Source organism: Tamandua tetradactyla, chromosome 1 (genome assembly GCF_023851605.1).
Source record: "Tamandua tetradactyla isolate mTamTet1 chromosome 1, mTamTet1.pri, whole genome shotgun sequence".
Lineage (NCBI taxonomy): Eukaryota > Metazoa > Chordata > Mammalia > Pilosa > Myrmecophagidae > Tamandua > Tamandua tetradactyla.
In genome coordinates, this window is record NC_135327.1 from 234,133,462 (window position 1) to 234,421,819 (window position 288,358).

Here is a 288,358-nt window from a genome sequence, read left to right on the forward strand (position 1 = left end):
GTGCGTTCCCCTCTACTTGGTCTGTGGTCTCTTCAGTCCAAACTTCAGCGTCCATGGTCCTGCACTTGAAGTCATTCTTCCTTCAATTTGTGCCTTCTCTGTCTTTCAGGCGTTGTTTCTGTTCATTTTAACTTTGCAAAAATCTTGTTGGCTTTGCATTCAGTTCTAGGATATGCAATCATCAGACAGTAGAACTTTCTGCAAATCCTTCCTGGACAACTACATTTTCAATCCCAGCGTCCACTGAGATGGTGACTGGATCCACGTTCAGCCACCCCCTCTTCCACAAAGGGCTGCTCAGTGAACCCTCCCCTGGATCCCCGCCCTCTGGGGACTCCCTGCCCTGGCAGAGCTGCCTCTGGCCCCCATCTCAGAGCACACTATCTGGACAGCATCAGAATTCAAATCATCAGTTGCTGGTTCCTTTGTGCTTAAGAGTTTAATTCTCAGCTTATCCCTTTCCTCTCACATTTTAGTGTAAACTGCAAAGGAAAAACCAGGCTGCGCTTTCCACACTTAGCTTGGAAATCCCCTCAGCTAAATATGCAAGTTCATCACTTACAAGTTCCACTTTAAATCCAGCATGAGAACAGAATTTTCCCAAGCCTGTTTATAGCAATGACTGCCTTTCTTCCCATTTCCAGTAATGCATTCTTCATTTCCTTTTAAGGCCTCAGTGTAATTACCCTTAATGTCCACATTTCTGTAAAAGTCTCTTCAATAACACAAAGCTTTTTCTATCAAGCACCTCACAATTCTTTCAGCCTTTAACCATTACTCAATTCCAAAGCCATTTCCACATTTTAAGGTATTTGCAATGGCAACCCTCCACTTCCTGGTAACAAAAACTGTCTTGAGGCTAGAAGTTCAAAACTGAAGTGTCGGCAAGGTGACACTTTCTCCCAGAAGGTGGGTGTTCTGAGACTGGGTGCTGTCAGTTGCCTATTCATATGGCGTCCTCCCCCGGCCTCTCAATTCCACCAACTCCTGGTTTCTGGCTGTTCCTTCTGCCTTTCTTTCTCTGTGGCTTTCCCTACAAAGCTTTCAGTAAAACAATTAAAACTCGTCCTGAGTCAGTTGGGCCACACCTGGTCAAGAGGTCCTATTTACGAGATTTCATACTCCCAGGAATGGATCAAGTTGGAGAACATATTTTTCTGGAGTACATAGCTCCAAATCTCCACAAGTGGTAAACACACCACACTTAGGTCCAAGACCTCAAAAGTCCACACTTTAAAAATAAGGATGAATCGGAAATAGGCTAGGCCATCCAGGGACTAAAATCCAGCTTCAAATAGTTTCTATTTTTGAAAAACTGATTGAAGTGATTGGATAGCATTTTTTTGTACTTAAAGCAACCTGTCAGAATCAGTTATCTTTCTGGATAAAGATAACATTGTTCTAGCCTCAAATTGTTTGCATGATTTGTCATATTTAATATTTGGCATTTAATTTAAAATGTTTTTTTGTGAGAGGCTCACATAGAGACAAACTAATATAGTCAAGATCCAAGGAAGGCAACAGATGGTACAAACAGACCCCACCTCCAGTGATGCACATCATAATTAACAGACTGAAACTTAAAGTTACCTGACATGTTCAAGAAAATAAAAAACAAGATCAAGAATGCTGATAGAGAACCGGAAACTATAAAAATAAAATCATCTTATACAAATTTTACAGCTGAAAACTACAATAACAAAAATTTAGAACTTGATGGACTGATTTAATAGCAGATTAGTCACAATTATGGAGAGAATTAGTGAACTGCAAGATGTCAGAAGAAAATATTGAGATAAAGCATGGAAAATTAAACATATCCTTAAATATTAGAGTAAATATGTAGACTATACTATGAGAAGGTCTAACAGACATCATTTTGTCATCAATGAGAGTGTGGGACAGAAACAATATTTGAAGTGATAATGGCTAAGAATTAAATAAAACTGATTAAAGATTTTACCTACAGACTCAGGAAAGTCTATACCTCAGAAAGAATAAATGAAAAGAAAACCATAACTAATCACATCATATGAAAACCATGACAGCCCAAAAGCAAAGGTAAATCTGAAAAGCACACGGAAGAAAAAATTACTTTCAAAGCAGCAACAGTTAGGCTAGCAGCTTTCTTCCTAACAGAAAAGAGGGAGCCAGGAGGCAAAGGAATGATAGTTTCAAAGTGCTGAAGAAAAACAAAGTTCTATACTTAATGAAAAAATGGACTATTTTCAGAAAAACCAAGACCAAGGGAATTCATCATCAGTAAATCCACACTTAAAACTACTAAAGGATATTCTTCAGGCAGAAAGAAAATGACTATAAATGGACACTGAGAGAATCAGAGAGTAAAAAGAACAACAGAAGTGTGGATATGTGGGCAAATATTTTAAAATTGTTGTTTATATAAGCTAATACCACTAATGTGTTATGGGTTAAAATCTTTGGAGAATTAAAATATATAAATCATATATAAGATAGGGAGAGTAAATGGAAATAAAGTATTCTAATGTCTCTACGTTTTCTGGTAAGAGGTAAGAATGTTCATTTGTCACAGAATTTGATAAGAAAAGAATCCATATCTGAAACAGTAGTAAAGAAGTATAAAATAATAAAGCTAATTGAGGGAAATGAATGGAATAATAGAAAATACTTATTCAATTTTTGAAAAGAAAAGGAAGAATAGAAAAAATAATATGGAATGGGTAGAACAAATTAAAAGCCAATAGAAAAACAGTAATTTAGATTTCAATATATTAGTAACTGTATTAAATATAAATGTACCACATCCAATGTGGTACAAAATAAATGACCAAAAAGGGGAAAAGAAGTGTAACATAAGGTATCAGTGGCTGAGAGAGTTCAAACAGAACTGAGAGGCTATTCTGGAGGTCACTCTTATACAAGCTTCAAGTTAGACACTGCTACTATCATAACTTGCCAAACCCCAACCAAAACCATTCCAGCCTATCCTAAAGAATATCTAGGGCAATATATAAGATTCTACAAAGGTGCCATGCACTGGTGTAACTTTCCAGAAACCTACAACCTCCAGGTTGGTACCTGTTCCAGATAAGTCCTGAAATGCAGAGGGACCAGCCTCTCCAGAACATTGGCTGGTTCCAGCTCCCACCCCATATTATTGACAGCCCCTTCCAACATGGAAAAGTTAGAGTGGGCAGAGCCCCAATACCCCTAAAGAGTGGGAGAAAGATCAAAGATGATGTTGGAGTTATATGGAGAAGGTGGGGTTTAACAAATGAGTATGATTGCTGAATCATTATATTGCTATTTCTTTTAGTCTTCAATATCTTAGAGTAGTTACAAGTAAAAACCTAAAATTGTGGAATTGTAACCCAGAACACACTCTGAAATCTGTTCTACAACTAATTGTTGCACTGTGCTTTGAAATTTATTGTTTTTTTGTACATATGACATTTTTCACCAAAAAGAAAAAAAAGTCAATTGTAAATTCTTCTAGCCTCCAGAGTTCTGGAGCAGCTAGAGGGAAAAATCTGAGAGGATGGTAGGGTAGCCCATGACAAACTCTGGGATCTGTCCTGTAACTACCTGTTGAAGAGTGCTTTGAAAACTATTGCTTTTTTCTTTCTTTGCTTTGTATATTTGTTATATTATACAATAAAAAAGTTTAAAAAATAAAAAATGCATAACTGTACCAAATGCTCCAATTAAAACACCAAGATTAACAGACTGGATAAAAAATCAGAACCTGTGTGATACTTAGCACAGGCTCATTTAAATTCAAAGGACTGTACAAGATCTGCAATCATAAAAATAACCCACAAAATGCCATGACTTGGGAATTTCACGCCTGTGCAGGTGTCCGACCAGAGTGCATGCAGAAGGCACTATGGGATGTCCAAAAACGATCACAGAAGTATTGGTCGTAACAGTCCAACAATCCAAATGCCTAAGAACTGATGAATGGATAAACAAGTCATGGTGTATTCATATAATGTGGTACCACTCAGTATTAAAAAAGAATGAATACAATAATATGGGTGAATCTCAACAACATATTGTTTTGGTGTCCTTGCTGCAAAACAAATAACAGCAATGAGCTGACTTAATGAACAGGAATGCTTTGGCTCGCCGTCTGAGACAAGGGGGAAGTGCAAACCATGGTGTCATCAGGGCACTGTGGGTGCTGGGGGGCAGCTGCCGGTGGACCTGGGCCCTGCCCACGCGCGGCCTCACCCAGCCTCTCCTCCTCCGGGTTCTGTGGATTTTCTGCTTCAGCTGCTCCCTGCGTGGCTCTCGCTCCGTGTCTGAGCTTCAGCCTCTCACAAGGCCCCAGTAACAGGAATAAGACCTGCCAAGACTGAGCTGGGTCATACCTCGTGCTGGTTTGAAAGTATTATGAACCCCAGAAAAGCCATGTTTTAATCCTGAGCCAATCTTGTGGAAGCAGCTGTTTCTTTCAATCCTGATTCAATACTGTAGCTTGGAATCTTCTGATTAGATTTTCTCCAGGGAGACGTGACAGGTCCAATTCTGGGTATTAACTTTAATTAGATGTGACTCCTCCCGTTCCAGGTGGGTCTTGATTAGATTACTGGAATCCTTTAAAGGAGGAAACATTTTTGAGAGAGAGCCTGGAGAAATGACAGAAAGGACAGAGCCAACAGAAACTTCAGAGCAGAGCTGACACAGATGGTGACATGTGGAGACAGAGACACGGATGTCTGGAGATGCTTGGAGCCCAGCAGATGTTACCATGAGAAGTTAAGGAAGCCAGAACCTGGAGAGAGCCAAGGGAAGCCAAGAGATGGAAGCCAGCCCTGGAGAAGCGAAGTGAGGAATCCCCACAGGAACAGAGGCTGAAAGCAACAGAGCCCAGGAGCAAGGGACCAGCAGGTGCCAGCCATGTAGCTTCCCTGGTGACAGAGGGTTCCTGACCCATCAGCCTTTCTTGAATCGATATATCTTTCCCTGGATGCCTTAGTTTGGACATTTCCACAGGCTTAGAACTGTGAACTGGTTACTTATTAACTCCCCTTTTGTAGAAGCCATTCCAGCTTTGGTATACCACATTCCAGCTTTGGTATACCACATTCCAGCTTTGGTATACCACATTCCAGCGGCTCACAAACCAACACAGACCCTAACTGAAGTGACCTCATTCAAAGGTCCTATTTTCAAGGTTTCACACCTGCAGGGATGAGTTACGTTTTAGAATGTGTTTTTCTGGGTCCATAGCTCCAGACCACCATGTGTATATTCAGCAAAAGAAGCAGACAGAAATGAGGACACACTGTATAATTGCACTGATAGCGAGTTAAAACTAGGCATGGCTTGTGAAGTGAGGACAGCACTTGGCTTTGAGAAGGAGAAAGGCTAGAATTGGGGAAGGCGCATGGGTTTTAGCTGGTAGTCGGTCTGTTTTGTGACTTGGATGGTAGATAAAGTCATTTTACTTTATAACAACCCATTGTACAGTATATTTTTATGCTATGACTTTTCTGTATTTATTACACTTTTGTTTTTAAAAGTTCTTTTTTTAAAGAACTTTTGATTACTCTTCCCTTTCTTTCACCAAGTCCTGTTAATCCTTCCTTCTTGTCTGTCTTCTCTGTCCATCCACGGCAGTACATCATCCAAGTTCTGGCCTTTATTTCTTCATTTCTGGACTAGTATAGTTATGCACTAACTATTCTTTATTTTACTCTCATGCACATAGCTATCAGACTGATATCTCTAAAACATCATCTATTCCTGGTGAAATACTCAAAATACTTAGGTAACTGCTCTACCGCCTGCTGCCACCTATAGAAGTGTCTCAGCAGTGACGGCAAAGAGCAGGGCTGCAGGTGTGATGAAATCCAGGCCACACTCGGCAGCTGGTGAGTGCCTGAGGCCCCCGGCGAGGTACAGCACGAGTGGGAAGCTGGAAGGAAAAGGTGATGACACCCATGAGCAACCTACGACCAATCGGAAGATGGCAAGCACGTACGTTGTCTTTCATAGGGACTCTGTATTTTAACACTTTCGGTCTTCAAAGTCCAGACGATAGACTCGGCGTCTTCATTTACAGGTGGGAAAACCCAGGCATGGAGATGGCAAATCCCGTGGCTCCATGGACCTGGCCCCAGAATCTGTGCTTTCCCTCCTCATTCACCTCCTTTCCCGTGAGAACAGCACCTTTCTAGTGTTACTGTTCTTACTTTTCTACTTCATCAGAATCACGCCATGATGAGGCTGACAGCATGTGCTTAGAGTTCAGGTGGGAAATGCTCACTCTGCCCGGGGTCTTGTCCTGCCTTGAGTGAGCTCAGCCCGCGTGAGAGAAGCAGTGATTATGCAGACATTGGGCGGGACAGAAATCCTGACATTAATATTAAAAGAATTATCTGTTAGCTTGCTCTCTCCCTGGGGCTGCCATTATTTCTGTGACTTGGGTCTGATAAGTATGGCAAACAGGAACTTTTAGTAAATCACTCTAATATCTACATTGAGCAAGTCTTCTTAACAAACCAGTTGAAACATGGGCTAAGCTTGTCCATTTGGTTGATTCTTTCCTTCCAGTAGTGCTACTGGGCTTCCTTCTCTTTCCCTCTTAAAAGGTATTTTAATTTTCATCTGCTGATTTTAGTCCAAGTTGTTATATTTCTGTCTTGTTTTTTGTGTGTGCATGAGCCCAGAGGTCTTTGAGAAAAGGACACATTTTTAAAATAAGTAAAAACAATAAAAACCAGGAAGGTTAACTTGAGTCCGTTGCAGTTGGGCAGTGCGGGTAGAAGACGAGAAATGCACTTCCAACCGTCAACAGTTCTCCTGAAGTCAGCTGAGCCTGGAGGGGCTGAGGAGGCCCAGGGGGAACTGAAGTGGTGACAGTCCCTGCAGACGGCGCCATAGGAGGCTGGGCATTCCAAGGGGCCCCGAGTGTCCGAGCTTGCCTCCGTGTGCACAGATGGACGCCGCCAAGCTTCGTCTTTGCGGTTCAGGACCCACACCAGCCCACATCAGCAGGGTGCTCCCACATGTGCAAGATGTCCTGTAACGAACAGTGCTTGCCACGCACTGGCCATGTGGCCAAGTTCTCCTCTGGGAGAAAAAACATCTCATGAGGCTCCCCTGCCTCACCCGCTATTCTCTAACCTGCACCCCACAGTCCCCTCATGGCACTAAACACCGTGCTGGATGTAAACCACGCTGCACCCAGAAAAGCCGTGCGTCTCTGAGCCCACCTCGAGGAGAGACCTGTGGTTGGGTAGGGCCTTGATTAGGTGGTTTCCATGGAGATGTGACCACGCCCCCCCATTCAAGGTGGAGAAACCACAGTGGCTTGGAGACAGAAAACGCCCCAGGAGATGCCAAACTAAGAGATGAAATGCAGAGTTTGCCTGGAAGACGCTAAGAGAAGATCCGCAGGACACGAGAGGAGGCCCCTGGGGTCAGCCCAGGGCAGCCAGCCAGGCAGGGACCAGCACACGCCAGCTCCACACCGTCCCCCTGGCAGAAGTGACCCGTGTTGTGGCCTCTCTTTGGTCCAGGTAGCGTCCTGTTGATGTCTTCATTGGGCATTTTCATGGCCTTAGAACTGTAACTGTGCCAACTGAAAAAACCAACCCATTTCTGCATATTGCATTCCAGCATCTTTAAGTAAATGTTCACTTACCTGCCTGCTTTGCTTCTCGCCTCCTGCCAGCTTGCAGGCTCCAGGAAAGCAGGTGCTGCCTCTTAATCCCCCTCGGCTGTCTCAGGCTGCTGGAGCTGAGACGTTGGCGCACATCTGCTGAATGAATGATCAGTCAAGTCAGGAAGGTCTCCCACCTGCACACGCACCGTGCACACACACTGTGCACGCCCCTGGGCTGGGAGCAGCCATTCCAGGCTCCAGGTTCACCGCTGCAGGTACAGAGGTTCCCAGAGGATTCCTGTGGGCGCTTTGACCAAAAGTCCCTTCGGAGCGTGGAGATGTTGTAGGTGGGCTCCCGCTCACTGCGCCTGCCCAAAGTGTATCCCCAAATGCCAGGGTTTTGGATGCATGCATCGCTTCCCTCTGCTACCTTCCTCTCCAGGAAGAACAAAAAAAATTTTGTTGTTGTTTAAAGCTGAGCTGTATTTGAAAAGCTTCTTTAACAGAGCACTGGCTGGAACTAGGTGTGAGAGCTGGGACTTTCCTTGGCTAACTCAGCATGGGCCATGGCTCAGCAGCCTCCGCAAGAGAAAGAATCACAAACAAAAGCATCAGAAAGAAAAAACATGATTTTACTATGCTGAAATCTTCCCTCCAGGGAACAGAATTGAAAAATTGCAGACATAATGTTATGTCACAGAGACAGTAGATGGAGTTAAAAGTTGTTTCCCCTCAGTAAATTTCACTACCCTGTATTTGCTAATCTGTTGCATCAAGTATCCCAGAAAAACTGATACAATTGGAAAGAAGAAAGAACTGAGCTCACCTCAGTTACCTAAAATGCAAGAAAACTGAAACTGCCTTCCATTTCTTATGCGTTATTTTATTTAATTGTAAATTAATGGTTTAATAATTTATTAGAAGATTGCAGAAGTAGATAAATTCAGATTTCTGAGCTGAACAGGTTAAATATGTTACAAATTGGGCTGTTTCTTGAAAGACTGTACAGCAAGGTAACCTCTTGGTTACCTTGTTTTTGTTATTTGGCAAAAATTATTTTATTTCCTGTCCCTAACTATTTCTTACCTATAATAGGCCAGAGAAATAGCAGCTTGGGTTACAGGGCAATGAGAATTTTTGGTAGGTTTAGGAGTTGGCAGACAATAGCATGTTGGCTTTTTTTTTCATTTAATTTTTTTTAATTGTGAAATAGAACATATATACAAAAAAAAAGCAATAAATTTCCAAGTTCATTTTAACAAATAGTTATAGGACAGATTTTAAAGTTTGGTATGGGTTACAGTTTCACAAGTTTTCATTTTTTTCCTAACTGCTAATCAAAGACAATGACCAAAAGAAATATCAAAAGAAATATCAATATAATAATTCAACAGTTATACTCATTGTTAAATCCTGTCTTCTCTGTTATACTCCTCCTCTCTCTTTTTAATCTTTTCTTTGTGAAAAATAATATATATACAAAAAAGCAATGAATTTCAAAGTACAGCACAACAATTCAGTATAGAACAGAATTCAGACTTTGTATGGGTTACAATTCCTCAATTTTAGGTTTTTACTTCTAGCTCCTCTAAGGTCCTGGAGATTAAAAGAAATATCAGTATAATGATTCAGTACTTATACTCATTTGTTAAGTCCTACCTTTTCTGAATAACTTCATCATTATCTTTGATCCTTCTCCCATTTTTTAGGGGTGTTTGGGCTATGCCCATTATAACTTTTTCATATTGGAAGAGACTATCGAAGACATGGAATAGGGGGATGGAACTAGCCAGTGTTTTGGAGAGGCTGGGCCCTCTAGGTTTCAGGATTATCTGGTCCAGGGAACCATCTGGAAGTTGTAGCGTTCTGGAAAGTTACCCTAGTGCATGGAACCTTTGTAGAATCTTACATATTGCCCTAGGTGTTTTTTAGGATTGGCTGGAATGGCTTTGGTTGGGTTTTGGCAGGTTATGATAGGGAGCAATGTCTAACTGAAGCTTGTGTAAGAGTAACCTCCAGTGTAGCCTCTCGACTCTATTTGAACTCTCTCAGCCACTGATTCCTTGTTTGCTCCACTGCTTTTCCCCCTTCTGCTCAGGATGACCTTGTTGATCCCACAGTGCCAGGGCCAGGCATTCATTTTTAAGTCTGATAGAACACTGTTTTTACATTTGGCTTATTTTGTAAATGATTTAATTAACATATTTAATTATATTAATGTTGGGACTCTCATACGGCTTAATTTTTTGTTTGTTTGTTTGTTTTTTGCCTGGGCAGGCACCGGGAATCGAACCCAGGTCTCCGGCATGGGAGGCAAGAACTCTGCCACTGAGCCACCGTGGCCCACCCTCCCTTGATTTTTAAGGCCTACAACCACATTTCATCTTATAAAGAAACAGCTATAAACATGGTCAGGAATAGTAATTGCTTATGAATGTATAAATGTATTTGGTTTCCTGTTTAAACGTATAGACTGGTGGCTCAGTTGCAGAGCTCTCCTCTGCCATGCTGGAGACCCGGGTTCGATTCCCAGTGCCTGCCCGTGTTAAAAAAAAAAGTATGGACTAACTGGTTAAATGCTACAGCATCTCTCTATTTTTAAGTCCTCTGTACTCGGCTACAACCCAGAGATGATTTTTTTTTCCTGTGGTAATCTTTACTTATTTATTTTTGTTAAATTGGGCCAAATTTGTTCCATCTTTGACCTTTTGGTTCTTTCCTTTTCTTTTTAGGGAACCAACTATGTATAGCTTTCCCCTATTAAACTTACACACACACACGATAAACAATTCCCAGACTGTCTTTTCTGCAAATATGTCAGTTCTAGTAGATCTTTAAAATGTCAAACTTCTCACTCAGCTGAGCCCAGGCCCTGCTCTGGGTTTCTCTGACCCAGGTTTTCCTGCTCAGCACAACAGGAAAACGTGCAAGACACTGGATCACAGCACCCCCTTCCCTGCAATTGCTGCAGCTTTGTTTTGACTCCCTGGAAGCTTCCTACTCTCCCAGGGCTTTGGCCTCCTGAGGAGATGAACGAGCTTGGCTTTCCTTTCTCTTCAAATACCAAGGCCCGTGAGCCATCCTGCACAGACTCCTGGAAAAGTACAGCTGCTTTGGGCCAGGTCCAAGCATGTCTCACAGGCATGCCGACAGGTCAGCCCAAAACAGCTTACTGCACTAAAAAGGTGATGTGTCCTCAGTATCCCAATATAAAAAGTTATTTCTTCTAGACCAAATTGCATGAGGAAGTGGTTTTGGCATCTGACAGTCCTGTGTTCAAATCATACCACCTACTTGCTCTGTGACCAACACATGCCTGTGCCTCTCTGAACTTAAATCTTTTCTGTCAAGAGGAAAGTGACAACACTAAGAAAACAGGCTTGTTGTGTAAGTCAAAACTCATGGGGTTTAAGAAGAAAAGAACCAGTACATGTTCCCAGGTATGTGACAATAAGTACATTTTTTTTTCCTAGCTGAACCCATTTTGAAGAAGGGAACAAAAAAGTAAGGAATATTCCAGGAGAAAGAGTAAGTGGATTACAACATGCAGATCAGGTAGAGTGTTGTGTGACGGGCAGTGAGCTCCACGGCGAGCCCACCTGTGTCAGGTGCACATCTAGAATAGCGTGGGTGGCTTTGAACTAGTTATCTAACAGAATGTGCTCTGAATTTTATCCTTTCTTTTGGTTGTGAACCCTTGAAAACAGTACCTTCTGCTGAGGTTACTTCTGTTAAGGTGTGTCCCCACTCAGGCACGAGTCTTAACCCTGTTACAGGAGTTCTCACTGAGAAGGCCACAGAGGAGGAGGACGTGGGAGCACCCAGGCATGAGTCTTAACCCTGTTTCAGGAGACCTCACTGAGAAGGTCACAGAGGAGGAGGACGTGGGAGCACTCAGGCATGAGTCTTAACCCTGTTAAAGGAGTCCTCACTGAGAAGGCCACAGAGGAGGAGGACGTGGGAGCACTCAGGCATGAGTCTTAACCCTGTTACAGGAGTCCTCACTGAGAAGGTCACAGAGGAGGAGGACGTGGGAGCACCCAGGCACGAGTCTTAACCCTGTTACAGGAGACCTCACTGAGAAGGCCACAGAGGAGGAGGACGTGGGAGCACTCAGGCATGAGTCTTAACCCTGTTTCAGGAGACCTCACTGAGAAGGTCACAGAGGAGAAGGACGTGGGAGCACCCAGGCACGAGTCTTAACCCTGTTACAGGAGACCTCACTGAGAAGGTCACAGAGGAGGAGGACATGGGAGCACTCAGGCATGAGTCTTAACCCTGTTACAGGAGACCTCACTGAGAAGGCCACAGAGGAGGAGGACGTGGGAGCACTCAGGCATGAGTCTTAACCCTGTTACAGGAGACCTCACTGAGAAGGCCACAGAGGAGGAGGATGTGAGAGCACTCAGGCATGAGTCTTAACCCTGTTACAGGAGACCTCACTGAGAAGGACACCGAGGAGGAGGACGTGGGAGCACTCCGAAGCTGGAAGTCAACAGAATCCAAAGGGGAAAGAGAAGACACCACCAGGTGCTTTGCCATGTGATGGGAAAGGAAAGTCAAGGCCCAAGGATCACCAGCAGCCAGGATGAGAATACCACAGTTCTCTGGGGAAAGTGTGGCCTTGCTGACATCTCAGTTTTGGACTTGGCCTAGTTTCAAATCTGTGAGACAATGCATTCTTATTGTTTAAGCCAACCCATTGTAATCCTTTCAGCAGCCAGGAATGGAAATACTTGCTATTACGTGTCACTTACTTAGACATTCCATTTCAACCTAAGGCTTGTCTGCAACCTGAGTAATTTCCAAATTTCTGCTTACTAGTATCAGGAAATGACTGAGTTGATGGTCTCTCTTAGCCTCCAGTCCCGACAGCTCTGCCCGCGTGTATGCTGAATGTGAATTACTTACGGAGATTTACGATGGGGAACATCACTTTTATGGACAGCACTACTTGGCCAGCAGCGGTAGACTCTGTGTGCAACGTAAATGGACCTCTGGGACAAGAAGAACGTCTTTTACCATCTATTCTTAAGTCCTTAGCTGGGAAAGGACAATCCAGTTAGAAAATTATCGACATAATGATTTGTTTGGTAACCTTCTGATATTTGGGACAAGACAAGGGAAGATAAAGATAAAAAATTCGAGTCAGCTTACCACATGGTTTTTGATGTCGGGAGATGAGAAAGCCCAGCTTTATGTGGTCTCAGAGATTTTCTCTGGACAGATTCCCAAATCTACTCTTACAGACCTACTGCTCTCCTGAGCTGCAGTTTATGTGTCCCGGGTCTCCGTAGCCCCTGCACTGCTGCCTCCAATTCCATGAGTCCTGAATCGAATGCACCAGCTCCCCCACAGCTGCTTTCCTTGTCCCCTTGTGACACTGTTCTTCTCAGTCTTTCAAGCCAATACCTCTAGGCTCACATCAAACTCTCCTTCCCCTTCATTCGGCTACAAATGTCCTGACCATTCGCTTTCAGATTTGGGGTCGTCCTTCTTTCCTTATGTCCAGGTCCCCGCATCCCCATGCATTTGGACGATAGCCTCTTTGCTTCTTCTTCCCTACACAGCCTTGCCGCTAAACCCCCCGAGTTCCTGTGGCCGTGACGTGTCTCTGCAAAGAACTGCTGTTCTTTGTCTCAGTAAATGTTCTGGTTGTTAAGCTCCTCTGTCTCACTAGATCCTTCCATGGCTATTTCCCACCGCCCCTAACTTACTTGTTTCATTCCAGTGTACAGCATTTAACGTCAGCCTCAGGTTTCAATACTTTCCCTCAACTTCTCCCACAATGTCCAAATATAAGTCTCCCGTTACAATCCCTGCCTAAATCCTACACCTGCCACCGAATCTCCTAAAATACCTTGGAAACGTGCTCTCTGGTCTCTAAACTCTGTTTCTACTTAACTCCAGTGCCACAGTTTGAGGTCCACGGCTGGTCCTTGATCCAGAAAGGCCAGGGGTTGCCCACAGGCCTCTGCACCTCTTTTCCCCTCTCGCGCCTCCATCTACTCATTTTTCACTTCCTTCCCCAATTAGTGGAGACAGAGGGCGATCAGTAATACGCCTGAGCTGGACGTTCCAGTTTCCAGCCTAAGGCCCCCCCACCCCCATGAGAGCACGACCTAAGCTCCTAACTTTGCCGTCGTCCCCACAATTACGGAGGGTCAAGAAGACTTGGGCCAAGTCACAAGGCCTAAAGGGGACTTTGAGGAAGACCTGTATGAACCGGAGACTTTGTCAGTTCCCTCTGAAGGCAAGTGGGCTGGGATTGGGGTCGGGAGAGTGGGTGGGCTAAATTTCAGTTCTAGTCACAGATGGACACAAGTGCAAAAACTTGGCACAGATACGGCCCCACGCCTGTGGGGCGCTGGCGCGTTCTTCCCCCAAAGCTGCGCATTTGGGGGTAAACTGGAGCAAACTCTGGCTCCCTGTGGGAGCCTTATTCCCCAAAGCCAATGCTTTAAGGGTGGCTTATGCGATATTCAGATTTTTCTTGAGCTGTGGCTGCAAAAGAAAGCCTGGCCTCCTAAACAGGACCCTGTCCCAGCGCTCGCATGGTCTGGGGGGCGGGGGCGGGGCGAGGGGCAGGGCGAGGGGAGGGGACATGGGAGCCGGGCGTGGGGAGGGGACGAGGGGAGGGGCGAGGGGTGGGGACAAGGGGAGTGGACAGGGGAGCCGACGAGGGGAGGGGCGCACGCTGGGCTGGGGGAGGGGGCGAGGGGAGTTGCCGAGGGCGGTGCGCAGGGCGCGGGGCGCAGGCCAGAAGTCGCCGCTGGGAGGTGCCGCGAGCGGCTGGCCCCGCCCGCCGGGGGCGGAGGGTCGAGCGCGGGCCCAGGGCCAGGTCCGGAGCGGGCGGGGACGAGGCGGCAGCGGAGCGCAGGGACGCGCGGCTGAGCCCCGGACTGGCACCCGGGACCTGCCGCGCGCACCGAGCTGGACGCCAGCCTTGGGGCGTCCGTGGCCGGCCCGCAGTTTGACCGCCGGGTTCCGGGGCGCGCCGGCTGCGCCGAGGCGATGTCTTACGGGGCCCGCTGCCGGCCGGGGCCGTGCCGGGCGCTGCAGCTCTGGCTCCTCGCGGCCGCCCTGGGGGCGCTGCGGCCCCCCGCCGCCCGGGGGTTCAACTTGGACGTGGAGCAGCCCACGGTGTACAGCGGCCCGGTGGGCAGCTACTTTGGCTACGCGGTGGACTTCCACGGACCTGACGCCCACACGTAAGTTGCCCCGGGTCTGGGTGCGCCGGCGGCGGGCGCGGGGCGATGACTGAGGCTCGGGGCCGTCCCCCGCGCTCCGCCCGCAGCCCCGGGGCCGCCCAGCGCCCACTGCGAGCCGCTGCCGGCGCCCGACCCCGCTCCTTTCCAGAGAGACACACACTGCGGGCGTCGGTTATGCACAGCTCGGGCAGTTCCCTGTACACAGGCGCCACCAAAACGAGAGGGGGGACGGGACAGCGAGGACAGCAGGGCGTGTTCACACGCAGCCGCGACTTAGGGTCGCGGGGCTTAGTCCTTTCCTTTATTCTTTTCCCTCATCGCACAGCCTAGCAGAGTTAGGACAATACCCTCTCCCTTTCCAAACCAGCTTTCTGATGCCCAGAGGTTCCCAAGAGGAAATCCAGTTTGGCAGAATCCCCATCAGGAAAACTTTCTTGCCCCTCACTCTTCAGAGTACGTGCCTCTTCCAAGACAGTGTTTCATCCTCCCCCTTTTATGATGCAGAGGGGGTGATTTCTCCAATCCTTCTGCAGAGTGAGTGTGTTGGTGGGGGCACCCAAGGCCAACACCAGCCAGCCGGACATCGTGGAAGGAGGAGCGGTCTACTACTGCCCTTGGCCAGCCGATGCGTCCACCCAGTGCAGGCAGATCCCGTTTGATAACACCAGTAAGTGCCCATTTGATAACACCAGTAAGTGCCCTTTTGATAACACCAGTAAGTGATCGCTGTCGTTCTGAATGGCGAGCCCTGGCTTCAAAGACCCAGACCCGTCCTGCAATCACCCTCCCACATCCTTTGTGCTCATTTGGCCTGGCTGATGTGCCAGCGTGCTGTGCAGGTCCCTAGAGAAATCAACTTTCACAAGCCTGAGCGAAGGTGAGGAGAATGTTTAGGGAACCCTCCAGATGGAACAGTGTCTTGACCTCAAATATTTGATGAATCCTAGTCACTTCTGTATCCTTACCATCTGAGACGAACACCTTCAGGGCGAGCGGATGCTTTGGAGAAGTACGTGTTGCACTCAGTGATCGTGGAGAGAGTTTGGTTGGTTCTCAAGGACAGATCTGGGAAGAGTCAGCTGCTCGCTCTCTCCAGTGCCCAACTCCGCGGCAAGGCTCAGCTGCTGCCGCCCCAGACTACTCCATGTTGCTGTATAATTCTTTACAGGAAGAAAGAATTTTCTTTCAAAATATTGGACACTGGATGCAAACTAGTACCGGCAGAGTGTGGATGGATTACATTCATTTCCAAAATCCCTAGACAGATGTTTCTTATTTAATTAAAGGGAAAATACATTTTAAACAATTCAGGATGGCTATGTTTTCTCTGGTGTTTTCTCTTTAGGTCCTGAGAAAATAATTTAAACTTAATGCTTTTAAAAACATTAGCATAGAATGTTTTAATTTGTACCACCAAAACTTTATGAATTCAAAAAGTATACACTTGCAGAAAACAAATATCCTTTTTTTCAGAGAAATGTGAATGTATCAACATAGATACTGTTCTTTTATGAATAATAATTTAAAATACCATTTGTTCCACACAACTTTGTGACATCATTCTTGATTTCCTTGAATTTTTTATTATACATCAGTGTGCACTTAGAAAATATGTAAAATATCCATTTTTACAGAATTTTGAAAAATTTGGAGGGGTGATAGTTACCTATTACTTTAACTAATTTGTATCTTTTATTGTAAAGAGAAAACAATTTTCACTCTATGAATATGGAAATGATTTCAAAGAAAAAAGTCCAATGCAAGCACTACCTTGAATTATGACCAAATTAGGAAAGCATTTTATAGAAGCATTTTAAAATATGTTTTTCTTGCCTAAGTGCTTATGGTCATGATAGCTTATTTACCATTTTATTAAATAGTATAGTTTTTTCAAACCATTCATTCTAAGCTTTTACTTTTACCTTGGGCTATTAGAACCTAGAAAAATTAAGCATCTTAATGTTAATTTGTAAAGGAAATTCTTCAATTTGTTGTTTTATCAGAACTTAACATACCTTGAGAACGAACTTCTTAAATCTCAAGAATTAATCATTTAAACATAAAATTAATGCCATCTTAATAGTCCATATCAAAATCATTTGTATTTGAAAAGGACTTTAAACTTAGACCTTGAAATAAAGATATAAATAGCTGGTATTATTCAAGTTTAAGTCAAAGAAAATAATTTTTAGACCTTTTTGATGTGTTTTTATCAAGAAATAATCTATACTCATGTAAATTGAATGCAATAATCTTCTAGAACATTCCTGTAAGATTAAAAAAAATCAGGATCTAGTTCCTTTACAAAGGAAGCCCACTGTCTGTCCAGATAACCCACAACTCAGCCTCTCACTACATATGTCATGGTTCAGTGGATGAAAAACAGAGAAACAAACATCAACTATGACTTTTTAAAAATCTGACTACTCCCAACTAAAAATGTCCAATGTTAAATTAAAAATAGGTAGTATTTTCCAAAAATTCATCCTAAAACAATAGTTTGGAGCCTTGAATTTACTTTTCCATAGAGAACTAATGATGAGAGATTGTGCTGTGGTTTCCAGAGCAACCCACAGGAATGTACTTAACCCTTAGTGTAACTGGATTATACTTGTAATGAAATAGTAGGGAACAAACTAGAACAACTTTGGCAATTAAATAAAGAAGAAAAGAATAAGTATGCCAAGCAAAAGTCAGTTTTAAATGCAGAAAGATGAGGACAGAAGATGTCTTTTGTGCAGGCTGTGAGGGAGGCCTCTGGGTATCTGGCCGGTTTCGCTCTCAATACTTCAGACCTCTGTCCTGTCCTGCTTTACTTTCGGGGATACGCTTGACAGATCTACTCATCCAGTATTGCAGTTATCCCTGTGATTGCAGTAGTTGGTTCATAAGTGGCACAAGGTGAAGAGAAGATGTGGGAAAAGATATAGATGTTCCTCAGTAATTGAGCAGGAGTTTAAGAAGAAGCAAGGAGGTTTGCGAGAAACGAAGGCTGCCGTGGCCTGTCCAGCAAAGAGCAGGGCCGTGTCACTGAGCCAAGATGGAAATAGTTGGGAAAGGAAGTTCCCATGTCAGCCAGCAGGGGCTGCTGTGGGTCCAGGAACTGTGCTTGCTCCTGGAAAGGCCGGCAAAGGGCGGGAAGGTGTCCGGGCCACGTGGGTGCTCATGGCCAGTGGCCCCAGGTTCCCCGAGATTGTGGGCTACAGGGAAAAGTCCAGCAGATGCCAGCAGAGCTGCTTCCACCGAGGGCACCGGTTTCGTGGGCAGAGGGTGGAGCCAAAAATGGAAGTCTGAAGGAAGGCGTCGCTGACTCTGGGTCTCTGTGTCGTGCTGCCAGGTACCAAACACTTACGGATCACCTGCAGTGCGCGGTGACTTTATTCCTTATTTCTGGTCTATAGACAAACCACTGTGGATAAGGAAATAACCTGCAGGTAATGGAAAGCTGTGGAGCAGCAGAGGCAGGGCTGCTTCCTCCCGGGAATGGGGTGGGACTGCCCCTGGGGTCCACGATGGGCAATGGTTGCTGGACCCTCTCTCCCCTTCCCGCCCCCCAACACTGAAATGATCCAGAGAAGACCTGAAAGGAAAAAGCAGGGTTTTCAACGGCGCAGAAGTCAGGAGGTTGGGGAAGCAGCTTTTGTCTTGGTGGGAATTTTGGAGTGCCTCGGGTTTTCTCAAGCTCCCACCAAGGGCCCCCCAGTCTCCAGGCCTCTCTGCCCAGAGCCCCACAAAAAGAAAGAGTATTTTCCACTTGACAAGGCCGTGGCTCTGAGGGGCAGACTCGGGACACGCTGGCGCTCCCTGCCCTTTGCCCTCACAGCTGGATCCCAGAGCACAGGGATCTGTCCAGAGTCTCCCTGCCTGGGCCTCGAGGGGCACCGGCCCCTGACTTAGTGTCTGAATCTGGTTTGTGATTCTACACATGTTTGTTTAAGGTGAACTACTTAAAAAAAGAACTTTTAGTTTGGAAAAAAAATCATTAAATTATTATTTTACTTTTACCTTAGTATAGCTTGGGTTTTTTTCTTACCGTTTCTCATGATAAGTGCAAAAAATGGAGGAAGCTTAGAATAGCTCAGAACTTCAAATGTCTGAGCACTGTTAAACTCTGTGTTCCTTTCAAGTGCGGCAGATGAAGCTGCAGGGAGCATCTGGTGGCGGGGGAGGTGCCGACAGCAGAGACTTTTCCGGCTCTGTGCAAAATCAAATGGCTCCAGAAAACATGTCTTTCCCCTCCCTTCTGTCTTTCCTCTTGCTCCAGTGAGCAGCGTCTCCAGATCGCTCTCTCAGTTCACCTCTCGGTGATGCTCACACCCTCACAGCCTAAACAGGATGTCTGTGCTCACTTCCAAGCCTGTTGCAAGATTCACTTCTTTTTCCTACATTTTCCACACCAATTTGTGGGTTAAATAAGGATTTCTCGATTACATCTCTCCCACTAAGAAGGAAGCAGAGTGAAACAAACACCTCCCCTTTGGAATCATGATAAGGCAAACTGCACTCACAGTACCAGAAGCTTCACAAACATCTGCTTGTTTCAGATGTTCAAAGCAGAGGCTCTGAGCAGGATGGCCACAGCATATGCTAACTGATGCAGGGATCCTCGGCACCCGCAGCTGCGGACAGCTCAGTGTGGGACCCCCATGAAGAGCGAACTGAAGAGGTGGGGAGGCACGGCAAGACGGCCAGAACGTGCCTGGCCTTCATTTAGGACCTTTGTTTAAAAAGAAAAAAAATTAATTAAAAACGGCAGTTTGGTCTAGAAGGGAAGGTTTCTGCTGGCAAGGTGGTTTAATGCCGAGACCTGAGCCTTTGCGTGGGGCTCTGTTTCAGGTGGCATGAGCCCACCAGGAGGCTGCTTGGAGCCCATGTTTCAGTCACCGGTCTTGCTTTTCTAGCTTCCTCAGGAAGAAATCAGTTCTTGTTCAAAAACAAAGAAAAGAAGACTGTAGTTCAGAGTGAGCCCCGGAACGACGGCCTCTGGGCTCAGTGTCTGCACCAGTGGGTCCAGGTGAAGGTGAGAACGAAGAGGCCCAAGGTCTCCTGCTCTTTAGGTGTCAATGCTGCCGTTAGGGTTCGTACCTCAGAAAGCACCTGCCAGGCAGAGCCCTGACTGCATTGGGTGGCCAGACTGGGTGACAACACAGGTGACCGCATGGGGTGGCCAGGCTGGGTGACCACACAGGTGACTGCACGAGGTGACCAGGCTGGGTGACCACACAGGTGACTGCACGAGGTGACCAGGCTGGGTGACCACACAGGTGACCGCATGGGGTGGCCAGGCTGGGTGACCACAGAGGTGACCATGCCAGGTGACTGTGCTGGGTGAGTGCACTGGGTAACCGCAACAGTGACCTCATTGGGTGGCCACGCTGGGTGGACAGGCTGGGTGACCACACCACTGACCATGCTGGGTGCCTGTGCTGACTCATCCCATAAGGCTGATGGCCCTGGGACCCCCGCAGCAGTCCACTGGACCCACGCACAGCCACTCAGGCTGCATCAGCTCAGGTACTGTGACAGGCGCCCGTGCCCCGGCCCCTAGGCACCCCCCACTGCGGCCCCCACCTCCAGGAGCTCCGAGGTGCCGCCTCCCACGCAGCCCCAGCAGTCGGCGTCAGGAAGGGGCCTTCACATCCAGGAGAAGTGGGAAATGGTCCCGAAGAAAAGAAACACACTTTGACATTTACGTGGACCCCATTCAGTTCACCTGCTCTGCGTAAAGAGCTCTGAACCTTCCAGTTGTGGTGAGAGTTTGACAACCCGACAAAAGCCCAGCTCAGCGCGTCCCAGTTTAAGCGTCACGTGCACGCGCATGGATTTTTGAGGAAGATGGACAATAGCTAATTTACTGATTTCCTTAAAAAGCACTCATTCATCCTTAAACTCACCTTTAGAACATTTAAAAATAATGTTTAATTTTTCAAAATTCAGTTAAAATACAGTTTTTCAGAACATATTTATTGCATAAAGCAAGGTGTTTCTGTATGCTGAAATCCTAAAAGAGATTAAAGATAATTTCTCTTCTGGGAGAGGCTCTAAGGAGATGTAAGGCAGGTATGCAGGGAAGCCGGGCTCGCCAGGCGTGCTTTTGGCTCAGCGTATGCCTGGCCGCCGGTGAGCTGCGGGTGCGCAGCGCTGGTGCCCAGGCCCGGGCCGGCCTCCCAACCTCACCCTAACCCAGCCTGGTGGCCGCCAAGGCCTACGAGGTGAAGCGTCTTTTCTAAATCTGCAAACATGGGTGAAAGTGATCTTTAACCTTATTTTAATTGTTTTGGTGAAAACAAGGCATGGATTACAAAAGTGAGTCTGCGTAGAAGTGGCCGCTGGAGTGGTCGGGGCTGGCGGCGGGAGGGAAGGCACGGGAACCCGGCACCCCGCGTCTCCAGGCCAGACTCCTACGCGGTGTAAATAAAAACAAAACCTACAGCCTTCGGGGGGAATGCGGCCTCGGGGGGGCCCGGCGGCGCCCACCCCTTCTCCCGGGCACCTTCCCTGGGTGGACACCCGGCGCGTGAGGACTCGCGCACCTCTCCGAGCCGGGGCGCTGCTGCGCGCAGGTTGGGGGGGCGCTTTGCGGGTCTTTAACACGGCCCCGAGCTCAGGCTGTGTGAGGCGAGGGAACTGGGGCGTGTGCGAATGAACCCCTCAGCGCGGGGCGGCGGCACCTTCAGCTCCGAAGCTTGACAGTCGGACGAGGTCTGAATATGACGTTGCAGAAGCCTCGGCGGGAAACTCCGGACTCCAGGGCGCGGCGACCGCGTAAAGGGCCCCTGGCCGCCCTGCACGGACACGGGGTTCTTCCAGGACCCTGCCCCTCCCGCGCGCCCCGTGGACGCGGCTCCCCAGCGCGGGGCGGCTCCCTCTGGGGTTTGTCTCAGCTGTCACCCCACTGGCCCAGCCGCCTTCTGCTCACCTCTGGGCCCAGCCGGGAGTTCCGAAGATGGCGCGCGCGGGCGGGTGCGCACCGGTCCGCGCACACGTCGCCGCGGCCCCTGCCCCTGCCCCTGCCCCCCCTTCTTAACCGCCCACATCTTATCTCCCAGCAGCGGTTCCCCGCTTCTCCCGACTTCTCTCTTCCTATAATGCCCCACAGGACATGTTTCAGAAATTATTTCTAAAATTGCCTCTAATCCTTTTTTTGGGAAAAAAGGGGGTATAACACCACAAAACAGTTTTCAAACAGTCTAAATATGAATAGTCAAGTAAATCATTATATAATCGTTCAGTTAAATGTTATATGACCGTGGGAAGTGATGGCAAATATTTTTGTTTTAATGTTAAGTGAAAAACATTAAATTCAAAACTGCGTCTACCACCTTTACAAAAAAGCAGAAGGGAAACGTCACACAAGGGACTAGCCTTTGGGAAATGTCATTACAACTGGGGTTTTCTTTTTCTAGTGTATTTTTCTTATTTTCAAAACAATGAACAGATATTTATAATCAGGAAAAGAAGGTTAAAAATAAACATGCAAAAAATTCGAAATGAAATTAACTTTACTGAAGTCTTCTGAGAACTAACAAGAAAGATAAAAGCTCAACTTCCCTTGGGTGCCTTAGTTTCGGGTGGTGGTGGAGGTTTGGAAATGGCTTTTCTAAGGTCGGGGGGGGGGGCTGTCCTGAGTCCTGAGCCCAGGGCAGCTCCACGCGGGGGGTGGGGGGACGAGCCCGCGGAGCCCCACACCCGTCGTGCGCCCTGGGTTGGGGCAGCCGCGGGGCTCAGGGCAGTGGTGACGGTCCTTTTGGGCTGAGTGTGCCGGGGCACACGCGCAACCACTGCAGACATCCCTCCCGCCCGCCCTCCTCCCGTCCACCCTCAGCGTCCCTCCCGTCCACCCTCGGAGTCCTCCTGCCCGCCCTCCTCCCGTCCACCCTCAGCATCCCTCCCGTCCACCCTTGGAGTCCTCCTGCCCGCCCTCCTCCCGTCCACCCTCTACGTCCCTCCCGTCCACCCTCAGCGTCCCTCCCGTCCACTTTCGGTGTCCCTCCCGCTCACCCTCCGCATCTCTCCCGTCCCCTCCTGCCCGCCTTCCTCCTGTCCACCCTCGGAGTCCTCCCGCCCGCCCTCTTCCTGCCCACCCTCAGCGTCCCTCCCGTCCACCCTCGGAGTCCTCCCGCCCGCCCTCCTCCTGTCCACCCTCAGCGTCCCTCCTGTCCACCTTCGGCGTCCCTCCCGCTCACCCTCCGCATCTCTCCCGTCCCCTCCTGCCCGCCTTCCTCCTGTCCACCCTCAGCATCCCTCCCGTCCACCCTCAGCGTCCCTCCTGTCCACCCTCGGAGTCCTCCCGCCCGCCCTCTTCCTGCCCACCCTCAGCGTCCCTCCCGTCCACCCTCGGAGTCCTCCCGCCCTCCCTCCTCCCGTCCACCCTCAGCGTCCCTCCTGTCCACCTTCGGCGTCCCTCCCGCTCACCCTCTGCATCTCTCCCGTCCCCTCCTGCCCGCCTTCCTCCCATCCACCCTCTACGTCCCTCCCGTCCTCCCTCGGCGCCCCTCCCACCGGCCCTCGGTAGCACCGAGAAGGGTGAGGGGTTGGGCTGGGGGCCACCCTGCTCTCCCCAGGTCTCCTCTGCAGAGACCAGAGCTTTGCATGCCAGGAAAAGACGCAGGAAGGCTGAGCTGGGAGAAGCGCTGTTCCCTCCCTCCCGGGGGGGTTTGCCACCCACTTTCTCCTAGAAAGTCAAAGGCGCTGCGGGTTCCTCAGCTGAACACAGCCAAGGTCCAAAGGGTGGACGCTGGCCCGAGCACAGTGTCAGCTGGCAACGGCTCAGAGCTGCTGCCCCCAGGGCTCATTTCCTGCCCCCAGCGTGTGTCCACAGAGTCTGACTGGACTGAAAGGTCCCGCTGGCCATCCCAAGGTCAAGTGCAGGAAGTGCTGAGCCTGTCCAGGCCGCCCGTGGGAGTCCCCCCTCCCTCCCTGCATCCACCCCTCCTCCTCCTCCTCCTCCCTCCCTCCTCTCTGTCCTCCTCCTCTCTCCTCTTCCTCCTTCCCCCCTCCTCCCTCCCCTTCCCCCTCAGAAGCCAGGAGGCTTGAACAAGCAGCCCTCACATTTTGCAGGATGAAATTTTGGGGTGCCCTGAAGCCTGTCCTTTGGGGGCTCCGTCCGGACGCCCCCTGAGGCTGGCAAGTGGCCCACAGGTGGACCCGAGTCCCACAGCCCTGGCCTGGCTGGCCTCAGAAGTGTGCAGTGCGGTCAGATGGAGGGTGGCCCTTTGGCCACAGCATCTTCTGGCCGGGAGCTGACATCCTGAGATCCCACAAGGCGGGAGTGCAAATCCGCCGAGGGCCGCGGAGAGGCAGGTTACACCGTGACGCTGCTCCTGCCCCAACGCGGGGTCTGCGCTGCTTCCTGGAGCCGGTGAACCCTTGGCCCCGAGCAGCAGCGTCCGCGTGCTGACAGTCACAGTCCCTGCCAGCCGCGGGCGACCCCACCCGAGGTGCGCCCCGTCCCGCTGCCGCGTCCCTGCGAGGAAACCTAGAGCTGAGAGAACAGAGGGAACATTCAAGAGGCCGAAAGAAAACCACCATGTCTGGGAACGGAGAGGTCCGTCAGGCTGGCAAGCCCGGTTGTACCACTTTTGCATTTTAGGAGGACCCCGGCTTCCCAAGAGCCAGTGCACTTGGGAAGGCGAGGCTGGCGGGCGCCGCAGTGCCACGAGGCAGACCATGGGGTGGGGGGGGCGGCCAGGCTGGGGCAGCGGTGCGGGAGGAGTCTGGCAGGGGCTCCGGCGTGGCTGCAGGGCTCCGAGCTCCAGGTAACATCCCAGAGAGGAAGCCGGGCCTAGCCAGGTGTGGCCGGCGGTCAGCAAGGCAAGAGCGAGAGGGCGGCTGGGCCTGGCCAGAGGGAAGGCCGCGAGGAGTGAGGTGCTCGGCCGGAGGAGGAAGCAAGTAGCCCAGCCAGTGAGACGACCCGAAGGGGTAGGGCAGTGCGCGCGCAGGGCAGGCAGTGTTGGTGCTTCTGGACAGAGAATTCCTCCATCCGTGAGCGCTTGCCTCTCTCGCTGCATCAGACAAGTGGACACATCACCCACACCAACATATTGCCGGTGCCCAAATTCCCGAGTTCTCCCAGAAAACCCCTGCGGCCCTCCCGAGAGACGTTTGGAGGAACCGTGGCAGGTTTTCAAGCCTCTGCAGGAAAGCTCGTTCATTGGAGCGCTGCCCTTCGGAGTCGCAGCAGGAGGCCGCAGCCGGAGGCCGCAGCCGGAGGCCGCAGCCGGCTGTGCCCGGGAGGCAGCGGGGCGCCGAGGTCACAGAGGTCAGGGCGCCGGGGTCACAGAGGTCAGGGCGCCGGGGTCACAGAGATCAGGGCGTTGGCAGAGCATGTGAGCCGGCCTGCAGATCAGGGGTGCCGCCTCCCGCTCCCCAAGCCTGGTGCCTACGCTTACGGCACACGGTCCATCGCTGCCTTGGTTCTGGTCGTTGGACTCAGCACGTGGATGCTTCTGTGAACACAAATTAAAGAAGAGTTTTATGGTTTTCAGGAAAGAAGCCTCTTAAACCAGAGGAGGGGCAGAGCCTCTGAGTTCTGCAGGCTCATGGGCTCCCCTAGCTCACAGCCCCTCTCAGGCAGCCACCGATCTGGAAGCTTTTGCTACTTTACAGTATTTGACAACTTAAAAACAATTATCTTAAGGAATTTCAATTTGAAAAGAAAAAAATAAAGCTCTTGGCCCTACCTCTTAAAGTGGTTTCTGAGGAAGTCATTTAGACAAGCTGCAAATTTCAGCAGCTTGTCCAAATTTCACAAGAGAAATGTCACGTGAGTGAGAAGGCCTTGGGGAGAGAGGTGAGACAGGAAGATTCCCGCATGGGCGGAGCCACCACCTGAGACCTCACCTGCATGCTCAGACCTCACCTGCGGCAGCCATCAGGTGACAAGAAAATCACCTGTGTGTGCCGTGTGTGCACACAGGTTTGAGTTTGGTGTGCACAGATGGCCTTGGGGAGAGAGGTGAGACAGGAAGATTCCCGCGTGGGCGGAGCCACCACCTGAGACCTCACCTGCCTCACCTGCGGCAGCCATCAGGTGACAAAATCACCTGTGTGTGCCGTGTGTGCACAGGTTTGAGTTTGGTGTGCACAGATGATACAAATCATAAAACCCAGGTATATGAAAATACATTAAATATTTCTTGGCCATTTTAAGGAAAAATGAATTGGTGTACTATTTTCCATAAATACTTGAAAATTTGCAATAAAAAGATGAAAAGTATGAAAGCTACATACTTACGGTTTTTAATAGTGATTTTGGGATATCGGGGTCATATTTTTAGAAGTTTGATTTTCTGAGACATAAAAATGAACTCAGGTGTTTTCCTTGATTTGTTTCTTTTAGAGGAATTCTAAGGCCACAACAGTTTTGAGTTTCTCATGGGAGCAAACCCTGTTCTCAGGTACATAGTTTCAATCAAAACAAAACTCTTACAGAGTAAGTTCGACGATGACAGGGATTATAGACATTTGTTTAAAGATTTTCTTTCATCCTTTCTGGATTAAAGATGTCTGGACAACCCTTGCTGCAGGTTTGAGAAAACTCCCAAGGGGAAGTGCTTAACGGGCTGGCTGAGCTCGTGGGGAGCGGGTTGTTCTCCGAACAGGGTTGGGCTTTGGGGACAGCTCCCAGGGTCACCCACCCGTGCCTGTCTCCCCTTCTCTCTCCACGTGAACCTTCGCTGGTAGTTCCTCCCACTGCTGGGCTGGGAGACTGGAAAGTCTGCTTGTCACCCATGTTCTCGGCTCGGTGAAAAGGGTGCCAGGGCCGCGGGCTCGCCACTCTGGGCAGCTGCCCGGATGGCCAGAGGCGTGAGGGCGTCTCCCTGGAGCGCAGGAGTGTGGCTGGCCACGGCAGCTCGATGCAGCCACCTCCGTCCCCGGGCTGCCCTTGGAAGGCTTTTACTTCAGTCTCGGGCTCTCCGTTTCAGGGCGCAGGTGGACGGGTGCCTGTGAACGTCTCGGCTACACTGTGTCCCAGACCGGCCCCAGCGCACTCTCCACGCGAACACGCGGCCAGAACTTCTCCGGGGGTGGCTTTCATTCTGCTCACGTTTACGGGGCCTCCATGTTCCAGAAGCAGGAAGAAAAGCATGTGAGGAAGACTCACATGACCAGGGGACAGGCAGGCCGCGAGCACCGGAGGGCGAGCGCTGCGGGGGTGGAGGGCAAACTGCGGGCTGCACATCCGAGGGAGGGTCTGAGCAGAATGGACTGAGCGGGGGATTGGGGCGACCACAGGTGGGAGCCCAGGCTGGGCACTGCCAGCCATGCAGCCACTGTGGCAGGAGTGGAATCGCAAATCACCAGGAAAGGGAAGTGGTGAGATGTCCACATCACAGCATCCACAAGGGTAGGTTCCAGATGGACAGAGCCCCCATATGCAAGTCAAAGGGTGGGCAAAAATTGGGGGAAGACATCTGCAAAATACATGTGGGAAAAGAACCAATTCTCAGAACATTAGAAGAATTCTAACTAATCAGTAAAACTGACAACCATATGAGAAAATGAGCAAAGGATGTGAACTGTCGATTTGCAAATGAAATGGCGGGTAAACATGAAAAAATGCTCGATCTCACTAATAATCAGAGAAATGCAAAGGGAAACGAAGGGAGGTGGCATTTCAAACCTAAAAGTCCCTCAGTAATTGTCCCCTTGGGGAATTGGGGAGAAAGAAGAAAATACACAATTTCCCCATCTGGGAAATTCCTGATAGTCTCACAAGCAGCAGGGACAATCAAATCAATAGGCCGAGCCCTTGATACTGGCGTTCACCCCTATGAAACTCACTTCTGCAAAGGACAGGCTAAGCCTACTTAAAATTAGGCCTAAGAGTCACCCACAGAGAACCTCTTTTGTTGCTCAGATGTGGCCTCTCTGTCTAAGCCAACTCAGCAGGTGAACTCATTGCCCTCCCCCCTACTTGAGACCTGACTCCCAGAAGTACAAATCTCCCTGGTAACATGGGGCAGGACTCCCGGGATGAGCAGGGACTTGGCATCATGGGGATGAGAAAAACTTCTTGACCTAAAGGAGGAAGAGAGAAATGAGACAGAATAAGGTGTCAGGACTGAGAGATTTCAAACAGAGTCGACAGGTTTTCCTGGAGGATATTCTTATGCATTATATAGATATCCCTGTTTTAGTTTATGGTGTATTGGAGTGGCTGGAGGAATGTACCCAAAACTGTTGAGCTGTGTTCCAGTAGCCTTGGTTCTTGAAGACCACTGTATAATGATAAAGCTTTTACAGTGTGACTGTGTGATTGTGAGAGCCTTGTGTCTGATGCTTCTTTTATCCAGGGTATGGACAGATGAGTAAAAAATATGGATATAAATAATAGAGGGAACAAAGGTTAAAATAAGTTGAGTAGCTTGAAGTACTAGTGGTCAATGCGAGAGAGGGGTAAGAGGTATGGCAAGTATGAGGTTTTTCTTTTTATTTCTTTTTCTGGAGTGATGCAAATATTCTAAAAATGATCATGGCGATGAATACACTATTATGTGATGATTTTATGATCCATTGCATGTACACCATGTATGGACTGTATATGTGTGACAATTTCTCAATAAAAATTAAAAAAAAAAAAATTAAAAATTTACTGTGGTAACAAGGGCTGCTGGCTAGTCTCCATGCACCCACCCGCATGCACCTGTCTCTATGCACCCATCTCCATGCACCCTCTCCGTGCACCTTCTCCATACACCCTCCCCATACACCCTCTCCATACACCCTCTCCATGCACCCTCTCCATACACCCTCTCCAGGCACCCTCTTCGTGCACCCTCTCCGTGCACCCTCTCCATGCGCCCATCTCCACACACCCTCTCCACGCACCCTCTCCGTGCACCTGTCTCCGTGCACCCTCTCCATACACCCTCTCCATGCACTCTCTCCATACACCCTCCCCAGGCACCCTCTCCATGCACCCTCTCCGTGCACCTGTCTCCGTGCACCCTCTCCATACACCCTCTCCAGGCACCCTCTCCATACACCCTCTCCAGGCACCCTCTCCATGCACCCTCTCCGTGCACCCTCTCTGTGCGCCCATCTCCATGCACTGATCTCCCTGCACTGGTCTTGCCAGCGGCTTGGAGGTGTGCTCCTGAGAGCTTTTGGGGGTCTGAAGAAATGGGCTCTTTCCTTGTCCATGGCCCAGAGAAACCCTTTTACATGTGCAGATGGAGACGGATAAAGGATGCTCATGTTTTTAGTAGTGGAAAAAACAGAAAATAACAAGATGACCACATGTAAGAGGACTGAATCAATAAAATATAACATGGTTATTGTACAGGATACAACAGTGGGCCGAAGTTAGAAAGAATGGGTTAGAGTTGTGTGTATCTCAGCATGGGTACCTCTCTCACACACACACACAAAATTGTATTGAGTGTGAAGCCTGGGTGCATTACAAATCTGCGTGGTACAGAAAGTTTAATGCAATTTTTATTAAAAGGAACACACCAAAGGATGCCCGCTCTCAGTGCTTCGGAAACTGCAGGTAAATCTGGTCTGCTGCCTATTTTTGTTCAGCCTGTAAGCTAAGAATGGTTTTTACATTTCTAAATGGTTGGGAACCATTTTTAAGAGAATAATGATTCATGACATGTGAAAATTATATGACATTTAGATTTCAGTGTCTGTAAAGGAAGTTTTGTTGGGACACAGTCACACCCACCCTCTTGGATTCTGTCTGCAAAGCTGGGAGCATTTGCCCTTTGGCGCTTTCCCCTTTGGCCTCTGTCCTGTGGGTGAAGGTGGCCTGAGCAGCCGCAGAATCCCCGAGGGTGCTTCCTCCAGAGCAGGGAAAGGAGAAGGATGTGGGATGGATGACACCGGGAACCTTGATGTTTGTAGATGTGAAAAGAACTTAACAATCGCCTGTTCATTGTTGTATTAGTCTTTTGCACTTTTCTGTTGTATTTGTCCTTGTGCTTTTCTGTACTTCTAAAATGCCTTAGAAAAGCTAAAAAAAGAAACATTTTGTAGACATTATTGTATGTCAATATATAGTCTGTTTTATGTTTTAACAGCTGCACTGTAGTCTATTTTATAGATAACAGAAATTTATTTTCAAGTCCTGTACATTTAAGTTGTTCCAGTGTTTTTTTGCTGTCACAAAACAGTACTATAAATATCCCTATATTGCATCTTCATATGGTGCTATTCTCATTGAACAAAATCCTAGAAGTGAAATTCTTTGGACAAAAAATATGCTTTTAAAATGTTGATGCAAGTTCCCAAATGGCCCTTCCAAAATGAAGTTTTTCCGTTGAAGCAGAGTGAATATTAGTTCTTGCCAAACTGGTGGGTGATGAGTGTTAAGTCAAGATTGTTTCAATTGGAGCCTCAAGATCTTCCATGGATTACAGGCCACTTGATTTCTTCTCCGCAACAGGTCTTTGGAATGCCTTTGCATTGAATTTTAGCCTCTTCCTATTGATTTGGGGGCTCTTTTATATATTTTATAGCAATCCTAGTGTTTTAGTTTCCCAGCCTGCTCGAAGCTCTATACCAGGAAATGGGTTGGACTTGAACAGTGGGATTTATTCGCTTGTGGTTAAAGCCCAGGAAACTGTCCCCATCCAGGCCCCCTCCAGGCGCTGCTTTCTGCCCGAAGCCCAGATGCTGGGGCTCCTGCCTCCTCGGCCACAGGCCGGGCACGGGGCACCTGCTGGTCTTTCCTTTTGCTTCAGGTTTTGCATGGATTTCAGCTTCTTACTTCTGTGGCTTTATCTTTTTCTCTGTCTCTGTGTTCAATCCATTTATAAAGTACCCCAGTAATTAAGTTCCATCCTCAATGAGGTGGGTCACCCCTAAGCAAAGTAGCCCCATCAAAGGACTTGCTCACAGCGGACCCCCACCCACAGTGCTGCTGGGGTGCACCCAGCCCCAAACCACCTCCGGTAGTGAACAAATTCTCCTGGATTTGTATTTATTAATTTCTTTAATACTCTTCTGCCACTGAGCACACTTTAAATTGCAACCCAGCATATGGCCTTGTTTGTCAAGCATATGGTTTGTGCGGCACTAAGAGAATCCTTGGACCACGAGTGACTTCTCCAGAGTTCCCTGGGTTGGGAGACTGAGAAGCAACTACCTGTCTCCCAGCTGCCCACTCCAACGACATGGGCCCTGCCTGAGCCCCAAACAGACACCCATGGTGCTAAGTCACGCAGGAGGTGACTTGGGTGCAGAGCCCAAGAGGCTGGGCCAGGGGTTGTGCGTGGAGGCCAGGGGGCTGGGGGGGGCAGGGGGGACTGTGCGTGGAGGCTGGGGGTCTGGGCGAGGAGGCTGGGGCAGTCCTAAGGTTCAGTGGTCACTGCCTGGTCTGGGACCCTGACTTGGGCAGCACCCAGAGCTGTAGGTAGCGTGCTGTCCGCCCGGCAGAGGCCCTGGCTGGCTGCAGGGAAGCACCTCTGCCCTCTCCTCTCCCCAGGTCTCTCTGGACCCTGGTTGCCACGGGGACAGAGGTGTCCTTCAGCCCCCCCAGCACAGAGCCACTGGCCAGGATGGGTGCTGGCTGGTGTCCTGGGGCTCCCCTGTGGATGTCAGGAGCCCTGCTGGGTCAGCTGCTACGGAGGACTCTTGTTCAGGAGAGAAGGCGGGGAATTAAGGGAAGCCCCTTCACAACCCAGTCCAAAAATACTTCACGCGTATCTGAAATTTTAGAAAATCCCAATTAGATATAAAGTCAGAGGCTTTAAAACGTTTTAAACAGGTGCTTTGTTGACCTCAAAGACCTGCAAAGATGAGCCCTCGGTCCCCCTCCGACCACCCCCGCAGGCAGGAATAGCTGAGGAATTCCAGAATCAGCGTCGCCCTTTCTCCCTGTCCTGTCTGAGAGTCTTGTGAGGTGCGGCCACGTTCAGTCTGCCATCCCTCCACGCTGGGCCCCGTTCTCCGCCTGCGGGCGCAGCTCCTGCTTTCTGCTCCCGCTGGGGCTTCTCAGCTCATAAAGCTCTTCCTCCTTCTCCTGGGGAGAATTTATGGCTGCCTGGGCAGGCGGAAGGAGAGGTACTCTCAGCCTCCTTTTGCAGAGAAGGACATTAAACCCCAGAAGATTAAATGAACTGCCCAAGTCACCAGCACATGGGCAGCCTCCCCCCAAGGACAGGGCTCAGGTTCACACGGAAATGTTTACATTTGAAATTGCTAGCTGTGACCTGCAAGGACTCCTATTCTTCGTCAATTTTGTGAACTTCGGGTGAGGATTTCCAGAACCTGTTTTTTTTTTTTTAAAAAAAAAACAACAGAAATATCAAAAGGATGAAAATTTTAAAGGGAAATCCACGATTTCCTACTAACATGTCAAAATGCAAATGTTGGGTAAAGATCGAGAATATGTAATTTATTCTTTTAAAAAAACAGTCTGTAATCCTAAGTAAACTCAAGTGAAGGTTTAATTATGTATATACTTTGGCCTCACTTAATAGGAGTTAAAAGTTCCTTTTGCAATGCACTTATTAGAGAGTCAGGGAAGAAAATAAAACCCTTTCCAAAGGACACGCATCCAAACAGATGCCAGAATAGCGCGGCTGGGAAGCTGGTTAGCCGCTGCTGGCACAGCCCCGTGGTGGGAGACACGTGGGGGTCAGTTGACTTGGGAGATCAGGAGTGGATGAAAGAATATCTGCTTTTTATTAAAACGTGAAGTGTGTTATAATTGGGCTGAGGTTCTCCCCAGACATGCTGACATGTGCAAAGTGTCTGTAAAACTGTTACGAGTTACCTGTGGCCACGGGGACAGCGTTCCCTGGCTGGAAGCCAAGGGCTAGAGGCAGCTCGCCAGGCCCTGCTTCTCCTTGAGGAAGGGTCAGAATTTCTTTGGCGCACTTGTAAATGTTTCGTCTTAGATTTGAGGCAAATCATTACCAAAGTGTAGACGTGAGACTATCATGGTGCCCATTAAGTACGGTTATCTCTGGATATGTAAATTGCAAAAACAAATGCTGTTTTAAAGTTACCTGTGAAATGTGACGTTCAAATCTGCACTGTTATTTGGTATTTTTCTCATGGAAGGCATCCTGTAGCTTAGACTTAGCCAAAGGGAAATCCTCTTGCATAAGAAAACGATTTCTAATGGGCACATTCTTTCTGCCCTGTTTTCACCGACCACCTCGCTGTGCGTCACTGACGACTAGTCTCCTCCTTGTCAGACAACAGGAAGATGAGCGTGAACGGAACCAAGGAGCCTGTAGAGTTCAAGTCACACCAGTGGTTTGGAGCCGCGGTGAGGGCGCGCGCGGGCACGGCCGTGGTGAGTAACGCATGCCCGGACGCGCTGTCTGCTCTGAGCTCACGCTTGCAGCCAGAAGGGTTTCAGTAAGAACAGCCGCTTCCGAAGATGAGCTTCCTGAAATTCAGACGGGGAAGGTAGTATTCAATAATCTGGTTTACTGTTTAAAGCTATACGAAAGAAAACGTGCTTTCCAGATAATTGGATATTTTCAAGTATTTGAAAAACATCTAAGAAAGAGAGAAAGAAGGCTAAATCTTAAAGAGGCAAATGTTTTATGGCTTAAGATTGATTTTACAGGGCAGACTAATATTTGACCAGAGAATAGATGTACTGCTGTTAGAATTCTTAAAACATTAGTCTATGGTGATGCCACTGAACCCTTTAAAAACTAAAGAAAAGCTGTTCTTCAAAAGATAAACCACCCAACGCATGATTCTCTGACTTCATTAAAACTTTTAAAGTAAAAGCCTCACTCCCAAATCGTTATCTTTCAGCTTCAAAATGCTGTGACTTTGTGACCTCTTCTCTTGTGGCTTGCAGCCATGACCCGGCCTAAGTCACTGAGAAATCATATGGTGTTTAACAGACCTGGAAGTATTTTTAGCTTGAGGGCTTTTGTAACTTGTTAGATTTCATTTCCTTACAACAATACAGAAATAACTTGGGCTCTTAGGCTTTGTTTAAAGCTGTTTGGATTATGATTTAATAAGTTCCCAGAGGAAATGCATTGCTTTCCTTGGCCCCATTTGCTTGTGGATGGTCCCCCAACGAGATTTGACATAAAACAGGTGCACTATATTGATTTTCTAAATCTTGAAAATGTATCTGTAATGTGATCATTGCCCATTTATTCAATATTTGTAGAAACCTTCACAACCACTGAAAATAGATTAATATGCTATGTCCATTAAAAATTGGTTAAGTTTTGGCATGCTTGTGTTTCTGAATTATGAAAATAGGAAATAGGATAATGTAAAGTGCATTCTAATTTAAGGTTTTCTTCGAGTGCTGAAACTTAGCAGAACAAAGAATTAATCCTAACCCTGTGGCATCTGCAGAACTCTACACACAGAGCTGCATTCGGAGTACAGGCATCACGGGAACATGTGCTCTGTGTAAAAGCCACAGCGTAACTATTCCTACATCACTGTGGAAGAGAGAAGATAGAAAAAGGAGACCTTTTTAGAGGATGATGGTGCAGGCAATGGAATTTAAATGTCCTTCACCAGAGAGCACTGCGCTGCCCAGACATATTTGTTCTTTCGTTTCTGGCTTATTTCGCACAACATGTTGTCCCCAGAACTTACTCAGTTTGTTGCGTGCCTCCTTCCTTTTTGTGCCCACACTACGCTCCGTCATATCATAGCTCGACCCATATTCATGGGTCGTAGTTCGCCATTCTGCTTCCTGGTCGTTGTAGCTTTCAGCTCCCTCCATCTCCTAGGCGTCATGGACAATGTCCAAAATATATAAACCATGTCTGACAGTGTCCTCACTTGGCTGCACAATCAGCAGCATTCTCAATTTTAGACAATTTCCACTGGTCTTTACCAGAGTCACAATAGCAGAATCACACAGTATTTGTCTGACTCATCTCACTCAGCAGCATGTCCTCAAGGATGATTCATGTTGTCATGTGCTTCCGGACCTCATTTCATCTTCTGCTGCATAAAATTCCATAGTACATACATACCACATTTTGTTGATCCACTCGTCTGTTGATGGGCACTTGGATTGCACCAATCTTTTGGCAGTTGTGAATAGGGCTGCTGTGAACATTGCTGTGCAAATGTCTGTTCATGTCATTGCTCTCAGCTCTTCTGGGTATATACCAAGGAGCAGTATTGCCAGGTCATAGGGTAACTCAATATTTAATTATCTGAGGAACCACCAAACTGTCTTCCACAGTGGCTGCACCATTATATATTCTCACCAGAAGTGCATGAGTGTCCCAGTTTCTCCACATCCTCTCCGACATTTGTAGTTTTATGTATGTTTAATGGCAGCCATTCTTATAAGCATAAGTTGGTATCTCATTGTCGTCTTGCTCTGCATTTCCCTTACAGTGCTGGCTGCCTCTTCACCTTTTTAACAAAGTCTTTTGAGGCACAGAAGCTCTTGATTTTTAGGAGCCCCCATTTGTCTGTTTTTTTCTTTCACTGTTTGTGCTTTAGTGTAGTTTAAGAAGTTGTCTCCTATTATTAGATCTTGAAGACGCTTCCTGCATTTTCTTCTAGGAGTTTATGGTACTGGCTCTTACATTTAGGTCTTTAATCCATTTTTAATTAATTTTTGTACAGGTTCTCTTTCATTCTTTTGGCCATTGAAATCCAATTATTCCATGCCTAGTTATTGGAAAGATGATTCTGTCCCAGTTAAGTGGATTTTGGGGGCCTTATCGAAGATTAAATGTCCATAAATGTGGTGGTCAATCTCTGCACTCTGTATTCTATTCCATTGGTTAGTTCTTCTATCTTTATGCCAGTACCATGCTGTTTTGACCACTGCGGCTTTATAGTAAGCTTTAAAGTCAGGAAGTGATAGTCTTCCCACATCACTTTTCTTTTTTAGGATATATTTATCTATTCAGGGTCTCTTTCCCTTTTAAATAAATTTGATAACTAGTTTTTCCAAGTCTTCAAAGTAGATTGTTGGGATTTTGATTGGTACTAATTGAATCTTTAGACTTGACCTTAACAACATTCAACCTTATACGTGAACATGGAATGTTTTTCATTTTTTATTTCTTTTAGCAATGTTTTGTATTTTTCTGTGTATAAGTCCTTGACATCCCTGGTTGGGCTTATTCTTAGATACCTGATTTTTTTTTTGTCACTATTTTGAATGGAAAATTTTCCTTGATTTTCTCCTCAGATAGGTCATTGCTGATGTATAGAAACATTACTGACTTTTGTACATTTATCTTGTATCCTGCCATTTGCTGAATTTGTTTATTAGCTCAAGTAGCTTTCTGTAGATTTCTCAGGGTTTTCTAAGTATACGATTATGTCATCTGCAAAAAAGAAAGTTTTAGTTCTTCTTTTCCTATCTGGATGCCTTTTATTTCTTCCTCCTGTATAATTGTTCCAGCTCGGACTTCCAGTGCAATGTTGAATAATAGTGGTGACTCGGCATCATTGTCTCGTCCCTGATCTTCAGTCTCTCACCGTTGGTCATGAGACTGGCCATGAGTTTTTCATATGTGCCCTTTATGATCCTTCAGTTCCTTCCTTTCGAAATGTTTTTATCAGGAAATGATGCTGGATTTTGTTGAATGCTATCTGAGCATCAATTGACATGTTCCTGTGATTCTTCCCTTTCAATTCGTTAATGTGCTGTATTACCTTGATTGATTTTCTCATGTTGAACGACCTTTTCATTCCCGGTATAAACCCCATGAGGTTGTGAGGTATAATTCTTTTAATGTGTCATTGGGTTTGATTTGCTAATATTTTCTTGGGAATTATTGCATTTATTTTATTAGGAAGAATTGGTCTGAATTTCCTTTCTTGTATGTCTTTATCTGATTTTGGTATTTGAGTGATGTCAGCTTCATAAAATGGGTTAAGTAACATTCCTTTATCTTTAATTTTTTGACAAGAGTCGAGCAGGAGTGGTGTCAGCTCTTTTTGGAATGTTTAATAAAATTCCCCTGTGAAGTCGACAGGTCCTGGGCTTTTCTTTGTGGGAAGATTTTTAATGACAGATTCAATCTCTTTCCTTGTAATTGGTTTACTGAGATCTTTTATTTTTTTCTTGAGTCAGTGTAGGTACTCTGTGTGTTTCTAGAAATTTGTCTGATTTGTTGACATGTAGTTGTTCATGGTGTTCTCTTATGATTTCTTTAATTTCTTCAGGATCCATGGTTACGATGCCCTCTCATTTCTGATTTTGTTTACTTACGTCCTCTCTCTGTCCTTCTTAACCATCAATTTTTTTTTCCTCATGCAAAAACTTTTTAAAAATTTGTACATTGTACATTTCACTATTATTATACACTCTAGGCATTCCTAGATTATACCATCTCGACTTTAACATCTATCTTTCTTTCTGATTTCATTTATGTCCCCAGCCCTCCTCCCTCTATCACACTCACATGCAGCTTCATTCAGTGTTTTAACATAATTACATTACAGTTAAGTAGTATTGTGCTGTCCATTTCTGAGTTTTTGTATCCAGTCCTGTTGTGCAGTCCGTATCCCTTCAGCTCCAATTACCCGCTATCTTACCCTATTTCTACCTCCTGATGGTCTCTGTTACCAATGACATATTCCAAGTTTATTCTCGAATGTCGGTTCACATCAGTGGGACCATACAGTATTTGTCCTTTAGTTTTTGGCTAGTCTCACGCAGCATAATGTTCTCTAGGTCCATCCATGTTGTTACATACTTCATAAGTTTATTCTGTATTAGAGCTGCATAATATTCCATCGTATGTATATACCACAGTTTGTTTATCCACTCGTCTGTTGATGAACATTTTGGCTGTTTCCATCTCCTTGCAATTGTAAATAACGCTGCTATAAACATTGGTGTGCAAATGTCCGTTTGTGTCTTTGCCCTTAAGTCCTTTGAGTAGATACCTAGCAATGGTATTGCTGGGTCATATGGCAATTCTATATTCAGCTTTTTGAGGAACCACCAAAATGCCTTCCACAGTGGTTGCACCATTTGACATTCCCACCAACAGTGGATAAGTGTGCCTCTTTCTCCACATCCTCTCCAGCACTTGTCATTTTCTGTTTTGTTGATAATGGCCATTCTGGTGGGTGTGAGATGATATCTCATTGTGGTTTTGATTTGCATTTCTCTAATGGCCAGGGACATTGAGCATCTCTTCATGTGCCTTTTGGCCATTTGTATTTCCTCTTCTGAGAAGTGTCTGTTCAAGTCTTTTTCCCATTTTGTAATTGGACTGGTTGTCTTTTTGTTGTTGAGTTGAACAATCTCTTTATAAATTCTGGATACTAGATCTTTATCTGATATGTCGTTTCCAAATATTGTCTCCCATTGTGTAGGCTGTCTTTCTACTTTCTTGATGAAGTTCTTTGATGCACAAAAGTGTTTAATTTTGAGGCACTCCCATTTATTTATTTCTTTCTTCAGTGCTCCTGCTTTAGGTGTAAGGTCCATAAACCCGCCTCCAATTATAAGCTTCATAATATATCTCCCTACATTTTCCTATAATTGTTTTATGGTCTTAGACCTAATGTTTAGATCTTTGATCCATTTTGAGTTAACTTTTGTATAGGGTGTGAGATACAGGTCCTCTTTCATTCTTTTGCATATGGATATCCAGTTCTCTAGGCACCATTTATTGAAGAGACTGTTCTGTCCCAGGTGAGTTGGCTTGACTGCCTTATCAAAGATCAAATGTCCATAGATGAGAGGGTCTATATCTGAGCACTCTATTCGATTCCATTGGTCAATATATCTATCTTTATACCAGTATCATGCTGTTTTGACCACTGTGGCTTCATAATATGCCTTAAAGTCAGGCAACGTGAGACCTCCAGCTTCGTTTTTTTTCCTCAAGATACTTTTAGCAATTCGGGCACCATGCCCTTCCAGATAAATTTGCTTATTGGTTTTTCTATTTCTGAAAAGTAAGTTGTTGGGATTTTGATTGGTATTGCATTGAATCTGTAAACATCAATTTAGGTAGAATTGACATCTTAACTATATTTAGTTTCCAATCCATGAACATGGTATGCCCTTCCATCTATTTAGGTCTTCTGTGATTTCTTTTAACAGTTTCTTGTAGTTTTCTTTGCATAGGTCTTTTGTCTCTTTAGTTAAATTTATTCCTAATTATTTTATTCTTTTGGTTGCAATTGTAAATGGAATTTGGTTCTTGATTTCCTCCTCATCTTGTTCATTGCTAGTGTATAGAAACACTACAGATTTTTGAATGTTGATCTTGTAACCTGCTACTTTGCTGTACTCGTTATTAGCTCTAGTAGTTTTGTTGTGGATTTTTCAGGGTTTTCAACCTATAGTATCATATCATCTGCATACAGTGATAGTTTTACTTCTTCCTTTCCAATTTTGATGCCTTGTATTTCTTTTTCTTGTCTAATTGCTCTGGCTAGAACTTCCAACATGCTATTGAATAACAGTGGTGATAGTGGACATCCTTGTCTTTTTCCTGATCTTAGGGGGAAAGTTTTCAATTTTTCCCCATTGAGGATGATATTAGCTGTGGGTTTTTCATATATTCCCTTTATCATTTTAAGGAAGTTCCCTTGTATTCCTATCCTTTGAAGTGTTTTCAACAGGAAAGGATGTTGAATCTTGTCAAATGCCTTCTCTGCATCAATTGAGATGATCATGTGATTTTTCTGCTGATTTGTTGATATGGTGTATTACATTAATTGATTTTCTTATGTTGAACCATCCTTGCATACCTGGGATGAATCCTACTTGGTCATGATGTATAATTCTTTTAATGTGTTGCTGGATTCGATTTGCTAGAATTTTGTTGAGGATTTTTGCATCTATATTCATTAGAGAGATTGGTCTGTAGTTTTCTTTTTTTGTAATATCTTTGCCTGGTTTTGGTATGAGGGTGATGTTGGCTTCATAGAATGAATTAGGTAGCTTTCCCTCCACTTCAACTTTTTTGAAGAGTTTGAGCAGGGTTGGTACTAATTCTTTCTGGAATGTTTGGTAGAATTCACATGTGAAGCCGTCTGGTCCTGGACTTTTCTTTTTGGGAAGCTTTTGAATGACTGATTCAATTTCTTTACTTGTGATTGGTTTGCTGAGGTCATCTATTTCTTCTTGAGTCAAAGTTGGTTGTTCATGCCTTTCTAGGAACTTGTCCATTTCATCTACATTGTTGTATTTATTAGCATAAAGTTGTTCCTAGTATCTTGTTATTACCTCCTTTATTTCTGTGGGGTCAGTGATTATGTCTCCTCTTCCATTTCTGATCTTATTTGTTTGCGTCCTCTCCCTTCTTCTTTTTGTCAATCTTGCTAAGGGCCCATCAATCTTATTGATTTTCTCATAGAACAACTTCTGGTCTTATTGATTTTCTCTATTGTTTTCATGTTCTCAATTTCATTTATTTCTGCTCTAATCTTTGTTATTTCTTTCTTTTGCTTGCTTTGGGGTTAGTTTGCCATTCTTTCTCCAGTTCTTCCAAGTGGACAGTTAATTCCTGAATTTTTGCCCCTTCTTCTTTTCTGATATAGGCATTTAGGGCAATAAATTTCCCTCTTAGCACTGCCTTTGCTGCGTCCCATAGGTTTTGATATGTTGTGTTTTCATTTTCATTCGCCTCAAGATATTTACTAATTTCTCTTGTAATTTCTTCCTTGACCCACTGGTTGTTTAAGAGTGTGTTGTTGAGCCTCCACGTATTTGTGAATTTTCTGGCACTCTGCCTATTATTGATTTCCAACTTCATTCCTTTATGATCTGAGAAAGTGTTGTGTATGATTTCAATCTTTTTAAATTTGTTGAGACTTAATTTGTGACCCAGCATATGGTCTATCTTTGAGAATGATCCATGAGCACTTGAGAAAAAGGTGTATCCTGCTGTTGTGGGGTGTAATGTCCTATAAATGCCTGTTAAGTCTAGCTCATTTATTGTCATATTCAAATTCTCTGTTTCTTTTTTGATACTCTGGCTAGATGTTCTGTCCATTGATGAGAGTGGGGAATTGAAGTCTCCAACTATTATGGTAGATGTGTCTATTTCCCTTTTCAGTATTTGCAGTGTATGCTTCACGTATTTTGGGGTATTCTGGTTCGGTGCATAAATATTTATGATTGTTATGTCTTCTGTTGAATTGTTCCTTTTATTAGTAGATAGTATCCTTCTTTGTCTCTTTTAACTGTTTTACATTTGAAGTCTAATTTGTTGGATATTAGTATAGCTACTCCTGCTCTTTTCTGGTTGTTATTTGCATGAAATATCTTTTCCCAACCTTTCACTTTCAACCTATGTTTATCTTTGGGTCTAAGATGTATTTCCTGTAGATAGCATATAGAAGGATCCTTTTTTAAAATCCATTCTGCCAGTCTATATCTTTTGGTTGGGGAGTTCAGTCCATTAACATTTAGTGTTGTTACTGTTTGGGTAGTACTTTCCTCTACCATTTTGCCTTTTGTATATTATATATCATATCTAATTTTCCTTCTTTCTACACTCTTCTCCACACCTCTCTCTTCCGTCTTTTTGTATCTGTCTCTAGTGCTCCCTTTAGTATTTCTTGCAAAGCTGGTCTCTTGGTCAAAAATTCTCTCAGTGACTTTTTGTCTGAAAATATTTTAATTTCTCTCTCATTTTTGAAGGACAATTTTGCTGGATATAGAATTCTTGGTTAGCAGTTTTTCTCTTTTAGTAATTTAAATATATCATCCCACTGTCTTCTTGCCTCCATGGTTTCTGCTGAGAAATCTACACATAGTCTTATTGGGTTTCCCTTGTATGTGATGGATTGCTTTTCTCTTACTGCTTTCAAGATCCTCTCTTTCTCTTTCACCTCTGACATTCTAACTAGTAAGTGTCTTGGAGAACGTCTATTTGGATCTATTCTCTTTGGGGTGCGCTGTACTTCTTCGATCTGTAATTTTAGGTCTTTCATAAGAGTTGGGAAATTTTCAGTGATAATTTCTTCCATTAGTTTTTCTCCTCCTTTTCCCTTCTCTTCTCCTTCCAGGACACCCACAACACGTATATTTGTATGCTTCATATTATCATTCAATTCCCTGAGCCCCTGCTCATATTTTTTCCATTCTTTTCCCTATAGTTTCTGTTTCTTTTTGGATTTCAGATGTTCCATCCTCCAGTTCACTAATTCTATCCTCTGTCTCTTGAAATCTACCATTGTAGGTTTCCATTGTTTTTTTCATCTCTTCTACTGTATCTTTCATTCCCATAAGTTCTGTGATTTGTTTTTTCAGATTTTCCATTTCTGCTTTTTGTTCATTCCTTGCCTTCTTCATGTCCTCCCTCAATTGATTGATTTGGTTTTTGAAGAGGTTTTCCATTTCTGTTTGTATATTCAGAATTAGTTGTCTCAGCTCCTGTATCTCATTTGAACTATTGGTTTGTTCCTTTGACTGGGCCATATCTTCAATTTTCCTGGTGTGATTTGTTATTTTTTGCTGGCGTCTGGACATTTAATTATCTTAATTAGTTTATTCTGGAGATTGCTTTCACTTATCTTACCTAGGGTTTTCTTGCTAGATGAGTTTGTTGTCTATCTGTTCCTTGACCTTCGGTTCAGCTTTTTCTGGGCCTCTAGCTTAAGTTTTGTTTAACAGAGGGTAATTTTTCAGTTCTTGTTTTCTTGTTTCTTGTCCTGCTTTTAATGTGCCTTTTCCCTCCCCACCCTTAGGAGGGTCTACATAGGTATTACAGACTCCAGTGGGTTTTCTCGGACTAAGCTGGCCTCCTTTCGGGGGGAAGGAATCACCTGCATCAGTTTTCCCTGAGTGTGAGACCCAGCAGGTTGAAAGACTTTCCTGTGAAGTCTCTGGGCTCTGTTTTTCTTATCCTGCCCAGTAGTGGTGCTTGTCTGTCTGCAGGTCCCCCCAGCAAAAGATGTTGTGGCTCCTTTAACTTTGGAAGGCTCTCCCTGCTGGGGGCATGGTGGAGACAGAGGAAAGGTTGTAGGCTGGTTTTAATGGCTTCAAATTGCAAAGCCCTGGGGTCTGAATTCCTTGAGAGAGGGATTCCACCTGAGTTGTGTTTCACCCCTCCCGTGGGGAAGGTTCAGGTGGTAGACAGCCCTGAAAGCAGCCTGTTTCTGCGTTTGGGGCAGTTGCAGCATGTGTAATCCCGGTGCTGAATCCAAAGGCAGCCAAGCCTCCGTAGAAACAGCCTCAGAAGGCTCCGTTTTGTCCCCTTTCCTCTTTTTCGGTTAGCCCAATAGGTGACCTCCGCCTTGACCAGTTTCGCCTGAGCTGGGGGCCTATTTTTAGTAGTCAGAATTTGTTTATTAATGCCACTGTTGGTGTTTGGTTGGACTCAGTCTCTGCTACTATTAGAGACTCTTTCCTTTCCCTCCTGGAAGCCGCCTGTGGGGAGGGGCGCCGGGCGCCGCGGCTTGGGGAAGTGCACGTGGCTTGGGGAAGTGCGCGTGGCTTGGGGAACTCACTGTTCCGGAGACTCGCAGCCAGTCCAGCTGGTCCAGACTGGGGTATGCTGTGTGTCTGGTCACTGTCGTGGCTCTGGGAGCTGTTCTGTACTGTTTCTGGTTATTTAGTAGTTGCTCTGGAGGACGAACTAAAAATGCGCGCACATTACTAAGCCGCCATCTTGGCCCCTTAACCATCAATTTTATTGATTTTCTTAAATAACCACCTTTTGGTTTTGTTGATTCTTTCTATTATCTTATTGTTCTCTAGTTTGTTTATTTCTGCTTTAATCTTTGTTATTTCTCTTCTTATATTTGATGTTCTTTCTCTAAATTCTCCAGGTGCAGTTAAGTCCTCATTCTTTTTCTCATTCCTGTTTTTGGACAATCAGCTTCCCTCTCAGCACTGACTTTGCTGCATCCCATAAATTCTGATATATTGTGTTTTCAGTATCATTCGTCTCCAGATATTTCCTGGTTTCTCTAGAAATTGTTTCTTTGACCCATTGATTATTTAAGAGTGTGTTGTTTAATCTCCATAAATTTGTGAAAGCTCTGGTTCTTTGGTGATTATTGATTTTTAGCTTCATTCCCGTTGTGGCCAGAGAAAGTGCTTTGGATAATTTCAACTTTATTAAATTTATTAAAACTCAGTTTGCATACCAGCATATGAACTATCCTGGGGAACAGTCCATGTGCACTGGAGAAGAATGTATATCCTGGGATATACATTCTTTTGGGGTGTAACAATCTACATATGTCTGTTAGGTCTAATTCATTTATCAAATTGTTTAGGTTCTCTATTTCTTTGTTGATCTTCTCCTGGTTGTTCTGTCTATAGAGAAGAGTGATGTATTAAAGTCTCCCACTATTATTGTGGAGACATCTATAGCTCCCTTCAGTTTGCCAATGTTTGCCTCATGTACTTTGGAGCTACTTGATTGGGAGCACAAACATTTATGATTGTTAATTCCTCTTGGTGAATTGTTCCTTTCATTAATATGTAGCATCTTTTTTTGTCTCTTATGATGTATTTACATTTAAAGCCCATTTTATCTGATATTAGTATAGCTACTCCAGCTTTCTTTTGGTTGAAACTTGCATAGAAGATCTTTTTCCATCCTTTCACTTTCAGTCTGAGCCTTTGAGTCTAAGATACATCTCTTAGAAGCCGTGTATGAATGGATTATGTTTTCGATCCATTCTGCCAATCTGTATCTTTTAATTGGTTAGTTTAGTCCATTAACTTTCAAGTTATTTCTGTAAAAGAAGTTCTTGAGTCTACCATCTTATCCCTTGTTTTTCTTTTGTTAGATCTATATATTCTTTTCCCTCTCCCACTTTTTTTTAAAGTGTTTTTTTAACTTTATTGTGAGATATAATATATATACACAAAAGCAATAAATTTCCTAGTACATTTTTTAATTTTAATGTTTTTTTAATTGTGAAACAGAGCATATATATAAAAAAAGCAATAATTTTCCAAGTACATTTTAACTGCTATAGAACAAATTTATTATAGAACAGATTTTAAAATTTGGTTTGGGTTACAGTTCCACAATTTTTTGTTTTTCCATCCAGCTGCTCCAAGACACTGGAGACCAACAGAAATATCAATATAATGATTCAGCAGTCATACTCATTTGTTAAATCCTGTCTTCTCTGTATACTCCTCCTCTTTAAAGAGCACATACACATAACAGCAAAAAATTTCCAAGTACATTGCAACATTAGGTGTAGAACAGATTTCAGAGTTTGGTGTGGGCTACAATTCCATAATGTTAGGTTTTTACTTCTAGCTGCCCCAAGGTCCTGGAGGCTAAAGGAAATATCAGTATAATGATCTAGCCCTCATACTCATTTGTTAAAATCGACCTTCTCTGTATAACTCCACCATCACCTTTGATCTTTCTTCTGCTCTTTAGGGGTATTTGGGCTATGCTCGTTCTAACATTTTCATGTTGGAAGGGGTTGTCAATAATATGGAACAGAGGGATGGAACTAGTTGATGTTCTGGAGAGGCTGGTCCCTCTTCATTTCAGGACTTATCTGGTCTGGAGGTTGTAGGTTTTAGAAAGTTGTCCTAGTGCATGGACCTTTGTAGGACCTTATATACTGCCCCAGGTGTTCTTTAGGATTGGCAGGAATGGTTTTGGTTGGGGGTTGGCAAGTTATGATAGGTAGCAATGTCTATCTGAAGCTTGCATAAGAGTGACCTCTAGTGTAGCCTCTCAACTTTATTTGAACTCTCTCAGCCACTGATACCTCATTTCTTCCACTTGTTTTCCCCCTTTTTGTCAGGATGGCATTGTTGATCCCACGGTGCCACGGACAGGCTCATCCTTGGGTTCCTCTCCCCCTTTTCATGCCTCTCCCTCCTTTAAATTACTGCTACTTGTTCTCCTCAATTTTGTGCCCTCCTGTAGACCTCCCTCTCCTGTCTTTCTTTTATTTAGCTGACAGGACTACCTGTAGTAGTTCTTCTAGGGCAGATCTGTTGTTGACTAGTTCTCTCAATCTTTGTTTGTGTTTGAAGATTTTAATTTTAATTTCTCCCTCAGTTTTGAAGGACAGCTCGGCTGGATGAAGAATTATCGGCTGGAAGCCTTTCTTGTAGAAGATCTTAAATTTATCGTACCACTGCCTTCTTGCGTCCATGGTGCCTGTTGAGTAGTCTGAAATCAGTCTTGTGTGGTTTCGCTGTATGTAAATCACATTACTCATGCTGCTTTTAGGACTTTTTGCTTCTCTTCAGCACCTGACGGTCTGATGAGTTGTATGTGTTGCTGAGTAGGCCTGCTTGTATTTATTCTATCTGGAGTTCATTAGGCCTCTTTGATTTGCATATTTATGTCCTTTATAAGTGTTGGAACATTATCCCCGATTATATCTTCAACTAACTTTTCTGGTCCTTTTCTCTTCTCTTCTCCTGGGACACCAGTGATCCTCAGATTTACGTGCCTCTTGTTGTCCATTATTTCCCAAAGACCCAGTTCCACGTTTTCCATCTTTATTGTTCTTTATTCTTTTGTGCTTTCCAGTTCAATTGTTCTGTTTTCTAGCTCACTTATTCTTCCTTCTGCTTTTTCAAATCTGCTATCGTGTGTCTTTAGTATATTTCTGACTTGGTCTTCTGTATTTTTCATTTCTGTGAGAGCTGGCATTTTTCTATTTAACCTTCTAAATTCTTCTTTATGCTCTTCTAGTGTCCATCCTTGGTGGGGGGGGGGAGCAGCTGACCGGCAGCACTGTGACCGACAGGATGTCTGTTCCCAGCACCTGGGGGTGCAGCTCTTGGTGGCAGATGGCCAGGCCCACATCTGGGGTCCCTGTGGGCACTGCCGGAAATGGATTTTTACAGGGAGGTTTCCCCGGCCAGCAGTTGGGCAGGCTGGAGAAGGGAGGTCAGCTCACTCCCATCTGCACTTCCCCATGAATACCACCTGTCCCTGGCTGGTGGTCCAACCCCCCTGCTCTCCCCAGCCCAATCCCCCCAAATGCCCTGAAGACCCTTCTCAGGGCCACAGTCCCGGTCATTCTCTCCCTGTCCCCTGTCATGTCCCATGGGGCGGGGATGACTCCATCCGCCCAGCTCCGCCATCTTCCAGGAAGTCTGTAGACCTGATTTTAAGAAAAGAGAACATGAAGTCTTTGCTTTGGAGAAATACTTTCATTTGCTAGGTTATTTTTATTTCATCTGAAATCTTGCTGGTGGGGGAGAGCTATTCCTTTGTGTTTAATTTAATCGCATTCACCACTGGTCTTGGAAGGTTAATCACCTCTGACCATCAAGCCACACCCAGTTGCTGAAGGCCAATTAACTGACCTAATAGTTTGTCACTATTTAGATACATGATAGTAGACCAGATGGAACTGCACAGTAGCGTCAGGAACCTACACCACTGTCCCTGTCCTGGTCCCCAGGCCTGCGCGCCCCTGTACCAGTGGAGGACGCTCAGACCAGTGCGGGAGAAGGACCCGGTTGGCACCTGCTACGTGGCCATCCAGAACTTCAGCGCGTTTGCCGAGTACTCTCCTTGTCGGAACAGTAAGTCAGTTTTACTTTTTGAAACCGAAGTTTAGCTGAGGGCATCTCTGTTGCAGACAGGCGTGGTGTGTCCCCGGGCTCAGGGGTCAGCAATGAGCAGGAACAGGACAGCCTTGGGGCGGCGCACTGGCAACCTCCCCTGCGCCTGGAAGGGCCTTGCCTGCAGATGTTCTGGCCTGGAATGGATATGTTCCTTATTTTAGGCCTCGACTCTCAGTTTCTATTCAAAATTCACACTCAGTGAGCTAAAGAAGGGAAATGGAAGGAGTGTGCTGCTGAGCGAGCCCCATGCCGGCCGTTAGAGGGGAACTGGCTGGTTTGTGAGGGTTGTGACCAGGAGGTCAGGGCTTTCTGTTTGAAGCCACTGAAATAAATCAAATGTTTCTTAACATTATGACCAGTGTCAGCTGAATCAATAGCTTGTTAAATAACTATTTTATTTTTGATAGCTTTAAAATAGGGGTTCTTTGTAGATATTGCTTTTCAGTCATTTATTAATTCGATGCATGTTTACTGATTGCATTGAACACTAAGTACTCCGTGTTCGGAGAATAAGGCACAACATGAAAGAGTGCAGACCCCTACCCAGAGGAACTTAATTCTAGTCGGGCAGCTGACAGCTGTGGTGTGGTAAGAGAACAGAGAACAGCCCGGCTGGGAGAGGGGCTTCTTAGCCGGGAGGTGGGGAGGGGCGAGGAGGTGGGGAGGGCCCGGAGGTGGGGAGCGGAGTTTCCACACCCAGCCGCGGCCTGGGTGGGGCAGCGTGACCGGCTCCACCCAAGTGCTGAGCTCCTGGCTGGAAGGAGGTCACTTACTGTGCTAGAGTTAAAAGTGAGGCAGAGGGAAGACACAAATCCTGAATCTACCCAGAAAGCTGATGGCAGGGCTGAGAGCAGTCAGGGACTTGCTCCAGGGTCTGCAGCTCAGAGCGCGCGTGCTTCCGTGCGCTGAGGGCGCGCACCGTCCGGTTCTGTTTGGGTCCTGGAGGGACCCAGGCGCACGGGGACCTGGCCCACCCTGAAATGCCACCTTTGAGTTGCCTGGCGCATTAAAATGCTGATTTAGTCACTCTTTATTTTCCTAAAAGAAAGACTGGCTCAAGCACGGTGAGACCAAGTTGGCCATGTCCTCGGGTCTCTGCACTTCCTCCTCGCATGGCCGCAGAGGGGACTCGGGTCTCATGTGCACGAGGGAGCCGGCTTGGGACGCATGGCCGGGGTCCCCGCAGGGGCGTATCACTCTCAAAGGAGAATGCGAAGCGCCTGGGCTAATACCACACTGCAGACCCGCTCTGGGATCCGCCCAGCATCCCGGGCCTCTGGGTCCCATGAGGCCGCAGCATGAGCCTTACAGACGCTCTGAGCTCTGGGAAGAGTCCTTTAGACTCTTAGAACCCAAAGAAAAACAATTACCTCGCAAAGGGAAGAATCCCACACTCTGTTAGCATAATATTTGAAGGTATTTATTTTCTCTATGAATTTTGTGGAAAAAATAGTATTTTCTTATAATTTTTTCAGTTGCTTCCTTAGAAGCAAAAAAAATTACAAAGAATAGCCATATAATTCTCTTTTGAATGATTTACAATGTTAAAAGTAGTTGATTTAAAAAAGAAGTTAGAAAGGTTTGTGTGTATTAAAAGCTCCAGTTCTTAAGCATTCTCAGGGCCGTTCCTGTGTCACACAGTTATGTCACGTGTGTTCATACATGTTCCTGTTTGCAGATAAACACGCACCCACCTTTTCAGAACCCTGGCACACAGACATGGAGCCCATGTGCGTGAGCTTCTAGGGCTCTTTACAGAATTGACAACGATAAACCACAAAATATAGTTATGAAATAAAGGAGCAAATTTTGTTACAGTACAGCTTATGAGAGAAAAAAGTACCCCAAAAATAAAGAGCGTCGGGCCCGGATGGACGATGCCAGGGCTAAGAGAAGTTAGTGCCGCCCGAAGGAAACACGCGCAGCCTCGAGCAGACGCCGAGACCTTCCCAGGGGCCTGCAGCGGGCACGTGCCCAGCGCATCGATGGACCAGCGATGAGCGTTTCCTCCGCTGCCTTCCTATTTTAGTTTACGGGATGGAAAATTCTGGATGAGAATGGAGTACTTATTTGCACATTCATAGCTGACTGTGTAAATGACTCAGATTGCCTCTACATAATCACCTTTTGGCTATCATTTCACAGCACTTCAGAAATTGTAGAAGCTTTTCAAGTACGAGGCACAAGTAGCCATTTCCTGGTACTAATGCCTGGAGGCTTTTTATAGAGCCTCCCTGGACGCCTGTGCTTTAAACGCGTGCGGGACAGTCCGCCCTGCGGGACATTTGCCGGCTGGATTCTGTTAGGCGGAATCCAGGGGAAGCCCTGCCTGAGGGTGCGTGCTGGGGGTGGGGGTGGGGGTGGGGGCACTGGCCTTAGTTCTGACCTGAAATGCAGTTTCGCTTTTACCTAATTTAGGGCGACAGAGTAGTTTAACCTCCCACCACCGAGGTCCCTGGAGCCCGGATCCGGGACCAGGTGTGCGCAGGGGCCCCCGCGCGACCACCCTCCTGGCCCCCCGGCCCCCCGCCAGGAACCCTCCCGGCCCCCCGACCCCCCCGCTCGGAGCCCCGCCAGGACCCCTCCGGGTCCCCGGGGCCGGCTTCCCTGCCAGCAAGGCGGCGCGCCGTGGAGCGCTGCGAACCGTGCCAGGTCTTTCTTCTCCAGGCGGCCCGGGTCGCACAGCCCGGCCGGCGCTGGTCGTGTTGCAGCGCCGCAGCGGAAGCGGGACAACCGATCGGTTGCGCCGCGTTTGAGTCATTGCCTGGCGGTGAACTTCAGGCCCAGGCCCGCCGAGGCGCCCCCGAGCCGGGCACCCGGGCTTTAGCGCGTCCCCTGGACCACAGCGGTGACCGTGTCTTCTCCCCGCAGGCAATGCCGACCCCGAGGGCCAGGGCTACTGCCAGGCGGGCTTCAGCCTGGCGCTCCCCAAGGTGAGGCTGCGTGTCGCGTTGCTTGTCTGCCTGGCTCGTGCCACCCGCTGCTTCCCATGCGCGCACCCAAACCACAGCAAAAAGAGCCTCTTAGGGCGTATCTAGCTTGTTGGGGTGAGGTTTCCTTGTTTCTCCTGTTTCCTCTTTATTTTTGTTAAAGTAATATATAGTAGTATGAGCACATGGTAACCTATTAAATAACAGAAATACGAGGAAAAACATCAATCTTTCTTCCTACAATTCGTGAAAATCGTTTTTAAATGAAAATCCCCAAAACTCAGTAAAGAAGTGTTTCTAAAAAGATCACAAGAATGTCTAAATTGTTTTATCTCTTACCTTTAAGTGTCAGATTAGAATTAATAGTATAAAAATCATTTATCATTCACAAATCTAAAAACAGGGACACCTAGCAAGGATATAGAGGAGAAGGTTCCACGGTTCTGCAAATGGCATCGAACAATTTCATCAACATACAAACTGTTTTTACTCTTTGTCATTGTCTTTTTTGTTTTGTCTTCCATTAAAAGTAAGGATCAGAATATTAAAAGTGAGGCTGTTAAGTGGAAGAGAAAATGTTTACATCTGGAGTTTTTACTCTCTTTCCTAGGAAGGGGGTGGATTCGCAGATGTATGAAAAAAAAAGCATTACTATGGCCTTGAGATAAATTGGAACTGAATTTTCCCTTTATTGCAAAGGCTCAAAAGACTGTGTCTGCTAAATTGTACAGCATTAAACATGTAGATGTGTTTACTTGAGGCAATGCCAAAAGCCTGAGCTTGTATGTTCTCATGGGGGAGAAATTCAACCTACCTAATTGAGTCAAATCAAAAAATTTTAACATGATAACACACTAAATAACTGAAAGAAAAACAGGAAAGAAAATAATTTACGTACATAACTCAGACATAGGACCCTCTTAAATATTGCTTTTTAAGTATAACAAATTGTTAGTCATGCTTATTTCCAATAAGTTATCACCCTTTGGAACGGCGGTTTTCTTTTCCTATCCTTGTGTCGTTTCTGTTTTCTAGAATGGAGATCTGATAGTGGGAGGACCTGGAAGTTTTTACTGGCAAGGTATGTTCTGTTCACAGAGAAGAAATGCGTGTCCATTGTTGCTAACAAAGGAGAAGCCGCAGAAGTGACATCACACATGGACTCTGTTAAGACCCCTAGTTTCTCAAATGAATGAAGCGTTATTTCAGCTTGTACTTTACATGTAAATGGCGTTCGTGTTGCCTGATGCGCTGCGGGCTTTGTGCCAGGTGCTGGATGCGGTGGAGGAGACCTGGAGCTGTCCCTGCCCACGGGGTTGCTGCTGGGGACACTCACGAAGGGTGCCCGAGTGAAGGTCCGCGCGATGGGCCGCGAGGGCAGGGTGGCCTTTCCGGGCACCCTGGACGATGGGGGTGGAGTGGGCTGAAACACAACCTTGGGTGTGCTCCCTGCAGAACCAGCGTGGGGCAGCATCTGCGAGGACAGGTGGCTTTTCCCATACCAGAGGCCAGCAGCAGACCTAAAGCCACTCATTAGGCAGCCAGCCAAGCACCTTGAGAAGGGCTGAATGCGGCTGGGGGGAGAGGAGGTGCGTGCAAATGCCTGGTGGCATGGGGGGACTGACGAAAAGGGGGGACCTGTGGCTGGAGCTCAGGAGTGAGGAGGGGGCCCTCCCGGCAGGGCTGTGCTGGTTTATCATCTCCCGCCTGACCAATGGGGAATCATCTGCCGCCTTTAGAACTTCAAAGGGATGGCTCTAGCTAATACGGATTTGTTGTTTGTCCCAAGAATAATGGGAAAGTGTTGGAGAACTTTAAGCATGGGATACTATGATCCAATTTGAGTTTTGAGAAGGTGACTGGTGCGATGGGGAAATGGACCGGAAGTTGGCCCAAGTGAAATAAGTGAACTAATTGTAAGGTCTTATTCTAAGGTTATAATTATATATAACTTTATATAATTAATTTTAAGGTCTTATTCTAAGGTTATAAACTAATGACCAGTTTATAAGGTATACTATTCATGAGGTTCCAATGAAGGTACTTCCTTCTCAGACTGGTGATGGCGAAGATCAAAAAAGCGGAGAAATTTCAGAGATACTTCAGAGGCAAAATGAGTTGTCCAGGTGAAGGATTGCATATATGGGGGAGAAGGGGATGCATTCCTGAATTTGCTGCTGGTGGTTCTGGGTGGATAGAGAATGTGGGCAGAGAACCAGATTTGGATTCGGGTGGAGAGGGAAGATTCTGAGTTCACTTTAAGAGACGTTGAGTTTGGGGATGTTTGAAAAATCTAAGCGTTTTCATGTGAGCTTTTAGATATATGGGCTCAAATTCAGAGGACATAGCTAAGCTTAAATGTGTGTTGACATCACCTGCACTCTGATGAAACCTGAGGTAAATAGGGTACCTAGACAGACAACACAGACAGAATTTTATGTAAAGTTTAGGGCAGACGTAGAGAAGAATCGGAGAGAGGTGTAAGGTTGGAGGATGATGTTTTTTAATGGAAGAGACCTGATCTTATTTTAAAGTTAGCAGAAAGATTTATCACAGATTTTACATGAAATTACTGTTAAGGTAAACATATATAATTATTAACATTAAATAACATTTCAATCTTTAAAAATTATTTCAAAAATTGAAAACAATATATTTTAAGTAGTAGATGGCTATAAAATATTATGATTTTATGTTACAAATGATTTCCTTCTAATTCTTTTGATTAATTACACATTATTCTTAAGTTTAAAAAAAGTCAGATAAAAATGATTTGCTGAAAATTAGCCATAATGAAGGCATATAGAAGCATTTGTCTAAAGTTGTTAAAGATTTTATTTCAGCTTAAGATGATATTATTTGTAGAAGCAGCTAAAGGGAATAAGCAAACAAAGACAGTGAGAAGGGTGGCATTTAGCTTTAATCCAGGAGTAAATGTCAGGGAAAACTGGCAAATTCCACAGACATTGCTCTGAGTTCACGTGTAAGTCCTGTCGTCCCAGTATTTGAACAGGCATCACAAGCACAATCACTGATAAATATTTATGGCCTCATTTGCCAGTTTTATTCTTTTTGGACTTTTGAGCAGAAAGATTGTGGGAATTATGTTTGAATTCCCAAAGAACCATGCAACTTTAAAATTACTATAAAAGGTTAGTCTTTTAAAAACATTTCTCCAGTTTTTCTCCCGAAGATTTGGGATCAGAGTCTTCCCTTGCATGCCCCTAATACATACGGGAACGTATGGAATTGGACTGGATAATTTAGACCACATTTTAGATACTTTTCACCCTAATCCAATCAAATTTCAGACTTCTGGCAGTGCCTTTAGCTGGGAGGGATCAGCCCGAGTCCTTGTGGTCAGCCTTGCTGGCCTGCCCCTCTTCTTTCGGGAAAACCTGGACTTCACTAATGCTGTGCCCTGCATCGGGTTGTGTGAACCCTCCCTTTAGCCAGCAGCTTTACAGCCTCAGCGGAGGGTAAAGATTGCAGTACTTGTGCCTTGCGAAGGCACACAGCGTCTTAGGATGCCAACTTTGGCCTCAGTAGGCGATCCCGTCGGCCAATGTGTGCCCAGAGGGTGCAGGCAGGCGCTTCGGGGCGCTCCCCCTGGAGGAGGCCGTGGTTTGCTGAGAGGACCCCTAAGCTTTCTTCGGCTAAAACATTCTAGCATAAAACTTAGTTGTGGAAATTTGCTGGGAAGTGTGTTTCCCTTAGATGTTTCTGTCACTTGGGGTTGGGCGGGGTCTGGGGAAGAGAGCGGGAGGAAGAGGAGGGAGGTGGTTGGTCTTCGTGTCCCTGCAGGGTGGGGACACCCCAGGAGCCGCTGTCCCGCAGTCCGAGGTCCACCAGCAAAGCACACACCCCGGGCGGGTGCTGCTCACACACGCCTCCCACGTCCCCTTTGTCTAAACACAGGGCAGGTGATCACAGCCAGCATTGCAGACATCGTTGCAAACTACTCATTCAAAGACATCGTGCGCGCACTGGCGCGAGAGAAGCAGACGAACGCGGCCCCGGCGGCCCACGACGACAGCTACCTCGGTGAGGCCACGGCGTGTGCGTTTTCTCGAGAGACAGGCGTGTCGCACGTGGGGGCACATTTGCTCCTTAAGTTACTTCATACTGTTTGGCCTTTTGCACAGAGCCTCTTTCCTTATTCGCTTACTGTTGGCCACACACCCCAACTTGGCCTTTCTTCTTAAACGTGCCTGTCGGTTCAGCGACGATGCAGAACCCACGTGCGTGATGTAACCGGCGCCCAGGCCACGGCGCAGACTCCCCGCCTGCCTTCCTCAGAATCCATGTGCAAACCACACTGCGCCATTTCACCACCGCTGCTCCAGGCATTGGGTCTCCTAGTGCCGTTTCCGTAGCCTGGTGAATAAAAGAAAATTGTAGTTACGTCTTGTTGATGCAGCTGCCTCCCGACTTCCAGCTCAAGTGGGAAAGTCACTTTTAGGGAAGCAGGAAGTAGGTGATGAGAAATGCCAACCTGAGTCTGGGGTACACTCAGAATGCCGTGGCTGAGGGTGGTGAATCAGTGACCCCTAAAATGCCACAACTGCCACTTACAGTTTAAGGTAGAGTCTGAAACACTCATGTCTGAAAACCGACCTCAGAGTCTGGTTTTGTTGCCATGTTCCTACTAAAGATTGGCAATAACAGATTTATTATGCTTCTAGACTTCAGTATAAATGCATTTATTTAATTTTTTCCTGAACAAAGTTATGGTTGGTCTTTTGTTTTTCTAAGATATAACTCACTTGTTAAGTCTTCAAACCTGTGATTACAGGGTACTCAGTTGCTGCAGGGGAATTTACTGGAGACTTTCAACAAGGTGAGAGACATTAAATTTAAGACTTTTACAAAGCATGGCTTATAAATGTGTGATTTTCTTTGCTGTCCAAATCGTTTATAAATGGAATCCTTGATAGATAATATTTTGTAGAAAGACAAAAAATGTACTTTGGTACTGCTTTTTATTTTTTAGTCACACAATGTCATAAGAATGAATGTAAATCCTTGTAAATCTAGTTGGCAGTAGAGAATTAGGGCAGTGCCAATGTTATGGATGAAAAATACACAGCAGATTAAATGACTTGGACAGAAACTATGCGTTAGTTAGAAATTGAGAACCCCAACCTTTGCTTTGGTTTCCAGGGCCTTTCATTTGACCCACCCAAAGCTGAGCTCTCCAGCCAATGCCCACCAGCCTCCTGACATTATTTCCCTTTGGACATTTGCAGCCCTAAGTGACAGAAGTCGTGAACTCCTCTTCTCCTACGTGCCCTCGCTGGTCCCCTGCATTTTGCTGCCCTCTGGACCATACCCCCACCCCACCTTCCATGTCCAGAGGTGCTTTTTTCTTTTAAGGCCAATTTCAAGTGTCATCTCCAGGAACCCTTCCCCAGCTTCCTTCTCTCAACTCCCAGCCTCCTCAGCTTCTCTCCTCATTGGCCTGGGTCACCAGATGGGGAGTCGCAGAGGGAGGCACCCCTGTGGCTCCACTGGGGGCCCCGACAACCTGCTCGCAGCACCCGCCTGCAGCCTCTCCTCAGGGGCCGAGCTCAGGCTAAGGCGAGAGAAGCTGGGATGTGCCCATACCCCGGTCTCAGGGCTCTGAGAGCCAGTCAAGCGAGCCGGAGTTAGAGAATGGGGACGGGCCAGGCCAGGCCCGCCTGGGACACGGCCTCGCATTTATTCTGAGTGCAGGGGCGGCGGGAAGTGTGGCAGCGGGTTGACTGGCCCAGCTGTGCTTGTGACCCGGGCAGGAAATCGGGCCTGTGATGTTCTGTGGACATGAGGCTCGCAGCCAGGGTCTCACCTGTCCCGGTTGTGGACTGTATTTGCTCGTGGTGGATTTACGGAGCCCGTGCAGAGAAAAGTGCTTTTGGTGTTTGGAGCTGCGGCTCTGAGAGGGTCCAGCCCTGAGCCCACCGAGGCTGTGGCCCTTGGCCACGACCATCTTGGGTGTCCTCAGCTTGTCGCTAACTGAGCAAACCTAACTGAGGGCTGCACGAGACCACGCAGGACACAGAAGACAGAAAAGGCAGCTTCCAGCTCACTAGCCTCAGATATTTATTAAATGACTGTCAATCAGTACGTGTCACTTTCCATCTTGTTTCAAGTGACCATGAGCTGCTTTCACTGAGCTTTAACTAACTCACAGATAAATGCATGAAACATGTCTGTGCTGTTGGTTTTCTGTGGACATGATATACAAAGCCAAAATTCACAAAGAATGTTTTGCAGTTAGTTAGAAGTTGAAAACAGTTTTGTTTTTCCTTAAAAGAACATTTTCCTTTTAAATACAAGCTAATTCTTAAAGGGCTTCTTTTTTCCCTTGGACGAAAAGGAAGTGTATTGGCTGCAGTGGTTAAGAGTCTGACCCCTGGATTTGCTCCTGACTTAGCCACATCTCACTCATGACCTCGGACAACTCATCACCTCTGTACCCCTGTTACTTTCCTTCTAAAATGGGGTGGTGATGAAAATATCATCTACCTCACTGTTTTCTTGCAGTGTACAGTGATTAACCCTACAGACTCATAAAATACTTACTGCTATGCCTGGCACATAGTAAATATCATTTATGTATTAGCTCTAAGGAGAAAGTGTGCTTGCATGAGGGGTCATCAGAGATAGAACTGAGTAAGTAGTGCTTGGAAAGAAGACAAGCTTATAATCGACTGGTTGGCAATTTAGGAGAGGGAACCGTAAATGTGCCAAATGGTTTTTAAACATGGCGGCAGGGCTCTTGCAGGAAAGAACAAGCATTCTGTTCTGCTCCAAGAAAATGAATGGTGATGCACGACAGCACATTTTAGGGAAGACAGTAAAAAGAGCAGCGATTTCCATCAGGCCTCAGTGCCTGGAACACGTCCCAGTTTGGGTGATTTGAAGGGATCAGAAGTCCCTGCTCCATCAGGGACTGTGGTGGCCTGGAGCTCAACCCTGTCCACGCCCACGCGCTGCTCAGACAAGACGGAGTGGAAGCAGTGGGCAGCCGGCGCTGTTCAGACGAAGGCCCTACCAGGAGCTTCTCGGGCTGCTGCCGCCCGGCGCCAGGAGACGGCCCTGGGCCTGCTCTCCCCCATCCGGGGCAGAACTGGCAAAGGGAGTTTAGGATGAAAGAGGCCATTTTTGGCCCCAAATGAGCCAAAAAGACAGCTTAGGTTTACAAAATGGGGTGCGGGAAGGGTCAGCGGTCATGGCCCTCCCCAGGGGACAGAGGTCAGGTGGTGCTGGGAGACAGTGGGGGCTGCGGCCACTCTGTCCTGCTGTCTGATGTCCGACGTCTGGCCCTCCGCACCATGGTTGCTCATTAAAAAGCCGATCTTTGTTCGGTAGCTCTAGGACACATGTACTCCCCTCTCTAAAAGACTATTTTTATCTCCAGAATTGGTTGCTGGAGTTCCAAGAGGAGCACAGAATTTTGGATATGTGAGTATTGAGACTAAGACACCTTCTTGCTTATGCAGAGGCGTATTTTGTTTAACACAACTTTTAAGTCTTTTAAGATGTCCTTTAATGCAAGGGACCCTTCTGAGCCCCTCACTGGTTCATGCTGTTCGCTTGCAAAAAGGACGGAAGGAGTGAGGCTGGCTTCTACCACCCCGCGCCCTGGGGCTTCTCAACCCGGGAGGCCATGAGACAGGCACGTGGGGCCCGCGGGCCCGTCCAGGAGCTTCGGAGGCTCCCGGGGTGGCGTGGGCAGTGGTGCGGACCTGGCCGCGCGTCTCCATTGTAGAAATAATAGAAGCAAATATAGACACTATAGGAAAAGAGAAAATTTGTAATTTAAATAATTTTTATCTTTTTAAAAAGTATCTTACAAACATATAATGTTTATAGATTTGGGGTTGGCTGAGGAGAATTAAAAGGAATATTTTTTCTAAATGGATAACATTTTACAGTTTCATTTGTTGTTTTTTTTCGAAGAGCCATAATCACCAGCTTCTCATAATAAATAGCAGAAGCACAGAAATGGACTCAGACAAAATCTTGATTAAATAAATCATGCTAACTGCTCTCAAGGTTCTTGAACGCAACCCTTTTTTTCCCTGTTTCCATTTAGTAAATACATAGTTTTTCTGAAGGTCTCCTAGGCTTAGGGATAAACAAAAGCTCAATTGGCTCTTAAAATACAAGTATTTTGACCATTCTTGTGGGCTTGAATTTTTCTTTTACATAGAGTTGGCACTTGTCACTTCATAAAAATTTAAAAACGATTTAAGCTGTAATTTCAAAAATCTCTAGTTGCATGTTAAATGATGTAACATATCTAATTTCTGTGATTTTAGGTTTCAATCATTAACTCTACAGATATGACCTTAATTCAGAATTTCACTGGCGAACAGGTAAAAACATTTTAATATCCCGAACATTCATTCGCTCATTCATTCATTCTAGTACTTCGCGAGTCCCTGCTGTACGTGGGGCATGTCACAGCCTCTGGGGATTGGTCAGTGTAGAAGACAGACAGACCCCAGCCTCGTGCAGTGTGTGGGGGGGGGCTATGAGAGACCCCAGCCTCATGCAGTGGGGGGGGGGGTTTGAGAGACCCCAGCCTCATGCGGTGGGGGGCACTATGGGTGACCCCAGTTTTGCGCAGCAGTGGGAGGGGGCTATGAGAGACCCCAGCCTCATGCAGTGGGGGGCACTATGGGTGACCCCAGTTTTGCGCAGCAGTGGGAGGGGGCTATGAGAGACCCCAGCCTCGTGCAGTGGGGGGCACTATGGGTGACCCCAGTTTTGTGCAGAAGTGGGGGAGCTATGAGAGACCCCAGCTTTGTGCAGAAGTGGGGGAGCTATGAGAGACCCCAGCTTTGTGCAGAAGTGGGGGAGCTATGAGAGACCCCAGCTTTGTGCAGAGCTGTGAGGGGCCCCAGCCTCATGCAGCAGTAGGGGGGTCAGTTAACTGACTGACATGTAACGCTCCTGGTAGCTTCAGGTAGTGGTCGGAAGTACACGAGAATGAAAGCTGGGTATGAGTGGGCGCTGCAGCACGGGAGGGGGACACTGAACTAGCCAGGGAGCAGTAGGGCAAGGCTGCAGGGTGGGGGCCTGGCTGGGGACGCGGGGCAGTGGGGTGTTGGCAGGGGCATCTGGCAGTGGAGACGCAGAGATGCGGGTGGATGTGGGCCGGGCAGTGGCAGCACCTGGGCCTCCCAAGTGGACGGGCCAGCGCCCCCTGTGCCACTCAGGACATGTGTGACCTCAAAAAAGTCTCTCTTGCTGAGCCCCATTTCCAAAGCAAGAGTGCAGGCACCTCCCAGCCCTCGCTGAGGCGGGAGTGAGGCAGGGTCTGTAACTCAGAAGAGACTGTTGCTTCCTGCCCTTGACTCCTGGAGAAGAGTTAGCGCCCTCCACCCTTTGCTTTTCCTTTCCCTTTTAATTGGACAAAACACCAAATTCCCAGTCTTCTGTAATTTGATATACATGGAAAATATATGTGCTTAGAATGATCGTCAACTATTTATCTCTTTCAGTAATATATAGATTCCCTGTCTTTAGGTTTAACTATAGTAAAAATCTAAATCAATAAGCAACTTGGGTCTATAGCTCTTGTAAAACTATTTAAAATTTATGCGCAAACAAAACCACTCATTTAAAGTTGAATGTAAGCCAAAGTAGGAAAGCAAGATCTTAAAGTAGCAACATTAGCTTAATCTGGGCATGTGACGGGCGTTGGGGCGTTGCCTAGATGCAGTCGCCTGGCTGCAGGGCCCTGAGGCTGCTGGCCACACGCTGGGTCACTGCCCCCCCACCCCAGGCCGCACCTCCAGCAATGGGCTCTCCTTCCTCTCTTCTCTACTGTAAGAGTGGCCAGTGATTTCACAGGAAATGCTCCCTTTGCATGTTAAGTCTGCCTCTGTTCTTTTCTCCAAGTCCGAGGGAAAGTAATCTAATGCAAGCCGATGAGATGGTGAAGGCAGAGACAGCAGTTGACGCTGCTTAGCAGGGAGGGAGTGGTCCAGATGGCCCAGGGTGCACACACCTGTGCACGTGAGTGCGTGCACATGCGAGTGTGAGTACAAATATGCATGCATTCACTTGTGTGCACATGTGCTTGTGAATGAATGTCTATGTGTGTGCATGTGTATGCATGCGTGTGCATGTGAGTGGGAGTGTATGTATGCACGTGTGCACATGTGCTTGTGTGAATGTGAGCGCATGCATGCATTGTGCATGTGTGTGCGTGTGGGGACATTTATGTGTGTGTAGAAGTGCATATGTGTGCATGTGCATGCACATACATGTGCATACATGCATGTGCATGCATGTCAGCACACGTGAGTACCCACGAGTGTGCATACGCACACTAGGAGAGGGGGACCAACAGCAGAAATGCATCTTTAAGAGCACCTGGGCTCAGGGCCAGAGACTGAGACATCAGAACTGCCCTCGGGGTTTCCTTAGAAAAGAAAGACAAGCCGGGAAAGGTTGCACCTCCTGGCGTCTGAGGCTTCTGAGCTGGCCCTGGAGCCACAGGCCCTGGAGCGGCCGGAGGTGGCCGTGCCTCGGTCAGCCTGGCACTGCCCCTACGCGCCACCTGCTCCCGTGTGCCCAGCCACATGCCTCGCTGGTCTGGGTCATGGATTCACCTCCTGAAACGCGCAGCTTTGAGGTCCGGATGTAAGCTTGGAATATTTGTCAAGAAACTTTTGATTAAAAGTGTTTCTTTTTTACTGAACATAAAGTGATTTTTATTTTCCCCCCGATATAGGATTTTAGTCTACTCACTACTCTGCAATGTTCAACAGAGCATTTGACAAAATCTCTCATGATATACTTATAGAAAATACGGAGAGATAAGGCCAGGTGGCAGTGACGTGAGGTGGATGTATAACTCTGGAAAAGCATTCCCCAGTGTGATAAGGGTCTCAGGAAAGCCTCTCACAGTGTCTCCTTATCATTAAAAGGGTCCCCTGAATTTGGATATCTGTAACTTCCAGTCCTTTCTCCCCTCTAGTCCTGCACAAGCAAAGCATTTTCTGTGTGTGAGGCCACACGATGGCATTTCTGGAATAAGAACATCACTGCCCACTGGAATAGAGGGGAGATGGGGAGAGCTCAGCTCGGGGCAGCCGGCACCCCCACCCTGCCACGGCCCTGCTCCCAGGTGCAGCAAAAACACGATGCAGAAGGTGGAGGCAAAACATCTTGGCAAACTGAAAATATAGGCAAAATCTTAACAGATCATAAATACTAAAAATACAAGTTACGAAACAAAAGCTTCAGCGATGGAATTTGGGGAAATGATGGGGCTCCAGCTACACCAGAGAAAAGGTCCAGGGCTCTTAATTAACTGAAAACTCAGTGTGAATTGAAATGTGGTTTCTCCAAAAACTGTCATCCCTTTTATTTGTCAATAATGTAAACAAAGTGCCAGAGTAGAAGAGTGTAAACCCCCCTGGCTCTCCTGTCAGCCCTTCCTGGGGTATTTGCTCTTCTTTGGTGCATCCATGTGGCGTCTGTAAGAAAGCGGTGCCAGACAACGGACCGGCTGAACATGCCCCGTGAGACCCACGTGGAATTGGGGTTGGACTGCAGAAGCCAGTGAGACAAGGGACGGGAAGATATGAGAGGGCCGCATTCAGCAAAGCACCTTCTACTAGTGTGTCCAGAAATTGAGTGAGCGATAGGGCATCTCTAGACATGTTCAAGCAGATGGCAGGGGTTTGTGTGGAAAATTATGCATCTGGGTCGGGCGTAAACTTCTAACTGCAAGGCTCTCCAAACGCAGGAGTCTGAGTTTACAAAGCAAAAATGTGCTGCACTGAGATCGTTCTCTCAGGAGCAGTGAAGGTCTCTGTAAAAGGAGCTGCAAAAGAAACAAAATATATCACCTTCTGGTTTCTCTTTGCAGATGGCATCTTATTTTGGTTATACTGTTGCCGTTTCAGATGTTAACAGTGATGGGTAAGTTTATAAAAACTTCCTCACTCAGTGTAAATCACAGTCATCCGTAAAGATGCTCCATTTTCCCTCCATGAAATGCATCCCTCCCTCCATGGCTCCCCCTCAGGAAGCCAGAGGCTCACTGATTTTAGCCTTGTAGGGCTGGGCCAACAAGATGCAGCTACTAAAGAACACTCTGTCCTCCTATTTTAAGTTTTTAAAGATTTCCCACTTCTGGGAGGTCTGGCTCCACCTTTAGTTTTAGGCAGTGACAGCTTCCATCACTGAGATTCCCAGGCTGTGTTCAGTCTAGAGGTCCCCTTGGCACTTCTGTACATTCATGAAGTATTTGCACAAAATAGAGTTTTTTCTCCTATATATCTCTAACCAATTTACTAGTAAAACCTGTGTAGAAGATGAAATGATGTTATTTTTCAGATTCTGGTTGCAAATTTACAATTGATCTTGTGCCAAACATGCTAAATTATGGCTGTGTTTCCATTGTAATTACACACTGCTTTACTTCACCAAATGCCCAGTTAAATTAACAAACCATTAATTAAGACAAGGACTCTTGGGTGGAGCTGCATTCAGACCTCGGTGCTCTCGGGAAGCTGTGGCCACAGAATGCAAACGTCTGAGAGTCCTTACTCCAGTCCAGTTCCCGGGCCACACACTTGGACACATCCTTGATGGGCAGTGACTGTGACCATCCTGTTGCTAGAAACATGCTTTATGCGTTAGGTTGTGGTTCATGGCTGGAAATGAATTTAGTCACTTTGGTACTTCTTGGAGAATGTCCTTTTATTACTCTTTCATTCAGCATATATTTCTTAAATATCTCCTATATGCTGACTCTATTTGTGCTTCTGGGATACAGCAGAGAACTGAACAGAGTTCCCCACCATCCTTCCAAGCCCCAGTTTAAACTGGAGTTGGATGAGGGAGCTACAGACAATGGCTAGAATAAGTGAAGTCAAGAGTATGTTAGAAGCTTGTAAGTACTATTTTAAAAAATGAGGGGCATGGAGTATCGAGAGGGATGCAACTTAAGATGGTAGCAAGGTTACAGCCGAGGAAAGAGGTGGAAGGGGGCTCTGCATAGAAGAGCGGGCAGTGTGAATTTCCTGAGCTGGGAGCTCCTGGGTTATTAGAGGAGCAGCAGGGGTAGGGAACAGCAGAGGTGAGGAGCAGCACAGAGACAAGGTGCAGCAGAGATGGGGAGCAGCACAGAGGTGGGGAACAGAAGAGATGGGAAGCAACACAGAGGTGAGCAGCACAGAGGTGGGGAGCAGTAGAGGTGAGGAACAGCAGAAATGGGGAGCGGCACAGAGACAGGGAGCAGCAGAGATGGGGAGCAGCAGAAAGGTGAGGAACAGCAGAGATGGGAAGCAACACAGAGCTGAGCAGCACAGAGGTGGGAGCAGCAGAAACGGGGAGCAGCACAGAGGTGGGGAGCAGCAGAAATGGGGAGCAGCACAGAGGTGGGGAGCAGCAAAAACGGGGAGCAGCACAGAGATGGGGAGCAGCAGAAACGGGGAGCAGCACAGAGGTGGGGAGCAGCAGAAACGGGGAGCAGCACAGAGGTGGGGAGCAGCAGAAATGGGGAGCAGCACTGAGACAGGGAGTAGCACAAAGGTGGGGCACAGCAGAGAGGGGATGCTGGAGCAGGGAGTGAAGGGAGGTGTGGGAGGGCGTCAGGCCGTTGCGTCTCCCAGGCCCGCGCACAGCACCTGAACCCTGCCCTCCTGCAAGGGGAGCTTCTGTTCTGCAGGTCTGAGCGGTGCCACGTGCCTGCCCCGTCGCATTCCTCGCGCTGGCTGAGGGCCCACATGACCAGAGGCTCGCAGAGCCCCGGCCACAGGGGCAGGACTGGACAGTGGCCTGGGGGAACTAGGGAGGGTTGGATTCTGGGCCCGAATGGAGGGCATATTTCAATGACAATCCTATTCTGGGAGCAAATTTAAAATTTAAATTGCTTTACTCGATTGCTTGTGTTGTGAAAATAAAGTAACAATTAGGACAACCAGTTACACTTCCCAGTCGTTGGACAGCAATTGTGACACAGCCTTTTATCAATTTAGGAAGAAGTGGGTGAAGAGTAACTCAAGGCGGCAGCACAGGCTGCGCCGACCAAGCCCTGGGGTCAGACAGGCCTCCAGGGTCAGCGGGGTCAGCAGCTGGGGGTCAGTGGGGCCAGCACATGGGAGTTAGCGGGGTCAGCACCTGGGGGTCAGTAGGGTCAGCAGCTGGGGGTCAGTGGGGCCAGTGGGGCCTGCACCTGTGGTCAGCGGGGCCAGCACTTTGGGGTCAGCGGGGAAAGCACCTGTGGTCAGCGGGGCCAGCACTTTGGGGTCAGCGGGGAAAGCACCTGGGGGTCAGCAGGGCCTGCAACTGGGATCAGCAGGGCCTGCCCTGCGGGTCAGTGGGGTCAGCACCTGGGGGTCAGTGGGGCCTGCAACTGGGGTCAGTGGGGCCAGCACCTGGGGGTCAGCGGGGTCAGCACCTGGGGGTCAGTGGGGTCAGCGAGGTCAGCACCTGGGGTCAGCGGGGCCTGCCCTGCGGGTCAGTGGGGCCAGCACCTGGGGGTCAGCGGGGCCTGAAACTGGGGGTCAGCGGGGTCAGCACCTGGGGGTCAGTGGGGTCAGCGAGGTCAGCACCTGGGGTCAGCGGGGCCTGCCCTTCCTGCAGAGACCCCTCGAGTCCGCAGTGAAGTCCTGTGGCCGTGGGTGAGGCAGATGCTCTGTGGCCATTTGTCTTTTCTGATGTTCTCATACCTGCTGGGCAGTGCGTCCCTTATCCCCAGGCCGCTGTCTGAGGACAACATGGCCTTCCTAAGCGTGAAGCTCCAGGATTCTCGGGTGGAAACGTGCCGCCTTTTGGTGTGAAGGCCCCGTGCAGTGGACGGTGGACACGTGTGTGCTCTGGAGATGCGTGTCCAGGGGAACAGCCTGGCGGGAAACGCTGTGGGCAGTGGTCTCGAGAACGTCCGGGGAGGGGGTGCTGCAGGCCAGCTGAGGTGAGGGGAGGATGAGGGGGAGGGGAGGGGAGGGGAGGGGAGGATGAGGATGAAGTGAGGTAAGATGAGATGAGGTGAGGTGGAATGAGGATGAGGGGAGGGGAGATGAGGATGAGGATGAGGGGAGGGGAGGGGAGGGGAGGTGAGAGGAGGTGAGAGGAGATGAGGATGAGATGAGGTGAAGGAAGGTGAGAGGAGGTGAGGATGAGGTGAGGTGAGAGAAGGTGAGGATGAGGATGAGGATGAGGTGAGGTGAGAGGAGGTGAGGTGAGAGGAGGTGAGGATGAGGATGAGGGGAGGATGAGGATGAGGATGAGGATGAGGTGAGAGGAGGTGAGGGGAGATGAGGTGAGGTAAGAGGAGGTGAGGTGAGAGGAGGGGAGGATGAGGATGAGGATGAGGTGAGAGGAGGTGAGGGGAGATGAGGTGAGGGGAGATGAGGTGAGGTGAGGTGAGATGAGGTGAGGTGAGAGGAGGTGAGGATGAGGATGAGGGGAGGATGAGGATGAGGATGAGGTGAGATGAGGTGAGGGGAGATGAGGTGAGGGGAGATGAGGTGAGGTGAGGTGAGAGGAGGTGAGGTGAGAGGAGGTGAGGTGAGAGGAGGTGAGGATGAGGATGAGGGGAGGGGAGGGGAGGATGAGGATGAGGTGAGGTGAGACGAGGTGAGGTGAGGTGAGGTGATGGGAGGGGAGTGTCTGGGTCACACTTCAGCTCGGTGTCGTTGCCCCGCGAGCGTCGCCCGGGATTCGGGGTTCCCTGACCTGCACTGACCCTGCCGAGGCAGCTGTGGTCACTCCGCGTGCGGAAGGACGTGTCCTCCTCGGGACGGAGCTGCCCTTGTCGGGCTCTGGTCACTTTTCCCCTCGGGCCTGCGACACCCGCGCTGGATTAGGGACGCGTCTGCCGTCCGGTTTTCGTGGGTTTGAGTGTTTGCGCTCCGCGGTTTGTGGTCAGTCCGAGGCAGGAACCGTATTTCCCACGGGCCCCTCTGCGGGCCCTGCCCCTGCCCCGCGACACCGGGACGCCCGTGCCCGCCGGACGCTGGCGCTGCCCCGACGTGCCCTCGTGTGCGTCGGTGGTCCGCGTCCACTCCCACTCCAGCCCGCGGACTCGCTGCCGGGACCGCGAGGGCCGCGTGGGGGCGGCTGCGCCGGGGTCCAGTGCGCGCGGACGGTCTCCGCCCTCGCGAGGAGAGCCCTGGTCCGCCGGGGTCAGCGGTCAGGGGCGCGTGACCTCTCGGGGTCAGGGCTTCAAGTCTAACACACGCCGACGCGCCCCCATCACTTGAGGCCGGGGATTCGGGTGAGTGGACAGGTCTGTCCTTGCGCGGCCTGTGAGGTCGCAGGGTCGTAGGGAGAACGGCGTCTGCACGCGCTCTAACAGCAAGGGGTGTTCTCGAAGCGTTTCACCTGTTTAGGTTGCAGTGAGCACGCGCGCTCCCGTCACGGCGTGGGCGCGCTCCCGTCACGGCGTGGGCGCGCTCCCGTCACGGCGTGGGCGCGCTCCCGTCACGGCGTGGGCGCGTCCCCGTCACGGCGTGGGCGCGCTCCCGACACGGCGTGGGCGTGCTCCCGTCACGGCGTGGGCGCGCTCGCGTGACTCCCGTCGTCCTCAGGGCGCAGCATCGCTCCCGGAGAAGGAGCCTCCTGGGGAGGGTGTCGGGCTGTCGGGAGGAAGGGTCTGCTGTGAACCGGGTAGAGGCGCGTAGGAAAAGTCCGACTCGGGTCAAAGGGCCACACTGTGCTCTGCTGCGTTTTACTGAGACGTGAGTTCTGGTCATAAGGAATTTTATTGGCAAGGGGATAGCTTATAACTCTTACCGAATGTGTTTTTATCCTAATTCAAGATTTTCTTGCTTTCCTGGCATTTATCAATGATCACGGAGTTACCAGCGAACAGTGTTCGCGTCCCTCTCCTCCCCTCAGCACGGCGGGGACAGGAACGCGCGTGCTCACAGCAGCGGACCAGGCCTGTCCCCGTGAGGGCGCCGAATCCAAAACCAGGATGAACTTAATTTTCATTATTTACCAAATTCCTAGTTTTCCAAGTTCTCGTTTAAAGAACATCTTTTCTTTTTAAAAAATTAGTCATTATAACTGGAAAATACCTGTGACATGACGTGCGTCCGTCGGCAAGGCCTCGGCCTCCGCGTGGGAGTCGTTCCCTGTGGCTCGGAGCCCTGCAGCGCGGACACGTCCAGTCCAGGCGCCCTCGGGGCCATGCCCGGCATCCGCTGCTCCCTGCTCCCCGGGTTTCGCGACTGCGGGTCTCGCTTCAGGGCGAGCTCTCTGGACTGAATTCCATTCTCGTGCCTCTGGGAGCGCGAAGACCCTGGACGACGACAGTCTCAGCCTCCAGCTTACAGTGTCCACCCCGCAGGGGTATTTCCCCTGGGAACGCGCTTTCCGGGGACGCGCGTGGCTCCGAGCCAGCGCAGTGGGGACCTTCCTGACTGTTCCACTGTCCTGAAGCAGCGTCCACACCGTCCTGAAGCAGCGTCCACCCATGGGGATGACTGCCTTTGGGAATGCGCTTTCCGGGGACGCACGGCTCCGAGCCAGCGCAGTGGGGACCTTCCTGACTGTTCCACTGTCCTGAAGCAGCGTCCACACCGTCCTGAAGCAGCGTCCACCCGCGGGGGTGACTGCCTTTGGGAATGCGCTTTCCGGGGACGCACGGCTCCGAGCCAGCGCAGTGGTGACCTTCCTGACTGTTCCACTGTCCTGAAGCAGCGTCCACACCGTCCTGAAGCAGCGTCCACCCGCGGGGGTGACTGCCTTTGGGAATGCGCTTTCCGGGGACGCGCGGCTCCGAGCCAGCGCAGTGGGGACCTTCCTGACTGTTCCACTGTCCTGAAGCAGCGTCCACACCGTCCTGAAGCAGCGTCCACCCATGGGGATGACTGCCTTTGGGAACGTACTTTGCAGGGACGCGCGCGGCTCCGAGCCAGCACGGTGGTCACCTTCCTGACGTTTCCATCGTCCTGAACCAAGTGCAAGCGCCCTTCGCGGCCGCCCCTCCGCTCTGCAACCCGGGCCTCCGCGTCGGCCTCCTCTCACCGCCAGTGTGCGAATTCTAAGTGGTTCTTACAAGAGAAACATCACAGTGTTGGCCTTTCATGTCCGGCTTGTTTCAGTCAACGTGGTGCCTTCAAGGTTCAGCCTTCAGCAGGACCAGCCCTGCCCTTCCCTGCGGCCCCGTGCCGTGCGCTGCTGGGACAGACCATGCTCGTTTCTCAGTAGCGGGCTCCCCGGGTCTGCAGCGATTCCACCCTTCAGCTTTGGGGTTGATGGTGCCGTGAACCCTGGGTTGCAGTTGTTTGGGGCACATACCTAGGAGTGCTATTGCCAGTCTTTTGTTAATGATGCGTTCACTTTTCTGAGGAACTACCAACCTGTTTTCCATAGCAGCAGCACCATCTTACACACCCGCCAACAATGTGCAAGGGCTTCTGTTTCTCTGCATCCACACCAACACTTGTTCTTTTCAGTTTTTTAGTCATCCGAGTGAATTTGAAGTGGTTTCTCATTGCAGTTTTAATTTGTATTTCTCTAATGATTAATGATGTTGAGCATCTTCCCACATACTTATTGGCCATTTGAATATGTTCTTTGGAAAATTGTCTATTCAAATACTGGCCCATTTTTTAATTGGGAGTTTTGTCTTTAAGTTATAGAAGTTCTTTCTCTAGCTGAATATTAAACCCTTATGAGATATATGGTATCTAAATATTTTCTTCCATTCTGCAGGTTGTCTTTTCATTTTCTTGATAATGTCTTTTTTTTTTTTTTTGCATGGCAGACTCCAGGAATTGAACCCAGGTCTCCGGCATGGCAGGCGAGAACTCTGCCACTGAGCCACTGTTGCACTGCCCTTAGATAATGTCTTTTGAAGCAAAAACGTTTTTTATTTTGATGAATCCATTTATTACTTGTTTTGTTGCTTGCCATTTTAATGTAAAGTCTGAAAGTCATTGCCTATTTCAGGGTGCTGAAGATAGTTCCTTATGCTTTCTTGTAAGATTTTTCTAGTATTAGCTATTATATTTAAACCATTGATCCATTTGGACTTAATTTTGATATATAGTGAGAGGCAGGGGTCTGCATTCATTCTTCTGCACGTAATTTTCAGTTTTCCAAGCAGTTAGTTTGAGACTATTCTTTTCCCATTGAATGGACTTGGCATCATTGTGGAAAATCAACTGGGCATAGATGTATTGATCTATTTCTGGATTCTCAGTTTTGTTCTCTTGATTTATATGTCTATCTTTATTCCAGTGCCACCAGTTTTAATTACTGTAACTTTAATTACTGTAGTTTTCAAATCAGGAAGTATGAGTCTTCAACTTTGATCTTCTTTTTTGAAATTGTTTGGCTATTCAGTGCTTCTTTCAATTTCATGTGAATTTGAAGATTGACTTTTCCATTTCTGCAAAAAAGAATGTTGGAATTTTATAGGAATTGCATTGAATTTGTAGGTTGCTCTAGGGAGAACTGACATCTTAATAATCTTAAGTCTTCTAACATATGAACATGGGATGTCTTTCCACTTATTTAGGCCATTTAGTCTTTTTTTTTTTTTAGCAACGTTTTATAATTATTAGTGCACAAGTCTTTCATCCTCTTTGTTAAATTTATTCCTAGATATTTTATTCTTCTATATGTTATTTTTAACGAAATTGTTTTCTTGCTTTCCATTTCAAACTGCTCGTTAGTGGCGTATAGAAACCCAACTGACTTCCATGTTTGTCTTGTATCCTGCTGTGTTGCTAAATTTGTTTATTAGTTCTAGTGGCTTTCTTACACATTCTTTGGGATTATCTATATATAGGATAATCTGCAAAGGGAGATAATTTTACTTCTTCCTTTCCAATTTGAATGCCCTTTATCTCTTTCTCTTGCCTGACTCTTCTGGCTAGAACTTTGAGCACAATGTTGAATAACAGGTGACAGCAGGCATCTTGTCTCATTCCAGATCATAGAGGACCAGACAAAACCCACTCTACATTGGGCAACTCAGGGCCCATGGCAACTTGGTGGCCTATGATTAAACATTCAGTTCTACCAAGGCCCAGTAGCAGGTCAGAAGCTGTTTCTCAAAAGGAGAGTAGTTACCTGCAGGGAATGGCAGGGCTGTGCTCCAAAATCCTAAGGGTCTGCGTTGTGATTCTCCTATAGGGGCCTGCCAAAGGCTCCAGACAGCATCACTGTTTGCTACTGACACTTCCAGCGCCATTGGATCTGCTGGATCATATGGTCCAAGTGGCAGAGCAGCTTGTACTGCAGCCTGGACCTGTCACAGTGCCTCCTCTTGTTTCAGTCCTCAGTCAAAGCTAACAGATTGGGGAGGGGGTCACTTAATAAATGGAACAGCACCACCTCAATGAGGAATATGTTGTTTCCAAAGTCCAAAGAGGCTAACTAAGCATTGTACCTATTTTTTTTAGTCATAGGAGGGGTCAGAAGCAACAGCTTATCATTCACCTTAGAAGGTATATCTCAAAATAACCCACACCACTAGATGCCTAGAAGTTTCACTGAAGTGGCAGGCCCCTGTATTTTCATTGGATTTATCTCCCATTTTCTGACACACAAATACCTTACCAATAAGCTTAGAGTGGTTGCTACTTCTTTCTTACTATGTCCAATCAGCATGATATCATAAATGTAATGGACCAGTGTAATGTCTTGTGGGAGGGAGAAATGATCAAGATCCCTGTAGACAAGATTATGACATAGGGCTGGAGAGTTGATATTGAACCATCCTTGCATACCTGGGATGAATCCTACTTGGTCATGATGTATAATTCTTTTAATGTGTTGTTGGATACGATTTGCTAGAATTTTATTGAGGATTTTTGCATCTATATTCATTAGAGAGATTGGCCTGTAGTTTTCTTTTTTTGTAATATCTTTGCCTGGCTTTGGTATGAGGTTGATGTTGGCTTCATAGAATGAATTAGGTAGTTTTCCCTCTGCTTCGATTTTTTTGAAGAGTTTGAGGAGAGTTGGTACTAATTCTTTCTGGAATGTTTGATAGAATTCAGATGTGAAGCTGTCTGGTCCTGGACTTTTCTTTTTAGGAAGCTTTTGAATGACTGATTCAATTTCTTTACTTGTGATTGGTTTGTTGAGGTCATCTATGTCTTCTTGAGTCAAAGTTGGTTGTTCATGTCTTTCCAGGAACCCATCCATTTCCTCTAAATTGTTGTATTTATTAGCGTAAAGTTGTTCATAGTATCCTGTTATTACCTCCTTTATTTCTGTGAGGTCAGTAGTTATGTCTCCTCTTCCATTTCTGATCTTATTTATTTGCATCCTCTCTCTTCTTTTTGTCAATCTTGCTAAGGGCCCATCAATCTTATTGATTTTCTCATAGAACCAACTTCTGGCCTTATTGATTTTCTCTATTGTTTTCATGTTTTCAATTTCATTTATTTGTGCGCTAATCTTTGTTATTTCTTTCCTTTTGCTTGCTTTGGGATTAGTTTGCTGTTCTTTCTGCAGTTCTTCCAAATGGATAGTTAATTCCTGCATTTTTGCCTTTTCTTCTTTTCTGATATAGGCATTTAGGGCAATAAATTTCCCTCTTAGCACTGCCTTTGCTGCGTCCCATAAGTTTTGATATGTTGTGTTTTCATTTTCATTCGCCTTGAGGTATTTGCTAATTTCTCTAGCAATTTCTTCTTTGACCCACTCGTTGTTTAGGAGTGTGTTGTTGAGCCTCCACGTATTTGTGAATTTTCTGGCACTCTGCCTATTATTGATTTCCAACTTCATTCCTTTATGATCCGAGAAAGTGTTGTGTATGATTTCAATCTTTTTAAATTTGTTAAGACTTGCTTTGTGACCCAGCATATGGTCTATCTTTGAGAATGATCCATGAGTACTTGAGAAAAAGGTGTATCCTGCTGTTGTGGGATGTAATGTCCTATAAATGTCTATTAAGTCTAGCTCATTTATAGTAATATTCAGATTCTCTATTTCTTTATTGATCCTCTGTCTAGATGTTCTATCCATTGATGAGAGTGGTGAATTGAAGTCTCCAACTATTATGGTATATGAGTCTATTTCCCTTTTCAGTGTTTGCAGTGTATTCCTCACGTATTTAGGGGCATTCTGGTTCGGTGCGTAAATATTTATGATTGTTATGTCTTCTTGTTTAATTGTTCCTTTTATTAGTATATAGTGTCCTTCTTTGTCTCTTTTAACTTTTTTACATTTGAAGTCTAATTTGTTGGATATTAATATAGCCACTCCTGCTCTTTTCTGGTTGTTATTTGCATGAAATATCTTTTCCCAACCTTTCACTTTCAACCTATGTTTATCTTTGGGTCTAAGATGTGTTTCCTGTAGACAGCATATAGAAGTATCCTGTTTTTTAATCCATTCTGCCAATCTATGTCTTTTGATTGGGGAATTCAGTCCATTAACGTTTAGTGTTATTATTGTTTGGATAATATTTTCCTCTAACATTTTGCCTTTTGTATTATATATATCATATCTGATTTTCCTTCTTTCTACACTCTTCTCCATACCTCTCTCTTCTGTCTTTTTGTATCTGACTCTAGTGCTCCCTTTAGTATTTCTTGCAGAGCTGGTCTCTTGGTCACAAATTCTCTCAGTGACTTTTTGTCTGAGAATGTTTTAATTTCTCCCTCATTTTTGAAGGATAATTTTACTGGATATAGGAGTCTTGGTTGGCAGTTTTTCTCTTTTAGTAATTTAAATATATCATCTCACTGTCTTCTAGCTTCCATAGTTTCTGCTGAGAAATCTACACATAGTCTTATTGGGTTTCCCTTATATGTGATGGATTGTTTTTCTCTTGCTGCTTTCAAGATCCTCTCTTTCTCTTTCACCTCTGACATTCTAACTAGTAAGTGTCTTGGAGAACGCCTATTTGGGTCTAATCTCTTTGGGGTGCGCTGCACTTCTTGGATCTGTAATTTTAGGTCTTTCATAAGAGTTGGGAAATTTTCAGTGATAATTTCTTCCATTAGTTTTTCTCCTCCTTTTCCCTTCTCTTCTCCTTCTGGGACACCCACAACACGTATATTTGTGCGGTTCATATTGTCCTTGAGTTCCCTGATACCCTGTTCAAATTTTTCCATTCTTTTCCCAATAGATTCTGTTTGTTTTTGGAATTCAGATGTTCCATCCTCCAAATCACTAATTCTATCTTCTGTCTCTTTAAATCTATCATTGTAGGTATCCATTGTTTTTTCCATCTTTTCTACTTTATCCTTCACTTCCATAAGTTCTGTGATTTGTTTTTTCAGTTTTTCTATTTCTTCTTTATGTTCCTCCCATGTCCTCTTCATGTCCTCCCTCAATTTATCGATTTCATTTTTGAAGAGGTTTTCCATTTCTGTTCGTATATTCAGCATTAGTTGTCTCAGCTCTTCTATCTCATTTGAACTATTGGTTTGTTCCTTTGACTGGGCCATATTCTCAATCTTCTGAGCGTGGACAGTTATCTTCTGCTGCTGGCGTCTGGGCATTTAGTCAGATTTCCCTGGGTGTCGGACCCAACAAGGTTGTAAGATTTTTCTGAAAAACCTCTGGGTTCTGTTTTTCTTATCCTGCCCAGTAGGTGGCGCTCGTGGCACACGTTTGTCTCAAGTGTTTGGAATGGATCCCCCCGGTCACCGATCTCCGCGGCCTGGGAATTTCCGATCCAATTCTCTCCGTTGGTTCAGGGGCTGCGCATGGTGGGGGCGTCAGCCTCCGCGGCTTGAGGGGACCCTGTGGCTGGTCGCCGGCTGCAGCGGGCCCGGGGAATTCGCCACCGGACCAGGACGTCGCCCGCGGGGGAGGGGCATCGGTCACCGGCCGCCGTGGCCTGGGGAATTCCCCACCGGACCAGGAATCCGCCCGCGGGGGGGGGTCACTGCGGCTTGGATAGCCCTCTGATCCGAGACTCGTAGCCGCGGACTCGAAGCCGAGACTCGAAGCCGCCCGCAAAAGAGGGGCGCCAGCCGCCTCGGCTTGGGAAATTTGCCTCTCCGAGACTCTCAGCCGGCCCGGGAAGGAGGGAGGGAGTAGCTCCGACCGCCACAGCTGCCGCTGCTCGGGAAATCGCGCGCCGCTCAGGGATCTCACCGCAGCCGAGTCTCGCAGTCAGACTAGCCAGTCCAGACTGGGGTACGCTGTGTGTCCATTCCCTGCCGTAGCCCCGGGAGCTGTTCTGCACTGTTTCAGTTCACCTAGTAGTTGCTTTTCTGGAGAGTTGATATATACCTGCATCCCAAGAGCTTGTGTTAATTTGCTCAAGCAATAATACCACATCTGGAACAGTAGCTGCAATTGGAGTCACCACCTGGTTGAGTTTGTGATAATCCACTGTCATCTGCCAAGACCCATCTGTTTTCTGCACAGGCCACTTAGGAGAGGTAAATGGGGATGTGGTGGGAACACCACCCCTCCATTCTTCAAGTCCTTAAGAGTGGCAGTAATCTCTGTAATCCTTCCAGGAATCTGGTATTGCTCCTGATTTACAAATTTACTAGGTAGGGGCAGTTCTAGTGGCTTCCACTTGGCCTTTCCTACCATAATAGCCTTCACTTCCAAAGTCAGGGAACCAATGTGGGGATTCTGCCAGTTGCTGAGTATGTCTGTTCCAATTATGCATTCTGGAACTGAGGAAATAAACACAGAATAAGTCCAGGGTCCCATTGGACCCACTGGGAGATGGACCTGTGCTAAAATTCCATCAGTCACCTGACTTCCATAATCCCCCACTCTGACTGGTGGACCAGAGTCACATTTTGGGCCCCCTGGAATTAATGTCACTTCTGAGCCAGTGTCCAATAAACCCTGAAATATCTGACCATTTCCTTTTCCCCAGTGCACAGTCACCCTAATAAAAGGGCTGTAGGTCTCCATGGGGAAGGCTTGGAGGAAGGTTAACAGTGTAACTTTGTGGCATTGTAGCAGGGTCCTTCCCCAAGGTGACCCAATCTTTCCTTCATTCAAGGGGCTCTGCATTTGTAAACTGTCTCTGGTCGGGGAATTGATTGAGGAGTCATGACTGTATTTGTGATTCAAGTTAGACTTCTGTTCACTTGACCTACAGCTCTTCTGCTTATACAGCTCAAACAAGAATTTAGTAGATTGCCCCTCTATTTTACTTCTAGGTACCCCATGATCCACTAGCCAACACGCAAGTCTCTGTGGCTCAGATTATTTGACGAGACTCTGTTTTGAGTCTGCTGTACATTATGGTGGCCATGTCCACCTTGCCTGTGGTGATTACTGTTGCCATATGGCTTCTACCAATTCAGGATCCCGTCATCCCCATTGTGTTTAAGGATTCCAGCTCAGTGACAGCAGTTCCCACAGTAATATCTGACCTACAGAGAAGGGTGACTAGACAGCTCTTAAGGGATGATGGCGCTAATCTCACAAAGTTATTCCTCAAACTTCTGGTGAAAGATGTATTCTCTGGACATTCCTGGGGTGTGTGGGCAGATCTACCATGATAAATCCACTCTAACATTCCCATCTCTCTAAGCCTCATCTATGTTATTCCAGGGCAGGTCTGGCATTTCAACCTTGAGTAATGTCTTCCATCTTTTGGTCTATACTTCAGTCAATCACTGGAACAAACTGTTAGAGCTCTTTTCAGCCCCTTTCTGACCCCTTGAGTTACAACACTGAATCAAGAATTTCAGCTTTGTGGACCCATATCAATAAATTCAGTATGATCCAACTTTGTGTTCCTTCCACCATCATCCCACACTCTTACTCTTCATTCCTACACATATTCTCCTGTCCAAACAAATTGGAAAACTCATGCAGTTCTTGGAGTACAGCACAGCTCCTCATGTATTCCACTTTGTACCCCACCTTTTGGAGCCTCTAGTCTAACTTCAGTCTAGTTACAGGTCTGTAAGTAAAGTGGAGTGGTGGGGTGGGCCATGAAGGGAATTAGCTGTGTCCTGCAAGCAGCTACCTCAAGGCATGCCCTGGCAGTTTCATCTGGTGAAACAGGCTTGATCTCTCCAGATAGAAGTGTTGGGGGCTTTCTTTACTCAGGTGAGGTGATTACAGGTGTACCGGGCACAGCAGGTTAATCCCTTCACGTGGAGGCTGTGTGGCTATTTCCTCGGGGCAGACCATTGCAGGTTTATCTGGCAAAGATTCAGCAGAATCTAGGGTTTCACTGTCCTCATCACCCTCATTATCAGCCCATATGTCCCCAGTCCATTTTTCAAGATCCCATTCCAGTTAATACCTCCTTTAACAGTACACACCCTACAAGGTTGGAAATTCAATTTATGTTGTATTTTAGCCACTTGCACAACTCTGGGTTTGGCTTTCAGAAATCTCACATCTGTCTCTACAGAAAATAGGGGTTTCTTTTAGGGCACAAATAGAAACTTTCAGGTCCTTCATGTGGCAGTTGAGCTGGAAACTTGAAGCCTTGATATCATCCCTTTCTTTTATAACTATAACCAGTGTACTTAGGAACAACCAGTCAGCATGATTATACCTTTTAACTCCACAAAGCTCTGTTAAGGTGTCAAACACACTCTCACCCAGAGCCGTGCCTCTTGTAGCATTTGAGCAGTATATCCAATGGCGATTTTTTGCATTTGTCTATTGCCAGTTCATGCCATGGACCATCTGTGCTGCCCTGATCATTGAAAATAGAGTCATTATTGCTTTTGAATCTAATTGAATTAGAGAACCAATTCCCCAAACCCCAGAACTAAGAATTCTCATCCTTAAAGATTCTGTTTCTCCTGCAAAAGAAAAGCTAAGCCTATATATAATTACACCTAAGAATCAACCCTAGAGAACCTCTTTTGTTGCTCAGATGTGGTTTTTCTCTCTAAGCCAACTCGGGAGGTGAACTCACAGCCATCTCCCTACATGGGACTTGACTCCCAGGGGTATAAATCTCCCTGGCAACTTGGGACAGAACTCCCAGGATGAGCTGGGACCTGGCATCAAGGGAGTGAGAAAGCCTTCTTGACCAAAAAGGGGAAAAGAGAAATGAGACAAAATAAAGTCTCAGTGTCTGAGAGATTTCAAACAGAGCTGAAAGTTTGTCCTGGAGGTTATTCTTATTGTATTAGAGTTCTCTAGAGAAACAGAATCAACAGGAAATATTTGTAAATATAAAATTTATGAAAGTGTCTCACATAACCATAGGAATGTAGAGTTCAAAATCCACAGAGCAGGCTGTGAAGCTGACGATTCCGATGGAGGGTCTGGGCAAATTCCACAGGAGAGGCTTGCTGGCCAAAGCAGGAAGAGAACCTGTCTCTTCTGAATCCTCCTTAAGAGACTTCCAGTGATTAGACTAAGCATCACTCATTGCAGAAGACACTCCTCTTGGCTGATTACAAATGTAATCAGCTGTGGATGTAGCCGATGTGATCATGATTTAATACTGTGAAATGTCCTCATAACAAAAGACAAGCCAGCACTTGCCCAACCAGACAAACAGGTACCACCACCTGGCCAAGTTGATACATGAACCTGACTATGACACTTATGCATTATATAAATATCCCTTTTTAGTTTATGCTGTATTGGAATGGCTGGAGGAAAGTACCTGAAACTGTAGAACTGTGTTCCAGTAGCCTTGATTCTCGAAGATGATTGTATAACAATATAACTTTTACAATATGACCTTATGATTATGAAAACCTTGTGTCCGCTCCTTTTATCCAGAGTAGGGACAGATGATCAGAAAAATAAGGAAAAATAGATAAATAATGGGGGCAGATAAGGTATTAAAAAAATTGGGTGGGTTGAAATACTAGTAGTCAAATAGAGAAACATTAAGGGGTGTGGGATGTGTGAGCTTTTTATTTCTTTTTCTGGAGTGATGCAAATGTTCTAAAAATGATCATGGTGAGGAATACACAACTATGTGATGATATTGTGAGTCACTGATTGTACTTCATGTGTGGACTATATATGTGTGAAGATTTCACAGTAAAAATATTTAAAAAACAAAAACAAACAAACAAACAAAAAGATTCTGTTTCTCAAGAACCTCTCCTGGTGCCAAACTTGTATTAGTCAGGGTTCTCCAGGGAAACAGATCTGTCAGGACATACGTAAATGTACACACACGTATGCACAGACAGACACATATATATGAGATTTATTATAGACTTTGGCTCCCATGACCATTGGATTGGCAAATCTGACTTCTGCAGGGCAGGCCACAAGCTGGGAATTCCAATGAAAGTTTTCAGTGAGCTCCCCTGGTGAAGTTGGCTGGCTGAAGTAGAGCTCGAAATACTCCCTTCTGTCTGCTGAAATAATCAGTTCTTCCTTTAAAGCCTTCAGTTGACTGGATGAGAGTTCTCTCATAGTCCAAGACAATTTCCTTTGTTGATTATAGATGTAATCAGCCATAGATGCAATCACTGACTGATGATTTAATTCCACTAATTACCCTCGTAGTCACCATCAGGCCTGTGCCTGCTTGACCAAACAGCTGGATACCATCGCTTGGCCAAGGTGGCTTGTGAACTTAGCCATCTCACAGCCCAGGCTGGCCCAGCCGCACCAGGAGCCTGGCTGCCTTCCCCAGGGTTGCATGCCATGCTCCTGGGCATCGGGGACGGTGGCTGAAGTCCACTGGTGTGTGACACAGCTTTCTACTCTTTTCCTCCTGCTCCTCCCTGGATGCTGCACTAGACTCTGAAGTTTCAAAATAGTTGGTTCAGAACTTTCCCACCAGTTCAGGTGTTGTTTTCTTGAAGGTCCTCCTTCCTGCAGCTTCCCACTGTGCCATCTGCCCCGAGTCTTTCCTTTACCTTTTCCTTTGACATCTGGATCTAGATTGGCCTTGTACAGTGACTCAGAATAGGATCAATGGCATCAGTTGGTCATTGGTTGTGAATTGGGCTCTCCCTTCCCAAGCAGGAGATATTGAAATAGTAATGTCCATGCAACTACCTGCTGACCACATGCCACACCTCTGTCTCCTGTGCAGCCCAAACGAAATCCTGACAGATGCTCCAAAATCCCAGCATCAGGAAAATTACAGTGTTGACTAATGTGAGTGAGTGAATGGATAGAAATTTCCCTGGTGATTTTTATTAAAAAACAATAACACCAAAACAAAACAACAGCAATAATGAGCATATCCCAAATATTTCAAACCAAACTGTTGTGTGCGTGTTCGCCTAAGGTTGGTAGTGTCCATCCAAGACTGGTTTGGAAACATAAATAGACTGGTGAAAAGACCTTCAACTTTGTTATCTTTGGATGGCCAGTGAAACAAGCTCTGCCAGTGTAAACTCTGCAAGGAATTTCTGGATAAACTTGTTAGCAAAAAACACAGATGATGTTTCTCATCTTTTGCCTAAGCACACACACCTCTGTTTTTTTTTAATGACATTTGAATCTTACAGTATTTACAGAATTTCAGAAATTCACAGAACCACAATTCAATCCATTGACAGTCCCCATATTCCTCCTGTTCATAGCTTCTGAAGAGCAGAAAGAAGCAAAAATTTAAATAGATTTCTAGCAGTTAGTTGCCATCAGAGCATTTTAAAGAGAATGTATATTAAAAGAAGCTATATTTTGTCCTAGATTTATAAGTATATTCACTCATACAGGATATATCATAATGATAGAATTAAGTAGAGAATTCAGTAAAGGTGGTTAAAATAAAGTGAAAACTAACAGATGGGGTATAAATTAGATTAATCTCTGTAATGTGATTTTAAAATTATTTTACCTCTTGAATATAACAATTAGGTGCTTAGATATCAGCTCTAGTGTATATAGCCTACCAATCTCCATTCTGGTAATAAATAGCTACTTTCTGTATTAGTTATGGACATTAACATGCAATTTTTGCTATTGGGAAAAAGAAATATAGAAAAATTTCCATGGTAAAGCAGTATTTTGAAATTTGGTAGCAGTAAACTTGAATTCAGATACTTCCTGTTGACTGTGCTTATGGAGGTTTCTTATAGCCTCTGCTTTCGTCTGTATCACCCTTTATAAGCTTTGCTTTTGAGGAAAACAGTTATAGTGTTTCTATCTCAGACTTGTGCAGGATGAGAAAGTGAGCCTTGCATTGTATCAGATTATCATCAATGGATTATACATTAAAAAGAGGTAGAAATAAAACCTGCATGAATGCCGCACAGATTTCAAAGAAACCTACACTTAAACATTGAACGTTTCAGATAAAATGAAGCTTTTAGTATTTTTCCTACTTTTATGAAATGCTTTTACATAACTGAGATCTCATGACCTCATCCAAACTATTGATATGCCCTAAGCAGAGAAAATGGTCTTTAGTGATATTTTGTTTTGATAGAGCTGGTGAAATGCAACGAATCAGACATGGGTTGGCTTTTACAATAGGGATCTATTAACTTGCGAGTTTACAGTTCTGAGGCATGGAAATGACCAAATCAAGGCTTCCTACCCCAAGGCTGGCCGCGTGTCCTGGGCTCCTTGGCCCCCACTAGGCGTGGGCACATCTGCGGTGGTCCTCCTGTGGCTTCAGTGCCTTCCGCTCTGTATTTGTGACTTCCTTCTGTCTCTTGTGTGTTCCCTCGCAGCTTCTCCGGCTTCCCTCTCTGAGTTTCTCATCTCTCTCTCTCAGCGTCCCTCCGTCTTTTGTCCTGTTGTAAAGGAGTCCAGCAGGAGGGCTGAGGGCCCCTGAGTGAAGTGGGTTCCTCCCACTAGGAGCGGCCACAGTGGCCCATGCCCATGGGACTGGGCGTGCTGTAAGAACACGAGCTCTTCCCGGGTAGCTACAGCTTCAAACCATCAGAAGTAAAGATCACACCATTAAGGGAATTCTTTCGTCAAGGTTCTTCCTTGAGATTAAAAAAAAATTCTCTTAGAGTGGTGCCCAACCTCTTTCACAACTGCCAATCAGAGGACAGTGAAAAACACTATACCAATTAATAGTTTAGAACTTGAAGCTTGAATTGAGTACAGTCAGGAAAAAGATTTGACAAATTAATTCTGAAATAGCTATTGGCATGCATAATTTACTACAGTGGTTTTTCAAGCATTTTTCTTGTAATACATAATAAAAAATACATTTCAAGTTGTTCCCAGGACATATACACAACTGAAAACAAAAGTTTTATGGAATAATATTTACTCTTATTATATGTAATGCTTTCACTATGACATTTTCTATCATACACTATTTCATTTTTTTAAAAAATGCTGGTTGAAACTTACTAAATTGATTTTACAATCCACTAACAGGGTGCAAATAGAGATTTAAAAACACCAGCCTAAAAATAATATATATTGTGGCTTTTAAGTGGTATTGCTAATATAAAATAATATTTACACTAAGTGAAAATGTTCTACAAGGCATGTTGTACCAATTGAATCCGAGAAACCCATGAGAACACAAGTATAAATTAAGGGCAAATGCCTTTTTCTTTTTGGAGTTTAGGACATTTTAGGAGGCTTGCACGTCAATATCTAGAGCAATATATTTCTAGGAAGCCAAGATCGGGTTCCCAAAGGAGGCCCGAGTCCCGGTCTCCCAGAGCCCTGCTGCCCCAGCCCTCGGGCCCGGGCCCTTTGTCCTTCTCTGTGGGGGGCGACCTGGCTCTGCTAGCTCATGACTGTAGAGAGCCGGGCTTAGGTCTTACCCTTGTGGCAATGGGTAAGATTGGGTGCTGCCTGTGGGTGCTGCCCACCAGGCCGCCCTGTCCCCTGCCCAGAACTCAGTGGCACGAGAAGCAGTGGGGGCACTGCCTTTTCTTTTTAACACAGGTTTATTCACATACCACACCACCCAGGCTAACAGTAGTCTATGGCTCTTGCTGTTGGTATACTCACAGAATTATGCATTTACCGCTGCAGTCAATATGAGAACATTCCCGTTTCTTCAGAAAACATCCCATGCCCCTTAGCTCCCCCATGATTGACATTTAGCTGTGACTAGTGCCTTTGTTACAATAAATGAAAGAATATTACAATGTTACTATTACCTATAGACCTTACTTCACGTTAATTGTATTTTTCCCATGTAACACTTTATTGTTTACAACTTGTAATAGTGACGTGTATTTATTCTAGTTCATGTATATTTCTATAATTAACCACCATCACTGTCCACTCTGGGTTTCACTAAGTTATACAGCCTCTGGCTTTCCTTCTGGTGACATGACTCTAGTCTTTGCTCTTTCAACCATATCACACTCAGCTTTGTTAATTACAGTATGGTGCTGCCACTAGCCATTTCCGAACATCATTGAACATTCTGTATTCCTTAGTCATCAGTTACCCAGTCTCTGCCCACTTTCTATCTCTTGGTAACCTGTGCTCTGGAATTTAATTCTCAGAGTTTGCTCATTATAGTTAGTTCCTATTATTAGGTCTCATTATTAGTGAGACCACATGGTATTTACCTTCTCGTTTCTGGCTTATTTGGCTCCACAAATATCCTCAAGGTTCATTCACCTCGCTGCATGCCTCATGGCTTCCTTACTTCCTGTGGCTGCACCTATCCCATTGGATGTGGACACCACAGCTGGCCCTTCCATTCTCAGTCGCTGGACACTTAGGCTTCCTCCATCCGTTTGTGTCATGAGCGATGCTCCCATATGCCTGTGTGCAAACAACCATTCGTGCTTCTGCTATTAGGGGAACATTGTTTCCAAGAAATGTATTTGGAACATTTTTAAGAAAAAAAGATTTTACCTAAATTTAACAACTTAATTTATGCTTTGGAGTCAGGGACCAGAACTTAGCCATTCCTCAGGTAATTCTCCCCACAGCCCCCCCTCCCTGCCCCGATACGGTTCTGGGCAGTCGCGTGGGGCAGGTGCTTTCCTCGTTAATCTCCTGCTGGGGTAGAAGAGCAGGGCCCTGTTCTAGAAGGACTTGCAAATCTAGGCCATCTAAACTGGGTTTCACATCGATTCTGGCCCCTTCAAGGTGGGAAAGGCAGAAGGCGAATGACTTTTTTCTTTTACACAGAACTCTTTCTGTATGAATTGCTGTAAAAATGGTTTAAAATATGTATTCACTTCAACAGTTAGCCCAATGTCTTCATAATACTTACCTTGATTAAACGCTCCAGTATAGTGTGTGTGTGTGTGTGAACACACAAATGTGTGTGTGTAAAGGGGCAGAGAAGTAGGAAGGGAGTGGGGAGAGGGAGACCCTAACCCAGCCAGTGGCCCCTATTGCACCCACTATTTGGAGAAGTGGAGTCACTTGTCCCAGTGACGAGCTGCTGCGGCGCGGCCAGCGTGCGTGTCTATAGACGCATCTCGTGCACTACCGGGACTCAGCTTGTCCAGTGAGCGTCCACTGCTGCCCCAATCCCAGCCGAGGCTGTCTGACCCTCGCTGTCCCCCAACCTGCTCTGGACCCCTGGCCGGCAGACGTGCTTGGAAAGCCCACCTGTGAACCCACCTGCCAGAACGCCCCCTTTCTATTTCAGTTTGCTACAGCTGCCAGAATGAAATCCACCAGAAATGGGCTGACTTAACAATGGGATTTATTAGGTTACAGATTTACAGTTCTAAGGCCATGAAAATGTCTAAACTAAGGCATCCAGAGAAAGATTCCTTCTCCTAGGAAAGGCTGATCCCAGGTGGGCCCCTGTGTCCCATGGGCCCTTCTCTTGTGGGTTCTGGTTTCGGAGGCTCTCTCCAAGATGTCTCTGGGCTTCTTTGGCTTTTCCGGCCTTCTGCCCTCTCTCAAAGGGTGAAGGGTTAAGGCCCAGCTCGAACGGGCAGGTCCCACCATCATGGAAACAACCCAACCAGAAGTCCCACCCAGGAGGGTGGATTGAGAGAAAATGCTTTTTCTGGAGTGCACGACAGCTTCCAACTTCTTCTCCTGCAGCCCCACGGTGCCTTCTGTCCCCACGGCTCCCTGTCTGGGCCCCAAGCATTTGGTTTGGGTCTCCTAAACACACGGGGGTGCAGACACCAGCTTGAGGGGTCTGGCGAGGCGGAGTGGGAGAGGGTATCACCTCTGGGGTCTTGAAGGAGTTTCCTTCCCGCTTCCAAGGCCCTTCAGCCAGAGGTCATATAATTCCTGCTTCTGCCTCGGAACCCCCCGGGTGTCTTCAGACACATTTTAGTGCAGGTAATTAGCAAAGATGTCATTACAAATTTTGGTTGGGGTGACTTTTCTTAAAACTCTTAAAATAAAAATTATGCATGCACATGGTTTTTAAAAAATCAAATCATTTAGAAGGGACAGAAGTGGTTTCCTAGTATTTCCCCCAGCCACCTGTCTTCTGAAGGAAATGCCTCCAACCTCTTGTCTTTTTTCTCCTGGTGGCCATCTCACTATTTCTAAGTAACTTTCTGAGATATCTGTTTCTTGATTTTTTCAGCTTAAAAAATGATCTGTTAGCTTCCTCCTGAATGATATACACATACAAAGAATCCCTATAAGTTTTCATTTGGAATGGAAATTGTATTTTCCATCTTTCTGGCCAGAAATGTAACCCCTCTCTGGCCTGTGTTTTACTTAAGTGGAGGTAATGAAAGGAAAAGGAAGCACAAAATTTATTTCAACAATTACTCAAGAAATTGCATAATTTAAATTATAGTTGTGTACTTTTTAGACTAATTCTAATCTACATTTAGAAAAGCCTATTTGATATATTATACTTGTATAAATATAGTATCTGGAAATGCGCTGTAAAGTTGAAAAGAGTAAAATATCTGTGGTTTTCTTAAAGTAGTAATTTTAACAGAATTAAAAAGTTTAATGAGATAATTTAGCAACTCCTATTTTCTTACAGCTTTCTCTCCTTCAACACAGCAAAGCTAAGATGGAAACATGTTAATTGTAAAGTGCCCCCCAGAGAAGAGACAGTCCCGGCTGGAAGGGCCCTAACCAATTCGGCTGAGCTCTCTCTTGCCCGCAGTGCTCACAGGCTGAGCTCTCTCTCTGCCCGCAGGTGCTTGCGGGCTAAGCTCTCTCTGCCCGCAGTGCTCACAGGCTGAGCTCTCTCTCTGCCCGCAGGTGCTTGCAGGCTGAGCTCTCTCTCTGCCCGCAGGTGCTTGCAGGCAGTCTTTCTGCCCACAGGTGCTCGCAGGCTAAGCTCTCTCTCCCCGCAGGCTGGACGACGTCCTGGTGGGAGCTCCACTCTTCATGGAGCGCGAGTCTCGGAGCAGCCCGCGGGAGGTGGGGCGTGTCTACCTGTACGCACAGGTGAGCGCGCTCGTCTTCAGCGCCCCACAGGTGCTCACCGGCTCGCAGGTTTTCGGGAGATTCGGCTCTGCCGTGGCACCCTTGGGAGACCTGAACCGAGATGGCTATAACGGTAATTCGGGCCGCGTGGGGGGCTCATGACTGTGTGTGTCCGTGGCAAGGGCGAAGAGAGGTGTTTCCTCTTCGGGCCGTGTGTGACCTTCCTGAAGGCTTTGAAGCATTCTGTCTTTTATAAACTATAAAAAATCTCAAGGCAATATTTTAAAAGTTTACATGTTTTGACTATCTAAATTTGACTAATATAAATTTCTTCACGTTTCGATTAGGGGTGCTCATAACAGATCTAAAGTGGAGGCAGCAATCACTCCTTTGGATTTGGAGGCTCTGCCTTGTGTGTGGGAGTGCTAGGAATGAGTGTTGATATTGGACAAATACCTGCTTCCTCATCCACTTCTGAGAGTTAGGGTCAGGGTCAGGGTCAGGGTTAGGCTTAGGCTTAGGGTCAGGGTCATTGTTAGGGTCAGGGTCAGGGTATCCTGCATTTTCACTAATCTGTAAACTGACTTGAAAGCAACTTCAATGTTTGCAGGCAGGTAGAGTTAAATTCTCAGTTTAGGGTTGTGGTTCTTTGAGTTAGGAATTTGCAAATGTCTCCTGACTACCCTCTCCCCAGGTAAATGTGCAGGAGTGCACAAGACTCTGTATACATCTCAGGGCCTTTCTGCTAAGAAGCAGGGTGTCGTGTTGAGGTTTGGGGAGGTCATGGAATTTGCTGCAACACCAGCCGAGCACGCCTTGCTGCCCACACAGCTGCCTCTGAACAGCAATTGTGATTTCCAGCAATGTGAGATGAGTAGTTTTTAGTAAGATCAGCTTGAAACATAAAAACATAAATGCATACTAAAAGATTATGATTGCAGGGAAATAAAAAAGTTCTCCTCTCACCATTTATCACTTTCAAAAACTGCCCTCTTCCCTTCTTTAACTGATAGAATCAAAGAGCTCCCGGGTGAATTTATATAATGTCAAATCATCCAGAGTTCTCTTTTTCATGACATTTTCTTCTGTCCTCTCTCTCAAACCCTCAGTGAACCTCCCTAAGCCCTGGTGTCCTTGAGTGTGAAACGGGTGAACCCATGCCCAGTGCTCCAGGGCTGGGTGAGGGAATGGGGCTGCTGCGCCTTTGCTGGCCTCGAAGGTGACTCTGTTGGAGCCAGTGTGAATTCGACCACTCCCCTCATGCACCGTTTAAAAAGTTCCTTGTGTAGTAGTTCCCACCTTTTGGCTTTTCCTTGACTACTTCATTCAGGTGATCTAGTGTCACCTGTGCCAAAACACAGACATCTTCAAAGCAGGGCTCGGGCGTCTCCTGACTGTCCTGCCCATGGGTCCTGCAGGTGTGCACTCAACAAACACTTCCAGACGAACAAAGGCGACGTGCATTTTACCGCTGCTGCATGTATAGTGCAAAAGTGTCATGGGAAACTTTGTAAGCCCTTTGGACTTCGTGATATTGCTTCTCTGCTGTAATTCCATTTCTGAAGCTTCGTCTTTATTTAACAATCTGTCCCCATGTCTGTCTGTGTAGACATTGCGGTCGGCGCGCCCTTCTCAGGTGAGGACCAGAGAGGACAGGTGCTCATTTACAATGGGAACAAGCAGGGGCTGGCCGCCAGGCCCTCCCAGACGCTGCAAGGGGCCTGGGCCTCGGAGGCCGTCCCCTCAGGCTTTGGCTTCACGCTCAGAGGAGACTCAGACATAGACGACAACGACTACCCAGGTAAGGCCCGGTCTGCCCAAGACCCACTTCCAGCCTCGGGAAAGCGCACGGAGTGTAAGGCGCTCCCTCATAAGAGCCGAGGCCAGCCTTCAGCACAGCTCAGGGTTTCTGCGCGTGGTTCCAGCGTCGCATTTATAAGAATTTGAAGCAGACAAACCGAACGCTCCCTTTCCTGTTTACAGACATTATTAGAAGGCAAGATGGTGCAAAAAGCCACACTGGATTTAAACTCACCAGCCTTGCAACAAAAGTTTTTCTTTGAAAGCTGTCATAATTGTGTTCCCATTCGCAAAGCCTATTTACACCAGACACTTTTCTAGAAACTTTTCAGCCTGTAACTCCTGTTTGACCCCATAGTTCCTTTTAATTAATATGAACCTCAGTGTTTCCATCATAAATCTCATTATTTAAGAGCATAAATATTTGTCAGATATTTTACAAAAATTTTCCAAACATATGTTGAATACTTTAACATGGAGCAGAAAGAACTGGCTTGTGACATGAATCCTAAGCTACACTTAATTCTGCAATTCCTATTTGAGGGCTTAGGAAGCTCATAAAACACGGACGGTTTCAATACATACTCAGAAATCATTAACAGTTAACTGACAGCTGTAACTATTTATGAAAACCGTGTCTCTTTCTCCCGCCCCCTCTCCTAACTGGGTGTTTTCTGTGAATTTTTCTGGTTTGGGGCAGCATTCCAGTGGCAGCCTGAATCCTCCAGCTCTCTCTTTTCCTCCGGGATGAGGTGGACGGGCGGCCACCGCATATTCTGTGACGCTGCCGGGGACTTAGGGACTCGGGCTGCAGTGGGCGCAGGAGCAGGTGGCGTTGCGCGCGCTGAGGCTTTCTCCCGGCGGTCATTTCCAGAGTGTGCAGTTCCGTTGTTTTCTTAGGTTATATTGTAATCGTCTAAGGAAGGATGGTTGACTGGGGGAGGGTCTCTTATGCATGATGTACCACAATTCTAAGTAATTCAGAAGTCGCAGTGCATGTTTGATCCTCCCTGGTGCACGTCTGAGCTGCGACGGAGCCGAAGCCCTGGGCCAGCATGGAAAGCCCTGGGCTCGGCATGCGTGTCCCACTTCTCTCCCCTCCCTCGAACCAGGCAGGGGTGGAAGGCAGCCCAGGGCCCACGTAAAGAGAAGGAGCAGCAAACTGCTCTTCTCCCAGGAATGTTCCCCTCAGGGGAAAAGAGAGGACAAGGCGGGGAGAGGAAAACTGTAGTAATGGCAGGTTAGTCATTGGTCGCCTCGTAATTGTGTCGTTTCTTATCAAAGCAGCTCACTTGGGATCATTTACTCTTCAGTAAGTTTATCGGCTGAGGCCGATCCAATACATAGTAGCAAGTGACATTATCGCAGCGTCTGTTTGTCTGTCTGTCTCTGTCATGATGGTAACGAAGGCAGGACCGACTGTGAACGCAGCTTAATGGAATCTTGTCCTCGGTTTCAGTTTCCCGGACACTAAAGCAAACACCACCCAGTGTATGTGCCTAACAGGATTAATAGGCTGGGTTTTGGGGCGAGGCACATGGCTCCCCCCAGTGGCGGCATCCTCTGGCTGCCTGGCAGTCTCAGCGTTCCTCGGAAGCTGCTCCCGGAGGCACACATGCGTCTCCCTTTTGTTCTTCCATGGCCAACAGGGCCTGCCCGTGAGGCCCCAGGGAGAAGGACTAAGACCCGACGTGGCTCAGCTGGGCTGGACCTGAACTGAAGTCGCCTCGTCCCAAGGTTTTTTTCAGGAGCACAGTCCCTGGAACGCAGGGATGTGTTTCCCTGGGGTTCAAGTGGCCCAGCTTCCCAGGGGCTCTGCAGGCATCCAGACATCGTCCCTGCCCCAGGGGAGCAGGCCTGGGCCAAGCCCATGCACCCCATCTCTGGCTCAGGGCCCCTTCTCCGTTCCGCAGACCCCATGCTTTCTTCTCCCACCTGCTGGGAAGGGGCCTAGACTCCCTTAGCCAGTGCCAGGGCCTTGGAACCTACAGGCACAACTCAGAGCAAAGAGCCCAACATAGTGCCTGGCTTACGAGACCAGCTGCAGGACCTGCATCCTGCTGTCACTCCTGGACTCACATAGTCCTGTTCTGGCACCTTAGGGCCCTCCTTTCCCCCTGGAGCACCCTAGGGATGGGCAGAAGGGGGTGCAGGTGCAGGTGCAGGGAAGACGGGCATAGACTCCAGCCCAGGCCAGCTCAGCCCCACGGTGGCACGCTGCCCCTGGGCCGGGCATCTGCATGGGTGTTTCACCTGGGCCCTCCGGCCCACCTTGGCCCTTCCTGGTCCCACCTGCCCTTGAAGTGGGGCCACCCGTGAATTGCTGCCCCTTGGGTGGCTGCTGGGGAGGGGGATGGGCTCCTGCTCGGGAGGTGGGCTCTGCCCCGACACAGGGTGCTTCACCCTGCATTCCAGGCTGGGGGTGGGGGTCCTGGGGGTGGGAGCCCTGGGAGTGGGCGTCCTGGGGGTGCCTTGGGGTTGAGTATCCTGCAGGTGGGTGCCCTGGGGGTGGGCGTCCTGGGATGGGCGTCCTGGGGGTGCCCTGATCCAAGGATCCAGGGTGGGACCAGGAGACAGGCTGTGGGAGCATAAGCTGTGGGCGATTCCAGGTGGAGGGGCGGGAGGAAAGGGCAGTGAGAACTGGAGGACATGACTGCCACTGTGCTATGCTAGCCCCAAATCTCCCAGCCACATGCAGTGCACCAAAGGGCCGTCATCTGATTTAATGGACATGGATATGTGTGTGCTCGTGTGTGTATGTGTGTGTGCATGTGTGCTCACGTGTGCATGCACGTGTGTGCTTGTGTGCATATGCACATGTGTGTGCACACGTGTGCTCATGTGTGTGCAAGCCACCAAGAGAAGGGAGGAATGGAGAAAGGCAGATAAAGGGTAACCTTTAGCCAAAGGGAATATTGCATTTTAATAAAACTTTGAGCTTGTAAAATTGCTTATTTCAAATTTAATTGAAGTAAGTTCAAGTGTTACAGTCAACATTTATTTTTACTTCTCAAGTGGCTACTCAAATTTATATGAAAAGAAAAATATGTCCTTTTTGAGCCGGATTTTCATAATTTCATTATAAACACATTAGAAATTAGAATATTACATTTCTTACAGAAATACCTCATGAATTTATATTAAGTTGAAGTAAGTCACTGGAAGAGTTCCAGGCTTGAGTCTAGCAGGGCCACAGAGGAAACAAAAATGAGTGGAGAGCTCTGGGACCAGTGTCGCTAAGACCGTGAGATGTTAGCCCCTCACATCGTGTCTCTGGAAATGTTTTCTCACCTGCAAGTGGCTGTTTTGGATGTATCGGTTTGCTAGCTGCTGGAATGTGATATACCAGAACTGGAACAGCTTTTAAAAAGGGGGAATTTAATAAGTTACAAGTTTATAGTTCTAAGGAAGTGAAAGTGTCCAAATTAAGGCACCAAGAGGTTACCTTCACTCAAGAAAGGCCGATGGGTCAGGAACCCCTCTATCAGCTGGTGGTCCCGTGGCTGCATCTGCTGGTCCCTTGCTCCTGGGCTCTGTTGTTTTCAGCGTCTGTTCCTCTGGGGGATCCTCACTTTGCTTCTCCAGGGCTGGCTTTCATCTCGTGGCTTCCCTTGGCTCTCTCCAGGTTCTGGCTTCCTTAACATCTCATGGTGACGTCTGCTGGGCTCCAGGCATCTCCCGACATCCATGTCTCTGTTCTCCCTGCGTCAGCATCTGTGTCAGCTCTGCTCTGAAGTTTCTGTTGGCTCTTAGGCTTCTGTTTCCATAGGCTCTGTCATTTCTGTCAGTTCTGACATCTCTCCAAAATGTTTCTGCTTTTAAAGGATTCCAGTAAACTAATCAAGACGCACCGGGATGGGTGGAATCAAATCTGTATCTAATCAAAAGTTAATACCCACAACTGGGGGAGTCACATCTCCATGGAAATAATCTAATCAAAAGATTCCAACCTACATTACTGAATAAGATTAAAAGAAAGGACTGTTTCCACAAGATTGGATCAGGATTAAAGCATGACTTTTCTAGGGTACATAGTAATACTTTCAAACCAGCACATGTTGCTTTTCCAGGAATCTTTTTTACCTCAACTTCTGATTCTATAATTCTACATCTAGATTTCCTGACACCTCAGTAAGACAAATTATTAAGGTTCTATCTTTTTAAAAAAAAATTAGTGAAGTTATCAGGGTAACTTGAAACTTGAAAGTAATTTCAAACTTACAAAACAGTTGCAAAATAGCACAGAGACCCATACATAACCCTTCACCCAGCTCCTCTAATAGTAACATCTTATGTGACCATAGTTCAGGGAGCATAAACTAAAATGCAGGGTCCCATACTCCACCCCACCACCAACCCCTTGCTAATTGATTTTAGCACTTTTTAATAATTGCATTATTTTTTAACAGTAAGTAACCAGGATTAGTGAGAAATTCGTTCTAGGCTCTGATTTTTTTTTTAACTTTTTTTTATTAATTAAAAAATAATTAACAAACAAAACATTTAAATATCATTCCATTCTGCATATACAATCAGTAATTCTTAATATCATCACATAGTTGCATATTCATCATTTCTTAGTACATTTGCATTGATTTAGAAAAAGAAATAAAATGATAACAGAGAAAAAAAAACTATACGTACCATACCCCTTACCCCTCGCTTTCATTTACCACTATTTCAAACTGAATTTATTTTAACATTTGTTCCCCCTATTATTTATTTTTATTCCATATGTTCTACTCTTCTGTTGATATAGTAGCTAAAAGGAGCATCAGACATAAGGTTTTCACATTCACAGAGTCTCATCGTGAAAGCTCTATCATTGTTCAATCATCATCAAGAAACATGGCTACTGGAACACAGCACTACAAGGCACTGATTTTTAAAAACCCTGTTTTTAGTTTTGTGATGATAAATGATTTTTATACTATTAATTCTAATCTGTCAAAGTTAAGAGATAAAACAATTTAGACATACTTGTGATCTTTTTAGAAATACTTCTTTACTGAGTTTTGGAGATTTTAATTTAAAAACAATTTTCACAAGTTGTGGGAAGAAATATTGATGCTTTTCCTTGTAGGTATTTCCTCTCTGCCCTCTCCAGGCTTCCTTTTTCCTCTCTGCCCCCACCCTGAGGCTCCCCCTTATCTCTCTGCCCTGAGGCTCCCCCTTTCCTCTCTTCTAAGGTGCTCCCTTTCCTGTCTGCCCCCATAGTTCTGCAGGCCATGTGCAGAACTCATGTCCTTTCCCTTTCCTGCAAGCCCCAAGACAGTGGAGAAGCACCTGCTGGCCTCACTCCCATCTGGTGTCAGTGCTGGATGGTCATCGGTCCTGCCCGGGCTTCCCTTGGGCACTGCCCTGGCAGGTGGGCCTGTGGGCACATGGTGGGGGGTGTACATAGCCTGCACACAGATTGGCTGCTTTGTTAGGGACCTATGGCACAAGATCCTTTTCTTCCTTCCCTACTTTTCTCAGTGTCCATCAGTTTGTCCCATATGAAGCTTACAAGCCCGGTAAGGCTCTGAGCCTGAGACCTGCTTACCGGCCTGGATGCGGGTATCTGGGGGCTGTGGAATCGTCTGGAAAGGCACTTATTCATGAGGCTGGGCCCATGCCTGGCGACTGGACGAAGTGGGACCTCGGCACGCAAGGGAGCGACATGAGTGGGGCGTTGCGTGGTGGCGGAGCGTGGTGGCGTGGTGGGCACAGAGCCCGCAGCCAGGAGACCGTGTCCACAAGGCAGTCCCGCTTGATCTTTCTCTCCACCGCCCTATGGGCTTATTTTAAAGGAAAATAAACCTTTGGTAAATTAGAATGTTGCAACTTAACACCACGTTCCAACCTATACATGTTCTTCTTCAGAGTTCATTTGGAAGTATTTCAGACAGATTGTTAGGGTTATTACTTTCTGGGATAAAAATTACACATTTTTTTCCCAAACACTTTTCCCTCAACTTGTAACCTTCTCAAATTATTTTGCATGTTGCAATAAAAAAGCAAGGAAAAAAGGCAGCCTGTGTCTATTTTTAGATTTTTAGGTTAAGCCAAACCCAAGGAGACTTAGGGAAATGCTGCTTCCCATGGAAGGCGCTGCTCTGCAGAGTCTCAGCAAGGCGGGGGATGAGCAGCCCTGGGCGGGCAGCAGGTCTGGGGTGGCCGGGCAGGATGCGGGAGCCGGAGGCGCCTGGGAATGCATTGGCGCTGAGACCCGCAGGCTCTACCACCCTCGCCCGCCGCCCAAAGGCTTCAGCAGACCCAGCCGCCAGTGCCTGGCTGTCCAGCCATGGTCAGGAGCCAGTGGCAAAGTGAAGCAAGATTTAGGGTTCTAACTTTTCCCCTTCCACTCAGTCACGTCCCACCTGATATAAACGCTGCATTTCAAAAGGGCTTCAAAGATTTCAGAGAGATTCAAGGAGAGACGATTTACTAGTGAAAAATGACCTATTGGTACCTAAAATCTTAGTGTGCCATGTTTACGGTGACTTTCCAATAACTGGAGGAACTGAAATGTCCCTTGCTGGAGATGGGGGCCAGCGCGGAGGGCCTCTTCGGCAGTGGACGGGGCAGCAGGTGGGCCACCCCAACTCATCCCAGTGGCTTGTCTCTGGCTGCGGGGTGCAGTCAGCGCTTGGGGGCTGGGGGAGGGGTGGGTCTGACCGCAGGGCCCGCCGAGGCTTTGGGGTGCAGTCCCTCCCGCGTGCATGTGTCAGAGCTCGCCGAGCTGTGCAGCAGAGTGGATGAGACCCGGGCGCTTTAGGGACAGGACAAGCGCCTGCAGGTGGTCCTGGCAGGCGAGGGGCGGGGGCAGCCCGGGCAGCGGCAGGCTAGCGTGTGGCCTGGGCTCAGTGGCCTCCTGACAGGCGGGGTGAGTTGACAACCCTCATGGGGACTGCCACGCTGAAGGGTGTTGGGTAAACCCTCCTTTCTAGACTAAGTTCCTGGGAATGGAAGGGTGCCAAAGGGCATCACCCCTCCCCACAGACTTCCCGGAAACTGCCCCGATGTACACTCCCAGAGCTGGGCCCAGCCGACCCTACCCAGGAAAGCCCTCTCCTTTTCTCCCACTGAAAGGTCAAAAGGCCCTCCGAGTTCCTTGTGTTTATATCTTAACCTGTGAGGTTGAGCAGCTTTTCACAGGTATTTCTGTTGATGACAGTTGGTTTATTACCTTGCCTTTTTATTGGAGTGTTTGCGTTTTTATTATTAACTTTTGTTGTTACCTATTAAGGATAATAATTATAATAAATACTAATTTTTTACTAGGTGCCAGGCATTCTTCTAAGTATTGAAAAATATTAACATTTGGTCAGTCATAAGTATTGCTAACATTTCTCCCTCTGTCTCTCTTGGTTCTCTTCAGACCTTGCTTAGATTTTTTGCTAAGGAAGTTTAAAGTTGAAATTCCTTTCAGGTTTCTACAGTTTTTGTCATGTGCTGGGAGAGAAACCGCCCTTCCCCTTTGAGTAATCGTGGTCTGTATATAACCATCCGTTTGCTTTCCCGCACTACTCATTTGTTTGGAAGCTCTTTATAGCAATTCCCATTAGCCAGAATTATTCTGAAATAGTTCACATTTTGTATTCTAAAATAAAAAGAAGGTTTTGACGGCATTCCAGTAACACACCTCAGCTTTGGGAGGTTTCTCTGCAGGACAAGGGGTGAGAGGTGAGCAGTAGGAGAGGAGCTGGGCAGAGGCCCACTGAGCTTGTAAAGCAATTTGGGGTAACTCTTCAGGCTGCTCGTGCCCCCTTCCCCCACTCCTGAAACCTCCCTTCTCTGTCCCCCTTCTCCTGGAAGTTTCCACTGCGCTGTGCCCACCTACCCCAAACCCCAGACCTCAAATCCACACTCAAAACAAAGCTTAGGTTTTCAACGGAACTTCTTCCAGCCCTAAAATTTCTTTCAGGGGTAGTGAAATCAGACTCTACAGTCCAGGCCCCACTTTAAAGTCCTGGCTCTTTTCTTCTTCCTAATTTAAAAATAACATTTTTGGAGGAATAAAAACACAAAACATAGGTATAATACACCTGCTGATGCCCCCTTTTTGTTTCTTAAAAAGTTCCCCTTTTTGTTTCCTAAAAAGTGCTCAGTTCCACTAAAGGCAGAAAGGAAAATGAACGACACTCCTTAGCCAAGATGCAATAAAAATGGTCTCCAGCATATGGAGAGCAATTTTTGATTGAAAGGAAAGAACGAATTTTATTTGCCAGACAGCTGTTTCTTTCAGAAAAGAAACAGCTAAGTGTCTTTGTATAGGAATTTTCTGTTTGTAAGAATCTGCCTTCAGGAAGTTTCTGTAAGAACAGAAAGTAAACATTAAGCAGTGAGCTGATACCTGTTATCTCAAAGAGCGAAAAAGAAAGTTCCTATAGTTATGAACCCAAACATCAACACGAAAATGACCTCATCTCCACATTACCATTTAAACTTGTAAGCACTGAAGTATGTGAGATTAAAGAGAAGAGTGTGTTTATAAATGTATGTGTATATGTGCATACTTGTCAAAACCAATCACATATTTTGGAAAAATAAATTGGGCAGAAAAGCAAATCGGCAAATCAGTTCCCCTCCCCTTGAGACCTAAAACATGTAAAGCCGGGGCTGTAAATGCTTCTGGCTTTCTCCAGCAGGCACAGCCCCAGGTGGTGTTCCAAAAGACAGGCCTGCTTTTTTTTTTTTTTTTTTTTTTTTATTATTACATTTTGTGTATTTGCCTTTTAGACTTTGTAAGAAGTAAAAAGGGGAGTTATAAACCAAAAATATTGCAGTACTAGTACTCATATTTACCTATGTCATTATCTATACCAGAGATCTTTATTTCTTCATATGGCTTCAGTCAATTGTCTAGTGTCCTTTCCTTTCAACGTACAGAAAACTCCCTTTAGTCTATCTTGTAGGGACTTTCTAGTGGTGACAAAGTCCTTCAGCATTTGTTTATATTTCATTTTTGAAAGACAGTTTTGCCATATATAGAATTTTTGGCAATTTTTTGCTTTCAGCATCTTAGATAAAATCTTGCTACTGCCTTGTTGCCTCCATGGTTTCCAATGAGAAATCAGCACTTAATTTTATGAAGGGTCTCTTGTATGTGACAAGTTGCTTCTCTCTTGTGGTTTTGAGAATTCTCTCTTTATCTCCGTGATTTGACAACTTGATTATAACATTGCATGGTGTGGATCTATTTGCATTTATCCTGTTTGGAATTCACTGAGCATTTTGGATGTGTATATTCATGACTGTCATTAAATTTGGGAAGTTTTAAGCCATCATATCTTTCAATATTCACTCTGCTCCTCTCTTTCTTCTCCTTCTGGAATTCCCACAATGTGTATACATGATGGTGTCCCACAGGTGCTGCAGGCTCTGTTCACTTTTCTTCATTCTTTCTTCTGATTCACTCATTTTTTTTTTATTCAACAAAAGTAGTTGTTGAGCACTTAAAAGTGCCAGGCACTGGGCTAAGTGGTGAATTTACAACCAACTGCTTCTCACGTGACTTCCTTTACCCTGGGTAGTCCCTGGGCATGGAATCCTCCTTCTTCAGAAGGGCACATGTCTGAAACCATATTACCAGGACTCAGTCTCACTGTGATTTCCTTAGGAGCCTTCTTTCACTCAAGAAAGGCTGATGACATTCAGGGTTTCTCTCTCAACTGGAAGGGCACATGGTGAACATGGTGATGTCTGCTAGCTTTCTCTCCAGGGTTCTTTTTTCATGAAGCTCCCCCTGGGGCATTTTCCTTCTTCATCTCCAAAGTTCTGTGGCTTTGTGGGCTTTCGTGGTTCTCATGGCTCTCCAGAACTCCCTTTAGTATTTCTTGTATGACTATTCTCTTATTGATAAATTCTTGTACAATTTTTTGTCTGTGAAAATTTTAATCTCTCCCTCAGTTTTGAAGGACGATTTGGCTAGTTACAGAATCTTGGCTGAAAGTCTTTCTCTTACAGGATCTTAAATATATCATACCACTGCCTTCTCACCTCTATAGTGCCAGTTGAGGAGTCTGAACTCAGTCTTACATGGTTACCCTTGTATGTAGTGGATTGTTTTTTGCTTGCCACTTTTAGGATTTTCTGCTTCTCTTCAACATTTGACAGACTGATTAGTATATGTCTTTGGGAAGGCCTATTTGAATTTTTTCTATATTTGAAGTTTGTTGAGCTTCTTTGACTTGCATGTTTATGTTCTTTATAATGGTTGGGAAGTTTCCCCCCATTATATCCTCAACTAGTCTTCCTAGACCTTAACTCTTCTCTTTTCCTTCTGGGACAGCAATGATTCTTATATTTGTGTACTTTGTTTTATCCATCATTTCCCTGAGGTCAGATTCAAATTTTTCCATCTTTTTTGCCATTTGCTGTTTTGAGTATTTGAAATCTGTTGTCCTGTCCTCTAATTCACTAATTCTTTCTTCTACCTCTTCAGATCTGCTGCTGTGTTTCTGTAGTATGTTTTATATTTGATCTACAGCATCTTTCTCTGTGATATCTATTTTTCTATTTATTCTTTCAAATTCTTTTTTCTGCTCTTCTAGTGTCTTCTTTTTTTTATAGACTTTTTTTAAAAATTTTTTTATTAATCAAAAAAAAAGAAAAGAAATTAACACAACATTTAGAAATCATTCCATTCTACAAATGCACTCAGTAATTCTTAGTATCATCACATAGATGTATGATCATCATTTCTTAGTACATTTGCATCGATTTAGGAAAAGAACTAGCAAAACAGCAGAAAAAGATATAGAATGTTAATATAGAGAAGAGAATTAAAATAATAATACTAATAATATATATATATATAAAAAGGAAAAAGAAAAAAACAAAAACAAAAGATACAAACACACAAACAAACAAACAAAAAACCATATTTCAGGTGCAGCTTCATTCAGTGTTCCAACCTAGTTACATTACACTTAGGTATTATTGTGCTGTCCATTTTTGAGTGTTTGTATCTAGTCCTGTTGCACAGTCTGTATCCCTTCAGCTCCAATTACCCATTATCTTACTCTGTTTCTAACTCCTGCTGGTCTCTGTTACCAATGATATATTCCAAGCTGATTCTCGAATGTCGGTTCACATCAGTGGGACCTTACAGTATTTGTCCTTTAGTTTTGGGCTAGACTCACTCAGCATAATGTTCTCTAGGTCCATCCATGTTATTACATGCTTCATAAGTTTAGTCTGTCTTAAAGCTGCATAATATTCCATCGTAGGTATACGCCACAGTTTGTTTAGCCACTCGTCTGTTGATGAACATTTTGGCTGTTTCCATCTCTTTGCAATTGTAGATAATGCTGCTATAAACACTGGTGTGCAAATGTCTGTCTGTGTCTTTGCCCTTAAGTCCCTTGAGTAGATACCTAGCAGTGGTATTGCTGGGTCGTAATCCATTCTGCCATTCTATGTCTTTTGATTGGGAAATTCAGTCCATGAACTTTTAGTATTATTACTGTTTGGATAATATTTTCCTCTACCATTTTGGCTTTTGTATTATATATATCATATCTGATTTTCCTTCTTTCTACACTTTACTCCATACCTCTCTCTTCTGTCTTTTCATATCTGACTCTAGTGCTCCCTTTAGTATTTCTTGCAGAGCTGGTCTCTTGGTCACAAATTCTCTCAGTGACTTTTTGTCTATAAATGTTTTAATTTCTCCTTCATTTTTGAAGGACAATTTTGCTGGATATAGGAGTCTTGGTTGGCAGTTTTTCTCTTTTAGTAATTTAAATATATCATCCCACTGTCTTCTAGCTTCCATGGTTTCTGCTGAGAAATCTACACATAGTCTTATTGGGTTTCCCTTGTATGTGACAGATTGTTTTTCTCTTGCTGCTTTCAAGATCCTCTCTTTCTCTTTGACCCCTGACATTCTAACTAGTAAGTGTCTTGGAGAACGCCTATTTGGGTCTATTCTCTTTGGGGTGCGCTGCACTTCTTGGATCTGCAAATTTAGGTCTTTCATAAGAGTTGGGAAATTTTCATTGAGAATTTCTTCCATTAGTTTTTCTCCTCCTTTTCCCTTCTCTTCTCCTTCTGGGACACCCACAACACGTATATTTGTGCGCTTCATATTGTCATTCAGTTCCCTGATCCCCTGCTCAAGTTTTTCCATTCTTTTCCCTATAGTTTCTGTTTCTTTTTGGGATTCAGATGTTCCATCCTCCAGTTCACTAATTGTAGCTTCTGTCTCTTTAGATCTACCATTGTAGGTATCCATTGTTTTTTCCATTTTTTCTTCTTTGTCCTTCACTCCCATAAGTTCTGTGATTTGTTTTTTCAGATTTTCTATTTCTTCTTTTTGTTCAGCCCATGTCTTCTTCATGTCCTCCCTCAATTTATTGATTTGGTTTTTGAAGAATTTTTCCATTTCTGTTCGTATATTCAGCATTAGTTGTCTCAGCTCCTGTATCTCATTTGAACTATTGGTTTGTTCCTTTGACTGGGCCATATCTTCAATTTTCCGAGCATCATCCATTATTTTCTGCTGGTGTCTGGGCATTTGATCAGATTTCCCTGGGTGTGGGACCCAGCTGGTTGAAGGCTTTTTCTGTGAAATCTCTGGGCTCTGTTTTTCTTTTCCTGCCCAGTAGGTGGCGCTCGTGGCGCTCGTCTGTCTGCACGGCAGTCGGCCTGGGAAACCGCGCGTGGAGGTGGGGGTCACTGGCCGCCGCGGCTTGGGAGAGTGCCGGTCCCAATTGCCCAGCTGGCCCGAAACGCCAGGCGTGACGGGAGGGCCCCGCTATCCAATGTTCCCAGTCAGACCGGGGAGCCACGTGCGTGGAGGGGACCCCAGTCGCCAGCCGCCCCGGCCGGGAAAACGCGCGCCCCTTGGGTATCTCACCGCAGCAGATTCTCCCTGCCTGTTCAGCTGTTCCAGAATGGGGTACGCTGTCTTTTTGGTATCTGTCGTGACTCCGGGAGCTGTTTCGTATTGTTTCTGTTTCTTTAGTTGCTTTTCTGGAGGAGGAACTAAGACCCGCGCGTCTTACTAAGCCGCCATCTTCTCCGGAAGTCTTCCAGGCCTGCTTTTGTGGCAGATAACTGTTCTCTTGGCTTCTGAATAACTGTGGCCACATTCTCATGAAGAAAATTGTGGACCATTTTGCCAGTTATTTCATTTTCCAAAGTAGGAAAATTCCTACCCTTAGGAAGAGGAACTCCTGTTCCCAAAGGAAAAGGCCTCTTCCCACGACTGCTGGGAGGCTGTCGATTGAAATCTTACCTATAATGGTAATCTTACCTGGATTGATCAAAAGTCTACCTCCTTTATAAAAGGTTTTCTAGAATCTGGAGCCTGTGAGCATGAGTGTGCATGTGTGTAAGTATGGGCATTGCGTGATCATTTGTGTGCAAGTGTGAGTGTTTCAGTATATGCATGTGTGTGAGCATGGTGTGTGTGAATATACACATGTGGGTGAATATGTGTGGGAAAGTGAGTCTGAGTCTACATGTGTGTGCCTAGGAGTATGCCCGTTCACACTCATGTGTGCCTGGAAGTATGTGTGCATGCGAGAGTGTGCATGAATGTGTGTAGGTGTATCTGTGTGTGCACATGTGTGAGTATATGAGTATGTTATCTGAGTATGCACATGTGCATGTGTGTTGGTGAGTGTGTGCACATGAATCTGAGTGCATATGCCATGAATTAGCACATGCAGACACAGGCAAATGTACACACACAACAGACACATGCACATGTGCAGGTGTGTTATCTGTGTGTGCACATGTGTGTGTGCATGTGTGAGTGTATAAGTATGTTATCTGAGTATGTGCACATGTGCATGTGTCTGGCCATGTGTGTTTCAGAACATGTGCACACGTGTGTGAGTGTGTGTGTTGTCTGTGAGCATATGTGCATGAATGTGAGTGCATGTGTCATGTGCACCTGTGAGTGGGTATGTGTGCCTCCCAAGACCTCTGAGAGCACATGTAAAATCTGGCAGGAACATCACCTGTGGCGCAGGCCCCTGCGGGCTGGAGCAAGGCGGAAAGGTCGTGTCTGTTTTCCATGCCCCGCCCACCCTGCACCAGCTCTGCCAGGCGCAGTTCTGCTCTGGTGGGTGACCTCGGGCAATTCCTGGCCTCGAGCGGGGGCCCCGCACGTACACCGTTGCTGTACATGATGATGATGGTGGCAGGTCAGCACTTCCCTCTGCAGGCCAGGAGCCAAGGGCTGCCGCCCGCCCCTCATGGGGGCTGCTGGACAAATGAGTAAAGCGGAGCCTGTCCACAGTGGGCACTGGGCACATGCCCTTCCATTTTGCATCTTGAGTCTAGGTGGCAGGGACAGCAATGCTCTGGCGAGCACCCGAGCCTTCTAGGAGGCCCCTCAGGACCAGAAGGTCGGGGGTTGCACTGGGGTGTCAGGGTGCGCTGGACTTGGCCCCGAATCCGAGTGATCGTGCTCCATGTGTCCCTGCCTGCACAAAGTAGTTCAGATGCTCTGGGTGCACTTGTGGTTGTGCGCTGAGTAGTTTATTTGTGCACTTGTGGTCGTGCGCCGAGTGGGTTATTTGTGCAATTGTGGTCACGCGCAGAGTGTATTTGTGCACTTGTGGCCGTGTGCCGAGTGGGTTATTTGTGTACTTGTGGTTGTGCACTGAGTAGGTTGTTTGTGCAAAAACCGTGCATGTGTTCTCTGTTCTTTTTTAGATTTACTTGTGGGTGCATTTGGAACAGGAAAAGTCATTGTTTACAGGTATGTGGTTGGCAACGCAAACATTCTTCCAGTTTTGAGTGCATTTTTCCTTCCTTCCCTCCCTCATTCTTTCCTTCCTCCCTCCTTCCCCTTTCCTATTTTGCCTGTAAGTACAAATCCCATCTATTTATTTTGGAGATTATTTACATCCCCTTTTTAAGTTTGTAGATATGTTTGCACTCAATCTTTTATCCCTTTTTTTCAACTCTCTCTATTTTTGTTCTCATATCTCATGACCAAACTTACAGCCCCTACTTAACTTATTGTTAGCTAAAATATGAATCTTAGCAGACCCTATAAAATGTGCACTTTTTCAGTTTACTCTTATTTGAATATTTCTCTTTTGGAAGTGCATTACAATGTGAGGGGAGCACTCCTTTTACCCTGGCCTCTCTGGGCGAGTCTAGGCCTGGGATTAGGGACAGACCCAGCCAGGGGCCTCTGAGAGCAAGAATTGAGGGCAGTCCCAGCAGGACAGACCTGCGCTCTGAGTGGCCCTTCTTCAACTCAAAATTAGTAACCTTGTCAAGTTCCTATAACTTGGCCTCTGTTTTTTCATCTGTAAAGTGGGGATAATGACACCACTTTTACAGGATTATTTTTATTGTGATGATTAAGGGAAAATCTGTATGCAAAGTGAACAGAATAGTAACAAGTAGATGGTACTCAAAAATTTAAGTTCCTTTCTCTCCTTTTATGTCTTCCTTCTCACTTTTTCATGGGCTTTCCAGCTCTTAGCTCAAAGGGCAGGCGGGGAGGTGGGGTCTGAGGGAGAGTGCTTGGCCGGGAGCCCGCTCAGCAACGTAGCGCCGGGGTGCCTCAACTGGAGGGTATCTCTCCTTACCCAGCAGCGCAGGGAGGGCTGGCCAGGCAGTGGGAGTTCTCAAAGGGGCTCCCTGTGGTGGCTGCAGGAGAGGGCAGCAGACTCCCGGAGTGAGGTGGACGCAATGCCAGGTGCCCACCAGGACATCAGGTGTCCACTCCAGTCAGGACGTCAGGTGCTCACTGCAGGTGGGACGCCCGGTACCCGCTTGGCCTGGACACCCTGTGCCTGCTCCGGTCAGGACACCAGGGGCCCACTCCCCTAGTTGACCCGCCAGGTGCCGGCTTGTCCAGGACGCCCTGTGCCCTCTCCATTGAGGAATCCGCCCCATGAGCTCCCTGACGTGCTCTGAGTTGAGTTTGGTGCCCACCTGCTCACTCAGGGAGGGGCACTCCTGGCAGAGTCTGGGAAGGTTGGCACTTGTTTTCTGAGCCCTTCCGCCTCTCCCTGGAGTGGCCATTGAAACCTGCGCTTTCCCCTCAGAGCAAGGCCGGTTGTGACTGTGGACGCCCAGCTCCTGCTGCAGCCGACAGTTATCAATCTGGAAAATAAAACATGCCAGATTCCCGACTCTCTTGTGCCAGTGGCCTGGTGAGTAAGCCCCGCACTTCTCAAACCCTCTCGGGCTGGCAGGGTTGGCCCTGGGGCCCGGGTGAGCCTGATGTGCCTGGGGGGAGTGCCCAGCAGGAACGGGGAGAGCCCTGTAGGAAGGGGCGGGAGCCCTAGAACTCTGCGGAGGGGGCGTCCAGGCGGGAGGGGCGCCTGGCGGGAGGAGGGGGCGCCTGCGGGACGCCGCAATGGGAGGGGAGCGCCCGGCGGGAGGGGGTGCCCGGCAGGAGGAGGGGGTGCCCACGGGACACAGAGGAGCCCCCAGCGGTACCTCTGGTGCGGGAGGGACGTCCTCTCTGTGGCTTCTGAGCATAGCTGGGAAATGCCCCAGAGCAGTGAGAGGGGCTTGGGGCAGAGGTGCTGCGGGGGCCAATCTGCGGGGAGAACCCGCGCCCCTCCCAGCCCTGGTACAGCAAGGGGGGCGTGTACAGCCCCCAGAACTCCTTCGAGGAAATGTTGAGAGCAGCAGTGTCCCCCAGGCACGTGGCACACAGTGGCAGCAGAGTAGACTGACTTTTCCTTATAGCAAAGTAGTTTATTTCTTTGCATGAAACTTTCAGATCAAACTTGTTTTTTATGAAGCCAAAGACTCAGAATTTCTGCAGTAAAATCAGGACACTTAAAATTTATAAAACTGAATATTAAGCTCAATGATTATTTGAAGGTTGCCTGTGTATCTATCAACTTGAAGTCTTCCTTATGTTTTCCCCCACCCTATAATAAATTAATTTTTAATGGTATAAAATATGTATAACAAAAATAATTTTAATTATTTTAAGTGAACAATTCTTTATCGTTAAGTGCATTGACAACACTATGCAACTTTGACCACTGTTTCCAGACTATTCTCTTCATCCCAAACCCAGACTTATCATTTAGCAATAATTCCCCATTCCTGCAACCCTGAAACCACTATTCTGCTTTATGTTTCTATGAATTTGCTGATTTTAAGTATTTAATATTAATTCCTCTTAAGGAATCATACAATATATGTCCTTTTGTGTCTGGCTTATTTCACTCAACAGATGTCTTCAGGACACATTCACCTTGTAGTACTTCTTTTTATGGCTGAAATATTCCATTGTATGGATATGTGTATATAGCACATCTCCTTTATCCAGTCATGCTCGTGGACACTTGGGCACCTTCTGGCAGTCGTGAATAAAACTGCAGTGGACATTGGTGTACAAATATCTGCCTAAGTCCTTGCTTATGTTCTTTTTGGTACATGCCTAGGAGTGGAATTGCCAGAGCATACGGCAATTCTATGTTTAACTTTCTGAGAAACCACCAAACTGTTTTCCACAGCAACTGCACCATTTTCAATTCCCACCAACAATGCATGAGGGTTCCTGTTTCTCCAGATCCTTGCCAACAGTTTTATTTTTAATCATAGCCATGGTAGTTTATGTGAAGTGCTATCTTGTAACTTTGATTTTCATTTCCCTAGTGGCTAATGATGTTGAGCATCTTTTCATGTGCTTACTGACCATTTGTTATGTCTTGTTTGCAGAAATGTCTATTCAAGTCCCTGGACCATTTTTTACTTGGCTTGTTTGCATTTTTTGTGGAGTTTTGGAGTTCCTTATATATTATGAATATTAAACTTTTATCAGGCTTAATATTGGAAGTGGTTTCCAATTATTTTCCCTATTTGGTAGGTTGCCGTTTCACTTTATTAATAATGTCCTTTGATGCACAAAAGTTTTAAATTATGATGAGACTATTTTGTCTATTATTTCTGTTATTCCGTATGCTTTTGATGTAAAGTTTTAAAATCCAGTGCCTACTACCAGGAGTTGAAGCTATTTCCTTTTGTCTTCTTGTAAGAGTTTTATAGTATTAGCTCTTATATTTAGGTCCTTCACCCATTTGGAGTTGATTTTCATATGTGGTGAGAAGTAGAGGTCCACATTCATTATTTTGCATGTGGATTTCCAGTTGTCCCAGAGCTGATGTTGAAGATAAACCTCTTTTCCCACTGAATGCACTTGGCACCTTTGTCAAAAATCAACTGGTGTATAATTTGATTAATTTTCTTATGTTGAACCATCTTTGTATTCCTGGAATAAATCCCATTTGCACATGGTGTTTACTCCTTTTAATGTACTGTTAGATTCAGTTTGCCAGTATTTTCTTGAGGATTTTTGCTTCTGTAGTCATGAGGGATATTGATCTGTAATTTTCTTTTCTTGTGCCGTCTTCATCTGTCTCTGGGATTGGTGTAATTCTGAACTCATAGAGTGAGTTAGGAAATATTACCTCTTCTATTTTTGGAAGAGTTTGAGAAGAGTTGGTGTTAGAACTCCTTTAAGTGTTTAGTAGAATTCAGCAGTGAAACCATCTGGTCCTGGAATTTTCTTTGATGGCCACTTTTTTTTTTTTTTTAACTTTTTAAATTGTACAGTATAACATATATACAAAGCAAAACAATAAAAAAGCACCAGTTTTCTAAGGACTCTTCCACAAGTAGTTACAGGACAGATCCCAGAGTTTGTCACGGGCTTTCGTACGATCCTCTCATAATTCTTCTTCCAGCTGCTCCAGAATATAGGAGGCTAGAGGGCTTAAATATTTTTTTCATCATCACAATCAATTTTTTAACTTCTTTTTTGTGAAAAATAACATATATACAAAAAAGCTATAAATTTCAAAGCACAGCACCACAATTAGTTGTAGAACATACTTCAGACTTTGACATGGGTTACAATTCCACAATTTTAGGTTTTTACTTCTAGCTGTTCTAAAATAATGGAGACTAAAAGAGATATCAATTTAATGATTCAGCATTCATATTCACTTGTTAAATCCTATCTTCTATGTATAACTCCACCATCACCTTTCATCTTTCCATCCTTCTCTTTAGGGGTGTTTGGGCTATAGCAGTTCTAAATTTTTTATATTGGAAGGGTCTGTCACTAATATGGGGTAGGGAGATGAACCTATCTGATGTTCTGGAGAGGCTTTGCTATGTTTCAGGACTTATCTGGACCAGGGACCCATCTAGAGGATGTAGGTTTCTGGAAAGTTCCTCTAGTGCCTGTACCCTTGTGGAATCTTATATATCGCCCCAGATGTTCTTTAGGATTGGTTGGAATGGTCCTGGTTGGAGGTTGGCAGGTTATGATGGGTAGCAAGGTCTACCTGAAGCTTGCATAAGAAGAACCTCCAGAGTAGCCTCTCCACTCTATTTGAACTCTTCTCTGTCACTGATACTTTATTAATTACACTTTTTTTCCCCTTTTGATCAGGATGGAATTGTTGATCCCACTGTGCCAGGTCTGGATTCATCCCTGGGAGTCATCTCCCACGTTGCCAGGGAGACTTTCACCCCTGGATGTCATATCCCATGTAGGGGGTGGGCAATGATTTCACTTGCAGAGTTGGGCTTAAAGAGACTGAGGCCACATCTGAGCAACAAATGAGGTCCTCCAGAAGTAACTCTTAGGCATGCCTATAGGTAGGCTAAGCTTCTCTGCTTCCTACATAACTTCACAAGCGTAAGCCTCATGATCGAGGGCATGGCCTATTGAGTTGGGCATCCCTAATGTTTGACACATTATCAGGGGGTTCCCTGATGATAAGGTTTAATAGTTCCCTGTTCTTTCTCCCATCCCTCAGGGGACTTTGCCAATACTTTTTTATTTATCTGTTTAATATACTCTAGGATATATCCAAGCATTACAACAATCTATACAGGATTAAAGGACCTCTTTCTTATTCTGGGCTCCCTGTGTTTCAGTTGTTCAAATGAGCTATACAGATAGGTTGGATTAGATTATGCAGTACAGAAAATTTCAGTTCCAGACCAAATAAACCTTTCTTTCATTGGTCTCAAAGAGTATGTGTGGTTCTAAACTATGAACACTGTCTTCCTTACCCCTGTGTTCTGAATTACTTTAACCCCAACCTATTTGGATTTGTTCTTACCTCTAAGTGTCAGCTTATATATATATAACAGCCTCTCAAAATTCGGAAATAATAATCACCACTCTGGACTTAATGTGTCTGCTCTAAAAGCTTACAATCTAGACCCCTGTTTACTTAAAAGCATTTTCTAAAGGTGACCATACCATTCTTGTTCCTTTGTTTCTGGCTTATTTTGTCTCATCAAATGTCCCGCATATTCATTCACACATTGCATGCCTTATGACTGTGTTCCTTTTTGTAGCAGCACAGCCTTCATTCGTAAGTATACACCATCGTTTGCCAATCTGCTTCTCCCTCTGTGCATCCTTCAGCCACCTGCACTCATCAGGCATCATATATAGGGCCACAAGTCCATAGGCCATCAACATTCTCAATTTTAGATAATTTCTTCCCAAGAGAAAGAAAACCAATAAAGACACCCTTGCCAAATAGGAAATCTAAACGTCCTCTTAACTCTTGTCCCTCCCCCCATTATATACCTCTGCTGTTTCTGTGGTAGTGCTGGTGGTTTCCTTTGGAACATAACTCATAGCATGCAATAGCATTTTCTCCCCTGTATCCTGGACTTGAACACTCCGTGTACAAGAATCGTATCTTTGAAGTAATTCTTGCAAGAACTAAATCATATTTCTAGTGTTAACCAGTGGGACACATAGGTCAATACAACCCCTTTCAATCTTGTTCATTTTCAATACGGTAATATTACTTACAGGCCCACTAGGGAACCACCTTCACTCCTATCTATTCCCTTGCATTGGAGTTCAACCTCATTAGCTAATGGTTCACCCATCTCTAGCTTCTATGTATCTCTAAGTTCCTTATATTCTGTAATATAAGCCTCTGATTATACCTTTATGCTGGTCATAAAAGTGGAATCATACAGTATCTGTCCTTTTTTTGTCTGGCTAATTTCACTTAGCATTATGTCCTCAAGGCTCATCTATATTGTCATGTGCTTCAGAACATCATTTTGTCTTACTGCTGCATAATACTCCATCATATGTATGTACCACATTTTATTGATCCACTCGTCTGTTGATGGGCATTTGGTTTGTTTCCTTCTTTTGGCAATTGTGAATAATGCTGCTATGAACATCGGTGTGCAAATGTCTGCTTGTGTCATTGCTTTCAGCTCTTATGGCATATAGCAAGTAGTGCTATTGCTGGGTCATAGGACAGCTCGATATTTAGTTTCCTAAGGAACCACCAAACAGTCTTCCATAGTGGCTCCACTGTTATTTATTCCCATCAGCAGTGTGTAAGTGTCCCAGTTTTTCCATAACCTCTCCAACATTTATACTTTCCTGTTTGTTTAATAGCAGCCACTCTTAAAGGTGTGAGTATAGCTATCTTATTGTAGTCTTGATCTGCATTTCCCTTATAGCCAGTGAAAATGAGCATCTCTTCATGTGCTTTTGAGCCATCTGTATTTGCTCTTCAGAAAAATGCCTATTTGTATCTTTAGCCCATTTTGTAATTAGGCTGTTTGTTCTTTTGTTGTTGAGTTGTATGATTTCTCTGTATATAGAGGAAATCAAATCATTTCCAATATGTGATTTCCAAATATTTTCTCTATTGAATTGGCTGCCTCTTCACCTTTTTGACAAAGTCTTTTGAGGTGCAGAAGCATTTGATTTTGAGGAGTTCCCATTTATCTATTTTTTTCTTTTGTTGCTTGTGTTTTGGGTGTAAAGTTGAGGAAGCTACCTCCTATTATTTGGTCTTGAAGATGTTTCCCTACATTTTCTTCTAGAAGCTTTATGGTGCTAGTTCATATAATTAGGTACTTGATCCACTTTGAGTTAATTTTTGTGTAGGGTGTAAGATAGGTACACTCTGTCATACTTTTGGCTATTGATATCCAGTTCTTCCATGCCCAATTATTGAAAAGACTGTTTTGTCCCAGTTCAGAGGATTTGGGAACCTTGTCAAAAATCAGTTGACTATAGACTTGGTGGTCTATTTCTGCACTCTCGATTTGATTCCATTGGTCAATATTTCTGTCTTTATGCCAGTACCGTGCTGTTTTGACTACTCTGGCTTTATAATAGGTTTTAATGTCAGAGAGTGTTAATCCTCCCACTTCATTCTTCATTTTTAGGATGCTTTTAGCTATTTGGGGTCTTTTTCCCTTCCAGATGAATTGGTAATTAGCTTTTCCAAATCTTCAAAGTAGGTTGTTGGAATTTTGATTGGTACTGTGTTGAATCTGTAGATCAGTTTGGGGAGAATTGACATCTTAACTATATTTAGTCTTATCCATGAGCAGGGAATGTCTTTCCACCTCTTTAAATCTCCTTTGATTTTCTTTCAGCAATTTAGTTATTTAGTTTTCTGTGTACAAGTCCTTTATGTCCCTAGTTAAGTTCATTCCTAAGTACTTGATTCTTTTAGTTGCTATTTTGAATGGAATTTTTTCCTGAATTGACTCTTCAGCTAGGTCATTGCTTGTGCATAGAATGTTACTGATTTATGCACATTAATTTTATATCCTGCCACCTTGCTGAATTTGTTTATCAGCTCAAGTAACTTTGCTTTAGATTTCCCAGGATTTTCAAGTATAGTATCATATCATCTGCAAATAATGAGAGTTTTGCTTCTTCCTTTTAATTTGGATGCTTTTATTTCTTTGTCCTGCCTGACTGCTCTAGCTAGAACTTCTAGCACAATGTTGAATAACAGTGACGACAGTGGGTGTCCTTGTCTTGTTCCTGATCTTAGGGGGAAGCTTTCAGTCTCTGTCCATTGAGTATAATGCTGGCTATTGGTTTTTCATATATTCCCTTTATCATATTTAGGTAGTTACCTTTGATTCCTATCTTTTGGAGTGTTTTTATCAGAAGAGGATGCTGAATTTTGTTGAATGCTTTTTCAGCATCAATCGAGATGGTCATGTGATTTTTCCCTTTCGATTTGTTAATGTGTTGTATTACATTAATGGATTTTCTTTGTTGAACCATCCTTGCATTCCTGGTATAAACCCCACTTGGTGTGTAATTCTTTTAACATGTTGTTGGATTCAGTTTGTTAATATTTTATTGAGAATTTTTGCATATATGTTCATTAGGGAGATTGGCCTGTAATTTTCCTTTCTTATAGCATCTTTACCTAGTTTTGGTATTAAAATGATAGTAGTTTTGTAAAATGAGTTAGGTAGAGCTCCTTTTTCCTCAATTTTTTGGAAAAATTTGAGCAGAATTTGTTATTTCTTTTTGGAATGTTTGATAAAATTCCCTCATGAAGCCATCTGGCCCTGGGCTTTTCTTTGTAGGAAGATTTTTTTTTTAAAACTTTTTTCATTAATTAAAAAAATTAACAAACAAAACATTAAGATATCATTCCATTCTACATGTACAATCAGTAATTCTTAATATCATCACATAGTTGCGTATTCATCATTTCTTAGAACATTTGTATCGATTCAGAAAAAGAAATAAAATGATAAGAGAAAAAAAAGATTATACATACCATATGCCCCACCCCTCACTTTCATTTACCACTAGCATTTCAAACTAAATTTAACATTTGTTACCCCTATTATTTATTTTTATTCCATATGTTCTACTCTTCTGTTGATATAGTAGCTAAAAGGAGCATCAGACACAAGGTTTTCACATTCACAGAGTCTCATTGTGAAAGCTATATCATTGTTCAATCATCATCAACAAACATGGCTACTGGAACACAGCTGTACGTTTTCAGGCAGTTCCCTCCAGCCTCTCTACTACATCTTGAACAACAGGGTGATATCTACTTAATGCATAAGAATAACCTCCAGGATAACCTCTCGACTCTGTTTAGAATCTCTCAGCCATTGACACTTGGTCTCATTTCATTCTTCCCCCTTTGGTCGAGAAGGTTCTCTCAATCCCTTGATGTTAATTCTCAGCTCATTCTAGGGTTTTTCTCATTCCCTTGATGCTGAGTCTCAGCTCATTCCAGGATCACTGTCCCACATTGCCAGGAATGTCCACACCCCTGGGAGTCATGTCCCACGCAGAGAAGGGGAGGGTGGTGAGACTGCTCGTCATGTTGGCTGGAGAGAGAGGCCACATCTGAGCAACAAAAGAGGCTCTTTTGGGGGTGACTCTTAGGCCTAAATTTTAAGTAGACTTGACCTATCCTTTGTGGGGTTAAGTTTCATATGAACAAACCCCAAGACTGGGGGCTCAGCCCATAGCTTTGGTTGTCCACACTGCTTGTGAGAATATCAAGAATTCAACTTGAAGTTGAATTTCTCCCCGCTCTCACCATTCCCCAAAGGGGGCTTGCAAATACTTTTCCAGTCACTGATCAAATCACTCTGGGATTCATCGGGGCATCACTCTGGACAAACCAACAAAATCTCATGTGCTACCTGAGATTCCAAGTACTTATGACATTCGATCAAACTATCTACATGAGTTATATTAGGAAATGCTCTAGTCAAAATCTAAATTTTGTAACAAATAAACATTTTTTGCTTTAGTCTCACACATAAGGTGACATTTTAAAGTATTAATTATCATCTATTTTCAGCACCCTGCAATAATGACATTCCTTTTTGCTTCCTCATGAAAAAACATTTTTAAAATTTGTACATTGTACATTTCACTATTATTATACACTCTAGGCATTCCTAGGTTATACCATCTTGATCTTTAACATCTATCTTTCTTTCTGATTTCATATATGTCCCCAGCCCTCCTCCCTCTATCATTCTCATGCAAGTCTTTTTTTTTATTATTAATTAAAAAAAATTAACTAACACAACATTTAGAAATCATTCCATTCTACATATGCAATCAGTAATTCTTAATATCATCACATAGATGTATGATCATCATTTCTTAGTACATATGCATCGATTTAGAAAAAGAAATAGCAAGACAACAGAAAAAGAAATAAAATGATAATATAGAGAAAAAATAAAAATAAAACTAAAAAATACAAAAATATATAAAAAAAAAACTATAGCTCAGATGCAGCTTCATTCAGTGTTTTAACATAATTACATTACAATTAGGTAGTATTGTGCTGTCCATTTTTTTTTTTTTTAGAAATCTTACCATTCTACATATGCAATCAGTAATTCTTAACATCATCACATAGGTGCATGATCATCGTTTCTTAGTACATTTGCATCGGTTTAGAAGAACTAGCAATATAACCGAAAAAGATATAGAATGTTAATATAGACAAAAAAAATAAAAGTAATAATAGTAAGAACAAAACAAAACAAAACAAAACAAAAACATATAGCTCGGATGCAGCTTCATTCAGTGTTTTAACATGATTACTTTACAATTAGGTATTATTGTGCTGTCCATTTTTGAGTTTTTGTATCTAGTCCTGTTGCACAGTCTGTATCCCATCAGCTCCAATTACCCATTATCTTACCCTGTTTCTAACTCCTGCTGAACTCTGTTACCAATGACATATTCCAAGTTTATTCTCGAGTGTCGATTCACATCATTGGGACCAGACCATACAGTATTTGTCTTTTAGTTTTTGGCTAGACTCACTCAGCATAATGTTCTCTAGGTCCATCCATGTTATTACATGCTTCATAAGTTTATCCTGCCTTAAAGCTGCATAATATTCCATTGTATGTATATACCACAGTTTGTTTAGCCACTCGTCTGTTGATGGACATTTTGGCTGTTTCCATCTCTTTGCAATTGTAAATAACGCTGCTATAAACATTGGTGTGCAAATGTCCATTTGAGTTTTTGCCCTTAATTCCTTTGAGTAGATTCCCAGCAATGGTATTGCTGGGTCGTATGGCAATTCTATATTCAGCTTTTTGAGGAACCACCAAACTGCCTTCCACAGTGGTTGCACCATTTGACATTCCCACCAACAGTGGATAAGTGTGCCTCTTTCACTGCATCCTCTCCAGCACTTGCCATTTTCTGTTTTGTTGATAATGGCCATTCTGGTGGGTGTGAGATGATATCTCATTGTGGTTTTGATTTGCATTTCTCTAATGGCCAGGGACATTGAGCATCTCTTCATGTGCCTTTTGGCCATTTGTATTTCCTCCTCTGAGAGGTGTCTATTCAAGTCTTTTTCCCATTTTGTAATTGGGTTGGCTGTCTTTTTGTTATTGAGTTGAACAATCTCATTATAAATTCTGGATACTAGACCTTTATCTGATATGTCGTTTCCAAATATTGATTCCCATTGTGTATCAATGGGCTGTCTTTCTACTTTCTTGATGAAGTTCTTTGATGCACAAAAGTGTTTAATTTTGAAGAGTTCCCATTTATTTATTTCCTTCTTCAGTGCTCTTGCTTTAGGTTTAAGGTCCATAAAACTGCCTCCAATTGTAAGATTCATAAGATATCTCCCTACATTTTCCTCTAACTGTTTTATGGTCTTAGACCTAATGTTTAGATCTTTGATCCATTTTGAGTTAGCTTTTGTGTAGGGTGTGAGATATGGGTCTTCTTTCATTCTTTTGCATATGGATATCCAGTTCTCTAGGCACCATTTATTGAAGAGACTGTTCTGTCCCAGGTGAGTTGGCTTGACTGCCTTATCAAAGATCAAATGTCCATAGATGAGAGGGTCTATATTTGAGCACTCTATTCGATTCCATTGGTCGATATATCTATCTTTATGCCAATACCATGCTGTTTTGACCACTGTGGCTTCATAATATGCCTTAAAGTCAGGCAGTGCAAGACCTCCAGCTTCGTTTTTTTTCCTCAAGATGTTTTTAGCAATTTGGGGCACCCTGCCCTTCCAGATAAATTTGCTTATTGGTTTTTCTATTTCTGAAAAATAAGTTGTTGGGATTTTGATTGGTATTGCATTGAATCTGTAAATCAATTTAGGTAGGATTGACATCTTAACTATATTTAGTCTTCCAATCCATGAACACGGTATGCCCTTCCATCTATTTAGGTCTTCTGTGATTTCTTTTAGCAGTTTTTTGTAGTTTTCTTTATATAGGTTTTTTGTCTCTTTAGTTAAATTTATTCCTAGGTATTTTATTCTTTTAGTTGCAATTGTAAATGGGATTCGTTTCTTGATTTCCCCCTCCGATTGTTCATTGCTAGTGTATAGAAATGCTACAGATTTTTGAATATTGATCTTGTAACCTGCTACTTTGCTGTACTCATTTATTAGCTCTAGTAGTTTTGTTGTGGATTTTTCCGGGTTTTCGACGTATAGTATCATATCGTCTGCAAACAGTGATAGTTTTACTTCTTCCTTTCCTATTTTGATGCCTTGTATTTCTTTTTCTTGTCTAATTGCTCTGGCTAGAACCTCCAACACAATGTTGAATAATAGTGGTGATAGTGGACATCCTTGTCTTGTTCCTGATCTTAGGGGGAAAGTTTTCAATTTTTCCCCATTGAGGATGATATTAGCTGTGGGTTTTTCATATATTCCCTCTATCATTTTAAGGAAGTTCCCTTGTATTCCTATCCTTTGAAGTGTTTTCAGCAGGAAAGGATGTTGAATCTTGTCAAATGCCTTCTCTGCATCAATTGAGATGATCATGTGATTTTTCTGCTTTGATTTGTTAATATGGTGTATTACATTAATTGATTTTCTTATGTTGAACCATCCTTGCATACCTGGGATGAATCCTACTTGGTCATGATGTATAATTCTTTTAATGTGTTGTTGGATACGATTTGCTAGAATTTTATTGAGGATTTTTGCATCTATATTCATTAGAGAGATTGGCCTGCAGTTTTCTTTTTTTGTAATATCTTTGCCTGGTTTTGGTATGAGGATGATGTTGACTTCATAGAATGAATTAGGTAGTTTTCCCTCCGCTTCGATTTTATTGAAGAGTTTGAGGAGAGTTGGTACTAATTCTTTCTGGAATGTTTGATAGAATTCAGATGTGAAGCCGTCTGGTCCTGGACTTTTCTTTTTAGGAAGCTTTTGAATGACTGATTCAATTTCTTTACTTGTGATTGGTTTGTTGAGGTCATCTATGTCTTCTTGAGTCAAAGTTGGTTGTTCATGTCTTTCCAGGAACCCATCCATTTCCTCTAAATTGTTGTATTTATTAGCGTAAAGTTGTTCATAGTATCCTGTTATTACCTCCTTTATTTCTGTGAGGTCAGTAGTTATGTCTCCTCTTCCATTTCTGATCTTATTTATTTGCATCCTCTCTCTTCTCTTTGTCAATCTTGCTAAGGGCCCATCAATCTTATTGATTTTCTCATAGAACCAACTTCTGGCCTTATTGATTTTCTCTATTGTTTTCATGTTTTCAATTTCATTTATTTCTGCTCTAATCTTTGTTATTTCTTTCCTTTTGCTTGCTTTGGGATTAGTTTGCTGTTCTTTCTGCAGTTCTTCCAAATGGATAGTTAATTCCTGAATTTTTGCCTTTTCTTCTTTTCTGATATAGGCATTTAGGGCAATAAATTTCCCTCTTAGCACTGCCTTTGCTGCGTCCCATAAGTTTTGATATGTTGTGTTTTCATTTTCATTCGCCTCGAGGTATTTGCTAATTTCTCTAGCAATTTCTTCTTTGACCCACTCGTTGTTTAGGAGTGTGTTGTTGAGCCTCCACGTATTTGTGAATTTTCTGGCACTCTGCCTATTATTGGTTTCCAACTTCATTCCTTTATGATCCGAGAAAGTGTTGTGTATGATTTCAATCTTTTTAAATTTGTTAAGACTTGCTTTGTGACCCAGCATATGGTCTATCTTTGAGAATGATCCATGAGTACTTGAGAAAAAGGTGTATCCTGCTGTTGTGGGATGTAATGTCCTATAAATGTCTATTAAGTCTAGCTCATTTATAGTAATATTCAGATTCTCTATTTCTTCATTGATCAGTAGGAAGATTTTTGATGACTGATTGAATCTCTTTACTTGTGATTGGTTTGTTGAGATCTTTTATTTCTTCCTGAGTCAGTGTAGCTTGTGTGTGTGACTCCTGGAATTTGTCCATATCATCTAAATTGTCTAGTTTGTTGGCATAAAGTTGTTCATAGTATCCTCTTATGATTTCTTTTATTTCTTCAGGGTTTGTTGTAATGCACTCTTTCTCATTTCTGATTTTGTTTATTTGCATCCTCTCTCTTTTTTTCTTTGTCAGTCTTGCTAATGAACCATCAATTTTATTGATTTTCTCAAAGAACCAACTTTTGGTTTTATTAATTCTTTCTACTGTTCTCTTGTTCTCCCATTCATTTATCTGTGCTATAATCTTTGTTATTTCTCTTCTTCTATTTGCTTTGGGGTTAGTTTGCTGTTCTTTCTCAAGCTCCTCCAGGTGTGCTGTTAAGTCCTTGATTCTTGCTCTTTCTTGTTTTTTAATGGCATTTAGGGCAATAAATTTCCCGCTCAGCACAGTTTTTGCCACATTCCATAAGTTCTGATAAGATGTATTCTCATTTTCATTCATTTCCAGATAGCTACTGATTTCGCTAGTAATTTCTTCTTTGACCCACTGGTTGTTTAAGAATGTGTTATTTAATCTCCATATATTTGTGAATGTTCTCATTCTTTGGTTGTGATCTGAGAAAGTGCTTGAATAATTTCATCCTGTTGTAATCAGAGAAAGTGCTTTGAATAATTTCAATGGTTTTAAATTTATGAAGACCTGTTACATGCCCCAGCATGTGATCTGTCCTGGATAATGTCCCATGAGCACTAGAGAAAAATGTGTATCCTTGTGCTTTGGAGTGCAATGACCTACATTTGTCTTTTCAGTCTTATTCATTTATCAAGTTGTTTAACTTCTCTATTTCCTTGTTGATCTTCTGTCTGATTGTTATTTCTGTAGAAGAAAGTGGTGTATTGATGTCTCCTACTATTATTGTTGAAACATCTATCACTCCCTTCAGTTTTGCCAATGTATGTCTCATGTACTTTGGAGCTCCTTGACTGGGAGCATAAACATTTATGATTGTTATATCTTTTTGGTGAATTGACATTTTAATTAGTATATTGTGTCCTTCTTTGCCTCTTGTGATGTCTTTACATTTAAAGTCTATTTGTCGAATATCAGTATAGCTACTCCTGCTTTCTTTTGGTTACAATTTGCGTGGAAAATCTTTTTCCAATCCTTTCACTTTCAATCTATTTGCATCCTTGTGTCTCTTGTAAGTCTCTTGTAAGCAGCCTATAGCTGGATTATGTTTCTTAATCAGTTCTGCCAATCTGTATCTTTTAATTGGTAAGGTTAGTCCATTAACATTCAAAGTTATTACTGAAAAGGCATTTCTTGAATCCACCATCTTATTTTTTTATTTTATTTGTCAGATCTATATATTATTTTCCCTCTTTCTCTTTGTATTCTTTAAATTACCCTTAGTGTACTCTTCAATTTTGTGCCCTCCTCCAGACCTCCCTCTCCTGTCTTTTTTTTTTCAGCCAGCAGAACTCCTTTTAGTATTTCTTGTAGGGCCAGTCTCTTGTTTACAAATTCTTTCAAGACTTCTTTGTTTATGAAAATTTAATCTCTCCTTCAGTTTTGAAGAACAATTTGGCTGGGTGCAGAATTCTTGGCTGGAAGTCTTTCTCTTTCAGGATCTTGAATATATTGTACCACTGCCTTCTCGCCTCCAGGGTGCCAGTTGAGTAGTCTGAACTCAGTCTTATTTGATTTCCCTTGTGTGTAGTAGATTGTTTTTCTCTTGCTGCTTTCAGGATTGTCTGCTTCTCTTCAACATTTGACAGACTGATTAGTATTTGCCTTGGGAAAGACCTATTTGGATTTATTCTGTTTGGAGCCCGTTGGGTTTCTTTGACTTGTATATTTATGTCCTTTTATGAGGGTTGGGAAGTTTCTGCCATTATATCCTCAACTACTCTTCCTAGCCCTTTACTCTTCTCTTCTCCTGGTATACCAATGATTCTTATATTTGTGTGCTTTGTTTTGTCTGTCATTTCTCTGAGATCCAATTCAAGTTTTTTCATCTTTTTTGCTATTTGCTGTTTTGAGTCTTCAAAGTCAGTTATCCTGTCTTCTATATCACTTATTCTTTCTTCTACCTCTTCAAATCTGGTGTTGTTGCCTCTAGTAGTTTTTATTCAGTCATCAGAGTCTTTAATCTCTATGATAGTCACTATTTTTCTATGTATTCTTTCAAATTCCTCTCTATGCCCTTCTACTGTTTTCTTGCTCTCCTTTATGTCATTTTCTATCCCACTTATTTTATTAAGTAGAGTTTATGAACATCCTTGGTTAGTTGTTCCAATATCTGTGTCTCTTCTGGTGTTTTAATTTGGTCATTAGGTAGGGCTATACCTGTCTGCAATGCGATATGCTTAGTGATCTTCTGCTGTCTTTGTTGCATGTAAATATATTGATTCATTTACTTTGGGAGTTGATTTCTTTCAGGAGTCTAAGGCCTTGTGTTTGTGGGATGGTTGTACAGCAAGGATCAGGGCACGGGGTGGAGCATGCAGTGCGGTGATTTGATTCAGGGCAGGTGTAGGAGCAGGTTGGGGATGTTACACTGGTGCTAGTGAATGTGGGCGCCCAGCAGCCAGGGAGAATGTAGCTGTGTGGGTGCACTGGTCTGGGGGACGTAAACCTGGTGTGCACTGGTCTAAGGCATGGGGCCCTTTGTGTGCATGCATAGAGCTGTGGCAGCAGGTCAGCATTATGCCTTTGTGTTTTGGGGACAGATGCGACCCAGCTGTGCAGGTCGGCACTTTCTCAGAGCTGAGAAGTGAGGCTGAGGGCTGCATGCATGCGCAGTTCTAGGACTGCTGTAAAGTGTGGTTCCCAGAGGTCAATGATGTGATTGGGGGCCGTGAGCAGGTGTGGGCCTGGGAGTGCTGTAAAGGGATGTGCAGAGCTCAGGGAGGGCGGGGTGAGGCTGTGCGACACTGTGGGTGGGGGGCAGGGGTAGCCTAGGTATGGAGGTTAGTGCCCACAGCCTTTATGTGCTGGCAACAATCTGCAGGGAATAGGTAGGTGGAGGTAGTGTTCGGGGAGGGTGCAGGAGACGTGGGCTGGCTGCACTTGGGGTGGGGTTCGGGGGCACTGGGGGCTGGTGAGGTGGGGGTGCCTGGAGCATGGGGAATGGGAGCAGGTGACAGGGTTCAGGGGTTTGGGGTGTGGGGTGAGTCACCAGTCACGGGGCTGTGCTGGTGAGGGTAGTGCACCCAAGGACTGACTTCCTAGTCTTGGCTCCTGTCCGTGCACTCCCATGTGCCTCCGTGCCTCCACACCAGCTTCCTGCCTCTCAGTGCCTCGATCTCTGCAACCAGGGCTGCTGCATGTGGTGCAGAAGGCTCTTCCAGGTCAGCCGCTCTCCTGAATCCCTGCCTCAATCGCCTTCCTATCTCTTTCCAACTTTTCTGTGGAGCAGGGCTGATCTCGAGCTACTCTATTCAGCCATGTTCCTGGAATGATGAACACTTTTAAATTTCTGATTTAATCTCTTTGTTACATCTGTTGAGATTTTCTATTTCTCCTTCCATCAAATTAGGTAATTTGTATTTTTCTAGGAATTTTTCCATTTCATCCAGGATTTTTAATTTGTTGGCATATAATTATTCATAGGTACTGCCTTATAATCCTTTTAGTTCTGTAAGGTTGGTAGTAATGTTGCCACTTTAATTCCTGATTTTGGTTATTTGTGCCCTCTCTTTTTTTTTTCTCTCAGTTTGGCTAAAGGTTTGTCAATTTGATCCATCTTTACAAAAAGCCAGATTTTGGTTTTGTTGATTATCTTGATTGTTTTTCTGTTCTCTATTTCATTTATCTCTGCTCTAATTTTACTATTTCCTTCCTTCTACTAACTTTTTGTTTAGTTTGCTGCTGTTCTGGTTTCTCTAGATGTGACATCAGATTATTGAGCTATGATCTTTCTCCCTTTAAATGTAGATCTATAAATTTTCCTCTGAGCACTGCCTTTGCTACATCCCGTAAGTTTTGGTAAGTTGTGTTTTCATTTTTGTTCATCTCAGGTTATTTCCCAACTTCCCTTGTGATTTATTCTCTTATCCATTGTTGTTTAATAGTGTGTTGTTTAATTTACAAATAGTTAAAAATTTTCCAGTTGTCCCTTTGGTATTAATTTCTAGCTTCATTCCATTGTGATATGAAAGAATACGTTGTATGATTTCAATTTTTGAAATCATGTATTGGCTTACTTGATTTTTATAGTATTTAAGTCATAGGATATGGAGTTTAAGAGTGAATGTTACCTAAGGACTTATACCCTATTTTGGAGAGATGTAGTGCATTTCTGGTTGTATACAGGACAGTTGAGTATTGTTAGGTGAAACATATGTCTGTTATTGTGTTCTATTTGGAAATTAAGCATGTTTCAAGGTGATGTGTACAGCTGCCAAGTTGACAAGAGTGATGGTAGGTTCTGGTGTCAACTTGGCCAAGTGATGATGCCCAGTTGTCTGATGATGCAAATACTACTGGCCTGACCATTGCTGCAAGGATATTTTATAGCTGGGCTGGTTGATAAACAATAAGGCTAGTATATTAAATCATCAGTCGATTGCATCTGTGGCTGGTTACATCTGTGATCAACTAAGGCATGTCTCCCATAATAAGATAATCCAATGTGTTGATGGCTTTTAATGAAGGAGAGAGACTCTTTCACTGCAAAGAAGCCTCTCCTGTGAAGTTCATCCAGACCCTTCATTGTAGCCACTGGCTTAAACTCCATACCCTATTACTTAAATACTATAACATGAACAATACAACTTATGTCATATGATAACGGGATAACAAGATATTTCCTTATGTACAAATGCAAGCATGCTCATAACAAAACAGGGAAATATATTCATACAATCACAGTCCTTGTTTCTGTAACTGGTCACGTGGTTGTAGTTCATATTTACCATTACCTTCTTCCATTACCCAGTCCGTGTTCCCTTTACCCTCAGCAAACACTTCAGCTGGCTGTGGTCCTTGGCCAGGTGGGGTGACCCAGATCTTCATTCCTGAAGTTTTGGGGCCATTAGTAGTCCTGTCTGGATTGGACTGGTATGGTATGGTAGTACTAAGAGACACTCTAGGGTATCTCCTATATTCCAGAAAAATTTTTCTTTACCTCCGTTGTGTAGTTGCAGTTCTATTTCCCCTTGATATTCAGGATCAGTCACCCAAGACAAGAGAGTAGACCCCTTTCATGCCTGTTGATTCAGTGGTTTGAGAAGTCCAAAGTGGCCAAGTGGCAATCTTAACTTCCAGTTCAATGGAATCCTTGTTGTGTCTCCTGGTAGGAACACTCCTCCTTTTGGAACTAAGACCTGTAGACCAGCAGAGCTTAAGGTTTCAGGGACAGGAAGCAAAAATTTTCTTTGTGAATCACTAGAGGTAGTAGTGAGTAGTGCCCCCCATTTCCACCCCTTGATTCCCGGACACATGAATCCTGGCTATGAAATAAACAGCACCATAGAGTGGATGCTGATTCAGAGCATACACAGCCTCCTGGAGAACACTGTCCCAGCCCTACAAGGTATTGTCACCTAGTAATTGGGTCTTCCAGAGGCCATTCCACCATTCTATTAACTCAGCTGCCTCTGAATGATGGAGAACATGGTAAGACCAGAGGATTCCATGAGCATGTGCCCATTCCTGCACTTCATTTGCTGTGAAGTGGGTTCCTTGGTCAGAAGCAATGCTGTGTGGAATACCATGATGATGGATAAGGCATTCTATGTGTCTATGGATGATAGTTTTGGCAGAAGCATTGTGTGCAGAGAATGCAAACCCATGTCCGGAATATGTATCTATTCCATTTAGAACAAATCATTGCCCATTCCATGATGGAAGTGGCCCAGTGTAATCAATGTGCCACCCATTAGCAGGCTGATCACCTTAGGGAATGGTACCATATCAGGGGCTGAGTGTGGATCTCTGCTGCTGGCAGATTGGGCACTCAGCAGTGGCTGTAGCCAGGTCATCCTTGGTGAGTGAAGTCCATGTTGCTGAGCCCATGCATAACCTCCATCCCTACCACAATGATCACTTTCTTTATGACTCTGTTGGACAATGACAGGAGCGGCTGAGGAAAGAGGATGACTTATATCCACAGAACGGGTCATCTTATCTACTTGATTATTAAAACCTTTCTCTGATGAAGTCATCCTCTGGTGAGAATTCACATGGGATGCAAATATCTTCATGGTCTTTGCCCATTCAGAAAGGTCTATCCACATACCTCTTCCCCAGACCTTTTTGTCACCAATTTTCCAATCATGCTCCTTCCAAGTCCCTGACCATCCAGCCAAACCATTAGCGACAGCCCATGAGTCAGTATACAAACACACCTCTGGCCAGTTCTCCTTCCAAGCAAAATGAACAACCAGGTACACTGCTCAAAGTTCCACCTGCTGACAGGATTTTTCCCTTCACCACTGTCCTTCAAGGACACCCCAGAAAGGGGTTGTAGTGCTGCAGCTGTCCACTTTCGGGTGGTACCCACATATCATGCAGAACCATATGTAAACTAGGTCCGTGTTTTCTCTTCCTCAGTCAACTGTAAGGAAAGTAGTGGTCTGGGAAAGAGAAGGTAATGTGGCAGGAGTGGGGGCCATGGGCATTTGGGCCAGTACCTTATGTAAATTACTTGTGCCCTCAGGACCTGCTCTGGCCCTATCTCATATATACCATTTCCATTTTATGATAGGGTGCTGCTGTGTACCTCCAACTTTATGGCTTGGTGGGTCAGACAACACCCAGCTCATGAAAGGCAACTCAAGTCTCATGGCAACTTGGTGGTCCTTAGTTAAGTGTTCAGTCCCTACTAAGGCCCAGAAGCAGGCTAAGAGCTGTTTCTCAAAAGGAGAGTAGTTATCTGCAGCAGATGGTAAGGCTTCACTCCAAAATCCTAAGGGTCTATGTTTTGATTCTCCTATAGGCGCCTGCCAAACATTCCAGACAACATCTTTTTGGCACTGACACTTCCAGTACCATTGGATCTGCTGGGTCATATGGTCTAAGTGGTAGAGCAGCTTTTACAGCAGCTTGGACCTGTTACAGAACCTCCTCTTGTTCCAGTCCCTGCTCAAAACTAGCAACTTTTCTGGCCACTCAGTAAATGATCCAGAGTAGCACACCCAAATGAGAAATATATTGTTGTCTCTGTTCTAGTTTGCTAGCTGCCACAATGCAACATACCAGAAATGGAATGACTTTTTAAAACGGGAATTTAATAATTTGCTAGATTACAATTCTAAGGCCTAGAGAATGTCCCAATTAGAACATGTCAATAAAAATGTCCAACCAAAGGTATCCAGAGAAAGATACCTTGGTTCAAGAAGGCCGATGAAGTTCAGGGTTTCTCTCTCAAGTGGAAGGGCACATGGCAAACACAGTCACAGTTTCTCTCTCATCTGGAAAGGCACATGGTGAACACAGTCAGGGTTCCCCTCTCATCTGGAAGGGCACATGGCAAACACAGCGTCATCTGCTAGCTTTCTTCTCCTGGCTTCCTGTTTCATGAAGTACCCTGGGAGGCATCTTCCTTCTTCATCTCCAAAGGTTGCTGGCTGGTGGACTCTGCTTCTCGTGGCTATGCCATTCTGCTCTACTCTCTCTGAATCTCCTATTCTCCAAAATATTTCCTCTTTTATAGGACTCCAGAAACTTATCAAGACCCACCCAAATGGGTGGAGACATGTCATCACCTAATCCAGCTTAACAACCACTCTTGATTAAATCACATCTCCAGGGAGATGGTCTGATTACAGTTTCAAACATGGTATTGAATAGGGATTATTTTGCCTTTATGAAATGGGATTTTGATTAAAACATGGCTTTTCTAGGGGACATACATCCTTTCAAACCAGCACAATCTCCGATATCCAAAGAGGCCAACTAGGCATTGTGCCCCTCTTTTGGTCATAGGAGGGGCCAGATGCAACAGTGTATTCTTCACCTTAGGAGGTGTGTTAGTTAGATTCAGTTGTCAACTTGGCCAGGTGAGCATACCTAATCTTGTTGCTGCAGACATAAGCCAATGGTACATGAACCTCATCTGTTGCTAATTACATCTGCAGTCGGCTAGGAGGCGTGTCTGCTGCAATGAGTGACCTTTGACTTAATTGGCTGGTGCTTAAATGAGAGATCGCAAGGTAGCACAGCTAAGCGGCTCGGCATTCCTCATCTCAGCACTTGCAGCTCAGCCCAGGCCTTTGGAGATGCAGAAAGAAGTCACCCCAGGGAAAGTTGTTGGAACCCAGGGGCCTGGAGAGAAGATCAGCAGAGACCATCCTGTGCCTTCCACATAAGAAAGAACCTCAGTGGAAAGTTAGCTGCCTTTCCTCTGAAGAGCCAACAAAGTAAATCCCCTTTTATTAAAAGCCAATCTGTCTCTGGTGTGTTGCATTCTGGCAGCCAGCAAACTAGGACAGGAGGGATATCTCAAAATACTCCACACCACTTGACACCTGGAAATTTCACTGAGGTGGAAGTTCCCTGTATTTTTGTTGGATTTTTCTCCCATCCCGAACTTGCAAATACCTCAACAATAAGTGTAGAATAATTGCTACTTCTTGCTCACTAGATCCAATCAACATGATATCATCAAAATAATTGACCAGTGTGATGTCTTGTGGGAGGAAGAAATGTTCATGATCCCTGCAGGCAAGAGTGTGACATAGTGCTGGAGAGTTGATATACCCTTGAGACAGGACAGTGAAGGTATGCTGCAGGCCTTGCCAACTGAAAGCAAACTGTTTCTGGTCCTTACCACGGCTATTGAGGAAAAGCATTTGCCAGATCAACAGCTGCGTACCAGGTACCACACAATGTTTGTTTGCTCAAGCGATGATATCACATCCGGAAAAGCAGCTGCAATTGGACTCACCACCTGGTTAAGTTTACTATAATCCACTGTCATCTTCCAAGACCCATCTGTTTTCTGCACAGGTCAAATAGGAGAGTTGAATGGATGTGGTGGGAATCACCAACTCTGCGTCCCTCAAGTCCTTAAGAGTGGCACTAATTTCTGTAATCCTTCCAGGAATACACGTTGCTTTTGATTTACTATTTTGCTAGGTAAGGGCAGTTCTAGTGGCTTCCATTTGGCCTTTCCTACCATAATAGCTCTCTCTTCTTGAGTTAGAGAGCCAGCGTGAGGATTCTTCCAGTTGTTGAGTATGTTGACTCCAATTATGCATTCTGGAACTGGGGAAGTAACTACAGAATGGGTCTGGGGACCCGCTGGACCACTGTGAGATGGACCTGAGCTAAAACTCCATCAATCACCTGACCTTCATAAGCCCCTACTCTGACAGGTGAATCAGAATGACATTTTGGGTCTCCTGGAATTAAAGTCACTTCTGAACCAGTGTTTAATAATCCCTGAATTATCTGATTATTTCCTTTTCCCCAGTGCACAGTCACCCTGGTAAAAAGCCATAGGTCTCCTTGGGGAAGGCTGGGAAGAAGGTTAACAGTGTAAATTTTGGGCTGTGTAAAAGGGTCCTTCCCTAAGGATACCAAGCCCTCCCCTCGTTCAAGGGGCCCTGGGTCTGTAAACTGTCTCAAGTCTGGGGATTGATTAAGAAGCCATGACTCTGTCTTTGTAATTCAAGTTAAACTTCTGTTACTTGATCTAGAATTCTTCTGCTTATACAGCTCAAACAAGAATTCAGTAGACTGCCTCTCTATTTTACTTATAAGTACCCCATTATCTACTTGTCAACAACACAAGTCTCTGCAAGTCAGATAATTTTAACTCCTGCTTTGGGTCTGCCATCCATTATGGTGGCCATGCCTACCTTGTCAATGGTGATCAACTGTTGCCACATGGCTCCTGCCAATTCGGGGCCCATTCACCCCCATTGTGTTTAAGGATTCCAGCTTGGTGACAGCAGTTCTTCCAGTAATATCTGACCTACAGAGAAGGGCAACTACAGAGCTCTTCAGGAATGATGGAGCTAGTCTCGCAAATTTATATCTCAAAGTTCTGGTAAAAGATGTCTCCTCTAGACATCCCTGGGGTGTGTGAACAGGTTTTCCATGATAGATCTGCTTGAATATTCCCACTTCTCTAAGCCTCTGGATCCTCTCATCTACATTATACCAGGGCAGTTCTGGCATTTTGACCTCAGATAATGTCAGCTACCTGTTGATCCATATTTCAGCCAACCATCCAAACAAACTGTTACCACCATTTCTAATCCCTAGAGCTACAACATTGAATGCAGAATCTCTGCTTAGTGGGCCCATATCAGTAAATTCAGCTTGATTGAACTTTATATTCCTTCCACCAGTATCCCACACCCTTAATATCCATTCCTAAACACATTCCCCTGATTTCTGTTACATAGATTATATTATAAAGAATTCATGCAGTTCTTCTGGAGTATAGGATACCTCCTTATGGGCCACACTTTGTACCTCATCATTCAAGGCCTGTTAGAACTTTAGCCTAGTTATAGGTCTTGAAGAAAAGAGGGGTGTTGGGGGTGGGTCATGAAAAGAAATAGAAGTGTCTTTCAAGCCAGTTACCTCAGGGCATTCTACTGCAGGTTCATCTGGTGAAACAGGATTAGTCACTCCAGACAGGAGTGAGGGCTGTTTCTCCAGGGGAGGTGATTATAGGGTTAGCAGGTACTGAAGTGTTCATCTCATTAGGTAGAAGTTGAATGGCAGACTCCTGTGAGGAGACTAGAGTTTGGGAATTTGCTTCCTTAAGACAGGCTGGAGGTCAGGAATCTCTTTCCTCAGTGCAGTCTATTACATGTCTCTCTAGCAAAGGCTCAGCAGATGGCAGGGATCCCGTCTCCCCACCACCATTATCAAGCCATAGATGACCATCCCATGTTTCAGGACCCCACTCTTTTCCAATAAAAGCCCTCACTCTAACAGCAAACACCCTGCAACGTTGAGATTCTAGTGTATGTTGCAGATCTGCTACTTGCACAATGAGGCTTTTTTGTCAGTTTTCAGAGATCTCTAGTCTGCGACCACAGGAAATAAGATTTTCTTTCAGGGAACACATGGAAACTTTTACATCGTTAATATGGTGCTTAAGGTGCAAATTTGAAGCCTTCAGCTCATCATTCTAGCTAGTGTATTTAACAAAAACCAGCCAACATCATTATACCTATTAATTCTACAAATCTCCATAAAGGTCACAACATTCTCACCCAGAGCCTCGCCTCATATAAGCATACAGTTAGTAGAATCTAATGGTGATATTTTGAGTATGTCTTTTGCCAACTCACCCCATGGACAGTCAGTGCCATCTTGATTATTGGAAACAGAATCATTAGTGCCTTTGAGTCTAGTCAGAGTAGAAACCAATAGCAAAAGCCCACTTTTAAGATTCTGTTTCTCAAGAACCACTTCCAAGACCAAACTGTGTAAGTCAGGGTTCTTTAGAGAAACAGAACCACCAGGAGAGATCTGTAAGTATGAGATTTATTAGGGTGTCTCACACAACCATAGGAATGGAAGAGTCTAAAATCTGTGGGGCAGGTTTTGAAGCTTATGGCTCCAATGAGGGTCTGCATGAACTCCATAGGAGAGGCTCTCTGGCTGAAGAAACAGTGAAAGAGTCTCCCTTCTTCCTTAAAAGCCTTCAACAGATTGGATTGTCTCATTGTGGGAGACATGCCTTAGTTGATCGCAGATGTAATCAGCCATAGATGCAATCAACTGACTGATGATTTAATACACCAGCCTTGCCGTTTATCAACTGCCATGAAATATCCTTGCAGCAATGATCAGGCCAGTGCTTGCCTGGCCAGTGTTTGTCTAAGCATAATCACTTGGCCAAATTGACACTAGAACCTAACTAACACAACACCTTAACTCAACTAACTTCATCAGAAGGTCCTACATACAGTGGATCCACACTCACAAAAATGGGTTAACCTTAAGACCATGCTTTTCTGGGGTATATACAGTTTCAAGCCATCACAGTCTCTAATTTTCTTTTCTTGTGGTTTCTGTATCTAGCTTTGGTACTAGAGTGGTGTTGACATCTTAGCATGAGTTAGGCAATTTTTCCTTCTCTTCAATATTTTTTTAGAGAATTTGAGTAGATTTGGTGTTAATTCTTCTTGGAATGTTTGGTAAAATTCATCAGTGAAGCCATCTGGTCCTGGAGTTTCTTTTTTGGGAGGTTTTTAATGAATAGTTCCACCTTTTTACTTATTATTGGTCTGTTGAGATTTTCTAATTGGTTTTAGAGTCAGTGTATGTAAAATATGTTTCTCTAGGACTTCGTCCATTCCATGTGGGTTATCTAATTTATTTGTGTACAGTTTTCACAGTATTCTTTTATAGTCCTTTTTCTTTCTGTGGGATCAGTATTAATGCCTCCCACCTTTCATTTCAGATTTTGGTTGTGTCCTCTCTCTTTCTTACTTTCTCTGTCAGTCTGGTTAAAGGTTTATTGATTCTACTGATCTTTTAAAAGAACTAACTTTTAATTTTGTTGATTTACTCTATTGCTTCTTTTTTAATGTTATTCGTTTTAAGTTATTTTTTCACTCTATTCCTTTTTTATTCTGTAGTTTACTTATCTCCATGCTAATATTTAGTAGTTCCTTCCTTCTTCTTGCTTTGGGTTTCGTTCCCTCTTACTTTCCTATATTCCCTAGTTGTGAGCTTGGGTCTCTGATTTGGTATCTTTCTTGTTTTTTAAATGTAAACATTTAGAGCTATAAATTTTCCTCTCAGCACTGCCTTTGCAGAATTCCATAAGTTTTGGCATGTTTGCTTTCATTTTCATTTGCTTCAAGATATTTCTTAATTTCCCTTGTGATTTACTTTGTGGCCCATTGGTTGTTATTTGTGAATTTTCTAGTTTTTGGTCTGGTATAGAATTCTAACTTCATTCCATTGGTCAGAGAATATATACTGCATAATTTCAATATTTTTATTTATTGATACTTTTTTTTTAACTTAACGTATGGTTTATCCTAAAGAATACTGGAAAAGAATGTGTGTTCTGCTACTATTGAGTATAGTGTTATAAATAGCTCTTAGGTCTAGTTGTTTTATAGTATCATTCAAGTCTTCTATTTCCTTACTGCTCTTCTGTCTAAGTCTTATATTCATCACTGAAGGTGGTTTATGAAGTCTCCTAATAGTAATGCAGAGCTATTTCTTCCTTTATAGTTGTTAATATTTATTTCTTATATATTTGGGACTCTGACATTAGGGATATATATATATATAGACACATATATGTGCGTGTATATATATAATTGTTATTCTTCTTGCTTAGTTGACCCCTTTATCAAGATACAGTGACTTTCTCTGTACTTTGCAACAGTTTTTTATCTTATATTAGTATAACTAGTAGTTCTCTTTTGATTTTTCTCTTTGCATAGTATAATTTTTCCATTCTTTCATTCTCAACCCACTTGTTTCTTTTTATTTATGGTGAATCTTTTGTAAACAGCATATAGTTGGGTCATGTTTTTTATCCATTTTGCCAGTCTATAGCTTTTGACTGGAGAGTTTAATCTATTCACATTTAAAGTAACTACTGATAATGCAGGAATTTCTTTTGCTGTTTTGTGATTTGGTCTTTATAAGTTATACTTTTTTTGTACCTCAATTCTATTAATATCTACCTGATACTTATTTTATTTTTCCTGTGTTATGCCATTTTGATTTACTACTCATTTATTTCTGTATATATTTTTCTTATATTTTCTTCATTGGTACTGTGGTGGTGTGAAGCTGTTATGTACCCCAGAAAAGGCCATATTTTAAAAAATCCATTCCTGTGGGTGCAGACCTATTGCAGGTGGCAACTTTTGGTTAGGTTATTTCAATTGCAATGTGGCCCACCCCATTCAAGGTGAGTTTTGATCTTCTTATGAAAGTATAAAGGGCAGGAAAAGCCCAGAGAGCTCAGAGAAGCTGAGAGACAAGGGTACACCCTCAATAAGTTGAGAGCAGAAGCCACTGAAGCCAGAAACTGAAAATAATGAAACCAGAAGAGAAGGTCCAACAGATGCTGGCCATATGCCTTCCCATGTGTCAGAGGCATCCCTGATGCTGGCAGCCTTCTTTGGAAAAGGCTTCATCCTGTGGATGCTTTAACTTGGACATTTTCATGGCCTTAGAACTGTAAATTTGTAAGCTAATAAATCCCCATTTAAAATCCAACTCATTTCTGTTGTATTGCATTCTGATAGCTTTACCAAACTGAAACAGGAACCATGGGGTTCCCTGTTTCATTTTAGATTTTAATATCCTAAATCTATAACATCACATTTGATTTTATAGCAATTTAACTTCAATAGCATACAGCTATGCATTTTTTATGCATTTGCATTTTAAAACCTTTCTTAGAAGTAAGAAAGTGGAGTTACATGCCAAAAAACAAAACAAAGCAAAACAGTAGTGTTGGCATTTATAATTTCCCACATGGTTACCTTTGCTAGAGATCTTTATTTCTTTGTGCTGCCTTTACCCACTGTCTAGTGCCCTTTCCCTACAGTCTGAAGTAACTAACTTTATTATTTCTTGTAGGGCAGGTCTGGTGGCGATTAACTCTCTCAGCTTTTGTTTACCAAGAATGCCTTCCTTTCTCATTTTTTGAAAGACATTCTTGCCAGATATAAAATTCTTAGTTGACGATTCTTTTCTTTCATCACTTTAAATATTTGTCTAACGGCCTTTTTGCCTCCATGGTTTCTGTGAGAAAATTGCACTTAATCTTAGTTGGACTCCCTTGCACATCGCATATTCCTTTTTTCTTGCAGCTTTCGGCTCTCTCTCCTTGTTCCTAGCATTCCGCAGTTTGACTCCTATGTGTCTGGGTATGATTTTTGAATTTACCTTATTTGGGGTTCAGTGGGATTCTTGAATGTACATATTCATGTCTTTCTTTAAATTGGGGCGGTTTGCTGCCATTATTTCTTTTAATATTCCTTCTGCCCTTCTTCTGGGACCCCCATAATGTGTAAACTGGTATGCTTGATGGTGTTTCTCTATTCAATTTTTTTTCTCTCTGCTCCTCAGCCTACATCATGTCAATGATCATCTCTTCTAATTCACTGATTCTTTCATCTGCCCACTCCAGTCTGTTGTGAAACCCTCTGAGAAATTTTTCATTTCAGTTATTGTCGTCTTCAACTCTAGTCTAATTTCTGTTGGATTCTTTTTTTTAACGTCTCTTTATTGAGAATCTCATATTGTCCGTCTGTTATTTTTCTGAAATACTTTTGGTTCTTTATGTGTGTTTTCCTTTATCTCCTTGAGCACACTGAGGATAATTTTTTAAAGTTTCTGTCCGTTATGTCCAAAGTTTGATCTTCATTGATGATTTCTGGATTTTTATGTTGTTCATTTGGATGGGCCACCATTTCCTGTTTCCTTGTTTGTCTTGTAATCTTTTATTGCATATTGTACAATCAGAAAAAAAGGTATTAACTCTGGGATGTAGTTCCTGAGCTTTCTGTTCCTTCAGTTTGTATCTAGCTAGTGATAAGACATAGTTTTCATTGAATACCAAAAGTGAACAAAAACAAACCAATGCAAATAATGCCGTTGCCTGTCCTTGCACGTTGGCTCTGCATCAGCCAGTGCTGTCCTTCAGAGTGCAGCCCTCCCCCGCGCTCATCCCGAGACAAATGTGAGGTGCAGGGTTCTGTCTGTCTGAGCCTGTACCTTTTCCTGTGCTGGTGGTCTTAGAAGTGCTCCCACCCTCCACTGTCTCTGAAATTGACTTTCTCCATCTCCCAGGTAGGCTATCGTATGATTTAAAGCTGGGAATCTTTTCCCCAGGCCACTTTGACTTGGTTGTTACTTACATTGCTTTAGCTGTCTGCAGCCTGCTTCGGAAAGTTCTGGAGGGAAAGGGGGGGTTGGGGAGCCATAGAGCACCCCGGTATGCACAAGCGAGTTTTCCTGTTGCCCTGGGAGGGCAGCCCACTCCACCTGCCCTGGGCAGGGGGCTGCCAGGGGACCAGGTGCTGCTTCTCATTTTAAAGCTATTTTGTCTTGATTTGGCACTTGTCCAGTTACTACAACTCTAACTCTTTGGGGGATTTTTGAGTAATGTAGCTCTGCCACTTTTTGCTCATTGTTCAAAAATTCTGTGGGAGACACTCTGAAGGAGCTCATGCTGCCACCTTGAGTGGTTTTAACACTCAATTGTAGAATCTGCTTTTGTGGAAAGAATCACTTTTAACCATTTTCTTGTTTCCTCCTATCTGTTTTCTTATTGCATTCAATCACATTAAGATACAATGCAATTTGTTACGAGGCTCAATATTTAGTATATACCGTTACAATATTTTATTTGATTCCATTGCACCTATTTTCTGAAAGACACTTCTATTTTCACATGCAAAGTTATGAATTATGGTTCACAATATAAGATGGAAAGTTAGCAGCTCATTCAATCTAGAGTGCATTTCTGATACTTGTACAATTTTTTGTGGGAATTTAGCTCAGTCTCCTAAAATGATTGAAAGGCATCTGTTGATTTTCTTCATTGTAATTTTTGCTTATGTTTGATATAACTTTGCATTGTGTATCTGAAAACTATTATGCTCTTTACTGGCAAATAATTCATCATTTCCATCAATGTGGGTTTCTGTTTCCAAACAGCTGTGTAGTTTTATAAAGTATTTGCTATTAGCATTTCTAAATTAGGAAAACAATAAAGTCAGCTCATTAAATATTAATATAATTATTAACCCAAGAGTCATGGCTCTTATTCTCCACAGCTTCTCTCTACAAGCCTGCGCATCCGTGGCTGGCCACAGCATTTCAGACACGACAGGTGAGCACGTTTCCCCTTCATAGCCGGCTTTATGCGAGGGGAGCCATAGCACCTCTGCACAGGCAAGGGAAAACAACGCCCTGTGCTGATGCCAAGGCTGCTTTTTTCTCTATGGAGCCTTCTACATGAATATTTCTTCAATATTTGACAGTGATATGATCTGTAAAAATGACATACTATGAAGAAATGACCATTTGTGTAAAACGATTGTGAAAACATTTTTTTTTAGCTTGGAAGGTAGTTTACAAATATTTTCCAGCTTATGAGCCAGTTTTTGTCCCCACATGACAAAGCATTTCCGGCATAAGCAGTTAGGCAGCAGCTGGCGGCTCCGGAGGCTGCACTGACCACTTGCCTCCTTCCCCACACCCAGCCCTGACTGCCGAGATGCACCTGGACTCGCTAAGGCCAAAGGGGGCTGTGCGGCGCTCACTCTTCCTGGGAAGCCAGCAGCCCCACCTCGTCTTCCCTCTCGTGCTGAAGGGCCAGAGGTCTCTGCAGTGCCGGCACTTCGTGGTTTATCTCCGGGTAAGGCTGGTCAGGCGTCTGCGTTTCACCATCCCATTGTCCACATGGGTCCGGCTGCCCCTTCCTTCTTACAGGAGGAAACTTTATTTTGAAGCTGCATACTCTCTTCTCCATGCTCACTCCAAATACCCTAATACATGCTGCTGTGAACTTGCAAGGCTTCTTTTTGTCTTGAAAACTATCTCGATAATCACACTGTCAGGTGGTTTCTATTTCTAACTGCCTCACCCCCCAAAAAATAAAAATTAAGTACAGTTTATTTTAATTTTTATTCTATGTGAATTGGTTTTATTAGATTTCATCAACATGCATGTTAGAGACAACACACAAAAACTTGTAGTGCTAATATTTAGGTTATAAAGACTCCAAAACCTAATACAACATTAGAAAGCCAACATGTTTGTAAGGCAGTTTTCCATTTCTCTTGCCAGCTGTTAGGTTGGTGTCACTGCTCCTCATTTCCAGCCCCTGGTGAGGGAAACCAAGCCTAGGGAAGGCCAAGTGCAGATGCTCTAGAGTAGACTCGACTGTGACAGGGCGTGGCAGGTGTGGCCGGTGTATGGCAGGGGTGGCAGGTGTGACAGGTACGTGACTGGTGTGCTAGGCTTATGGCAGATTTGGCAGGTTCATGGCAGGTATGGCAGGTGTGGTAGGTATGTGGCAGATGTGGCAGGCATGTCACAGGCACGTGGCAGGTGTGGCAGATATGTGGCAGGTGCATGGTGTGTGTGGCAGTTGTGGCAGGTGTGTGGCAGTTGTGGCAGGTGCATGGCAAGTGTGGCAGGTGTGTGGCAAGTGTAGTAGGTGCCTGGTGCTGCCATCCCAGCCTCTCCTGGCTCCCAGCTGATGGGGCCATAGCACAGCCTGGTCTCAGGTGCTCTGGCTCTCACCATCAGGATGCTGCACCTTTTCTGAGGCTACCCGCAGATGTGCAGGAAGAGTCCTGAAGTCCGTGCAAGTTGGTGTGAAGAGGTGGTGGAAGAGGAAAGACAGAAGGAGGCTTCCACCCTGAGGCAGAAGGACTCACGGTGCTTTGGGCCCCGCTTGATTACAAGCATAGCATTTGGCTATGCACTATGCAGGTCTGTGTGAGCCATCCAAAGACAGCCTCTGGGTGCTAAGTGCTGCCACTGCACACCCATCTGCTGCCTAAAGCCAGGCAAGGCTTGCATCTCACTGTCACCATCTTACAGTTATTTCATGGAGACATACTTGTGTTTGTGATTGTTTTCCCTAGGATGAAACTGAGTTCCGAGATAAATTATCTCCAATCAACATTCATCTGAACTACAGTTTGGATGAGTCCACCTTTAAAGGGGGCCTGGCAGTGAGACCCATTCTGAACCACTACCGTGAAAGTGGGGTTAGTGAGCAGGTGCGTCCCAGTGGTCCCCAGCCATCCCCAGGGTCCCAGTGCTCCTCCTTGAGCTGGCCTGTGACCTGGAGACCAAGGCCAGTCCTCTTTGTTTTCATTCCTGTGCACAAAATTTAACAGTTGGCAACCTTTTCTGTCATATTTCCTGAAACACTATATCACTTGTGCTTTTTTGGAAGCCCTTCCTCTTATGCAACCAAGATTTAATTTGTTCAAAATGTGGTCATAGTCAAAGCAAGGTAGCCTGTAATTCTAAAAACACTGCCAGAGCCACATCTGTACAGACATTGGAGAATGAATTGGACCTGAGCTTTCCGTGCATCTGGCAATCCCTGGGTGGTGCCGGGTAGAGTCACATACAGCAAAATGAGAGCTTGGGTCTGACTTGGGAATCATTCATTATTTTCAAGAAGAGGATGTGATTTGGGTTTTCCAAGGCATTCCTGATGCATGTTTTGCATGACACAGGCTCACATCCTGGTGGACTGCGGAGAGGACAATATGTGCATCCCCGACTTGAAGCTGTCGGCAAGACCGTAAGTCTAAATAAACAAGACTTATTTAGAGCCTTTCTGCAGAAGGCACCCACTCCCAGCTGCCTCCGAAAGCACTCTGCTTGAGGTTCTTGAGCATGGCCTGCCCTGAGCCCTTTGTCCCTGGGGGCAGGTGACACACCTATGATTTTGCCTGGGCCATTTAATCTTACAGAAAGGTTGACAATTTTGCTTGACTTAGAAACAAACTCACATATCTGGTGTCAGGTGAATTTATGCACCTCCATCATGCAGCAGAGAACACACACGGGCTGGTTCCATCTTGGTCAGACAGACTTTGCAGCACCCCAGGACTGTCTCCAGGAATCCCAAAGTGTCCTTAAAATTGTCAAAACAAAATCAGATTTAATTTGCTGGAAAATTGTAAATGGTCCCTTATGGAGGAAAGCAGAGGGTGTCACAAAGTTGAACGAGAATCCAAGGCTGTGGGGAGAAGCCCTGCCCGGCACGGCAGCTGCTCTGGTGTGTTACTGAACGAAATGGGGCCCAGATGGATGCACGCAGGGTGGTCACACATGGGGTGGATGTACGTGGAGTGGATGCACACGGGGTCTGCAGTCCGTTTGTAACCTCTCAGCACATCAACAAACTTCATAGTTCTAGCAAGTATCCAAAACAATAGCCTTGAGTAGGGGTCAGAAGGGGAACAGGCATTTCCGAATGTTATTTCAATTTGGAGTTTGAAGTGAATTAAATTTTGTCAGGATACTGAAAATCCTCTGAATATCAGCTAAGATTTTATTATTTTATTTCCCACTAATAGTCCACTTTTCATTTCATATCCCCCCTAATACTTCTCTTCAATTTTCTTCCTAATGGATGTTTTCTGGAGCTGCCTCTTACTGGTTTGTGGTCCACTGGTTAACTTTTCAGGAACTTTGTTCATGGGTTGTTAAATAAGTTGGTAGCTTGAAACCAACCACATTGGAAGGATTTGTACCAAGGCAATTGGCAAATGGTACAAATCAATACTTTTTTAGGGGGAGTTGGTTGTAAATGGTCACTGGTGCAGACCTGGGCGTTCCTGCCCCTCTCCCCCAAGAAAGGGTTCTGACACTTCCCCTCCAAGATGGGGTGCTGACCCCTCCCTCTGAGATGGAATGCTGACCCTTCTCCCCCAGAATGGGGTGCTGACTCCCTCCCCCTGAGATGGGGTGCTGACCCCCTCCCCCCAAATGATTCCCGCTTGCTCCTAGTCTCTCATTTCCCACCCCTCTTCTCCAGATAAGCCCTAAACAGAGCTTCCGTGAAGCCTAAGGCATATAATACCTAACAGTGGTTTTAACTTCATTTTTAGAGATAAACATCAGGTAATTATAGGAGATGAAAATCACCTTATGCTCATAATAAATGCAAGAAACGATGGAGAAGGAGCCTACGAAGCAGAGCTCTTTGTCACGGTCCCAGAAGAGGCGGATTATGTTGGGATTGAACACAGCAGTAAGGTAATGCTGGCAAGTTATTTAAAGTAGTAGAGAGCTAGGTATAATTTTGGAGGCAAAGAAATATCAAGTAGCGTCATCTTAGCTGCAAGGATCATCCTAAGTAAAAGAAAACAAAATGGTACCTTAGTCAGTTAATCATGATAATGTGCTTAAGCATCTTTCTTTGCCAAAGTGGAAAAATGATCTGACCAAAGATTGATGGCTGAAGCAGGAAAGAAAAGAAAACTGGCTGAGAGCAAACATCCACCAAAGGGCTTGCTGAGCTGTGTTCCCAGGCTCATGCCCTTCCCTCACTGGCTTCCCACCCCTTCTTCTGAGCTCCCTTGAGTGTCAAGCAGGTCACAGGAGATCCGGTTTTCACTGTCACTCATGGCAGAGATCCCATTCCATCCTTGCTGAGTGCTGAGAGGAGGCCAGCAGGCTCCAGCAAGGAAACACGCCTACTATTCTTCCTTCTGAGTCTACCTTTGCAGGGTTGTGACCAGGAAAAGCCATGTCTCCTCCTTGCGATCCCTGAAGGCCCCTATTGATGAAGTTGATACCAATGCTATTGCTTTATCAGAGCACTCCTCCTCCCACTTGCCATTTCTTCAGGTCCCACTGTAATCACTGATTCTGGAAAACCATTGTAAATGTCTTACATCTAGCTGTCCCATGCCCAATTATTGAAAAGAATATTTTGTCCCAGTTCAGTGAATTTGGAGGCCTTGTTGAAGATCAGTTGACCATAGATTTGGTGTTCTGTTTCTGTGCTCTTGATTTGATTCCATTGGTCAGTACTTCTGTCTTTTGCCAATACCATGCTGTTTTGACCACTATGGCTTTATAAAAGTTTTAAAATCAGAAAGTGTTCATTCTCCCTCTTCATTCTTCTTTTTTTAGGGTGCTTTTAGCTATTTGGGGTCTCTTTCCTTTCCAGATGAATTTGGTAAATAGCTTTTCCAAGTCTTCAAAGTAGTTTGTTGGAATTTTGATTGGTACCATGTTGAATATCTTAACTATATTTAGCCTTCCTTTCCATGAGCAGGGAATGTCTTCCCACCTATTTAGATGTTCTTTGATTTCTTTTAACAATGTTATGTAGTTTTCTGTGTTCGCATCCTGTACATCCCTAGTTAAGTTCATTCCTAGGTACTTGATTCTTTTAGTTGCTATTTTGAATGGAAATTTTTCCTTAATTGACTTCTCAGTCAGTTATTGCTTGTGTATAGAAACATACTGATTTTTGCATGTTAATCTTATATCCTGCCACCTTGCAGAATTTTATTAGCTCAAGTAACTTTGTTGTAGATTTCTCAGGATTTTCCAAGTATAGTATCATGTCATCTGTAAATAATGAAAGTTTTATTTCTTCCTTTCCAATTTTCATGCCTTTTATTTCTTTTTCCAGCCTGATTGCTCTGGCTAGAACATCTAGTACAATGCTGAATAATAGTGGTGACAGAGGGCATCCTTGTCTCATTCCCGATCTTAAGGGAAAAGCTCTGAATTTTTCTCCATGAGTATGATGCTGGCTATGGGTTTGTCATATATGTCCTTTATCATATTGAAGAAGTTACCTTTGATTCCTACCTTTTGAAGTGTTTTGACCAGAAAAGGATGTTGGATTTTGTTGAATACTTTTTTGGGATCAATTGACGTGATCATGTGATTTTTTTCCCTTTCGATTTGTTAATGTATTATATTACATTAACTGGTTTACTTGTGTTGAACCATCCTTGCATTCTTGGTATAAATCCTTCTTGGTCATGGTGTAAAATTCTTTTAACATGTTGTTGGAGTCAATTTGCTGGTATTTTGTTGAGAATTTTTGCAGCTATATTCATTAGGGAGATTGGCCTATAGTTTTCCTTCTTCATAGCATCTTTACCCAGTTTTGGTATTAAAATGATATTAGCTTCATAAAATGAGTTAGGTAGTATTCCTTTTTCCTCAGTTTTTGGGGGAAGAGTTTGAGCAGGGTTGTTGTTAGTTTTTTTGGAATGTTTGATAAAATTCCCCTGTGAAGTCATTTAGCCCTGCTCTTTCTTTGTAGTAAAATTTTTGATGATTAATTGAGTCTCTTTACATGTGATTGGTTTTTCTTCTTTTTCTTCTTGAGTCAGTGTAGCTGGTTCATGTGTTTCCAGGAATTTGTCCATTTCATCTAAGTTGTCTAGTTTAGTGACATATAGTTGTTCACAGTATCCTCTTATGATTTCTTTTATTTCTTCAGGGTCTGTGGTATTGACCCCCCTCTCATTTCTGATTTTGTTTATTTGCATCTTCTCTCTTTTTTTGTTTGTCAGTCTTGCTAGTGGTCCATCGATTTTATTGATTTTCTCAACTAACTTTTGGTTTTATTGATTCTTTCTATTGATCTTTTGTTCTCCCATTCATTTAAATCTGCTTTAATCTTTGTTATTTCTCTTTTTCTATTTGCTTTGAAGTTAGTTTTCTCTTCTTTCTCAAGTTCCCCAGGTGAGCAGTTAATTCCTCGATTTTTGCTCTTTCTTCTTTTGAAAATATAGGCATTTAGGGCAATAAATTTCCCTTCCAGCACAGCCTTTGCCACATTCCATAAGTTCTGATATGTTGTATTCTCATTTTCAGTCATTTCCAGATAACTACTGATTTCTCTACCAATTTCTTCTTTGACCTACTGGTTGTTTAAGTGTGTGTTATTTAATCTCCATATATTTATGAAAGTTCTAATTCTTTGACTATGATTGATTTCCAGCTAATTCCATTGTGATCAGAGAACGTGCCTTGAACAATTTCAATTTTTGAAAATTTACAAAGCTCCCTTTTATGCTCCAGCATATGATCTGTCCTGGAGAATGTTCCATGAGCACTAGAGAAGAACGTCCATCCTGGTGTTTTGGGATATAACAATCTATATATGTCTGCTAGGTCTAATTCTTTTATCAAATAGTTGAAGTTCTCTATTTCCTCGCTGATCCTCTGGCTGGTTATTCTATCAATAGAGGAAAGTGGTGTATTAAAGTCTCCTACTATTGTTGTTGAAATATCTTTTGTTCCCTTCAGTTTTGCCAATGTTTGCCTCATGTAATTTGGACCTCTCTGATTGGGAGCATGAAAATTTATGATTGTTGTTTCTTCTCGGTGAATTGTCCCTTTTATTAATATATAGTGTCCTTCTTAGTCTCTTATGATATCTTTATATTTAAAGTCTCTTTTGTCCAATATTAATATAGCTAATCCTTTTAGTTACAGCTTGCATGGAACATCTTTTTTGCATCCTTTCATTTTCAATCTATTTGTATCCTTGTGTCTGAAGATGACTCTCTTGTAAGCATCATATAGCTGGATTATATTTCTTAATCCATTCTGCCAATCTATATATTTTAATTAGTAAGTTTAGTCCATTAACATTCAAAGATATTACTGTAAAGATATTTCTTGAATCCACCATCTTATCCTTTGGATTTTATTTGTCAGATCTATATATTCTTTTCCCTCTTTCTCTTTTTATCCTTTAAGTTACCCTTACTGGTATTCTTCAATTCTGTGACCTCATCCAGACCTCTCTCTCTCCTGTCTTTTTTTTGTCTTTTCAGCCAGCAGAAATCCTTTTAGTATTTCTTATAGGGCTGGTCTCTTGATGACAAATTGTTTTGGTATTTGTTTGTCTTTGAAATTTTTAATCTATCCCTCAGTTTTGAAGGGCAATTTGGCTGGGTACAGAATTCTTGGCTGGAAATCTTTCTCTTTCAGGATCTTGAATATATCATACCACTGCCTTCTCGCCTCCAGGGTGCTAGTTGAGTAGTCTGAACTCAATCTTATATTGTTTCCCTTGTTTGTATTAGATTGTTTTTCTCTTGCCACTTTCAGGATTTTCTGCATTTCTTCAACATTTGACAGACTGATTAGTATTTGTCTTGGGGAAGGCCTATTTGGATTTATACTATTTGGAGTCTGCTGAGCTTCTTTGACTTACATATTTATGTCCTTTAGAAGGGTTGGGAAGTTTTCCCTTATTATATCCTCAATTCTACCTTTTACCCTTCTCTTCTCCTTTGGGGACACCAGTAATTCTTATAATTGTGTGTTTTGTTTTGTCCATTATGTCCCAGATATCCAATTCAAATTTTTCCATCTTTTTTTGCCATTTGCTCTTTTGTGCATTCAAATAAGTTGCCCTATCCTCTATTCACTTATTCTTTCTTCTGCCTCTTTAAATCTGCTGTTGTATGTTTCTAGTATATTTCTTATTTGGTTTTCAGTATCTTTCATCGCTGTGATAGCTGTTATTTTTCTATTGATTCTTTCAGATTCCTCGTTAGGCTCTTCTAGTGCCTTCTTGATCTCATTTATGTCACTAGCTATCCATTGATTTTGTTGAGTAGAGTTGTATGAACATCTTTGATTAGTTGCTCCAGAGTCTGTGTCTCCTTGGTGTTTTAATTTGGTCATTAGGCTGGGCTGTATCTGTCTGCACTGTGATATGCTCAGTGATCTCCTGCTGCTTTCGTGGCATGTAAACATCTCTAGAGGGTTACTTTGGAAGTTAACTTCCTTCAGTCGTCTAAAGCTTCGTATCTGTGGGATGGACGTGGAGCAGGATGCGGGGCGCAGGGCAGAACAGTGTGGTGACAGCTGCAGTGCAGGGTCGGGAACGCAATGTAAGCACCTTACAGAATAAACGAGAATCCCTGGTTTCAGGAGCGTGTAGACTGACCGGGCCAAGTCTCATAGTTGACGTCTGTCCCTGTGCTGTGCTAACTGTCTCACGCTCTCCGCGGAACCACTGGGTGCTGACGACAAGCAGTTTAGTGGAAGGTAAATCCTCTACAGGGAGGAGACTTGTGTGGTGCGCACACCTTCAAATTGGCCTTGTGAAAACCTGGGGGACATAAAATTCTACTCGCACCTCTAGACTCAAGGGTTATGTTTTAGTTGAATTATCTTCTCAGTTTTTATAAAAATAAGCTAGATGAGTAACAATCACATCTCTTGATAATCATATAAAATCATGAAGTTTCTGTGAAGAAATGTACAAACTAGAACTGATGAATATCTGCGTAGTGAATGTCTGGTGCCTACTTGTTGCTATTAATGGCAAGGTAGAGGCTTCCACAGATTCTGTTTTATTTGAAAGAGCAAAATGCAGTATGTCAATGTATTTGAATTCATTTTTACTCCATCCTGAAATTAGATGCAACTGACACATAAACAAATATAAAATGAAGGTCAAGCATGTTATAGTAAAAATCTCCCAGGGCCTCACTGGTATTTGTATTTCAATTCCCAGCTTCCACCCTGGCACACCTGCCAGCTCTGAGTCAGTTCCTTCTATCACCGGGTGCAGTTCATGGCCGCATGGCCCCCAGCCTGCCGCACCTCGATGCCAGAGGGCCTCATTGCTATTTTCCACCATCAGTTTCCCCTGGGCCCAGTGTTAGCTCAGGCTGTGAATTTTATATGACTAACCCACATTTTAATTTCTTCTTTGTTTTTAAATCTTTTTATTTATATTCAGTTAAAGTTTTTTTTTAATTTTCTCTCAAGGGGAAAAGTATTAGGGGTTATCTCATTGTAAATTTTGTTTTTCTTTGGCTGAAAACATCCCTCTTTAGAAAATATAGGCTCTGACCACTTTGACCAGTCTTTCTGTGCCCCTCAGTGACCTCACTCCTAAGTTTTTCTAAGAATAAAGACCTCGTACCTTTGAGCTTGTATAATGCAGTCAGAGCAGTAAGGAAAGTTGTTTAGAGCATAAGAGAAAAAGGAGACCTAATGAAGGAGTCCCAGGATGAACAGGGGGAAACTGATTTCTGAAATGAGGGGCAGGTGTGGAGAGCCAGGCCCGTGGCCACCAGGACCCAGCCAATGCCCAAGGCAGCCTGGGAGACAGCAGAGATGCAGGCAGCGCTGCGCGGGCACTGGCTCTGCTCTCTCCACGCCAGAGCCCACATCTTCATCCAGCTGGTGCCAAGAAAAACATTTGCCAACCGGTTGGTTCATCTAGATACTAAAGAATGAAGAGACCTTTTCAAGCCCTTTGAAAACTCAGAGTCTCGCCTGACGGAAAGCAAACGTCAGTTACACTTTGGAGTCAGTGCTTTCACACCGAGACCCCAAGCGTGGCGTCTTCCCATCTCCTTGGACTTGGGGGTCCTCCTGCCCCCTACACCTCCAGCCTCCCTGTGGTGCAGAAAGTCCAAGTTCTCACTGAAAAATTATTAGATATTCTTCTGTAAGAAGAATTCCTCTGTAAGAAACCACCTGAAAACTTATACCTAATACAATTATTTTATCAAGCTTGCAAGTTCTGTGGGATTTGGGTTCCCAGGCTTCTCGGCACCAGGGTGGCTGGGGGGGTGCAAAGGCTGGGGGGCCTTGGGCAGGGCCAGACTCACCAGAGGTCACTCAGGGCTGTGGGCCAGACACCTGCCACTCCACCCTGTGCCCCCTGTGCCTGGCCCAGGAGTCATTTAGGGCAGCCACGGCCACCCCTGAGGGTAGGGATGTGAGGATGCTTGGGAAGGAGGCTGCTGCCTGATCCATGTCTCTGTCCTACATTTCCTTATTTCTACACCCCCGCCCCCCACATTCCTTTACTGGGCAACGCCTGAGTGGGAGCAGCAGGGAGCAGTCCAGGGGGCTGGCAGAGCCGTGCAACCATACGAGTGACCCCAAGTCCCCAGCCCTGGACCCCTGGAAGCCCCCCAACCCATGGACCCCTCCATGCCCTCTAGGCCTAAGGACCCAGATGCCCCCCACCCCATGGACCCCTGGATGGCCCCCAGCTTGGTAATGAGATAGTTACAATTATCAAGCAGCTAGGGCCTGGCTACTCCTTTGAGCTCTTGCAGGTGTTTCATTTACTCAGCCTTCATACTGTCATTCAGAGGAACTGCTCTCACTGTCCGCATTCCCAGATAAAGAGAATCAGGTCATGTTGCACAGGGCAGCACAGCTGTGTTGCAGCAGAAGCGAGAGTCATCCCGGCTCTGCTTAAGCCTGTGCATGTCCTCCTTCCTCACCAGGGGTCTCTCCTATCCGGATGTTTACCAGCATGTCCTGTGAGCCCTTGTGACGGTGCCTCATGAGGACGGCGGGCGCTGGAGGGGGTGGGCCTAAGAGCCTGAGTGCTGGTCCTGGGACCGTGAGGAAAATGTCCCAGAAAAGCAGCCATTGTTTCTCCCACTCGGAGAGGGGAAGTAAAGGTTAAAAAAAGAAAAGGGACTGCAGGCTTGGGGGGCGGGTAGAAAAGAGCTTTGACAGATGCCAAAAAGCTATTTCTAGAGGGCTGAGGAAAGCGTATGTGAAGTGCTACCTCACAAGAAAAAAATCTTTATCATAGGACCAAGTCACAGCACACGTGGGCGCTTCTGAAAGTTTAACCCTGGTTCTTTTCTGTTTTCATGGTTATGCCGTGATCCCCACCACAGTGTTTCTGCACAATGTGGGTTAGGGACACACAGTTAAGAACATGATACTAAAACCTATCTTGGAGACAAAGAAAATCAGCAGCTTTTGAACATGTCTCTCAGCTTCTTCAGGACAGATGCTCTTCGTTTCTCCGTGTTGACTGGGGCTGCCTGGACTCAGTGCCTGGCTCAGTCCTCAGTTTAGCCCAGGGACCTTTCCTGCATGGCCCTGCCTGTGAGCAAGGGGGAGGAGAGGAGGGGAGGAGGGGAGAGAGGAGGAGGAGGGGAGGATGTTACCGGGGAGAGGAGGAGGGGGGAGGGGAGTAGGTGGGAAGGGAGGAGGGGGGGAGGGGAGGAGGGCAAAAGGGAGGAGGGGGGAGGGGAGGAGGGAGGGGAGGAGGAGGGAGGGGAGGAGGGGGGAAGGGAAGAGGAGGGAGGGGAGGAGGGCAAAAGGGAGGAGGAGGGAGGATGTTACCGGGAAAGGGAGGAGGAAGAGAGGAGGGCCTCACGGGGAGGAAGAGGAGAGGAGGGGGAGAGGAAGGCTTTGTCGTTAGCCCTGCCTTTGTGGTCTCCCCCCAGGCCCGTCTTTGGGGGAAGAGGACGAGTGCCCCCCAGCCCCAGGGTGTTGCAGGCACTGGGGATAGAACAGAACAGAGGCCCTTGGCCCCGCAGTGCAGATTCCCAAAGCCTGGGATTCTTCGCAGAGACTTCTCGGGCTTGTTTGGTTTGTGGCTGTTCTGTTAATGAAGTGGAGAGGAAAGGAGGGTCCTTTCCGAAGCTTTTGCTCCAGGACTCACATTATTTCCTTACAGACCTCAGTGTGAGGCTGCCACACATAGAGACCCCCCGGCCCCTGTGGGCAGTGGTGGGTGCAGGTCAGCCTCAGAAGGGGCGCAGGGGCCGAGTGGACACTCGGGTGACCCCAAGCCTGGCTCCAGGCTGCCGCGACGATGCCGGGTGGGCTTGGTGCGCTTGGGTCTGCATAACCTGTGGAGCCCCATCTCAAACTTGGTTTTTAAAGACTAATCACACAGGCTGTGGGGGAGGGCAGGCCACGGGCAGCAGCGAAGCTGGAATTGTGCCAGCTCAGAAGGGGTCCCCGGCCTGTGGGCATCTGTGTCCGCAGTGACCCTGCCAGCGGCCTTGGGGCTATGACAACCCTCGTCATTTGCCACATCTCAGTGTTTGGCCATTTTATATTTTTTGTCCCCTTTGTGTGCTATTTAACATTACATTAGAACAAGTAACTCCTGAAATGCTCGTAGAAATCCTTTTCAAGCACTTGCTTCCTCGGTGACGCGCAGGAGGTACGTGTGACGATTTGCACGTTTCTCCCTGTGCCTAACCGTGTCTTTTCCTCCCGAGTTTCCCTTCTTTGGGGAATGGCGTGCTGGATCCTGGGCGCAGATACCGCCCGGGGGTGACGCGAGTACCGCAGCCCATTTCTCTTCCCTGCAGGGACTGCAGCCTCTGAGCTGCGAGCACCGGGTGGATAACGGGACCAGGACGGTGGCCTGTGACCTCGGGAACCCCATGGCGGCCGGAGCGAATGTAAGGGGCAGCAGGCGGAGGGCTGCCATGTGCCCGGGCAGCACAGGCACCAGTTCTCCCACTGTTAGGCGTCTGAATTCACAAAGAAGTGATGTAACTAAATCAAAGGTCTTAGCAAAGACAATTAAATAATATTTCCATAAATACCTCCCATATGAATACATTCACAGTGTTTTCATATAGAAAAAATTACCATAATATGATGTTTGAATCCATTTTACAAGGCCTATATTTTTCATTCATCATATATGAAGAATAGCAGAAAACCATTTGTAGCAAGGAAGAGGCAAAGATTAATAGCCATCTGTGAACTTGCTTTTGAAAGAGTAAGGAGCTGTTTGATTTTTCTCCAAGTTTAGGAAGTTTCCATTAAGGCTTACTTTGGGATAATAAATTCATTTTATGCAATTACAATTTTAATTATACAACTAGTAGCTTCTTGTAGCAAATATCACAATGAAAATAATTTTATGAAGTCAAATCAGAAGAAAAATTCTAAACTCTGAAAATACCACATAATTAAATCTTTCATAAATTAAACATACATATTCTTCTATTTAAAATTGTGTATTTATGTGATTATCAATGAAATGGCCTGTTTGAAAAGAACTTAATGAAAGGTCTTCATTGCATTGGCTTTATTAGAACATTTCCCAAAGTACGTGCCAAGGCGTGACCACGGAGGCCTTTTTGAAAGCTGGGGTCACTGCCGGACACCCTCCATTGTCCTGCTGCATTCAGCAGGCACTCCCATTTAACCGGGCTTAGAAGTCCTGCTGCAGGTACACCTTGTGATACAATGTTCATGTCCTTAATTGAGCATTTGAAACTTTTTTTTGCATAATACCTAGTCCAAGCTCATACTTCAGGTATATGTGCTAGAATAACATTCTCACTTTTTTTTTACACCATAATAAACTCTTAACCCTTGGTTTGGGATATTCAAAAAGTGCCAGACTCCAGTCTAGTAAACTCACTTCTCAGAGCAAAGAAACTAGTGATTTGGGGGAAAGGTAAGCTCCTGTAGCAGACTTTTGTCAGCTCCCGCCTATAGGTGGCCAGCTGCATCATAGACCCATTTCTGTGTGTCATCTCGTTTAATGTCCGCAACAGCCCTACAGATCAGGTCTCTCCCCTACTTTATGGATGAGGGAACTGAGGCTCAGAGTTAGTTGCTTAAAGTCACACAGGACTCAGGCCAGACCTCACCAACACCCACATCTGTTGGTTGGCACAATTGTGAAAATTACCTGGATAAAAACTGAAACACTTAATTATATATTTGAAAGTGGTTCGATGGGAAAGTTCAGGCTGTATGTATGTCACTAGAGAAATTTTTTAGAAGTCCCTGGGCCTGCGCAGCACAGAGCCAAGGACTGCCTCAGGGGCACAATGGTGAGGAGCCCTGACAAATGCCCTGCACAGTGCTGCGAACAGGGTGGACTGTGCACATGATTGGTCTGTAAACCCACAACTTTTCTAATTAAAAAAACTCACAACTTCTCTAATTAAAAAAAACTCAAATAACAGATGAGATTTCACAGACACACACACACACCCCACTAACTCAACGTGTTAGCAATGGAGAGAGCTGTGTGAAAGGAGTCAACTCTCAAATTAAAAATTAGTTTTAAAAGTGGAGCCATGAATGATGGACTAAGCTGTCTGAGCTGTTTTAAGGAAAATCCAACCCCCTAATTTAAAATGAGGAGAAATGAACTGAGACCGACAGAGCTGGCATCTGTAGGGACCAGGCATGGCTCCTTTTTCAGTATTAAAAGGATGTTAAACCAGACCAGAGATCGTGTCAGATCAGCACCTGAGGATAATCTTGGAACAAAACTGTGAGCGGGTGGCATCCAGAGTGGCAGACGTGGCAGTGCCATGACACGGGTACGTTTGCGTAAAAATGCCAACCCACGGCCCAGCAAATCGAGGAAGTAAATCATTGGCATTCATTTATCTCTGAGTTCCAGAGTAGAAGAAACCCAATAGTCCCCTTATCTCACTCTTTAATGTCTTTAAGCTCGTCAAATTTTATTGCATTCTGTTTTGTTATAAAATACTTTGATTTATTTAATTCTTCATTTTGTACTTTAAAAGGAATACAATCAATGGATTGTGGTAAAACTCCAAATGTAAAAGCAAATCAAAATATTAAAGCACATCATAAATTTGTGTTTATGTGTGCACTGTGCAAATATGTGCATTTCTTATCCTGCCCCATATTTCAAAAACATGGTTTTCAAATGACTTTCTATTTTAAAACTGAGCAAAATGGTGTTCAGAAGTTTTACTTTAAGATTTTTAAGTTTATTTTTAAAATAATAGCTGTAGTGATATAAAATATTTATATGCCAAAAGAGTTATAAAAACCTTCACAATCTCTCAAGCAGGATAACAAAAAATTGATGGCTCAGCACAGGCTCTTCCCCTCGGGTCCGGGGAACAGGTATTTGCTGCTAGCAGGAGCACACACGTTCTTGCACTGATGTGAAATCGTCTTGCCTGCTGTTTCCTCACCCCATGCTGAGTGTCTGTGTAAGGACTGACTCTAGGAAGGCTCCACACAAGGGGAGGTTTCAGTACTGGGAGTGGACAGGCTGTGGCTGCGGGTGTTTAGGGCATCTCTCTTCCAACAGTTTCTGTTGCATCCTGCCTATATGCTTGGAGCTCAGCTAGACTGACAATATAAAGATGAAAACATACCACCCTCCTCATTAGAAATTCAAAATTAGCAATATCCTAGGTTGAGAGTGGGGGGAATAGTGAAGAGGGAAACAGAGAGTCAGAGAGCACACTGTGCTGCCTGCCCTTGCCTGGGGGTCAGATGAACCTGGGCTTTGAAGCATGAGTAGGAGTTCTTCAAGTAATAAAAGCAGGAAAGTGCTGAGGGGCTTCCAAAGATGAGGGAAGAATATGTTCATCTTTGTGCAAAAAATAAAGGTATCAAGAGAAGGCAATACAGCGCAATTGGAAAGAGGGATTCAGAAATATATTGTGGCTCGAATTGTCTGGGCTGTAGGGTTTAAACCATGGCTTCCTCTCAGCTGCCCAAGGTAGATGCAGTGAGGACAATTACAGTGGTTCAGGGTGGGGATTGTGTAGGGATGATTTGCAAACAAAAGACTTTTATCCTGTGTATAGGTTTCTTCCAGGTAATAACTTTCTGTTCATGTGATTTTTTCCTTATTTTTCCAGTATTCTCTGGGTCTCCGATTTGCAGTTCCACGTCTTGAAAATACAAATGTGAGCATTAACTTCGATCTCCAAATCAGAAGGTTAGACCTTTCATCACTAAGTAACTTCATATGCCTAAATTAGCTTCAGCACTCAGTGTTAAGGAGGCCAGTAGTAAAGATTCATCTTAAAAGCTCTTCTGAAATTAGAACCCAAGCTCTCCAACCTATTCTTCCTTTGCTTTTCTCAATTATTATTTCATTTTTTCTCAATACTTTTGGTTTGGAAAAAGAGACTGTATTATTTAGGCCAAGCTATAGGGCAGTAAACATCAGTCCTGGACGCTCCCACCCCCTCGCCTGCTTGTCCACGCTCTCCCTCCCAGGCCCCCCCAGCCCTGTCCTCTCAGCTGGGTGCAGCTGACCCTTCATGCTAAACCCCTGCAAAAGCAGATTGAGAATCCCCTCTGGTGTGAGAGTGACAGGGAGGCAGGGTGGCTGGAGATGGCCCTGCGTGGGGCGCAGACCTTCTGCAGCCACCACAGCCACTCCGGCGCTGGTCAGGACCAGCTGTGCGTGAACTTCTCCCCTCCACTCTGGTGCTCTTCGGTATCTGGAAACAATCCTTCCTGAGGAAGAAAGCAGAGGGGCAGGCAGGCCAGGGCTGTAGTTCAGGCCAGTAGCTCATAGTGGCATCAACCTGATGTATCAAAAGGATACACTGTATCAGAGGACCAGTCACAAAATGTTCCTTCAAGTTATGTGGAAGTATGTGTACTGAGACACACTGCAAGATGGCTATATTTTTGTGGGTTTCAGTTTAAAAAGATTGAAAAATACAGATATGATGGCACATATGCCTTCGTAGTTACTTATAATTTGTGGGAGAGCGTGGGCCTTGTACAAACTTTGAAAAGGGGAATTAAGTCAGTATCAACAATTTGGTTCTCAAATACTGGCATGTGATGTGGCCGATCTCTACAGAATTACCTTAAAATCCTGCAAGAGGAAATGTCATCAGAGTGCTGTAATGTTTAGAATGATCACATTGTGCATAGATTACTTTTTAATAGTTACTCCAATTTGCTAATCCCAATTATTTGGGATTTTTAAAAAATATATAAAATCCTAAAAATGTAGATTTTTAAAACTTTTCTAGGAAGAACTGCACCTACTTAACATCTGTGACCTATGTCACAACCACCTCCCTAAATTCTATGATAGATTTCTACAGAGGACAGTTTTCTAAATTACCTATAGTGTCCTTTTTTTTTTTTTTTAACCTTAATCCATTTTTCTTGAGTTTGACATCACTCCTGCTGAATTTTAGACAAGTTTTATTTTATCCTAATTACTGATGGGAAACAGATGCCATAAAATTTTCTATAATATTCCTTCATTTTATTACAAGCTCTTTAAATCACTTCTTTGTATCTACATAACTATATATTTCACACAAGGTTTAGGAAGACCTAAACATCTTCATTTTGGAAATATTCTACTTATATCTCTAAGTTTCCCCTGAAGTTCCTTTTCTTGCCATCCTGCTCTGTGACTTGTCTCCACAGGCCTGGGACTCCAGTCCTCTGGGGAAGCCACACCTCTTAGGAAATGCACAGCCTGGCCAAAGATGCAAAATAAACTCGTTTGTGTTTCCTCCACTCCAGGTAGCCCTGTTTGTGGAGGTAAGAGAACAGAGGCAGCTGTAGCTCAACAAAAAGCCTCCCAGAACTGCCCGTGGGTCATCATTTAAATAGTGAATTTGGTGGTGCTGAATTTGAGGGAAATGGAAACGGTCACTCTTGTTTTTAACATTCCCCCACATCTGAATGAATGCACCAGATTATAATTTATCTTTACGTGCTATAGAAACTCAAGACCATTTTAATATTTTTCTGAAAAATACAAAAATGCAGAAAGACCCTGAGAGCCTGTAAGAACATTTACAAAGCATCACATTTCAAAAACATACATTATAAAGGTAGCAGTATTTGAGAATATTTAAAGAATATTGTTTTTATAGAAGATATTTGAGAGCTGAAAATTTACCTACGTGCTTTGCTGGCAAATCCCAAAGATGTAAATAAGTGTTTAGATGAATAGTTTGCATTCAGTTTAAATGAGTTTAAAACAACAACAAATTCAACCAAGTTCTCTAAAGTTTAAACACTTACGGGTATGTACTGACCACCATTACCCACGTTTAATGTTCTTTTCCATGGGAATTATCCCAAAGAGAAGTGGACTTTATCAGTGGGTAAAAATGAGATGTTCGTGTCACCACATGCTTGAGTCAGGGGCACCACGCCCTGGCCCGACAGACACCCATGCTGTCCTGCCTGGGTGGAGGCAGCCCCGACAGCAGACCCCTGACAGGGCAGTCCCAACAGCGGACTCCCCGACAGGGCGGTCCCGATGGCAGACCCCCTGCCGGGTGGCCCTAAGGTATGTCCTTGTGATGCTCCTTGAACCCACTTCCTTGGTAATGGTGGACCCAACACTTACTGTTTCTACCACCACAGAGAGGAGAGAGAAATGTTAGAAAATAAAAAAGCAGTAGGGAAAAAGAAAATAGCATCAGGGCATTACGTGAAAAGCATGTTTTTCTTGGCATATGACTCAGGATGTGGGCACACAGGAAATTCATAACCCTTGCATAGAACCAGCACAGACACTTAAATGGCTTGCTGTCCCATTGGGACCCAGGGCTTCTTTGAGTGCAGCTGTGATGTTAAGGCAGGGGTTCCCCAGGAAGGAGGTCAGGGAGCCTCAAAGCTGTAGATCAAGCCTGGCTCTTTCCTTACCAGGTGTCTCACCCCGGGAGGAAAGTGACTGGGAAGGATATCCAAATGCCGAGTCTGTCTGTGCTTGGCTGCGTTTCAGTGCAGCCTCTGCATCTTGTGTCACTCTCAAGTTACAAGATGATTTCAAAGTTGGACATCTATTTACGTTTTCAGGGGTTGTGAATAGTGAAATACAGTAGAAATATGCAGTAACCAAAAGGAAACCCTTTTAACCGGAATTCTGATTTCCACTGCTGCAAAATAGTAGTGAACTAGAAACAGAGCAAAGCCTGGTTGATCTGTGAAACAATTATGTTTAAGTTTCCAAACTAAAGTTACCCATAATGTATCTAGAACCATAAAGTCTGCCACAGTAGACTTACTTAATTCCTTCTTAGTGGTTAGGAAGCCTGCCTTTAAAGAGAAGACCCTTTTGAGGGGACCACTCGCCCCCAGAGGTGATGAAAACACCATGGGCTGGGACCTGGGGTTCAGCCTGTGGTGACCAGGTCCCCCTGGGCTCAGTCACAAGCTTCCCAGAGAGCCTCACTGCAGGAGAGGAGCCTGGCCTTTGGCTGGCTGTGTCGTCTGCGTGTGTTTGCAGTTTAAATTGCCTTATCAGTGGACACACTCAGCCAGGACTTTTAAAAAGGATTGTGGAAACAATTTTGTCTCTTTCTTTGAAAGCAGAATTTTATCATATCCTTTTCAGCTCCCGTATTTGGGAGGCTTCAAAAGCTAGTGAGAACATGCCCCACTGCCAACATCATGTGGCTGAGCCTTCTTCCATCAAGTTGTTGAGAGACAAGACGATAGTGAAAAGGGAGATTTCTCTTCCTAATGAGACCTGGATGCAAACCTGACCTGGTAGCCTGGGGGTGTGGCTGTGTCCAGGTTTACTAACAGCTGCCCACGTTTTTTGGGAAAATGGGTGACTGTGATTGGAGCACGGGAGGCCAATAAAGGCAGAGGTGGCCCATCCAGAGCTGGGAGAGCACTTGAGCTCCTTGTGGAGCAGGCGTTATTTCCCTTACAGTACCGGCTGCTTAGCACATCCATTTTTCTTTATTGGTATATATTATATTTTCGCATACAATGCAGTCATCCAAAGAGTACCGTCAATGGTTCAAGTATCATCATATAGTGGTGCATTTATCATCACAATCGACTCTTTTTCCTTTTTGTGAAAAATAACATATATGCATAAAAGCAATAAATTTCAAAGCACAGCACAACAATTAGTTGCAGAACATATTTCAAAGTTTGGTATGGGTTGCAATTCCACAATTTTAGGGTTTTTACTTCTGGCTGCTCTAAGATACCGGATACTAAAAGAAATATCAATATAATGATTCAGCAATCATACTCATTTGTTAAACCCTACCTTCTCTGTATTAACTCCACCATCACCTTCGATCTTTCAGTCCCACTCTTTAGGGGTATTTGGGCTATGCCCATTCTAACTTTTTCATGTTGGAAGGGGCTGTCGATAATATGGAACTTGCTGATGTTCTGGAGAGGCTGGGCCATCTAGGTTTCAGGACTTATCTGGTCCAGGGACCCGCCTGGAGATTGTAGGTTTCTTGAAAGTTACCTTCGTACATGGAATCCTTGTAGACTCTTCTATATTGCCCTAGGTGTTCTTTATGATTGTCTGGAATGGTTTTGGTTGGGGGCTGGCAGGTTGTGGTAGGTAACAATGTCTAACTGAAGCATGCATAAGAGTTACCTCCAGAGCAGCCTCTTGACTCTATTTGAACTCCCTCAGCCACTGATACCTTATTTGTTCCTCTTCTTTTACCCCTTTTGTTAAGGATGGAATTGTTGATCCCATGGTGCCAGGTCTGGACTCACCCGTGAGAGTCATCTCCCACGTTCCAGGGAGACTTTCACCCCTGGATGTCATGTCCCACATAGTGGGGAGGGCAACGATTTCACTTGCAGAGTCGGGCTTAGAGAGACTGAGGCCACATCTGAGCAACAAAAGAGGTCCTACAGAAGTAACTCTTAGGCATGCCTGTAGGTAGGCTAAGCTTCTCTGCTACCTACGTAAGCTTCACAAGAGGAAGCCTCAAGATCAAAGGCTTGGCCTATTGAATCGGGCATCCCTAATGTTTGACAGAGTTTGAGGGGTTTCCTCGGTGATAAAGTTTAATAGTTCCATATTGTTTCTCCCATCTCTCATGGGATTTAATCAATACAACTTGATTATCTGCTCAATATACTCTGGGACGTATCCAGGCATTATATTAAGCTATTCAAGATTAAAGGCCCTCATTCTTATTCTGGGCTCCCTGTGTTTGGATTGCTTAAATGAAACATCCAGACAGGCTTAGTTAGATTATGTACTACAGATAATTTAAACAAATTTAACAAATTTAAAATTTGTTCTGGACAAAATATACCTTTCTTCTTTTGGTCTCAAAGAATAATGAAGTTCTAAAATGCAGACAATGTCTTCCTTAATCTTGTATTCTGAATAACCTTAATCCTGACCTGACTGACCTCATTGTTATCTCTAAATACCAGGTTATAATATATAAAACAGCCTCTCAAAATCCAGAAATAACAATTACCACTATGAACTAAATGTGACTGCTGTAAGAGCTTACAATCTAGGCCCCTGTTTTCTTAGAAGCATTTTTAAAGGAGACCATACCATTGTTGTTCTTTTGTTTCTGGCTTATTTTGCCTCACCAAATTTTCCACACATTCATTCACATCGTTGCGTGCCTCGTGACTTTGTTCCTTTTCGTAGCAACACAACATTCGATCATATATATACACCATCGCACTCAGTGCCTCCTTCATTCACCTGCTTCATTGGGCATCATATATAATGTCGGAAGTCCACAGTCCATCAACACTCTCAATTTTAGAAAATTTCATTGTTCACAAGAGAAAGAAACCAGTTAACACACCCTCACCAAATAGGAAATCTAAACCTCTCCTCTAACTCTGGTCCCTCCCCTCATTATTTACTCCTGCTGTTGCTGTGGTAATGCTAATGATTTCCTGTAAACACAGCCCAAAGCATGCAAATGCATTTTCCTCCCATACCCTGATCTTATATACTTTTTGTACATGAGTCATACCTTTGAAGTTGTTGATGCAAGAACTTATTTATATTTGTAGTGTTAATCGGGGGACTGATAAGCCTAGACAGCCCCTTTCCATCATGTTCTTCAACACGGTAATATTACTTACAGGCCCACTGAAGAACCGCCTTCACTTCTATCTATTCCCTTACATTCAAGTTCAACCCCATTAGCTAACTATTCACCCATCTCTAGCTTCCGTGTATCTCTAGGTCCTCCAGATTCTGCATTATTAGCCTTTGATTTTACTTTTACCATTGTCATAGAACTGGACTTGTATAGTATCTATCCTTTGGTGTCTGGCTTATTTCACTCAGCATTATGTCCTCAAGGCTCATCCATCTTGTCATGTTTAGCACATTCATTTTTAAAAGTTAAACTTTTTATCTAACTATATTTGCTTGAGAGAAAAAGCAGCAACTTAAGAAGATGCCACCACTATTCAGAGAAATATTATTAAACACACACCTTCCAGTGAGACTCGAGCACCTCATGACTCAGTGTCTCAGTGCTGCTCACCACTGACCGGGCCTCTCACCACTGACCGGGCCTCTCACCACTGACCAGGCCTAGTCTGTCACCACTGACCGGGCCTCTCACCACTGACTGGGCCTCTCACCGCTAACCAGGCCTCTCACCACTGACCAGGCCTCTCACCACTAACCAGACCTCTCACCGCTGACCAGGCCTAGTCTCTCACCGCTGACCAGGCCTAGTCTCTCACCACTGACCAGATCTCTCACCGCTGACCAGGCCTAGTCTGTCACCACTGACCAGGCCTCTCACCACTGACCAGGCCTAGTCTGTCACCACTGACCGGGCCTCTCACCACTAACTGGGCCTCTCACCGCTGACCAGGCCTCTCACCACTGACCGGGCTTCTCACCACTGACTGGGCCTCTCACCACTGACCGGACCTCTCACCGCTGACCAGGCCTAGTCTGTCACCACTGACCGGGCCTCTCACCACTAACCAGGCCTCTCACCGCTGACCAGGCCTCTCACCACTGACCAGGCTTCTCACCGCTGACCAGGCCTAGTCTCTCACCACTGACCAGACCTCTCACCGCTGACCAGGCCTAGTCTGTCACCACTGACCGGGCCTCTCACTGCTAACCAGTCCTCTCACCACTGACCAGACCTCTCACCGCTAACCAGGCCTCTCACCACTGACCAGGCCTCTCACCACTGACCAGGCCTCTCACCACTAGCCGGACCTCTCACTGCTGACCAGGCCTAGTCTGTCACCACTGACCGGGCCTCTCACCGCTGACCAGGCCTAGTCTGTCACCACTGACCGGGCCTCTCCCTGCTAACCAGTCCTCTCACCACTAACCGGGCCTCTCACCACTGACCAGGCCTCTCACCGCTAACCAGGCCTCTCACCACTGACCAGGCCTCTCACCACTAACTGGACCTCTCACCACTGACCAGGCCTAGTCTGTCACCACTGACCGGGCCTCTCACCGCTGACCAGACCTAGTCTGTCACCACTGACCGGGCCTCTCACCGCTGACCAGGCCTAGTCTGTCACCACTGACCGGGCCTCTCACTGCTAACCAGACCTCTCACCACTGACCGAGCTTCTCATTTACTCCCAATGCCCCCGAGTCAGCCAGGGGATATGCAGCAAATATATACTTATTTTAACATTAACTTAAGAAATAAACCACAAAGAAGATAAATGTGCTGCCACAACAATGTATGGTATGATGCATTCCAGAGCCAAACACAAATATTTTTTCTATTATGTGCTGCCCTGGATTTTTCATGCCAATTCTACTCTTTATTAGCATGGAAAATCAGGAGTTGACTCTGCTGTCCTTTCCCATTTAATGGGCAATTAACTTGATGCACAGAGATGTCGGGGAATTTGCCTCAAGTATAGGCTGGAAAATTAACTCAGTTGAATGCTTGTTTGGTTTAGCCATAAAAATGGAAAAAGTGTTAGCTTTTCTAGATATCAACTGTATTGTCAGATGGTTGTCACTTCATGGAAAGCTATGGCTTTTGATCACAAGGAATCTTAGCATTTCTGTTTACAAAGGGTTACAACTCTGTAGAATGACTATACCAGTGTTTTCTGAGTTAACAGGCTTTTGTGATGTACAGAATGTTGTTGATGGCCATATATTGTGGTTAAATGTCTTTGAAAATATTGTTAAATTATTTGTTACTGTGTTTTAGTTCCAACAAGGACAGTCCAGACAGCAATTTTGTGAGCCTGCAAATCAACATCACTGCTGTAGCTCAAGTAGAAATAAGAGGGTAAGTCACAAGCACCACCTTTCCGTAGGATAATAACAGTTTTCTGTATGTAAAGAGTTGTGATAAAATGCTGGTAAAAACTGTGGAATTTTCCTGATGCATTAGAGATCACAGTTCACTTTGGTTGTAATTTTCCATTCTTTTGTACCCATCATTAACTTTCTACAGGAAAGGAGAGTAAACTTGCATCATAATTTACACTAAGGATAGCCAAACAAGAGATAACTTTATTCCCTAAACTAAGAGTCAAATAATAACCACACCATAAAAACCGGCTGATCAGATGCCAGGGGCAACAGACAGCCGTGTGCTGGCACGGAAGCATCACTCTTCAATTCATGTATTTCGGCATGGTGAAAACTCAGCCAGGACAATTTCAGTTGCTCCTCTTTGAACGCTGACATTCTCTTCCATCTCCTCTAGGCTGCTCAATACTCTCTATTCAGTATTTCACGTCAGATGTTATATTTTTCAGTCCAGAATTTCCATTTGGGTCTTCTTCATCACTTCTATCTCATTGTTAAATTCTCATTTTATTCACATATTGTTTTCCTGAATTCCTTTAATTATTCATCCATGTTTTCCTTTAGTTTATTGATCCTTTTTTAGAGAGTTGTTCTAAGATCCCAGAGACTGAGCTTCCTTCAGATTATTTTCCGTCAAATTCTTTTTTTTCTTAGATTAGGCCACACTCTTATGACTCTGTATGTTTTGTAATTTTTGTTTGAGATCATAACTTTTGTTGAGCTCAGGACTTTTGGTGAGATCGTATTGCGTTCACTCTGGAAATCTAGTTCTCTCACTCTTTAGTCTGCCAGACTATGAACAAAATGTAAAAAAATAGGCAGACGGCGGGGGGAGGGGGGAGGGAAAAGGAAGGGAGGGAGGGGAAAGGAATAAACAGAGAAGGGGAAAAATGAGAAAGAATTACTAACAGACAAAACAGCCACAAAAAAGGAAAAAAAGGAAGAAAAAAATAATTATTTCGCTGCTTCTCCAAGTCTCTTTGTTATGTGCTGGCAGGAAGCCAGAAGCTGCTGCTTCTGAAGCCAAAACCTAGGCCAGAACCCCTGTTTGTCCCTCAGCAATCCCCAGCCCAAACATATAAAACTGAGGAAGATAAAAAAAAGCAACTAATCCATAAAAAAACAGAAAGGAAGAAGTGTCCCAAGAACCACACAGCAGCATCTGCAGAGGCCAGGCCGGGGGAGGGGGCTGGAGGGGGCCGCCAGCCCGGATGTGCTGCCCTTGAGGCCGGGCCGGGCCCTTGGGATCAGTAGGCAGGAAACGCCCACCCAGAAACTGGAGGACAAACAGCCAAATGTGGCGCCCTCGCTGTTTCTGTCCAGCCAATGCTGGCGGGGGGCTGGCAGCATGGCCTCTACGTGAGCCCCTGCGGCCCCCAGAGCGACCTTGCCTCCCAGCCCCAACTTTTAGGGAAGGAAGTTTCCTCTGGCAGCCCTGGCTGCAGCTGGCCACTCTGTGGCCTGTCCCCTGCCATGGGAACGAGGAACGGGAGCTGGTACTGGCAGGAACTGAGTCGGTGTGACCTCTGGCGCTCTCTGCCATGCTGGCTCCCCAGCTGCTCCTCGTCCAGGGTTACCACCTAGCTGATCCCAGTCTCTTTTTCCAGGTCTCTCATTTTTCCAGATTTATAAAACTTCCTAACCTTTAATGTGTGTTTTCCTAAAGACTAATGATGTCGATCGTCTTTTACAAGTTTATATGCTCTCCATGTCCCTTCTTCGCTGCAGTGTCTCTTCAAACGTTTCGCCCATTTACTATTGTTTTTCTTATTGTTGAATTGTAAAAGTTCTTCACATATTCTGTATATGACATATTTATCAGTATTCTTTAATATGGTATCTTGCAAATATTTTCTCCAAGTCTATGGTTTGACTTTTTATTTTCTTAACAGTGTCATTGGAAGAGCAAAAGTTTTTTAATTTTGATGAAGTCCAATTTAATACTTTATTTATGATTGGTGCTTATCTGTGGCCACAAAGATCTCTTTTTTCTAGAAGTTTTATAGTTTTAGGCTTTGCATTTAGGTCTCTGATTAATTTCATGTTGTTATTTGTATCTGGTGTAAGGTAATGTCGAGGTTCTTTATTTTCCTGCATATGGATATCCAGATGTTCCAGGGCCATTTGTTGAAAAAACTATCCTTTCTGCCATGGAATCGTTTTCATGCCTTTGTAAAAATCAGCTGTGCAGAGGGGAGAGTGTACTTCTGGACTTCCTATTCATTTCCATTCATCTGCATGCATAATAGGTCTTCAAATCCAGTAGCAGATCCTGAGCTCTTGCTGAACTCATTTATAAATTCTAGTAACTTTTTATGCGGTTGATTCCTTAGGATTTTCTACACAATGATCATGTTGTGTGTAGAGTCTTAGTTCTTCTTTTCCAATCTGTATGTGTTTTATTTCTTTTTCTTCCTTCCCTGAATAGCCCAGAACTCTCTATGAAAGGAGGGAGGAGAAGCTGTGAGCCTGGCCATCCCTCCCTTCTCCCTGCTCACGTCTTTACTTGAAAATGTGCCTTGTGCCACTGGGACCTTGCACATGTGCACGCCCACCTCAGTGCAGGGCCCGCATGTGCACGCCTACCTCAGTGCAGGGCCCGCATGTGCATGCCTACCTCAGTGCAGGGCCTGCATGTGCACATCCACCTCAGTGCAAGGCCCACATGTGCACATCCACCTCAGTTCAATGCCTGCATGTGCACGGCCACTTGGTGCAAGGCCCATATATAAATGCCCACCTTGGTGCAAGACCCACATGTGCTCGCCTACCTTGGTGCAGGCACCGAATGTGCACACCCTCCTCAGTGCATGGCCCCCACATGCATGCCCACCTTGGTGCAAGGTCCACATGTGCACATTCACCTTGGGGCAAGGCCCACATATGCACGGCCCACATATGCACACCCACCTGTGCACGCCCACCTCAGTGCAAAGCCTGCATGTGCACGCCCACCTCGGTGCCACATGTGCACACCCACCTCAGTGCAGGGCCCACATGTGCACGCCCACCTCAGTGTCCCCCATGTCTAGGCAATGAGAAGCTGTACAGCAGTCTGTAAAAGCTCCGGTCTAGAGACCAGTATTTCCAGAGCCAGAGCCCTTTGTTCTTTTCTGCTTCTGGTGTTGGTGTCCTGTGTGACGCATGACCCTGGGATGCGGCATCGTCCAGTTAACGCAACTCTCCGCATTTCAGGGTGTCCCATCCCCCGCAGATCGTCCTACCCATTCATAACTGGGAACCGGAAGAGGAGCCCCGCAGAGAAGAGGAAGTCGGACCTTTGGTGGAACACATCTATGAGGTAGCCATTGTCCATGACAGTGCTGTTTCCAGGGTTGTTCTTATGAACCTTACTAATGAAATCTACACAGAACTTTAGAGATGCCAATGTCAGGTCCTGGCTTCACATACATCCGAGATTTGTGCTGTCACAGCTCCATGCTGTGGCGCTGATGTGTATGCAGCAGCCACGTGGAAGCAGTTTGTTCCTCACTGAGGAAAGCCATTCTATAGTGAGAAACTTTTTATCTTGTTACTGTTTTTCTTTTAAATATATACTTTGTTTGCTTTCTTTCTAATGCTAGGGCAGTTTGAGCACAAAAAAGGACTACCCTCCTGGAATTTATTTAATTTCTTCCTACATTTCAGATATCTTAAACCCCACCCATCTCTTAAATTTATAGCTCATCAACCAGAAGGCTCCAGGCAGAGAAGAAGCTACGAGTTACTCACCAGTGCACTGAAGATGTGCCCCTACAGTATATGAGCTGAGATAAAACTGTTTACTCAACCTAAATTAGAGATGAATAATTTACACTGAGATTTGAAATAGTTAATTGATTAGTAAAATATTTTCCAGAAGCAAACCAGCACCTGTAAAAGCCCTGAGGATCTTTTCCCACTTTAGAACTTAAATTGGGAATAGAAAAGAGAGTTGTTCATACATCATCTGAAACATTAAATTCTTTACATTTAGAAACCAGAAGATAAAATAGAGTTAGTTTAGTAGTTGTTAGCTTGTTTGTAATAAAGCTGATGCTACCACTAGAGAGTAGTTATTCTTTTCCAAGGGTCCAGGAGTGGAACTCAGGAGATTACTCTAAACCGTTTTCTGTCTGAGGTTCCTTCTCGACTGGCACCTCCTGTGTAACTCTTGCCCTTGTAATAATTCTGACCAAGCCTTTAATCATCAAGGGAACCAGGACATGAGTGCATCCTCCAGAGTTAACAGGAAAGCTCTTTCAATCCTGCCGCCTCTTTACCTGTGTGGAAATAAGCATCCATTCCTGCACATTGTCTGCCTTAGGACCTGCCATCAGCTCAGCCAGCATTCAGAATTCACCCTTTCCAAGGCTGAATCAAAGCTTTGCCTTAAGCTTTTGTGATAGCCGAAGGACAACAAAACTCCCAAGGCCACTCAGGAAGGAGAACTTCACGGGCAGTTAATGCTCTGTTGGTTTCTGCTTAAGAATGGTGGAACTTTAAAGTTCAAAACTATTCAAACTCAGACATCCTCAGGGCAGCCCTGCTTCTAATCTTAGCATCAATAGATCTAAAAGTTTAGGATAATTATTAGTAATGCAAAAGCAATAATCAAATGTTTCTGACATGGTAAATCTCGTATTTCAAACTATACTATATCAACAGATATCACTCTGCTTTTGTTACCAGACAAAGGCTGTGGATTGTCTGCCAGATGTGCTCAAATGGCCAATTCCTGAGACCCAAGGGTTTCAAAGAGGAAAAAAAATTATTACTAGGCGCAGAGCAAAGATCAGATGTCCTGTTGGCCCAAAATCTGTCTCCCCAAACTGGAATAATTCTAATAGTTTTACAAAATTAAAAGATAGGCTAGGGGGTGCAAAGTGGTAGAACTCTCGCTGGCCATGACGCTGACCCAGATTTGATTCCTGGCCCATGCACTTCCCGATAAAAAAACCAAAGGAAAAAATAAAAAACAACAAAAATTCAACAAATGGTGCTGCAATAATGTGATGCTTGCATGGAAAAAGAATGAAATCTGATGCCCGCTACATAGCATATAGTTCTCACCTATGCCACAGGAGTCACCTGTGTCGTGGGTCTCACCTGTGCCCCTCACTTACAGGTACACAACGCGGGGCCCAGCCCCATCCACAAGGCCCGCCTGGAGGTGGGCTGGCCGCTGTCCTCCCGGCACGAGTTTCTCCTCTACGTTCTCCATGTCCAAGCTGTGGGGCCTCTGCGGTGCCACACAAACCCTGGTGTCAACCCACAGGACATAAAGGTAGCAGCAGCTTTCCTTTTTATGGTGAGACAAAAATAAAACCAGCCACTTTTAAGAAGATAAGTAATTATAAAAATAAATTACTTCATTGAGACTTGATCACATTTTTCTTAGTATTACAGTTAAAATGCCAATCCTAATTTAAAATATCATTCCTAGAAAACTTAAATCCCCCTTAGTTTTATTTCTACGATAAAAGGCTAAATGTGGAGGTCACCTGTTAAATGTAACCCATACCAGTACGTAGCTATTACATACAGTTTGATTAGTAGAACAACCCAACTAAACTAATACATAAACATTTTCTTTTTGGAGAATTGATACAAAATGCTATTTTAAAAGTCTTCTTGGTATGTTGCCAAAGGATATGAGGATCTTTGCCAAAACAGCCTCTCCCAGCTGTTGTCAAGGGCAAGTGGTGCACTGTGAATGTCATAGGTCACCTGGCTGCCAGGACTGGACAGGCCGCTAGGGCTTCCCAGGCCCCTATGGCCTCGGACGGCTGCCACGTCCTCAGAAGGCCGCTCACCTTTTGTGGTCCGGAGTGAGGCCTGAGACCTGCCCCTCCAGCAGCACCACCCCTGCCCTGATGTCCAGCAGCTGGCCTGTGGCCACACATGTCCACAAAGCTAAGCCATTCAGATTGGGGTCCAAGTTTGGCTTTAGGTTCATCCCGAAGGAAAGAAATGAATTAGCATAAGCCCTTGAAAATGTCACATTTGTATTACAAAAACCCACAAAACCCTGTTGACTGGATGTTCTGGGAAAGGACTTGCTCATGTGGAAAATGTGCTCTCCTAGGTCTGCAGGCTGGAAGGGGGCCCATTCTCGGGCACAGCTGCAGCCCCGGCCCCACACACAGACACGACACCCGTCATGCTCCTTTGAAAGACTTTCCTTCAACCAGCGTGACTTCCAAAAGCAGGAAAGCTCAAAAGGATTCAATACTAAAGGCCTAGGGGGCAGCTGGCCTCCCTTTCGGAGAAGTACTAGTAAAAGGCCACACCTCTGTTATGCAAATTGTTTTTAGTACTTCCTCCCTCAATTATTTTTTTTCCATTTCCTCTCTGTTTGCTCTTCATTGAGATGAGTTTAATGCCTTCAAGGACAGTAACTTATTGTAAATTAACATCTTTAAATATTAATGGGTAACATTTAAGTGATGAAAGTCCTGCCCTGCATTTCACCTGCTCACACTGAAGTTGCAGATTCTTAACCTCGACTGTCAGAAGCCCGTGATTTCACAGGAGGCGTTCTCCTCTCTCTGAGTGTGAAGTTTACTCTCTGACACTGTTGACATGTGTGTATATGTAATGTGACTTTGTGCCCCGGTTGGTTGGGCATCTTCCCTCGGTTGTGATTCAACCACCAGTTTAAGGACAGGGACAGCGGAGTAGAAAACTGGCCTGAAGGTGTCACCACCTGTGGCCAGAGCTCTGCTGCCCAGCTACTCGCTAGATAAACATTGATTAAAAATCTGAGAGCGGCACTTTTTAAAAATGTAGCGTGTGCTTCTTCTATCAAACTTTCAATCTGTGGAAATTTGATGAAAGAATATCCCAACATAATAGCCCCTAAAATGACATCATAAGAATAAGTTTTTTATTCTGAAACTGTGGAAGAAAGAGTTAGATTGTTATTATGTCCAGGTACTCTAAGTACTTTTACCTTATTAAATGTGTGGCCCAGAGAGTTTGAAAAATCAATAGATTTTAAAAAACATAATCAGTATATTTTATATCAGTGACTATAAACAATTTAGAGTACCTGAAGGTAATTTTCTTCTTAAAATATTGAATGACTATTAATTAATTTAGCAACTAATTTCTTCCTAGATAATTCAAAGATAAGCTTAGTCCATTCTGTGTGTGAAATTCTATTGGAAATTAATGAAACAAATGATTTTTTTTTTACCTTTAACAGAGTGGGTCTGAACATTTTTAAATTTTAATATCAATTTAATTTCTTACACCAAAAATAATTAGTTTTTTTTAAAAAGAAATTGGAGCCTAGATAGTCTTATTTTTAGTAAACAGCAGAGAGGTTGGGTTTAATAAAAAGAAAAGAGAGCCAGAACTTTATTTGTGTGGTAGGAAATTAGGTCCCAGTCCTACAGCTTCCCGGGCGAGTGGAGGGAGGTAGCGTCCGCACTGCTGGACAGCCCTGGGCCCAGGGGACCCGGCCTCAGGGCTGTCCACCCCCTCGCAGGCACCTGTGCTGCCCAGCATTCCCCAGCGCCCATCCAGCGCGCTGCCGCCCTTCTTGCCCGCAAATGTTCTCACTCGTTTTGGATCGACCACCCCTCAGTTTTGTCCACTTGCCTCTGAAAATAGCCCCATCCTTCGTTCCCTCTGCCCATGGCTCTCACAAGTATCCAAGGAAATATGCTTCAGAAAACAGACTGCTCAGATCCCGAAGTTCCAGTCCAAGGAGCCTTTGGGTCCCCACAAGCTCCATTCAATCCCGCTATGGGCCGAGCTGAGCATCACAATCCTCCCCACGTCGTCAGTGGCCTCGGGCATGGTTTCATGGCCTGGAGAGCATGTGGGGTCCGTGGGCTGACTCGCCGCCCACAACACGGAAGCTGCGCACAGGTGCACGCTCAGCAGACCCTGGCCTGGCGCCTCGGAGACCTGGTGCGTCTGTAGGTCGGGGCGGCCCAGGTGCAGCTCTTACACGTCCGCACCCTGGCGCAGGGGTTCGGCCCCGGCCGGTCGCAGCCCCGGCTGCCTTGTGGCCCCACAGATCTCGTCGGCCTCCCCGGCCACCGCGCTTGCTGCCCAAGCCAAGCCCAGCGCCTGGCTTGAGCGTGGGGAGGCTCACAGCCCTGTGCCTGGAAGCCAGCCTCAGTTCAAGCTCACAGGCTTCCCTCAGCCCGACTTCCAACGCTGCGAGGGCAGGTGGGCGCCCAGGTGGGAGCGCAGGTGGGGTTGGCACAGGTGGGGGTGCAGGTGGAGGCGCAGGCAGAACGCAGATGGGAGCGCAGGGGGCACAGGTGGAGGCAGTTCAGGTGGGGGTGGCCCAGGTGGGCACACAGGAGGGGGCCAGGTGGGGGCACAGGAGAGGGCCCAGGTGGAAGCCCAGGTGGGAGCAGGTGCAGCCTCAGGTGCAGCTTCAGGAAAGCAGCATGGCCTGGCAGCTGGGGCTGACAGAGGTACCTGGGCTCCTCCCCACCTTCCAACACTCCCGCCTCCGTTTCTGGTCCCTCTCCTGAGGGTTCCTGGTCTTAGGGCTGCAGGTGTGCCTTCGGGAAGCTCAGGGGGTAGATGCCGCCTTCAGGCTTTAGGCCCAGGCTTGGGTGGCAGGATCTAAAACATTCCAAAACAGCCAACCGTCCGCAGCATGCATTTAGACAAATCTATTAAACTAATTTGTTCCAGATTCTTCTTGGAATTCAATTTTAGAGTCAAGTAAAGGATTTCTCAGCTACCCTAAATGCACTAAAACACTGATTTCAAACTACCAATTTTTATATTTGGGTGGGCTTTATTCCAGGGTTTGGAGAGTAATTCAAAGAGACTGAGATCTCTAGATAATCAGATGAGTTGGAAAAATAAACTTCATAAAGAGTAAGGAATTGTTAAAAATTGGGAAGACTGCAATCAGCAGCCAAGGGTGAGATGCTGAGGGAGGAGCTATGGCCTGTGAGGCTGTGCCTGGGAGAGGGACAGAATAGGGAACACGTCCGCGTCCACACGGCCAAGATCTAGAGAGAGGAGTCCTGAGGCAAGGTGGTCTTTAGGGGTCTGGACCGAGTTTGACGAGAGGAAGCCAGGGTGGTTAGAGAATCGTCTCTGGAGTCAGGGACAGCAGGGACTTGTTCTGAGAACTCCTGGACAAGATCAATCCCATAGCAATCCAAGTTATAGCCGGGAGCAGCTCATTGCAGACTAGATAGGGCCCCATAATAGTTGTTTAAAGTCAGTGAGCCAGCAGACAGTGGCTTGGCTTGGAAAATGTATATGTCTATTTTTGTCTTACCCTTAAGAATATTTTATTCCCTCTTAACTCACTCCATTTACTGTTCTCCGTAATTCAGAAAGTAGACGCACTTTTGACTACCTAGAACAGCAGCTACCAGGGCTGCTATCTTCCCTCTCTCTTTGCAAATCCACACACACACACGCACACATGCACGTGCAAATGCATGCACATGCATGCCCACGCATGCATACATGCACACACACGTGCACACGTGCACCCTATGCACGCAATGCACACAGATGTCCACACATGTTGAAGCATGCACACACACAATGCTCTTTAAAAATCAAGACATAGGAGAAGACTGTTTAGTGTATCTTTTCAGATACTACAATTTCTTTTTGGTCTTTTTGAAATTGCTTTGAGGGCCCTGACTTACTTCACAACTGTGGTGATGTCGTTGGCTCATCTCAGCACTCAAGCATCCCCTACAAAATCTTTTAAGGAAAAACCTGGCTGCTCGTTGTTTCAGAAAGTCAGATCAGGAGATTAGTAACCAAGCTTTTTTTTTTTTCTCTCTCCATTTCTGTTACTTTGGTGCCGACTATTCCTTGCTCCTGAATTTCTTCTCTTGTTCCAGCTATATGCACTCTCCCTTCCCCCCTCCCCCTGGCCATTCTCTCCACTCTCTTTTTCTGTGCGTCTGTCTGTCCATCTCTCTCTCTCTCTCTCTCTCAGGATGCCCACTCTGATAGAGGAATCCATCTGCCTCTTACTTTCAACAATGTCTGTATGTCCAATTCTCAGCTACCAGAGGGAGAAAATACCCTCTGGGGTCATTTTCTTTTTATCTTATATTCTCTTTAAGATGTTCTTCAGGTTCTCTTATGAACATTTAAAAATTTTAAAACACCATGTCCAAAGACTTAGAAAAGCTTCAGAATCACCAGTAGCGTGAATGGATTCTTCTAATTATGCTTTGTATAAGGTTCCCAGAACTAGAAATATATGTATATATGGGAGGGGGTTTCTCCCCAGAAATTCTTAACATTTATGTCTTAAAATTGCCTTCTCCATGTAGAGTTGAGTGTAGATGGACAGATCTGAGAGCCTCCCCAGCCTCTGGGCACTGACAATTCTTGAAATTCAAAGACGAATCACAAATGAGAAAGGATAGTATGTGTGGCTCTGCTTTAACCTCAGTTCTCCCAGCCTGTTTCTTCAGAAGTAGCATTCCCAACTGCATCAGACATTACAGCTAGACAATATCTTTTTTTTCACAATATCTTTTTAATCCATAAATTTAAACTAGTACCCAAGTATACTGAATAAGGGACAGAAATATATTTACTCAGTTACTTCCTTACTGCAGAAAGACATTTTTTGTGTTTGTTCTGAAGAAGATACTTTAGTCTTTCCCACCATATCCTCCTAGTACTCAGCAAATTTTACTGGAAACTGAACATCAGTGAACACGACAGAAAGAGCAGCCTCCTTTGCTTCCAGGGGTTTCAGATTGAGGAAAGCTTGGCCAATGGCTTTATGACTGCGTGTGAAATGGCTCCAAAGTTCACCTGGAAGATAGGCTCTAACTCTTATTTTACATTGCTTGGATAATTTCTTCCTTGTTTTTTATTCTTATTTTGAAATAATTTTGCTGGCTTTAAACTGTTATGTACCCCCAGAAAAGTCCATGTTCTTCTAAACCAATCTCGTGGGGCCGCACCTGTATTGTGTGGGACCTTTTGACTAGATTGATTCCCTGGAGATGTGCCCCCCCCCCCCAATTCAAGGTGGGTCTTAATCATTTTACTGGAGCCCTTTATCAAGAGAATAAAAAGCAGAAAACAGAGAGCTCAGAGCCAACCAAGAGTGCAAAGAGATGAAACCAAGACATAGATGTTTGGAGATGCTAAGCTAGGAGATGAAACCCAGAGCTGCTCTGGAGAAGCTAAGTGAGGACCCACAGACGGTTAGAGAGGCCACTGGCCACAGGAGCTGAGCAAGGGAAAGACAGTGGCTGCCATGCGCCTTTCCATGTGACAGGAGCCCACACACCATTGTCCTTTCTTCAGAGAAGGTTTCTTTCTCTGGACACCTTAATTGGGACATTTTCATGGTCTTAAGACTGTAAATTTGTAACTTAATAAATCCCCTTTGAAAAAGCCATTCCATTTCTGGTAGATTGCATTCCAGCAGCTTCAGCAACCGAAAGACTAGCTGAGAAAGCTGGTTGGTGAGTCATTTAACGACTTTCTGACTGTGGTTCTCAGTGTGTCTGCCCTTTCTCTGCTTGCAAAATGACCAGAGGAGAAGCAGACCTGCTGGTCCTGCTCCTTCTCTGGCTCCCAGGACAGCCCTGGGTTCCTGGAGTGGCCTCTCGCCTGCGCTGGTGAAGACGTGTCTCAGGGCTCCTCCCACTGGGACGAGCTCCTTGTTTTACAGGAACTCATCTGGTGCACCACCCCGCGGGGGTAAGGGTCTTCTTACCTTCAGGCTATTGTCTTACCGAGGCCACTGATGTGAGGTAAAACCCATCCTTGTGCCTGTTCCAGCACCTCTTCCTGGAGTTCACTTGAGTACAGGGCTAACCTCTTAGATTCTCAGAGACCTTTTAAAAAAATTACACTCACTAAATATCAAAGCAAAAACTACACACACAGAGAATAGATGGTAGAAAACACGTGAATAAATTGTAATGACGATTAAGCAATCTGGAATTTTCTGTCTAAGCTCAACTTCCCCCAGGCTAGAAAGGCTCTGAGACCACCCCTTCTGTCCCCTGCAGCCCTTGACCATTTGGTCATTCTTCATCTCCCTCATTTGTTTTCTCCAACACTTTTCCTCCTGGATCTTCTTTCTCTCCCCATTTGCCCCTATTCCCTGGGGTGCTACGTGAGACTTCATTGGGTGCCTCCGCTGGTCCCCTCCAGCTAGCAGGGTGTCCTTGGCAGGCGCTGCTGGGGAGCCGAGGAGGTGCACTGGGCCTGGGGCAGTGCAGCAGGGGAGCTGGTTCTCCTGCGGGAGAGCAGCGCACCAGGGGTTCCTCGTGAGAGGTGAGCAGGGCAGCAGGCAGCAGTACAGGGAGGGGCGCGGGTGGGGGTGCGGGCAGGGGCACAGGCAGCGCAATGGGCGGGGGCACGGGCAGGGGCCAGACCAGCCCTGGCATTGGATTGTCCTGTGCGGCTGCAAGTCATTCTGGATCGTGGGTGTGCTGGGCGCTAGCCTTCACCTTTTCAGGTGTATCCTACATCTGCAATGTAGGGTTTTTCATTTCATTACACAGAGATGGAGATACTCTTTTACTCTTGGGTTGGCAAAGAGAAACTATAAAAGAATATACCTCATAGCAGGGCGAAAATTAGGTGTTTATAGTCAGTCAGTCTAAATTTGAGCCTTAGGAACTTTGATTGAAATAAAGAAGGGTGACAGGATCTGTGTATTGTTTATTGGAACTCTCCAAATACTTATTCAGCCATCAGCTGAATAAATGGGCAGTTTCCATCCCCAGCATGGAGCCTGAGATAAAATCTTAGGTTCTAGAACACTTGGAAACAGCCCAGGCTTGAAAGCCACCTCTGGCAGCTTCTGCTCACTCAGGCCGGGTGCGCCTGACCCCTGGGCTGTCCCCAGGCCTTTTCGGCCTCTGTGGGATCCAGCTCCACACCAGAGGCCTCGGGTCCATCACCCCAGTGCATGGTGAGCGAGCCGTGCGCAGCGCCTCCACCCCGTCCCGTCCCTTCTGCCTTGAGTCCTCACAAGACAAGTTCCCCACGACGCGGCCCGGGCCCAGGGTCCGGTAACTGGTTGAGGGTTTCCTCCTCGTTTTGCCACGTGATCTGCTGCTAGAAAATCAGAATATGAACCCTTCTGGGAATCATATTCAAGTGGAAAAAAACAAGTTGCCCAGAGCTCAAGGCCTGTGAGCAGTGAGGGTGCAATGTGCCAGTGTGTCCCCTTCCTGTTTGCAGCCCACGGCCTCCCCACAGGACATCCCTGAGCTCAGAGCTTTTCTGCAAAACTCGACCATCCCTCACCTGGTCCGGAGGAGGCGCACACCTGAGATGGAGCCACACAGACAGCGCCCACCCAAAGTCCTGGTGAGCTGGGCAAGCAGAAGGGGGAGGGGGAGGGAGAAGAAGGGAGATAAAGGGAGGGAGGCAGGGGAGGGAGGGAAAGGCCACAGCACGCCTCGCAGCGCCCCATGCACAGTGCCTGATGTGTCTACAGGCACGCGTCCTGTGAAAACGAAAACAAGTCTCTGCAATGTAGTGCAATGTAGTTCTGAGCTGCACGGAGGCCCCATCGAGAAGTCGTGATAGGATCAAAGCCTTCAGTCCACAGCAGGGAACCTGAGGTTGTCGGAGCTGCTCAAGGGCCCTGAGCAGTCAGGTTTGAAGTGAATCTGGAATCCTGAGCCCCCTGCTTGTCCTGAAGAGACGGGAACATTGTATTTAGGTTTTCTGGGCCCAAAACACCACCGGGTCTGAGCAGCAGGTTCTGGGTCGTTCTAGCCAGGGCTTCAGCATTCAACTTCAGCACTCTCTCTCGCACCCACCACTACCTTACCTGACCGTTCTGAAGAGGCACACAGTGGGGTCAGGGCTCAGCTTACCGTGCCCACAGGCCTCTGGGGTGAGCCATGACAACCCACGCCCTGATGCCCTCCTCAGAAACAACGAGCAGGGCCATGCGGGGGCCTGGTAGGGTCTGGGGGCCCAGGGCAGAGCAGCACTGCCCGCCCCAACCCACAGGACAGAAGAGAACCCAAGACGTGGCACCAAGCCACAGGGCTGAGCAGCAGGGGCTCCAGGGACCTGTCTCTCCACAAGGCCAACTATCAAACTGGCAGGAACTGGCTGAGCCAGCTGTTCTGGCACGCTGGAGTCACGTAGACACTGCGCAGCATCCAGGGAAAGCAGTATAGCCCAGTGAATTTCAGCCCGAGGCAGGGCTGGTGGCAGCAGGGGCTGCAGCCTGGTGCCGCTTGTTGGTGCCAGGGTGGGCTCTGTGAACCTGCACCTCCCCAAATGATTGCTGACCACAGCTTTTGATCAGCCACTTCACAGGCTGTAGGGGTGTCCATTGTTCCAACCCCCTCAGGCAGAAGTGGCAGAGGAGTCTTAAAGCAGCTGTCATACTTTTTTCTTTCCTTTTTCTCTTTGTATTCCATGTTCGTGAGCAAAAATAGTTTGGAAAAACCACAATTGATGGCTCCTCAATGAGAACAAACAGAAATTTCAGAGGAGTAAGAAAATTACATTTCCAGAATTACAACATAATACTCAACAAAAAATTTCACACACACTCAAAAAGCAGGAAAGTCTGATTCATTTACATGAAAAACAAAATTTTGCCCAAAACCATCCCTGAGGAAGCTCATTGAATAGAACTGTTAATCAGACTTTAAATCAACCATCTTAAATATGTTCAAATGTGCTAAAGGAATCCATACAGAACTAAAGGAAATGCGTTCTGAACAAAATAAAGACATAAAAATTATAAAAGGGAATCTAATAGATATTTTGGAGCTGTGAAGTGCAATAATTGAAATGAGAAACTTGCTAGAGGGATTCAACAGCAGATTTGAGCAGGCAGAAAAAAGGATCAGCAAACTTGAAGATAAGACAATAGAAATTACCCCAAGTGAGGAGCAGAAGGAAAGCAAAAACAAAGAAAATTACAGAGACCTGTGGGACGCCATCAAGCATACAACGTACACACCTTTGGTGTCCCAGGAGGAGAAGAGATGGAAGCAGATAAACTATTTGAAGAAATAATGGCCCCAAACTTCCCAAAATCTATTGAAAGATGTAAATACACACGTCCAGGAAACTCAGGAAACTCCAAGCAGGATAGACTCTAAGAGCTCTGCAACAAGAAACTCTACAATAAAATTGTCAAAATCCAAAGACAGAAGTGACTGTCACAGACACGGGATCCTCAATAAAATTAACAGCAGAATTCTCATCATAAACAATAGAGGCCAGAATACCGTGGAATGACAGATTTAAAATCCCTAAAGAAAACTTGTTGACCAAGAATTCTATATCAAAGACAAAAGTATTCTTCAAAAATAAAGGAGAAATTAAGACATTTAGAGATAATCAAAGGCTGAGTTTCTCACCAGAAGACTTGCCCTACAAGAAGTGCTGAGGGATCTGTCAGCCGAGACAGCGTCTCCTGAACTAAGAGCACTAGTTAGAGGAGCTAAAATCCTGCTTACTACATTTGGGATTGCAGCTAATTGCCCCTATATGATTTAAAGGCAATTGTGTGAAAGGATAATTAAAATTATGTTAATGAACATGCAGTGTATAACGATGTAATTTGAGACAATTATAACATACATGGGGGAAGGGTGGAGACACATAGAAGCAGAGCATTTGCATCCTGATGAACTGATTGGTTTTTTAGCCAGGTTAGATTGTTGTTAGTTTAAGATGTTAATCTTGTAATTACAAAGGTAATTTCTAAGAAAATAGTTGGAAAATATAGAGGAAAGGAAAGAACAAGGGAATCGAAATGGTACACTAAAAAATAGCAACTAAGTACAAAAAAAGAGGCAGTGATGAAGTAATTGAGGAGCAACAAATCATACAAGTAGCTAAATAGCAGAAATAATCCTCTCAGTTTTTACCTGAAAAGTAACTAGATTCTACTCTCCAACTAAAAGACAGCAATGATCCATCTATATGCTGTCTGCAAGACGCTCACTGTAGTTAAAAAAAACACAAGAAGTTTGAAAGTAATGGGAAACTAGGGCTTAAAATGTACGAGGTTACCATTTGGAATGATGGAAAAGTTTTTGGTAATGGGTAGTGGTGATGGTAGCAAAACATTGTGAACATAATAAAGAGCATTGAAATATATATTATATATGTGTGTGTGAATGTGATTAAAAGGGGAAATGTTAGATTATATGTATGGTATCAATAAAGTTTTTAAAAACCATGAACAGTACCACCCAAATAGTGAACCCTAAGTTAAACCATGGGCTATATTATAAACATGTGCTATAATCAATTGCAACAGATGTTCTACACCAATCCAAGGTGTTAATTATATGTGGGAATCCTGTATTTTATGCATGTTAGTTCTATAAACCTACAGCTTCCCTAATAAAAAAAAATATATATATATATATATATATCCCAGGCAAAAGTAATCAAATGAAAGCTGGAATGGTATATTATTGTCAGTTAAAATAGATTATAAGTCAAAACAGTTAACAAGAAACAAAGAAGGATATTCTGTATTGGTAAAGTTTCAAACCGGAAAGAAGATAGAGCGATTATAAACATATGCACACCCAACCACAGAATGCCAAAATATATGAAGAATAAGTTGACAGAACTGACAAAGCTTTAGTCACACTGATTAAGAAAAAAACGAGAAAGGACTCAAATAAGTAAACTGAGTATTAAAAGTGGGGACACTACTACCATCCTATCAGAAATAAAAAGGATGAGGGTAATATTATAATATACCTTATACTTATATACTTATATATACTTATTATATACTTATAATATACCTTATAATATGGTATATTATAATATACCATATTACCCTCTTATAACAATATTATAAGAGGGTGAGATGAACTATTATGTGACAAAATTTTAGAAAACTTAGATGAAATGGACAAATTCCTAGACAAATATAAATTACCTAATCTTACACAAGAAGAAATAGGAAATCTCAGCACGCCTATAACAAGAGATTGAATCAGTAACAAAAAACTTCCCAACAAAAAAGTCCAGGACCAGATGGCTTCACTTATGAAATCTACAAATTATTTAAAGTCAATATAACACTAATCCTTCTCAAAATCTTTCAAAAAACAGAAGAGGAGGAAACATTACTAACCTATCGTATGAGGTCAGCATTACCCTTATGTCAAAGCCAGCAGATCAATATCCTTTCTGAATATGGGTGTAGGCATCCTCAACAAAATGCTGGCAAGCCAAACCCAATGATACCAAAGGGTATTATGCACCAAAGCAAGTGGGATTCATTTTGGGAATGCAAGGATGGTTCAGCATAAGAAAAGTATTCAAGGTAATACATCACATTAATAGAATGAGAGAAAAATCACATGCTTATCTCAATTGATGCAGAAAATACATTTGACCACTTCTTGATGAAAACACTCAGAAAACTAGGAATAGAAAGGAATTTTCTCAATGGGATAAACAGCATTTGTGAAAAAACTGTAGCAAACACCATATTTAACAGTGAAAGACTGAAGCTTTCCACCTAAGTTCAAGAGGAAGATAAGGATTCCCATTGTTATCACTGTTATTCAACATTTTACTGGAACTTCTTGCCATAGCAATCAGGCAAGAAAAAGGAATAATTCCAATAAATCCAATTTCCGAATTGGAAAGGAAGTCAAATTCTCCCTATTCATAGATGACATGATCCTAAATATAGAGAACCTCAAAGAAGCCACAAGGAAACTATCAGAACTTATGAACATATTTAACATAGTTGCAGGGTGCAAGAGAAACAAACAAAATCAGTTTGGTTTCTGTACACCAGTAATGAACAATCTGAAAAAGAAATCAAGTAAACAATTTCCACCTACAATAGGATTCAAAAGAATAAAATAGCTAGGAATAGATTTAAGTGAGGGGGAAAAATTATACACTGAAAACTACAATTCTGAAAGAAGTTGACGAGGACCTAAATAACTGGACACACATGCCATGTTCATGGACTGGAAGACAACATTCTGAAGATGCAATTCTGCCTAAAGCAATCTATAAATTCAACGCAGCCCCTACCGAAAATCCAGCAACCTTTTTGCAGAGCTGGAAAGGCTGATCCCTAAATTCATATGGAATTTCAGGGGGCCCTGAATAGACAATCATGAAAAAGAACGTAAGTTGGAGGGTGCACGGGTCAGCAGTAGAATGCTCGCCTTTCATGTGGGAGACCTGTGTTCTGTTCCCGGACCATGCGCCCCCCCAAAAAAGAACATAAGTTGGAGCATTAACATTTCCTGATTTCAAAACTTATTTTAGAACTGTTATACTTAACATGGTGTGATACTGACATAAGGACATGTAGACCAATGGAATAGAATTGAGAGTCTAGAAATAGACCCATGCATCTATGGCTTGTTGATTTTCCACAAAGGTACCAGTTGATTTTGACATAGGTCCCAAATCCATTCAATGGAAAACCATCTCTTAAAACAAGCGATACTGGAACAACTGAAAGTCTACATGCCAAAGAATGAAGTTGAGTTCTTACCATATACAAAAATTAATTCAAATGTATCATCAACTTAAATATTAGCTGAAATTATAAAACTCGTGAAAGAAAACATAGGGAAATATCTTTAGCCCCTCATATTAGGCATTGTAATCTTAGACTGTATATCAAAATCACAAGCATTAAAAGAAAAAAATAGATTAATTGGACTTCATCAAAACTAAAAAACTTTTGTGCATCAAAGGACATTATCGATACAGTGAAACTACAAGTTAAAGCATGTGATAAAATATTTGGAAAAGGTGCATCTGATAAGGGTCTGGTATCCAGCATATATAAAGAACTCCTACAACTCCGAAACAAAAAGAAAAACTACCCAATTAAGAAAGGGGCCAAGGATTTGAACAGACATTTCTCCAAAGATGTCCAAATGCTGTCAAGCTTAGGAAAGGGTGCCCAATGTCATTAGGCATTTGATAAATGTAACTCAAAGCTACAATGAGATACCACTTCACACTCAATAGGATGGCTGCTGTTATAGAAACAGAAAATAACAAGTGTTGGTGAAGATGTGGAGAAATTGGAACCCTCATATATTGTTAATGGAAATGTAAAATGGTGCAGCTACTATGGAAAACTGTTTTAGTTTCCTGGATGCTAAAACAAATGCCATTCAAGTGGGTGACTTCAGCAGTGGGAACGTATGGCCTCACAGTTTCAAGGCTAGGCTCAATCCAAAATTGAGGCATCCGCAAGGCAATAGTTTTTCCCAGAAGCCTGGCATTTTGGTACTGGCTTCCAGCAATCCTTGGCCCCTGGCTTTGCTGTCACCAGGTGGTGTCTTCTCTTTTCTCTTCCTACTTCTGTTGGCTTCCAGCTGCTGCTCTTGACTTCTGTGGCTCCGTGCTCTACCTCACTTTCACTCTGCTTGTAAAGGACTCCAGGAGTCTGGATTAAATCCCCTCCTCACACCTTAACTGATGTGTCAGCCTGAGCAGGACTTATTCACAGCCTGGGCCCACACCCACCAGAATGCAGACCGAGGCCAAAGGTGTCCACACTGGAACATTCCCCACAGAAAGTGTGGCAGTGCTTCAGAAAATTAAATGTAGAATTACCATATGACCCAGAAATTCGACTTTTAGATATCTGTGCAAAAAAATTGAAAGCAGCGACTTGAACAGAAATTTGTACATCAACATTCATTGCAGCATTATTCACAATAGCCCAAAGGTGGAGGCAGCCCAAGTGCCCAGCAATGAAATAATAGTTAAATAAATAAGGTGTAGCCATAGGAGGGAATATTATTCAGCCACAAAAAGGAATAAAGGAATGATGCTACAACATGAATGAAATAAGCCAGAAATAAAATGACAAATATTGTGTGATTTAAGCAGTACTGGAATAAGCAAACTCATCAAGACAGAAAATACAAGAGTGAATATCAGGGGGCAGGAAAGGAGGAATGGGGAGTTATTAGTGGGTATGGGTTTCTGTTTGGAATGAGGAAAATGTCCTGGAAATAGGAAGTGGTGAAATTTACACAATATTGTCAGCATACTTGCTGTCACAGAATTGTTCCCTTAAAATGGTTAGAACAATTTTGGTTATATATATTTTACCCCTCACATGCAAAAAAACTGGGGGAAAAAGCCACGGAGATGTTACAAGAGTCATCAGTCCACACCGGCAGGCTCGGTGGCGCTCTGCTCAGGCCTGAGGCCAGCTCAGCAGGGCCACGAGCTTCTGGAACTTGTCCCCGTAGCCACCCCACTGCTCTTCATTTTCTCCAGTCCTGATGCTCTTGATCCTAAACTTCATCCTGAGGAAAGGATATCTGGAAAGCAGCCTAAAAGACCCCATCAGTCAGACAAAATTTACCGCTGCCAAGAAATGAGGCTGAAATCATGCTCGGAGTACCATGGTAAGAGCCAATCCATGCACAAGTTCCAGGAGATTCTACCCCTGCTTTAGTGTTATTTGACTGAAAGAAGTGACAGGTTCAATTCTCACAATTTGAACATCAGAAGTTAACAAGGATTTACAGGAGATGCAATTTAGAACAAAAGGTCTGTGTGAATGTTAGACAAGACTGTCCGTCAACTAAGCAGAAAATGCACCCAGTAGAAATAACATTCCACTCTCTTGGCTGCGTTACTGGAAATGGCACATACACATGAGTGTGTTTGTGTGCATGTGCATAAGTGTGTGAGTGTGGTTGTGCATGTGTGTGCATGCCTGTGTGTGTATGGTGCATGTGTTTTGGGGTGGCCTCAGGGAGGGAGGGTCCCACGAAGAAGGCCATGTGCAGGTGAGCTGCTACAGGGCTGGCACCATGACCCCCGCTTACGCCTCTAGCCTGAGGGGCGAGATCGCTGGACCTGGATGCTTTGCTCTCCTGGGGCTCCACCCTAGATGCCCAGATCTGGGTTGCCAGGCAATGTGCAGAAGGCACATGGGCTTTGAGAAAGACAAGTGGGGCTTTGGGTGGGACCTGGGCAACCTGAGTCGATTTCCTTCCTTCCTGGCGCTCTTGTACTTTACTTTTAAAAAACAAAAGCATAGCAAATATAAAAAATCTCTTTTAATCCTAATTATTAAATTCAGTCCAATAAAGTAGCATATTGCCTCATTGAATTAATCCAAGTCCTGAGAATCCAGAGCGTCACCAATCACATAGTTATCCTTTCTTCATTCTTATGAGTAAAGATTCATCAAAAGAAAAGTAGGATGAAAATCCCACCCTGTGTCCAGTTGGTACATAGGAGGAGAGAAAACAGGGTGGCTGTGATAAATGGGTCACAGCAGCACCAACGGGAACAGGGACACCTGTAGGGTGTAGCCTTCCAAATGGTTAAGAATCCAACATGCTTTCACATAGTTTCCATTTCAGCATGTGTCTCTTACTGAGGCACTGGAGGGAATAACTAAAATATTTTAAAAATTATATGCATTTGTATTGTAGGGTCAGCTTTTTTCCTTCTGTTGTTTCTCATGATATCTTTTTGATGAAAGATAATTCTTGATTTCAATATCATGGAAACTTATTACCTGTAAACGAGGACCAAAGCAATCTTTTATTTCCATATATAACTTTAACTCATATTTTATTCTCTTTCTCTTATTTGTTTAAAAATTGCAAACTCTGTGCCTGCCCTGGTCCTTGAGTCAGAATAACTCCAGTTACAGAGTGATTATGCAAAGGTTATTCTAAAATCAAAAGCTAAGTAGGCCCCCTATTGTTTTTGTTTAGTTGAAAACCACTTACTGAATCACATTTCTAATTAGGAATTTCAAAGTACAAAATGCCAGCATCCTGTGTTGGAATCATAATCTCCCATTTGAATAGGAAAAATGTGTATATCCCTAAAATAGAATTTCCCCTCAGCCTAAGGACATCCTCTCCTCACTCACCTTAGGCTCCTGCTGCTTTTGCAGTTTCACCCCATCTCCCCACTTCTCTTCCCTCCTCAGCTCACAGAATCCTTGTCACTCTTTACCCTCTCCAGCATCTGAGACTATTGATCAGTTCCTGAAAGTCTCATGTCCAGTGGCTTCCTGGCTTTCTTTCTACACTTTGCTTGTCTCAGAAGCCTCTGTGGACTCCTAAGAATCTCCATACTCGTTCTGAGCCTCCTCATCTCACCCCTCGAGTTTGCTCCCCTGAAAACTTCCTTGCATGGCACAGCCCCCATCACCCCATCACTCCTGGCACCCTAACCCTACTTTGCTGCATTCTAGAGCCAAGTCTCCCTGTGCAAGTCTTCCCTCGTGTCCCGCAGCCTCCCCAGCCCCAAGTCCAAGACTGTTTCACCTGCCCCCAAATGCACTGCTTCTCTAGAACACCATCTCCCTTGCTACCAGCACCTATCCACCCGTCCCTTAAGCCAGAGAGTTTTCTTCACCACCCTCTCCCCACCCCCAATCTCCAAGACCACTGATTTATCAATATGGTTTATGCATTTGCCCCTTAGATCCTGTAGGAAGTAGAAAGTGGAGTTACAAACCAGAAGTACCGTAGTACTAGCATTTGTATTTACCCATGTAATTATCCTCACCAGAGATCTTTATCTCTTCATGCAGCTTTGATGTATCATCTTGTGCCCTTTCCTTTCAACCTGCAGAACTCCCTATAACATTTCCTGCAGGGCTGGTCTAGAAGTGATGGCAGCCTCAGCTTTTGTTTATTTGTTAATGTCTTAACTCTCGCTCATGTGTTAAAGACAGGCTTGCTATAGAGAGAGTTCTTGGGTGACATATTTCAGCTTTCAGGTTTTAACTATGTCATCCCACTATCTTCTTAACTCTGTGGTTTCTGGTGAGAAATTAGCACTAAATCTTTTTGAAGCTCCCTTGTACATGACATATAGCTTCTCTCTCTTGGTTTTCAGAACTCTTTTATCTTTGACACTTAACAGTTTGATTATAAAACGTTTTGTTGTGAATATATTTGGGTTTTCCTGTTTGGAGTTATTTGAGCATCTTGGATGTGTATATTCATGCCTTTTATTAAATCTGGGAAGTTCTCAGCCTTTATTTCTTGGAATATTCTCTCTTCCTCTTTCTTTCTTCTCCCACATATGTTGATAAACTCCGTGGTGTCCCACAGGTTCCTCGGGTTCTGTTTACTTTTCTTCATTCTTCTTTCTGCTCCTCAGACTCAATGATTTTGAGCATCTTCAAATTCACTGATTCTTTATTCTGCCAGCTCCATTCTGCTGTTGACCCCCTCTAGGGAATCTTTAATTTCTGTTACTAGGGTTTTCAGCTTTGTTTGGTTCCTTTCCATAATTTCCATCTCTCAGAGATTAATATTCTCAGAGAATATTAATATTCTCTTTCTGTTCATCTTTCATTGTCCTGATTTTCTTTAGTTCTTTGTCTGTATTGTCCTTTAGCCTTTTGAGCATATTTAGACCATTTTTTAAAAGTCTTAGTCTCAGGTCTGGTCCTTCTCATTGGTGGTTTCTCATGGTTTAATCTCCTTTGCCTGGACAGTTGCTTCCTGTTTTCCTGTATTTTTTTGTAATTTTTTTGTTGAAACCTGGATATTTTGATGTTGTAATTTGTTATCCCTGGAGTTTAGGCTCTGAGGTTTCTGTTCTTTAAGCACCCAGCTAGTGATGTTACAGAGCTGTCCTTGAGTGCAGGAGTTTAAGAAAAAGTAAAAAGAAAGCACCTTTACACCTTTCCCGGTCCTTGCAGATTAATCTGTGAGTGGTCTCCTATGGGACTTATCCCTACAATGAGAATAACTCCGGGCCAAAGTGTGGGGGCCTCCCTGATCCTGTTAGCACTTGTATCTTATCTTAGCTGTGTGAATCCCACCCCCCTCACAAAGATGTGGATGTCCCCTCTTCCATAGGAAGGGTCTGCTTTTCAGCCAGAAAGTGGTGTGGGCAGAGAAGAGAGTGTCATGGCACAAGTACCTGGCAAGGGTCATGACATGGGGTCTTCCTCCACAACCTGCTTCAGACTTGCTCAGTCCAGGGTCAGTGGTGTGAGGGTCCAGAGGAAATGTCTTCCGAGTACTGAGAAAACAAAGCAGAACAGCCCAGTTGCTGCCTGTGGGAAGATCATTTCGAGGTCCTCAGAAAAGAGCTTAGATTTTATGTTGTATTTTTAATGCAATTTTGTTGAGGTACATTCATACACCATACAGTCCACCTGAAGTGTACAATCAGTGGCTCACGGTATCGTCACATGTTGTGCATTTGCCACCATTATGTTGTATTTTATGTTCTATTTTATCTCTAAATTGCCAGTAAAGGTGATACAACATTGGTACCAACCTATGTTTTTTTCTTAGTTGTTTCTAAATGAATTTGTTCTTTATTTTAAATTAGTAACAGTGATTGAAGAAATGGTTTTGAGGAAATAAAGTGTAATTGTGCTGCCTTCAGTGTTGATGTCCAGCTGTGCCTGAAGACGCTGACTTCTTGCTGCACCTTCTTCCCTGCAGAACTGTACAAACGTTGAGTGCTTGCACATCTCCTGTGCGGTGGGACGACTGGGAGGTGGAGAAAGTGCTGTCCTGAAGGTCAGATCCAGGCTATGGGCTCGGACCTTCCTCCAGGTAAGAGCTGAAAGCCCCACACTCCCACGTGGAGACTCCTCTCGGGCTTAGTGGGAAACTCCTGTTTCTTTGAGAAAATGTCTGGAGCAGGGCTGAGCTGAGATCAACCAGCTCCCTTCCACCTCAGATGATGACCATCTAAATCACCTGAGTCGCTAATACTGCCACGCAGTAGCTGATTCAAACGTGTCCGTTTGCCTCACCACCCCATTAGAGAAAGGATGGGGAGTGCAATTCACATTTTGTGTACAGAAAAATGGGGACAGCAATCCATTTAGAAGGGAAATGGGGTAGAAATCCATTTAGAAGGGAGTGCTCCTCTGGCATGGGGACCCACAGTGGGGGCTCCAAAGGACAGACCCCAGGGAAGCCTCATGCCTGGGAGCTGCAGGCGCTGCTACTGCCTAGCGCCTTGGGGAGCCTGCCCCATCAAGAACAGTGGCCGGGGCTCATTTGAAGTGTAAATGTCTCTCTTAGATTAAGAAAATGAAATTTTCCTTTTCTAAAGAACTATTCATTTGGTTCCTTGTGCCATAGAAATCAAAATATTCTCTATTACCTAAAATACTTCTACAGTCTCAAAAATATTAATTTTGTTTCTAAAATATATGGGAGAAAATTAAGGGTTTTTTTTCTTTTGTAAATTGTTGTATAGCCCTTTTGAGCCTAAGGCAGGACAGACTTAGCATTTGGGCTGGTCATTCCTGGGGCACTTCCCTGTGCATTGTGGGGTGGGCCAGTGTCACCACAGCCCACAGGGCAGCAAGCAAAAATGTCTCCAGATGCTGCCTCACATGGGGGGCAAAATCATGCCTGGTTGAGAACTTTGCCCTAGGAGAACCACAATTCACTGGATTCTTTTTCTTTAGTCAGATGATGATTCTCTTAACAAACATACATGGAGCCGCCATGATGGGCAGTTGCAGCTTCGCTGGCCACTGGTTACTGAGAAAGGCAGTGGACTCCACCTTGTGCCTACCTTCCTAGAGCTGTCCTCTTGGTGGAGGGAGTTAGGAAATGAGCAAATAAATAGATGCATGAGAAAATTTTAGATATTGATGAATACGATGAGGAAAATAAAACAGGGTCATGGGATAGCAAACTGGGGAATGGGAGGGGCTGCTGCTGTAGATGGGGTCCACGAGTAGCTCTGGGAGAAGCTCTCAGGCAGAGCCCAGCAGAGGAAGCAGAGGTACAGAGGCCCTGGGGCCATGTTCAGGGGACAACAGAGAAGCAGCGTGTCTATGACAAGCAATACACCCTGGGATGGACATGTGTTTTATTCCAAGTGCAATGGAATGGCATGAGGGAAATCAGTGTAGGAAGTAATGTGGTCACAAGTATGCATTTAAATGAACAAGAGTAAGAATGGACAAATGAATCGAGGCACAACCTAACAAGGAAATGCTACACAGAATGAGTCACACATCTCAATATGGATGAATTACAGGAAGATATTGCTGAGGTTAAAAGACAGGCTCAGTATGATTCAAAAGTTCAAAACCAGGCAGCACTACACAGTACATCATTAAAATGTGGAGGAAAGCAAAGGAAGGAAAGCTCAAGGCTGAGGAGCCCCTTGGGTGGAGCCACTGAAGAAGGCACAGAGAGATCTCTAAGGCACTGGCAGTGCTTCAGCTGACACCATGGAAAGCATTCCTCTTAGTTTTCTCCTGCCACTGTGTGTTTTAAGTAGTGATTCATATCTACTCAATATTTAATTAATTAAACAGCTCTTAACAGAGTGATATAGGATGTAGGGGATTGGTTTGGCACAGTATGTAAAACAAACTACGTAAAAATGTAACGTCAAGACTTCGAGCACTGGCCACAGTCTAAATTCTGTGCCTTTGCTGGGAAGCCAGATGGGAGGCTGAAAGCACTTCACTTCCCTGGGGCGTGGTGTCCTCGCTGTGAAACCAAGGGCTGGGTGACAGCCTGAGCTCGGGAAGTCCTCTGGTTCCTGTGTGCTCATGTAGAACCTCTTCTAACATGTCATTTATGGCATTTAGTGCAAGTGGGCAATAGTGGGTGGACTTCGTCAGTGACCCACCTTAACATGGTTTGACTCCTTGAGCAGACTTTACCCAGCCGGCTACCCCCGGACGTCCATCTGTGTGTGAGCAGCAGGTTTCTGTTGAGAGGTCACCATGTGGCTGCAGCTCCTATATCAACTGCTCAGTCCATTCTTACGACCATCTCGTGAGATGTGCACTATTCTAACCAGCCGCCATTTTCAGGTGAACAGACTGACGCAGGGAGGGGATCATGTGGTCTACCCAGTACAGTTCTAGAATTATAAGATGTTTCATTTACTGGATTCTGAGACAGCATGTTATGCAATTTACATGGCCTGGAAAAAGTTATAAAAGCCTCCCTTTTCACTAAAGTTCTGAATTTCGCACTGTTTTACTGAATACCAGGAAGATGGCTGAGCCCCTGGCGTTCCAGCAGCTGCACTCGGCTGCTTCACTGCTCAGCTGTGCCCCTGGGGCTGGGGCAGATGGCACTGAGTCCTCAAACCCTGCAGCCTGGGTGGGCCAGACCCTCCTTCCGTCCCCAAAGCACCAGACAGGCAGGGAACATCCTGTCTCAGGAGGAGCCTGTCGGATGCACCAAGAAGGACAAGTATGTCTGGAAGAAGTTGACAGTAATTGGGGGTGTCGGCAGCAGCGGTTGTCCAGCAGCATGCTGGAGACCCTGTGGCCACGCCTGTGCCCTACAGTGGGCAGCAGGCAGCAGGCATCTGGCAGTGGGCAGCGGGCAACGGGCAGTGGGCAGCGGGCAGCAGGAGGCCCACCTAGCTCCCTGGCTCCACAGCCACCATTTCTGCATGTTCCAGACTCAGAAGCTGAGGGTCAAGAACAATGATGTTGTAAACTCTTTCGGATCCTTTTCTCAACACACGACCCAGAAGTGGCCTTTCCTGCCCTCCCAATGCAGATGAGAAGGTTTGGGTGACCTTCACCATTTGGGTGGCCTGGTGTGTCACTCCCTCTGCGCTGTTGTGCCCTTCAAACTGCACCAGAAGTGCCTATAGGGGTTGGCATCTCACAGGCCTCTGGAAAGCGTTGATGCTTCAGCCACTAGGTCAGGTGCAGGCTGAAAACCGTGAGGAGTGGGGCATCGTGCGTGGTTTGGGAGCTGGCCCTCCCCTGGGGTCCTGCCCTCCCCTGGGTCCTGCCCTCTCCTGGGTCTCGTCCCTCCTCTAGAGTCCCACCCCTTCCCTGGCTCTTGCCCTCCCCTGGAGTCCTGCCCTCCTCTAGGGTCCCGCCCTCCCCAGGGGTCCTGCCCTCCCCTGGAGTCCCGCCTCCTCTGGGGTCCCACCCTCCCCTATGTCCCACCCTCCCCTGGAGTCCTGCCCTCTCCAGGGGTTCTGCCCCCACCGTGTCCCACCCTCCCCTGGTTCTCGCCCTCCTCTGGGGTCCCGTCCTCCCTGGGGGTCCTGCCCTCCCCTAAGATCTCACCCCTCCTCTCACTGCCAGTGTCAGCCCATCAGCAAGCCCCTGTGCAGGGCACATGAGAGAGATGGCCACAGGCTGCAGACTCAGTGGAAACCCGTGGCTGTGGCCAGGGGCTGGGAGTTCTGAGGCCGAAGCTCTGGGGTCGTGCTGTGTGACCCCAGCTGGCATGCCAGCCCTGCCCACCCCAGAGAGAGGCTTTAGCGCGAGATGATAGGGGTGTCACATGCAGAGCACAGTTGGAAGCTGCCGCCTTTGATGTGGGGTTGGTGACATGATGCAGCAGCCATGGGCTGGGTCTTGCCGTGTGGGGCCGGTGCCTTCCAACCTCCAGGGCAGCCAGTGGCTTTGGGGTCCACCCAGCTGGTCACAGCCTGAGAGCCCACATTCCCCTTCTTGGAAACTCCAGAGCATTTCAGGGAAAAAATGAAAAAATGCATTTTTTCTACTGAAAAAAGGCAGAAGAAAATTTGCTTCTGAAAAATGAGTTTTAAAAGAGAACAAGCCAGGCTAGGGACTGCATCACCTATGGGCCATCCAGACCATGCCACTCTGCTTCGCTGTGATGGGCGTGGAGCTGTGGGCTCGTCTGTCCCCTGTCCTTCTGTGGCCTCTCTGGATGGCCTCCCCTTCCCCCACACCCGCCTTGCACTGTCTGACCTACTTGACCAGGGACGGGTCCAGCTCAGCAGCTGAAGGACTCAACCTGCCCTAAAGTGCCGATGGCCCCAGAGGCTAACTTGACCAACCCCTGCCAGGCACTGCGGCCCATCCTTGTTGAGAGCAGATGGAGTTTACTGGAAGGGAGGAAATGTCGCCATAGGAAAACACAGACAACATCTGAACAGAACGATTGCCATCCAACCTGCTGGGTCGGCCCAGAGGATGTGCACTGCGTGACTGACAGTGGGGCTTGTCGGTGTCTAAAACCAGCGAGGATACACAGAATGGCCAGTGTCCATGTGTGCCCCCCACCGCGGCTGCTTCCCAGCCCCCCACGTACGGCTCTGAGAACACAGTCGGGGAGACGTGTGAGGCCTCAGGTGGCAGCTTCCCATTAGAGATGTAGCAACATGATTCTATCAAGCACTTCCATCCCAGTAAAGTGTAAAGGAGTAAGGAGGAAGTGCTGGGCTTTGAGTATTACTTTTTAAAGCTTACTTTCTTTAATTTCAAGAGCAAGTAAGTTAGTTTTCAGTGATGGCTGTTTGACAACCGGCGCTCTTGATTGCTCTCAGGAGTTGTTCAAGCCGCCACGTGGAAATTCTCACCGATGGGGATGTAGAGGGGGGACAGCCGCAGAGGTTGAGGCTGCAGCAGTGCACTCCGTGGGCCCCCTCAGTACCTTGTCTTTAACTTTGTCAATCAACAGCTAACATAAGAGCCAATTAAATAAAGGGGCTTTTGCTGAAAAGTTCTGTCAGAACAGTGGAAGCTGTAGGTCAGTGGCTCTTACCTCTTGGGGTTGCCTGGTAATAAGTAGAGGTATTTTGGCCATCATGTGTTGAAGAGGAGGTTCTGCTGGCCTGGGGGGCAAGGGCAGGGTGCTCCCAGACATCCTGCAGTGCCCAGCACAGCCCCCAGTCCAGACATTCACCCAGGGCTCTCCTCGTAGGAACTCTGAGCCAGGTCAAGTGTGATACCTCTCTCTCCTAAAAGCATGTATAGTAGTTTGTTAAAGCTGCCAGAATGAAATATACCAGAGACAGAATAGTTTTTAAAAAGGGAATTTATTAAGTCGCAAGTTTACAGTTCTAAGGCTGTATAAACACCCAAACTAAGGCATCCAGAGAAAGATACCTTAACTCAAGAAAGGCCAATGGGTGAGGAATGTTCTGTCAGCTGGGAAGGCACAGGGCGGCATCAGCTGGGGTCTCTGGTTTCTTGTTTCAAACAACTCACCCAGGGCATTTCCTTTCTGCATCTCCGAAGGTCTCTGGCTGTGGGCTCTGTGGCTCTGAAGCTTTTTTTCAAAGTGCTTCCTTCTTAAAGGGCTCAAGTAAGCAACCCCACCTTGAATGGGTGGAAACACATCTCCATGGAAACCATCTAATCAAAAGTTGTTACCCACAATTAGATGGATCGCATCTCCATGGGAGCAATAAAAAAGCTCCCACCCAGCAATATTGAATGAGGATTAAAGGGCATGGTTTTTTTGGGGTAGATGACAGCGTCATACCGACACAGCTGGTCTGTCCCTTCCCTTAGCACCTTGCAGCCTCCTGTGTACCCTTCGCCCTTTCCCAGCAGTAACTCACTACTAACCCTTGGGCTTATTCCTTTTAGAACTCTGATTTTCTACCTTACTGTACACAGGTCTTTTATAATAAGACAGATTCTCTTCAGAAATAAGAAGGGGATGGATGGTTGGATGGGAGAGGAAAAGAAAGAAGTAGGAAAGTTTGTTTGGAAATGCAAAAGCATTGAAAATAACCAGAGGTGCCAGGGTAACTTTAGAAGTTTTACACGGAATACATTCACATCAAGTATTTTTACTTCCAGAGGACAAACGCGCCCTACGCTCTCGCGTCCCTGGTGTCCTTTGAGGTTGAGAAGATGCCTTTTGGGGACCATCTGCCCCAGCTCCCCAGAAGAGGCATGGCGGTGAGTATCTTGAAGAAACTCAGCACAAATAACTTCATTGAAATGATCGTTTTTCATCCCTTTTGGGGTTGTGTTAGGTTTAAGTGTTTACACAGCTTGAGAAAAAGATTCCCTCTTCATATCAGTATTTTCATATTTCAGTCTAGAAATTTCCTAGTGCCTTTTGATGTAATTTTTAAACTTTCGGTATAAATTTCTACCCCCAATTACAATGCTGCTGTTTAATCAAACTGTTTTGATTCAGGGAAGTCTGGACATCAGTGATGGTTATAAGGAGGTCCCACCGAATACTTTATTTAAAAGGGGCCCGTGGTCCAGGTGGCTGGGATGCAGAGGGCAGTGCGCTGACCTGAGAAAGTGCCCCACAAGCCTCATTGGACGCTCTGCTGTTTGTGAGAACCCCCACGCGGCCTGGGTCCTCTGTGCAGATGGCAGAGTGTTCCCACAGGGAAGGTACCACTGGCAGAGCACAGGGGGCAGTTCTGAGGCTCAGATACTCACCTCCTGGTCACACAGTAAACCCAGCAGCCCCATGGACCCCAGCCCCGGGGCAGCTCAGCTGGGCCCCAGCCCACCCATCAAGTCAGAGCTGGCATTTCAACACAATTCTTTAGAGGGCATTGTGACTTCTTAGTTGAGGTCTTTGAATCATTTGTGGTTTTTAATCTTTCCATCATAATCTACTTTTAAGTTAAATTAAATAAATCCATTGTTAGTGATTCTCAACCCTGAGTGTGCAACAGAATCATGCCGGGTGTGACTCTTAAAAAGCATGCATTCTAAGGCCCCCACCCAAATTCTGGAATGGAGAGTCTGGGCGCTGGCACCGCACTTTGGAAGTTCTACAAGGCCCGGCTCGGAAATGAGGCCACGTGGAGAGCCTGCATCGTCAGCTGGACAGAGCAGGCAGGATCAAGGCTTCAGAGACACTCACCTGGGCTTGGCCCTGGCTGTACTCACAACTCTGGATGCCACTTTCCTTCTCCAAGGCTATCCGAGCATCCACCTGATAGAACTGTCCATAAGAGTAATAAATCAGGCATGTAGAACCCTAGCATTGTACCTAGATCAAGATAAGTGCCAATCAATAGTGGTATACTTCCCCAAATGTCTTACCTTCTCTGGCCAAGTCAAGTAAACCCAAACTGGGAGGGGCAGTTAAGATTTGCAGAGTCAGAATATTTCCGTGAACCTTGGCGATATTTTCAAGCAGGTGCTGCCATGCCTGTCTCCGCTTAGGCTGCCGCTCTCCTCTGTGAGCTGTTGCTGTGGTTGGATTTATGGTCCACTGGGAACAGAGGCTTTGGGTCTTCAATATAGGGTTACTGTACCTTCCTGTACCTCTCAGTAATTCCAGGCCTGTCGTCTTCCCTGAGCATGTTTCCCCAACAGGAACTCGTGTTGTGGGCAGCTCCTCCGCAGGACACATTTCTGTGCTGGTCAGAGGTTGGCAGCTGCTGTACGCACCCCTCAGGCACCCCCAGAGTGGCAAGACGCACACCTCCCCCACCGGGCTCCCCAAAACTTCACTGGGCAACAGCACCACGCAGGTCTTGCCTGTTGAAGACGATTTACTATTGCACCATCTTAGGGTTTGGGGACACTTGGGAACGGGGTATCTCAGGTTCCTGGGGGGTGAGAACCCTGCCTGAGCAGGCGGGAAGCAGAGGTGGGTCAGCACAGCTCCACTGCACACTGCAACCCTGCGGTGAGACCATGTGGCAAATGCTCGTCCTCCCAGACGCCTGTGAAGACTCATTGTTTGTCCTGTTTCCAACAACCATTTCCTGAGCTCTGCCTGGCCTGTATCTGCACGAGAAGCCCTCGTGCCCCGTGACCCTCATGCCCCATGACCCTCGTGCTCCACAACCCTCATGCCCCACGACCCTCGTGCCCCATGACCCTCATGCCCCATGACCCTCGTGTGCCATGACCCTCATCCTCCGTGCCCCTCGCGCCCCACGCCCCCCGTGACCCTCTGCTCAGAGGTGGGGAGGTTGTGGCACACGTGAGAAGTGACCGGGCTGAGCTGGGGGAGGCGGCAGTCCAAAGCCTGCCACAGCTCGCCAGTGCATTGCGGCATCTGTGAGCCCGGTGGCCAGAGGGGACCCCCCAGAACTGCGCCCAGAAGAGACGCTCTCTATTGTATGACTCCACAGGGGTTATCACAAAATAGTTCATGAAATTGTTTTGAAAACTCATACATAAACTGTAAACCCTATTGAGAATTGCTAGCCAAATTTCAGCACTTTAAAATGTAATTCACACTTGACCGTTGTTTAGACTTCTAACATGATAGCCTACTTACTTCCTAGAGCTATTTAAATATTGCCTAAAAATATGCTGTCAGCTGGTCCATTTTATGTTGTTATTTTGATCTAAATGGTACTGCAAGTAGTATGTCTTGGTACATTTATTTAAAACATTCTTGTGACAATGAACTAATTATGTTTACTGAAGATTTTGTGATATAAAAATACAGATGTCCATATTAATTATGGTTGCAAATATAAGGGAGTTTTCTTCTACATTGGTATTTTATCAAAGTATACAAAAACGTATCATAAATATCAGTAATAAATTATGGGAATAGTAAGGTTTATTTATGGTCTTTCAACCATAATCAAGAACACAAGATTTATGAAATGATGAAGGTAAGATTAAATGTTTCCTACTTAAGAAAACTTTAAGAAAATCTCTACCACATACGATTTATGAATCCCACTTCCTAAACTTGTAGATAATTATGAGTGAATACTTAAAAATGCATACTATTTATTTAAACAGATACTGTTTTTGATAAGTTAAGATAGTTCATTTATTAGTTGATGTCTGTTCTAGTTTACTAGCTGCCGGAATGTGGTACACCAGAAATGGAGTGGCTTTTAAAAGAGGGAATTTATTAAGTTGCAAGTTTATAGTTCTAAGCCTGTGAAAATGTCCAAATTAAAGGAAGACTATAGAAATGTCCAAATTAAGGCACCAACTAGAAGTTACCTTCACTCAGAAAGACTGATGAAGCCCAGGGTTCCTCTCAACTGGAAAGGCACATGGAGAACATGGTGATGTCTGCTAGCTTTCTCTCCAGGCTTCCTGTTTCATGAAGCTCCCCTGTGGGTATTTTCCTTCTTTATCTCTAAATGTCACTGGCTGCGTGGGCTCTTGTGGTTCTTGTGGCTCTCTCACTCTCTCCAAAATGTTTCCTCTTTGAAAGGATTCCAGTAAACTAATCAATACCCCTGGAATGGGTGGAGTCACATCTCTCTCTAATCAAAGGTTAATACCCACAATTGGGTGAGTCACATCCCCGTGGAAATAATCTAATCATAACCTGCAGTGCTGACTAGGGATTAGAGGAAACAGCTGTCTCCATGAGACAGGATTAAAACATGGCTATTCTAGGGTATGTAATCCTTTCAAAGTGGCACAGTGTGATTGGATTTTTCTCCCTCTTTTTAAGTACTTCTGTGGCAAACTCAATTACATCAAGCCCAGTCCTTGTAGTAAACCTTCAGTCCTAAACACGCTCTTTTAGCTTCCTTGGGGCCACCTTATGAATCTTAGAAGGGCTGTGGTACCCCATCAGCCAAGTGCCAGCTGAGGCCATTGAGATGCTCCAGAGCTGTGAGGCCAGTACGAGCCCCTGGCCACCCCCACTGGCCACACGTGTTTGCTGAGCAGCTGGGGCCATTGAGATGCTCCAGAGCTCTCAATGCGTGTGTTTGCCAAGCATCTGACGTGCGGCCAGTGTGACTGAAAATCTGAACTTGTAATTTCTTTTCATTGTGACTAACTTAAATGTAAACTTAAAAACTGAAGCAGTATAAAATATGTTTCCATTAAATACAGCTCTATCATTTTGGTAGGAATATATTTCACTTTAAGGATTGAAAATCTGGTGTCTGAATTACGTTCTGCAATTATAAAATACAAACTGAATTTTGGAGACTTAGTGCAAAAAAGAATAAGATAACTCAATAATATTTTTGTATTGATTACATCTTGAAATGATAAAGTTTCCACATTCAGGATTAAATAAAGCATGTATTAGAGTGGCGTCAAGTGCTTTTAGGAAGGGTAAGGCACACAGGGGCTGCCTGCATGTCACTGGGCAGCACTGACCAGAGCAGGCCTGGGCAGCACTTCGGAGAACAGGGCACTCTGTAAGTGTTTTTGGAGATGAGTGAGAGAGTTTTACTGGGAATCAGTCAATCATCATAAATGTTTAAAGTAATGACCAGTATTCTCAGTTATCATAAATGTTTAAAGTAATGACCAGTTTTCTCATTATCATCCAATGAATACTTCAATCTAAACTTCTTGTGGACCAGTCAAAATAAGCTGCAAGACAAATATAAGCATTAGAAATAGCAAAGTTTTGGCCAGCATTTTATTTCTTGCCGAAGCTTCCCCTGAAAGCGTTCTGCAACTCCCATACATTGTTGTGTATTTAGACCAGCCGAGGACCTTAGGAAAGCTCTGTCCACCCTCTGTCCAGCAGAGCCCTGAGAAGAGCAGCTTTGCCTCCCCGTCCCCATCTGTGGTTGAAGTGCCCATTGCCATTTGCAGCTGTGACTCATTTCCCAAGACTCCATAGTTCTCTTCCAGGGGTTGGTCATTCAGCTCTTTGTCTGTCCGCCTTGTTGCATTAACAGTTCATCCGTCAGATTCTCTGTCCCGGAAATCTGGAGAAATGCTTTGGGGCACATCCAGCAGTTTTTGGTTTACTGTTTCCATGTCCGTAGTTTAGCAGCTTCTTGTCCATGCAGCAAGTCTAGACAGGTTCAGTAACATGCCGGGAAGAAGTCTCCCCAGCTGCACCCGCCGGGGAAGAGGGCATTTGAGGCCTTGTCCCTGCAGCTGGGTCCTGCGTGGACGTCCCGAGGCGAGTGGGCAAGTCACCCCTGGGTGTGTCTGAGAGTGAGTTACCCTGCGGGCGGGCGAGACACCTGTGCCTGCAGCCCCTGGCGTGAGTATGTTTGAAGTCCTCACCGAAGGGCACAGGGTGGTATTTTAAATGAACCTGGTGTTCCTGGAAGCAGACCGATACAGTTTTGATAATGAGAATTCAGAATTTGGGGCCTGGTGGGGGCAGGGACGATCATCGGCTCGTTTTTAAGACTCTGTCGTCAGAATCTTTGGGAGCAAGAGCAGCCAAAAGCTGTCGGGTTTGCAGGAAGGCTCCCTGCGCCAGGGGCCCGGGCACGCACGCACTGGTCAATGTCACGTACCACTTGTACTTTCCCCTCACCACTGGAAGACACAGGCCTCCCTCAAACGTCTCATTAGCTTTTGGTGGGCGCCCTTCCTGCTTGTTTGGGAAGCTAGACCAGTGGCATAGAACAGACATCGCAAGCTGCCAAAACCGATGACCCAGGAACCTGCAGAGTTCTTGCTGGGGGTTCACTCACTCCAGCCCTTTTCTTTTCGTTCACCTAATGCTTCATTGCCCTTTATTCTGAGTGTGTTTTTTTTTGTTGTTGTTTGTTTGTTTGTTTTTTGGTTTGTTTTTTTTGTTTTGTTTTGTTTTTGTCTGAACAGGAAAGCAGTGAGGAGGAAGGGTGAGTGTGTGTTTTTTTAAACTTAAAAAGCTAAGTCAGCTTCCCGTATTTAACAGGAGATAGCAGGAGGCAACTAGAGATAATAAAGAGGCAAATTGGCGAGATTGAGCAGCAGCCAGCACCTCTCTTCCCAGGAATTACCTATTAGGTTTTGGCAAGCTCCCACACATGCACGGAATGGGGACCACAGCTGTGTTGTTTCTTTGTGGTCTTGGAGCTTAGAAGGAAGAAGCCTCGGGATCTTCTGTGGCTCCAGATTCTCTCTATCCCTAGTCACCATCAATGGTCTGTCGACACAGCCACCACTGTCCCTTTCAGCTCCCAACTTCTGAAATTGTCATACCAGAACTTGCCAGTCTGCTTCCAGTGATATTAGATATTAGAAAATTAGATATTTTCAAATACCGCTTCATAGCCTTTTCTGAGTGTCTTAGAACGCCAGGGTAGTACATGAATTCCAGACGAGATTTCGTGAGGACATGAATTCCTCATGAGAAGGAACGTGGAAGCAGGGCCCAGTTCTTGCCTGGCACGTACAGGCAGAGGCTGCAGAATGCAGGGCCCAAGGCTGTGTGTCCTCCGAGTGCCCCTCTTCACGCTGTCCGTCCTACCCGGACTGTGCTCTCCTCACGGACATGCCCAAGGAAAGTGGCAGCTGGTACCAGCCGTCACAGGGCAGGGCAGTGGGCAAGGCCAGCTGTACACAGGGCGCTCAGGGGCCGCTCCCCAGGCTCTGGGGTGGGGAGGGGGCAGCGCGGTGGCCGGTGGGTCTTGGGCCTGTGCCAGGATTCGCATCTTGGCCTGTCTGACCAACACCAGTGAGACTGGAGCACCTCCCCGTTTACAGAGAAAATACTGCCACTCTGCAAAACCAGATACGGTGAATAGCACAGGGAGCCAAGAAGGTTTTTTTCTCTATTTTTTTATGAAAGGCTTTAGCACATGGTGAGGGGGCTCTGTGGTTCTCTTTGGGTCTGTGGCTCCTTCGCTGTCTGGGCTTCTGCAGGCCACCAGCATGGGGCACAGGGCGTGGGGCATGAGGCATGGGGCGTGGGGTGTGAGGCGTTGGGGCATGGACCGTGGGCCTGGCCCCATTGGCTATGGGACACCTTGAATGAGGGCGTAGGGTGTGTGCGCCGGGCGTGAGGCGTCGGGGCATGGAGCACAGGCCTGGCTCTGTTGGCTATGGGACACCGGGCATGGGGCATAGGGTGTAGGCGCCAGGCGTAGGTGCAGTGTACCAGGCGTGGGGAACGGGGTGTGAGGCACGGGCCTGGTTCCGTCGGCTGCAGGGTTGCATCCTATGCGAAGCCACACACCCTCAGCTGCAGCTTTAATCCAACATCTGAAAATTGGGTCTAGGACTGAAGGCTGCTCAACTCCTGAGGACCGGTAAAGCTTGACTTTTCTCACGGAAGTGACCCCACAAGATGCAAGCTGGTGTGGCCGCCGTAGAGCCCAGCAGTGTCTGGACACACACGCCCAACAGCTTGGGGTCGCCCATAAGACTGGCCCCACAGTGAGCGCAGTTGGATGGTGCTCAGGCTCGGCCTTCTGTGGGGTCGGCTTTCGGCCTGTGCTGTCAGTGGGGCCAGTCCGGTCCTGTGCCCTGCCCTCCTGGGGCCTCCTCACCCACCACGACTCCTTGGAGGGTTTCTGTGCCAACTGTGAATCAGCCGTCCACCGAGCCTGTGGCAGACAGAAAGTGCTTTTGCTGCTCAAGATCTCCCTGTGGGGATGTCACTTATGAGACAGACCCTTCCAAGCCACCCCAGTGCAGTTTGGGAAATTACTGCTTTATTTCACCAAAATAATTATCACATTAGCGCTCATTTGCTTTGTTTTCCATTTCAGATTAAGACGTCAGTTGTTTGGGCAACCCCAAACGTGTCCTTCTCAGTCCCGCTGTGGGTCATTGTCCTGGCCATACTCTCCGGACTCCTGGTTCTGGCCATTTTAACCTTAGCTTTGTGGAAGGTACTTTTATTTCCTTTCTCTTTCTTTTTGAGTGAAGAGACTGCTGAAGGGATTTAGTAAAGGTATTGCTAGAGATTTAGAAAGACAACACTAAGACACGATTGGGGATTTTTAATAGTTTGGAGTACATAAAGGGAAGCTTGAGTCTTATTTGCTTTGGTAATTTACTGTGTTTGTGTAGCAGACATTTCAGAAGACTGCAGGGGTTTAATTCTGCTTTCATCTTTACATTTCATTGTAAATAAATGCAAGGAGGGTTAGACTTGATTCCCTGAGAACTGCTGTGCCTTTTCCAGTATGCCTGGAATGATGATGTAATTGTGAAGACATCTTTCTCTCGCTCAATTAGCCAGTGTCTTCAGCTTTTTATTGACAGGGTCCTACCCTCGATCCACTGAAGTTTTTCTTTATAAAAATTACATAGTGACAACTGTTGTAGTTCAATTCTAATTTTTACTTGGATTATCAATTAGAGCAAACAGATCATGCATGTCATAATATTCAGGGACTTGTGTTTTAATCTTGCCAATTAGTCTGTCTCTATTAGTAAGCCTTAACTTTTGCCTTGATGTGTTTTATTGAAGTTTATTCGAGAAGGCTACAGTAGGAATTAATTCCTGGCCCAACAAACCATAGGATTGCCACTTTCCAGTTTTCCGTTCTAAAGCAGAAACGAGTCACCAATGAATGACTATAACGATTAACCCAATCCCATCGTAGTTAGGTACCATTACCATAGGTCCCTAAAACGTAATGCGTTTTATTTTAAAACGAAGTAATACTAACTTGAAACTCAGGAGGATGAAGATTCAAGAATCACCTCTCCCTGGAGTTGTTGATGACTCTGAAAGCGTTACTATGGCCGCTGTGCCCTTCTCATCCTGGGGTTCAAGTAAACAGCTCTTACTTTCCTGCCTCTGCCTTCTGTTCCACCAAACACAGAGGGGCAGACCTGTCCCCTCTTCTCATGGCCATCCCTGGCCACCCCCCCAGCCAGTGGGCAGCACCCCAGGGAAGCAGAGGGAGGAGCCTAGGGGTTGATGGGCTCCACCCCCAAGACAACACCTGAGGGTCTGTAAAAGCAGAGACCCCCGGGGGGGAGGGCAGGAGTAGCCCCCTTGCCACCAGGAAGGGCAAGGATTCCGCCCTACCCTTCCACCTCCTGCCTGAGAGGTGTGGACTGTCCCCACAGAGCATCACCACCCTGAGAAAATGCAGGGTGGGAATTAGTGGCTTACCCGGCATTCTTAGAATGAGGCTTTCCCTGGTAGGGGTTCCTAAAGGGAGTTTTTGTGACTCATGTCTCCTTTCTGCAGTGTGGGTTCTTTGACAGAGCCAGACCCCCCACAGATGACCTGGCCGACAGGGAGCAGCTGACCAGTGACAAAGGCCCTGAGGCATGAGGGGATGCAGGGCCAGGAGAGAGCCACCCTGTCCTGCTCACAGCAAAGGAAGGACCTCAGGGTCAGGTGGAGGCTTCCCTGTGCTGCCGTGACCTGGGAAGTGGAAGGTCCTGGAACTGCCCCTCCTCGACGTGGCAGCAGCTCGCAGGAGAAGTCACCAGAAACAGCCCCCCGGGGACGGCATCTTCACCTGCTTAGTATCAGTGGGCACTCTGAAACACGCAGGGGGACTAGCTTTGCTCTCCAGGTAGATCTGACTTAAGTTGCAAAGACAACTTATCTGAATTACTCTAGATTTGGAAGCACGACTGTGGCCATCAGAACAGTTGACAGAGAAAAAGTATTTCTTACGGTGAAGGTCTCAGGTGAAAATACTTTTGGGACCCCAAAGATAAACTTGTAAGTGAGGATGACAGCTTATTTATTTATTTCCCATTTCTCTTTCCAGAGAATCTGGTCCTCTAGAGGATCTGGACGTTATTTGGGTAAGCTGGTTTTTGAAATCACTGACTTAATTCCTTTGCAAGATAACCATTTTGTGCAGATCAGTTATTAACAGAAACTTCTTCAGAACTTAGATGGTGTTAAGGAAAAGCAAATTGGGGTTAGGGGTCAGTTTCCTCTGTTACTTTTATTCACATGTCCTGGGCCTCATATCAGCTTAATTTAGCTTTGCAAAACTGTGCATTTTTATTTGCTTTTGTTTTAAAAATAAGTCTTTCCATTGGCTTAGCTAATTCATGAATTTCAAGATACTCTTCACCCTGTATTATGTTTAAAAGTAATGCTAAAATGTTGAGAGTGCATTAATTTAGAAAACAATTAAAAATACAGGTAACCACATTATTTTAATATCTATTACAAACAACACCAATATTTCTCTTGAGATTAAACACTGTTTTCCCTACCATACCTCATACTTGTACTTAGACACCTGGAGAAAGTATGTTGAACATAAATAGGAAGGAAATATGAAGTTATACAGATGTGAAATGAACCTAGAAAAGTGACTCTTAAGGATTTTATTTAAAGTTAGTTTTTCCAACGTTGCTACTCATTTTTACTGCTAATCTTTATAGTATATCACTTAGAATAATATTTTTTTATTTCAGTTATTTTCTCATCATCTTGAATTTAACCTCCACAAAATATCTTCTTAAAACTGTTGTAAAATCATCTTTTGAGTTCAGTTGAACAGCTGAATTCATATGGCCTGCACAATTTTGTATCCTTTTTGTAACAATGGCATATTACTATGAAGAAATGCTGAGAAAAAATTCTGTGCAGTATTTTATAGACCATGTATCCAAGGCATGTTTATCCATGATTTCACACATTATGCTGGTGATTTCACACATTACCGTCCTGCAGCGGGAATCTGTGGGGGCACCGAGGGGCGGCCCGCACTGGGACCCCCACGCCCTCCTGCCCCTCAGAGCTGCCGCCGGCTCCCTGCTGCGCATGACTGGGGTGGGAAGGGAGTGTCTGGGGGGCCTCCCACCCTGGGGCCCCCAGCGACCCCCCCCGAGGGGCACAGGTTCGGGGATGGGGCCGTAGCCGGGCTTGCTTTGAGGGGCCCACAAGGTTAGGGTTAGGGTTGGGGGAGAAACCAGCTTCCCTGGTGCTTGACTCAGAGCCATAAACAGGCCTGAGAAGAAGCAGCCCCTGTATTTTAGGGTTCCATGGGGGGTAGGGGGCAGGGACACCGGGGTGCAGGATGGGGGTCGGGGTGCAGGGGAACTGGGGTGCAGGGCAGGGACAGGGATGCAGGGGGACCAGGGTGCAGGGGGACTGGGGTGCAGGATGGGCCAGGGTGCAGGGCAGGGGCTGGGGTGCAGGGGGCCGGGGTGAAGGATGGGGCCCAGGGTGCAGGGCAGGAGTCAGGGAGAAGGGGGGACCGGGGTGCAGGGGGACCCGAGGGCAGGCCTCGTGGCACACTCAGCCTCAGGCCCCGCCCCGCTGCCCTGGGGCCCCTCGGCTGTGGAAGCAGGTGGAGCAGGAGAGCCTGAGCTCACACCACGAAGGGACCCAACAACGCCCAGCAGACCCGCTTCCTGAGGCCTGCCCTCGCAGCAGCAGGTCATAAAGTGCCACGTTCCCTGAGATTTACCTGTGTTTCCCTCCAAAGAGATTCTCTTTTAAATTCTTGCAGTGGTTTTTAAGACATGGAAAATGGGCAAAGTAAGTTTTATAAAACTGGAGATTTTTATATAGTAAATAAACAATATGTGCACTGAAACCCTTCTTAGAATTCCTTTTCTTGTTTTTGTAAATATATGTGTAATATCCGTGGAGATTTTCATGAACTTATTACCTGTCACTGATAAAATTAAAAATTAAAAATGATGAGCATGCATGGCCTTTCTCACATGCCACTTAAAGTGTCCCCACAAGTCCACACAGCAAAGATTTCTTCTCGAGTCATCATTATAAAAACACTTGACATTGGAAGGGATTTGAAAGAGCAAAAATAAGATGCTCTTGGGATAATGAAAATGTTCCTAGGTTACCTTGAGATGATGGTGGCTCAACTCTGTGAACAGACTAAAAGCCAGAGAAGCATGCACTTTACATAGGTGAATGTCACAGTATGTGAATTACATCGGAGTAAAGAAAAGATATTAAAGAACTGCGCCCTTACACAACTCCTTCTTTTCTCTGCTCTCCTTTCCATGCTTGGCCTGTGTCAGTCTCAGCTCCCTGACAAGGCCTCCCTTCCATCTCCAACTGGCCCCAGAAGCTTTGGGGGAATCGTTACACCTTGCCCTTTTCTCATGGTGTCTTCCCACTGGAACCCTGCCGAAGGGCAGGGAATGGTCCTTTCAGCTTCTTGGCTCCCTCCTGCACCAGCCCCGTGGATGACCTTCATGGAAGGAAGTGCTTTGGGGTTTGAGGTACGCAGGGGAGCTCCGGCTGCTCAACAGACCCTCTGACACCTTTGTCAAGTCCTTTCTGCCACTCCCAGCCCTTCTACACGTAAACGCTTAACAGTGTAAGTACTTTCTACACCTTGAATTGAGATCCAGATGCCTAACTGGGCAAACTGAGATAAGGGTCCCTCCAGATTCCCTTCGGCACTGCACCCGTCCCTATGGCATTTGCACAGTCTCGGGCTAGACTTGCAGGTTCTGGGGCCCCAGGAAGAGCTAAACCTTGGAGCCTTTGCTTGGCGTTCATGCGTGCTGAGACTATTGCACTTTTCTCCAAACATGGCAGAGCCCCCTTCAGATCTCTGATTTCACTCCAGTGCTGACTTCTTCAGGATGAGAACTGCGACGCATTGATGCGGTAGACCCATTTGGAAGCTGTGTGAAGCCATAGTGTCCTCTGACGCTTGAGGCTCAGCTCTGCTTGCAATTTAGACCGCCCTCCACCCTCAGGTGCCATCTGCTGTTTGGAATCGTTTATGAGCAAGTTCTCTGTTATTTATGACTATTGGCCAAAATCTATATGGAAATATACCTTGCCACTAATGGATAATAAAAGGTCTTGCGTTTAACTTCTGCGGTGCCATGACATGACACAGTAAGTATGCTCTTAAAATCCCTGTGTTGTTGCTTATTTTGCCTGCATGCTGTGTTGTAGAAATAACTAGATCCCTGGAAAGTTGCCCTGTTATTCAACCTTTAGGTGGCCCTTCCTGGTTTTGATTTTGACAGATCAACTTTTATTCACTTGGTTGATTGTAGGATACATGTATATTTGGCAATATTTATTTCTATACAAATTTAAAACTTTTTGAATTCCATGTTTCTCTTCCTTCAAAAGTGTCTGCTACGTAAGGCTGTTTGAAGGGTGGACCAAAGATGACAAAGCTAAAGAGAGGAATTTATCAGATCTGTGCCCCCTATTGGATAATGGACTTAAAAATATGTTTTCCCTCTTGCTTACTGCCTCTTGTATGTATTAGAAGATTAAGATAATTGTATTTTTCACATAATTCACTCATCTGCCCTGCTCTGCAATTTCCTTCCATTCCTTCGGTCTTCTCAGCAAGTCCTTTGATATCTTCTGCAAAGTCCTTTCAGCTGCTTCCAGCTCTTCTGCTTGTGGACACCCATGGGGGTGCACATTCTCTTCCCCTCTCTTTCCCTTGAGATAACCGCCTTATTCTCACGGAACCCCTGGGTAAAGGTGATTTGGATATCAGAGAGTAACTCTTTCCCTGGCTGGGAGCTGAAGAGTGCTGATGAGTGAGTCAAAGGTGAGAGGAAGGGAAATCTCTCCCTCTGATCCACAAGGATGGCTTATGTCCCAGATCCCAGAGCTGAGGAGAACAGCTACTACATGGGTGACAGACTAGAAAAATCAGCCTGAATTAGCTAACTTCTCCAGGGAACCTGTTGTGTGGCCTGGACCAAGCACTTGACCTTGGAGGGGCAGGGCCCCTGGTGACACAGCTGGGGGTAGGAACACCAGCCTCCTCTCCCAGGTGGGGCAACAAGCCTGAGTAGGCGGCCATGGGGCCAGTCTTCCCTCTAGCCTCCACCCCACCCGTCTGTGTGGATGGAGAGGAGTATCTCCAGGTGGAGGGCACAACGTACTTCTCCCACACCAGTTCTGGAACTTCAGGAACTTTGGAGCCTCTAAGCCTGAGGCATCTGCCGCAGCGGACTGAGCTTCATCCTGGGGTAAGAGCAGCGAGAGCAGTGGAAGTCTCAACCACCCACGTGAGGGGGCCCGGGCTATGCAGCAGGAAGAGAACATTGGGGGGGATGTGGAGCGCTGAGATGTGGGACAGCAAGCAGAAGTAGGAAGGAAGGAGGTGGGGATGGGCTCGTGAAAGGAGCAGCCACAGAAATGGAGATGCTGTGCATGCTCTGTCAAGGCCTCTGCCGGGTGCTTCACACACATTTTTCATCTCATCCCCACAGCAACTGTAGGCAGCAGATACGAGGATTTTCCCTGGCTTACAGATTAATTGAGGTCTAGAAACTAAGGAGCTTGCCGGGTCATGCCATAGGTGGCAGAACTGCGGCTCAAATCCAGGTCCGCCAAACTTGCAAGGTCAGTTTCAGGCAACCTGCCGCTAGCAACAAACGCTGAGGACACCTGCTGGCTCCAGGTGGGTAAAGTAGGGACCATTCAAGACGATGGGGTTGAGGTGGTTTTTCATGACCGTGATGATCCCTTAGAAATTGTTCCAGAATTGGAGAGTAACAATCAGAGCTTCCAAGTATAACTACCAAGCCAGATCCTTCATTTACTTTGTAAAGAGTTGGGAATTAGCCCCACAGAACTTTTGTCTTATTCTAGTTTCAGAATTCCATGTAGATTCTGCACATGATTAAATGTTCCCAATATCCTAACCTAAAAGTTAGATGGAACCTACTTTAAATTTCAGCTGTACGAATAGAGAAACTCATTCTTTAGGTCATTTGCCAAGATTGGAACTGATTCCCAAAGCCACAGGGATTGCAGAGTTTAATAAACGGTGTGTGTGAAGTTTTCTCACACCCAAAAGCTACTGCTGAGAAGCCTAAATGGTAGAATAAATTTGAATTGTTGAATCAACAGATCTAGCCTCTGTTTCATTTCAGGTAACTGTACCCTCATGTAATGCCCCAGCAAGCATCCAAAAACTCATCTTGTAATGACCTCATTGCCTAGGAGACTAATCCAGTACTTTGTTTCATCTTTTGGAAACCAGAGGTGTGGAAGAATTTCCTCTGGCCAACAGAATTCCAAGTTATCCCTGTACCTAAGAGTCTGCCAGCATCAATCCCTGCTCATGCAATTAGGTGAAGCTGAAACGCTGTACACTTTAAAAAAATCAAGATGCCATATATATAATTAGAAAAATGAATCTCTCCTAAATCACTCCACACTTGGACAGAGAGAGGGGAGAATCTTTCCTAAATCACTCTACTCTTGGACAGAGAGAGGGGAATATGATGGTCATGCTTAGCCTCTGACTCTGAGGTGATTTGCTCTGCAGCCATAGCTGTCCCTTGCCTGGTGCAGCAGGCTTGTGATAACTAGCATTCAATGAAGAATTGCTGTGCCTCAGAGGATGTTCTGAATTCTTTTAATCTATTAATTTGTGCAATTCTCACCACAAATTTGTGAGGTAAATGCTTTTATGATCCCCATTTTATGGATGAGGAAACTTGGGCACAGCATTTAAGTAGTTGGCCTGAGATGGATGGACAGATCCCAAACCCAGGGTCCACTCAACCACCCAATGGACAGACAGATCCCAAACTCAGGGTCCACTCAACTGCCTGATGGACAGACAGAGTCCCAAATCCATGGTCCACTCACCCACCCAATGGAAGGACAGATCCCAAATCTGGGGTCCACTCTACTGCCCAATAGAAGGACAGAGTCCTAAATCCAGAGTCCAGTCAACCACTCTGCCACTGTCTGGAGGATAATGGTTCAGGGCAGACAAAGGGAAACAAGCGGGTCCTGAAATCCCACCTCCACCGCATGCCATTGAGGGGCTGTTTCCTGGTGGTCCCAGGAGGTACATGGCGACCTGGGGGCCAGGAAGTCACCCTTTTCCCATCATAGGCAGCATCTTGAGAGCACCCATCTCTCCTGATATCTACTAGAGGAGGGTTCTCATACAGGAAAAGGAAAAGTGCCTCTGAGGTGACTACGTCAGGGTTTCAGTATAATGAAGCATATACCTATTATACATGGATCAAACCTCTTGAAAAATTGTGTGGGCAAGTATATATGGATGCGACTATAAGTCAATGATGTGTTAGTAATTTTCACATCCTTTGAAGGAAGCTCCTTCAGAACTGTTTTTACAGTGGTATTACTATACGCTTCCAGTTGCCCAGTGCGTTGCTAAAATTCCTCCTCCTCAATTTCCTTAAGACCATTTTCAAGCCAAGTAAACACATATACTTACAATATATACCAAAACAGACACGTAATACCTGTGGTTTGTTCTTAAGTCTTCCAGCTAAGTACACGCACATGTCAGTTATTAAAATATCATTCTCCTAATTGCATACCCTAAAGCAGAACACAAACATCCAGCCATTTGGATTGTGCCCATAAATGGTTTCCAATGTAGAATCAGAGTCTTTTTATGTTTGATAATGTGTAATTCAGAAGAGTGAACAGGTAGAGTTAACCCACTCCTGCCTGTGGTGACATGGTATTTCTCTGGAGCCCAAGCCCTGCACCTGTCAAGGCTTCAGGTTCAGACACCACAACTTCGTTTCCTTTGGGTTCACATGGCACAACCTCACTCCCTCCCTCACTATTAGTCTGCTCTTGCAGAATGCTATCTGTTTCTCCAACTTGGTTTAGAAAATACTGGCTGTGACTTTGAGATTCGGCTGCTCTCTCCTTTTAACCTGAGCTCTTCCCCCAGGTGATGAACCTGGAAAGGAGGAGCCTGAGGTGGTGAAGAAGCAGCTGAAACAGATTCCTGTGGCCCAGGAATAGGCATAGCCTGGCTCTCCATGGGACATCCTTAAACCACACACCCCCCCGCCCTGCAAGAACAGAAGCCCATGGGTACCTACATTTTAGTCACTTCATGGCTAAGCTCATGGAGCATTAATTAGTGAGACATATAAAACCACTAAGAACAGACTTCCGGAGAAGATGGCGGCTTAGTAAGACGCGCAGGTCTTAGTTCCTCCTCCAGAAAAGCAACTAAAGAAACAGAAACAATACAAAACAGCTCCCGGAGCCACGACAGAGACCAAAAAGACAGCGTACCCCATTCTGGAACGGCTGAACGGGCAGGGAGAATCCGCTGCGGTGAGATACCCAAGGGGCGCGCATTTTCCCGGCCGGGGCAGCTGGCGACTGGGGTCCCCTCCATGCACGTGGCTCCCCGGTCTGACTGGGAACGTTGGATAGCAGGGCCCTCCCGCCATGCTTGGCGTCTCGGGCCAGCTGGGCAATTTGGACCGGCACTCCCCCAAGCCGCGGCGGCCGGCAACCCCCCCTTCCATGCGCGGTTTCCCGGGCCGACTACGAGATTCGGATTGGCAATTTAAAGGAGCCACAGCATCTTTTACTGGTGAGACCCGCAGACAGACGAGCACCACGAGTGCCACCTACTGGGCAGGAAAAGAAAAACAGAGCCCAGAGATTTCACAGAAAAACCTTTCAACCAGCTGGGTCCCACACCCAGGGAAATCTGATCAAATGCCCAGACACCAGCAGAAAATAATGGATGACGCTCGGAAAATTGAAGATATGGCCCAGTCAAAGGAACAAACCAATAGTTCAAATGAGATACAGGAGCTGAGACAACTAATGCTGAGTATACGAACAGAAATGGAAAAACTCTTCAAAAACCAAATCAATAAATTCAGGGAGGACATGAAGAAGACATGGGCTGAACAAAAAGAAGAAATAGAAAATATGAAAAAACAAATCACAGAACTTATGGGAGTGAAGGACAAAGAAGAAAAAATGGAAAAAACAATGGATACCTACAATGGTAGATCTAAAGAGACAGAAGCTACAATTAGTGAACTGGAGGATGGAACATCTGAATTCCAAAAAGAAACAGAAACTATAGGGAAAAGAATGGAAAACCTTGAGCAGGGGATCAGGGAACTGAATGACAATATGAAGCGCACAAATATACGTGTTGTGGGTGTCCCAGAAGGAGAAGAGAAGGGAAAAGGAGGAGAAAAACTAATGGAAGAAATTCTCAATGAAAATTTCCCAACTCTTATGAAAGACCTAAATTTGCAGATCCAAGAAGTGCAGCGCACCCCAAAGAGAATAGACCCAAATAGGCGTTCTCCAAGACACTTACTAGTTAGAATGTCAGGGGTCAAAGAGAAAGAGAGGATCTTGAAAGCAGCAAGAGAAAAACAATCTGTCACATACAAGGGAAACCCAATAAGACTATGTGTAGATTTCTCAGCAGAAACCATGGAAGCTAGAAGACAGTGGGATGATATATTTAAATTACTAAAAGAGAAAAACTGCCAACCAAGACTCCTATATCCAGCAAAATTGTCCTTCAAAAATGAAGGAGAAATTAAAACATTTATAGACAAAAAGTCACTGAGAGAATTTGTGACCAAGAGACCAGCTCTGCAAGAAATACTAAAGGGAGCACTAGAGTCAGATACGAAAAGACAGAAGAGAGAGGTATGGAGTAAAGTGTAGAAAGAAGGAAAATCAGATATGATATATATAATACAAAATTCAAAATGGTAGAGGAAAATATTATCCAAACAGTAATAACACTAAAAGTTAATGGACTGAATTTCCCAGTCAAAAGACATAGACTGGCAGAATGGATTACGACCCAGCAATACCACTGCTAGGTATCTACTCAAAGGACTTAAGGGCAAAAACACAGACGGACATTTGCACACCAGTGTTTATAGCAGCATTATCTACAATTGCAAAGAGATGGAAACAGCCAAAATGTCCATCAACAGACGAGTGGCTAAACAAACTGTGGCGTATACCTACGATGGAATATTATGCAGCTTTAAGACAGACTAAACTTATGAAGCATGTAATAACATGGATGGACCTAGAGAACATTATGCTGAGTGAGTCTAGCCAAAAACTAAAGGACAAATACTGTATGGTCCCACTGATGTGAACCGACATTCGAGAATCAGCTTGGAATATATCATTGGTAACAGAGACCAGCAGGAGTTAGAAACAGGGTAAGATAATGGGTAATTGGAGCTGAAGGGATACAGACTGTGCAACAGGACTAGATACAAAAACTCAAAAATGGACAGCACAATAATACCTAAGTGTAATGTAACTATGTTGGAACACTGAATGAAGCTGCACCTGAAATATAGTTTTTTGTTTGTTTGTTTGTATCTTTTGTTTTTGTTTTTTTCTTTTTCCTTTTTATATATATATATTTTTTTATTAGTATTATTATTTTAATTCTCTTCTCTATATTAACATTCTATATCTTTTTTTTTCTGTTGTTTTGCTAGTTCTTTTCCTAAATCGATGCAAATGTACTAAGAAATGATGATCATACATCTATGTGATGATACTAAGAATTACTGAGTGCATGTGTAGAATGGAATGATTTCTAAATGTTGTGTTAATTTCTTTTCTTTTTTTTGATTAATAAAAAAAAAAAGAACCACTAAGAACAAATTAGAGAGAAAAAGGGGGTGATTCCATAAGTCACTTGAAGGGGAGATAAGGAGATAATGGCAATTATAGGTTGGATTCCCAGTCTTTAAATACCATCTATCCATAATTAAGACACCAGCACATAAGGAGCTTTGAGTTCTTAAATCAGTCCTTCTATTGTACCATCTTGACCAAATCTATGTCACTGTGTATCAGAGGTAGTGAGAATGTGGACCCTTTCCACATGGGGGTAATGAGGTTATTTCTAGAGGAGTTCAAAGTGCAGGGCAATTCTAGGGCACAGGTCAAAGGGTTCGTATACAATCACTAAAAATTCTTCTAATGCTTCTGCAGCTCAAGTCACATTAATATCAGCTTTATCTTACAAGAATCATTTTCCCTTAAAAACATGACCTTGAAGAAAATCCTTTTAATTATGTGTTGACAGCAGCACCATTCACTCCCTCCTACTCGACTTCACTTTTCTCCCCCATAGCAAATATCACAAACATTCATGCTGGAAGATAATTATGAGCTACAGTACATGACCACAAGTTTTAAATCTCATGAGCCACATATTGCTAGGCAAGTGTTAACATTTGCCCACATTATCAAAATGAGCAAGTGGTTGCCAACTACAGTCTGTTCAATATATTATCTTCTAACCATGGGTTTTGGACTGGATTACCAACAAATTCATCATGTGTCAACCTTAGATACTTTCCTCCTATTCAAAACTTTTCTTTGTAGTTTCACATTTCTATTCAACCCTGTTCTAGTTTCACATTTCTATTTAACCCTGTTCTAGTTTGCTAGCTGCTGGAATGCAATATGCCAGAAATGGAACGGCTTTTAAAAAGAGGACTTTAATAAGTTGCTAGTTTACAGTTCTAAGGCCGAGAAAATGTCCCAATTAAAACAAGTCTATAGAAATTTCCAACCTAAGACATCCAGGGAAAGATACCTTGGTTCAAGAAGGCTGATAAAGTCCAGGGTTTCTCTCTCAAGTGAGAAGGCACATGGCGAACACAGTCAGGGCTTCTCTCTCAGCTGGAAGGGCACATGATGAACACAGCGTCATCTGCTAGCTTTTTCTCCTGGCTTCCTATTTCATGAAGCTCCCCAGGAGGCGTTTCCCTTCTTCATCTCCAAAGGTCACTGGCTCCTGGGCTCTCTGCCTGTGGCTCCATCATTCTGCTCTGCTGTCTCGGAATCTCCAACTTTCTCCAAAATGCTTCCTGTTTTATAGGATACCAATAACCTACACAAGACCCACCCAAATGGGTGGGGACATGTCTCCACCTAATCCAGCTAGCAACCGCTCTTGATTGAATCACATTTCCAGGGAGATGATCTAATTACAGTTTCAAACATACAATGCTGAATAGGGATTAGAAGAAACGGCTGCCTTTACAAAATGGGATTAGGATTAAAACATGGCTTTTCTAGGGTACACACATCATTTTAAACCAGCACAAACCCATTTTTATTGCTATCTTGATCAAAGTCCCACAGGACACTGACACAACATTCAAAGCACTGAACTGAAGCTCTGTAAGAAGGATTATCTGTGGATGATCAATCTGTGGCCTGTGGACAAAACACTGACTTCCCATCCTTTGACCTCCTGCCTGTACCTCTCACTGACCAAGCCCAAAGAGACACCAGAGGACCAACGTTCTGGGCAAGGCAGGCCCTGCGGGTCAGCCCCCAGGACAAGATAGAGTGTGTGTTCTGGACTGTGGCAGTGGGGGTCCCCCTGGGCTCAACAAAGTGCTCCCCCCGAGGCCAACCTGGGACCCTGCGTGCTGGGAGAGGTGGTTCACTCTGGACAACCCTTTCTTGGAGGATGCAGAGTTTTACCTCTCATTATACACAAAAATGAATTCCAAATGGGGTAAAGAGAAAAAAACAAGTGCTACCGGGGTATTAAGATAAAGAGAAGTTAATGACCTGGGGGTAGATAAGTCCTCCCTAAGAAAAGTTAAAATGCAGAAGCTTTAAGAAGAAAAGATTAATTTATTATGTAAAAAAATTTAACCTCCTTATTGCACAAGCCAGCAGAAACTTCAAAACAAGCAACAGATAAAATATCTGCAACAAATAACATGAATGGCAGTTGCTCCATATGGTGCTTATTTTGTGCCAGATGCTACTGGAATTTGTCCCAGTACATTGAATCCTGCAACAGCAACATGAGGTGGGGTCTGTTGTCACCCTTCTCACTTTCCAGGTGGGGAAACTGAGGCAGAGAGAGCAAGTGAGTTGCTGGCAAGTGGCACAACCAGCCACAGAGTCCAGGCAGGTGGTTCCATGGACATCACTCACCCAGTGCCCTCTACCTGAAGGAGACACTGGTCTATAGCCAGAGTAAAGGAAAAAATTCTAATGTCAGTGAGAAAAATAAATAACCCAATAGAAAAATAGGCAAAGACACTAAGAAGAGAACAGTAAAATCAAGAAACATACAAAACTTCACTAGTCCACAGGCCACAGATTGACCATCCGCAGATAATCCTTCTTACAGTGCTTCAGTTCAGTGCTTTGAATGTTGTGTAAGTGTCCTGTGGGACTTTGATCAAGATAGCAATAAAAATGGGTTTGTGCTGGTTTAAAGTGATGCAGGTAATTAAGGCAATGCAAATTTTTAAGTGAATTGTCATCCTTTACCAATTACATTAGTAAAAATTAAAAAGATCAATCTCACACCTTGACAAGAAAACAAGTATTCTCACTTATTGTGGGTTGGAATGCAAGTTGGTAGAGCTTTGGGGTAGTATCTAATAATACGTTAAACAGCCGTCAACTTTGACTCAGCAGCATCCCTAGCTAGATATCCATTCTAGAAAAGCATGTGCATGAAGAGTCGGGCACCACGCTATCTCTGCAACGTTATTTGCAATGGAAAAATTTTTTGAAACACCTAAATGTCAATTAGCTTTGATAGTTTAAAAACTGTGGCAGTGTCTACAAAACACAGTGCAGGAGTTCCCGTGAGACAGAGAGTTGTGCAGTGTCTACAAAACCCAGTGCAGAAGTTCCCATGAGACAGAGAGCTGTGCGGCGTCTACAAAACCCAGTGCAGGAGTTCCCATGAGACAGAGAGCTGTGCAGGGTCGAGCTGAGACACGTGGAATGGGAGGGTCGAGCTCAGTGACGTGGAATCTAAGCTGTAGTCCCTTGGTCACGCCGGCCCCAGCAGTGACCACGAGGATGTGGGCACCAGCAGCTGCGCCGGCCTCACTGAGAGAATTAAATGAGACAGTGAAGTTCTCAGAGCAGAGCCAGACACACGCAAAGTGCCTCATAAACGTGCACACAGGCAGGTGAGTGTCAGCAGTCACTGAGACTCCTTGTTCATTGCTTTTTGTCCTATCAGGGACAGGGTGAGGTTAAAAAAATAATTTTTTAAGCTTTACACAGAAAAAAAACTAGGAGAAAATATGTCAAAATGTTCTCCATGGTTACTTTTGGATGGAATGATGATGAGAATTTTGCTTTTTTTTTCATTCATCTTTTCCAAATTTTCTTCCAGACATATATCACTTTAATAATGAAAAATAAGTAACAATTTTAAACAAACACATGGCTAATATATACTGATAAGAAATGATGGCAATTGAAAATAAAGAACTTTTCTCAGCATTGATTGCTTTCATGTTAGAAGATTCCCTTCTGCAGAGCTTCCTTCTCCTTTCCTTGTTGAAAGGGAGACAGGAGGGTCTAACAACAGCAGCAAGAAGATGTCTGGCAGAGACCCTGTGCCCTCCGTGTGGGTGCAGATGAAGGGTTTGCAGAGCTGCCTTTCTGGCCACAGTGAGGGGAGAGTCGGCCCAGCAGCCTGCACTGGGCACACGCTCTCCCGCTTCCCTGGGGCCCCCTCGTTCCTAATTGTCCCAAATCCTGTCGCAGCTTTTGTTTCTGATGCCTGCCTGGCCCCTAAAAGCCCTTGACCTTGCAATGCTCACTTCAATCCTCAGAACACAATCAAAAAGAAGCTTGACGTGCTTTAAGAGAATTGATTACCTGGGAGGGAATAGCATATATTTTAAATAAAAGAGAGCTTCTTCGCTCCCATTGCTGGTGACCTTTACTAGTAGGATTTTAAACTGTGTCATGGGTTTTGCACTTTCATCAAGTTCAGGCACTGAAATGTAAGCTCAAGATGTATCAGCATCTCTGGGAGGGCAGGTGAAAAGTGCAGACGTCTGGAGCCACCCCACCCCCAGGAAATTCCCAATCATCAGGTGATGCTAAATCAGGGAATTCTCGGGCCACAGGCGCCTTTAGGGCCTCCCCACCCTCTGGCCCCAAAGGGACGTCAGCCTCACGTGGGCCTGCGTGGTAGGCGGGGTGTGCAGACACGCGGACTGCCTTCTGTCTGTCCCTGTCCAGGGAGGGGATGCGGCAGCGGTGCTGAGAGAAGCCGGCGTGAGAGACCCCACATCAGGCCACAACCCCTCACAGTTCAGGGCTGGGGCAGTGCTGGACTTCCCGCTCAGGCCCCGCTATCTTCCTGGCTGGGCCCCTCACCCTGCCCCTGCCTGGCTTCCCCGGGCCCCGGACACTTGGCCCTGGGTGGTCTGAGACTCTGTGGGCAGCCTGGAGCCCTGCCTCGCTTATTTCTGGGCCTCAGAGGAAAACAGGTCAGTTGAGCACATGGTGGGCTCCCAACAGCCTGCAGAGAATAGTTCCAGGGTCAGTAAATGCCTCAGTCCCGACCCCAGGCCCCTGGGGGTCTGACCTCTACGCGTCCTTGAATTCCATAGTCAGTTCCCTCTTTGTCTTTTTCCCCCATGGAAGAGTGGGTTTCTCTTTCTTGCAAACTGCAGAGCCCTGGCTTCGGCAAACCCTCCCAGCATGTCCTCTGCTGCCCAGGCAGCTGAGCCTTTCTGTGGCCTCTCCGCCCCTCTGTGACAGTCCCTTAGTGCCTGGCAAGCAGCCTTCTCCTTTCTGCTGATCAACACTGGGGCCCTGGGGCACCTTCGTCCTCTCCCAGCATCTGCTCCTACTTCCAGCTGCAGTCCCCAGATTCCTGCCTCTGCCAGTGCTTATCTGAGTCGAGGCCGAGTCTGCCTTGGACCCCCACAGCCGTCCCGAGTGTCCCCCCACTGCCCTGCCAATCCCCCCTGCCGTTGCTCAGACACACCAGGAGTGACTCTGAACCTTCTCTCCACTCCAGCATTTCGGAAAGACCCGTCAAATCAGCAGCAGCCACCCTGCCCCATGTTGCCCTGTCCAGGCCTGCTTTCATTTTTCACTGTTTTGTCATGGCTTGCTTACTGCTTTGGCTCCTGTGCTGGTCTGAGTCTGTGGTGGACCCCAGAAAAGCCATGTCCTTTAATCCTCATTCAGTATTGCTGGGTGGGAGCATTTTGATTATTCCTATGGAGATGTGGCCCATCCAAGTGTGGGTGATAACTTTTGATTAGATGATTTCCATGGAGGTGTGTCTCCACCCATTGAAGGTGGAGTTGCTCACTGGAATCCTTTAAAAGAAGAAACATTTTGGAGAAAGCCAGAGATTCTGAGAGAGCAGAATGACACAGCCACAAGAAGCAGAGAGTCCACGAGCCAGCGACCTTTGGAGATGAAGAAGGGAAACGCCTCCCGGGGAGCTTCATGAAACAGAAGGAGAGAAAGCCAACAGATGACACCATGCTCACCATGTGCCCTTCCAGATGAGAGAGAAGCCCTTACTGTGTTCACCGTGTGCCTTCTCACTTGAGAGAAAAACCCTAAACTTCATCAGCCTTCTTGAATCAAGGTATCTTGCCCTGGATGCCTTAGATTGGACATTTCTATAGACTTGGTTTAATTGGGACATTTTCTCCGCCTTAGAACTGTAAACTAGCAACTTATTAAATTCCCCTTTTTAAAAGCCATTCCATTTCTGGTTTATTGCATTCTGGCAGCTAGCAAACTAGAACAGCTCCCTTCGATGTCTCCCATCCTTGACTGCCCTTTGGCAATCGCACCATTCCCATGCCCTGCGCCGCCCCTCAGGGCCCACATCCCTGACCCCGCTGGAGGCTCCTTCTGCTCTGCATGGGAAGAAGGAGGCACTGCTTGGGGCTTGTGACTCCCTTGGGGCCGGGCAGGTCCAGGCTGTCCACGGATGTGGGCAGTGAGCACAGAGCTTGGCTCGGTTTGCTGAAGCTGCCAGAATGCAAGGTACCAGAGTTGGGCTACTTCTACCACGGGGTTATCAACCTACAGTTTGCAGTCTAAGGCCAGGAAAATGTCCCAATTAGGGCATCATCAAGATGTTACCTGGTCTCTGAAGATGGCTGCTGCGTGCTCAGTGCCTCTGTCACATGGGGGCACACGTGTGACCCACCCAATTTTGGGTGGTAACATCTGCTGCACCTTCTCCCCAGTTCCTCCACTCCCGGCGCCCCATCGGCACGTCTTTCCCCCTGAGCATTTGTGTCCTTTTCTCTCACAACTTCTCTTGACTTTTCCCAGAGCATCTGTGTCTGCTCAGAAAAGACCCCATAATTCCCACCTGGGACACACAACAGGGAAACACCGGACGAAGCCCCACCACATAGGTCCACACCCACAGGAATGGGCTGAAAGAACAGGAGCTTTTCTGGGGCAGATACAGCTTCAAACCATCACACAATTTCACTCTGATTTGGAAGTTTGGGGTTTTAGCTGTGGGTTGTTTAGTAAGGTATTTTCCCATGCTAAGAGATTTAAGCGGCATGTCTCATTTTTTCCCTTCCCAGGGAACTGACTGTATTCTAGAATGCAGACACATTAAATAATAAAACACAATTGGAAGCTAATGAAACACTCATTTTTACTCCCCCTAGCCATGCTTCTATAGGGTGGTAATTCCATTTACATCTCTACAAAGAAAATCTGGGTTTCATTTTGTAAACTCAGAGCAGAAGTGGCTGCACAAAGACATCCTGACACTGTCCTGGCATCTTAGAGAAATTCCACTTCCTGCATGTTTCCTGAGGCCACAGATACTCAGAAATTGTCCCTTCAACAAAGGAGAAGCTTTCTCCCTATCTGACTAGTCACCCATGAAAGCTGAATTTACGGTTGATTTGCTCCCGATGCCCAGAATGTTTTCCTGCCATTTCTACTGAGAAGTTAAAAGTGGTCACCACAAAAAAAAAGATGCCCACCCCAGGAGATAACCTGCCTAGAGGAGTACCCTTTGGGAGACTTAGCTCTGGCCAGCCTCGGTGGAATTTGACCTGCTGACCCCTTCCTTTCCCCTGGACAGCAGGGCTTAGCCCTAACTGTGCTGCTTTCCCCACTGGCTTCTGGCGATGGTGTTTTGTGGGACTGGATTGAGTTAAAGTGGCGTGGCCTCGACGAGGACCTGGGAGGTTGGGCACTCTCGCTTCCGGAGCTGGTGGGGGAAGCTCCTGCCCTGGTCCCTAAACATTGGAGAGGGTGTCGTGGTATAAAGCAACTCCTCGCCCCTTCTGTGGACGGCACACACCCCGTGGGGTGTCGGGTCTCCTGTCTACAGCCTGTCACGCCCACTCTTGTTCTAAGAATAATGGAACAACTTAGGATCCCTGTTCTATGAATGTGGAAACTTCCCTTTTGCAGGGCTTACATTTGCAGCAAGTGTTAGTTAGAATAGCAACAGGGGCCAAACAGATACCTTTTTCTGCCCAACTTCACTGCCATCCTGGCCCACAGCTGTCCTGCACCCCAGCAGGCTGACGACCCCCACCTAGATACCCCCAGAGGGCAAGGTCAGTGCCCAGACCTGAGGTCTGAGCTCTGAGGCCATCCTGGAGCTGCAGGATTTCTAAAGGCATGTGGCAAACCAGGGTGCAGATTTGCTGGACCCCAGCACCCCCAGAATCTCCAAGACCCCAGAACCCCAGGACCCCTTGGACTCCCAGGACACCCAGCATTCCAGCACCCCAGCACCCCAGCACCCCAGCAGTCCCAGCATGCTCTAGCCCAGCACAACCCAGAGACCAAAGCACACACAGACTCTTACTCCGGAGTTTAGGGGCTCACAGCAGCCAGTGGGGACAGGAAGGTCAGCCCTCCACTCAGGAACCAAGAGGGCAGGGACGTGTCGAGAGAGCAGCTTATGAAGGTCAATAGTTTTGTGAAATCTGGTTACAGTGGGGTTTCAGCAGACTCTCGTGAGAGTTGGTTACCAGGGGAGCAGGAGGTTGCATTCTGCGGCCTTTGATGTCCGATCCATCACATGGGTGGCTGTGTGACCTGCTCTCAAAATGGGGGAGGGAGCAGGGCCCGGGGTCCTTACTGTCCACCCCACACAGCAGACAACATTGGCTATAGACACTGCATGCATTCGCAGTGCAAGAGACAACAGAACATCAGGGGTTCCCCACACAGAGGTGACAACTCCATAGTGAGGATGCCACGGGCAAGAAAGAATTAAATCATTCTACTGACAACTGTTGAAACCTGTGATTTCAGTCCTACATCAGAAGATTCTCGTCCCGATTTTTCCAATGTGCTGACTTCTGCCAGGCCAGCCAGCTCTACGCAGTCCAAATCCCCGGGGTCATAGTCCACGACAGGCCGGTGGCACCTGACAGCAGCAGTTCAGTGCACGCAGCACTGAGGCCTGTTGTGCTTGTAGGTTACCACAGAAGCCTATTGCAGGAAGGCATTTGCTATGATGCCAAGGGCAAAAAGAATGTGAGTGGGTCACATCTTCATGGATAATCAAAAAGCTCCCACCCGCAATTTTGAATGAGAATTTAAGGACATGGCTTTCCTGGGGCACACCACAAATTCAAACCAGCACACTCAGAGATACAGGATTCCCAACCAGCACAGCTGCATTGGCCAGGACCACAGCCAGTCGAACTTATTTTCCCCAATTTCTAATGCTTGTGGCACAGGGAAGAGCAAGTTATGTTCATTACCTCATTGTGACTGTAGCATTGCTGGTCCTTCCACATGAATTCGAAGGTCAGTTCAACAGGGGTGGGGCTGTGAATTGAGGCTGGTGAAGGCCAGATGCAACCAGTCTGTCCACTGCTACAGAGATTGCTTAACACCTTTTAATTGTTCCTTTAAGAGCCCACTCATCCTTTCAGGCAACCCCACTACTGTGGGTTTATAAGGCAAATGAAATGTCCATAACACATTTTGTTCAGTAACCCAGGCTTAGGGTAGTTGTCCGGAAGAGGGGTCTCCCATCACTGTCCATATATGTGGGAACCCCAAAGAATGTGCTGCCTTTTCTAAGCTGCATACTGTAGCTCTTTGGTTAGCTTTCCCTACTGGGAAGGCCAGCGACAGTCCTTGGCTGTATCTGTGGCTGTGAAGGCATGCTCTGCACCTCCAGATAAGGGAAAGGGCCTGATGTAACTTATCTGCCAGCTGGTGATAGGAACCTCTCGTGACCAACGTGACTAAGTTGATGAGGAACATCCTTGGGTGTCAGAGCAAACAAGAGGGGCAGGCATTCTTTCAGTTGTCTGCTGATGGGCAGCTGGGATTGCTGTGCCAGTCTCCACAGTCTGGTACCCTGCAGAGTCCTGTCTTTCTGTGCAACCATTCAGCAGCCTTGTGTGATGTTGCTTTTAGGCTTTGAATTTTTGCTAAAGCATCTGCTTCAATATTGTCAGGTAAAGAGAGAGTGTTATGGGCAAAGACATAAAACACCTTTCACTTGTGATGGTAGTCCAGATGTCTTCCCACATATCATTTCCCCATAAGGGGCAGCAAGCAACTGTCCATTGTCCTTGCCAGTTTGAAAGTATCATGTACCCAAGAAAAGCCATGTTTTAATCCTGATCCAATCTTGTGGAAGCAGCTGTTTCTTTCAATCCTGATTCAATACTGTAGCTTGGAATCTTCTGATTAGATTTTCTCCAGGGAGATGTGACAGGTCCAATTCTGGGTATTAACTTTAATTAGATGTGACTCCTCCCATTCCAGGTGGGTCTTGATTAGATTACTGGAATCCTTTAAAGGAGGAAACATTTTTGAGAGAGAGCCTGGAGATATGACAGAAGCCTCAGAGCCAACAGAAACTTCAGAGTATGGCTGACACAGATGCAGACATGTGGAAAACAGAGACACGGATGTCTGGAGATGCTTGGAGCCCAGCAGATGTCACCATGAGATGTTAAGCAAGCCAGAACCTGGAGAGAGCCAAAGAGAGCCAAGAGATGAAAACCAGTCCTGGAGAAGTAAAATAAGGAACCCCACAGGAACAGAGGCTGAAAGCAACAGAGCCCAGGAGCAACGGACCCGTGTACCTTCCCAGCAGATACAGGTGTTGCAGATGCAATGGCCTTCCTTGAATTAAAGTATCTTTCCCCAGATGCCTTAGTTTGGACACTTTCACTTCTTTAGAACTGTAAACTTGTACTATTAAATTCTCCTTTTAAAAAGCCATTCAAGTTCTGTCAGCTTACAAACTACCTTGCCCAATTGTCATAATAAATAGTTAATGCATCTCTTGGTTCATGAACAATGACCATCCAAACAACCCTTAATTCAGCCCATTGGCTGCTTGACATAGTCCCACTTTGCCACCGTATAGTGTCTGGGCTAGGGTTATGGCTATTGCTGTCAGGTAGCGGGCTGCCCATGTGCTGATTCATCAGTAAACCAGGCAGGCATAGGTACAGGACCACATCTGTCAGTGGTGGGCACAGAGAGAGCCACCTTGGGAGGATCAGCAGAGAGGGGCAAGCATTATTCTTCCACATGGAAAACTGGTCTTGGTGCATGTATTTCAACACTTAAGGGGCTGTTGTTGAAAATGCTGCACTGTAGCAGATAAATATGTACCACCCCTGTATGGGGATGGTTCTTCAAAAATACAGGGCATTTCTGAGTTAGTCCTTCAACTTGCAGTAAGTCATTATAGGCAGCACATAGTTGTTTTCCTAAGGGACTGTATCTTTCAACTTGCTTTGCCTGTTGCCTTTGCCACAAAGCCCACCCACATCCAATTCACAAAGCACATCTGTGTCCACCCCTCATAAAGCCTGAGACAGTAGGATGGTTCATCTGGCTTTCTCAAAAATAACCTATTGGGAGTTCTCTCATTATTAAGAATAGATTTTCCTAATAAAGCATACACAGGTTTTAAAATTTGGGCTGAGTGAGGAAAGAAAGGTTTTCAATATCCCAACAATCCCAAGAAAGCTATTAATATGCTGCCATGACAGTTTGAAAGTATCATGTACCCTAGAAAAGCCATGTTTTAATCCTGATCCAATCTTGTGGGAGCAACTGTTTTTTGTTTAGTCCCTATTCAGTATTATAGGGTGGAAGCTTGATTAGATTATCTCCACAGAGATGTGACTCACCAGTTGTGGGTATTAACCTTGATTAGATGAAGATGTGACTCCACCCATTCCAGGCAGGTCTTGATCACTTGACGGGAATCCTTTCAAAGAGGAAACATTTTTGGGAAAAAAAGGCTTGAAAACAACCAGAGAGCCATGAGAACCCTGAGAGCTCCCACAGTCTGGGGGAGCATTGTGAAACAAGAAGCATGGAGAGGAAGCTAACAGATGTCACCATGTTCACCATGTGCCTTTCCAATTGTGAGAGAAACCCTGATCTTCATCAGCCCTTCTTGAGTGAAGGTAATCTCTTGTCGGTGCCTTAATTTGGACATTCTTATAGATTTGCTTTAATTGTGACATCTTCACAGCCTTAGAACTACAACTTAATAAACTCCCCCTTTTAAAAGCTGTTCCATTTTTGGCATATCACATCCCAGCAACTAGCAAACTAGAACAGCATCATAAGAAAAATTGTACCTTTTCAATTACTACAAAAGGAATAAATTTTGCCTTTCCCAACCATACAATTACCACGGGTTTGACTGGGCAGCCAAGGCATTGCAGTCCACCATGATCAATTTTCCATCCCCAGCTGTTAAGATGAAATAGCAACAATCCTGACATGTTTTTTAGTTCTAGAAAAGTGTTACTGGTTAACATGACATCATCCATATAATGAAATAAAGTCACATTTTTCCATTTAGTTAAATCCTCTGCTACGAGCTCAAGCAGATGGTCAGGCTATGTGAATAGCCTCATGGGACCACAGTGAAAATCCTTTGCTCTTCCCAGGGGAGGGTTTAAACGGGTTGACTGATCTTATTTAAGGGAATACTAAAGAATCAAGTGTTAATCCCTTGTAGTAAAGAGGCAACCTTTGGAAACATTGCATACAAAGGTGCATCAGTCCACCCTTTGCCTCCCAAATTTCTTCTTTTTTCTCCTTTTCAGTATAAGATAAAGAATCTGTAGGATCCTAAGTCTCTGGGTCCCAGTCAGGGGAAGTATGCCCTTTCATGGACTTGCAGATTTCTCTGTCCTCCTCAAGACAGCCTGCCATAGCTAGCCACACCACACACCAAGGCCACTCCACTGCAGCACAGTCAGACAAGGAGGTGACCCCTTCCTATCAGGGAAGCAGGGTGCCCTGGGCTTACCCTTGCTGAAATCCCCTTCCCCAGGCTTATACTCCTTACCACCAGTGGCTCTTTGCTCTCCTGGCTGGCTCGCCAAATGTTCCAGCCCAGCACAACCCTGAGACCAAAGAACATGTTAGACAATTACCCGTGAGTTTAATTAGGGCCTTATAGACAGGAGGAGGATCTTCCCAAGTGGTAGTGGGGACAGGAAGTTCAGCCCGCCATGCCAGAAACCGAAAGGGCAGGGGTGTGTCAAGAGGGCAGCTTATGAAGTTGAACAGTATCACAAGATTTGGTTACAATGGGTTTCAGCAGAGTCTCATGAGATTTGGTTACTACTAGTGATTTGGGCTCAAATTCTGTGTTCGGGCCCGAGCCTTTGGTTCAGTTCACAGTTTCATCACTGCTATCACTGGTTTCTTTGCCCTGTGTCCAAGGTGCTCCAGCCCAGTTCTTGGAGGGCTTCTGTCAGGGCAGCCCAACTACCAAACGTCACATCAGGCACAGAGTTAGACATGAATGCTGTTAAGACTTATGGACAGGAGACCTTCCACAGTGGTGGTCGGCCATGGAAAATGAAGGTTAGCAACCTGCAAAGGCGGGCAGTCCCAGAGGGCGGCTTGTAAATGTTCAGGACAAAAAATCTCCATAGGGTGTGACAGCATCATCCCAGCAGGGTCTGTGATGCAGGGGGTTGGAGGTGTGGTCAACAGTGATCAGCACAGGGGAGTGTCAGTGCCTTGTTTGTGATACCATCTGTTCATTCTTTCCCCCGAGGAGTTCTGATGACCTTTAGTCCCAGTCCTGCAGGTGGCTACATGTAGTGACCACACTCACCCACTCATGGAGGGGAATGCCAGGCCCTGGATCCCCACACAAGGTAAGAAATGAAACAATAAAGATCAGATCCTCAAACTGCAAAAATGGATTCTCTGCCCTCTGGCACCCCAGCATATTTCATGTTCAAAACTTATGGGGCTGGAAGCTGTGTGCCTTTCTAACCAAAGAGTAAAATCTTGTCAAAGACAACCTACAGTTGCAGTGGTCAATAGTCACATTTACTCACCTCAGAGGTGCACCTGAGGAAAAGGGCTCCTGAGAGGTGCACCTGAGAAAAAGAGGAAAAGGGCTCCTGAATTAGTCTGCACAGGATGCTTATTTCAGTTGGACTCTGAGTCTGCAAGCCTCTAAAATAGCCTATAAACTCATGAGGGCAGTATTTCTATATTCTCTGTGTTTCTGTTTTTTTATGTCTGACTCATTGCTGAAAAATCTTAAATTGAATCTATAAACTCTCTGTGCTGTATGTTTGATGTATAATATTTTCCTACCACTGTATGTATTACCATATTAACTTATAAAACTTCTTACAAGAGCTCTACTCAAATCAGCTTAAAGATAAATAAGTGCTTATATAAAAGTTAATACTCCTGAAGTTCTAGAAATGAAGGAAACTAAACTTTTAATATTTCTTGTGAAAAAGGAATATTCATAGACCTAAAACCAAATGTTCTATTTTTCAAGTTCACATAATTCAGAGCAGTTTTGATAAACTGGACTAGTTTAATATTGTTGGTTAAGTAAAAACAGCCATGCCTTTCTGAGTTATCAATTTTAAGAACAGCACAAGCACAATTTTATTCTTCTTAGGAATAAATTTTTCCTAAATTTATACAGCTTTACTCATAAATAAGCTGCCATTATATCTACTAGATCTTTAAGATGAAAAATGTAAAATTGTGTCTAATTAAATTGAGTTATTATTCTAATAAACCTTATTTTAATAATAATTGCATTTTTGTGAGATGTCCATTTGAAGAGTTTCCAAGATCTTTTTGGCAACTTAAGCATGTAAGGTATGCAGGATGTGATTTTATTAAGATAAAAGAGTAGTTTTATCTTAAAGTGAGATGACTGTTTGCTGCAGAATGAAAGTGTAGGACAAAACCTGAGGGATATAGGAAGTTGTAAAGGTTTGCAGGAAAGGAATTTTATTTTTGGTGGTCAAGGTTGGCTAAGATTTGATAGGATTATAAGGTTTAGAAGAGTTTTCTTATCAGACATTATTTTCAGAATTTGATGTTTTCTTTGTTAAAAATGACAGTTTTCTTGGATTATTGGTCTGCTCTAGCTGAGAGACCATAAAAGGTTTTTTAACCATCTGAGTAGCCTGTCTAGGAAGCAAAGGTTCTATGTCTTATCCGAATAATATCCTTATTGACATTTATACTGACCTTATCACCCTTTATTGTTTTATAGAACAAGTCTTCTCACTTATAACAGAATGTTTTTTTACAATTGTGTGAATTTCTGTTTACTTTTTTTTTCTTTTTTTCTTTGTGTCTTCTGTTTACTTTAAAAAGTTTTTATTGGTCACTTTGGTTAAATAAGGAAAGATATATTATTTCACAGTGACCCATTTCCAATTAAACAAACTGCAAACCTGACAAATTTTGACAGCTTGCCTTCCCAAAATAGAAGCCTAAATGATACCCAAACTGTGTTTGGGATTTTTCAGAGGATTTGTTCTTTCGCCTTATAAAAAGAGAGGTGCTAGAAATAATTAGGCTTATTTAATAAGTTGCATAGGAAGTATTGTCAAAATAAGCAAGATTTTCTAACTATCAGTTGGTTAAATTTGTTTGGGAAAATGCTATTAATATAAACATTTCAGAAATTATATAACGTTCCTAGAGATTTGTCAGTATCCTCACTGTCCATGAAATATCTTAGTACTGATATGCCTAATATTAGACAACAGTGTTAGTGGTTCATAATTTCAGTTATTCTTTAAAAATGTTACTAGTCACAGAAACATCCAGATTTCCTTCTCAATTGCATTGCTTTTGTAATGAACTTCCCCTTTGGTAAAACCAGGGGTTGTGAGCCTTTCTCATCTACAGACAGTCGGCATTCTGATGCTGCCCTGTAGGCTTTGCCTCCAGCAAGCAGCACCCCCCGCCCCAGAGACCCTACCGAGGGCTCAGCCACGCACCCTGGGCTCGGGGCAGTACACGCCTTTGGACGCAAGTAAACCTCGGAATTCTGGTGGAAGCCAATGAGTTCCAGATTGCAAAGAAGAGATCAAGAAAACAAGGATTAATTACATAGGGTTGAATGAACTAATGAACAATGATCACAATTTTATTTGGATTAAGGTTCATATTTTTTGTTTTTTTGGGTTTTTTTGTAGAGAAGTTTTGGATTGACAGAAAAATCATGTGTAAAATACAAGATTCCCACATGCCACCTTATTATTAACACCTTGCTGTATGCGGTACTTTTGTTACAATTGATGAAAGTGCGTTTTTGTGATTGAACTGTTACCACTAGCAATAGTACGTAAGACTCTGCTGGGCTGGACCTAGCTGCAGTCCCAGTGCTGTTTCCTAGACACAAGTGCACCCTTACTCCTCTCCCTCAGGCTGCCCACGAGTCATAAAGCACTCATCTTTTTCTCCCTGCATGCACCCGCCAGAATTTGGAAATGCTTATTGAATATTCTTATTTTTATGACAAAATAATGATTCACAAAGGTTCAATTAGGGTCTTTCCTCCTTGTTAACAGGACGTAATTGGAGACGAAGGCTGTTAAATCACCAAGTCTCTGACCGTGTGGCTGTGTGGGAGAACACAGCTCATCACACATGGCCAGACTAAGGTTGACTCAGAAGCGCCTACAAAACCTCCAGGAGAAACCAGTGTGCCTGGCTGCAGGGTTCCCAGCCCTGCAGGTCAGTAAAGAAAGTTACTTTCTGGCAAGCTGAGAACCATATGATGTTTTAGGGACTTGAAAAAGGGGAATTCACCCAAATCTCTAGAACTGCAGGTAAAATGCGGTGCTGAATTTTGGCTTGGCTTCCTCGTCTTAAGAGGCTTTTAAAAGTCCAATCACAGGTTCCTTCTGAAAAGCAAACTTTGAAAGATAATATGATAAATTGCCATTCTTGCTGCATCTATGTAAGTAATCAGGCCAAATCTAATGAAATCAGCCGTATTTTATGATTAGAAATAGTCTTTTTGAGGCTATCTTTGATCAAAAGGAGGGTGGCCTTAGAGAAATGTTTGCTTCGATGGAAAACTACAGCACAGTCCTGTGGGCTGGGGACCCTGCTCCTGCACAACCTGACTCAGGGCTCCTTCCAGGAGCTCCATCCACCTTCCCTGGGCGCGAGTGGCCTAAGTGCACTAAGGTCAGGCAACAGCAGCTGCCCTGCAGGTCTCCAGGCTGAAGCTGACCCCAGACACGAGGCTCCGGCCGTGTAGATGGGCTCTGAACGCCCGACTGCCCATGCACATCCCACACCAGCACACCTGGTTCCATGACAAATAACCTGAATATTTTAAAGGGCCAAGCTAAGGTGTTTCCTGATACATTCCTCAAACATTTCCATGGACAGACCCATTCCTGACCTAGGTTCCTGGTTTAATGGAATATGAGGACAAACTAGCATACTTTGGATTTATGCTTTTAATTGTGCTTCTCACTCTATGAGGTTTTATTCCTTGTTGTACAAACTATGTTTCATGATTCTATTCTGCTCAACTTCCTTGTCATCCTCAAGACATATTGTTGCTCACACGCAGCTGCTCAAAAGGAAAATGAGAGTTGAAACTGTCTCTAATGGACCAAAGTTAAAAAAATTAAAACACCCCGACTCAGAGAGGAGGCTTCCCCCGTGGCCCACTCCACTGCATAAGTAACCCCACCCCAAGGGTCTCCAGTATGACTAAACAGTCACTCTTCAAATCTCACCACAATCAAAAGAAGAAATAAGCATGGAAAATAAAAGGGAAAAATGAGCTAGCTGACTGACCAAGCCTACTCAACTGCCTGAAGGAAAATCACTGGTGGTAATGGGGGGGACCAAGTGAATAGCTGCTGGCAGTGGGTGTTGCAGAGATGAAACAACTGACCTGCAGGGGTTTCCAAGAAAACGGAGCCCACCCTACAAGGTGGTAATAAGCAACACCTGGTGTAAACCCATTTTCATCCATTAGAGAAAGCGCATCAGAACAGACAAGTATAAAGTACTAATCAATGGACATCTGCTCCATTCTTTGTATGAACCACCACGTAAAATGGAAACAGCGTCAGCCAATCAACATTTCCTGTCTTGCTGCCCTTTGCCCTCTATGCCCCCCTTTTCACCCCCTGGGGAAGCCCCTTCTACTCTCTGGAACAGATGCTGCCGAATTATCAGTCCCTCATTGAAGATATGAGACCCTACAGAGCACGAAAAGTTTTTCTTTTATCAGAGTGAAAACTTCAGAAACTAGACCCATCAATTTAGTAAACGATGAGAGTATTTTAAACTGATGACTCATGAGTAAAGTCACTCAGTAATACCGTTTGGGCACTGTGGAGGTCGAAGATCAATCCCTCACTTACATCTTATATCAAAATAAATTCTGAGTGGATTTTGGTTTAAACACACAAATAAATAGACCTATAAAAACATTCAAAGGAAATGGAGCACAATACTTTTTATAATTCTAGCATTGTCTCCCATACTAAGATTATCTTTCCATGAATGAAAATAAGCCTGGAAACTGCAAGGAATAGATTGATATAATCATAAAAATTTTCAACTTCTCTATGGCAAAAAACCTAAAAGATATGACACAATATAAGCTTTAAGGTAATTTACAAGTTAGGGGAAATATTTGCAATGCATCTTTTTAAGGAATATAGAAGGGCATTTTAGAAATCAATGAAGGAAAGAGAAACCCCCTAGAAAAATGGGCAGAGAACAAAGAAGCAATTCACAAAGGTAGAAATACAGAAACCATGAAATGCTGTTAGAGATCAAAGAAAGTCATGTTAAGCAGCAGTGGCGTATCATGTTCCACCAATCCGACGGGTAGATTACCAGGCTAGCAAGGCTGAGAAAAATAAGGCCTTTTATACATTGTTCGTGGGAGTGGAAAGGGACGCCCCTTTCCAGCAGGCAGTCTGGCACTGGTATCTAGATTCAAAACGCACATATTGTTTGGCTGGCATTTCCACTTCTGAGCAGGCACCCTGGAGCAGTAGTCAGCCAGGTGTGGAGAGAGAAGCGGGGAAGGGCGGGGACCCAGGCAAGGGCACCAAATATGCCCTGAGGACCAGGGTGCACAGGGAAGAGGGTCTGGCAGATTTCCTGGAGGAGGGCAAGTAGGCACAAGTCCCACACAGGTGTTGGGGAGCAGGGGAGCATGGAGGACAGAGGTAAGGCTGAGTGCACAGGTGCAGCTGGAACAGTGCTCACCTGAGCAAGGAGGCAGGCAAGAACGCAGCAGGGAGACGGAGCCGAAAGTGTTGCGATGGGGACACCGAGGCTAGGGCCACAGCCCAGCTAACACAACTCATGATGGCAGAGCTGAGAGTGAGCTGGGCAGGTCTGACCGCAGTGCCCAGGCCGCAATGAGGAGTTTGGACTCTCCCTGATGACAGGCGGGTGCTGCAGAAAGCAGGTGGAATGGTGAGGCGTGCCTTTTGGAGAGGTTTCTCTGGCTTCAGTCCAGAGAGTGGATTGGAGGCAATCCAGGCAGGAAAAGGGGACCCGTTAGGACAATTGCAGGAGAAAGGAAGTCGGGCGAGGAGTAAGGACGACGAAGGGATGGCGCAGGGGACAGTGTAGGGTCTGGGGACGTGTTGGGTGAAGTGTGCAGTGGGATCCGGGAGGGGCCCTGAGTCTGGGGAGAGAGTGCCACACTCCCCTTTAGGTGCACGCGCCCTTCCCCATCCTTCCCTCCCGTGACCTTTCCCAACTGTCTTCAAGGTGGAAGCATGCCCATCCTTCAAAGTCCATCTTAATGCCACCTCTCTCATGAAGTCTTCCCTGAAAACCCTCCATCCCCCACTGCCAAAGTGTGACCTCGAAGCATTTTGTTTTAATCTCACATTTGCCTTTATCCGCTTGAAAGTGCACCACTTCAGATTGAGAGAGGAAAACGGAGACTCTGCTTCCCTGGTCAGCCTCCTGTGGCCCATGTCACCCCACTCCACGCCTTCGGCCCATGTGGTCTCAAGGGCATGGGAAGCACTTACGTGGCTAAAATAAAGAAATGCATTGTCTCCCCCTTTTTCCTCTTAGATTCTACTTTCTCAATTTTTAGGACAGAAATATCTTAAAGGTTTGCTGCAAGAGGAATCGAGAGTTGGGAGAAAGTTTCTGGAACGCCTATAGATTTTCCTAACCCTTAACTGGCTGATACCACAGGAGACTGTCTTTGGAAAACATGGTGATGAAACAGTCTGACCCTATTACCACTACCTTGTGTTGAGACTGATCTCTAGTGGAAACCCCTCCAAGGGCATGTGGTAGTCATGGTGTGCTTTGAGGAAGTGTTTCCAAGACGGACCAACAGGCCACGGGAGACCGAGGAGGCAGGTGGGCCAGGCAGAGCCCAGTGCTGGGGCGGCCATGCATGCGGGCTGGACAGGGGTCACAGGGGAGCACAGACAGGTCATTTTAGGAAACTGGAACTTCAGTCTCAGAAAAATACATTAGAAAAAATGAATGAATTTTTTTCAAAGAACTAAAATATTCCTCCCTACAGTAAGCCACGTGCAGCCACATGTTCATGCACGAGAAAAAGCTGCTATACAAAAAAAGGGGGTCTGGGGGGGTCCAGGGCCAAATAAGTTTAGGAATTGTTTCATTTCATAATATATTTAAAAAAATCACAATACCTCTGGGCATAATGGTGGCTCTGAAAAGTCCTATTATAAATCAACCATCTTTACTAGCTTTTCTTTACTTCCTGTGTTTTCCTGATGGATTTGACCATGGGACCTTCTGGGAAGAAGCAGGAGTGTGGCCTGTTTAGACCAGGCTTGGAGATGACCCTCCACCTCACTGGGGAACCTGGAGCCCTCACCATCTTTGTTTTCTCTTCCTTCTGCACTTACCTTCTCCCATACAAATCAACAGCCTGCTGCCCCTTTCCCCAGAACCCAAAGAGGTGATAAGCAAATATAAACAAACAGTTTCATTCTTTTAAGATTGCTAATAGGCATTTGCACTTTAACTGAGCCCTTCTGAAGCAGGATGGCTTAACTGAAAGGAAAATTGCAAATGCCAAGAAGCTCAGGCCTCCTCCTTCCTGCCGGTCCCTGCTGAGGAAGTGAACACAGGTGACCTGACCTTTCTGTGCCTTCCAGGCAACTGCATCACCACTCAGCCTCTTTACCGCTCAGCAATCAGAGTAGATCACACCTCCTTCGCTGCAAGCCTGGCTAGCTGGCGAGGGGCCAGTTGAGCTCATCCACTGTCCATTATTCTCGACATTAAAAGAATTTTGTGACGAGAGGCCACAAGGAACGAGTAGTAAAGTTTATTAAAAAGAGAGAGCATGGATTAGAGAGGGACACCACTGAGTGACGCGGGCCAGCTCCTTCCACAGGAAAGGTCTGTAGGTAGCAGGTTTCCATGGAAACCTTTGAGTGCTAGGTCTCTTCTCTGTTCTAGGAGAAGACAGCTAACAGAACTCATGGTTTGTGTCACAACCTAAAATCTGTCTTTGGGCAGCTAGTTAGCAATTTTATGGCCCTGTGCTTCCTGTTATTAACTAAGAGTTTGCTTTGGGCCCAGGATTTTACAAGCTTTTATGGTTTTAGGAGGTTTGATGGTTTGGGGGAGATTTGGGGGCTTTAGTGAAATTTTTGTCCCAGGAACTTTTGCAGTTGAAGTTTGCAGTTTGCTTTAGTTCCTTTGCAGTTAGATAAGAAACAAGGGACTTTCCAGTTGTCTGTTAACTCTTTCAGAGCTGAATAGGAAACCAGGAACTTACGGTTTTCCTAAATGAAGAGCCTGCTGCCCCTTTCACTTTCTCCCCCTTCCTGCCCCCATAACACTCGCCACTCCTGCTCTGTCCCAATCCCAGGATTTAAAGTTGCTGAGCCCCAAATGCTGCCGCTCCTGCCCACTTCTGTTTGCCCAGAGCTGGGCTAGGTGAGGTGCACAGTAGGAAACCCAAAACCCAATGAACAGAAAAAGGGGTGCCAAGGGACCAGCGCCTGTAGAGGACTCCCCGAGCCTCCTGCCTCACCTTTGGGGTCCGTGGGGTTGCTCAGCACCAGAGGAACAAGTCTCACTTGAGGCTAAAGAGATGCACCATTTGTATGTTTGTTTGCTTTTAACCACAGGAGATGACCCAATTTTCAAGAAGAACTTAAAAGGAGAAGATGAATGTATGGAAATGGCTAAGTGCATGAGAGCCCAATACTTCTGCTCAGGCATACACATGAATTGAGCGCTCCTTAGAAGGCATTAGAGGAGCAGCTGTAGGGATAAAAGAGACTCAACTACCTTCAGGCAGAGACAGGAGTGCTAGCCCTTGGCTGGCCCGGGAGAGCCCTTTTGAGTCTGAGTGTGCCTCCATCTTCCAGTTAAGAACACAAATGCTTTTTAGATGAGAAGTTTCGCCCTGGCCCCCAGTGCCACTGGCTTGCAATAGGGTAGTTTCCTGCTGCCAGGATGGCTGCCCCAGGATGCCTGGGTGAGGCTGCCTGGGCGTCAGTACTGCCCAGGGAAAGACTGGGACAGCTAGGGCAGTGGCTGTGCAGCCTTTCTGGTCTGGGAGAACACCTGCATTCTGTCAGTTTCTCCAGGATCTGCTCTAACTGCAGTGTGAGCAAATTAAGATTGATAAATTGTAAGACCCTTTCTGGCTTTACAGATACCAGATGCTCTGCTAAATTAGTGGACTCTCTATCTCCACTCAATCTGACACCAAAACAGAACCTTGAAAACATACCAGACCCCCCACTCTCCCCCCATCTGAGCACATCCGGGCTGCATTCCAGGGGGCAGACTTGACTTGTGAATTCAGTTGGTCTCGTATGTGTGCATGTGCATGCATTTTCAGGTAGAACGTACCTTCAGGACGTGTGTATGCACGGCATTGCCCAGCAAACATGCATCTGGAAACAGATTGCTCAACTCACCCAAAGTTCCTTAAAGACCAAGATGTCCACCATGGAATAATTCTAAGAACAAGGAGATCATTTGTGACATCAGGAAACTATTGTTTTAAACAAACGTAACAAGTTGCTATTAAGAATACCCAAGCCTGTTCTGTTCTTATTCTCCAGCTCTGCATGTTGGCAGCATACTTAGTTTATATTATGAGGAAGCAAACGATGGAATATAACTTTAGGATAAGTATTTTAGCTGTTGCTGTAGGACTTTAAGGATCAAATATGATTGGAGAATAGCTTTTGGAGGTCACCCAAGTAACCTAAAGCATGTTACCCCAAATGAAGAGTCTGTAATCATTGTATGTCCTTCAGAATGGAATTGACTGGAAGGAAACATCCCTAACAAAGGACAGGCATCCAGGCAAGAGCAGATCTCAACTGCCCATTCTCCTGATAAGGAGATTAGAGTGTGCCCTCCGGTGCTCACAAGTTTAAAATATTCCCAAATGTCCCAAGTTCCTTGTCAAAGGCTGTGAAAACATCTTACAGCAACGGTCTTGTAGGCCCAGGCACTGCTGGCAAGGCAGATCCAGGAATGGCCCAAGTCAGAGGCCACCCATTGAGAAACTCACTGGTCTTCTCAGCTGCTTGTGTTTGTTTTTCAGAATTCTCCCATTTCCTAAGCCCAGTGATAATACCAGCAAACCAGCTTTCACTCATCCACCCACTCAACAGGTATCCAGGAAGCAGTTGCTATGTCTAGACACCAGTCCATATGCTAGGGAAACACTGGTGGATAAGAGATCAATGGTGCTCAAAGGCAGTCCCCAGGCACATCACTGCAGAACTCGTTGCAAATTTAAATCCTGTGTTCCACCTCAGAACTTACTGGTGGTAGAGCCCCAGAAGTCTGATTTTTAACAAGCCCTCCAAGAGACTCTGATGTTCTTTCAAGATGGAGAACCGCTGACACAGACTAAGGCTCCTCTTACAGAGGCTGCATTCTAGGCAGGCAACAGAGAAATGGCAAATGTGTGATGGGATGCCCTGCAAGAGGAAAGGCCATCTGCAAAAGCAAATGAAGGGAACGGGCAGAGGGTGGTGAAGATGCTGTCTGAGGTCAGACAACCAGGAAGAAGGGATCCGGGGCAGATTAGGAATGAAGCAAAAGAAAGGGTGTGTATTCTATTTCCCTTCAGAGTGTCCAGATAAATGTCAGGCCACCCTGAGAGGACCCTGCCTTATGGTCATTCCAGAGCATGCACGGAAATCTGAATCCTGAAGCAATTTGAAGGCTTAGTGCCTTAGCCAAGTCCCCAATTGCCAAGAGCTTCAATTATTTTGGTCAACATTTAAAATGAATGTAAGAATTAATGTCTTGAAAGCAAAGATTATGAAACTATGGATGAGGGTGCCAAAGAGGACCGAGGGGTTTATTCTGGAAGGGAAGGTGGTTCCTGGTGCTCGTGGCTCTGGCAGGCCCCGACCCGATGACCTCTGGGGCCTCACTTGTCCCTAAGGTCACAGACATTGGCCATCTCATGCTTCCAGCATTTTATGATGATCACACATCAAACCACCATCTAGAATCCAAAATTGTTTTAAAATTTTGTCATGTTTGTTTAATGTAGATAGATGAGTAGATAGGTAATAGATAATAAATTGATATTGCAGAACTTTTTGAAATTAATACAGACATCATGGCACTTTATTCCTATAATCATGCGCCTCATACAAAGACATCTGCCTATGTAGCCACCATATTATTATCACTCTCAAGAAAATTATCAGTAATTTTCTCATATCCTCTAATTATCTAGTCCATGTTCAAGTGTCTCCAGTTGCTCCACAGTGCATCTGAGTTACTGATTTGGGGGGCCTGTGTGGGCAGAGCATGTCTGCTTTAGCTGTGGTGTTGGCAGGACCGAGGCCCCAGCCCAGGTACGGGGCTGACTTCCTGGGCTGAGAGCCAGTAAGGGTGAAAAGCGAGGTGGGAGACAGAGGAGGAGGCTGAGCCTTGAAGCGTCCATCCATTTATCTCACAAGGATGCGCATCAGGGGCCCGCGGTGATGAGGGAGACAGACAGACAGACGCTGTCCCTGTGCTCTGAAGAGGAGCTGAGCCAGCAGGGAAGGAGAGCCAGGAGAAGCACGTCCTAGCCTTAAAGAGTAGCCCCCTCCTCGGCCTGCTTAGTCTTTCACCTGAACACCATCCACGTGTCACGCAGGATTTTATAAGCTGCAGCACCCACCAACTGCATCCTGGGAGGAGCCCTGTCCTGGTTCCAGGGACAGCAGCCAGTCAGGTGGGCGAGGGGATGGGTGAGAGGCTCTGAGTACATGCAGTTGGGTGGGTGTGAAGCTTCATTTACATGGGGCCAGCGGGGCATTCGGTCTTTCGCCCCTGAGAGCCGAGATCTGCGTGCAGTAGGGCCCCTGCACAGGTGGACTCTGCATCTCGAGCTGGACCCCCACCCATCACACCTCCACTCCCACCTGAGCTCTCCACCCAGCAGTGGGGCAGGTGGAGGGGAGGCAAGAAGACCCAGGGTCTTCCAGTCAAGCTCCCCTTGCTCTTTGCCCTTGCCCTGGCCCGTGTGCCAGGCTGCACAGGGCAAGAGTCCCCAGAAGGGCCTGAGGTGGACCCGGCCAACCCCCGGCGTGTCTCCCTCCATGGCGGGCGCTTGAGGAAAGCACCAAGCTCAGAAGTCATCGGGTCAGGAGACAGGGATCCATTGAGAAAAGATGCTCCTCAGAAAATAATTTACTGCAGTAAATAGAAGAAAATTGAACTAAACTTTCAGAATGCAGAGAAAATTTGAAAAGAATGAGAGGAAAAGAAACTAACAGAATGACAGATGTTACAACCTAAGAATCAAAGACGTTTTTGAGAAAGAAACCAGAACACTTGAAACTGAAGCAGTGATTTAAGTAAAGTTTCCTGAGCTGTGACAAAGCATCAAGCATACGGATCAAACAACATTCCAAATAAAATCACTTAAACCCACAGTTAGACATGCCCCTGAAACCAAGTGGATGATGAGGATGTGGCAGCCACAGGCTGACACAGACAAATTCAGGGGCTGCGCAAGACACAGGAGAGGTCCCCAGAAGGGGGTGGGGGCTTCGGGGAAGGATGACACCCTCAGGCAGATGGTTCACTTCCTCCTCTCTCCACCACCCCTGCCTCCCCCTCCCTCCACCCTCCCTCCCTTCTCTCTCCCCTCGCTCTATGCTCTATCAGCCCTCCCCTTCCTCTCCCCCTCCCCTCCCCTCCCCCCTCTCCTTTCCCTCCCTCTTCCTCTTCCTCCACATTCTCCTCCCACCTCCCCCTCCTCCCCTCCCCTCGCTGTTCATTCCCGGCTGCCTCATTCACATTTCTCTTGTGGATCAGCATCTCTGCCTACTTCTGTGCTGGTCCAGGGTTCACAGCAGTGGCCCCAGATGAAACCTCAGCACCTAGGTCTGTGCTATCTTTGAGCTGAACTTCTTCTGGGTGACAAACTCAGCCTCCCTTACTGAGTTCCAAGCTGAAGGATAAGATTGTTGCTGGCCCAGTTTTAGATCTGTGTCCCTCTGAGGCCCAACCAGCAGCGCCTAAAGAGCAGGGTCACAGGGCAGCTGCAGCCATCTTCTCTGGGTAAGGATGGAGCAAGTTCTCCATGCAGGACCGTGGGATGGAAGATGTCTCCTGTCCAGAGCACCTGGCAGGGTAAATTCAACATGAACCACTTAACAGTGGAAAAGGGAAAATACTGTCCAACAATAGGGAATTTTTCAAAAACATGATACAACAGAAGATGGCAAGGAAACATTTGACTATCAGTAAACTGATGTAAATACATTAGGAAATCATCTTTAACAGTGATTGTCTCTAGGAGGTGGGATAACTGATGACCTTTATTTGTACCTGCATATTTCTTGAATTTTCTAAAATTTATGTAAGACTTCATAATCTAATATATCCCAAATTGTTAAAAAATAAAAATACCATTATATATTGTATTGGTTTGCTAATACAGCTGGAAAGCAATATACCAGAGATGGAATGGCTCTTATAAAGGGAATTTATTCTCTTGCAAGTTTGTAGTTCTAAGGCCATAGAAATGTCCAAACTAAAGCATCCTGAGAAAGATAACTTACCTCCAAAGAAAGGTCAATGTCTGTCACATGGGAAGGTACTTGGCTGGTGTCTGCTGGTCCTTGTTCCTGGTTCTGTTGCTTCCAGCTTCCAATGCCAGTGGTTTCCTCTCTAAGCATCTGTGGCCTTCACTTAGCTCCTCCAGGACACAACTGTGAGTTCTGGCTTGTCAGCATCTCATGGGAAGGCACATGGCGACGTCTGCTGGGCTCTTCCCGTGTCTAGGCATCTGCTCTCTGTGTTGCACTCCACACATCTCCAAATGTCTGCATCCCTGTCAGCTCTGAAGCAACTGTTCTCCAATCTCATGCATCTGAGGTTTCTCCAAAATGGCTCCCCTTTACAGGACTCTAGTAAACTAATCAAGACCCACCTTGAAGGGGTGGGGTCACATCTCCATTTCATCAAAAGGCCACACCCACAACTAGTTGTGCCACATCTCCATGGAAACAACCCAAAGTTTCCCACCCTAAACAGTGGTCTGGCCCCACGAGATTAGGTCAGGATTAAAACATGGCTTTTCTGAGATTTGTAATGTAACAAAAGACTTAAATTATTTCAGTAAAAATACCAATACCACACAATGTCAAAAACAGTACAAAATCTCATCAAAGTCAACTACTTAGGTCTGTCCTAAGGCAAAAAAAATCTCCTCTGGCTCTGGACCTGTGAAACTCAGAACAAATTATATGCTGCCAACATATAAAGGAGAGGCAGTCACAAGATGACTGTTTCCATTGCCATAGGAACAAATAGGAAGGTAAACAGGGGTCACTGGACCCAAACAATTCTGGAAACCTGCAGGACAAACTCCATTAGATTTCAAAGTCTGAAAGTCACCTGTCCTCAGGGCTTCAGAAAGTGGAGGCCCCACCCTTTCCAAGGCCTGGGCAATGGCCCTGCTCTCTCCAAATGCTGGGGTGACGTTTGCAACAATGGGATGTATTGGGGGACCGACCTTTTCTCGGCTACACACTCTCCAAGCACAGGGCAGCACCCAGTATCTCTGCCACCTCAAGGGCACATGCTCAACCCTCCAGAACAATGGGGTGGCTAACAGGCTCTCCCCCAATCTCTGGTTTATGTGTTCCACCCTCTTCAAGGCATGGGGAGACAAAACTCTTCCTGAGCTTGGAAGCCGAAGACTCACCCTCCGTGGAGCTGGAGGAAAGACTCTGCAGGTGGGGCCCGGAGGCCCCAAGTGTCTCAGGAGAGAACCGAGGGGCCCAACCCTGAGCACAAGGGAGTGCCAGCCCCTCAAGCCCGCGCGCCCTGGGGCAGGGTCTACGGAGACCTGTGCGTTGCCTCGGAACTTCGGAGCTGGGACCTGGGCCACAGGACGCACATTTGTCCAGGCCCAGCCGCATAATCGGAACCCACATTGGCGCCGGGCAGCTCCCCGCAGGCCTGTGGGCTCAGCTCCTCGGACAGCAGCCTGGGCTCCAGCCCCTCCATGGGGCCTCTGCCTTCCTGCCCTCTGCCCTCGGCAGCCTGTGCAGCCGCCTCCATGCCCCGACTCCCTCCACTCACTCTCCCACCAACTTCTCACGAAGCCATCCTTCCACAGCACACCCCCATCTGTCCTTCCACAGCACAGGCTCGTCTTTCCTTCCATAGCACACCCCTGTCCGTCCTTCCACAGCGCACCCCTGTCCGTCCTTCCACAGCACACCCCTGTCCGTCCTTCCACAGTGCACCCCTGTACATCCTTCCACAGTGCACCTCTGTCCGTCCTTCCACAGCACACCCCTGTATGTCCTTCCACAGTGCACCCCTGTATGTCCTGCGGCCCCATGCGTGGAAAGCTTGAAAATGACTTCCTGGGGGCAGAGCCCTCACTGTACCTGATGTCTTGTCCTTGGTATTTCCTCCTTTCTTAAAATTATTTTTACAGGGAAGTTATGCAGAAAATACAGAGCTCCCGTATCTCACCCTGTTGTAAGGCTTGGCGTTAGTGCGGTGTCTTTGTTACAACTGATGAAGCAATGTTATATAATAAAGCAATGCTTGTCTAATTTTACTTTTAACCCTAACCATAGTTCACACTGAGCTCACTCTCCACTGTGTTGTACAGTCCTATGGGGCTTATTTTTCATTTTTATTCTGGTAAAATATATACAGCCTAAATTTCCCCTCTAAACCACATTCAAATATACAACTGGGTGCTGATACTACATTTGCAATGTGCTGTGGCCGTCAGTGGCCACCCCACAAACCCCACCCACGCGGGAGATCTGTACCCCCGCCCAGCCCCTGCTGGCCCCTCCCATGGCAGAAACCTGCGTTCAGGTTCCCTCTCTGAAAATGTGACTGTTAAAGTGGTTTCACATCAGTGCACTGTCCTCTGTGTCTCTCCTCATCTTTAGGCCAGTCCAAACAGGGAGGTGTTTTGTTGCTTTTAGACACAACCTCATTTTTAAAAACAATCCTGTCCTGGGCCTCTTTTAGACTTGCTCTTTCTCCAGCCCTATCGGCCATATGTATCTCTTCACCACTCCAGCACCCGCTTAAGGTCAGATCCAAAGCTCCGTCTTGGTTCCTATCATCTCAGCCTCCTCCCCTGAGATTTGAAAATTGGGCGCTTTCACTGCAGTCCAGCCCTGGGGAGGGCTGAAGCCCTCGACTGTAAAGGTCAGCATTTCTGGCTCTCCCCACTCTGCCCGCCTCTTTGGATTGACAATGTTGGACGCAGCGTCTTCCTGCTTTTTAGAGTCAGATTCTTCTGCTAAACGAACCTCATAAGTTCAAATTCAGAGTCTTGAAACCAGCATTCCAGAGCAGATACCCTTCTGATTCAGAAATTAGCAGGAAAAACAAGCATCTCTCCGAGGGACGCACAGTCCTGTCTGTGAGGAGCTCTGGGTCGCTTGGCCCCTCCTGGTGGGCAGCCCCAGGCTCAGGAGAGGGTTCCCCAGTGGGACCCCCTCCCCTGAGAGGTCCCCAGGCTGGCTCTCATGTTGGGCAGTGTTCACAGATGAGCGTGGGGGGACCTGTCCAGGACGCAGCCCTCTCCCCTGGGCCCTGCCACCTGTCCTCTCCTTGCAGGCCCCTGCCGTCCCTGCTCTCAGTGCCCCCAAAATGGACAAAATAGAGGCTTCCTTAAGCACAAACAACAGACTTGTTTTGCATCTTGTTCCTCTTTGTACTTTATCTGCCTTAAAGATTGTAGGAAAAACAAATACTCTCTAGAGCGGTTTCCTCTTATCAGAGGCTTTCTGTCCCAAGGAAACTTCGCTAATATCCCCGCTCCAGCCATTTCTTGTGGAGTTTCCAAAACAAACACCTGTGCAACCCAAACCGGCCGGCCGCAGGTTAGGGAAGGCTGCGGCTCTGGCTTCAGACCCCACAGGGACGCAGTGTGGACTCAGGCCTCAGCGGGTGGATGCCTGGCTCTCTCCGGTGACCCAGGAGTGCCCCACTCTGCTCCCTCAAAGAGGAGGCCACATTGCCACAGAGAAGCTCCAATTCCTAACAGAAGTCTCTCCCTAATACCATGTTCCTCATAGACCATTCGCTCAAGATTTCGAATTGTGTTAGTAAAGGTAAACCAAAACCTCAACACTGTCGCTAATCAGGTTTAATCCTGGTGATGCAATTCCCCCCCCCCCCCCCAGAGAATTCTTTCTGTGTAAACTTGACTGCAGGTGACCTAAAACAGAAGAAATCAACTCTCAGAGCAGGAGGAGTGTGAGGGAATCTAGTGTTAGTGGAGGCATAGAGTAAGGGGGCTGGGAGACTTCCCTGTCAAAGGAAGGGACAGAAAAAACACTCCCGAGTGAGGTGGTGGGGGTCGAACACGTCACACATTCTACATTATGAATGTTCCGCCAAAAGAAACCTCTTTAAATCAGTTTTCTTCAGTAGTTATATGATGCCTTATAGCTTAAAAGCAACACCCACTTCTGAGAAATTAACATTAGCTAAAATCTACCCTACTGGAGCCAGGCCCTAACAGCAACAACCTAGTAGTCAGGTGGGAATCCTGGTCCAGGGTAGCTCTCACCAAACTCTACATGGTGGAGGGGACAGGGGACCTCAAGAGTATTTCAAATGGAAAAAAACAGTGACTAAAATAGTGAAAGATCCCCAAAAGATAGCTTTAGCTTCACTATCCTCTTTCTTTAATGCCACCTGAGCAGTCCCCCAAAAACATTCAATGTAGCTGAGAAGTCCCCAGAGAATAGAAGGATAAAGGACCTTGGAGTGCCCATGAAGCCCTGAGGCTGTTTAAAGGACCTTGGAGAACCTGCAGAGGTCCCTGTGGGTGGTTAAAGGATGGTGGATTTACTGTGAAGGGCCCGAGGACGGTTAAAGTGATTTAGAGGAAACATGGAGACCCCGGGGATGGTTAAAGTAACTGTGAAGGCATCGATGATGGTTCAATTTCTTTGAAAAAACCATGGAGGCCTCTGAGGACTGTCAAACATGTTGGAGCAACCATGAAGGCACTGAGGGTGGTTAAAGGCTGTGAAGTAACCGTGAAGGCTCCTGATGATGGTTGAAGAATCTCGGAGGAATCATGAAGGCTCCGAGGATGGTTCACATACCTTGGGTTGATTGTGGAGCACCTGATGATGGTTAAAGTTCCTCAGAGTTACTTTAACTCTGGGTAGATGCCCTCAAGTGTGTGTAAACAACCTTGGAGCATCTGTGGAGGACCCTGAGGGTGAGTGAAAGACCTCAGAGTGACTGTGAAGGGCCCTGAGGACAGTTAAAGTACCTTGGAGTAACTGTGGAGGCACCAAGGATGGTGAAAGTATTTCAGAGAACCCGTGAGTACCCCAAGGACAGTTCAACCCTCTCGGAATCACCATGTGGAAGGGATTCGAACACCATGGCACTCACTGCTGTTTTCCTCAATTTTGAACAAGCCACAAGTATTTACTAATAATTATCGTGGACTCAGGACTGTTTTGGCCACTGTAAATACAGTGAAGAAATATATAATAGAACCATCATCATTAAAATCAGTTGTTTAATTGGAAGAACAAGCTTTGACCCTATTAGTGGTCAGTGAGAGCTGCATTGAGTTACTGGTATAACCACTGTCTTGGGAAAGTGAGGGCTTGGATGTGCACAGAAGCTTCTCAGAATACGGGTTCTGAAGGCTCAGCAGGTGGAAGGGAGTGAAGATGGCATTCCATTTAAAAAGATATCAGGCAAGGCTTCAGAGGAAAGACTGGGGGACAGTGCACATCCTGGCTAATGGGATCAGAGTCTGAGGTGAGGAATGTGGCACGGGACGTGCCAGGAAGGGCAGCGAAGGGTCAGAGGGGAAACGACATTATACCTAGGCATGGATGTGTGCACCGCAGGCAATAAGAACTAGGAAGCCACGTAAAGCTTCTTAGAGGTCAAGCAGATTTGCTGGTAAGACTAGGGCAGAAATCCAGGCACAGGTAACGAGAGTCTAGATTAAAAAGTGGAGATTAATTATGGTACCCTAGATAGGGGTGAGGAGAGGAGCACTGCAAAGAGAAGACAAGCGTCACATCTCAAAGGTATTGTCTATAGGGCCTGACAACTGACGGCCTAAACTCAAAGCATCCAGAGTCAGCCCTGGCCTGGCCAGTCGCCGGGAGCCCAGGGGACCTGCTGAGTGGCTCCCTGTGGGCTCCATTCTCCTCAGCTGCTCTTTGCAGGGGTTGTTTGCGCTAGGTCTCCTCCGAAGGCAAGAACTAGTTATCTGTTCTGAAAACCACAGAGCACTTTTCAAAGAGGAAACTTTCTGTGGGTTAAACCTGAAGACAGCATTGAAGAGAAAATGAAAGGGGTGAAATGCAGCTTTTCCCGTGAGCCCAAGAGCCCTCCCCTTCCGTACTGAGGTCCCCTGCCACACTGCTGCTTCCTGAGGAGAAAGCAGCGAGACCAGTGGGCAGCTGGGGTCCCTTCCTGAAGAAAGACAACGGTGGCTTGAAGAACGGCGTCTGGTGCTGCCATGTCCCCACCTCCCCGCCCCATGCCCTGCAGTGCACCCATGCGTGTTCAGCTCAGGTTCTGAAAGTAACCAACATTCTCACTCCTGAGGCTTTCTCTAAGACCCTTTTAAGTCTTCAATGTCAGCCACCTAACTCAGGGCAATGCTCCCAGGCAACCACAGGTTTACTTTCTGTCTCCACGTTGACCTTTTCCAGACATTTCTTATAAATGGAGTCATACAATATATAGTTGGAAGAATCTGATTTCTTCCATTTAACATCATGTTTTTGAGATTTATCCATGTTGTAGCATATAGCAAAATGTCATTCCTTGTAATTATCAAAAAATTCTAAATGCCACATTTTATTTATCCATTTAACAGCTGATAGATATATGGATTGTCTCCAGTTTTGGGCTATTATGAAAAATGCTGTTACAAGCATTCACATATAGTCTTTTTTTTTACATGGTCAGGCACTGGGAATCGAACCTGGGTCTCCAGCATGGCAGGTGAGAACTCTGCCTGCTGAGCTACTGTGGCCTGCCCACATACAAGGTTTTAAAAATATTTTTAGTTAAGAAAACAGACAATACACTTAGAACCACTAAAAATGGATATCTTATTTAGCTTATCTATAGGCATATTTAAATAGAGTATCCAGGTAATCATTGTAAAACCTGTGTTTGTATAGAAAATATCATAAACCAATTTAAAATTAAGGCAACAAGAAAAAATCTACAAATTCAAATAACAGAGTTTCTTAAATTATAAATATTAAACACAATCTTAAATAACATTGATTAATTTTCAAAGCCGTGTGCGTTCTCCAAATGCCAAGTAGAAAGCTAATACAAATATGAACGTAGCTATAGTGATGAGCTGTGTTACTAAACATTTTCAAATTTTTTATTTCAGGAACTTATTTTACCTAATATTACTATAGCTGCCAATAGTTTCTTTTACTTTTTTTTTTGTAATATATAACATATATATACAAAGCAAAGAAAGAAAAAAGCTATAAATTTCAAAGCACACCCCAACAAGCAGCACAGAACAGTTCCCAGAGACTGTCATGGGCTACCATGCCCTGATCTCAGATTCTTCCTTCTGCTGCTCCAAAACTCTGGCGGTTTTATCAGAGCCACAAATCAGAATCATACAGTAGCTTTCCTTTTGTGTTTGACTTATTTCACTCAGCATTATGTCCTCAAGATTCTCCCATGTTATCATATAATGTTTCAGGATATCATTTTGTCTAAATGCCACATAATGGTCCATCATATATACATATGTATATACCACATTTTGTTTATCCACTCATCTGTTGATGGGCACCTAGATTGTTTCCATCTCTTGGCAATTGTGAATAGTGCCACTATGGCATCAGTGTCCAAACGTCTGTTTGTATCACTGTCTTCAACTCTTCTGGGTATAAACTGAGTATTGGTATTGTCGGATCATAAGACAACTCAATATTTAGTTTTCTGAGTACTCGCCAAACTGACTTCCACAGCAGCTGAACCATTATACATTCCCACCAGCACTGAATAAATGTTCCAATTTCTCCACATTCTCTCCAACATTTATAATTTCCTGTTTGTTAATAGTAGCCATTCTTAAAGGCATGAGGTGATACCTCATTATCGTCTTAATCTGCATTTCCATTATAGCCAGTGAAGATGAGCAGTTCTTTATGTGCTTTTTAGCTATCTGTATTTGCTCTTCAGAAAGGTGCCTATTGATATCCTCTGCCCATTTCCTAACTGGGATGTTTGTTCTTTTGTTGTTGAGTTGTATGATTTCTTTATGTAAATCCAGTTCTCCCAGGCCCATTTACTGAACAGACTATTCTGTACCAGTTCAAGTTGGTTTGGAGGCCTTATCAAAGATCAGATGTCCTTAAATTTGGTGTCCAATCTCTGCATTCTCAATTCTATTCCATTGGTCAATCCTTCTATCTTTGTGCCATGCTGTTTTGACCACTGTGGCTTTATATTAAGCTTTAAAGTCAGGAAATGTTAGTCCTCCCAGTTCGCTCTTCTTTTTTTAGGGTATCTTTAGCTATTAGTGGCCCCTTTCCCCTCCACATAAATTTGATTAACCAGCTTTTCCAAGTCTTCAAAGTAAGTTGTTGGGATTTTGATTGGTTTTGTATTGAATCTGTAGGTCAGTTTGGGTAGAACTGACATCTAAGCAACATTCAACCTTCCTAACCAAGTGATTTTTCCCTTTCGTTTTGTTACATTGATTGATTTTCTTATGTGAAACCACTCTTGCATCCCTGGTATAAGTCCCACTCGGTGATCATGTATAATTCTTTTAATGAGGTACTGAATTCAATTTGCTAGTATTTTGTTAAGAATTTTCACATCTATTTTAATCGGGGGATTGGCCTGGAGTTTTCTCGAATTGTCTTTATCTGATTAGGGTATTAGAGTGATGTTAGCTTCATAAAATGAGTTAGGTAGTGCTCCATTTTCTCAATTTGTTTGGAAGGTTTAAGCACAATTGGTGTCAGTTCTTTTTGAAAAATTTGATAAAATTCCCCATCTGGTCCTGGGCTTTTCTTTAAAGGGAGATTTTCGATGACTGATTGAATCTCTTCACTTACAATTGGTTTATTGAGAGTTTCTATTTATTTTTGAGCCAGTATAGATAATTCATGTGTTTTTAGGAATTTGTCCATTTCATCTAAGTTGTCCAGTTTGTTGGTGTATAGTTGCTCATAATATTCTCTTCTGATTTTTTAAATTTCTTCGTGATCTGCGGTGTTGATCCCCCTCTCACTTCTGATTTTGTTTATTTGTGCCTTCTCTCTCTTTTTTCTTCATTAGTCTAAATAGTGGTCCATTAATTTTATTGATTTACTCAAAGAACCAACTTTTAGTTTTGTTGATTCTATTGTTTAACTGATCCCCAGTTTGTGTATTTCTGCTCTAATCTTTATTATTTCTCTTCTTTTATTTGCTTTGGGGTTAGTCTGCTATTCTTTCTCTAAATTCTCCAGGTCAGCAGTTTAATCCTCAAATTTTTCTCATTCTAGGGTTTTTTTGTTTGTTTGTTTTTTTTTTTTTTGCATTAGCAGGCACCCGGAATCAAACCTGGGTCTCCGGCATGGCAGGCAAGAATTCTGCCACTGAGCCACAGTCACACTGCCCTCATCCCTGTTTTTTAACATAAGCATTTAGGGCAATAGATTTCCCTCTCAGCACTGCCTTTGCCACATCCCGTAAGTTTTGATATGTTGTATCATCTTTATCATTCATCTCCAGATATTTATTAATTTCTTTAGCAATTTCTGTCTTGACACACTCATTAATTAAAAGTATGTTGCTTCCATAAATTTGTGAAAGCTCGAGTTCTTTGGTGATTATTAATTTCCATCTTTATTCCATTATGATCAGAGAAAGTGCTTTGGATAATTTCAATCTTATTAAATTTATAAAAACTTAGTTTGTGACCCAGCATATGATCTATCCTGGAGACTGTCTCATGTGTCCTAGAGAAGACTGTATATCTTGGTGTTTTAGGTATACTGATCTGCATATGTCTATTAGATCTAATTTGCTTATCCCACTGTTTGGGTTTTCTGTTTCCTTGTTGATCCCCTGTGTGGTTGTTCTGTCTATAGCAGAGAGTGGTGTATTGACGTCTCTCAGTATTCCTGTTGATATGTCTATAGCTTCCTTCAGTTTTGCCAATATTTGCCTCATGTACTTTGGTGTTCTTTGATTGGGAGCATACACATTTATGATTATTGTTTTTCTTGGTGAATTGTACCTTTTATTAATATGTAGTGTCCTTCTTTGTCTCTTATGACGTCTTTACATTTAAAGTCTATTTTGCCTGATATTAGTATAGCTACTACTGCTTTCTTTTGGTTACAGCTTGCATGGAACATCATTTTATATCCTTTCACTTTCAGTCTAGTTATGCCCTTGAGTCTAAGATGTGTCTTTTGTAAACAACATATAGATGAATTACGTTTTTTAATCCATTTTGTCAGTCTGTATCTGTTAATTGGTGAGTTTGGTCCATTAGCATTCAAAGTAATTACTATAAAAGCGGCTCTTGACTCTACCTTCTTGTCCTTTAGTTTTTATTTGTCAGATCTATGTATTATTTTCTACTCTCCATTTTTTCCTTCAAATTACCATTACTCATACTTTTCAATTCTGTGCCCTCCTCCAGAATATCCTCTCCTGTTTTTAGTATTTTTTGTAAGGAAGGTCTCTTGTTGACTAGTTCTCTCAATCTTTCTTTGTCTTTGAAGATTTTAATCTCTCCCTCACTTTTTTTTTTTTTTTTTTGCATGGGCAGGCACCAGGAATCGAACCTGGGTCTTGGCATGGCAGGTGAGAACTCTGCCTGCTGAGCCATCATGGCCCACCTTCTCCTTCAGTTTTGAAGGATAACTTGGCTGGAAAAAGAATTCTTGGTTGGAAGCCTTTCTCATTCATGATCTAAATATATTGTACCACGGCCTTCTTGCTTTCATGGTGCAAGCAAGAGTAGTCTGAAGTCAGTCTTATATATTTTTCCATATATGCTGTAGATTGCTTTTCTCCTGCTGCTTTCAGGACTTTCTTGTTTCTCGTCAATACCTGACAATTTGATTAGTATATGTCTTGGGGTAGACCTGTTAGTATTTATTCTATTTGGAGTTCATCTGACCTCTTTGATTTGCATGTTTACATCTTTTATAAGGGTTGGGAAGTTTTTCCAAATTATGTCTTCAACTAACTTTTCCAACCCTTTACTCTTTTCTTCTCCTTTGGGGGCACCAATGATTCTTATATTTGCATCCCTCTTGTTATACATCATTTCCCTAAGATCCAGTTGCATATTTTCCTATTTCTTTAGTGTCCTCTAGTTCAGTTGTTCTGTCTTCTACCTCATCTATTCTTCCTTTGACTTCTTTAAATCTGCTATCATGTGCCTCTAATATGTTTCAAATTTGGTCTACTGTGTCTTTCATTTCTGTGAGATATGCCATTTTTCTATTTACTGTTCCAAATTGTTTCTTATGCTCTTCTAGTGTCTTCCTGATATATTTTATTTCTTTATAAATATTCTTGAGTAGTTGTTCCATATTCTGTGCCCCCTCTGATGTTTTTATTTAGTCATTTGTCTGGGCCATTTCTGCTTGGATCTTCATATGCTTTTCAATTTTCTGCTGTGTTCAGGGCATTTGATTATATGGTTACTTTACTAGTTGTCTTCCTTCACTCATCTAAAGTTTTATATTTACTTGGTTTTCATTGATGCTTTCCTTTTGCCCTTGGTTTGTCGGTTATTCTCCACCAAATCAAGGTCTGGATCTCATGTAGGGGATACAGTTCAGCTCTAGGTTCTATTAGAAGCAAGGCTGGGTTGCACCGGTACGTCAGTGGCAGAATGCTAGCCTGACACGCAGGAGATCCAATCTTGACTCCTGGCCCATGATCCCCCACCGAAAAAGATAATTATAATAAAATAAAATAAGATTATAATAAAACATGAAAAAAACAATAAGAAGAAGAACAACAAATCACACTTCAGCAGTAATAGGCCCCAGAATCAAAAGGAGACACCCCAAGATATACTGGGAAGATAGACTGACTGGCGCCTACCAAAGGAAGGGAAAATTTCAGAGAAAAAAATAATAAAAATGAATGAAATGGAATAATAAAAAATAATGTGTAGGAGACCCAGGTTTGATTCTTGGACCATGCACCCCCAAAATATATATATAATATATATATATTATATATATATATATATATATGTGTGTGTGAAATAAGAAATAGAAAATAATCAATAAAAATACAAAATATAAAATAGCTATAAACATTTAAAACAAATATACTACTAATAAAATGTATAGAAGGAATGTATTTTAAAGAGGGGAAAAGAAAAAAGACTGTTAAGAGAACAATAAAATAGAAAATAAAAAAATAAAACCTAAGCTGTTGCATCTGCTGCCTGCACTTACCCCTTCTCGCCTGCAGATGGCACCCCGAGGGTCTCCTCCTCCCTCAGCCACACCCTTCTGGCCAGTGGCTCAAGGCCCACGTGTTCAGGGGGCTGGACTTCCAGTCTCTGCCTGGGACTGCGGAGCTGACCAGCACCTGGGAGTCAGCTGTCCCTGCAATGGCCCAGCAAAGCACCCCTCCCTGAGGCCCGGCCCTGCAGTGGGCACTGCAGTCCACCTTGGTCCCCGCGGCGCTGTCCACTGGACCCAGCAGGGGGTCTCGCAGGTGAGCTCCTCCTCTCGCACGGCCCACGCCACAGCCCCACGGGGATCTCGGCCCCCCCTCAACTCCCCCCTTCCGACCCTCCCTCCTCTCCCCCAGGCTGTCTGGAGACCCCTCCGGATCCTTCAGCCTGGCCTGTGGTCCTAGTCACTCCCCTGTCCCGTCTTGTTCCGTGGAGCAGGGTGAACCTGCTATCTAAGGTTTTGTTCTAGTTTGCTAGCTGCCAGAATGCAACACACCAGAGACGATTGGCTTTTAATAAAAGGGGATTTATTTCGTTAGTCCTTCAGAGGAAAGGCAGCTAACTTTCCACTGAGGTTCTTGCTTACGTGGGAAGGCACAGGGTGATCTCTGCTGGCCTTCTCTCCAGGCCCCTGGGTTCCAACAACTTTCCCCAGGGTGATTCCTTTCTGCATTTCCAAAGGCCTGGGCTGAGCTGCGAGTACTGAGCTGCTTGGGCTGTGCTACCTTGCGCTCTCTCAAGTACCAGCCAATTAAGTCAAACATTATTCATTGCAGCAGGCATGCCTCCTAGCAGACATCTGATATAATCAGCAACAGATGAGGTTCACGTACCATTGGCTCATGTCCTCAGAAACAGAACTAGGTGCCTTCACCTGGCAAGTTGACAACTGAATCTAACTACCACAGTTTTTGTGTGGTTACTTTTTCACTTTTTTTAGGTGGATTTCTAAGAATGGTTGTATGGTTAACTGATGTTTATCTTTTTAAGAAATTGCCAAACAGATTTCCAAAATGGTGTACCATTTACATTCTCATAATCAGTGTATGATGGTTCCAGTTTCTCCACATCTTTGTCATACTTGGTATTTTCGCTCATTTGCTTATAGTGATGTTAGTGCATTTTCCTGCATCTGTTGACATGATCAGGTGATTTTTGTCCTTTATTCTTTTAATAGGGTATATTACATTAATTGAATTTTGTATGTTAACCCAACTTGGCATTCCTGGAATTGATCACATTTGGTTGTAGAGTGTAACCCTTACTATATGTTGTGGAATCCACTTTCCTAATATTTTGTTAAGGATTTTTATGCTTGTATCCAACAAGGACAGAGTCTTGTAATGATATCTTTCTTTTGAGTGATCTTTGCCTGGTTTTGGTGTTGAGGTAGGACTGTCCCACAAGTGAGTTGAAAGTCCCCCCTCCTCTATTTTCTGAAAGAGTTTATGTCTTTGTGTCTTTCTAGAAACTTGTTTCTTTCATCTAAATTGTTTAATTTGTTGTCATAAAGTTGCTATAATATTGTGCTGGTTCAAAAGTGTTATGTACCCAGAAAAGCCATTTTTTAACCCTGATCCAATCTTGTAGGAGCAGCTGTTTTTTTAATCCTGATTCAACACTGTAGGATGTAAACTTTTGATTAGATTATGTCCGTGGAGAGGTGGCACATCTGACTGTGGGTGTGATTTGACTCTATCATTCCTCTATCATTGATTGGTTTATTGGAATCCTTTAAAAGAGGAAAGATTTTGGAGAGAGACAGAAATGACAGAAGCAAGAGAGAGCACCTAGAGAAATGACAGAAACTTCGGAGCAGAGCTGACACAGATGCTGACGCAGGGAGAACAGAGACATGGATGTCTGGAGATGCTTGGAGCCCAGCAGACGTCGCCATGAGATGTTAAACCAGCCAGAACCTGAAGAGCCAAGGGAAGTCACGAGATGAAAGCCAGTCCTGGAGAAGCAAAGTGAGGATCCCCCAGAGGAACAGAGGCTGAAAGCAACAGAGCCCAGGAGCAAGGGACCAGCAGCAGCCAGCCAGGTGGGTTCCCAGCTGATGAAGTACCTGTCCTGACCCATTGGCAGGTAACCTCTTGTTGGTCCCTCCCTTACTTTGGACACTTTCACTTGCTTAGACTGTAAACTTGTAACTTACTCAGTTCCCCTTTTAAAAGCTATTCCAGTTCTGGTATATTGCATTCCAGTGGCTCACTAACTAATACAAATATTCTCTTAGAATTCTTTTATATCTCTTAAGTTGGTAGTGATTTCTCTGTTTTGTTCCCTGATTTTGGTATTTGGTGGCTTCTGTCTCATATTCTTAGTCAGCGTAGTTAAGAATTTGTAATTTGGTTAATTTTTTCATAGAATTTATTTTTGCCTTTATTTTCTCTTTTGTTTTTATTTCATTGATTTCCCCTCTCTAATCATTATTTCCTTCTATCCTTCGTCTTGTTTTGAGTTTGATTTGCTCTTTCAGATTTTATAAAGGATGCTTTTTTTCTTTTTTGGTATAGGCATTAAATCTATAAATTTATCTTTAAGCATTGCTTTAGCTGCAGCCCATAAATTTTGCAAAGTTGTGTTTGAATATTCAATGATTTTAAAATATTTTTCAAATTTCCTTGTGTTTTCTTCTTTGATGTATGAATTACTTAGAAGTGCATTATTTACAATTTTTTTTTTTTACATGAACAGGCACTGGAAATCAAACCCAGGTCTCTGGCATGGCAGGCGAGTATTCTGCCACTGAGCCACCATTGCACACCTGTGTTACTTAATTTTAAGAAAGAATCCCATCACCTCATTTCCTTTTCATTTTTTTTTAATTCCCTGTGCTGCTGTGTGGAGAATGAACTATAAGGACCAATGTTAGGGCGAGGAGGCAGTTACAAGGACTGTTGCTCATTCAGGCAAGAAGAAATGACAGCTTGGGTGAGGGTGGGGCAGAAGGGACAGCTGCTCAAGAGGATGAAATTGTTGCCATTCAATCAGTTAAACAAGCAGGAAACCAGAAACTGACCGATATTAGCTTTCCCATCTCTGGACAGGCACATTTCGGGGGCTGGAAGCCACGTAGGTACCTCCCCAAGAGAAGGCTCAATGAGTAGGTGACATCCTGAATTTCCAAGCTTAGTGGTTTCTAAGTAAGTAAACAAGAAACAGAGTGATTTTTAATCATGCAGCAACCAAACTGGTATTCAAAATGTTATTTACATTATAAGAACACTTTTTTCTCCAAGAATTTTATGTTTGTTTATCCTAAAGAAATAATTGCCATAGAGAATCCAGGGGTCTGCTGCAGTTGGTGGCACCTGTTCTTTTAGTGCATGCCTCTTGCCTGTGCAGACACACATGGCCATTGGTGGGAAAACAGACAGAGGTGTCGGTGGCGAGAGATGCCAACTTTGTATTCCTGTGCTCATGTTCAGAAGTCTTGATTTTTCTGAGTGTATCTGAATCTCCGGCTTGTTTTAATTATGTGCATCCAGTTCTAAGTGATGCATGATATCAAGCATGACCAAGAATGGAAATATTTCTTTGTGGAATTCTAAAAATCTTGATTGCTGCAAGAAAAAGACCTGTAAGAAAGCACAGAAGAGATTCTTGTAATTTAGACCATCCCCAAAACGGAATACTTTTAATGCTATGACCTATTTGCCCCACACCATGAGTCATGGCCACGCACCCCAAAAATGCAGAAATCAGACAGAATGTGAGAACAGAGGACAGAAAGCAGCAAGCGGGACCCAGAAGTATTTTTCATGTCTGGAAAGGAGCTGTTTATTCAAAATGCTGCTTCAGGGACAAGAAAACGAAGAGGACGGCCATGACCCAGTGACCTCCCCAAACTGCAGGTTGTGGCTCAGCCTCCCAACCCAGTCTGCAGAAGCCAGTCATCCAGACTCCACATGTCCAGCGCTGACCAGGCCTGGTGGTGGGGCAGGCACCGGCCAACAAGTCAGCAGGATGCTATTAGGTACACTCAAAGTCCCGGGCAGCTGCTTCCTCCTGAGCACAGCCCGCAGAAGTTCTGAGGCCCAGAGCCCGGCTACTGCCTCGCAGGTTTGGAGGCAGAAAATGCTGCTTGTCTCCCTGGGAGTTGGAAGATGGTGGGTGGTCAGCTTTGGCCCAGGGTCCTGGCATACCAGGAAATCCTCATTTCTTCAGGATTACTGAGTCACTGTGTTGGAGTCACTTAGACACACAGAAACTTAAACAGTCTGAGTTCAGCCTCTGCCCTCAGGTTAGGTGCCTGGACCAGTTCTTATCTTGGCCTGTTGGGGTTGCCTCCATGGCTGGGGATGCACTGCCCCCTGCCGACCAGCCTGGTGGCCTCCCAAGAAGGTGGCTTTGAGAGCGCACAAGCTAACCTGGCCTTGGAAGTCACCGTCAGTGTTTCGTTCGACTTTTCCTGTGGTGAAGACTTTTCCCCCACTTCCATTCTCTCCCTTCATATCCTTTGATGACCTGCCGTGAGACCTTGACTGGGGAGCTGAAGATACATGTCATCCAGCAGGAGTCTTAGACTAAGGACCAGAACTCCTAAAGGACAGGGCGCTCCAAGAGGCATCCAGTACCTAACCCCCCACTGCACTTTCCCCAGCAAGAGTCCCTCGAGCCGTGCACCAGTGTCTCCAAGTCAGAGACTGTGCTCCATGCTGGCAGAGTGGGAATCCTGCAGACACCCACTGCAGCTCTACTTCTGGAGTGTAGACACCAGGCCTGCCTTATTAGGGTATATATTACCCCCAGGGGTGTCGGGCACGAGCTTGCTACCTCGTAGAAACCTAGAAACACTCCATCATTCTGTGATCCAGCAACATGCACACCTACTGAAAGGATGAACTTAGCCCAGTGTGTACCATCTCAGGTGCTGTTTGGATTTAATAATAAATGATCAATTTGTTCTGAGGCAACTAACCCTAACCCTAACCTTCCCTGAGAACTGGGAAGCCATTCCCTTAAGAATCCATTCTAGAATCTCTGCAGGTCGCGATGAGCTCACAGGCCATAGTCTCAGGACATCCGAAGATGATTAATAGTTTCTAACACATGCCATCATTCCACTGAAGAGCCGAACATCTCACCAGGAGTCTGTCCCTTCACTGTGGTTTGGTGAAAGTTCTCAGGAAATCGCTCTGGAGATGCACAGGAGTCAGCACACACCACAGCTCGCATGTCCTGGGGAAGAGCTCAGACCACTCCTCTGGCCTCTGAATAAAGGTTTGTCTATAATGGTAATGATATTTACCACGACTTTTTTTACAAGAGGGAAAATTTAGAAACAATCGAAATGTTCAGTAATGGGTGTCTGGTTAACTAAACTAAGAAATAATATGAATAATTAAAAATGGTGTTTTGAAAAAAGTTTTATGATGGCCTGATTCAAACTGTATATTCAAATATCTCAATTCTGTTTAAAAAGAAAGTAACACATCATTATATCTAGAAATTATTTCTAGATAATAGAATTACTGTTTGTTTTTACTTTTAGACATTTCAAGTGTTCTTCTTTTTTTTTTTTTTTTTTTTTTTTTTTAAAGGAAAGACAGAGAGAAGGAAGGAAGGAAGGAAGAAAGGGAAACATCTTTAAACATTTTCTTGTTTTATTGTATTCTGTTTCTCCGTTTTTGTTACATGGGCTGGGGCCGGGAATCGAACCGAGGTCCTCCGGCATAGCAGGCAAGCACTTTGCCCGCTGAGCCACCGCGGCCCGCCCAAGTGTTCTTCTTTTAATATCAGATTTTAAATTCTCTTCTAAGTCATTTCTTAGTTTTACAATGAGTTCAGAATTATTAAGGTTATATCAAAGTGGACTTGCGTCCAATAGCTCTTCTTATTAAAAACCACATGAAAGAGCTAAAAAGTTGAAAGTGATTGCTTTGGAGCAGGGAAGACGGAGATGGGGCCAGGAACCACTGCTCTTGTTAAAAACCTTTTTACACTATTGTAGCTTTCAAATGACGTGCATGTATTATATCTGCGAATAATACATTTAATGTTAAATTAAAATTAAAAATGTTTTCTGGAAATAATTTTGCTTTAAGTGGGAAAGAAGAAAGGCTCCCCAGGGACATTAGCATTTTAATAAAATATCATAAAGGATAAATGGAAATTTCATTTACAGACTTGTTTTGTGCACCTGTGGGTGCCCGACGCTGCGTGGAGTCTGCCCAGGTAGAAATGGGAGAAAAGCGTGTTGGCTCCTTGACAACCCCACAGTGCAGCATCCAGGGTGGACAGAGCCCCAGCCGTGGCCATGACGAAGGCCGTGTAGCCATGGGATTGGGTTCGAGGGAGGAGCGAGCACGTGGGGGGCTTCAGGAAATTGCCGTGGCAGGAGCTGTCCTTGAGGTTAAAGGGAGACGCCATGGCTGGGGACGCAGCAGAGGCTGCACAGTCTGGAAGCAGGCAGTAGCAAGGCAGAGCCCAGGGATGGCACAGGCCATTCCCAAGGGGCCCGGAGAGGTGCTGCAGTGAGCAGGGCTGGTGCCACCCAGGAACTGGCCCTCAGTCTACAGGGACTGCAGCAGGGATTGGCCTCACCAAAGAGCTGGCAACCTCTGTCTCCTGCAGCCTGGGTGTTCTAGCTTGCTAGCTGCCAGAATGCAACACACCAGAGATGGATTGGCTTTCAATAAAAGGGGCTTTATTTAGTTAACATATAGTTCTTCAGAGGAAAGGCAGTTAACTTTCAACTGAGGTTCTTTCTTACATGAGAAGGCACAGGGCAATCTTTGCTGGCCTTCTCTCCGGGCCTCTGGGTTCCAGCAACTTTCCCCAGGGTGATTTCTTTCTGCATCTCCAAAGGCTTACGCTGAGCTGCGAGTGCTGGGATGAGGTATGCTGAGCTGTTTGGGCTGTGCTACATTGGGTTCTCTCATTTGAGCATCCAGCTAATTAAATCAAACATCATTCATGGCAGTGAGCACGCCTCCTAGCTGACTGCAGATGTGATCAGTAACAGATGATGTTCACGTACCATTGGCTCATGTCCACAGTAACAGAACTAGGCACCTTCACCTGGCCAAGTTGATGCCTGAATCTAACTGCCACATGTGCGTGTCACTGGACAGTCCGAGAACGTGACTTTGGCCAGTGGTGTCAGTTCCAACCTCCAGAGGAACAGGCCACTCTGGTACTCGGCTGACCTTCGGGAGGGGCCAGAGGCCAAAAGTCAGCCCCATGGGCAACAGGTAAGTGAGCTTCAGTGACAAGCCTGGACCCGAGGCTCGGGGTGCGTCCCAGGTTGGCAGCCATCTCTCGCTGTCACAGCTTCGCGAAGGGAGGCTCCACATGGGAACCCTCTCAGACCCTGTCCCAAGCTTCCTTTCCCTTGGCTGATTTTAATCTGTGACCTTCCCCCTAATGAACCGGGAACATAAGAGCTTCCATGGAGCTCTGTGAGTCCTGCCAGCAAACTAGCAAAACTGGGGTTGTGCTGGGACCCCTGTGTTGGTTTGGAGCTCTGTGCACCTTTTCATCCTTCCCTGCAGGGCAGATCTTTTGTGGGTAGGACCTTTTCATTAGGTTGTTTTCCTGGAGATGAGACCCACCCAGTCCAAGATGGGTTTTCATCCTTTACCTGAGCCCTTTACAAGAGGATAAAAGGCAGAGCACCAAGAGAGAGAACAGAGAAAGAGAAAAACACCTAGAGACGTTTGGAGAGAACTTAGAGACAAAGAGGACCAGGAGACATAGTCATGTGCCTTCCCATGTGACAGAGGAACCCAGATGCCAGGAACCTTTCCTCAGAGAAGGTATCTTCCTCTTGATGCCTTCATTTGGACATTTTCATGGCCTTCAAACTGTAAATTTGTTAATTAATAAATCCCCATTGTAAAAGCCAACCCAATGATATATTGCATTGTGGCAGCTTTAGCAGGCCAAAATAACCAAAAAAAACCCCAAAGTTTTATGGGGACTGTGCCTTCTCACTTGCCATTTGGGAACTCTTTGCAGAGGCATTAAATGTTTTTGAACCAGGAATAGCATGTTGAGAGTTGTGCGTGGAAAGTTTGGCCTGGCAGCATCCACAGAATAAAAAAAGAGGACACGTCAGAAAAGAAGTGGGAAAGCTTGAGCAGCAGGTAAAAAAAGCCTAAGCCTGTGGAGAGACAGGTACCCTGAAATCAACCACGCCTCACAGATTTCTAGTTTAAATGGTACTTCCTGGGCACCTGTGTTCTACCGAAAGTGCCCAATGGACTCAGACATGCTGAAGCAGAGATCATGAGAGTCAGACGTTTTCAGCTGTCATTTCTGACCGGGATAAGTTAATGGATTTGGTTTGAGATCATGGGGTGAACAGAAGAAGTTAGAAGGGGGTGTTTACCTGTGTGCTGCCATCTGACAGGTATGAAGGTAGGTTCTTTGTCACAGTCCCAGAACCTACATGACATTTCTAAAGATATGGGAAAAGGTTTAGAAGACCTAAGTGTACTTTTTTGCCCAGAAAACTCTGAAATTATCAAGAGCTATTTTCAGCATTCCAAATAGCACATCTTTTCAGTGTTAGAAAAAATGTCCTCTGACTTATCCTTTTATTTGTATGCCAAGAAAAGAATAAAAAGCTTGGAGAAAGTTTGCATCATTCATTGTTATTTATTAATGATGAACTAAATAATCAAGGTGTGTAATCTCTGTGACTAAAACAGTATGTCAATTTATATGCTTAGAAACATGATCACCAGTTTCTTCTTTATCACAAGCCCTTTAATTTTCTGACAGCTTACTGCATAATGAGTTCAGAGCTGGTCACCTTTAGACAATCTGGATGATCCAGTCCATTTCTACTCTGTGGTTTTTTCCTGAGCAAACTACCAAAACCACCAGCTCGCCAGGCTGCCCTTCCTCTGCCCAGCATCAGGGTCTCAGCCTTCCTGATACACAGCTGGAGATCCACCTGCACATGCACTCAGTTGTGAGGCTGTGCTGGGGACCTGCCTGCACCTGCACTCACCTGTGGGGGCTGCCCTGGGGACCCACCTGCACCTGTGCTTACCTATGGGGGGTTGCACTGGGGACCCGCCTGCACCTGCACTCACCTGTAGGGGCTGTGCCAGGGACCCACCTGCACCTGCACTCACCTGTGGGAGCTGCTCTGGGGATCCACCTGCACTTGCACTCACCCTTGGGGGCTGTGCTGGAGACCCTGCCTGAACCTGCACTCACCTGTGGGAGCTGCTGGGGACCCACCTGCACCTGCGCTTACCTGTGGGAGCTGCTCTAGGGATCCACCTGCACCTGCACTCACCTGTGGGAGCTGCTGGGGACCCACCTGCACCTGTGTTCACCTGCTCCCATTCCCCTCCCCCTGCTAAATTCCATTTCTGGGATAAGCGCCCCCCATGGCCCACTTGGTCCTGGGCCATGCCCAAATTGACTGACCTAGAAGGGCAGAGTGCCCCCCACAGGTGGTGACCACAGCCATCCAATTCCCTTACTCAACCTCCAACGCACAGTCCCACCTAGGACCAGAGGCCCACACCTGCCTGCCAGTGGACGGGGGCCTTGGTTGTTCCTGGAAGCCGAGAAATGACACCAGATGGGCAACACTTCTTCATAACCGTGAAGAGTGTGGCAATAAAATACCTTCAGGAGAAGATGAGAAAGGGGGGGAAATTACACCGACAAAATGACAGTGGACTGGGAAAAGGGGTGAAATTTTCATTTTATCTTATTAAATGATTCAGGTGAATTCCACAAGTAAATTGAAGTTTCTATACATTTTATTTTAAAATCTCCAAATCTAGCTAATGAGCTGAATTCTTTATTTTTCATTGAGGTGGTTTAACTTTAGGTAAAATCAGTCAACATAAAAAGAAAATGTTTCTCCAATGGATTCTATGTGTATATCGTTGAAACACATCATTGGGTGATGCTGAAGAGTAAGAGGAAACATTGGTCAAATGTTTCCTTTTCTGCTGGCTTTTTAGGAAGAGAGACCAAGGTGCTCTTTCCCAACTGGGGAGCACGTTAGTGGGGTGATGGAGCTGAGGATAGAATCAGCTACAGAATATGCATCTCACCTGTTCGCGTCAGCCCTGGGGCCCCAGTTGCCCCAAGAAGCTTCCGAAATGTTCTGGGTGTTGGGAAGTGGCCGATCGGCTCCCACACACCCGTGGCCCTGGCTTGCAGAGGGCTGTGGGGCAGGAGAGCAGAGACCTTCACCTACCTGCAGGTAGCTGGCGGGAGGGGCCAGAAAACGCAGCTCAGCTCTACACACGGAGAATGTAGCAGTGGGAGAATGTGGCAGTGGGAACAAATGCTAATAACCTACTAGAATATTGCCGTGTCCTAGCAGAAACTTCATGCAACAAGTATTTCCAGAATCTTTAAAATTAATCATGTAAAAGGCACTAGAGTTACGACAAAGGACACAAAAGTACATATAAAGAATGGTCTCAATTTTGTGATTTATATGTATATATATATGGAGAGAGAGACTGAAAGGAAGTATACCAAAATATACCAAAATTTTACAGTGCTTTTCCCTAGAAAATGGGACTAACGGTTGTGATGGTAGGTTCTGGTGTCAGCTTGGCCAGGTGATGTGTCCAGTTATCTGGTCAGACAAGCACTGGCCTGACCATTGCTGCAAGGATATTTTGTGGTGGTTGATAAACCAGAAGGCTGGTGTATGAAGCCATCAGTCAGTTGATTGCCTCTGTGGCTGATTATATCTTCGATCAACTAAGGATTAGGGTCTCCCGCAATGAGATAATCTGAGCAGTTAAAGGCTTTTAAGGAGAAGAGAGACTCTTTCACTGCTTCTTCAGCCAGCGAGCCTCTCCTGTGGAGCTCTTCCAGACCCTTCCTCAGAGCCGCCAGCTTCACAGCCTGCCCTGTGGGTTTTGGATTCTTCCATCCCCATGGTTGCATGAGACATCTTTATAAACCGCATATTTACAGATGCCCTCTGTTGGTTCTGTTTCTCTAGAGAATCCTGACTAGCACAACTGTCTGATATTTATTCCTTTCTTGATATTTTCTGAATGTGTTAAGTGTTTTACAGTAAATATAGCTGTTATGATTAATATTATGAAATACAATTAATATTATAAAAAAGAAAATAGTATTATGGGTTCTTGCTATTTAATTTAATCCCACAGTTAATACACTTAGAAAGCAAGTAATGAGTGTGCAGCACACCAGATTTCCCAAGGCTTTAGTATGGCGTTCTCTGGACTTTGCCTGCACAGCCAGATGCTGTCACATAAAGCAGACAAGATGCATGGCGAATGCTGGGCCTGTCGCACGCGCTTCCTTCCTGGTTGTCAAGGATGTGGGAAGAGGCCCCTCAATAAAACACTTCACTTAAATGGTACATGTTTCATTAAACCAAATATTCAATGTAGTGGTAGAGATATATTTTTATATATTACTCAAATTAGAATGCAATATTAGGATGACTTGAATAGTAGGAAATATATAAAAATATTTAGTGGAATGATAAAATTTCATCAGTGTACTCCCGACTCTCTGGAAGGAATTTCTCCAGTGGGCATGGTCTAGAACAGTCGAAGGGTCTCATCAATTCTAACTGCAAGCCCAGCTCACTCTGGCTGGAGTGATTTGTGACATCTTCACTGAAAACAGAGCATGGGGGAAGGTCATTTAGTTAAGATTAACCTGTGGGACACTCTCAGGGAAGGGACGGCAGCGAGGCAGGCTTAAGAAGGGAGGGACCTGACTTCAGCTCTAACAGGAAGTGAGGGGCTCTGGAATCATCATCCAAGGCCCCTCCTGGGACGTCTCTGCCCGCAGTCCCTCCCATGCCCCAGGGGACAGAGGCCCCTGGGCAGGAGCAGGTTCCTGGCTGCCCACTGGCCTGCATCAGAGCATTTGCTGTTGGGTCTACTAAAATGCCCCGTGCTCCAGGTCTTGGCCGAGAGCTGGCCCTGTGGACACGGGCTGCCGGGGCCTGGCCAAGGCAGGTAGGGGCAAACCAGGTGCCTGGACAAGCCTCTGACCCTGCCCTCTCCTTCCGCATTGAAACCAAAGCCAGGTTGTCCCAAAGGAGAGAAAATAGAGAGGGTCAGCTGTGCCCCCCAGGAGGCAAGGAAACCCCCTTGCCTGGGATGTGAAGACTGCTGGAGTTACAGACCCTCAGAGAGCGCGTGTTCTCTCCATACTCGGAAATGCAGAAACTCAGCCACAGGGCCTGCCCATCACTAAAAACAAGAAAACATCCTTCCCGACAGCTATTGAGATCCAATCTTGTGTTTAACCATCAGAAAAAGTTTCCTTATCCACATGCTGCTAACTTATGAACTGGGAGGCCCCAAGCCCTAGCAGAAAAATTGCATCAAAATGGTTCCTTTGTCCTCATCTAAAGTGGAAAGTCTATTACAGACGGAAACAGCTCCACAGGCATCCTCAGGTTAACACTTCCAGAGACAGAGACTCAAAACACTGTAAATTTGGACAAAGATGACCCCTGTCCACCTGAAGTTGTTCCACATTTAGGATGTCAGAGCACATACCCTCTGAAAGAGATGTTGTCAAAAACAAGTACATATCAGGTGAAATGAAAAGGTACTCAGATTCCAGCCCAATTTGGAAGGTCAGCTTCTCCAAGCAACCTTCCATCTCTTCTGGTCCTCTTTGGTCAACTTTCATTTATATTCCTAAATAAATGTTTCAGGGAAATAAAATTATTAATCCTCACTGAGAAACAGTAACTGCTTCAAATATATAATTCATTTCACTTAAATAAGTTAATGAAATCTTAACCTTTTCAGCTGTAATGCTCAGTGTTCCAGGTTATCGCTGCTCTGCTTTTACATAGACATGAAAGGATTACTGATTTTCGGCCAAGTCTCTGTGTACCTTAGCATCTCTGTGACTTGTCTCTGTGCCTTCGCAATAACTTACAGGTATGCTTTCAGCTACGCATCTCCTTAGCTAGCTTAGTCTACAACAGTATAGACTGTTTCTATACTGACCGACCATACTGAATTGGAATTGAAAATTTTACTTTACCCTAACGGACTGCCTAATATATTGGCCATGTTAATCCCTGCTTCCTATATAACTTGAAATATACAAATCAAAACCTCATATTTATTTCCAATTACAGCTAAATATTTTTATCTCACTCTATCATGGGTCAATAAATTTTCCTATTTGTATAACTGTTTTCCATGAAACAGGCACATATTGCAGAATCAACACTTTCATCTTCAGACAAGATTTTTCTTAAGCAACTCAAGGGCTTCACCTGGTTTGGTGTCAAGGTCAGCACTGGTGTATATTAAGTTCTTAGTAAATGTTCATAACTGATCAATAGCCCTTAGGACATAACAATTACACAGTTGCCAAAAGCAAGTGCTATATTTGTTGTCTTAAAAACAATTTATTTCAGTAAAACTGAAAAAAGAAGAAACATAAGCAGTAAATTGACAACATGTTGTAGTCACCATTTAACCTAAAACTTTTGAAAAATCAAAACATGGAAACTATCAAAACTTTAATGATGTATTTAACTCGTGAATAGGGATGCTTCTACTTAATGTGTCGTTCCCCACCATGTTTATCCCAGCTTCTCTTTTACTGTGGTAAAGTGCTCATAAGATAAAATTTACCATTAACTCCTGTAAAGTGGCACCCGGTATAGTCACAGTGCTCTGCAACCACCGCCCCTGCCTGTTCCAGAACATTGTCAGCTCCCTAGGAGGAAACCCCCATAGCCCCTAGAAGTCACTACCCATTCCCTCCCCCCCACAGCCCCTGCGCCCCTAATCTTCTTTCTGTCCGTGTGGATTTCTCTGTTCCCCCGTCAGTGGGATCGTCCGGCTTCTTTGACTGAGCACATGTGCTTATCCGAGTTCCTCACACTGAAGTCCCCGATTTGACTTCCTTTGTGAACTAGAGATTCTCCCTGGCTTCTGATGTGTAACGCAAAACTTTTTGTCTTTTCTTCAAGGGGACTTCAGATCCCACCAGAGCCCAGGAGACTGGCTCCATCTGAGGCATCGGCAGCATTGCAGTGGCAGCTGCTAGAATGCCTAACGGGCTGCAAGTGCAAGGATCAATAAGCGGGTTACCATCCCAGGTGATAAAAACTCCAAGGGTAGGTGGTTCCAGGAGAGCTCAGCATTTCATCGATGCCTTCCTCAGTATGGGTTTCTTGTGGCTTTCAGTTCTGCCATCCTCTGCTGAGCTTCTGCCCAACCAGTGGTTGCCAGGAGGCAGCAGCCCCAAGTCATTCCCTCACTGATGCTTGTCCAGAGGCAGGAAAGGATTGTCTTCCTTGTGCATCACTTCTTACTAGGGCAGGAAAACCTGTCTTGGAAGCGTCCCCATAGATTCCCTCTCATGTCTCCTTCGCTGAAGCCCTATCACAGCCCTGACCTGTGCAGGGAGTGAGCAACAGAGTGGCTCTGCAGGTCAGCACTCAAGCCTGGGACTCGACAAGACTCCCCAATCCCAGCCAGAAAAGATGGCCCCACTGTGGGGTCTCGTTAGAAAGGAGGCCCAGAGCAATGGCAGATTCTGCTAAGATGTCTGTGCCAGCTCTTAAATCAATTGCTGTCCCATCCTACTATTCAGAATGGTTCCCTAGGTTGGGCAGTATATGGTATAAAACCTGAGTTTTTGGCATTAAAAGGGATGCTCAAGACTGAACTATCAGAACTCGCATGTCCTTAAGCATGATTGACAGAAAGTGATGGGCATCTTAGTTGGCAGAAAGAACAGAGTTGCTGTATGGTGAAGAAGACACCTAGTCAAGGGAATATTTTGCAAAGGTCCCAGATCTGCTTTCATCCCCACTGAAGCTCCCTGTGCACTGGGCTCTTTACTCATGGATCAGGGTTACTCTGGCAGGTCCTATCAATCAGTCACAATTGGACTGATTTCCTTCCCCCACAGAATTAACTACTTTTTTCAGGGACTAGACTAAGTCCACTAGTTGGTGTCAGGTAGATGAAGCCTTACTGAACCAATAAACTCAGAAGCTCATCAATTATGGAGATAGCTAAAGAGGGAGAGCCAGGGTCACTCTCAGGCCAAAGGAGGGAACAGAGCCCCCCCAAATGGATGTTGTCCTCTTCCTCCCCATCCTGTGGGAGGAGGAAAACTTGAAATCTGAGGAGTCCATTAGGCTAGAAAATAAAGAAACATGAGTCCTGCTGACAGTGGGAAGCTGGCTTTAGGAAGTTGCACCAGCACCCCTGGGAGTCGCCCGGCAGCCTGGGAAGGGCGTACACAGTTGGCATTTGTTCTCAGGGAGAGCGATTTGTAGAAAGCGGAAAAAAGTTTGGTGGTCAACTTTGGCCAGCTTCATCAGCAGCAAGTTCAAGGAGAAAGTAATTCATAATTATCTCTCTCCTACTCAAGCCCAAGGCAACTGAGGGGAGCTGACTTCCTCCTGAAACTGAAAGGTGGGTAGTTAACGTGACAATTTGTGGAGTGCTCATCAGCAAACTTCAGCTTGCAGATGGTTGTGGGAAAAGAGCCTCATTCTCATCAGAGACATTTCTCCCGGGCCGCCTTCTGTGGCCATTACATATCAGCATTAGCACGGCACCATTGTCACCCACTTGGAACAAGAATAACAAAAATTGTGCAGAGTGCCCTTTGGAATCAGAGCTTCTGGCACCTCGACAGCTGTCCATCGCATCTCTTTATCACTAGGTTTTAAACCTCACGTATTTCCCAGAACAGAAAAGAATTAAACAAGACCAGTAACTCCTTAAGAGCCACAGTCTTCAGGGGAGAATGCAAATTTTTATTTTAAACTTAAAAGAGAGAAGTAGCAAAGGGAAGGAATTCCTGTAGGTTTTCGTTGACCAACTGTACACAAAGAGAGAAGCAGTTTGACGACTAGAAGAATTGTAGCCAACAAGGAAACTGCCAATTTCTTCAATTATACTGCTTATCAGTGCGCTTTCTGCATTTTATTACTTTTTAAAAATAAGCTTCCGGAGGTCTTCTGTGTGCCAACGATTGCTTGGAAATCGTGCAGTGATTCCAGCGTTACTGACATGCTCAGGTGCCCTCAGAGCCCGTCATCCCCAAGGAAACCGATCTTTTTGCTTTGCACCTGTATTGTATCAAAGGCATCAAAAAGATTCTCCAGCTAGTATGTGTTTTGTTCACTAGCCTTGGTTCTGAATGGCGTTTTTTCCAAAAGATACTTCAAAGGGCCGTATTTGACCCAAAGAGAGCGTTGGTTTCTGTCTTCTTTGAGGCTCTTTTTAAATGAGTGTCATAAAGCTGTTGGGTCCCTGGAGGAGCCGGAATGGAGATGCAGCATTACATTTTGAATGGATGGTCTTGTATATTTGTTTAGGAAAAACTGGCTTCAGAGCTATGCTGTGCCATCATCCAGTCACCTTGAGAGGCTCACTGCTGCTAAAACCTCTCTCACTGCTACCCATGTCCAGCAGCAAGTCAAAGTCAGTCCTGGCACGTTGGTGACTGTGATACGGTGGTTCGTATCAGCGTGTCCCCGGCTTGCCTGTAAGCGTCTTTACGTCCACAAGGCACTTGCCAACGCTGTCAACTGTGGGGTAGCGGCTGGGCTAGGACCCCTGAGCCTGCTGGCCTCGAGCAGGCAGGTAGAGCCCAAGGCCACACCTGGTGGGTCCCCAGCCCACAGACCCACTGGACCCACTGGACGTGGGGACCCCATGCCTGGCTGGCACAGGAGAGCTAACTTGCTAAGTCTCCACATGACTCGGACTTTGGATACAGCTCCCTCTGGGACTGTCTGCTTGCCTGTTCCGTGTCAGCCAAGCTAGAAAATCAGAATCTACTACATTGGTCAGCTCTCTCTCCCTCCCTCTCTCTGTCTCTGTTTCTACCCCCGTGTGTCCCGCGGCACCGACGCACCTCTGTGCATGTGCTGTGCCTTGTAGGCATGGCTCCTAACCCCCAGGAGCCGTCCAGTTTGGAGTGTGGAGGCTGGGGGGTGGGGGGGGGGTGGTGGCCTGAGACCCGTCTGCGGCCAGACATGCTGGCCGTCCTGCTTGCTTCCCGTTGCAGCTGCACATGGCGTAGGCCTTGCTGGCCCAAAACATGAAGGGAAGGCAGCGTTGCTCTGACGCCTGAGTGGGAGCTGGTCAGTGGCAGGGCCCTGTGGGTGCAGCAGCTGGACAAGAACCTGGGGAGAGCACAGGGCAGACTGAACCTGGGGCAGGGGCTTCGCTGGGGGGTAGCGCCCGATGCTCTGCAGGGCTGGCCCTGATGTGGCCTCCCTTTGCACACCTGCTGTCTGCACTTCAATCTCCCAGGAAACCCAGAACCCCACAGACACAGGGTCCACATCACCGGGCCCTGACCCCACCCTGTGGTGCTGAGAGGATGGGCCCGGCAGAGCAATGCATAGCTCAGGCCAAACCTGAGGACCGGACTTCCACCCTGTCCCAAAGCCTCAGGGGGTGTGTGGGAGTGGAGAGCTCACACACTTGTGCCTACTGGCGAGCAAGTGTGCATGGGTGTGGGAAGGGGTGTGGCCACCCAGCTTCCCTGTGTCTTTCAGTCCTCCCCTTGCCCCTGCCCTTTCTTTCCCTGACCTCCCCCTTCCAGACCCCTGTTCTGTTGGTGGTCAGTCCTTGTAGAGGAGGAAAGGAGGGAACCGTGGGAGAGGGCTGCCCTCAGGGAACAAAACGGTACCTGCAAAACCATGGGCCTTTTGACACTTTCCAGAGTAACAATCCTAGGAAAGCTCCTTTTTGCTGTCCTGCTAAAAGAGCGCTTATACCATGACCCCCATTGCTGTTACTCCTGTTGGTACTGATGTTACCACTACTGCCGTTGCTCCCGCAGGTACTGACATTACCCCTACTGCCATTACTCCTGCTGGTACTGGTGTTACCACCCACTACTGTTACTCCTGCCGGTACTGACATTACCACCACTGTGGTTTCTCCTGTTGGTACCGACATCACTCCTGCCAGTACTGATGTTACCCCTCACTGCTGTTACTCCTACTGGTACTGATGTTACCCCCCTACTGCTGTTACTCTTGCTGGTACTGACATTACTCCCACAGCTGTTACTCCTGCCAGTTCTGACATTATCCCCCACTGTTGTTACTCCTGCTGGTACTAAGGTTACCTCCCTGCCGATATTCTTGCTGGTACTGATGTCACCAACACTGCTGTTACGCCTGCTGGTAGTGACGTTACCACCATCGCTGTTACTCTTGTCAGTATGGCTGCCCTTACTACCACTGCTGGTATTGTTGTGGCTATCTGCTGTTACTGATGTTGCTACTATTACTACTAGTACCGTCACTACTACTGGTACCACTGTTACTACTACCATGGCTACTGACTGCCATCCTTATAATTTACTTTTTAAAATGTTTTTATTGTGGAATACATATACAAAAAAAGCAATACTTTTCAAAGTACATTTTAACAAGTAGTTACATAATAGATTTCAAAGTTTGATGTGGTTTCAGTCCCACATTTTCAGGTTTTTCTTTCTAGCTACTCCAAAACACTAGAAGCTAGAAGAATAGCATTATAGTGGTTCATCAGTCATACTCATTTGTTAAATCCTATCTTCTGTTATGCCTCTTCCTTCTCCTTTGATCCTTCTCCCAGTCTACAGGGGTCTTTGGAAGATGCCCATTCTAACTTTTTCATGTTGAAAAGGGGTGTCACAATATAGGACAGCACCATGGGGTTGACAATGCTTTCTGATTGAAAAGGGGAGAAGAAACATAACAAAATAAGGTAAAGATCAAATACAGCCGAGAAGCTGTTCTGGAGGTTACTCTTATGCAAGCTTCAGCTAGATACTGTTAATTGCCATGGTTTGCCAAACCCCAACCAACATTCCTGGTAACCCTAAAGAACACCTAGTGCGTAAACTGACTCTACAAACCTCTCATGTACTAAGTTTACTTTCCTGAAACTTGTGATCTACTTGTATTTTCTGTTCTAGCCTCTGTGCACATGACCGCATGAAATCCACATGCACCCTGAAGGTAGGTTCTATCACCGCTCCTGTCTTTCTCGCGAGGGTGTGGATGTTCGGAGAACTTAACGTGCTGGGTTGCGCTCTGATTAGCTGCAGAGCTGGGATCGAGAAATCTGAGTGAGTCTGCAAACTATGAAACTGCTTGATGCCTTGGGTCCCAGAAGCTGGAGGGAATGGACTTCTTTCCTGGGTCCCGGCATGTGATTGCCTCGTGGTGAATAGCTTTAAGGATGGCCAAATCCGCTTGAGTAAAGCTCTCCTTTGCCTCCTCACTGTCCTCAATCACCTCAAACCCCATAACCCCTGGGGACTTCTGTGGCCTCTCCCTTCACCTCCGGCCTCATCCTCTGTGTGCAGCTCAAGTTTGGGTGGTGCCTCACAGAAACCTGCCAGAGGGAAGTGCTGCTCATTTGCTTTGCAGGGCTCCACGTGATTTTCTGCTCTCCCTTCCAGACAGTAAACTCCTAGGAAGCAAAGAGCAGATGTTCGGTCAGTCCAGCCCCTATGCTAGAGGTCACTGCTTTGAGTCTGAGAAGAAAGCAAGTGGGTGCCGAGGCAGTGCCCAGGAAGAGCCCCTCGTCCAGGCTGGAACGAAGCAAAGTCTAAATCGAGACTTGCAGGATGCATCCCTGCGGGCCTGGAACAGGGCAGCAGGAGCCCCTGTACTGGGCTCTGGGCTGAGCGAGCAACATCCAGGGAAGTGCTTGGCTGCTGCACAAACTGGGAGGCTTCAGGGTAGCTGAGTGAGCAGGTGGAGCCAGGGCACGGGGAGACCAGGGGGAAAGCAGGGAGGGCCTGAGTGGGAAGGCTGCACTGTGGAAAGGGCACCGTGTCCTGTTCTCCAAGTCTCTGCCTCTTTCCACATGTTGTCAGGCAGTTCTCTGAATACACAGAGGCCCGTGTGCTCATCGTAGCTAGATTTCTGAAGGAAGATTAAATTTGTATTTTTTTCTCAGCTCTAGGTAGAAAGGGCACAGAACTCTGCATCCATTCCTATGGAAGAAATCCTCTCAAGGGTCAGGAAAAGCCGGAGAGCCCAGGAAATTTGCTCTGGGATGGGCATGGCTCATTTGGGAGAGCTGCAGGGTGTGACAAGCAGTACTGAGGGCCTGGGGAGGGCGGGGAGCTCTGGGGTCTGGGGGTGGGTAGTGGTGCAGCCTCCAGGATTACCTGTGCGCTCTCTTCCTTCCTTCCTGCGCTGGTGGGATTCAGCACCTCCCAGCCTGTGAGACGTTCTCCGGATAGAGGAAGGAATGCGCAGAGCTTAGGCAGGGAGCCAGCCACAGCTGATGGCAGCGCCATCTACCCCGCCCTGCTCAGCTCCTGCTCCCACCTTGAACCTGGCCGTGGCTCCGTGAGAACTCGAGGCTCCGCCCCCGCCCTACTCAGGTCCGCCCTCGTGCCGCGCCCAGCTGACCTTCCCTACCGCCGCCCTTGGCCGTGGCGCTCAGGTTGCCTCGTCCCTTGTGAGTGGGGAGTGGGGAGTGGGGCTCGGGTCCCACACTCTGATGACACCCCACACACTCATGTGTCCCGAGCAGGAGGAAAAGGAGAGAACCTCTCGGTTTTATGAACAAATTATTCACAACTTACTCTCCCCTTCATTCCAGGTTCTCTGCTCACGGTGACCTCGAGAAGCCTGAGCAGTTCTCTGAAGAAGCCCCACATGGGAGCACACTCACAGCTCACACGCACTCACAACTCACGCTCACAGCTCACTCGCACTCACCCTCACACTTCATGCACACACTCACACCTTACACACATATGGGCTGGCTTCCCCACCGCAGCACTCACTGCAAGCTGAAATGGCCTTGTGGTGTGTTTGGTTATTATGTTGCCTCTGCTGAAAGTAAACTCCATGATGGCTGGAGTCCCGCCTCCCAGAACAATGTCTGGGAACAAAAGAGGCCACTCAAGAAATGTTTTAAGTAATAGGGGGTAGAAAGGTTAAAACAAATTGAGTAGACTGAAATACTAGTGGTCAGTGAAAAGAAGTGGTAAGGGATATGGCACGTATGATTTTTTTTTCTCTTTTTATGGAGAGATGCAAATGTTAAAAAAGCATGCTCATGGTGATGAATACACAACTATGTGATGATATTGTGAGCCATTGATTGTAACCATGTCAAGAATGTTTGTATGTCAAGAATATTTTTTGTCAAAAATGTTGGCATGTCTTCGTTATTTATAATAGAAATATTTTAAAAATATGAATAAAAATAAATGAACAAATAATAGGGTAACAAAGGTTAAAATAAATTGGGTCAGTGAGAGGGGGATAAGGAGTATGTTTTGTATGGGTTTTTCCACTTTTTATTTCTTTTTCTGAAGTGATACAAATGTTCTAAAAAATGATCATGGTGATGAATATATAACTATGTGATGATATCATGAGCCATTGATTGCACACCAAGTATGAAATGTTAGTATGTTAAGAACTTTTGTGTTTGCATGTTGTTTTAACAATAAAAATATTAAAAAAGAAATGTTGTTTTAATTTGTTAAGTAACTGAGGGCACCTGTGGAAGAAGAGCCCCACCCTTCAGCTCCTTTCTGCCTGTACCCACGGCTTCCTGTTCTCTGAGCTCTTCCCAAGCCCCTCGGGACTCTGTGCGGGTTTATCAGCCTCGTGTCTTCCCCCGAAAGCGGGGAGAGCCGTGGCCGTTTGGGCAGCACCTGTTCCTTGGTGACAGCTGGCGCAGAACAGCGTAACTGACCAAAGGTTTCAGGGACGTGAGCTGTGCGATTCCAGCAGGCCAAGCGGGCCAGGGTGCTTGTGGAGGGCGGCCAGTGAAGGCCGCGGAGAAGCATGGGGCACAGACCAGTGTGGACACGAAGCTCCCTGCCCCGCGCGGGAGTTGCCTGCAGGAAGCTTCCGTGGCCAGGAGCGGGGGTTCTCCTGCCTCGCCTCCACTTCAGCCCTCTGCCCACCACCTTCCCAGCCTGTGACTCAGCAGAGCAGGGATAGGGAGCTAAGTGCAGTCACCAAAGGAGGGAATTCTGCTTTCAAATGTCATTCTGGACTTGGCGTCAGCAAGTCTTACTGACTTAAAATGAAAACGCAGCAAGACCTTATCATCACGCGGCTATTGGGACGGAAGAGAAACAGAACCAGAGGCAGCACCAGCAGGATCTGTCCAAGAATGGTGACGATGAAATAGAAAAATTGAAACAGGGTACATTTTGCTTGCCATTTTTAAAATAAAGCTTATTTTGCCCTGTTTTGCTATTTAAATTTTTTTTTTACCACATGCATATGTTACCAGGTAGGAAAAAAAAAAAACTAGAACTTTTGAATCGACCATTTACCTTACTTCCTTTGTTAGTGAAACAGAATACACATGCCAAAAAGGAGGAACAGGGGGTGCTCCGATACAGCCAAGGCCGGCCCTGCCCCTGGGTGTCAGTGCAGCAGGTCTCCACCCCCTTCCCCTGATGCCCCCAGCTTGCAAGCCTCAACTTGTGACCTCTGCTCCTCTCACACAGTGTCCCCTATGCCCTGCACAGTGTGTAATGTTAAAACATCCCTATAAATCTGTTTTTAAATTGCATAGATATAAGGAGGGCTCCCTGTTGGAGCAAGGACTCCGCCCTCTTGGCCTCATCTGAGTGAGTCAGCGGTGTGGCTAAAAGAGTGAGTGAACTCAGGCGTGCATATTGGAATGCAGCAGGCACCCTCCTTGTTGTTGCACAGCAGTGGCTGGTTGTGAGTCAGCTGGAAGCATGCTGTGGGATCTCCTCTGAGCTAGGAGGTGAGGCTGCTGAGGCCCCTATCCTGGGGGAGTTGCTATGCTAGAGTGGAACTGCTACTCCAAGGCATGAAACTGCTAAAGCAGAAGTATGTCCAACATGCCGCTGAGTCCCAGAAGACTGTGCCCTTGAGGATTTTAACAGGCAAAATATTTACTCATAACCTAGCAGCTCCATGAACTCCTGGAGCCCAGAACTAGAGAGACTGTGGGGACTAGAGAGGCCAGACAGAAAAGAGGGATGAGGCCGGAGGTCACACCTGGGAACACCTGGCCGTACAGGAGGAAAGAGGGAGAGTGCCTGTCGCCCCCTGGGGCCCCCCACAGGTGTAACTGCTGCTGTATTGCTGTGGGTTTGTGTATCGTCCACCACCGTCCTGACCACGCTGTGATTCTTCATGTGTGCAATCCTAAAAGCAGGAAAACGTTTAATAAGGCAGCCTTACACGTGGAGTCTGTGTTGTGCCATAAACACACTTTGACGTTCACGTGTGGCCACACTCCGTGGTGATAGCCTTGGTCTTGCTGCTGACCTCAAGCACTTAGTGTGTCATCAGGACTTTGCAGAGTCACCGAGGCAGGATCTGCTGGCTCATTTCCAGCTCTGCCTCCAAGTAGCCGCATGATGCTGGACTGCTGCTTGGCCCTACCCCAGCTCTCACATCAATGAAATGACCCTGGGGCCCCTTCCAGGTCCAAAGTGCTGGGCATCCTCGGGCTCATCCGCCAGCCTTGCTTCTCACCCTGAGAGATGGGCCCATTCAAGAGCGGGGCTGACACCATCTGATCACTACGTCTGTCAGCTACGTACGATAGATTGCTCACCTGCTGTTCCAGGATGTTCCTGATTGCAATCAGTGAGACTCATCAATAACTTACTTATAGCTTTTGAAAACTCAAAATTTAGCTGTGAAGAAAGTTAGTATCTCCATCCTAAGAAGCATTTTCCTTATGTGTCCATATCTACTCTTACAGTCTCAAAATAAAAAAGTTTAATTTAGTCAATCAAACATCTAATTATTTCCTGACTAATATTTAGACATTATTTTAAAGGCTATTTCACCAAATTAAAGTACTTTAAACAAAAACAAGAAAGACAATTGAAAATGATTATTTGTAAAAGACCATGACAAGCAATGAATCAAATATCTTCCCAAATGTATTTCGTGTAGGAAAACTTGCCAAACATGGTAAAAGCAGGAAGGTAAGAAGCGCCTCCCCTCCTCAGCAAAACCCAGCTCTCAAAAGGGTGTGCAGTCCATGTGCACACTTGTTCCCAGTCTCCCCCAAGGCTCGAAAGTGTGGCCAAGCGCTCCCCTGCTCTACTTGTGTTTGCAGCATTGCTGTGACCCCCTTAGATGCTCAGACCGAGCAGGGAGATTCCACAGCCCCTGCAAACTGATGATCCTTCTGTCAAATGAAAGTCGATTTTCCTCTTCTGCCCTTTAAGTTTTGTTCAGTTTGTCAAGTCTAGTTCTTCCATTCTTAAAGAGAAAAAAAGGACAAAATAGAAATGAAGTTTCAGCAATATTACAGATATCAATCTTTTCTGTAACGAGTTGCTTAAGAAGATTATGAATTTTAGGGACCAAGAATGGTAGGAGACAACATGGTTGCACTTATTGTTCTCTGAGGACTTTTTGGAGAACAATTTATTTTGCCTTCTCCAAACTCAGCCAAATAGTCTGCAAAAATGGAAGAATACCTGGTTTATTTTTTATTAATTAAAGAAAACAACAAAAGATAGTCTTTGTTTCCTGGACTACCATCTTGGAATGAAAAGTAAAACTAGATTACAGATGTGGGAATCCAAAGTTCATGGGGAGTAGTTTTGTGCTTAAAAATTATTCTGCTATAGTAAATGTTTCAATCTGAAGACCTCCTTCTAAGATTGTCCTTAAATTTAAGTAAAAAGAGAAGTGAAAATTCACCTGGAACATGCATGCAAATAACTGGAAATGCTGCCCCTCATTGTTTAAAATCAAACCTTAGTCCTTGTGCAGAAGCTCAATTTCTTGACTGGATGAGGCCCTGAAAGGATGTACTAGAGAACTCTAAAAATTAAGAGACAAAGGAACAGGACCAAATTTTATCAAGACCTAACACCAGTTTACAGAAATGCAGGGACATATGTTAAATGACATGAAATGCAATCAGCGAAGTCCAGACTGTGGGACATGTACAGGACAGACGGTCCAGCTTTACAGTAAATAAATACCAAGAGTAAATAAAAGTATATGGGTGCAAGAACATACGGGTGAAAAGGTACTTTTAGGAGAGGGCAGTGCAACAGTGGCTCAGTGGCAGAATTCTTGCCTGCCATGCCAGAGACCCTGGTTCAATTCTTGGTGCTTGCCCATGCGAAAAAAAAAAGGGGGTTATCTAAAAAGAATTTATATTAGGAGATATATCAAAAAATGGAATTTGTGGATTTTAGTTTGGATACTGACTCAAACAAATTTGTAAAAATATGAGACAATTGGGAAAATTTGTATACCGGCTGCGTATCTTATGATTTTAAGGAATTATTGTTGATTATCTTAAAATGATAAGGGTTATTGTGGTAAGACTTAAAAGAAATAATCCTTATCTTTTTGAATATGTCCTGAGTGACAGCATTTGTTTCTAGTACTCTGGAGGAGAAGTGTGTGAGGGATGTGTGCATGTGATTCCAGAGTGGTCATGAGTAAATATTTTTTTAAAATTGAGTGGTGGAAACATAAAATTTCATTATACTACTCACTTTATTACATATGTTTGAAATTTTGATGAGTGAAAGTAAAAAAATAGCAAGTGCAGTGCTGGAGAGGTGGGCGCACAACTGGCCCCTCCCACATGGTGGGTGGGTGTATGAAGTGTTGAGATTTAGTGACTCCAGGCCTTAGCATCTATGATTCTGCTTTTTCACAATCTGTCCCTTTCTGTCAAGACTGGCCATGGTTCTGTTCATACAGATTTTGCAACAAACTTTTCAGTTTGCCATGCAGCACACAGGGCTCATAACCACCAGACAATAGGACTTTCCACAAATCCTTCCTGGATAACTTCATCTCCAATCCTATCTTGTGCTGAAATGACTGACTGCTTCCATGTTTGGTTAAATCCTCATGTGGGGCACTATTCTCTGGAGTTTCACTTTCTAGAAGCCCAGAATTTTACAGACCATCAATTTCTGATTTCTTTGTACTCAAGGGTTCACTTCTCAACATATCCCTTTCCTGTCACATAAGGAGATGTAAGGACGAGCCAGTCTGCATTTTCCACATTTAGTTTGGAAATCTCTTCAGCTAAGTATCCCAGGTTATCATTTTCAATTTCCTTCTATCGAGCACCAAGACTCAAATTTGTCAAATTCTCTGCTGCAACAGTCACCTTGATTCAGTTTGCAATGATACATTCATCATTTTTGTCTAAGGCCTCATCAGAAGTACCCTTAGAGTCCATTTTTCTACCAAGAATCTCTTCAAAACAATCCAGACCTTCTCTATCAAGCACCTCACAATTCTTCCAGAGTCTTCCCCTTATCCATTTAAAAACCATTCCAACATGTTTCATATTTGCAAACTCAGAAGCACCCCACTTCTCTGGTACCAAATCCATTTTGGTTTGCTAAAGTTGTTGGAATACAATATATCAGAAATGGATTGGCTTTTACAAAGGGGATTCATTAAGTTACAAGTTTACAGTTCTATAGGTATAAAAATGTCCAAACAGGCATTCTGAGAAAGGTCCCTTTATTCTGAAGGAAGGCTGATGCTGTCCAAGGTTTCTCTGTCACATGGGAAGGCACATGGTAATATTTGCTCTCCTTCTCTCCTGGTTTCTGGTTTCAAATGGCTCTTTCTGGTTTCTGCTGGGGCATTTTCTTTCTGCATCTCCAAACACCTGTCTCGTGGTTTCACCTCTCTGCTCTCTGTGTCGGCTCTGAACTCTCTCTCTCTCTCTGTGTCTCTCTCTCTCCCCCCTTTCCTTCTTTTAAAGACTCCAGTAAATTAATTAAGACCCACTTTGAATGGACAAAGCCATGTATCCATGGAAATTATCTAACCAAAATGTCCCACCCAACAACAGGTCTTTCCTTACAAGACTGGATTAAAAGAACATGGCTTTTCTGGGGTACCTAACATTTCAAAACAGCACAGGGCAGGCCATGGTGGCTCAGCAGGCACAGTTCTCACTTGTCATGCTGGAGACCCTTGTTCAATTCCTAGTGTCTGGCCATGAGAAAAAACAAAACAAAACAAACAAACAAACAAAAAAACCCAGCACAGTGTCCTTTCCAGGAAGAGTCTTATATCCTGTATCCCAAAAGTATATTTCTAAGAAATAAACTCTCCCTCATCCAATACTGTGTCCTACATTCCTTTGATTAAGCATCCTTACAATCCAGTTCCATGAGCACTTACCCTAACTCCTGTCTACCCTAACTCCTGTTTGTACACAACTCTTTTGGGTATGGTTCTTTTCCTCTCTTATTTTGTCCAGCAAATCACTAGCTGAACTTTTCTTAGTTCAGCGGCCTGGCCACTAAGAGAATGGGTATGAACAGATCACCAAGGGATCCTTTCTGCCTTGTGGAAGAGTGGTCTTAGTTGTATCTTCCTGTGAAGTAGAACTTCTTGTTCTTAACAGGTAGCCATGGACCCCTCTGCAAACTCTAAGGACTCAGAGGATTTAGAGAGTCAAAGTCTTTGTGGGAATCTACCCAGTTTTCCCCTTCCCATCTGTCAGGGTTCCAGGTCTTACCATCCAGGGCTCTGACAATAGCATAAGAGATTTGCCTTGACTGAACTTTCATCACTTTCTTGAGCTTAGGAACTCAGCTCTCAAGTCATGAACTTTGTCTGCAGCCTTTTCTTCTTTTCTACTGCAGAAAAAAAGACTTATTTGTAAGTTAACTAACGAGGTCTTCTAGCCTTCACACTTAGTTTTCTATTTTTAAGTGTCCTCAGACCAGCCAGTTCCACTATCTTTGCATACACTTTTTAAAATGCTGTTTATTGTAAAATATAAAATATATACAATGCAAAGAAAGAAAAAGGCAATAATTTTCAAAGCATACTTCAATAAGTAGTCACAGAACTCAGAATTTCTTATGGGCTACCATTCCAACATCTCAGATTTTTCCTTCTAACTGCTCACAAACACTGGAAGCTAGAAGGAATATTAATATAGTGATTCAGCAGTCATACTCACTTGTTAAATCCCATTTTCTCTGTTACACCTCCTCCTTCTCTTTTAATCCTTCTCCCAATCTATAGGGACCTTTGGGGAATGCCTGTTCTGAATTTTTCATGTTGACAAGAGGTGTCCACACTAATTGGTAATCCTAGAGAGGCTGGTCCCCCTGAGTTTCAGGATTTATCTAATCTAGGACCCTCTGGGAATTATATGTTCCAAGAAGGCAAACCTAGTGCATGAAACATTTATAGGGTCTCAGTTCGAGCCCCAAGTGCTCTTATGAGTCAACAGGAGGTGGGGAAAGTGATGACACAGTGAGGTGTGGAATTTAGTTTGTCCTCTACAGCAGCTAGTAAATAGCCAGAAACAGTACAAAACACCTGCTGGAAGAACATTAGTGACAGGACACACAACATATACCAGTCTAGACCAAGTGGAATGGCTGAGCTCCCACACAGAACTGTAAGTCCCCCAAGCCATGGAGGCTGCTGTCCTACCCTCATGGACATAGCAGGCTGGTTCCCCCAGGAGAAGGGAAACAGACTTTACTAGCAGGAAAGGGCTCAAGTCAACCAAGTCCAATTGTGAAATTAATTAACAAATTTTGACTACTGAAAACAGGCCCCCAGCACAGATAAACCTGGAATAAGCACTAAAGGAACCAGGACTTTTTGCCCCAACAGAGAGGGGACAGGGCTAACAGAGAAAAAAAAAGTAGGCTTTTTGAGTTGAAGAGCACAAAGTATTGGAAAAGGACTGAAACCCAAGAAAAGGGGGCACATAAAGCCTGGAGATACATAGCGCCACATACCAACTCAAGCTCTTGATGGACAAACCTGAGGAGCAGGGTTCCAGTTCTGAAAAGGCTTTTTTAACTTTTCTTTTTACTTCTTAAACATCTCATTAGGTAGAACTGGAAGCACACTCTAAGGGAAATAAACGTAGGAGTGAGACTGAAGTCCAGGACTTCCCCAGCCAGAAGTATCACATGTGGGAACTTTCCCTAGTTTGATGAGAATCTCTCTCTCTCTCTCTCTCTCTCTCTCTTTCATTTACACTTTTAGAGTCTGCTGGCCAGGTTTAAAAGTGTCTTATGTTTACTTGCTTGTTATACTTATTTATGTCAATGCATGCATTGTTTATCTAATCATTTTGAATTAATAATCAGAAAGTCCAAGGAAAAGCCTTTTAAATAATCAATAAATTGTTCAAATTGTTAATCAAATAGTGCCTTCCACTCTTGAAATTCGCCTACACGAAACGCATGCTCAGGCTCCAGCACTTCTCCAAGCAAGGGCAGAATTAAGCTTGCCTGAGAGACAAAAATAAACCTAGTTACATGGTTTGTGATTTATATGTATATAAATCACATATACATACTGATGTGACTACTTCTGTCACATATACATACAGAAGTGACTACTTCTGTCATAGGGGTATCTTTCGGCGGAAGATAAGAGTAAAAAAAAAAATACATCTTTAAAATAAATAGACATTGACTTGAATATAAAAATACTAGTTTGAAAGCAGAGTGACAGTATCGGCACACTCTACTGTTATACTCATTGTTGGTGGGTGCTTTCTGGTCAGCTTAAACCAATGCTCCAGTAGGTTCATATGCATGTATGTCTGTCACTATCACCTTTCTGTCTTTATGTAGTGAGGAGCAGGTAGCATTGTCCTTTTGCAGTGATGTGTTAGGCCTGCATGTTCATGAAAGAGCGACTACTTGGTTTGTGTTGCTGCCCAATTTTGACCTTTTTTGTTTCTAAAAAGGATTTGACACCCTTTAAATTATAATTTGAACTCTATTTGAATTAATCCTAACCACATGAAAAAATGTTTACTCTATGGTAACAATCATAGAAGTTTGCATTTTTGTCTTAAAAGGAAATTTACTTGATACAGCAAATGACTTTTTCTAAGTCATAATCAGTCTAGTCTTTGTTTAGGCAACCAAAGAGATAGACAGCTGTGATACCAGAGCCATCTAACAAACAGTGAGTCACAGAAGGAGCCAGTGATAATTTATGTACTTTCCCCCTGCTTTTATTTAATTGGTGACCTACTAGAGATGGACTCTTTAGTGTATTTTAACATATTTTTAGTGTTGGTTTTTTTTTTTTTTGGTGCCTACATATTAGTTCAATCAATACATTTAAGAAATATTTTGAGAACCTAAGTGTTTACAACTACTAGCTTTTGGAGGTTTGTCTTGGGTTCTCCGTGTACTAATGTGGCCATTATAAAGGTGTTTGATGTTAGAATATGGCTTTTTAATGTGTCGATGCTTGAATAGAGCTATTCTCAAGCTGGAATAACTGAGACTGAATGGACAAGTGGATCTTCAAAAGGCGGACCTCTGCAGGCATTAACTAGGGAGTCTACAAGAGGGCCAAGAAGAACTCCAAGGAAATGGGTGATGCAAGGCTTATTGCTTAGAATTGGGTTTTCAAACTCGTAGGGTTTTAGTGATTATTTTATATTTATTGTTTTTGTTTTGTTTTCAAACTAACAGATGGAAACTTCAGAACATTTTCGTATAGATGGTGTAGTAATTTCAGAGAGTACTCCCATAGCTGAAACTATAATGGCTTCAAGCAACGAAACCTTAGTAAATATGTTTCATAAATTATATGAATGGTGAACCCTTTAATTAGAACTGGGGAGGTGGTGAATTTTGGCAAATCTCATATTTTCATATTTTAAAATAATTGTGTTTTAAATTTATTTTCCCTATACAGTTCTGAATTGTAGAATTTTTCAGTATAGCAAATTTATATAAATAAATCATTTCATCATATAAAAATCCTAAGTATTGTAAGGATGCTTTTTGCTAAAAAATCTTAAGAATGATAAGACCTCATAGTGGAAAGCACTTATATGTTCCTGTATAGGCTCTGTGCCCTAAATTTTTATCAAAGAAAACTTGAAAATATTACAGACATAGAAATATCTTTTGTTTCTTTTCTTTTTTTAAGTATCTTTTGTTATGTTTGGATAATTCTGAGTCTGAACAATTTGAATCTTGGCAGGTTGTCAATAGGGTGACTGGAAATTTCAAGCATGCAGCTCCTATTCTGCCAATCACTGAATTCTCAGACATACCCAGAAGAACACCAAAGAAACCATTGACAAGAGCTGAAGTAATGAATAAAATTTAGATCGAGGGCTATCATTCATGTTTAAAGAAGAAATATTTATATTTGTTTTTTGGAGTGGGAGGGAGCGGAGTTTTCTTTTTTGGGGTGGTATTTGTATAAATGTATCTATTATTTTAAAGGCATAGGTTTCTTAGTGAAAATGGAAGTTAACTGATAACATGCATCATATAGTATGCCATGCTAATATATTCTCTTGCTACTGGGTGCCTGTATCCAGTTTTCAGGGAAGTGGTCATTTGTGTGCTGCTTTGTATGTTGTATATTGTGTTTGTCATGGTGGGTACAGGATTATGAGGGAGGAGGCTACACTCTTATCTTTTAGACTGAAAGGTCAAATAATGAGTTTTTAAAGTGAAATCTGCTGCTTAAACTGATTAACACCTATCTAATTAAGCTTTAATATACTAACTGCATGGTGTATTATAATTTAAATGACTACTGAAGGAAATGAAGTATTTTGAATTGGGCATAAAGGTAAACAGCAAAACAATTCAAGGTTAAAAGATTTTGTTCTTGACATTGGGAAAATTGGATTGACTATATAGTTAAAAACAGTGCTGTAGCTGAAATTTGTTCAAGGTCCATGTTAAGTGGCTATCTTCTTTATTTGATCATTTATTTAATTACAGACTTCTTAACAGAGGAAGAAACAATGTACTCTTAATGTTTTATTAGTGAAATTCATGGCTATCCAGTGAGGAAGCTTAAAATTTGCTGCCATATTAGATGTACTGAGATTTTTTTTAGTTTAGTTTTTTTTTTTAACCTATTTGAATGTGTGGTGATTTTTCCCCCCTATTCACCACATTAAGATCTCTTCATATTCAAGAAATTTGAAGAACACTTTGGAAGCACATGAATACCTAGACAATAATGAACTTTGAAATGGCAGTTTTAGAAACTAGGGTAGACTTTTTAAACTGTTTTGTTCTTTAAAACTGTTACTTAAAATTATGTTTTAATTATTGTACTTCTACCTAAACTTTAACTTATGATTGTTTGTTTGTTTCTTATTAAGTGGGAGAAAAAACAGAGGAAAGAAGAGTAGAAAGGGATATTCTTAAGGAAATGTTTCCCTTTGAGGCATCTACACCAACAGCAATTAGGTATTCAGATACATTTAAACAAGGATTACTGCATTATGCTAGGGAATTTTTGTTTTTAATTCTGTTCTCTGTTTTCCTTTTGGGAACAGTTTAATTTCTTTAAGGTCATAATTTTTTATATTTGAGTCAGTTTCTAAATTAATTTCATTAAGCAGAAAGATTATAGGTAATTTACCTAATATATAATGTGTATTTTAGTGAAATAATTTTTTTCCTGATACTTCTATCTCAATTGTAAAGGCTATGTTTTAGATATTTGTTAAGTTGTTTCTGACAAAAGAGTCAAAACCACACTACTTCTCCCACTTATCTCCCAAATGTGTTAGCTTAGTGGGTGTTTATCAGCCTTCTGATAAGTATTATTTATCTGAACATGATTTTCTAATAAAAGCTCTGTGTCTAACTTTTTAAGTGAAAAATGTGTAGCAATTTTAAATAGATTGACCTGAAGCAATTTATGAGACAACTGTTACCTCAAAAAAATGTAGTTGGAATTAGGAATAGCAGTGAGATTTTTATTGCTACTTGGAATTACAAAGAGCATTGACATTTTATGTTATTTATCTAAATCATGACTTTATCTAAAATTTATTTTTCTTCATTATTTCCCTCCCAACAGTGCTAGTTGTTGCAGGCCAATCAAAGGGGCTGCAGGCCGGCTGTTAGAACTCAGTGATTTCAGGATGGAGGAATCTTTTACATCTAAGTATGTTCCTAAATATGTTCCCATGACAGATGTCAAGTCAGAAAAGACAAAAAGAGGACGTACCATTCCTGTGTGGATAAAAATTTTGCTGTTTGTTGTTGTGGCAGTTTTTTTGCTTTTGGTCTATCAAGCAATGGAAACCAACCAAGGAAATCCCTTCTCTAAATTTCTTACTGATCACTCTACAAAATCCAACTGAATGCTATCTCTTTGGCACACTCAACTTGGTCTCCTATTTTTAATAACCTTATAAAAAACATTTGCGTACATTTGACTCAAGAACTAAAAATGTGATTTCGCCTCTATCAATGTAATATTTCATTGAAAAGAAAACAAGACATATAAATGGACTTCATTTAAATGTTTTGAACTTTGGACTCATAGGAGATCACTTTGTGTCATATGAATAACCTTTTTTAGCTCTGGAACTTTTTGTAGGCTTTATTTTTTTAATGTGGACATCTTATTTAATTTTTGAGAAAAATGTATATTGTTCTTGTGTATTTGGAAAACAAGAAGGGCAAAACATGGTAGTATAATGTGAAGTTACACATTTAAATACTTTGAATTCTTAAAGATTTTACATTTCATTTTCTGCTGAATTAAAAACTTAGAGATATGTGAAAGATAATGAAATTCAATAAGAGGAAACATAATTTGGGGTTGCACAACTTCAGCAAAGATTGATAGTATTTTGGGGGCAAAGCACAGCAATAATCTCTTCTATAATTTTTATTAATATCAATGTTGTTGTAGCCCTATTGTACTCAGACTTTTTAAAAGATTTCTGGTATCATGAAAGTCCTACATTATTAAGATCCATTTAAATATAATTGATTTTTAGCAGGGATCTTTTAGTGCAAGCATGTTTTAGAAAACTGTTAGTTGGCTATACATGTCTTAAAAAGCTATTAGCTGGCTATCAGGCCATAATTGGAAATTTGTATTCTTTATTTACAGTAAGACACTTATTCTGTCCAATTTGTTACAAAAATATTTTTTAGATTGATTAGTATGTGTGTGTTAGTGTAGAAATTAGAAACTTAAAACATTTGGATTCATTATCACACTGTCTTCTGTTACCAAAAACAAATTTTGCCCAGTTTTTTGCCCTATATTTCACAACATAATTTAGTTAAAAAGTGCAAAAGAGTATTTGCTTTTAAATTGCATAGTAAACTTTCTTGGATATGCAATAGTTATCTCATAAAGTTGTAAACTCTAAATATGAGAAGGGCATTATGATTCATGTACTCTTGAAAAGAGTTAACATCTTTGTGGTGGATTTTTTTTTTTATCTGAAACTTACCTCATGTATAACTTGGTTGAGTAAAGTAGTAGGTAATTGAAATTTCAGTCAAATCAAGTGAAACATAAAAATTTTGAACGTATTGAGTTTGAAACTTAGTTATTAAACATGAAGCACACTAAAAATATGTTATTTTAAAATATCAACTGCAATAAAAATGATACTTTTGAAAAAGGAAAAATCTGAAGATATATATTTAACTGGCACCCAATTTTTATTTTCATGAGCTCTATTCTGATTTTCAGTTTGTAGATATTTTGTAGACATTTTCACTTAACTTTGTGATTGATACCAGAGACATTTGAGGATCTGGTCCTGTAGAGGGAGTGGGAAACTTACTCCTAAATCAGAAATGCTTATCTCTGAGTAAAAGTGTTTCTTTGAATGAGCCACAGAGGGGCCACATTTTACTCAATCTTTCCACTATAGATAGGGTAATAGCAGGTCTTACTTTGTTTTTAAACTTTGTTTTCCATATTGTTTTCAATCTTTTGTCTACAATTTAGAAATTGTGAGAAACTGCAGTTTCTGTTTAAAAATGTGGGAAGTTAAATCACATTTAACATGTATGTAAGGTCCGTTCTCTTGAAAAGGGTGGTCCAAAATAGCAAAAGTAGGACCAGGTAAAATACATAGTCTTTATTTTTTAAAACATGTATTTGGTCTTTTGTCTGTGTCTGTTTTATTCCACTAGAGTAAATGTGTCCTTGGTGTAAATGCAAAGCATTTCCTCTTGATTAAATTGTAGATGTAGTAGTAAAGCCTTTATGATATAATTCAATAATAAAAAAATAATTAACCTTTAGTTTTGTCATTGCAATAAATGCTTTTCAGGTAATACAAACCGTACAATTCTCTGATAGCATATCTTGCGTGGTATATCTTAATTATTGAAAATTTAGTTCTCATTTCAGTCTGTTCTTCCATATTTTCTTTTTTTATAATCATGGTAGTGAGGTCCTCAGTTGTCCATGGGTAAGCAAAGTATAGCCATTATACTCACAGAATGATAGGAAAACTCCCAGAGATACCTCTCCCACTCCTTAAAATATAGTAACTACTTCTTTTCAGTCTCCATTTCCTTTTTTCCTGTTTTGCTCTTAGTATTCATTTGTGGCATTTCTGATTATTAATCTTGTTTTGAGACTAAGCAAAGATACCACTGATTTTTCATCATAGACTTTTGTTCAGAAGGCAAAAGTACAGTTATTTTTTTCATCATTCAAGTGTCTACCCAAAAGTAGTTTTATTTAAATTGGTGACATTCCAAGTAATACATGCACTATAATTAATTAGAAAGCAAATAACTTCAAAGGCTTAAAATAAAAGATTTTTGTGTGCTTACCAAGTGTATTGTTCTGTTCACTTGATATCAACTCACTTAATCTTCATGATAATCCCATGAAGTAAGCATTTTATTATTCTCTTATTACAAATGAGAGAATTGATAGTCAAAAGAAATAAGGAACTTGCCCAAGTTTGTGTAGCTAGAAGTGGTGGGTTTGGTTGTGTCTGATATGATAAAGGGGACTGTATATACATTTTTTAAACCAATTCTATGTTCAGCCCTGTTCCTTCCACAACTTCAGATCATACTTCTAAGTTCCAGACCACTTAGAGGTTCTTTAGGGTTAAATAGTTAACTTCTAATTTTGATCTTTCTCTGCAATCATTTGTTTGAGCCTTCTTTAGCTTTGCAATTTCATTTTCCATTTCTTAATCTCTTTTCCATCTTTCATATTTTTAAAATACAGAAACCTCATTTAACTTCCTGCAAAGGCATTAACATTATGTATCCCTTTTGTAACTAAAGACAAACTGGGTTAACATAAGCACCAGTTGTAAGTAGACAGGGATACTTATCTGCAAGACCTAAAAACCTTGGACAAAGTTGTAACCACAATTAAACCTTCAAAGATACAAATATGACTATATGTGGGTGTTTTAGTTTTGTTATGCTGCCAGAAATGCAATATACCAGAAATGGGTTGGCTTTTATAAAGGGAATTTAAGTTACAAGTTTACAGTTCTACAGCCACGACAATGTCCAAACTAAGGCATCCAGAAAAAGATCTTGATTCAAGAAAGGCCGATGGTGTCCAGAACAACTCTCAACAGCTAGAAAGGCACAGGGCCAGTGTCTGCTTGTTCTTGGTTTCTGGTTTCACATAGCTTCCCCAAGGTGTTTTTTTCCCCCCTACATCTCCAAATGTCAGCTTTTTCCAAAATATTTCCCTCTTCAAAGACCAATCTTGAATGGGCAGAGATCCATCTCCATGGAAACTACCTAATCAAAAGGTCTCACAATTTGGTTGGTCACATCTCCATGGAAACGAAAAGATGCCACCCAAACAATAGGTCTGCCCCCACAAGACTGGATTAGGATAAAGAAGGTGGCTTTTCTTGAGTACATATAACAGACTCAAACCATCACAATGGGTCACTGGACAGGTCATGAGCATGATCAGCTGCACCTCCCAGCACAGCAATGCGAAAAGAAGTAGGAGTGGGAGTGAGAGCCTAGAGGAGCCGGTTAGTGTTTTAGCTGTGATGCCTAAAACTGCATCTTCCCATGGGGCGCAAGTGCAGAAGGTACCAACTTCACCTTACAGAGAAGCTCATCTGTATCCATAATTCATGGGATAGTTCGTGTTGTGGTCTGCTGTAATTGCCCTATGGGGACTGTAATTGGTGGGAGAGCCACTGTAATTCTGCCCAGACTCTGGGGAGCTATGGTTCGACTGGCTAGTAGCACCTTTGTTTACCTTGGTAGGAGGAACTGTCCACACAACTCTGCAGTGGGCACCGGGTGACTGACTATAGATTGTAGGGCTATCTGCCTGAGCCATATCTATTCCCACCGCTTCAGCCTCCTCTACCATATAGTTGAATTTGGTTGTATCCTGATCTGCCCCCACCTCCAGTGGAGCTGTAAGAGTTGGAGTTACTTTGCCGGTGGTTATTGCTCTTCTCTTTGCCCTAGGGGAGGAGGTAGAGGGCTAGTTGCTGTTTGGCTCTGGTTGTAGAATCCACATTTAAATATGTATATATATAGTTATATTAGCGGTTAAATATTTTTATTAAGGTATCTTTATCCTTTTGAGAGATCCTTTATAGGCAAAGAACCAAAAATTTTTCAGAGCTACTTTGGAATAAATCAAAGCTGATTTTGAAAATCTGATCTAATCTAAGGCTTTTATTCTAAACCACCACTGACTTTATTGTCCAGAATTGAACACATTGATCTTGTGACAATGGATAATTTGGAATGGAAAAGATATGTATGGTATACTTGTTTTATTTGTCCTAATAACAGAAGTAATTGTAATATAATTTATGGCTTGAAAGAGAAGTTTCCAGATCACTGTAAAATTGGTATTACTAAATGCCAAGCACCACGTTAGGTACTAAAGTTTCTCACTGGGATATCAAATTCAATGTATTCAAACTCCCAAATCTATACAGACCAAATCCAGTCTTCCTCTAGAATTCTTCATGAGTATTTACGAACCACCTTCCACTAGAAGACAAAACCTCTCAGGTACCTTTTACTTGTCCCTCTGTGACCATAACTATTCAAGTCCGTTGACTTTACATCTGAAAAATAACTCTAATATACTTATATTTCTCTCAGTCTCAACTGCTATTCACTGAATTCATTCATATTTAATTTTATATATGGTCAATTCTTTTGAATGATGAATTGATTAGTGAACACTCCAAAGAAATCTGCAAGGTCTACATAAATTTCAAAGCAGTACTTGATGTTTCAATCATCAAATTAAATATACAACCCCTCAAATTATGATGGCAGTTGTACTAGCCAAGCTCCAATATGAGTCCCAGTGATCCCTTCCTCCTGGAATTCAGATCATTTTATAGTTCCTTCCAACATTTTATCAGGGTTGCTCAGTGTGACCAATAGAATATGGCAAAGGTGATGTCACAAAAAGATTGCAGCTTCCATCTTAAGTATGTTCTCTCTTTCAGATAACTCTGGAAGAAGCCAGCTGCCATGTCAGAAGGCATATAAAATTAAATATGAATGAATTCAGTGACTAGCAGTTGAGACTGAGAGAAATGTAAGTACATTAGAGTTATTTTTCAGATGTAAACTCAACAGACTTGAATAGTTATGGTCACAGAGGGACAAGTAAAAGGTACCTGAGAGGTTTTGTCTTCTAGTGGAAGGTGGTTCGTAAATACTCAGGAAGAATTCTAGAGGAAGACCAGATTTGGTCTATATAGATTTGGGAGTTTGAGTACATTGAATTTGATATTTCAGTGAGAAACTTTAGTACCTAATGTGGTGCTTGGCATTTAGTAAGCACTCAAATACTATGTAAATTAATCCAAATTAAGATCATCTGTTGGTAGTTAGAGAACTATCTAACTCTCAGGAGATAAATTTGAACCAGAAATAGTTTAGAGTCCTTAGTAAACAGATATTTCTGATATAAGAATATATTAAATTGTCCACAGAGATGTGGAGGAATGAGTAAAGGAGTAGAGGGTATATCAGTGTTTAAGGTAAAAGTAATGAAAGAAGAACAGGAGGATGTGGTGTCACTGAAGAAAGCATTTTAAGATGAGTGGTCAAGAGTTTTGTGCAGCTAAGTAAAATAAGGGCCAAGAAATGGTGGTCTACTAAATTTGCAATCAGGTTGTCACTGATCTTGGTGAGACCAATTTCAGTGTCAGTGTAGGGACAGAGTGTAATAGCTCTGCTTAAGACAGCAATAGAGAGTTGGCAAGTCAAGGAAGAATTTTACCTGGTTTTTAAAATGAGACCATGCAGGCAGCACACAGATCAAGAAATGAAACAATTACCAGTGCCCCAGAGTCGCTCTAGTTTCTATCCTCTCCCCCTGCAAAACCACTATCCTGGCTTTATGACACCATGGAGTTCGGATTTTGTCCTACTTTGTTGCTTTATAAATAGAGTCATGTATCACATAATCCTGTGTGAGTGGCTCTCAATTATCATTCTGTTTTTGAAATTATCTATATAACTATAGTTGTAGGTTGTTTTATTGCTGTATTGTATTTCAAATCTCTCCATTCAATTTTTTAGTAAATATCCCAACTTTTTGTTGTTTAGTGTTAGGCACCATTTTTATTAGAATTTTGTCCAACTGGACTTTTTATTTTAAAGAAGTGGTAGATTTACACAAAATTCACGCATAAATAGGAAGTTCCCTATTATTAGCACCTTGCATTAGTGTGGTACATTTGCTGCAACTGATAAGAGAACATTTTTATGACTGTACTATAACTGTAGTGCATAGTTTACTCCAGGTTCACTATTTGTGTTAAACAGTCCTACGGATATATTGTTTCACATTTTTAGTCTCATAGTATATATATAACTTAAAATTTATCCTTTTAACCACATTCAAGTATATGTTTCAGTGCTGTTAATTACATTCACAGTGTTCAACTATCATCACCACCATGAGTTACCCAAACTTTTCCATCTTCCCAAACATGTCCTTTTGTGTCTGGCTTATTTCACGCAACATGATGGCTTCAGGGTTCAACCATGTTGTCTATGCATCAGAACTTTATTCCTTTTTATGACTAAATAATTCTCCATTGTGTGTATTTAGCACATTTTGTTTATCCATTCATCAGTTGATGGCCACTTGGTTTGCTTCTCTCTTTTGGCTATTGTGAATAATGCCACTATGAACATAAATGTGCAAATGTCTGTTCAAGTCCTGCTTTCAATTCTTTTAGGTATATATCTGGTAGTGGGATTGCTGGATCATATGGTAATTCAATACTATAATTTTGGAGAAAACACCAAACTGTCTTCCACAGTGGTTGCACCATTTTTACATTCCCACTAACAACAAATGTATGTTCCTGATCGTCCACATCTTCTCTGACACTTGTAATTTTCCATAGATTCTTAAAAAAACATTTTTTATTATGAAATGTAACATATATACAAAAACAATAAATTTCAAAGTACATTGTAACAAGTAGTCATAGAACAAGTTTCAGAGTTTGGTATAGGTTACTGTTCAACAATTGTAGGTTTTCCTTCTAGCTGCACCAAGATGCTGGAGACTAAAAGAAATATCAGTATGATTCAGCAGTCATATTCCTTTATTAAATTCTGTCTTCTCTAGTAGTCCTCCATAGATCTTTCTCCTAATCTTGAGGGGTATTTGGGCTCTACCCATTATAACTTTTTCATTTTGGAAAAGGATGTTGCTGATATGGGATAGGGGGATGGAACCAGTTGATGTTCTTGAAGAGGGTGGGTGGCCCTTTGGGTTTCAGGACTTATCTGGCCTAGGAACCCATCTAGAGGTTGTAGGTTTCTATAAAGTAATTTTAGTATGTGAAACTTTTGTCGAATCTCAGATAGAGCCCTAGGGTTCTTTAAGGTTAACAGGAATGGTTTTGGTTGGGGATTGGCAAACTGGTAATTAGCAATACCTAGCTAAAGCTTGGTTAAGAGTAGCCTCCACAATAGTCTCTTGACTCTATTTGAACTCTCTTAGCCACTGATACCTTATTTTTGTTACCATTCTTTTCCTCTTTTTGGTCAGGAAGGTATTGTCAATTCCATGGTGCCAGGACCAGGTTCATTCCTTGGAGTCACGTCCCACGTTGCCAGAGAGACTTTCACCCCTGGATCCATTGTTTTTTAATAGCTGCCATTCTAGAGGGTATGAAATGATGTCACAGTGTGGTCTGATTTGCATTTCCCTAGTTGCTAATGATGTTGAGCATTTTTTCATGTGCTTTTTTTTGACATTTGTAGATCCTCTTTGGAGAAATGTCTATTCAAGTTTACGTAAGTCTTTTGCCTATTTTATAAGTAAGTTGTTTATCTTTTTGTTGTTGAATTGGAGGATTTCTTTATATATCCTGGATTTTAACCATTATCAGATATGTAATTTCCAAATATTTTCTCCCATTGTATAAATTGTCATTTTACTTTCATGATAATTTCAATGAGTTCCCATTTATCTTTTCTTCTTTAGTTGCTTGTGCTTTAGGTGTAAAGTTTAAGAAACCATTGCCTAACACAAAGTCCTGAAGATGTTTCCCAATGTCTTCTCTTAGGAATTTTATAGTTCTGATTCTTATATTTAGGTCTTTGATCCATTTGGAGTTGATTTTTGTATATAGTGTGAACTAGGTGTCCACCTTCATTCTATTGCATATGGACACCGAGTTTTCCAGCACCATTTTTTGCAGAGACTTTTCTTTCCTAACTGAGTGAACTTGACACCCTTGTCAAAAATCAATAGGCCAGGGGTGCGAGGGTAGTTCAGTGGTAGAATTCTCACCTGCCATGCAGGAGACCCAGGTTTGATTCCCGGCCTATGCACTTCCCAAACAAACCAACAAAAAATTCAACAAATGGTGCTGCAATAATGGGATACTCACATGGAAAAAGAATGAAATGTGACCTCACCATACAGCATACAAAAAAAGAAAAGAAAGAAATCAGTAGGCCATAAATATGAGGGTTGATATTTGAATGCTCAGTTTAATTCAGTTGTTTTAGATGTTTGGTTCTCTTAGTTGCTTTTGTAAATGGAGGGTCTTTTTTTCTTCTAATTTTTGCTTCAGATTGTTTATTACTAGGGTATAAAAACACTCCTGATTTCTGGGGTTAATTTTGTATATTGCCATTTTGCTGAATTCTTTTATTAGTTCTAGTTGCTTTGATGTGGATTTTTTAAGGATTTTTTTATATAGTATCATGTCATCTACAAATAAAAGTTTTACTTATTCCTTTCCAATTTGGGGAAAGGATGATTTTTTCAATAAATGGAGATATAAGGAAAAAAATGAGCCTTGATCCTTAACACTATGCACAAAAATTAATTTTAGGTGAATCATCAACCTAAACAGCTAAGCTTCTAGAAGAATACACAAGAGAATATCTTCATGGTCTTAGAGTTAACAAACATTTCTTAAACAGAATCCAAAAATCACTAACCATTAAATAAAAATGGATAAATTGGATTTTACAGTAAGAACTTCTGTTAATCAAAATACATTATTAAGTAGAACAAGCAGTGTGGACAACCAAAGCTATAGGCTGAGACCCCAGTCTCAGGGTTTGTTCATATGAAACTTAACCCCACAAAGGATAGGTCAAGCCTACTTAAAATTAAGCCTAAGAGTCACCCTCAAGAAAACCTCTTTTGTTGCTCAGATGTGGCCTCTCTCACCAGCCAACACAACAAGCAAACTCACCACCACCCCACCCCACCCCCGTCTACAGGGGACATGACTTCCAGGGGTGTGGACCTTCCTGGCAATGTGGGACAGAAATCTGAGAAGGAACTCGGACTCAGCATCAAGGGATTGAGAGAAACCCTAGAATGAGCAGAGACCCAACATCAAGGGATAGAGAAAATCCTCTCGACCAAAAGGGGTAAGAGTGAAATGAGACAAAGTGTCAATGGCTGAGAGATTCCAACCAGAGTCGAGAGGTTATCCTGGAGGTTATTCTTATGGATTATATAGATATCACCTTTTTAATTAAGGTATATTGGAGAGGCTGGATGGAACTGCCTGAAAATGTAGAGCTGTGTTCCAGTAACCATGTTCCTTGATGATGACTGTATAATGATATAGTTATCACAGTGTGACTGTGTGATTGTGAAAACCTTGTGTCTTATGCTCCTTTTATCTACCTTGTCAACAGACAAGTGGAACATATGGAATAAAAATAGATGAACAGAATGATTTCTAAATGTTGTGTTAGTTAATTTTTTTTAATTAAAAAAATTAAAAAAATAATAAACAATAGAGGGAACAAATGTTAAAATAAATTTAGTAGATTGAAATGCTAGTGATCAATGAAAGGGAGGGGTAAGGAGTATAGTATGCATGAATTTTTTTCTGTTTTCTTTTTATTTTTTTTTCGGAATTGGTGCAAATGTCCTAAGAAATGATAGTGATGATGATGAATATACAACTATGTGATGATATTGTAAATTATTGATTATATATCAAGAATGGAATGATCATATGGTAAGAATGTTCATGTTTGTATGTTGTTATGTTTAAGAAATAAGAAAGAAAGAATGAAAGAAAAAAGATTTCCGGAGAAGATGGCGGCTTAGTAAGGCACGTGGGTCTTAGTTCCTCCTCCAGAACAACTACTAAAGAACTAGAAACAGTACAGAACAGCTCCCAGAGCCATGACAAAGACCAGACACACAGCGTACCCCATTCCAGAACGGCTGGACCGGCTAAGAGACTCCGCCACGGTGAGGTCCCCAAGTGGTGCGTGCATCCCCGGGCTGAAGCGGCTGGCGGCCGGAGCCCCTCCCTCCCTCCTTCCCGGGCTGGCTGGGAGCTT

At 44.6% G+C, this 288,358-nt stretch overlaps 1 protein-coding gene and 4 long non-coding RNA genes across 17 annotated transcripts in view; 3 read left to right on the plus strand and 2 right to left on the minus strand.

Annotated features, from left to right (window-relative positions):
• Positions 1-14,501: 14,501 nt before the first annotated feature.
• Positions 14,502-198,667, plus strand: ITGA8 (integrin subunit alpha 8). 4 transcript variants are annotated; one of them, XM_077155080.1, is made up of 30 exons: positions 14,502-14,808; positions 15,342-15,475; positions 32,964-33,064; positions 47,065-47,188; positions 50,102-50,163; positions 51,196-51,241; positions 54,079-54,204; positions 54,956-55,000; positions 57,563-57,606; positions 58,467-58,523; positions 62,036-62,088; positions 85,149-85,354; positions 86,831-87,022; positions 101,680-101,725; positions 103,032-103,139; positions 132,690-132,745; positions 133,119-133,273; positions 134,511-134,648; positions 135,117-135,184; positions 136,500-136,647; positions 145,485-145,577; positions 148,779-148,858; positions 156,825-156,905; positions 160,127-160,232; positions 162,039-162,221; positions 170,093-170,221; positions 181,309-181,422; positions 187,386-187,487; positions 194,903-195,025; positions 196,342-198,667. In XM_077155080.1, exons 1-30 carry the CDS (start codon positions 14,612-14,614, stop codon positions 196,426-196,428), a joined length of 3,204 nt encoding a protein of 1,067 aa, XP_077011195.1. In that variant the 5' UTR covers positions 14,502-14,611; the 3' UTR covers positions 196,429-198,667. The 4 variants fall into 4 exon arrangements, with proteins under 4 accessions (XP_077011195.1, XP_077011206.1, XP_077011210.1 ...); XM_077155091.1 differs by having other exon boundaries at positions 14,537-14,808; positions 162,039-162,197; XM_077155095.1 differs by lacking the exons at positions 14,502-14,808; positions 15,342-15,475; positions 32,964-33,064 and adding an exon at positions 33,075-33,180.
• A 64,523-nt stretch (positions 198,668-263,190) lies between these two features.
• LOC143688418 (uncharacterized) lies at positions 263,191-265,090 on the minus strand. Its single transcript, XR_013177987.1, has 3 exons — positions 264,968-265,090; positions 264,130-264,261; positions 263,191-263,513 (listed from the first exon to the last, which is right to left on the minus strand). It is a non-coding gene; the product is annotated as an uncharacterized LOC143688418 (long non-coding RNA).
• A 3,614-nt stretch (positions 265,091-268,704) lies between these two features.
• LOC143678090 (uncharacterized) lies at positions 268,705-283,892 on the minus strand. 3 transcript variants are annotated; one of them, XR_013173065.1, is made up of 4 exons: positions 283,788-283,892; positions 273,567-273,656; positions 272,296-272,416; positions 268,705-269,033 (listed from the first exon to the last, which is right to left on the minus strand). It is a non-coding gene; the product is annotated as an uncharacterized LOC143678090 (long non-coding RNA). The 3 variants fall into 3 exon arrangements; XR_013173063.1 differs by lacking the exon at positions 283,788-283,892 and adding an exon at positions 280,361-280,476; XR_013173066.1 differs by lacking the exon at positions 283,788-283,892 and adding an exon at positions 274,373-274,480 and having other exon boundaries at positions 273,567-273,654.
• On the plus strand, positions 273,082-278,098 carry LOC143678097 (uncharacterized). 4 transcript variants are annotated; one of them, XR_013173069.1, is made up of 6 exons: positions 273,082-273,192; positions 275,030-275,149; positions 275,249-275,344; positions 275,766-275,876; positions 276,913-277,000; positions 277,620-278,098. It is a non-coding gene; the product is annotated as an uncharacterized LOC143678097 (long non-coding RNA). The 4 variants fall into 4 exon arrangements; XR_013173068.1 differs by lacking the exon at positions 275,030-275,149; XR_013173067.1 differs by lacking the exon at positions 273,082-273,192 and having other exon boundaries at positions 274,908-275,149.
• The window catches only part of LOC143678102 (uncharacterized), a 10,741-nt gene continuing 3,721 nt past the window's right edge, over positions 281,339-288,358 (plus strand). Inside the window, exons 1-6 of one of the 5 annotated variants that reach the window (XR_013173072.1) lie at positions 281,339-281,607; positions 283,006-283,097; positions 285,579-285,698; positions 285,794-285,826; positions 287,204-287,425; positions 288,065-288,358. The exon at positions 288,065-288,358 is cut by the window's right edge and continues 3,721 nt beyond it. This is a non-coding gene — a long non-coding RNA (uncharacterized LOC143678102). Of the gene's footprint in view, positions 281,608-283,005; positions 283,098-285,578; positions 285,827-287,203; positions 287,426-288,064 lie in introns of all 5 variants that reach the window. The other 4 variants (XR_013173073.1, XR_013173071.1, XR_013173075.1 and 1 more) reach the window with 4 other exon arrangements.

What these genes read in the sequence shown, in the direction of transcription:
- ITGA8 (XM_077155080.1), top strand. Translation starts at nt 14,612, where the DNA reads ATGTCTTACGGGGCCCGCTGCCGGCCGGGGCCGTGCCGGGCGCTGCAG. An exon ending in GATCCCGTTTGATAACACCA is followed by an intron (nt 15,476 to 32,963) that starts GTAAGTGCCCAT and finishes CCTCCTTGTCAG; the next exon opens with ACAACAGGAAGATGAGCGTG. An exon ending in TCTCTTGTGCCAGTGGCCTG is followed by an intron (nt 103,140 to 132,689) that starts GTGAGTAAGCCC and finishes TATTCTCCACAG; the next exon opens with CTTCTCTCTACAAGCCTGCG.